The following is a 288,358-nucleotide window of genomic DNA, read 5'->3' as shown; positions in this document are numbered from 1 at the left end:
ATTTGTTCTGCAGATACGGACAATGAGTTTTTGATACTGAAACCAGCTGTGTTTCGTGAGCAGCTTCCGAGCCGGTGTTAGAGAGTATCTAACATAACAAGTACCATAGAAAGAAATACTACAGATACCCAATTCGTAAAGTTTCCCGTTAGTGGGATATATATTATGAACAAGATTCATAATATATATATTATGTACCAAAGAGATTGCATGGCAGGAGACAATATCGGAGTATAAATGTTTGCCCAGATTTTCTTCCAGTTTGTCATTGGGTAATGTTCTACGATACGGGGAACCGAAATTGTGATGGTATGATAACGATTATATAATTGTCTAGCAGAAAGATCTTCAAGGTGACTCCGTGCGATAAGCGAGTAACTAATATCAAGAAATACGTGCTTGAGGTATGGCACAAGGGAAATCCAAGGTTGTATATGCAGGCGAGCTTGTAACTCAATAAAGCCTTGCTGGAAAAGGACTATGAGTACGAACAGAATGTTTGGCAGACGCGATGTATCAACAGCGAGTAGCTCTGAAGTTGAATGTTTTTAAGGCCAAGGTCACCATCACGTTTTGATAAACACGCTCTCTCGTGACTTACCCGTAGGCAGTGATTATGCCACAGCAGTTGCCCTGTGTGTTTTCGTATGATATTGAAATATTTCTTCGGCAAGGAAAATAATTGAGTCAGAAACCAAAGGCGACCAAAAATAAACACATTTAAAAGGTAGACTCTGCCTGCAAGACTTACATGCCGGACTTTACTTTGGTGAATGAGTGCAACCAAAGTACATGTTGTGGTATGAAAATTGTAGTCTATAGTATCTACTATGTGACATTGCCAAGTTACGCCTAAGATTTTGATGCGAACAGTAAAATGAATCGCAGACAAATACACGTGTCGGTCAGCCGGGTTTATACACATCAGGCGTGACTTTTGTTTATTGAGAACAGCACCTGAAATACACTCATAGTTCGATATGAAAACTTCAACACGTGACAGTTCTTCTGGACTGTTAATAAAACAATGTATATCGTCTATAAATGCTTGTAATTTTAAGGATGTTGCACCAATCTGTATACCTTGAATGTGTTGTTCCAGTGTTGAAAGGGAACGAGAACCAAGCTATACAGAATGGAAGACAGGGGTCAACCTTGTGCAATACCTCGACGTACATTGATAGGATATGTAAGTGCACCATTAACTTTTAATCTTACATATCGAAGAGTATAAAAAAAATTGTCTCCGAAACCATATTTTTCAAGTACCTTAAACATGTAATCATGTGACAACCTGTCAAATGCCTTCTGAAAATCAAGAACTAATAAAGCGACCTGCGGAGAACTAGTTTTCTGACACCAATGAATACCTTCTCGTATACTACTTAATGCTAAAAACATAGGTTTTGTATATTTAAAGCCATACTGATCACTGTGTAAGATTTGATTTAAAAACGGTTCTAAACAAGAGGCAAGGCAGTGAGATAAAATTTTCTGGTCAACATTAAAGAGGGTAATTGGTCTAAAATTATCAAAGTCATGCGCACCTGCATGTTTAGGTACAAGTACCATAATACAGCGGTAAGGCAAGATATGCACGTGGGAGTGAGTCGGAGTTCGTTATACATTTCTGTGAGGAAAGGCGTAAGAATGCTGTAAAATGGACGGTAAAATTCTAGTGTAAGACCATCGGTTCCCGGAGATTTATTTAACTTCCCCGCAAAAATAGCTTGCTTGTCTTCTCTTTCTGTAAAGGGCGCATTGAGGATGTTACGAGCCTCCGGGGTGAAAGTACCGGTCGGACGCTCGAAGCAAGGGTCAGAGGATTGGGTTGGAGGGGGGGAATATAGGTTCTGGTATGCATCGTACAGAGCTGAGAGTACCTGATCATGCTCGTGAACTACACCGTTAGGAAAGGTGACCTTGGAAATAAGGTTTTGCTTACCTCTTCGCCTTTCACAGATAACTGTATGTAAAGAGGGAACTTCATGCTGAAACATCGCTGTTTTGCCTCTCGTGAAAAAAAACTTGATTTTTTTTTACGATGTAAAGTGAGTAGGTATGCTTTAATTTGCTTAATACGAGGGAGTACGTCTACTCCTTGAGCAAGTTCTATTGCTCTTTAAGAAGAGAGGATCTGTCTTTACAGTGCTGTTTACAGATAGACCGAAAGGACGGTTTAATGTGATATAACCACCATGAAAACAAACTTCTTGTGAGATTTAAAGTGTATTAAATAGTTCCATCTATTGGCAATGAGCAACTGTAGATACTCGTCAGTTAAAATGCTGTTATTGAATGACCAAACAAAGGATGACTTAAGTACTTACGGATGGGTAAATCAATGGTGCAAACCACAGCAGTGATCAGAAAAGCATACCGGTTGAACGTTTATGGAGCGCACGAAATTAATTAAAGTGGTACTGACATAGATCCTATCCAAACGTAAGGATCTATTTCGTCGAAAAAAAAGTGTGCCCTGGGGCGTTACCTTTATAATGACGCCATACGCCAACTAACTTAAAGTCTTGAATCAATTTACGTAATGTAAGAGAAGTATTTGTAACCAAAACTTGAGTCTGTAGGATCTAACTGCGTTGTAGTCTCCTACACAAATCAAATCTCTGGTACCAGAATGTAACTCCGTTGGAACATCGGTGAGACAGGGGTTTCGCTCAGCACGTTTGTTATTCCCGGACGGTGATTATAAATTACAAAAGTGTATGCTTTCATAATTGGCTATGATAATACGACCTGACGAAAATTTTGAGAAGTCGGTTAATGAGATATCTTTGCGATATATAATACCTGTTCCAGAACCAGTTTCGGAAGAATTGACTTCCCACAAATGATTAAAAAGAAAGGAGAAATTGTCGATATTGCACTCTTGAAGGAAAATTATATCCAGAGACGATTTGTTGATGTAATCGGCTAGCGCTTTTTGCTTGGTAAGACTAGAAATGCCGTTGACATTAAGAGTGGCTATACTCGTGGCATACCTATTTAATGGCCACAGAAAAATAAAAAGACACCAAAAAAGTACGACACAAGGAAATGACACAATACACTTGAAAAAACAAAGACGGATGAAAACACTCGCACACATTCCCATTCTATACTGGGAGGTGATAGATCACTTGTCCGAAGAGACAGCACTATCATTTGCCTTAGCACTTGTTTCACTACGATGGGGATCTAATCGTGACCTCGTGAAACCAGACACACAATTGTTGTTTACGGGGGGATCACTCTTAGTTTTCTTAAGTTTATTGGCTCTACTGGATTTATCACAAGGTGAAGACTGAGATCGACCTTTGCGACACCTCTTCTCGGGGTGAATCTATATCGAAAGAGAGTACTTACCGTGATTTCAGGTAGCGTGTCCATCTCCGATGCTGAAGACGCTGAAACAGTAATACTCTGTTGTGGAAAATCCGAAGTAATAGGCGCTATGGTTGTGGAACTGGATGAGTCACTCTGCGATGTATTGGAAGCAAGGGTCTGCTGGGAGGCAACAGCAGGGGAACTGGTGTGAGATGCAGCTGTAGAATTGGAGGGAACATCAAGCGGACAAGTGGGTTCAATTTATTGAGTGCCTTAGCAAAAGTATTTGCAGAAGTTGCAGTTGGAGGTTCTCCTGTAAAGTTGGAGGACGTTTCTCACTTAGTGCGGGAAAACTAGTAAACGAATGAACGTTCGGTAGAGTATTCACTTTATCCACTTTATTCAAATTGCCGGGCATAGGCGGGGCTCTGGATACTGAAGCTGGTACGGGTGGAGGGATACGGCGCTTTGTACATTTCATCAGAAAATGATTCGGTGAGTCACAAATGGCCCAGGTTTTAACTTGATCTCCATACGTTAACCACAAACGTAGACCACAGATAGTCACATAAGAAGGTATGGGGCGCTTAATGCACATACGTATTATCTTTCTCCCAGTTCTTACTTCATAGATGTGTCCAGTAGAATACATTTCGTCTGCAATTGATTTAATTTCACCGTACTGAGATAGCACACGGGAAATATGATGATCTTCCAACTCGGTGGGTACCAAATGTAAACGGACAGTCATAATATTGGAACTGGCAGAATCGATTAAAATGTTATATCTACCAAGATCATCTGAATAACTGACCTTCCCATTCATTCGAAACAGAATTTGTTCACAAAGCACTTGCGAGATTAACTTAAGATATAACTGTTTGCGACTATAATCAAACTCAATACTGACAACTTGATCAGGAAGCAGATGAAAAGTATTGTGGATCCCTTCATGCAAGACTAATGTATTAGGCTTGTTCACATCATCTTGGAATAACAAACGTAAAGTATTCAAGCGGATAACAGACATAATGCACTTAGTAGGTAAACCTGTACTTCACACTAGACAATATGATGAAAAGAGTAAATAGAACACTAACTACTGGGTAGTAGGAAATACTACACTTGACAATGCAGGTTGAGTTGAAGCAAGTTAACACACTCACTACTTCCACTCGAACACCTACCAGGACAACGAGGTGAACGGCACGGCGTCTGCCGAGCAACTGTCCACTGAGCTACCGCAGCCCACCAGCCATATAAATCATGAATGGTTTCCAGAGATATATTCTACCATTCCTCATGCACCGCAGCACTCAGTTTCGACAGCGAGGATGGGGTAGAATATCTGCGGAGTCTGAGCTCTAGAATTGATAACAGGTATTCAATAATATTGAAGCTCATTAGCAGAGCGAATGTGGAAGTATTAAGAACAATGTGTTATTGTAATCTTTATGGAACCTTTGCGGATTTTCGCAACATTCAAAGTAAGTATGAATTGAAGTTTGTGCTTACATTCTTAAGATATAAACTGTAACCAGACGCGCACACAGAATTTTTTGTGCAGCATGTCGAAAGTTGGAAGGGGTACAATATTGCAAGACAAAGACACAACGTTATTCTGTTTCTGATATGTTTCTGATATTGCAAGACAAAGACACGACGTTATATGTTTCTGATAACCTGATAATTTAGCTTCATATTGTAAAACTCACATGGCTATCGCAGCAATAGCAAGAGCCAAAGCAATTTTAACCGAGCAAGTCATCTCTTCTCTTGGTAAGTGTGTGTGTGTGGGGGGAGGGTTACCAAGGGACTTAAATTATTGTACCTAGGACAACCATAAATCTGATGATAATCGATTACTGCCAATTAACTTGTTTGTTAAACACTTATAAGTACAATACAGAAACCATAGCTTGATTCCACATTCTCAATAGAATGGGAATTTTTGCATTGTTAAGTAACTTTCTAAATACAAGGAATATGATGTTATATAAAACAAATAATATTGCAGTTTTATCACATTGTTTGCTGAAACAGCATGCAATGAGTATTTAACTAGGCATATTGTTGTTTTTTAAAAAATACAAATTCGTAAGTTTATTCAGGCTACATCAAATTTTCCATCATATGCAAAGTAATGTCCCTTGGTACATGAAAATTTGTGTCCCTTGCTACTTGGATCGCCCTATTTATAAATTAAAGTAAATTTAACGAAAGGAGTGCATAATAAATTAAAGTGATTAGAATGTAGAAGTAATACATAAGTAAGTATCTTAAATATGCTGGAGCACTTACTTGTTACTTCCACTTATGCGCCAGCAAGAAAAACTCTCCAAATGTCAGCAAGAAAAGAAGAAATACTTTGATATACGAAAAACATATATTGCCTCCCAGTTCACTTGTTCCTCTTTATATGCAATTACTAGAGCAACCCAAAAGCATAATAGCGATTTACACATATGGTTGGTACCTTAAACATGGTTGTGGTTATCTAAGGATCCAGAAGAAACTAATTTTAAAAGCATAATAGTTACACACGAAACTATTCCTGGCGTTACCATGCAGTCGTTCGTTTTTTTTCTCTCTCTTTTTCTATTTCTTCTTATTTTCTTTTTCTATGTTATATATATAATCAAGATGGATGTTTTTGTTTCTCCTTGTATAGTTTAACATGTCTTTAGCATTGTCTCTTGTTTGTTTTAGTGTTTATTTTATATGTAATAAGTTTCATTTTCATTTTTCATGTTTTATTTTCTGTATTGTTCTGTATGTCGCTAACTCTTTAACGTGCCTAATTGTATACCATTTTTATTCTCGTCGTAAAAAAAAAAAAAAAAAAATTTCGACTGTAAAAGAAAAATGTAATTGGTTGAGTGGAAGAAAAGGTTATGCCTTAACTCCGCCATTTTAAATAAGAAATAAATAAATAAATAAATAAATAAATAAAGCATAATTTTACAAAATACAGTATAAAGCATAATTTAAAATATATAGCACAATTCTTGAAAAATTCTGTTTACTGCAAGTTTAACATACTGTATTAATATTTTTTAAAACCAATATTTACAACGCAAAATCATTGGGAACATAACAATGCAACAAAGAAAAGCTTATTTTTATTCCTGTAAACTTCTTTTCGGTGTAATCCTTTGATATGGAGAAAAAAAGTAAAAGAGGAAGAAAACTTTCCGCCAACAATGAATAGTATACAAGAACTTCACACTGTACTGTTATGTGTACCTCTTGAACTTCAGCACTTTCTGTACTTTTTGGTGGCATCTTTTACTTTCCCTTTCTGTATATACGCACCTCTAAGGTGCACACAAGTGATAAGAAAAATTGACTCGAGCCTATCTCTTTACAGTGCATTAAGTAGAAAATTCATTAAATATGAAAGAAATTGGTTGCATAAAATATTCATAAATAGATCAAGATATTTAAAATATTTAATATATAGCAAATATTATACATTATACACGATTAATGTAAAACAATGATTGAAATTAACAATAAAGCATAATAAAGCATAATTTGGAAAAAATAAAGCATAATTAAACAAAAAATAAAGCATAATGTGGGTTGCTCTAGCAATTACTTATGTTATCCAAATGAAGTATAGAAAACTGACTTCAGTGATAGGAAGGCAAAATTGGTACGAAATTCAGCAAAGCGGTAGGTGTCACGTCCCCTGGTACAGTCCGCAGCAAAAAAACTGCAACATGAGCATGTAAGTTTATTGTGAAACGACGAAGTCTTTTGCTCCAAAATAAGTGTGCAGGGGAGGACGCCGAGGTTTCTCCTGGCGTGATTCGTGCCACTTAGACGTTATGTTGATTGTATGGGCTGTTAGATGTAATTTCACAATAAACTTACATGCTCATGTTGCAGGTTTTTTGCTGCGAACTGTACATTGTGTCCCTGGAACGCACGACTTCCCTTACTTTACCTATACCCACAGAAAAAATTAAAGAACTAGATTCTTTTTATAAGAAAGAAAAGAATACAGACACAGTGTAAGTTCAAATTTTTAAGCCACATTAATAATTTCACTGTTAAAGAAAGTATAATGTGGGTTCCTGTCACCACGGCATGGCGCGTCCTCAGGTTGCGGATCGAGGAGAAGGCCCCTAGATATAGAGGTTAGCTGCGAAAATATACTGAATAAGCAGTCGCGGACAGACGACTAGGAGTGGTCCTCCAGCTTGGGGGTTTGGGTAGGGCTAACAACCTCATCCTGTAAAAAAAAAAAGCACTTGTTCAGAAATATTCACAAAAGCCTCGGACAAGGACTGATAACTAGGCACGACCTCAGCAAAAGAAAATGGACATGAGATTTGGAACATGGAATATTAGGAGTCTTTATAGGGCAGGCGCGTTAAAATCCGTAACGAGTGAGTTAGAGAAATACAGGATGGACGTAGTAGGAGTTCAGAAAGTTAGGTGAGAAGGAAATGGATCTGTGAATTCCGGAAATTTTACGCTCTTTTACGGGGAAAGGAAATAAAAATCACCAGTTAGGAACAGGGTTTTTCGTTCATAAACGTATATTACCAGCAATTAAACGGGCTGAATTTGTTACTGACAGACTTTCTTTTATTACTCTTAAGGGACGATGGTGTGATATTATTGTTTTAAATGTACATGCCCCAGCTGAAGATAAGGATGACGATATAAAAGACAGTTTTTACGAAGAAGTGGAACGGATATTTGACCAACTCCCGCGATACCATGTGAAAATTCTGTTAGGGGATTTCAATGCGAAGGTAGGACGAGAGGATATTTTCAAACCGATTATAGGGAACGAAAGTCTGCATAAGGAAAGTAATGAGAACGGTGGTAGACTCGTGAACTTTGCAACATCCAAAAATCTAATCGTGAAGAGTACAAAATTCCCACATCGCGACATTCATAAACACACTTGGACATCACCAGACGGGAAAACACATAATCAAATTGATCACGTTTTAGTAGATAGAAGAAGGCAATCTAGCATAATTGATGTCCGGTCGTTTAGAGGGGCTGACTGTGACACTGACCACTACCTGGCAGCAGCGATAATACGAGAGAGGTTATCGTTGAATAAAGGTAATATTCATTGTCCGAAAACGGAGAGATTCAATTTAAAGAAATCAGAAGAGAGCCAGATAAGAGAGAAATACCAGATTGAAGTTTCGAATAGATTCTCGGCTTTAGAAGATTCGGAGTGCACTAGTGTTGAGGATACCTGGATTGAAATTAAAGATAGCATTAAAATTTCAGCAAAAGAAAAATTGGGACACGCGGAAATACGTAGGAACAAACCATGGTTCGACCAGGCATGCATAAAACTAGCAGCGAAGAGAAAACAGGCAAAATTACGCTGGCTACAAAATCCGAATGAAATAACTACACAAAATTTCGCAGATATCAGCCGGGAAACTTCCAAACTTTTCGAACAAAGAAACGCGATTTTCTGAAAGCTAAAATTAAGGAACTTGAAGATAATAGTAAAAATAAAAACATCCGGGACATGTATAAGGGAACCAACGAATTTAAGAAAGGCTATCAACCCTTGTGCTTATATATTAAAGAAATCTGACGGTACAGTTCTTACTGACACGGATAGCATCTTAAATAGATGGAAAGATTTCTTTGACGATTTGCTTAAACGCAACCAAAAACTAGTGTGCGTGGAGAAAAGGAGATACACACCGCAGAACCGTATATTCCAGAACCCAACCGAATAGAGGTAGAAACCGCTATAAAGAAATTAAAGAAACACAAATCTCCGCGTGTAGATGAAATTCCGGCTGAGTTAATTTTAGCTGGAGGCGAAAAATTGTGGAACAAGATCATTCTCCTTATCTGGAACAAGGAAGAATTGCCAAAGGAGTGGAAAGAATCAATCATTGTTCCAATTCACAAGAAAGGCGACAAAACTGACTGTAATAATTATCGAGGCATTTCTCTTCTGTCAACATCCTATAAAATCCTTTCAATTATTTTATTAGCAAGACTGACCCCATACGCACATGAAATTATTGGAGATTATCAGTGCGGATTTAGACGAAATCGATCAACTATCGACCAAATATTTACCATTCGCCAAATACTCGAAAAAAAGTGGGAATACAATACCCCGGTACATCAACTATTTATTGATTTTAGAAAGGCGTACGACTCGGTTAGGAGAGAAACATTATACAACGTTCTTACAGAACTTGGAATACCGAGAAAGCTAATTAGATTAATTAAGATATGTTTAAATGAATCCCAAAGTAAAGTCCGGGTAGGAAAATTTTTGTCCACGAGCTTTCACGTCGAAAATAGCCTGAAACAAGGAGATGCGTTGTCGCCATTATTATTTAACTTCGTTCTGGAATACGCTATAAGGAAAATCAAAGATAGCAACTAGGGTCTACAGTTGAACAGTATTCACCAGGTTATGGCATATGCTGATGATGTAAATTTAATAGGGGATGATAGGAGAACAATAGAAAGAAATGCAGATATGTTATTAAACGCTTGCAGGGACATGGGTTTAGAAGTAAATGCAGAGAAAACTAAATACATGGAAGTGCGTCGGGACCGGAATACAGCAAAGTATGAACACGTTAAAATATTAAATAATACTTTTGATAAAGTGGATAGTTTCAAATATCTAGGATCAATATTAACAGAGGAAAATCATATTCACGAAGAAATTAAATGTCGACTAAAAGCAGGGAATTCGTGTTACTATTCGGTTCAAAATCTCTTGTCGTCGCGAATTCTGTCGAGGATTTTGGAGCTTGAAATATACAAAACGAAAATCATGCCTGTTGTTTTATATGGCTGCGAAACATGGTCACTTACTCTGAGGGAAGAACATAGACTGAAAGTATTTGAGAACAAGATCCTGAGACGAATATTCGGACCCAAGAGGAACGGGATGGGGAATGGCGGAAACTTCATAACGAGGAACTACATAATTTATATGGTTTACCCAACATTGTTAGGGTCGTCAAGTCTAGGAGGCATAGGTGGGCGGGTCATGTAGCTAGAATGGAAGAAAGTAGAAACGCTTTCAAAGTCTTGACTGGAAGACCAATCGGAAAACGACCCTTAGGAAGACCTAGGCGCAGATGGGAGGACAATATTAAGATGGATCTCGCAGAGATTGGAATACAAAGTAGAAACTGGATGCAGTTAGCTAAGGATAGAAGTCAGTGGAGAGCTTTTGTGAACGCGGCATTGAACCTCCGGGTTCCATAGGCCATAGAGTTAGTTAGTTAAAGAAAGTATGGTTTTATTAAGAAAGTGCACAAATGTCTGTCAAGTTACTAAGATTGCACGCGGTCCAGGTCGGATGGACTTTCTATGAGTGCGCCCTAGTACAGACAAAACGCAATCATTTAACAAAAACATTTTCAGGATCCGGTGGACCCCTTCGTGGGTGCCCCCTGGCTGCAACCATATTTTCCGACTTCCCCTACTTTATAACTATCTAACTAGTAACGATGCAACTACAACCGTACGCTAAGATGCTCATATGTAATTTAGAAATATACTAGAGTTGTCTTGTAGCTAACTACAATTTAAGCAATTAGGCTATATTAATATTTAAAAATATTGCAGTGTATGAATGCGTAGCTTAGATTTTATAGTTATATTTTTAGTGTATTATAACTATACTGACTACAAATCTCAGAGATGTTGCATTAGATAAACGCGATGTTTTCACTGCAAATTTAATTTGATTGCTATTGCTGTCCCTCAAGTCCGTGTACAAGTCTTCTTCTCCTGTATTGTTGACCTGCTTTTCTTCTAATTGCATTTTCTTTTAAGTATTTAAGTTGTATAGAAGTTAGCCAATTATATTTCTCCGATTCGATAGTTTTACGTACCATTATTACTATTACTATTACTTTTAGAAAAATGTTTTGTGTATAAAAAATGATTGTATTTCTATGTTCGCATTGGTTTGTGTAATTAAGCTGCAACTGCAACTCTAGTAAACGACAACGATTTATTGTAAAACGTAAAATGAAAAGATTTTACACTTTACTTTAAATATAGAAATGAATAATATTAGCCCACGACTGATTTTTAGAAAGTTATAATTTTAAATTATGTCATTGCTTGTATATTTATTTGTGTTTCTATTAGATGTAAGAGTAAATTTTGACAAGGAAGGGACATGAAACTGTTACCCGAACCTCCGAATCAAACCTAGTCCATTCAATAAACATAACAAAGATACGTATGTTCATGCACAGAAAATTAGGTGCCATGGACAACGGAGTTAGTCCCTGGGGCCCACTAACTCTGTTATTACATAGAAAATCGTAGACTCGCAGTGCATCAACATTGTTCATTGGGAAGTCCTGGTTTATAGTTGATTCTCTTCAGCATGAAACAAGCTTTCCAGAGATACTATGTATTGGAGTCCATAACGTACTTGAACAGGGAAAATTGGGAGAATATGGGGAAAATTCCCTCCAGAAATCCCTTCCATCAACTTTGGACACGTCTGGAGTGACTCCGGGTAAAAGAACTCAATCTAAATGTATCTTGAAAAATACTATAGAGTATAATAAATGACTGTACCAAGTTTTGCATTGATAGAATAGGTATGAGGGGAAAGAAAGCGTGTATTGGTATACAAGCTTTTTCCTTATATTTATCCCGTCTATCAATATAAAATCCCAACCGGGTTTTTTCGGGCTGGGTCCACTTGGGCAAACCCTGTCCATGGTACCTAATTTTTTAGGCATGAACATATCTTTGTTAAGTATATCGAATGGATTAGGTTTGATTCGGAAGTCCGGATGGCAGGTTCATGTCCCTTCCTTGTGAGAACGTGATAATTAACGTTTACGTGCGTTTACTTACAATCGCACGAGGAAAACAGTAATTGAGTTTTCATAATTAGAGTAGATTTTAGGTAGTTATTTAGTAGCAACTGAATATAGAAAATATATAATTTTTAAGCAAATTTATGATGTAATATATTTTCATTAAACTGTTACATGACAGTCTCGTGTTAGGAAAACTACATAACTTGAAGAGCTTATAATGAGTGCGGAGAAAGGGGGACTCAGAATTATATATATATAAGCATTACAACAAGGTCTTCTAAAAGATTCTTCCAATTTTCAGAACTAAGGGGCCATGCCCCCCTAGAAAAATATCCTAGTTACGCCAATGAAAATGGTGTTGTAATATCAGGCCAATATTTTACCAATTATTATTTTATATGTAAGGTAAGTGCACCAATAGCTGACACTTTAAGGATGCATTTCTAAATCTAATGCTTTGGTTTGTAAATGAAGCAACATAGGAAGATTATGGCTTTAGTAACTGAAAGGTTTAAGTTTAAGGAAAGGTTTTCAATTCATATAAGACCTTCAGATAAACATATGTGAGTTACTAAAATTTATATGGAACATAACCCACTTGTACCAGTTGCTGACACACAGAAAATACCAATGATCCAATACCTGACATAGTAATGTACCAAAAGCTGACAGTTTTACTTTAAAGAATGTATATATAATGAAATCATTTTTTAGTAAGAATAACTTCACGTATTCTTTTAAAATATAGGTTAAACAGAAGTAACAGATTTATAATAGGTAGAATCTGCTGTTTGTTTAGTACTTATTCAAATATATCCATTTAAAATTTCAAGACATTTCTTACCTTTTGTTAACGCGATAATTCTCAATTTCTTTTATTAGATATGCTCCCACCTTGGAATCAAATTATATTTAGGTGATTTTTTTTTTTTTTTTTTTTTTTTTTCAATATGTTTTCATATGCATACCATAGCTTGTCTTCAACTTTCGGCCAACACCAGCCATATCTAGTCTTTAGCGTAACTTTGACGAAAGCTTCGTTTTGCTTAGTCTTCAAAACCTTTCCTGGAAAATATTCACTTTTATATTGAACATTTACATAAACATTGACGTGAAGATTGCCCTCGGGATCACTTTCACAAGTTGACAGCCTTCCCTGATACCAATCGCCACTGTCTCTGTCAGATTCAAGTTGAACCTCAATGGAAGAGTCGGATGATTCCTCGAAGAAAATGTCACATTTTCTCTTTCGTCGAACTTTTAGTTTCTTCTTTTCCTTGCCTTCTTCGCTAATTCTCTTTGTTTCCTCCTTTCTCCGTTTTCTTCCTGGATACATTCCTTTTCCTTTCGCTTATTTTCATTATATTTCTTCCACTCTGCCGATGTTCCGACTGAAGCTATTTTCTCTCGGTGCAGCCAAAGAAAGTTCTTTTAAATGGTGAGGGAATTAATAGTATCAGTACTTTCCTTTGCTCCCTGTTCATGGGTAGGAACGCCAGTTTCTGTAGTTTTCGAAGTCCTTGGAATTGAAAACATAGTTTCACTTCTCTTTTGATGAGTAGAAATTTTAGTTACTTCTGCAACTTGTTCTTGCGTAGAAACGTGAGTTCCTGTAATTTCCGAAGTGCTTGAAATTGATATAATAGTAGTGTCATTCGTATTTTGTTGAGTAGATATTTCATCCGTAGCTTGTTTGTTGTCTATTCTGAGTGGAGGATCATGTCTGCTATACTTCTCTGCATCCATAGGAGGAAAAGATTTTATCTTCTATGTTGCCTAAAAGCGTGCCATCACAATCGGAGATTTTTTTAAACTTTCTCAGTACAAATTGTTTGTTCTAGGAAACGCAAGAAATAATTTATTTGGCCGTGATGAGTTTCATTGGAGAGATTTCCGGAAGATTTCTCTAAAGTTGTTCCTCCTTTCCTGAACTTTTGATAGTCTACATTATCAGCGTTGAATGGGTAGAGACCACATGCTCTGAATTCATTTTGTATTGCAGTTGGAGTTATTGACATTTTCTTTCTTTCTTTCTTTTTCGTTTTTTTTTTTTTTTTTTTTTCCGAAAGAGGTGCAAAGTCTTTATTTCTTAGCTTTCTACCGCCATGTTTGATTCTCCACTGATGCACACCACCTTTCCAAGCGCTCTTGAGTGGATGGAAAACTGAAACATCCATCGGTTAAAGAACATGAGTGGAATTCGGATACAAAGCTGCAAGCACAATACCATTGTTACGACAAAAACTGCTTAGAGACTCAGTGAGATGCGATGCATGACCATCAAGGAAAACCAACATACGACTTTTGATATTTGACTTTTCAAGCCATGGTTGAAACACATTAGTTATATATTCATAAAATGTCTCTAGTGTCATCCAACCTACTCAGATCTACCAATACCCCAGTTTTTTAGGCATTGAATTAGCTACAAAAGCTGGTATTCGTTTGCAACTCTATACAACCATCGGGGGAGCCAAAATACATGTACTAGTTGTAATCAGCATTGTCACATTCTTTTTCATCATTGCTTGCATATGTGTATATAGTTTCTTCTTCCTTACGAACTAACACCTTATTTCCTTTCGGAAACAAAAAGGATGCAGTCCCGTCTGCGTTAAGAATTCTGGATGGATCTTAAGATGCCTGGATAAAATACCGCACTCTCGGCTGTTCCAAGAAGTTCACACACCTCGGCTCATCTAGTTTCCAACTACAGGAGAAAGTGACACTATCTATCTTTCTAATCAATGAAAAGTTAAAAAGAAGCAGATCACGAACTTTTATTTTGTCTTAAATCTGTTTCAGAGCAACCACAAAATATTTTTTTCTGTAAAATGATGTTTGCATCATTGCGTTGCTCAAATCCATTGAAAATTTTTATGTCAAGTCTTGGTACAAAACAGTATTTTACTGCTCTAATAAGTGACAACCCCTGTCAGCTTTTGGACCGAGACATCCAAATTTAGTGAAATTGATAGCAGAAGACAAGTGTTACTTTCTCGTGTAAATTATGTATGAAATTCATAAATTAATGCCGTTATGCTGTTTACCAATGCCTGACATGCAGTGTCAGCTACTGGAATAACCATACACAAAAGGACACCAATGCCTGACACCCGCCTCCTGAAATTTTAGAATTTGAAATTTAGCAAAATTTTCCTCCCGCAATTCACTACACTGTTTCACCAACAGAATACATATTCAACATGCTATTGAACTAGAAAAAAATAATAATTTAACATAAGAGTAACAAGGTAAGTAGGCTTACCATATTTCTTAAGAATTCTTCTCATTTTTGCATATTTCTTCATAGCACATAATTCAACTTCGTCATACTTCTATCAGTTGGCACGCGCATTAACCACGATTAAGTAAAATGTTGCTAAACCACCAAGAAAAGTGTGTGCGTTGATAAATCTGTTAATGATCACAAATAACCTTATTATGTTCAATTTAAGATAAAAGTGTCAGCTTTTGGAGCAGTGTCAGCTACTGGTGCACTTACCTTACTTCGTTCATTAGATTTTTTTAAGTTTACGAACGTTTAAGTATTGTAGGCCTCTTTGATATGCATATTATGTTTGAGACGCACGGAAGACGTTAACGATTTTGTGAACAATAAAAATGTACTACTATATAAAGGAAGTCAAGATCTTTAATAAATGCTAAAGTTTGTTAATACTTATTAAATTTACACGATAATCAGTCGAAATTATATTGAAGTTTATTAGTCTAGTATAGGCTATAATGTTTCTTTTACTATGTAGAATATCACATTTTAACGCAAAAATATAAGTCTTGAAAGTCTGTGTGTTCAGTTTAGCCCTTAACGGTTCACTGCTTCCGGCACTGTTTGCAAAACAACATATCCACAGACAACTTCCCGCGAAAAATTTACCAGAGTTGTCACCAGGGGCAATAACTGCTACCATCGCGGAAAGTAAGTACACAAATAATCATAACGAACAATACCTGATACTCTTCAAACGCAATACACAAGATCAAACAAAGGTGTAGCCAAATGGTTACGAAAACTCGTTAAGGGTTAGGAAACCTCATGGAAGTCATGTCACTTTTTTAGGGTACCGTAGTTACTGTATTACCTGTTACCTATTACTTACTATATTATTTGTAACTATTTTCTCAAGCTACAAAGTACCTAGGTATATAAAGGTACAAGGCAAAAATGTACAGTATATATAAATGCATCAAAAAGTATTTATATGAACTATTGCGTTTTTTAATGTTCTAATTGGATGTCCTTGCATAAGTAAACAACACTATTAATACATAGTTTTTAAATTATTGTTTCATTATCGCATTTCGTAGGAGAGGTTCACTTTACTCTTCTAACCCCCGAAAGAGTAAAGTTTAATTAAAAACAATTTATTGGTGAGTTCTCCATACGATGTTTTCGTGTTGATTATCCGCAATTGCCGCGCCACCCGATTCAGCGAATTATCGTGAGTACACAATACACACACATACACGCATATATATATATATATATATATATATATATATATATATATATATATATATATATATATATATATATATATATATATATATATATATATATATATATATATGTTATTTCATTTGCAAATATGCCCCCCCCCCAAACTCAGAACTCTGGCTACGTTCTTGCTTAAGGATAATAAAAGCAAAGACGCTTCAACAGGTTTAGAATTAGGCTAAGCTTCGCTTGCTGGAATTAAACTTTCGTGTTGGTTTAAGCCTCTTTCTTCCAGTCAGGAAATGAATCATAACAGCTTGCTTGCAATAAATCCGACCCACCCAAAAATTCAGTATATGTTAGGAGAGCGATTACGAAGGCAAGGTATTGGAGAGATACAGGGGAAATCATCGTGGAAAAGTGCAACAACAGGCACCTCACAAGTGGAAGAATTGAGGATTACCAAAAGTGGGAACCAAAGACAAGCCCATGACAAGAAAATACATAAATATGAGAGGACACTCTTAATTTGGATGTCTCTCTGTCTTTTATTGTCAGCCTGCGACTGTTGAAGTAATACTTGATTAGTGAAATCGACTTAAGCTTGTATAATACCTCGGGCATTGGACGCAGGAAACTGGTTTCACAGAGTTCGGTAAGACTTTGCTAATCATGCGCTGACTACATACACATCGCTAGTGTACATTGAGAAATTACCTGGCAACTCACTAAGACTTTTATCACTAATTAAGTGCTAAGAGTGCACTGTAGAAGTCATCCGCGGTTTCAGACTGGAAATTTATCACTGGATTCCTGGTGGCTGCACTCGGTTGGAAAGGTGTAACAGCTTTGTCAGGCCAGCCATTCTGAATGAAGTTTTCCTGGGTTTTCCTCATTCATAACAGGCAAATGCCGGGAAGGTACCTAAATAATGTTTTCAGACCGCTTTCTTCCTTCCCCATTCCTTTCTTTCTCTCAAATTCCCCGGGGAATGTGATCGCCAAGGGACGTCATCCTTCACATGTGTGACTGGATAACATGACCATAGATGCCAAAAGCCCAGAAATCTAATTCCTAATTCTAATATACCACAGGACTAAAATGTCAGGCTACAACAGTTAAAAAATATGAGGGAATGGCACCAAGAATAACAGAAAATTGTGCAGCTATTTTGTGACATTGAACCTCAACTTTCATCGCTTACAGTGTATCCGTAGAGTCATGGCGCACTTTGACCGGTCACAGGAAAGCAACAAAAGACAAATGTGAAATATTCACCAAATAAAAGGAAAACTCTCCAAGTTTCCGTAGTATAATGTGCAAGCGTTTGGGCACACAGGTGATGACGCAACACCACGAACTGCGGAACAGCCCACGCCAGTCGAGATGTGGACGATACAGAGGAAAGTTCAGTGTGTTCTGTGGCTTGCTAAATTCGAATCCGTGACCAAAGCGCAACGTGAATATCGTCGCGTGTACAACGAAGCGTCACCACATAGGAATAACATTACTTGGTGAGATAAGCAGTTGAAGGACACCGACATTTTGTTGGACAAACCCCGTTCTGGTAGGCCATCGTTAAGTGACGAGTCTGTAGAGGCTATACGGGAAAGCTGCCTAAGGAGCTCTCAAAAATCTGTGCGTGCGTTGCTCGACAATTACACCTAAGGAAGATTACAGTTTATAAGGTATTTAAAAAAACGTCTACGTTCTTCGGCTCACAAAGTGCAGATGATGCACGGTATCAAACCGGTGGACAGACCCAAACGATTCGCGTTTGCTACAGGTATGATGCATGAGATCGACAATGATGAACGATTTCTGCAGAAGACTATGTTTAGCGATGAGGCGATATTCGTGTCTGTGGATATGTTCATCGCCGTAACGCCCGAATATGGGCTGCTGAAAATCCTCGTGCCTACTTTGAATATGAACGCCCCTAAAGTGAACGTGTGGTGTGGCCTGATGCATGATAAAGAAATGGCCCATCTTTTTCTGCAGAGCATGCTGTGACGGCAAACCATGTTGGAATGGTATGCAGTGTCACAATTTCCACAACATGTCATCTTTCAATATGACGGCGCTCCTCAACACTACGCCGACATTGTTCAGGAGTTTCTGGATACAACATTTCTCCAAGCGGTGGATAGGCAGGGGTTCTGTCAAGCCATGGACACCACGATCCCCGGATCTGACTCCCTTAAACTTTTATTTGTACGGTTATGTGAAGCAAGGTGTGTACAGGGAACGTTCAATGACATTAATTTAAAACAGAGAATCACAGACTTTACTGTTACACCAGACGTCATTAACCGTGTGTGGGAAGAACTTGAATATCGTATATGTGTACAGCATGTTACATTATACTCAAGTATAATGTAAGTATAATGTGTCATAGTCCGTAAAATTTTGGAACTCCCTATATATATTTAGTTCATGCTTAGCTCGAGAATACAATCGAAAATTATTTTATATTAATTATTATATTTAAGGTGTAGTTTGAATTGTAATATTCGGTCAACATAATACCATACTTAAGTAGTGTCTATAAAAATTACATATAATCTGATATTTTACTAATATTCCATATTTTGTCCTTATTATCATGTTATGTGGGTTCAAAGGTGTATATTCTGTAAGTTCTCATAGGTTTTGTATTATTTTCAAGGAAATTTTAACGTAGGGAATCTTCGCAAGGAAACACAAAATTTTAATTCTGTAATTTCTTCAAAATTTATCATTGAAAAATTCAGCCATGATGTCTTTTGGCACATCCCTTTGTTTAGGTAGTTATTATTTTCTCATTGGAGCAGGGAAATCTCAGCTTCATTTGAGGCTCATTCCAGTTATCATCATTGGTTCGGTTTCTTTTGATGTGTCGAGATTTAAGGTGTTATCCTTTTCTTGCGTCATCAGAGAGCCAATTAGAGCACTTCTCCTTGTCATTCTTTGTTTTTCTACAAAAGCTGTGTTGAAGATCGGACAGGCATTTTATTTCCTCGTACCTAAATTGTGAAATTTTTGGAAATAACCACCAAAAATTAATCCAAGTTAGTGGAAACTGTGTTTTAGTGAATGACTAAATTAGACGAGGAGTTGGTAATTTGATTTGGAACGCTCAATGGGTGAAGCCGAGTATCAGAGCAACAAACTTCTGGTGGAAGCCGATTGGTAGCTTACCATCCATCTTTTTGGATATCATCGAGAGTGGGCGAACCTCGTTTTCTAATTTTTCTGAGCACCGAACGATTTTCACATCGAAAATCGGTGCAGATTAATGCAAGTAAGTAATTAGAATTATGAGGATTTAGTGCAACTGTCTGGATTCAACGAAAATTATTGGTTTGGTTCTATAAACTGAAAATTTCGGTTCGGAAAACAATGATGGTTTGTTTGTGTGAATTATACGTGTGCAAGATAATCATGCAGTTTTAAACTAAAGTTAAGTTTCCCCAGAAACTGCAATCACATTTATTTGTCATGTGAGCCCGGATATTACCCGGATTAGTCGGGAAAAGAATCACAAACAAAATGACTTGATTGTCGCAATAGATAGGTTTGCGCTCCTTCTGAGTTTGCGCAACTTTTCAGTAATGTAATTCTATAAAAGAGAATAATTTACTCGGAACTACAATTGATTTTGGGAACAAAAATACTGCTCATAAAGTATAAATTTTAAATTTTAAACCTCTTTTGACTTGGTAATTAGAAATTCGAAGAAAACATGTACGATTCCCAGTTATGTATTATTTTTACTTCGATAACCTGGTACAGATATACTTTGAACGTGCATCATGGTAACTTCTGACAGCAGATTTTCTTTCGAAAACTCGCGGAAGTTATGCTATCCTACGAATAGGAATACAACTTAAACATTTAATATATTTCTCTTTTATTTATCTTTATTTTTATTTTGTCTGAAATTAAAAATTTTATTCTGTTTGGTTTGAGTAGTAAAGTTTGACATCCTTCTACGTCTTTGTATTTCAGATGTGATGTGGGCTATGAATCCACTGTGAATGTTTTATGAGCGATATATTTTCATGTTCTAGGTTAAGGTAATTTAGGTTAGATTAATGTAGGTTAGGATAGGTGTAGGTTAAGGTTACTGTATGTGCCGATATTTTGATTCTGTGTTCCTGTATGTTTGTAAAGGAAAATTTTAGGGAGAAAAGACACAGAAAGTGACAATGTTTCCGTGCACAGAGGGCAGGTGACCAAATGCGTATAAATCCTGTCGCCGGAGTCACTTTTAGTTTTTCAGAGGCACAAAAGCAACAAAATAAGAAACATTTAATATGAGAAGTTCTAGCCCACTTACCACTGTATGAAACTTTAGTATAAATTGAACTGATTAAGTGAATTGATGTCAACTTGAAGTCGAGATACCAAGAATTATAATACTCTCAGATGTCAACATATTTCATTAGTCTTATCAGTAGTACTATTCATGGAAAATTATTCAGTAAGAAATTCAGTATGAAATGAAACATTATGTCTATGTTGTCAGATTTTTCCTGTTTAACTGAAGAATCGAAGATTGTAGAAACATTGAAAGAAATGATTTTTTTTTAAATCTTCATATTGCTCAAGATGGAGCTGTAGCGTGTGTGTAAACAAAACAATAGGTTTTCTTTAATAAAATGTAGAAATTGTAATCTGAACGTTTTCTTTCGAGTAGAATTGGGAATTTGAAAATGCAGTAATTTCGAATAACATTTATAGTGAAATTTAGATATGTAGTCAAGGTACTAAATGCATGGGCGGTATTAAAGGATTTAAACTTCCAGTGGAAGGTGAGATTTTACAAGTTCCGAGTAAAAGAGTTCTTGGTGTGACCGACGTAAGAGACGACCGAATACTGTGATTTTTTTTATCTTCAGTCTTCCTTTTTTTTCAAAATTCTAAGTTTGGATGATTTTTTTTTTCTTTCCGTTGCGCTAAAAGAAATTCTGTTTTGGATGTTGTGGATTTTTTTTCCTGGTAGGGTATTTAAACACAAACATCAGGTTTTCCGTAGTCCTCATTGTCAGCATAACTTAGAGGTTGACATCCTGTGTCGGTAGTTTGTGGTTTGCAACCTTTTTCACGAGGGGTTGCGGATGATGGACTGCAGGAATGGATGCCGAGCTATGAGTTGTGACTGAAGAGGCTGGGGAATTATCTTCTTTGGGCAAATTTGAGTTCCATTTTCCGGTGACCACGTTTTGGTGAATGGATCGGTGATTGTTGGTAGCATACCTGCACCGGACCCAGTAGGTTCGCGACCACCAGTCAGTGATACATTTACACAGTCCATGGTCCGAAGGAAAGTGAACATCATTTTTTCACACATATTTATTATTATATTTATTTTTATTTTATGAAAATTAAAAGCAACAAATGGAAGCCGCATTGAATAGATATGCATTTTGGAGAGTTCTCCTTTTATCTGGGGAAGATTTCACACTTCTATCTTGCTTCGTTGATTTCCTGTGACCAGTCAAATATGTACTATGAGTTTACGGTATTTTGCAGTCCTTTAAGTTTGTACGAAGGATGTACCTAAAACTCAAATATGTAAATGAGAATATATTTTGGGAATTCACAATATCAAGAAAACTATTTCAAATTAAACAAACAATACTCGTATAATAAGAAACGTAATATAAGTTTTATACATCATAGTATATTTCTTCAATGTAACAGACGAAGCAAAATATGTCTGCTTGTAATAGTCAGGCAATTCACTACGATTTATTTAACCCTTATCCGGGCAAGCGGGGCCTTCCAGGCCTAGTAGCTTCATATTTTTTTTTCGAATTTCTTAATAACCATAAACATTTCGATGATATAAAATTCTGAATTCTTCTATATTCTGTCGAAGTTAAAGGCATGAACATATCGAGTTGGTAAGCCCCCAGTTGCCGTCTACGTTACAAATATAGCTTGCCCGGACAAGGGTTAAGTTTATTTCATACAGAAGTCACACGTATAATTTGCAGTCGAGCCCGAACAACTGTGTAGAATAACTGAATCGAAGCAAATTAAAGTACCACAACTCTTAATCTCCTTCAGAATCGATATAGATAATGAAAAAATCTCCAGAACTAGACAAGTCAGTATCATTCAGTTTATCATCATTATATAGGCCTAACAGTTCTTAATCTTTGTTCATCATCAACATATAGTGAAAAATTTCTGCAATCAAAATGAAAAGAAGACATGTGAAATTCTGGAAATGCATTGTTTTTTAAAACATTCATTTTTAAGATAGATACACTTTTGTAAAAGCTCAAATCAATTTCGAAAACTGTTTCATTCTCAAGCTGCCCTCAGAAACTGCTGTTTGAAATGCGTCAGAAATCGCTCACCACGTATCTAACTTTTCATGAGTGGGAACAAAAAGAAGTCGTTAGATGATAAATTAGGTGAGTACGGGCATGAGCCCTTAATTCGACATTTTTATTATGCAAAATATCAACAGTTTCGTGTACTGAGTGAGAATTGGAGTTGTGATGAAAAATGATACGGTGATCTGGATTTGTTATACGCACTTTATTGACGATTTCTGGCAAATAAATTGTAAGTATTTACAATCTATTCACTGTCAATATTTACAGTCCTTCGATCTTCTAAAGCTATGGCTGACATCCACGTTTCGTCCCTTCTAACGATGTAATACACCAAAGTCGGTTGAAATTTGTGAGCATTCCTTTACATCAATTGACATGAGACCGTTCTTGAGCTTCGGTCAATTTGTGTGGGATCCAACGGCAAGAAAAAAATTCCTACGTTCAGATGACCATGCAAAATCTTACGTATCGCTTTCATGACAATGTTCAAGGATACATAAATCTCACGGTATGTCGCATGCCAATATTTCTCAATTATTTCACGAAGAGCATCAACAAACATTATTGGCAACAACAGACGTCGATGAACGACCCTCGCGATATCTATCACTGAGAAACGTGCAACCTGCAAGAATTCGGAAAACCAATTGTAAACATTTCTATTGGATGGTTCTTCTACACAAAAGCCAAATAAAGTAGCTTAACACATTGTCTTGGTGTTAAAGTACATCTGAAGTCATAAAACAAAAAAGCATTTTAGAAAATTTTCCCCTAAACCATAAAATTGATTGATTTCATGCATAGAAATGTTAAAAAGTGAAAGATCGTTTAAAGAATCTGAATATTTTTATGGCTCACAGTCAGAAAATTTCCGGTACTATGTAGGAACAAGTGAAATAATTTTTCATGAATCGGGAAATTTTCTGTTGTGTATGGAAAAATTGAACAACTTTTTATAAGTACGAAAATAATCATTTTGAACCAAAAAGTAAAACAACTTTTTATGAATCGGAAAGTTTTATTCCTCTGTAGAAAGAAGTGAAAGGAATTTTCATGGATCGGAAAATTTCATTATGATGTAGAAACAAGTGAAAAAACTTTTCATAACCCGGACAATTTTGAATATTATGTATAGTGATGTTAGGTGGAAAATTTTCCACTATATTAAACTGCACATTGAGCTATAAAATTTAATTCCCGTAGAGGAAAGTTAAACAGCAACAAATTATAATTTTCCAATTAGTTTTCGGGAACCGGAAAGTTTCCTAATATTTCGAGTTGGCAAGTAAAACTTTCATAGTGTTTCTCTCTCTCTCTCTCTCTTTCTGTATATATATATATATATATATATATATATATATATATATATATATATATATATATATATATATATAGAGAGAGAGAGAGAGAGAGAGAGAGAGAGAGAGAGAGAGAGAGAGAGAGTGTAAAATGCAGGGAACATAAATCGAGTTCGTAGAGTACTAATATCCCATCCCATTGTTTAAAATGTAACAAGAAAGCGAAAAGAAACCTTTGTGAATTTATCAGTTATTTCAAAAACAGAAAATTCCGCTATTTCTTCATATATACGCCTGAATGAAGATTTTTGTGACAGCTATGAACAAACAATCAGTTACGCGTATTAAATTATCGAAATATGATACTGTGAGGTCAAAGGTGAATTTTGAGGGAAGAATAAGTTTTTGAAACATTTTTGCAGAAATGAAGAATCGTTAGAAATTCACTTCATGAAACTTTTTTCTGGCAATATTTATTACAAATAAATTTTACGGCTAAACAACGATGAAGGAATAACTGGAGTATTTTTTTTTTATAAATCGGAAAATTTTCCAAAAAAATTTCTGGAAAATTTCCCGTTTCAAAATTTTCCGGAAAATTTTTACATCACTACTTGAAACTAATGTAAAGAATAAACGAATAGGCTTGAACAAACAATCAAAAATTTTAAACACAGAAATGTCTATTTTTTCATAATTTTATAACAGTGGAACACTGCCTCTCTGTTATTAGTAGTTGCAGAAACGTTTCCAGCAGCTCTCGTACAACATTTCTTAATCTATATTCTCAGAATCAGCTGCATTTAAAGGATGTGTCTCTAGGCCAGGGTTTGAAAAAATCCGGGTTTTCTGAAGAAAGAAAAAAAACCTGGGCCCATATGGGTTTTCCGGGTTTTTTTTTTCGAAATATTTCAATCTCTTTACGGTAAAAGTGTTAAAATATTATTTATATTTCAAAACTGTTATTGTCACAACTTACAACAATTTTCTGTTCACTGCTGTTTTGAAAAAATGGCCGCCTTTTGAAATTTTACATTGGATCGCCGAGAACTCCTATATAGCAAATTTATAATGTTTCGTGCTTCTACCCTCAAAATTTCAACATAAATGTTGGAAATTGCACTCTATAGCGTGTTAACCGCTATAGCCGCCATTTTGAAAATTTACGTTGGTATGACGATAAAATCTACAGAGGAAATTTAGAGTGTCTCGTGCTTGTACTCTGAAAATTTAAACTTAAAAGACCGAAAGCTGTACCCTGTAGTGTGTGTGGTACAGATAGACAAACAAACAAATGTGAATCGAGTCATCCCAGGATCCTCAGTGACGTTAGCCAAATATGAATACCAAATATATTAATTTAAAACAAAGATATAATTCATTTTTATAAAATAAATGGTTTTATTGTTCAAGTTCACTTCCTATACTTTGTGCGTTCAATTACGAGAATTTCCCGATCACTTGTTTCAAGACGGTTCTTTGCCGAAAATTAATTTAAAACAATTAAGAAAGATATAATTCATATTTTATAAAGTAAATGTTTCAAAATGTCTTAAATGAAATTAAATATATTCTAGAATGAAATAAATAGTTTTATTGTTGAAGTATTCACTTCCGATGCTTTGTGCGTTCAATTACAGGAATTTCCCGAGCAATTCTTTCACGACGGGTTTTTCCCCAAAAAGGCAGCTTTCTTTACTATACATCGAAACTATAGTTTTAATTCCGCACTTGAAATAGTAAGCATTACTTAGTCTTCGGAACTCCGAACATTAAGCTTCTTAAATTTGACAAGAATTTTTACGCTATTGCTGGTGTTGATTCTACAGAATGCTTATTTGAAAAGTAGCAACAAATAACTGAACTAAATTGTTGTTGTTGGAAAACCAAATTTTGCTGAAGAATGCTTGTGTTACCATCAAAAGTAAGAAATAATACTAATAGTTTTACTGATATATTAACACATTTACTGGTAGTACCGGCACCTATGACCTTAAACCCATCAAACGTATGAGCAAAAACGTCCCTCTGCGTCGCCGATTACACTGTTTACGGAAAGTGTTTTATAAAATATAAAATTGCATATTTTCCTTCAAACAGGCTATAAGCATATTCCATACATTAGTTTGCTCTATAATTATCTCAAGCTAAGGTAAGCTTGTTTAATTAATTAAGTGCATTCAATTTCCATAAAGGACTTATGTTTAATGTTGTTGTATACCTTAATGCAGCGTTTCCCAACCTTTTTCAACTTGCGGCACACTACAGGTGTAACTTGAATTCTCGCGGCACACCCACATATATAGGTATATATATATATATATATATATATATATATATATATATATATATATATATATATAATTACCGTGGTATTTTAACGTGATTACTAATTTCCTTCTTACAGAGAAGAAAGCTCGATCACTGATTTTCCCCCGTGCTAAATCATTATACTTATTTTTCATTCTAATTTTAAAATAGAAAACAATAGCAATGAAATATAGGACTCGGGTTTTTAAAAATCCACTTTCTCTTTTGAAAACTGTATCTAACCTCTAACTAAAAGGGAAGATCACTAAATAACGAACAAATAAACAAATCTCCTATACTTTTAAAACACAAATGTAGGTAATTTGTATGCATGCTTGCTTTGTTGAATTTATTGAATGATATGTTAAAATTTCAAGTTACGAAATAGTCTGCAACAATAAAGAAGTAATAATGGTCATGACAATGATAAACACGTTTTTCAACATTAAAAATGTACAGAAAAGTAACACAGTATGAAATTTAAAATTGTAGATTTATAGTAGAGGTTCATAGTAATGTGAAATATAAATATACATTTTCCCCTGTCTTGCAATTTGGTTCGTATAGAATTAATAATTTGTTTCGATTTTCTCGCGACACACCAGCGGCCCATTCGCGGCACACCGGTTGGGAAACGCTGCCTTAATGTGAAAGCATCTATTTAGCCCAGGGAAAGTCCAAAATCTGATAAGATTCACTATCAATGTGATCACATTAGTTGTACTAATAATATACTATATCAGGGGTTTTCAAACTTTTTGCAGTTGAGGTTCCCCTCCACCACCAAAATCTGAACGCGCCTCCCCTGTCAAAAATGAAATGTGTCACAACATAAATACATGTATCCCTAAAAGAAAGACTATCACTATGAAAACTAAGTTTCATTTATTAATCACTAATCGAAATATCTCATTAACACAGGTGATCTACATTGTACACACTGACTACACCTTTTAATGTTACTAGCCGATGTTAATAATTATTAATTGTGATAAGTCAGATATTTATGTGAAAATTGAAAAATACGAGCAGAGGGAATTTAAATAATAAAACTGGCACATTTAAATATTCAGCAAAGTCAATGGGATAGTCCACTATGTATTATTAAAGAAGAAGGGTGCAGACTTTAGTATGGGTGTTGCATTATAAATAATGTTCTTTTGTACGATCTTTTTTCAAAGTCCTCGCGTCTCCCCTGACAACCTTCGGTGTCTCCCAGGGAGGCGCACCGCACTGTTTGAAAACCCCTGTACTGTATAACAAAAAGCTCAAAAATCCAGGTGGGTTTTTTCAAGTAGGTCCAACCCGAAAAAAACGGTCGTGTTTTTTCGGGCTGGGCCCACTTGCGCAAACTCTGCGTCGATATCATTTTCATATACTGAGAAAAATATACTTGACCCCATCGCCACTTAGAAGCAAAATATCCAAAAATGTTGGGATATTTCCACACTATTCTACTAAGGAACCCACTTCATTCTAATAAGGAGTTTATATACATCAAGTTTCATCTCCCTAACATGAACAGGCTCGTGAGATACTCTATTTTTGACATACATGTTAAAGCCCTCTTCCTTAGGATACATATTTCATATCACTTTCTTTGAAATATGATAATCTCGGTTCGAGCCAAGTGCTATGATTAAAGTTTATTTCAAATTGTTCAGTTGTTTTCCCATGGTAATGAGACAGACAACGTCGATTTGAACGTGGAGAGAAAGAACTATAACAATTTCCTTCCCTAGAAACGGAATTTTGAAAAATGGGACTTTTTTTATTTATTTATTTATTTATTTATTTATTTAATGGGGAGTTTATATGGAGAGTGCAATGTCCCTAACTTGAGAAGTTCCGAATACACCATTTTGAACATAATTTTCAACCTAATTTCTCTCCACTTGGGATACGGATTTTAAGTTGGCACGATAAACTCAAAGTTTGAGGAAGGTACTATGTTTAAAAATTAACTTAAAGTGATTCAGCGTTTTTCCGTACTGATGTACAAGACAATGACGATTTCATTTCTATAAATATAGCCACTCAGCTTATGATAAAATGGCTATATATGTTACCACGATATCTAGAATTCTGAAGTGAAAATTGAGTACTGCATGCAAAATGGGTTCAAGTTTTCTCTTTAAGTGTTCTGTACAACATGAATGATGGATCAAGTACGTTGTCCAAAAGGCTAATTCGCCCAAGGGAAGTCCAAATCTGATTTTTAAAAAAATCACTGTCAATGTGATCACCTTAGTTGTACCAATAATATACTATAGTACGCGTCACCCGAATTGGAATGTGGCATCAGCCAATAAGATCACAGTGCGCTGTTACTAAACCTTCAGGAAGGAATTAATCGTTCATAATTGTTTACAAATACGAACAAAATCAATTATGAATGATCAGATTTCTGCCTGAATGTTTAGTAACAGCGCACTGCGAGCTTATTGGCTGATACCACACGCCAGTTGGGGTGACGCGGACGATAACAAAAAGCCCAACAACCCAGGCGGTTTTAAGGTGTTTTTTATGAAGTGGGTCCAATCCGCCGGGAAAAAAAAACGATAGTTTTTTTCGGGCTGGCACACTGGTAGCATGAAAGAAAAGAATGAATGTCATTTATGTATTTCCTGAAAAACGTTTTTTTTTTTTTTTTTTTTAACTTCAAGCTATAAAAATGCATGCATTCTGCTAACTGGGATTTGCTTGTTCTTTAAATTGCACCAAACTACATATAGATCTTGTTGACATTAAAAACGAAATTATCATTAAATGGCACTTATACTGCTTTTTACGATAAATATTCCATTCTCCTTTAAGTTTGTATTTGCCAAAAAAAATCTACTATCCACGAAACTGACCAGGCTTCGTGAGGAATACTGCGCGAATAACCCACAATGATTGCGCGATATTCTCCCTTCTATCATTTGCTGAACATAACTTGATTTATAAAAGATGTTTCAGATTTTACAGCAAACAAAAATGAGTGATATTAATCTTAAACATGTAAGATTTAATTCTCTAGCAACATTATGGAATAGAAGTTTATCACATTTTCACTACTTCTTACAGTTTTCTCAGCGAAAACCTAGATAAAAAATAAATTTTCTGGAAAACGCATTGTAACACGAGAAATGAGGGGCACATTGACATTTTTTGGCGATTATTATCACTTCCACTATAAGTGCGAGACATAGGTTTCCAGCTTTGTCTGCAGTACGTTTCTGTGTGACATTTCCCACTGAGTGGCACTTCTTTACATTCCTATATTGTAAGTACTGTCAATTTGAGATGGTTTGTACACTTACCAATACATTAGTAGAGCTGCCACACCCAAGCAAAAATTTAACTGTTAAAACTTAATCCCCAAAAAATTACACTAACATAAGAATAAGCCGCTGTTACTTTCGGAGAAAGAACGTATAATCTGCAACTGTGCTACAGGACACGAAAAACCGAAATATGAAAAGCATTCCACCACTAAATGGACCAAAGAATAAAATATACGAAACGAACATCTGTCAAATGAATTAGTTATATTGCTTCCAGTTCGTTATATACTCTCGTTAATTATATCAGGTATACAAACACTTTAAAACGTTTATACACACTCATTGGCTCACCTTCACAAAACCAACATATCACTCGTGATCAAAAGAATGAAAACCGTAAATCACCATATCAACTGTACAGTATTCGGCAATCAAAGTGTTACAAAAGTTTAAGTCCAAATTACTATTAAACTCTTGCGCCGTGTGCTTATGCATTCGGAAACACGTCTCGACCGACTTGCTGCTCCTGGCATACAGACCAACTCGTCCTCCTCTCCTTGCCTAAAGCAGTCTGTGTGACGTAGTATACTGTTTCCATTCAGACGAAAAAAACAGGAACCATGTTTATAGTTCTAAAACCGTAGTTACAAAATTTTCAAGCCCTTGTAACTTCATTCCTACTCATTCGAAATAAGTCATATCATGATCATGGTATCCAACACTAAGGTACTTTCGATGTGTATTATCCTGTCCATCTCCATTGTGCTGTATGAGAGACAGAGGCTTCCAAACTTTGGATGATTGTGATACTATAACATCCTTAGTTTGCAACACTGAATAATAAATGTAGTATTTTAAGTTTTCGTTTGATATGTTGATTGGAAATATGTAATAATCTGACGTAGTACCATTTGAAAAAGACATAACTTTATATTAGGTTGGCAACACTGATTGTTGAATGTTTCTGTTTAATACTCTCAAAGATGATCCCCTCCTTATAGTTGCTTCGTGCAAAGTATCTCTTTTGTCTCTCTTTTGGTTTCTCCGATATCACGGTTGGACATTATAAATGATGCATCCTATATATACTCAAGTATACATGGTCGTCTGAGATTCAATACCGCGTAAGTAACATTACATCAATTTTACAGGACACAAAAAACTGTTTGAAAACTAGCTTCAGCCTCATTATACGAGGTATTACTTTGAGGGAATAACAGAGCCATTTGTCGTTATATAGGTGTAGTACTTAATCAGATTGTGGGCTATCCTATACTGATTCTAATGGTAACAAAAACTCAAATTCGCCAAAATTGGAGATACGTGGTGTTAAATTTCAGACGACGATATATATATATATATATATATATATATATATATATATATATATATATATATATATATATATATATATATATATATATATCATAGTTTCTTCGTGGCTTCATAATAGTGTACGCAGCTTCCCTCCTGGAGACCAGTTCGTTCCCGGAAACAGGTCACATGGTTCTTATTCAACATTAAACTATAGGTCCATATTTCATATAGCCTCGACGTTGAAAGGGTCATTAAGCTCCGAATCAAATAATGCATAGTAAAACTTATATCTGCAATATGAAAACTTTAGATGTAATAAATTCCTGAATTTCCCATTTATACTCTTATGACTTGAATATTGTAATTCCAACATTCTAATTACTACAAAACGCCACGGCACGTTCCTTTTCTTTCTTTCATTTTATACAATAGATGTAGATAAGATCATCAGTTTCAGGAAAACCCGGAACATCCACGCAATTTCACTGGTATCAGCCCTATTCTTGTTAGCTACAGAATAGCTAACAGCTACATTCATCCTCTTATTAGGTTTTTACTACTAAGCAGTGAGAATAAGTTGTAGCTATTTCTTTCTTTTTTTAAAAAAAAAAATTAATTTGGAGCATGAATCCGATCGCCCTTTGTTATAAATTTCCTCCAAGTTTCCTAGAAGAAAAAAGTATCCAACATTCGACGAAAACAATAGGTATCCATAATTCAATAAGTCCGCGTGGACTGGACTAATGTGAAATAAGAATGTGGGGTAGGATTAATAACGCCTTTCTGTTCATACACATCCCGACAACAGACAGAAATAATAACAGTACTACCTTCTCTTGGTACTGTTACTGTCAATGGGCAAGTTTTTCCCCTTGTGTTTATTGACCTTCTAAACCATAGTAACAGCAAAAATGGTTGCACGGGTTTCAAAGAAATCAAGATCGCATATACTGCCCAATTTTCAGATATCCAACACACAGAGGTAAATTTAACATTAAGGCCGTGTCTAACATTTTCAGCTGAGATCATCAATCCCTATATAATAACATGGTGAACTTCTTTCCAAAGTATTTTGAAAACTATTTGTCTTATGCAGTTCAAAATTTCCCCAGATGTTAACCTACTCCAATACTACACGTTCACTTTTGTATTTTTAAACTAGCTCTTATAGTTCATTAATATTACATTTTAAAAATAAATATGACAACGCTGGAAATAATATAAAAATCAACACAAATTCAGGTATTGGAGAATCACCAGGGTTTCTTTTCCTGCTCGTGAAGTTGCAGATACAATCTCCCTGATTCATTCACACCATTGTTCCGCACTGATCTTCAAAAAGTTGGTAGGGGAGGATAACAAGTTATGAAATGAGAAAAGATTGTTCATCTAATAATGTGGAGAGTGTATATCTTCGAAGTTATGTTAGTTGACAATCTGATCATATGGTTCGGAAGAAGAAAAGGTTGCGGAAGGCAAGACTGGCTGCTGTCAGAAATGAGACAACCTTATCTGCCTTCACATCTTTTTACTTGTATAACAAGCCTTGTCAAACAGGATGCACTTCCTCTATTTTCATTTTTCGACTATTTTTAAGCCTAAGTCTTGATTTTTGCGGGGTGAACAAGATGAGACACAACAGAGTAAACGCAAAACTAAAAGCATTATTATCAATATTTTGCTTTCCAAAATAAGGAATGTAACTTTAAAAAATAAAACTTATAACTTTAAAAGAAATATCTGGGAAGATGAAAGAACGAATCATCAAAATAAATAAATAAATATTACAATATTTCTGAGGATCTAGATCATTTGGACCCGACATTGGCATTCCAAGGATAAGCAAGTGAAATATTTTTTCACTTGATTTTGACTGAAAACCTGATGTATAGAATTGATTGAAAAGTTCGGGGGAAAAGCAACTCTAATTTTAAAACCGCGTGAGTTGGTTACAGGGTTACAGGAAACAATAATAACACTCATGTGAGCTGAATTGCGGAAACAATTCAAGATTTAAAAAAAAAAAAAAAAAAAAAGCATACTAAATATGCTGTCGTTTCAAACTTGAACTCTTTCGACAATTAAGCTCACATGAGTGTTATCATTGTTTTCCCCCAAACTCTTCAATTATATATATATATATATATATATATATATATATATATATAGGGTGATTCAATAAGAACGTACAAGGCCTATTTCGCAACTAATACTGCACGTAGAATCTTCAAACAAAAAATTGCATTACCAAATCGTATGTGTAGAATGCAATAAAAATAGTAGCGAGACCAGTGGCGTCTCGTGAGGACCTCGAACGGAGGGCAACTTCAAAATTTGAAATGGAGAGTGGTATAATAGTTGAAATCGTTCGAAAGGACATTAAATGTCATGCAATTTTTAGAGGACAAACTTTATCATATCCTTTCCCAGTTAGCCCATAAAATATTCACTATACACTTGGAAAATAATAATATTTATAATAAATAAATGACAAGGCAGAACATAATAAGTGATTTTATTAATTTTTAAAAGAGGAAAGGAAAGATATTTAAGCAATTAGTTCCCGGCTTATTAATATAACACTTCTGTCGAACAGAAATCTTCACAGTTCGCTCATCATATAATTTAATTAGATAAAAGTGCAGAACAAGAATGGAGTTGCTTTTTTTTTTTTTTTTGAAAATTTACGTGTAAAATTTATTAATTCAGAAACGAAGAATTTATTTATGTAGGCGAATAACGTATGTAACTGAGATACAGCGCTAAAAAGTTTGCCCCATCACCATGATATTGTTCTATGTGAACAATGCAATGAACATAAGTATTTAGTAATATTATGAAGGTTAATTTACATTTATGCACTAATAATTATAACAAATATATTCTGATCAGTGGTATATTTAGGAGGGCTATCGAACTCGAAGCCCCCTCCGAAATAATTGCATTATTATTTTTCGCATTACAGCACAGCACAAATGCATCTTACTGATTCTCAAGAACTCCCCCCCCCCCCCGAAACAAGATCTTAAATTTGCCACCGGTTTTGATAATATTTGAATCGGTATTGTAAGCAGTAATACTATATAGGAAGTTCAAACCTGAATTATCACAGAAATAAGAACACGTAAGATCTTAATAACTGTAGTCGTATTGTCGAACGAAGTTTCAAAGGGTTGACCTCTTGAATGAAAATGTCATAGATACTTGTTAATTTGCATCTGAAACTAACATCTCTACAAGTGTATTGGCAGTTTATACTGGAAGATATTTCACTGTGGCGAAAGAAAACAAAAACTGGATATTGTATCTTCTTACCTTTTTAAATTCGAGACGAGGCAAGAGACACAACAATTATCGTCTCGTTTTCGAGACGAGAAATTCCTCGAGTCCTGTGGGCAACACTAATTCACCCAAGTCTTGGATCTCAAACACTATTTTAGTGTCACATGATTCATATGTAAAAAAAACTACAAGTTGATAAAATGATGGTACGAAAACAATGAAGAGCATTTATCTACGTTTAAAATATACAAGTCATTACACAATTTACTCCAATAATAAGTATGGTTTAAATGTTGTTATATCACACTATTCGTGGACCAATCGTGACGCAGAACGGCTGTGATAACTTCCAGTTGAAATTAAGAAAAACAATTAGGGCATGATTTTTTTTTTTTTTAACACATAAATTAACAGAACGGAAGAATAAACTTGCGAGACAAGAGCGAAAGAAGCCTTCGAGGATCGAGACAAGACAAGATCCATTAAATTTAGTAGACGAGACGAGAAAGCCTTATTTCTCGTCTCGTTTCATAGAGAACACTATTTGAACGAAATATGTATATCACTCTTTCTTATAGCGACTACCTGGCAGATGTTGGTACATTTCTTTGCATGAATAATCAATGTTATGGCATATCAATTTGCAAGCATATAATCAATCTTTACGCTATTATTGGGGAATAGAGCACTGTAGAATGCATTAGGTTATTATTTAGAAATGAAATGAAATCTTTGAGTTTTACGTCCCACAGTTATGTCGGCTAGGCTAAAGGACACGGTAATGATCAGAATGAATGAAATGGTGGGGAGTTTGAGCAAACAGAAAATCCCCGAGAAAATCCATACACATGGTGTTTGTCCACCACAAAGCCCACATGGCGCGAGCTGGGATCGAACTGGCCACCCCACACACCAGAGGTGAGCTGTCCGAGATATCGAGTAATTTTCGGGAATTCATACAGCGTCTGAAGAATAGGTTTATCTTTCTTCCGTTAACCTTACATTCAAACCAGAAGTGGAAGAAATCAACCGTTTTCGGTTTTAACATTGATCGCCATAAAACTGAATTGGTAGTAGATAACGACAGTTTTCGAAAATCGATTGAGCATCTGAAGAAAAATACCATCTTCGCCTGTATCTCTCTACTGAAATAGGAAATGGTAAAACAATTTCACTCTTCCGGTTTCAAGCTCCATAGAGCACCTCGGGGCTATGTGGATAGGGTATGCGTCTTGTTGTGGGAGACCCGAGTTAAATTCCCGGCGAGCTGAAGCGAGTTTGCTATTCAGTTCACTATACAGTTCAAAACTATTTTTATAAGATGAACACTTTCCTCACTTGAAAGCAACACAGAGAGCTTTTCTGAAACTTTCGTACATCGTTAGTTTCAATATGCCTCTACAGGTAACGATTCGCCGAGATGTTTATGTAGAATCAATGAAATCTTTATGATCTACGAAGAGAGAGAAAAGTGACTTTGCTCTTATCTGCTGTCAATCTGCATTCCATTGGTATCTTCGTATGCGGGGACAACCAAAGTTCACGCACGTGACCTAGCGGGAGGCAGAGAATGAAAGAAACCTACCTGGTTAGCCTCCTATCTGCTGTTCTCCGTTGTTGCAACATATAGACCATAAATTAAAGAGCTTTTAAATGGAAGAAAATTAATTTTTAATTAGCGCGCTTTAATATTACCCTAGCAAGAAAAAGTAAAAGTGAACATGCAATTTTAATACTAACAAACATTTGGACGAATTCTGAAACGTATAAAATAAATAGTTTTCATAATATTTTGGAAAAAAATATGCCATGTTATTATATAGGGAAATCCCATCGCATTCCGAGTGTTTGACACAGCCTTAACAGCATTGGATAAACGTTACTTTAATGCGGCCCACTTTCAAGATAGACAGGTGGCCAACTTAACTTAAAGAATAATAAATAATGTATGTTTTATGGAAAATGTAACTTCCATATAGATGAAGAAAAGTCGGTCAGGTGATCGAGTTCACAGGTTTTTTTACAATAAACATTTTCGATGCAAATTTTTAATTTATGTAGACGTTATTATTTTATCCAAAATATGTTTTCATAATATTTTGGAAAAAAATATGCCATGTTATTATATAGGGAAATCCCATCGCATTCCGAGTGTTTGACACAGCCTTAACAGCATTGGATAAACGTTACTTTAATGCGGCCCACTTTCAAGATAGACAGGTGGCCAACTTAACTTAAAGAATAATAAATAATGTATGTTTTATGGAAAATGTAACTTCCATATAGATGAAGAAAAGTCGGTCAGGTGATCGAGTTCACAGGTTTTTTTACAATAAACATTTTCGATGCAAATTTTTAATTTATGTAGACGTTATTATTTTATCCAAAATATGTTTTTGTCTGCAACTGAAGTACCATGACGATCGAATAGATGCATTGCAAAGTAGAGCTAAACGCATTAAAAATATCCAACAACTACATTTAATATAGGCTACATACACTCATTTCAGAATCTGAAGAAAAAAAATCGCGTAAACGTTGGAATGGAAATTAATTTGGGGAAACAGAAAGGTATTATCTGTCGTCGTTAACAGTTCATTTGCTGTCAATTTAGAGGCTCCCATTTAGTATGCTGGTCCTCAAATTAATTCGTAACACTTCGTTCCCACTTTTACCTACTACTGATTCAAAACTAACGTTCGGGACAGGGGAAAAAAATTCTTGAAAATATCCAATTACCAGGGCTCATGTAAGTTTTAGGATTTTCTTCGAGTTTATCATTTATTTATTTATTTTCTGAGGTTTGTTTGGGACAAATAGGTTAAAATGTGATTCATATGTGAAGATAACATCATTGTAATAAAAATCACAATTTTCTGTTCACTGTCAGTAGCTGGAACAGCCAAGATATATATTGCTGAACGAACACCTGCGGTGGTCTATCGTAAGAGTGAGCTCAACGCCCGTCCACTTATAGGAAGTTACACGAAATTGTTTTGGAGAAAAAGCTTCACCTACCTTTTGGATCAGATTTTGCGCCTATATGTATATCCTCATATCATATCAACGGAAATACCGCGCAATGTGGAGAATGTACGGCAAATACAGAGTACATTTCTCTCGAAATACGTAACCATTTCCCGGCTCGGTGTTCGAAAGTTAAGTTTACAGGTAGTAGACAGTTGTAGATTCGGTTAGTTACTATTCTGATGAATGATGACAGAATTCCAACTGTGTTCTTTTTAGTCTCTTCCTTGTGTATTTATTGGATGACAATATAATTAAATATATTCCAACTGTGTTCTTTTTAGTCTCTTCCTTGTGTATTTATTGGATGACAATATAATTAAATATATTATTCTACTACTCAAATCACTGGTTACTAGTAAAATAAAAGTTAGTTACCATACATCATAAATACTAACCTGATATTCTCGTCTTCCGTCTTTACGTCGTCTTCTGATTTAACATTCTTCAACTCTTGATCCAAAAGAGCAGTTTCTCCTTCGCAACTGGCTGACAAGGGATCTGTCGGGCCTGGTGGTCTTTCAGTCTTGATAGCAAGCATCTTCGTTTCCAAACTCTATATTGATTCACTAAACACGAAAATTATCTCAACTTGTAACAATTTCGTTCTTACGTTCTAATTATTCCTTTGCATTGACTTCTAAATTTATATTTTATTTCCACTTTTCTGAATCTGTAAGGAGAAAATAAGGAATAATCAAACAAAATAATCAACACAATCTTATGTAGCACATAAAATAGTTGCGCCTGGTCCTTCGGCTCCAGTACATTATAGGTTAAAATCAGTTTTAGTAAAGAGTTCTAGTTTATATTGAACCATTTTAGTTTGACCACCACCCAAATTGTGGTTACACCAATCTCAATATGATGACGGTCTTTGTCTTAATAATAAACAGCAAATCACGTTGATGTTCAATGTCATCACTAACAGTTTTTTTTTCTTTCCTTCTAGGAGAAACATCAAATAACGGTGAAGTATGTATCTTAATTATTTTAAATATGCCTAGCCTAACCTAATCAAATTTCATGTCTCTGCCTTTCTGACTTGGAGATATGGACATTTTACTATAATAAATGCCGCTCGTATTTCCTCTCTTCCTCGTCAAATTTCCAACAACATTTCCTTAGTAGTACACTTCTGGTCACAAAAAGTGTCAATGCCTTCCAGAGACTAAGCCCAAAAAAGTTGAACCTACATCCTTAAGTCCCTCGGATCTCCTTACAAGGGAAATCTATTTTCCTCCATTCTATTACAAAGCAATGTGCGTATTCTCTATGTAGAAAACTATCATTATATATATATATATAAACATAAAAGCAAAAACTAGCATACCATATGATACGAGATTAAAGCCCGTAGAAAATACACCAACAGAACAGTAACAGAAACCGCTAATAATCATGGGCTCTTGACTAATAGATTCGCGTGCTAATATTTATTTTTAACATAGGTTCGAATCCTCCTGACACAAAGCACGAAATTTATAAATATATATCACACTTATGTAATATAGTATATTAGAGCATATATATTAAACAAATCACAATTCCTTCTCTTGTTTCTTACGTTTACTTCGGCGTGGGAGATCCATATTCGATTCCCGGCGGGAGTTCATGTGGTTCGGACTCAACGTTAAACAATATGACCATGTCTTATAAACCTCTGAGTTGAAAGAGACTCTAAACTCCAATACAGCACAGTCTAATATTTACTCTTCAACAGAAAGCAACATATAAAAGATGTTCATTCTAGAAACTAATTATTTAGTATTTCGCGCAAACAATGGCGTCATTTCTGGAAGGCAGGTACGCAATTCCCCCCCCCCCAGAATTTCTTATGTATATACATTTTAAACGTATATTCATCATAGCGTATACTAATATACTAACGAAAAACCTGAGAGTCTTGGCCCCCTCCCCACAGTAAAACCTGAGATGACGCTACTGAAGGCAAGGGGGAATCACTGTGTAAAAAAATAAATGGTCGCTACATTTCATCAATACTAACAGAAATGTTCTTTCTGCGTACAGGAAGATCTAATAAATATAAAATCGGAAATTTGTTATCATTTTCCCCTTCAAATACGGATTTTTTTAAAATGCTAATCATGTATTTGTAATGAATAGATTGTGTACCCTAACACACACCTCCAACTTGAGTAAATACCAATATTTAGCACTTTCGAAATGAAGAAAGAGAAATCTGAATATTTTATAAATTTTCACCTTTTTTTACCCTAGAGAGAAGTTTCCGAAAAGCATTCCCTTACTTTTAATTACGAGTTTATATACCAAATTTTTTACACCTCCATCCTGAGCATATTTAGATTGATCATTTCCTAAATAAAGAAAAGGAAAATTGAATATTATAGAAATGAGTTACTTTTTATGCTTAGTAGTGTAATTTTTTAGAAACAATGAAGCACGTATTTCCTCATTTTTAATTACAAATTTATTTACCAAATTTCACCCCTCCATGTTAATCGAATCCTCAGATTCGCACTTTCAAAATAAAGAAGAGGAAATTAGGATGTAGAAATGACTGCCTTAGGAACAGAATCTTTTTGAAATGTTGAAACATTTATTTTCATTTAAAAGCCTATATGTCGAACTTCACACCTCCAGCTAGAGGTCTGCACGGGCTCGGGCCTACAAAACATATGTCACTTCGGGCCCGAGCCTAAATTTTTAAATATACAACCATATTTCTCGGGCCTTTTCTGGCTTAACTTTGTAAATATACTGTACGACGATATTTATTGGACAGTTCTTTCTGGAGAACATTTAAAGCACAACTGCAAAATTAAACCTCTAATTGCTGTAAATAAAAATACAATTTTGCGTTAATTATTGAGTTATTCGGGCTTATTTCAAGTTCATTTGATTATTGATGAGCTCGGGCCTAAATGCTGAAACATATTTCGGAATCGGGTCGGGTCTCACATTTAAATTCACGGGCCGGGCCGGGCCTGGGTTAAATATTCCGGCCCGTGCAGACCTCTACCTCCAACTTAAGCGAATATTTCAATTCGGTATTTCCTAATAATGAAAGAAATTTGAATATTAGAGAAACTATACCCCTTTTCTCCTTAGAAGTGAAGTTTCGAAAACGCAGATATACGTATTTCCTTGTTTGTAATGATGAATCTCTCGTTTCGGAGACGTTGAATGGTCTTTGCGCTCCTATAATTTATTACCATGCAATTATTTTTCCTATGAGCTATTTGAAGGATATAGTCTACTCCACTGACGTGTTTATTATTTTTATTTTAGATCATTACAACACTTCCCTGTAAAATTCACTGCATTGATTCAAATAACCAGGAAAGAATTGTTGCTCTATTTGAACTTCACAGGGACGGGACTTTAAATACTCATAAGATACGTCTAACGATTCTAGGAGTTCCGTGTAAGACGATTGGTTGGCGACGAGCAGAATTGATTAGGACTACGCTGAAAACCTTGTGGCACAAATGCGAATACATCGAACCGAGAATTTTTGTCAAGTTATTTTGATTAAAATGCGCATCCTAAGGGGAAGGAAAGGATTCAAAGTGTATACCAAAATAGAGTAATAAATGGGTCTACCAAGCGTTTCAGAAAATCCCGCTTATAAGGGGGAAAAGTTGAGTACTATCTTTCAAATATTTTGCATAAATATATTTTTCTCGTGCAAAGAACAGAGATTTCAGCTGATTTTCTATGTTGCTTTCTAGTTAAGAGTATATATTATACAGAAATGTAATCTAGTTTAGTAAATATTATATATACTGGCGACATTTCACAGCAATGATATATTTTATAATAATTTTTCGGTTGTTAGAACAAATTTTCTAGACCAAAAGTTCTTTCAGGCGACTGACAAGTATGTGAGCAAAAAACTAATGTAGCTATTTTGTTCTCGTTATAGTGAACTTTGTGCTTATTAATATATTTGTATATATATATATATATATATATATATATATATATATATATATATATATATATATATATATATCTGTATTCATTTCCTTTACATTATTTTATTGTTTACTAGTTTGCATTTCTATTTCCTTTTCTTAATATTATATTTATTTCTGTTGATGGTATGGATTCCAATGTCTTCTCGAAGCAACACTGACACTCTTCTTACTCGTTGTTATTTTGTCATTTCAAATATTCCACATAAATGTTCGATTTTGAAACAAATGGTACTCGTTATTTAAGAAGAAAAAAAAAAGAAAGAAAAGAAACTACCCCACCGGGGATCAAACCTAGATCTATTGCTTTGAAAGTGGGAACTCTAACACCTACACATGAGAAATATTGAGTTTATTACTAGTACATAATCGTTATACGTTGTAGAAATAGGCTGAAAAATTGTAAGTTTCAATTGAAGTCAAGTTACACGAGAAATGGATGCAATTAGGTAACTCTGTACGGAGCTTTTGAGTTGGCTGTAACTTTACACAAGATTATTATAGATTATCTATTATCAAGATTATTATTAACTTTATACAATATTATTATCTTAGTCCTCATTAGCTTCTATTACGGTTCTAAGTCGCCTTGTATGTAATCAACTAATCCTTGCATGTAAGCTGGTGAAATAATGATATCCTTATAAACTTCTGGACATAGAAAGTTAGTTTTCTTTTTTCTTTCTTTCTTTCTTTTTTCGTCTAAGTTCGAAAAAATACCCTAGGTCTTTACGTCCCTCAGATCTGTGCTTACAGGGAAATCTATTTTCCCTCCATTCTCCTACACAGTAGCATGGCCATTTGGAGAAAGCACAAAACCTACTGCCGTGATTGACAATTTCCAAAGATTTCACACGGTAGGGATGTACTGATACCACTTTTCCACCGATACCCGATACCAATACTTTTGAACACATTTCTTTTAGGTTCCAAAAAAAATATGTTTCCTCTAAATTTAATCCACCTCACATAAAATGAACTAAAAAGCAGCAAATACTTATATAGTGTAAACTTAATTCTCCCAATTTTTTAAAATCATCGATCACTTGTGTTCTTCTTATTATCCCTCGCTTTCCTTCCATGGCGGTACGAAGACAATAATTTCTTCGCAAGATGTGTCCAATCCAATTGGCTTTTCTACGAAGGATGGTGGCTAGAAGCGTCCTCTTCTCTCCTATCCGTTTCAAAACGTCTTCGTTTGTTACTCTTTCTGTCCATTTTATCTTCTCCATCTTCCTCCAACACCACATTTCGAAGTTCTCTAAATACTTATTCTGTAGCTTCCTAATGCCAAAGTCTCTAAGCCATAAAGTCCAGTGCTCCAAATGGGAGTTAAAAGAGGACGCTGAAAATCAAGAAACATGGAAGAAATATTTCCAGGTCCAAACTGAAAACTAAGAAGAAATACGAAAAAAGAAGAAGAAAAAACCCTCACTAGTCCCAGGACCTGCCAAAGGCAGAATATTTAATAATAATAATTGGACAGTATGGTTCAGAAACTTGGACATTACGGAAGTCAGAGAAGAAATATTTAGAGAGTGTCGAAATGGTGTTGGACGAAGATGGAGAAAATAAAATGACAAGATGTTTTAAAACGGATAGGAGAGGACGCTTTTAGACAGTATCCTTCGAGGAAGGCCAATTGGATTGGACATATCTTGCGAAGAAATTGTCTTTTTCGTAGCACCATAGAATGAAAGATGGAAGAAAACGAGGAATAGCACGAAGAACACGACTGAACGATGATCTGAAAAATAGAAGAAAACATTGGTAGTTAAAAGAGGAAGCTGAATATCGAGAAACGCGGAAGAAACATTTCCAGGCACAAAATTAAAATTAAAAAACAGCCCTCATTAGTCCCAGGACCTGCCAAAAAGCAGAATACTTAAATAATAATAATAATATTAATAATAATAATAATAATAATAATAATAATAATAATAATAATAATAATAACCTTAATTCTACGAGCCAGTGATTGATATTTAGAGTGATAATGTAGTTTGATAGTTACATTGCATTTACTAGTCTCTATTACATACATACAGTGGCGGCGATTGGACGTTAAAAGTGGGGGGAGAGCAAGACATGATCTGAATATGTGTATATCAATGTTAGTTTTCTTCATTGTTTTTAAAACTTTGTTTGACGAAAGGTTGTGCAATTAATAGGATACTATTTTTTCAGTTGAAATATTGTATATCTTATTTCATATTTTATTAATTTGCAAGAGCAACGCCTAGTTCTAGCCCTTTGTACTTTTTTTTTTATTTTAAGGCCTCCACATTCCCCTGCCGTTGCCAATTACTTCTGGACTTATTATAAGACAGTCGTAACTTTGCCTCTACCTTTATTTTCTCTCTCTATTTTTATTTTCGTGTATCTATCTCTTGTTTTTTCGGCTATTATTCCTCAGCAGATTGAGGTGAGGCATATTTTTCTAGCGTGGCATCTAATACTTTAAACCATGCCCTTTAATGTACCTATTTTTATTTTTTATTATTTTCATTTTCATTTTTATTATTATTATTATTATTATTATTATTATTATTCAAAAACGGACAAACCTGTTAGCCCTTTGTACTCTTAAACAACGAACATCTAAGAAGAGATATGATTCCTTGCCCCTGAACATTTTCAAAATTCTCTCTGGAAAATTGTGAGATTTGGCCAGTGGCCACCGGTCCCTATTTGGTACCAAAATGTTCACCATTCTCTTAGGTATTGATCAATACCAATATCATCTCTCTATGACCTACCGTTCCCAATATATTGGCCAAAAAATTCCGATTTCGGGAGATTTAAGGAGCCATATCTCGGGAACCGTACGTCATAGAGAGATAATATTGGTGTTGATCAATACCTAAGAGGATGGTGAACATTTTGTTAACAAATAGTAACCGGTGCCACTGATTATATACGGTGATAAGTGACGGTTCAATATATTTAATTCAACAGATCACCTGATAGGCAGGTTCCAAATATGTAAATGTATTAGCTATTGAATTTAATCAAATACATTTAATATACAAGTTCATATAAATTCCACAAAAATTAATTCTTTTTAAGTTCGTTCTGGCAATGCCCTTCGAGCATTCTCAACTGTTTCTTTCTTGTTTTCTGTTCAAAGAAAAAAGCCAACGAAAAGGGCTTTGCTACGTCTGTGAAAAAGGCGTTGTTGTGTCTGCTAATAAAAAAAAAGAAAAGAAAAGAAAAATTCTTTTCTTTCACTACCCATTTGTAACTGCGGAATATCATAAATGATGCAGGCAAAACAATGAAAAAGATAGAAGTTGATTCTTACTACTCTTTTTAATCAATATTCCTCACTATGAGCAAGAAGAAAATATGTTTTAGGAACTGTGGATTTTTGTGCAATTAAAGAATAACTTGTGAAAGACTTTTCTTGTTTTGCGAAATGTTCTCTCAATTAGTTTCAACGGGGCTGACTAACATATCGAACCCTTGTAAGAAGAAAAAGTACGCTGGAATTAACGCGCTCCAAAAGGTTAATTTTTGAGCCATTTTCTGTGGCAACTAAAACGCAATTCATGTCGCTTTCTTAACTCCACGAGAAGACAAATAACCAATACGTACTCACGCAACGGCAAATATTATATGGCACAATTTTTTCTATGAACCAGTAATACATACAAAAACTTTACATTTCCAAATGAATATAAATGAAGGGGTCACTTAAAAAAAGTGGGGGGGAAACTGTCCCTCCTGCCCCCCCCTAATCGAAGCCCTTGCAAACAGATACTACCGTTATTGTAGTTGTTAAAAAAAAATATGTGTAGTGAACCAGGCTGTGTATACCATAAAAAAAAGAGGGTTATTTAAGCGAAGTCGAAAACGATAAAACTATTTATTAACTTTAGAACTAATTGCCTTTAACCAGTAAGTAGAAGAAAATAATGACAAAGTAAGCGTCTTGTGGGTTTCTTCCATAGCATTGTCTTCTGAATAGAAACCTCTCTCTCGTTTGGGATTCAAATTACGGGTCTTCTATCCTCACCATGGGTGCCCGAAAAGAGAGGGCACGATGAGACACCCCTGGCTTAGGAAAATGTATATGTAATATAGTAAACCACGTATATTAAATACCACACGTAATATAGCAACCATAGTAGGGGCCCGCCCTAGAAAATTTTCTTCGGGCGCCCATGATCCTGACCGAGCATCTTTGGCTTTTCTTCACCAGTATTTTGCATGGAGGGACTAAAAATGTCAGTTGAGTACGAGTAGTGCAAATCAAAGGCGTACACATGCATAAAAAATCGATAGTACAATTGATAATAATTTTGATCAACTTTAAGTCTAATAGAAATCAATGAAATACAAGTGTTACTGTTAATACTAAACAAATTGGATACAGTTCGGAAAATGTATTGGTAAATATCGGTGTCCGTTTGCCGACACCGATACTCATAAAAGTGGCCGATATCACTGATACCAATATATCGGTACATCTCTACTACACGGAGCATCTTCCCAGCTTGCAGTCCTTGAAGGAGGGAAAGAATGTAAATAAAGGCGTTTATGAAGCTATGGGAACATTTTGTAACTTTTTTCTTTTTTTTTACAAATGTCGTTACGTAGGCTCTAAAAAGTCACTTCAGAACGAATGAAACAGACGGTTTTAGAGCTATAAACCTTGTAAACTTGGTTCCTGTTTTATCCGTCTGAATGGAAAGAGTGTAAAACTTAAAGATTTGAGCCTCCCCTTACTCACACACTGCTTTAGGCAAGCAGAGGTAGATGAGGAGGGTGTTCCGGATAGAACACCAGAAGCAAGTAGTTGATCGACACGTGTGTTTCTAAATGCATAAGTAAACAGGGCAAGAGTTTGTTATTAATTTGAACTTAAAATTTTTGTAAAGATTCCTAAGCCGCGAATAGTACAATCTAAGGTAAGAAATAGTTTAGGCACTGAAAAAAACTCCAAGTTAGTTTTTCTTTTTAAGCAACTTAAAAGTAAAGCATTTAAATATGCTGGTGTAGAAAAATTTGCATTGCACTGCACAATGAGTATATAGCGTCTTTTTAAATTATTGTTTATAAAATGAATAAATTTTTACAATCTTTTATTTTTACTATGTCATAATGAATATTAGTATCTTTTTATATACTGTTAATCAATGCCATCTTTTTGTATCGCTTCTGTGTGCAACCGTTTTGTCGCAAAAAATTCGAGAAATTGTAAAATTATCAAAAATCGCCATTTTCTCGAAAACACCATCTTTTAAAATTCTGAAATTTTGTCAGATGGTTCAACTTTACATGAATAATAAACATACCAAATACCATTCTCGACCAATGCTTCATGAATTAACTGCAGCCTTTTAAGGTTAGCGAAGTTTCGTTAACTTTGATGTCACAGTTAGCAACACTGTGAACAATAAAGTGCAATGATTTGATGATGTTTGTGGTTCACATTCATTAAATGAAGAATAAAAGGTTTTCTTGATTGTTTTTTTTTTCATTATTTTGATCAAAAAGGCTCTCTGAAATAGTAAAATGAGCCTCCCCTTACTCCTCCGTTTTCTTAAACCGAAATAATCTGAGGTGGAAATTACGATTACGTAACGCACAAATTTCAAGTTCACTTACTTCAAATGGTTTTCGGAAACAAAATTTTATGATTTTTTTTTTTTTATCTTTCACATGAACTAATCATTTGCTTGATTGGTGTCTTCTTCGCTAATAGCATGTAACCGTGCAGGTGCACCAATAGGTGTTGGCTCACTCACAATTCGTCCAGGAGTGGATCTAGGGGGAAGAAACTTTTTTATTTTATATATAAATAAAACCGATCTCAGAGTTTGGAGCTCGTAGCTCTAAGTAGCAGTATTACCCCCTCCCCCCTTCCAGAAGTCCGTCCTGGACCCGCCCCTGCGTAGCACATTGTCGATAGTCACAAATCACAAATGCATGTAACATGTGACAAAAGTTATGTAACAAAAGTTCCTTTTTGCAGATTTCTTAAATCTACACTTTGAATTGCAAAAGTTCGATTTTGGGGGAAGCATGACGTTAGTTCATGGTGACCCGTTACTGCCATAAAAACTTCGCCATTTTCCGAAAGCCAAAGAGGACTTCGTTGAACACCAGTTACCGGTCGCATACTTTCCCTTTTTTTCTTCCGGAGGTCGTCGAATTCAGTTCCAGGCAACAAAACGAGAGTAATACCCGGAGTTTGTACTTGCACTATACTCACGAATTCTTCTGCAGTTTTAGTGGGGGCGCGGTGGCTCAGTGGTAGAGCGTTCACCTCCGGTGCTTGGGGTCCCTGGTTCGATCCCAGATCGCGCCGTGTGGGCTTTGTGGTGGACAAATACCATGCTCGGGGTTTTCTCGGGGTTATCCCGTTTCCTCCCACTTTCTGCATTCCACCATTTCTCATAATCACAGTCTCCTTCAGCCTAACCGGGATAAGCGTGGGACGTAAACTTAAAGATTTCATTTCATTTTATTCTTCTGCGGTTTTAATACTGTGTATCTGTATTTGCCTAAGGTTATGCCGCGTTGCCACATTCTTTACACCTCCCCCCCCCCTTCCTCAATACCGTCGCAGAGACCCTTGCATGGCCGGTTTCACTGCAAAACCACTGCTTTATCGGACCTGTCTGCATCTCGAACATCTGAAAGCGTTTTTTAAAGTGGGATGCAGCACCAACAGAAATCACTGACACGGTTTGGAAAATTGTAGATATTTATTTTCTCGTATTCAAACCTTTTTTCTATAAAATATATTTTCGCTTTTCTTCGGGTATTTTTTACTCGAAGCCTTGCACAGTTGGAGAGTTTATTATTATTTTTATTTTAAATTAAAATTTTAGTAAACGCAAAATTTTAAGACAGTTTTATGTATATATATACGAGGGCTAGTCAAGAAAGACTTGGACTGATTTTTTTTTCTAGGCTAATTTATTATTACTCAGCAACAGGCACATGATCCTTTTCAAAGTAGTCCCCGCCCATTTGAATGCACTTTTTCATTCGAGTCTTCCAGTCCTCAAACACGTGTCGCAGGCCATTCTTTGAGAGGTCCTTCAAAACCGCCTCCGATGCCTTCAGAACCTCGGAATTATCGGAGAAGCGGCGTCCACGCAATCTGGATTTTAGGGCAGGGAATAGAAAAAAGTCGCACGGTGCGGTAGGCGTCTCCACCATCCTCAAACCTTTGCAACAGCTACCTGCAAGTCTCCACTCGAACGGCCTTCTGCTCTGGTGTCAGGAGTCGCGGAATCCATCGCGCACACACTCGGCTCATGTGGAGGTGGTCATGCAAAATTTTGAAGGCACTGCCATGAGATATGAGTAGTGCGGCTGCCAGATCGTCGATACTGATGCGGCGATCTTCTCTAACAATGACTGCTGCCGTGTTAATGTTCACCTCAGTAACAGCTGACGCTGATACACCTGGTCCACCAGCTTTCGTGACTGTCATTCGGCCCTCTTTAAACTCTTTGAACCACCAGAACACGGTACTTCGTGGCAGACCGTCATCTTTGTAGGCTGCTCTCAACATTCCTAGAGTTTCTGTTGCACTTTTCCCCAGGCGATAGCAGAACCGTATAGCTGCAAATTGTTCATCTCGTAATGACTCCATTTCTTCTACAGGCGACTTCTAGAGGCGGCGCAGAACATCACCTGCAATAAAAAGTCGTGGTTACCAAACATGCAATGATTCCTTAACAACATATTATATATATGCACAGCAAGACCCACCCTACTTGTATGCCAAACTATGAAGCTCCAGCGTTAACAGAACTGCCGGGAAAAAAATCAGTCCAAGTCTTTCTTGACTTGCCCTCGTATATATATATATATATATATATATATATATATATATATATATATATATATATATATATGTAGAAACTATAGAAATATTTATTTATTTATTTTGACTTATTTTACATGTCGAGGTTAAGGCTATATGTAGCCTTATCTACCACCTAAACATGACACACAATTGAAAAATCAAAGAATATAGCTAACAATAGCAAAAGAAAAAAAAATAGTTAGAAAGTAAAAAAAAACCACAAGAAACAGATTGTCACTTGAACACACACACACACACAAATATAATATAGTGCTACACGAAAGTACATACATGTTATAATATGTAATAAGTGTTGAGTTTCATATCTTTATGACAAGCTTCTCCTTTGGTTCTTCTGTCTCTGTGTCCATTCAACCCTGCTTCGATAACAATAAATTATAAACTGCTCTTTTAAAAGATGCTAAAGATTTTGACTCACGTACCGAGGTTGGCAAAGTATTCCAATCACGACACGTTGAAATTATATATGATTTGGAGGAATAAGTTGATCTATGAATAGGAATTGCATGTAATATGAAACTTGAGTTGAAGCACCCTACAGGTGTGAATCACAAACATTTAAGGGTTTGACGAACTTACATATGAAGGAAAAAAATATGTAATTACTAGACTTCGGATTTTAAGGCAAATGCCTATTTTGTTCCCTTTATAGGAAGTAAAAAATACTTCGGATCTTTACGAATCATGAGGAATTAAGCCTATTAAAACACTTTATAAGTGCCCTAAAAATGCCTAAAATGGAGTTTAGCGCCTATTTTGGCCGTTTTGGCCTAAAAATGCCTAAAACTGCAAAAAATACAAAATTCCTGTATTTTTTAAATAAACTTTTTTTTTAGTGTTGAGTGAAATTTAATTGACAAATCTGAAGGCAGAGTGAGTGTGTTTGTCGAGGCTAATTTTAGTCTAACTCGTATGAAGAAGTGAAACGCAGAGGGTGGTTGTATGTAAAAAATTGTTTCTAAAAGTTGAGCTATTTCTGCTCAAGGTCAAGCCCATTTGTGAAAGACAAAGACAAACCATCCCTTTGCATCCTGCAGACACTGTACTGAAAGATCTCTATCTCTTTCTGTCTGTCTCTCTTTCCCCAGGGGCAAAACCAAAGCTATTGCTAAGTGCATATCGCAGTAACCAATATTCCCCTCCCTGCCGTTCTGCATTCTTGGAACTATTCCACCTTTTCTCTTCTGTAGCGGCTCACTTCAGCTCTTCTGTGATCCGTTCAGCTCTCTGGAATTTGGACAATAGTTTACACACACACATTCACAAATCAACACACAGCTCTATTGAAGCAAGAATCTCTTCGGGTCTTCGCTTTCAATATTTGGGAAAAACCAAAGTCCACGAACAGAAACGATTCATGAAGTGACGCGGTTCAGTTGACTGGAGTATCCATCCATGTATCATTTTCGGGTCAGTGCAGTGATTTATCTTAAACACGTAGTTCAAGAACGATACATCGTCTCTACAACGCATGAACAATTGGACTCAACGGCTTACAGCCCAGTCACAGATCTTGAGGATTCTTAAAAAGAAGTTTTGTATCATACGCAACAATGCCAAAGGAGAAGTCTTCAAAAAGTACCTTGATTCGCCAGTGGTTGCAAGAATTTCCAGATCTAACATACGATGGAAGAATAATCTTTTGTCCATTGTGCAGCAAGCAGGTAAGAAAAGCTATTTTTATTTACAGAATTTATAAATTTAATTAAATCAATTGTACACCCCCCCCCCCCTCCTTGTTTCTGTATAGCTAGCTAAAGTAAAACCTTTATCAATGGGAGGTTAACTATTTTAAGAGACAACGTTACTGAGCTGCTGAACTCGTGAAAATCTAATTTACATGGAATTTAGATCAGTTAAGAAAAAACATAAAAATAATCCTGTAACACAGGAAAATCTTTAAAATGTAAAGACTTCTAGCAGCCTGCTTAAATGAAATATATGAACGATGGTTTTGAAAGTGCTAATGGAAGAAAGTGTCTAGACTTACACATTCAACAGTTTTAGGGATTCTCGGGGATCTTGAGAAAAGCGGACATGGCATTCTCGGTTCTTTCCGAAGGACTCCCCCCCCCCCCGAAAAAAAGCGGTAAAGGTTAAAAACAATGTAAGTTAAAGTTGACATATTGTGTCAGTAACTCCAAAAGGGGTCCTCTTTTCGGAGAAAAATGTTTAATGCCAGCAATTACTCGACAGTTTCAGGAGCTTAAGAAAACATATTTTTGCTATCTCGTTTTTCAAAAAAAAAAAAAAAAATACGAAAGAAGTTAAGAAAGGCGGGATTCAATTTTTTTTAAATGCCAACAGTTCCAAAAGTTTGAAAGAAGAAATGTGCAATGCCAATATTGATTATCTTTAAAAAGTTAAGGGAACTGGATATATCCTTTCATCCCGAAAATATCTAAAAACGAGGATTTCAGTTTGAAAGAAAAACTAGAAATGTCAATATCTTGAAAAGCATAAAAGATAGGAAAAATGTTTAAAGGCCATTTTTTTTTTTTTTTTTTTTTTTTGTTATTTTTCTCGAAAAAGAAAGAAAAGATCTGTTAATAGTTAAATAACGGCGTTTGAGGTTCATAGATTGTCTCAGAACTTGTTTTACGAAGCAGAAACTTGTTTGTCTCTTTGTTTTTTTATTTATCAATTTTGCTCGAGGTGCTACTGTCTATTGTCTTAAGATGCTATTGATTTCCATCCATAGTTACAGACAAATAAATTCCACACAGGGGCAAGAAAAGAACAGTCTGACACTCGTCTAACAAGAATTACAATTGCGGATAATTTTATTTTAGGACAGATCTTAAGAAAGGAAGAATTTGTCTCTGATGTTCTCTCCCCAAAGCCAAAAAAAAAAAAAAAAAAAAAAGGAATTCTAATCGATTGCTCTCTCTCTCTCTCTCTCCTGATGAAGAATATCCATACACCTTTTGTCGCAGGGCCGCAAGAGACAACTAATTTCCAAAAAAAAAAAAAATTAAAAAACGCCAATTTTATTTATTGTATCATGCTGATGTTCACGCTCAACTAAGGCATTGCTAATACTTTATTTTCGTTCTAACTTTGGTTTCTGTCAGTTGATAGTTGCAAAAATTTTGAATTTTTGAAATTTTAAAACGGCCCTTATTTTAAATTTTTGACAGGTCACTGATTTTCACACTGAAACATTTTAATCATATTTTGGGGAAAATTTGGTTCAAATCAGTTAAAAATTTTGTAAATTACAGTTTTAAAGAAAATTTTAAAGGGACGATATTTTGAAATTTTTCATGCAATTATTTTGGCATCCAAATCTCAAACAAAATATTGCCAAATTATGTTTTAATTTTTGCCAAGTTGGAGTGTGTCAGCATTCGAAATTAAATAAAATATAGTGCTTAAAATTAAATTAGTTACAGTGCTTAAAATTAAATATTATTTCTCAGATATTGATATACAATTTTATTGCTTCTGTCTGTAAATTGGGGATTATTCTGAAGTAAAATGCTCATCGATTAGTCTTTTATTTGATCTGTTCTGATTCGAAATGGGACTGGGGTATATTGGTCTTTAACGAGGTAGACCAACAAGTTTGCCTTTTTGTCAACTTTAAATCAATAATGTAACGTTCACCGATTAAAAAAAAAAAAAAAAAGCACATTACGACCAGAAAGGCAAGCAAACAGTGATGGTAGTTGTCGCAATTAGTGCTCTCAATCGGGTCAGTTCGGGTCGACTTTTGGTTGGACACCCTCGAGTAACGGGTCGGGTCAGGTCAGCCTAACTCGGGTCACGGGTCGGGTAGCGTTAGACCAACTCAGTTCACCGGTCGAGTCGGGTCACCCGAGATAGTTTGACCCGACCCGACTGGTGAACTGAGTTGGTCTAACGATACCAGACTCGTGACCCGAGTTAGGCTGACCTGACCCGACCCGTTACTGAGGGTGTCCAACAATAAGCTGACCCGAACTGACCCGTTTGAAAATACTAGTCGCAATGTACACGAAGAAAATTAGAGAATTTGAAACCGAAATTAAAGTTAAAACGCCACCATCTTCACTAGTTTTGTAAGAAGCATTTGAAAATATATTTCTAAGCGTTTTTTTTTTTTTTTTTTTTTTTTTTTAAGGTTTCTCAGGAAAAGAAGTGCCACTTAAAGCAACACATTGATGGTGCTGGACATCTTGCCAAATCTAAAGCGAAGAAACAACAGAAACAGACACAGTTAACTCAGCCTTCTGGATCTGGATCTGAATCTGGAACTGCGAACACATTTAATGCGGATCTTGCTAGAGCCCTTGTCGCTGCCAACATCCCATGGAACACACTTCAAAATGAAACATTCCGACAGTTTTTACAGAAGTGGTGCCAGCAATCGATACCGTGTGAGTCAACACTCAGGAAAACGTGTTTGGATTCTGAATACAACAATACACTTGATACAATCAGAAAGGATATTGGCGATTCCAGCATTTGGGTAGGCGTCGATGAGACTACTGATGCATGCAATAGATACATAGTGAATGTTGTTGTAGGAAAACTTGATGAAGATGGACCTTCAACTCCTCACTTGTTAAGTAGCAAGGAAATTAAGAAAGTGAGTGCCCAGACAATTGCTTACACCGTGAACAAAAGTTTGCAACTTCTGTATCCTAGTGGTGTGGATGATTCTAAAATTCTTCTTCTTTGCACAGATGCAGCTTCTTACATGATTGCTGCGTTTAAGAACCTAAAACCTTTCTACCCCAACCTCATCCATGTTACCTGTGTAGCACATGCTTTTCATAGAATTTCTGAAACAATCAGGAACGAATTTCCTCAAGTCAATGCCCTCATTTCTAACATGAAAAAAACTTTTTGCAAAGCCCCATCGAGAATCGCTGTCTTTAAAGAAAAACTGCCTGGCATTTCTCTTCCTCCACAACCTGTCCTAACGCGCTGGGGAACATGGCTTGAAGCAGCTTTGTATTACGCAGAGAACTTGGACGCTATTGCTGGTGTTGTTGGCGAACTTCCTGGTGTGGAAAACATTGCAAGTGTTTCAGTTTTGAAGGAACTTTTCAAAGATCCCATTCTCAAAAGAGATCTTGTATATATCAAGTCAAATTTTTCATTCTTACCTACGACGATCACTAAGTTGGAAGCTACGGGAAAGCCACTTAGTGAACAGGTGTCAGTAGTTAACGAAGCCGAAAAGAAAATCCAAAGTGCTACGGGGAAAGTTGGGGAAAAAGTGCAGTGTAAGTGGGAAAGTGTAGTGAAGAAGAATGAGGGATTTCTTGTGTTGGCTCGTATAGGGAAAGTTTTGATGGGAGAGGATGAAACCATCCCCGACGAAGTGGAAATGAAAAATGTATCGAAATTTAAGTATGCTCCTGTAACATCTGTCTCAGTGGAAAGATCATTTTCGGCAGCAAAGATGATCCTTACAGACAAAAGAGAGAGATTGACAGTCGAAAACTTTGAGAAACTGTTGGTAATTTACTGTTTCCAAAATTACGAATGAGCAAGTTGTGTACTGAATGAATCACCTGATTCACTGAAAACAAAAGATGTTAATAAAAAGGGGTATGTAATAATTTATACTATTATTTTTAGAGCCTATTTTTAATTTTTAGCGCCTATTTTCCTATTTTTAGTACCTATTTTAGGCGCCTAAAATTAAACTTTTTGGTGCCTAAAATTCCGAAGTCTAGTAATTACCTACAAATCCACACATTAGTGATGACCATTATTACAGTTTCTTTGTTTTTGTCTGATGCCCAAATTTCGCACAATTATGTTAATTTTTCCGCAAATTTTATAATTTTGGGGCCATCTGCGAAACTTAACTCGGATATACATCTAAAGCTAGCTTGCAGGCAACTACCTAGCATAAGTTGGTCCTTGAATTTTCCAATTGTCGTTTTTACCCCATTGTGTAGTATGTTTGCTGATAATTAGTGAAAGAACTTCAATTATTTCTGCTTGCGCCTCAAACTTCAATTGCATCAACTGAAATATGTATGGGCCTTTGTGCTGCAAAATAGGTTCAACATGTTACGGCTTGTGTTAGCTTACGGTGTGTTTGTCAAGTTCAAGCACACTCGAAATAATTGTTGAAATAACATAGTTCTTTCACTAATTTCCTTCATATCTTTCCCCAAAAGAACTGCGCTAGGCTTCGTGATAATATCCCACCAACATAAGTAATTTATGAAACATTACAATTCTTTCATGATCTGCATTTTAAGTACAGCATCTGGACATTAACTTATAAAGACCACAGTGCACGAAACACAAATCAACCTGAACTAGGTGACCAATAAAAAGTACGAATACTATCTAACCGAGTCAGGGCAGAGCGAAAATCGTGGCGACTTCGAAAGGAGCACGTACGTCAGCGGGGGTAGTGAAAACACCTCAGTTATCGCAATGATATGAGTTCCTATAGCACATTTAATGGTTTCACATTAGTTATGCTACATTTGTAAAATGAAATACAGCTTTTGCATATTTTGCAAAAATACTATGGTCAGAAAATAAGATGTAATAGTTTTTTTCTTTCTATATGCACTTACTTAATTTAACTGTCGTACGGCACTGATAATAAACTCCACACTTGTAAACATAAAATACAGTTATATTATTTGTTACTTAATCCTGCTGCCTAAGAAAAGTAGTTTCTTATAAACATGTCTTTCAATACAGTGTATTAAATTTCACCTGTAAATTTTGTAGACAGTGGTGTGCCTAAAACTTGACCTGCACCACTTAGGGTAGGTGTACTAATATCAACTGGGTTAGGTGGAATTACTTCAGGTTCCGATAGGTTTGATATCTCTGGACTAATTCCGTGATACTTAATCTGTATGTAGCATTCACCAACAAACTGTACGATACATTCGGACATGGTTTTAGGGAAAATATATGTTTACCTACAGTACCAATGTGGGCCCGTATTCATAACCTGTAAGTTTACAACATCTCATTCCTATAGGCCTACCTACTTTATTAAAAGAGCCCCACTGTCTATCTTCTCTCCTCACCTAACGATCAATATACATAAAAAGCTACTTAAGCTACAAACTTGAAATTTCACACAATACACAGGTTTTGTGATGTAGCCATCTAACCGGTAAGAATTTTTCGAAATCCAACATAAAGAAATATGGCCAGCAATTATATGGGCGTGTAGGTTTAATTTCTGCACACCACTCGAAATAATTGATAAACTATAATTCTTTCACTAATTTACGTCTTATTGTCCCCTTAAAGATCTGCGCTCGGCGACATGAAATATCTTACTTGTTAGAATAAAATTAAAGGGAGACACCAGAAATAATTGGAGAAAAATTACAATTCTTTTATGATTTGCGTACAAATATGGCTTCCGGATATATGGCATCACAACTATAGTACATTAGACAAAAGCCAATCGGTGCTATGCTGTCACTGAAAAGCACGAATGCTATCTAAGCGAGGGTTCACTCGAGCACAGGGTTCTATTTCATAGGGAATTTATAGGTAAAATACGTGAAACATTTTTTGTGAAGAAATCAGAGTATGAATATTAGTAATCATTATCAGTGTACATCATAATGAAATGAATTTTGAGTAACAGTAAAAATATCGTATGTGTAAGCGTGCTCTTCCGTTATCCTCGTTTATGCGTATACCCCCTGTCGCTGACAGGTATGCTTCCTACGGACATACTCCCAATCGGTAGGGTCATGCTCCTGCTCTGGCCCAGATACCATTCGTGCTTTTTAGTGGCAACCCTAGCACAAGTTGGCCCGTGTTTTATGCACTGTAGTTTTTGGCATACGTTCACACTGTATTTATACTAAGCCATCTAGAAGTCAATCTGCGAGTAGTAATGGTGCCCCTTACTTAGTGCATAAAAAGCCCTAACGCAACCTGAATTGTCAGAAATGTTAAAATTGGGCAGAACAGTCTGGTCGAGAAATTTCCTAACCGAGTCAGGGCAGGATGAAGCTAGTGGATCCGCGTGGTACCGTATCCAAACGGGACAGGTGCGTCAGCGATGAGGTGCATACGTGTAAGCAAGGGTAGTCATAAGGGATATAGTATACGTAAGACCGTCTGAGTTCCAGAAGAAGCTGGACGCTCATACTTTTAGGGATTATTCATTGAGTATCTACGAACTTAGAAAGGGGATAACAAACCCACTTTCATTTACTTATCCACTGATACGAAAATAAAAAAGAACGTACATATTTGCCCTTGTACTTTATATGCTATAGCGCATTACATTATATGCAACAAGGATTTTGGTCTGCATCATGATATAAATTTAAAAATATTTAACATTTTTCGAATCGAAATCAACAAAATTTATTCTAGAAAGTAAAAATAGAATGTTAAGCACATATAATGAAGACAACGCAGTGATTTAATTTGGTAACGTATAAATATATAATATGAAGTATCCTCGCGCACGGAAGACAGGGGGTTCTCATGTATACTATTACCGTCATAAGAAGTGGCTTTTGGCAATGAAAGGAGTTTCAATAGCACTTATCACAGTTTCATACTAGTAACGTTCCACTTGTAAATATAAAATACAGCTGCTGTATACTGTGCAGCAATACACCACCAGTGGGAAATAGGAGTTAATTTCGCAGATGGCGGCCCCAAAGTACAAGGACAAAACGTGCTCTGCGAGGCTCTAACCCGCCTTCACTCGCTAACGCCCCCTCGGCAATACTATGTGACTTACTTTTTAACATCCTAGATAGCACAGACAAAGGATATATCCTTTTTCTGTGCTAGATAGTCAATGAATAATTCCTAAGAGTATCGCGTTTCCCCTCCTTCCCAAACGGGAAGTAGCTCTCGTATAGTTCAACCAAATTAACGAGCGATACTTTCTCGTTTGGGAAGGAGAAACGCCATACTTTTTAGGAATTATGGATCCGTATAATAAAACTGCACGTTCTAATGTTTTTACTGATTTTTGTAGGTTTGAAACTGGAGGGGCAACTCTTTTATCTGTCGTAAGGCACTTGTAATGATTTTACACTTGTAAACCTAAAATACGGCTGTATTATTTCGTATTTAATTCTATCATTTGCATAGAAATCAACTTTACCTGTAATCTTCCAAAATGTGGTGTGCTAACAAAATATACCAGCACGTATGAGATATCAGTATCTCGGAATTCCATGAGATAAAGACAAAGACTTTCAGTCAAAATAATTAAATACGTATTCTACAATTTCTGATTTTACCTAGTAATAGGTACAGGATAGGGATCTATTAAACTGACCCTTGTATACTGAAAAACTTGTCTACGTCGTGCGTAAATATAGAATAGTTTCCTACTGGTAGGAATATTTTACACATTAACTTTAACTTAACATGTCAAATCTTCAGTTCAGTTCGGTTTGTGATCTCCCTTTCGGAAGATTTATAAAGGAAGTCCCAGCCGTAGAGCTTTGTGGACTATTTCACTAAATTTGTTTTAAATCAAATCTTCCGCACTTGCACAACTTGATCTTAATTACCAAAATTCTTCTTCTTCTTCTGGTTCTCTTCCGAAGTGTCGCCAATTCTTACTGGAAAGATGTCGCTAAATTCAGCTCTGAACAAAGTCGCTAGAAAGTTGCTATCATTTTTTTTTTTTTTCGAAACGTCATAAACATGTGTAAGCAGTGGTAGAAGTGAGCCGGTATGTGCTGATATGCCATACCGCCTCTGGTTTCTCATAGATGAACATACACCACCTCTGATTCTTCAGTGATCAATCCTGGATCGTCACTGGAAAGTGGATGCAAATATACCTTTAATAAATCCATTTTTCTACACAGTAATTCATGAATAGTTTTGCACGTCAAAGGTTTTATTTCTTATGTAGAAATGACTTCTAAGTTGGCAACACCGACATATTGTTATTACAGTAGAGCGTCGATTATCCGAAGTAATTGGGGGACATGGGTGTTCGGAAAACTGGTTTGTTCGGATAATCGAACTGTACATGTTTATTTGCCAAAAAGAAGTACTGTACAGTAAATTTATTCATAAGAACAGGCATCTCTTTAAGTATTACAAAGTAACGTACAAAGCCAACTTTAGTAGGAATATATAGTATGTGGTACAGTTTATTGAACAAAACTATGTACATATTGCATACGCATTTTGCATGAACAATACACACAGTACACAAAGTGTGCTGATTGTTGAAACACAGCGACTGGCGGCTTGGCCGGTCAGCAGCGCCTTATGAAGGCCCCATTAGAAGCAATGTTCCGCCAGCGGTGGCTCAGTGCGGCGACTACTGTGGGAAACTTGGTTTGGGAGTGAGGGGGATGATGGACGGTAGGGTGGGAGAGTAACAGGTGCGGGCGAGTACACAGTTCGGTTAAGCGGTCGTCCGGTTGACCGACGTTCGGATAATCGACGCTCTACTGTACTTCCTACTTTTTGTTTCTAATATGAGGTGGCTACAAGCAGTGGCGGACCCAGAGGGTAAAACCTGAGGCATGCAAAAGGATGAAATGAAATCTTTAAGTTTTACGTCCCATGTTTATGCCGGGTAGGCTAAAGGAGACGGTGATGATGAGAGATGAGTGAAATGGTGGAATGAAGAAAGTGGGAGGAAACGGGAGAACCCCGAGAAACCCACGAGCACAGTGTTTGTCCACCACAAAGTTCTGGGGCATGCAGCCTAAACCTAGACTACGATAGGTATATCATGAGTGTACTATAAACTTCCAAAAATATATAAATAATAGCTTCAATTATTTTTGACGCTTAAAATACTGGGAAGCAGTGACGACGCCAGAGGGAGGGCAAGGGGGACGAACGCCATCCTAGTAGTTTCTTCTGCCCCCCTGACTGCCACCTAGACTGCCCCCCCCCCCAGACTCCTACAATCTTTAAACATACTACATGTAGTATTTTATATCAGTATCATAATCAATCTCATTGTCGAATTGTAGTCTACTTTCCATGCATTTACTATATGGCAGATTAGTCCTCAAGCTTTCTTCTTTGAGCGTCTGGGTATGCATGCATATTTCTGTTATCTAATTTAGCGCCTTTTGAGGTAAATTTTAGTTATACTTCTTTCTTATGATTTTTAATTATTGTGCCTAGCGAACAATAGTAGATTTGGTCCACTTGTTTTCTTCTCATTGGATCAACTTCTATTGGAAACAAAAGAAAGTCAAAACCAGTTACGTAACTTGTTTGTATTTATCGAGGTTTAAAGTTTTCAGTTTCATATCTTCTTTTATTTAAACGTTCTATACTTCTTTTTTCTGAAACGTTATTCTCGGCTTCCAATATCCAGAGGATGTGCTTATAACAGCTTAGTTTGCAACTACCAGGGCTTAATTTTTTGAAGGGGATAAAAAGAGTTGTGTTTTCCCTTCCTGCAAATGATAATAATATTTTTATAGAATGAATTTGATTGCCAATAAAACGTATTCTCAGAGTGCTGATCTTTAGTTAGTAATTGGTTTATACTAGTGGCCCCTTACTTATTTTGTTTCAAAGTACTAACGTGAGGTCTACCATATTGACTAGGAACTGCTGAAAAGTTCGTAACCCAACCCAGAAGGAGTGCACGTGGAATGCTGAAATTTTACTTCTTCTACACTTCCACCGAGAGTTAATATACTACCTTGTACCAACACCCTGTGCTTCAGTTTTTGCAGAAAGGTTAAAAAATCGGAAGATTTCCTCGCACCACTGTTCGTAGCACTACCCCCCTATCAGATCTAAAGTGGCGTCCTTTCAAGTGTTATTTAAGTTTGGGAAGTAAGTACAGGTAATAGTTAGACGGAGCTAAGTCTGCGGAATAAGAGTGATGATCTAGACATTGAAATCCTAGATTATGCAATGTCAGTTGTGTTCGCAGGGGCTTGATGGACAGGTATATTCTCCTGAAGGAACAGAATCCTTTTTTTTTTAATTTTCCGCGGCGTTAAACTTTGAATTTTCTTTCAGTTGTGTAAGTAATGTAGAGATTCTGGATTAAATATCTGATCGTTGCGGAGGTAGTCTATAAGTACCACTCCATACTTATCCCAGAAGAACGTTGCAAACAGTTTCTCAACCTACTTCTTTGTCTTGAAGTTCTTGGTGCAATAGGGAAATGAGTGTTACTACTCCATTGACTGTTGTTTCGATTCAGGATCATAGTGGTACAACTATATTTCATCTATGGTTACTATTCGTGAGCGAAATTGATCAGCATTACGGTCAAATTGGAAGAAGACTTCTCTTAATGCTGTCACTCTTATTCTCCTGACATTTTTTTTTTGGGGGGGGGGGAACCCATTATGCCGAGAACTTGAGCATACCCAAGCAATTCTGAATTATGCTACCGACGCGTTCCAAAGAAATGCCCAGAATCTCTGACACAAGTTTTGCTGAGAAGGTAAAAACTGAGAAAGCAGGATGCAGCCAGACCTATGACTATAATAAGTATATCGTGAGTTTACTATATACTTTATATAAATAATAGCTTAAATTATTTTTGTCACTCAAAAACTGGGGAGGCCTAGGCCCTCCGGCCACGGGCTATATCCACCACTGGCTGAAATGCTGCAATTTTCAAGAATAATGTCACAAATTGCATCCATGATTTCGGGAAGAGTTATTGCTTTTAATCACCCTGGATGTAAAGCATAATTTGTTGAGAAATCGCCACGTTTATACTAAGCCACTTACTTCTTCATCACTGTGGGCCGCGGTGGCTCAGTGGTAGAGCGTTCACCTCTGGTGCTTGGGGTCCCGGGTTCGATCCCAGCCCCTGCCAAGTGAACTTTGTGGTGGACAAACACGTGTGCGTGGGTTTTCTCGGGGTTCTCCCGTTTCCTCCCACTTTCTTCATTCCACCATTTCACTCATTTCTCATTATCACCGTCTCCTTTAGCCTAACCGGCATAAATGTGGGACGTTAAACTTAAAGATTTCATTTTCATTTCATTTCTTCACCACTGTATATAACGGAGGAGAGTCCGTGGTGTTTCACTGATTTCCTAATTAATTTACTTCGGTGATTTGCCTTGGTGGAACAAAAATGTTATAACAGTTAGGGTCTGGATGTTCGTGAAATTATCTGTTTGGGATGTTCTTCAGAGGGCTGAGAAACAATAAGAATTTCATTATTAATATGAAATTTTGTATTTGTACATACAGAGATATGCTTTTCTAAACTACGGTTTCATTCTTCTACCTAGTACCTACATTCCTTCTGGATTGGCCTACGACATTTTCAGCAGCTCCTCGTAAATTATATATATATATATATATATATATATATATATATATATATATATATATATATATAGAGAGAGAGAGAGAGAGAGAGAGAGAGAGAGAGAGAGAGAGAGAGAGAGAGAGAGACGTAACATAGAGTACCGGTACCAGACGAATGGGTTACTTGTAACATACGCGAAAGTAATTCAATTTATGTTTAGGCTTCAAAAGTTTCATTGAAAAATATTTCATGTGCAGACGTTACTTATTTGTTAGTTACAAATTTTACTTGAAATAATTTTAATTTATAATCATATAGGTCTAATATAAAAACAGCAACGAAATACACAATGTAATGTAAAATAAGTCAAACGTAATACATATGTCATTTTTTGTATGGCAAATAGCTGCCCCCCCCCGAAAATGTATCTGCTCCTCCTTTGCCCCCCTAAGAACTTAAAGCTGGCGTCGTCACTGCTGGGGAGCCTGCTAAGCGTCGTCACTGCTACTAAGTCACATGGCAGAAAGAAATGAATGATGGGCCCAATCCAAACAAAAGGTAGTGCATTGAGGTGCCTCGTCTAAACTTAAATCGGAAAAGTATTGCTGTGAGTTCACCGGGACTTCTTTTGTCTAGAGCAGGGGCGGATCCAAGGGGCTTTAGGCCCCCTTGACGCCCTGGTGTACATTGGATAAAATAGACTTCTTTTTTTTTTTTTTTTTTTTTTTTACACTGGATAAAGCGGTAAACTATAGTTTAGCCCCTCCCTTGATCATATCGTGGATCCGCAACTGTACAATAATAAAGAAATACACAACCGAATCTAGTATCTCTACAGCATTTTGCACTGTTTCCCAAATTTTACACTGTCCATAATCCCCTCCGGTTGAACAATTTAAACCTGAATCATTAGTAAAATCTTGACTTCGAAAAGAACATACAAGTGTAGATGGTGTCAATAACATGAAAGAGACCAAATAGCATTTAACCTCCAGGGACGAAGGCATTGTATGGGGTCTTATATTTTGCTGTACCATATTCAATTGTTTCTTCCTTATGCATGCGTGTGTTTTCTTGTCTTAATGCATGTAAATGCCGGATTTTGACCATGGGCAAATTTAGGGGATATCTGCTGTGGGAACGGAACTACCAGGGGTCCGGAATACTCCTCAATCGAGTGGGGAGTTCGTGGTTTTTCCCGAGGGAAATTGTTTAAAAATATACCCTCGGTTTTTGCTGGACTCGTTGTTTGACCATTTTCGTGTATAATTCTTTATCACGCAACATAAGGCGATAATTTTTACTTTTCTAATTCTTCCTTGCCAATTCCTTTCTTTCCTCCCCGATACCCAGATAGTGTGATCACCAAGAGACGTCATCTCTCACACATGACAATCTAACGTGGCCGTAGATGCTGAAAGCCCAGAAATCTAATTTTTAATACTAATCCTAATCCCTCTCAATACCCTTTCCTTCTTACTGCGGATATTGAAGACTCGGGTGTTATTGTCAGGGTTGGCGTAAGGCATGTGCGGTCGCACATATGCGATCTTGGAAGGGGCGCCGAAATAAGAAAAAAATATTTTTTAAAAATAATATGGTAAAAATTAAAGTTTCTGTGTAATTTTGAATTCAAATTAGCCATTTGAATATGTTAATAAATTTTGTTTAACAAATTAAATTTTGGTTGAAAGTACAATAAAGACAGTGACTCCAAGCGCTCCACTCCGTTGTTTTGACAGAACTGAACAGTTGTAGATAATGAGTCACATGTCACAATCACTATCACATGTTTATTCTATCTGCCGGGTCGACGTCAGGGCTCGGCCGATCGTTCGCCACAAAGCACTTGCAATGGCGACTGTGCTGGCTGCATATCTTGTTTTGCTTGCTACTTGCTACAACAGGTGGCAGTTATTATCTTGCATGAGTCGTAAGCTAGTTGACGTCTGCATATAATTAGTTTTGCGTTTTGTGATAAATATTAGTTTTGTGTTTTGTGAATTGTAATAACTCTATTGGTGATGTTAATAAACTAAATAATATTTTCCAAACTTTCTGGATGCCAATATAGGAAGCGCATAGCTAAATATATACTAGAAGAAGCGGAAGCCAGTGCAAAATAACTATGCAAGTATTTATCAAAACTATAAAAACCCTGTTTCTAGTACAGAAAATGTAGCCATCGGCGCAAATCTGTCTTCAACATTGTGGGGAGGGGGGGGAAGTAAGACCGTTCCAATCTTCTTCTTCTTCTTCTTCTTCTTTTTTTTTAAGTCATGTTCAAAATATTTATAAAGTTGAAAAACAATGTTGTAAAGGTTCAAGAGAGCAAAGTTGACTTCAACATTGGGAGACAACTCTGCTCATTGTCTCACCTTCTCCCCTTCCCTTAGAATAAGCAGATTTGAATCATATTGCGGTAGATGAATCTGATTTCTGAGGTGAACTTGTTTTATATCAGGCGGTGTAGATGAAATAGTGGTACATATCCGTATTACAAATCAGTGCCGTGAACACATTCTGAAATCTGAATACACGCATGTTTCTACTTAGGCAAAAACATATTTCAAATACGATTATTGGGGGGACAGTACCCCCAATTCCAAGATTAGTGGCATGTCTCCCTTCATCCCCCGTATTTGCGCCAGTGAATGTAGCTACGAATAACGTAGCATTAGCTGACGAACCGAGGCTCAGAGAAAAAGGCGAGCACTCGAAGAGAAAAGAACTACAACTACCAGAGTGTAGAGAAAGTTAACAAACTGAAACTGGTATTCATGAAATCGCAACAAATATAGCTGATGAAACTTGTCAAGGTCAAGAACAGTAACTATAACTCATTCATTGGAAGAGCAAGAAAATAATGGCCCCAGATCGGCGGACATTACGGTTTCATTTCCATTAGAAGATCCTGCTACATGGTCTACATATTTTAATCCAAACAATCGTGATGCCTTATAGCTGAAGGGTCATTCTCGCCACATTTACAGATATCCCAAAGAGGGAACAAGATGTTATTTTCTAAGTATTTTATTATTGGCTGGCTCCAAATGGTGAAAAAGTTGAGACGTTGGCTATTATATTCTCAACAAAACAATAGTGTTTACTGATTCTGTTGTAATATATTGAATAGACCCTACTGCACGTTCCAATAAAACTTTATCAGATCAAATTGAAAACTGTGACTGGCACATTGAACTATACTGACACGTCATGAAACTTCCCCTAATCATCTCAAGTGTTATGAAAGATGGGTGAAGGCGGAAAGGAGACTGAGCACAGTTAAAACAATTGATACCGGTAATAACAACCAGAAAATAATTGCCTAAGAAATAGAACGAATGTTCTTAAACGACTTCTCGTCATAACACAATTCTTACCCAACACCAAATGGTTTTCGGAGGAACAAACTAAACTCTATATAACATAGACAATGGAAATTATTTAGGGCTTGAACTAACTGCCCAATAATCCTGTAATATATCTAGAGTATTTGCAAAATGAAAAACAAAGGTGTAATATTAAGTAATTACCAAGTAAATCTTAATTACCAAATAATTAAGAGTAGCCTGTGCAAATAAGAGATAGATATGATATAGATTTATTACAGTTTGTTGAAGATGTATTATGATTTAAGATTATCAAGATATGAAGAAGTATTTGTTAAGATAATAAAAAATATGGGCTACTTCAGGTTGATCCAAAAATGCATGAATACGCGATCCAAACTCTTTGCTAATAGCTCAAACAATTTGAAGATCTTGAGCAAGATGTGGGACATTGATTGTAGGCCTGCAATATGTAAGATATTTGAATCTCTTGATTTGAGCATTTATAGGCTCTGCAAGCCAACGAACCATGGTGAAAAGCCCAGGGGTTCAAAAATGATGGCATATAAACTCGAAATTGTGCTCCTTCTAATGCAGCCCTGGAATGACGAAATCCTCAATCCAGAACAAAAATATCATCAGGTTTAAACAGCTTCTTAAACCAACCTGACTCCACCAATTCCATTAAGATTTTGGCCAGGAGGCCACAATGGAAACGATTGTAGAATCAATCCATTTGTTGAGGTGATCATCTTTGGTTTCATGAAGTTAAACTTTTTCTGCTCGCCCCACGTTTTTGTCTGGAAAAAGTAATTGCCAGACTCCTCCACGTAAATATATGTCTCGCCACAGATTGTAATGATTTCTTCGCCAAGAACACTATAGAAAGTGCCTGATATCTCTGAAGTATTTTGCCTAATGACTTCGCGAGAGATTTTTTCCATGCCGATATGATCGGGAACATAGTGGGATACAAGGATCTCTTTAGCTTCTCCAATCCAACGACTGACCGTAGGTTGGAAGATGTGCCAAGTACCGCATAGGACATGTGCTACTATCACTACAAAGGTGGAAATGCCCTCCCCGCTGGTCCAATGTCTAGCACGCCCGCCTTTGGTATGATCTCTCACTAGTTTCACCCTGTTCCTCCCGAAGTTTCTTTGAAACAAATTGCATGTCATGCAAGTGCTCGAACGGTTCTATACTAGACATACTTTTTTTTCTTTCGTCTACCTTTGTTTTCTTTCCAGATATCTAATTTTTAAAAAAATCTTCGCCCCATTACCTATGCCGATATTTCAGCTTAGCGCTATCCTCTATCGATGCTTCTCATATATGTTAAATATGGTTGTATACTGATCTTATTCCTATATTGATTTCATTCCTAAAAGCTCTCAGTTTATTTAAATCACCAATGACACTCTTAACTTTGGTGCTCTTTTTGATAAACTTTCTGAGGCTTTAGAGCGAAAATAACAGTACCTGTAGATAGGGCTTGACGAGTACTTCCTATTACACCTATTGGTCAATGTCTACGTTCTGGAATCCTTGGCAATGGAATTGTGAATAAACCTTTTTGTCGCCACCCGCCTCTCCAAATCTGCTAGATTTAACGACTTGTCGCCATGATTGACAATACTACTTTTCCCTCTCGTATTTGAAGAGGATTCACTACATCCTTACTCTATGTGAGGATTAGGTACAGAGGGGAAAAATCTCATTATACTTGCTGTCTTTTAAGACACAAATAAAATGTGAAATTATGAATAAAACCCAATTCCTAATAAGTATTTACACTTTAGCTTTAGTAAACCTCAAAACGTTACACGTTTGACATTTTGTCTTTCTTAGCTGGGCGTAGAAGTTTTCAGACGACGTTTCTATTGTATGATCTTTTCCATGGAAGCTCTTGTCACGTCATAAGAAGTTAGTATGTTGGTGTTTCTACCTTGGACTTTGAGATTATTTAATATTTCAAAAAAAAAAAAAAAAAAAAAAAGTCAGCGAGATTTGAAAGAGAAAATTCAAATATGTCATCAGCAAAAGAAGTATAAAGTAAATCTTTTCCTACACTTAGGAGAAATATTTCCACATCTGACTTTAGCTCGTACAGCCTACTTAACATATTATCTTTCGACAACCAACAAACATCGGTTTGGAAAAGTAAAGTTTTATGTTCAGCACTGAGGTCATCACATAAAGCCTCAAAGAGACGAGTATCCAGAGTACTTGATAAAATTAACTTTAATAGCCAATGGTAATGCTACTCCAGATTTTCTGGTAAAGTTTTTGCAGCTATGGTTTGTCTGTGAATTAAGCAGCATGAACCAATAACTGTAGGATTTATGTGCTTTGCCAGCTTTATAAATCCAGACCGCGAACCTAACATTGCTGGAGCTCAATCAGTACATATTCCTACAACTCTGTTCCAAGACAAATAATTTTAAATAAAAAAATTACTGATAGGGGAAAAACAGAACCTTTGGATGATGTCTCCAAACTTTTTGTAAACAATGTTTTTTTGCATTAAATTCTTTTCATTTATAAATCGAGAGTACATTATTAAATGACTGCACTAAGATATGCCCTTGGAATTATCACATTGCAGGGCAAAAAGTGGAGATTTTTACGTTTTCAACTTTTTTAAAATTCAAGGCCATTTCATTAATTGTATGTTTCACAGCATTGTCTGAAATATTTGGCTCATTTTTTCTATCTTTCTTTCCCAAGTCCAATTTTGGTTGCCTTAAGTATAGAAGGTTTGATAAGAGTTTCACTAATACTATTAGCCTTTTTATCTTTGGCTATTAAAAGAGAAAGTTCATATGATGCTTCCACCATCTTCTCATTTTGCTTGTGAAAGATTCCAGAGGAGTCCATACATTTAAGCGAGTTTCCTTTTACAATAAAACAATCTTTAGATTTGTCTTTGAGGACTGGATGTACTGTTGACGAATGTCTTCCAATTGGACAGGACGGAGAGCATCATTGCAAAGGACAGCATGACATATAACACATTGAAATAGTTGAATAGGTGTACTATCTTTTTCAATGAACGTAAAACCATACCTGATGTAATCTTTACTATACAATCTTCTTTTTAATCTGAAAGCTGTCATTTTACTTCACACATACACTGACACAAAAGAGAAATTACGAAATCAATACAACATTTACAACACCATAAATTAAACTTCTCAGGTCAGTACACCGGTCTGAAAACTTAATGAAGCAAACTCAGGCCGCAAGTTCGAAATTTTTAATAGCCTTCAATTTCAATTTTACTCCATATTCAGTGTAATATGCAAGATATTCTCCTGTAGATAGGGAAAGAAATGTTCGAATGATGAGAATGACAGAAAACTGGAATAAATTCATGAATGGGTACTAAGATTTACAAACTTACTTCTTTCAATTGCTCCAGATTTGATATATTCAGTTGATTTCAACCATTTGCTAGCTTATATATAACCAGTATTTATACTTTAATTTCATATGAAGAATGTAGTTAAATAATAGCTACATTATACATACACAATGAATTATAATTTCGTTTATATATGGCACTCATTGTACAATCCGCAGAAAAAAAAACCTGCAACATGAACATGTAAGTTTATTGTGAAACTACGCCTAACAGCCCAGGGAATCAACGTAACGTCTAAGTGGCTCGAATCACGCCAAGAGAAACCTCGGCGTCCTCCCCTGCACACTTATTTTGGAGCAAAAGACTTTGTCGTTTCACAACAATCGTAAATGCTCATGTAGGTTTTTTTGCTGCGGACTGTACAACACGCTCGGAACAATAGATATAAATCTTAAAGCGGGGGCATTTCTCATACATCAACTGGACAGCAAAAACCCGTTTCAGTACTCCACTAGGTTCGCGACTGTCATATCTTGGTTGAAATGTTGCGTGTAAGTTGGGTTGCATCTGTCCAGGCGTTTTATGATACCAGCAAAAGTACTGAACATGACCTAGTGGAGTTGTATCAGTCAGCGTGGAATTACCTTAGTTGTTGACTGTACAATTGCTATTTTATCATAGCAATGCCGGTCAATGACTGACATTGTTTCTACAAATACTGATTCTTAACATCTGTCTCAGGAATCACTAATATGTGTTTGGCCAGTATGAATGGATTTTAGATGCGAAAGATATAGCTGACCAATATGAGCTTTCAAAATACCGGTAATGTTTAATTTACCTGAGAAGTCAATATTAGCATTTTTTAAAAAGAAACAATACTATTTTAGCTCTGTGGCAACATACCTCTTCGTTTGAAACTATGATACATTTCACATAACATTTTTACGATCAACTCGTTAACTTAAATACAGGTAAAGAATTTAAATGATCCAAACAGTTTTAGAAGAAAGAACAGGGCTATTAATGATTTAATTCTTTGTTACATTCTCTCCATTTCAAAACCTTGACACATTTCATACACCATTCATCTTTGCAATCAACTTGTTAATTTTCGACTTACTAAAAAGAATTGTATTTGGATAAAAAGTTTTAAAATAAAGAGTAAGGTTTTAAGTTTTTGGGTTAGTTTCGCTTCAAAGGTTTGTGTTTTAGACACAATATACTATAAGTTATTGTTTTAATGCGCTTGTTAAAACTTTAATAGCAACGAGTCCTCCGTTTTCTTCATCGTCGTATTTCCTGATGTGTTCAAAGCCTTCCTGTTGAACGCTTTTAGGGTCAGAACAGCTGTCTGATTCGTTATATTGCCAGTCAAGTGCTCCCTAGAAAAAAGATAATACTAATCAATTATCTACATGAAATTTAGTCATTATTGAGTAAAATTGTCCCATATGGGTCAAAGCTCTCATCGCTCCTAATTAGATTTATATAAAATCGAGAATAAATGAAACTAATCGTTCTTAAACACTTACACTATTGTAAGTGCACAGTCCGTCTACTAAGTTTCCAGATTGGCAATAGTGCTACGCGACCGATACTGAAATCTGGTGATGTAAATGGTAATTAGTTGGCTTAACTTCTGACGAACATAGTGTGAAAAGTTCGTTGTTTTCCTGTAGCAGATGAGCAAGTTATAGTGCTTCAAGTGAGATGTTGCACTATGTATCGTCATGAATATGAAAACAGGACAAAAGATTAGCAATTAAATTTTGCGTTATACTTGGTAAAAAAAATGCGGCAGAAACTAGGAATGATCAATACTGCACATGGAGTTGAAGCTCTTTCACAAGCCAATGTTTTCAAATGGCATGCTTGGTTGACGGTCGTGCGGATGTGACGGATGAACGTAGTAGCGGGCGGCCGATGACTGTTCGAACTGTGAACATCTCGAATCCGTAAGACACAAATTTTTTGAAAATCGTTTCCAATCACTGAGGATAATAGTTGAGGACCTGGATATTAGAAAAGATATTGTTAGGAAACTTGTTGAATAAGATTTTTTTTTTTTAAAGAAAAAAAGAACTTTGCGCCTGAATTGTGGCATACTCACTAATTGAGGAGTAAATGGATTGGTGAATTTCTACGAGTCGTGAGCTGATGGAAATAGCAGACAAGAACCCTGATTGTTAAAAAAAAATCATGACTAGTGACTAGTCACTATTTCATGCTTACGAGCCTTCCACAAAGCGTCAATCAGGAGGCTTAGTTGTTAAAGCTCTTCTCAACCGAAGAGAAGTGCTTTCAGAAGTCACACGTGAAGACGATGTTGGTGGTGTTCTACTAGAAAGACGTGGTTCACACACACAAATCAAATCCAAGAGTCACATCATTACAGCTGCGATTTACAAAGACATTATGCATCAGTTGTTGAAGAGATTTCAACGTGCGAGACCGTTAGTTCTTAATTCTCACCAGTGACTCTTCCTCCATGACAACGCACCTTATCACAATGTGATTCTCGTTGAGCAGTTTTTGACTAAGAAACAAATTGGCCGCATCAACCATTCCCCGTATTCTCCAAAATTAGTTTCAATACACTTCTTTCTGTTCCCGAAGGTTAAATCCAAACTGAAGGAGCAGAGGTTCGTCGCCACTTCTGACATCCAGCAGGATGTTAACAGTAAACTGAAAAGGGTTACACAACAAGACTTAGAGAAGGGAATCTTACAGTTCTACACCCGTGCCCACTACTTGTATCGATAAAGACGGGTTGTATGCAGAATAATATGTGGTTGGACTATTCTGTCTTTTATTTCTTTTTTTATGCAACCAGTCTAGAAACTTACGAAATGAACTGTGTACTATAAATTTATGAAATATGAACAAAATTGCAAGAGTGCTTTTTTTAAAAAAAAAAAAAAAAAATCATCCGAAAATCACCCCATGAATAAACTACCCCTCGCAATACTTTCAGCACAAATGATTTATACTATATTGTAGGATTATTAATGAAATATCTACTTATGAAATATAAAGTAAATCGTATGCGTCATTTTTGAGTAATTCATTCGAGAAAAAACAACCACAGAATAAGCTACACCTTCTCGGTTTTCCCCAGAAAAATAACATACTACATGATAGGGTTACTTCTAAAACAACGATTTATGAAATATAAACGAAATCGTTACAGTTGTTTTAAGAAAATTGTAATTTCTTATTTTTACCTTTAAGTAAACCACCTTACCTATAGGGGTATAAAGAAAATTCGAAAATTCCTCTGAAGGATCACGTAAAAACGTTAAGTGTAAAATTTGTTTGAGGTACACTCATGTCCAAAATTATTGTCACATGTCTATAAATATGTTGTTGTATCAATATACCTAGGTAATTTGATAACGAATTCGCCCGGTATTTCTTATAATGTTAGTATTGTATAATTGGCAAAGACATGTATATGGCAGCTTTCATGTCAAAAGAGCAGTAAATAAGAAGAATGAAGCTAAAATAAAATTTTCTTGTCCATTTAGCAACATTTGTTTTACTCATTCTAATTTTCGTATTTATAATTCTTTTCCTATGAAATTTACCACAAATATACATTTCCCGATTATACAAACAGGTATCAGTATTAAAAGTACCCTACAAAATCATTATCAAATTGTATTCTTGCAAGGAGACAGTTATAGATATGCGGCAATTATTTTGGACATGAGTGTACGTTGAAGGGTTGTGGTACGTACGAGGAAATAAGGGAAGTTCGTTGAAATCTCGAATTAGATTTTTTTCACGATCACGAAAGTTTTTTGTCTCTTTTCGTCACTCGAAAGTAAAAATGCTAGTATTCCATCAATTTGACTTTTTTTGAATAGATCACAACAGAAAGTAATTCTATACTTATTACTTTTAATTTATTAACAGCGAAATATTGACAAAATATGAGAGTATAAATGATTCCTTGTTTATTGACTAAATTCAGAATTTATAAACCAAATGCAGTAAAAATGAAATGAAATCTTTAAGTTTTACGTTCTACGATTATGTCGGCTAGAGGAAACGGCTAGAGGAGAGGCTAAAGGAAACGGTGATAATGAGAAATGAATGAAGAAAGTGGGAGGAAACGGGATAACCTCGAGAAAAGCAACATACACAGTGTTTGTCCATCACGAAGTTCACTTGGCATGAGCAGGGATCTAACCAAGGACCCCATGTACCAGAGATGAACGCTTTGCCTCTAAGCCACCGTGCAAATGCAGGAAAGTTCAATTTAATTCGAATTCTATTAAATCGGTTTTGCTAATCTGGAAATTTTCTGGTGAGCTATCAATACTTCGATAGACACTTCGTATGAAGCGGATTGCCAAAAAATAAAACATGCTTTATGAAGTGTTACAATCAGAATTGTCTTTTACTCGGATATGTCGTTTTTTTTTTTAGGGAGTAAAGTAAGATTTTCTCCCACAATGAAATTGTTAAGTTTTTTCAAACAATTACAGAAAAACAGAAAGTTGAAATTAACAGTTCTATTTCCGTTCTTACGTCGTCCATAAAGCAACTGCACGATAGTCGAACGCTCGTCCATTAATGCTCCCCAGAAATGGAACAGATGTAATTTTATCAGCAATAATATCAGTGGATGCGTATAACAGAAATCAACGTTGTTTGTTTAACGAAGTAAAGAAATTATCATTTAAAAGATAAAAAGAGTATTTATTAAGGAGGCCATACGTCCCGATTAATCGGGATTATCACGGTTTGAGAATCAAAATATTGTCACTTCTTTTTAAATAATGAATTAATCATTTGCTAACTAACAAAAAAAAAGTTTTTCTCGTCATTACTGTACAAGACCTTACACAGTTTTTCCTTGTATATTCTTGGAACATACTTCTTGCAAGTTTTACTCATCTTCATTAACTATATAGCATACAGGTGTGTGTAGTAATGTCAAACAATTCTTACTATGAACAGTAAGAACATTATTATAGTTAGTATAAGCAAAGAAAACTACTGACAATCTATTCAACCTGAGATAAGTTCTTTAACAGTCTCCAGGTTAACCTACACAATTTTTACAAGTGGACACCCGCATTTATCAATAGGTGATATATTTGATACATAATTATCTAAATACCAGTACTGTTCACCATATTTTACCTTACGTCATACAGTCTAGTATGGATGTACAGAACATTTCATTTAACTAATGACAATTAATCACATTGGTATACTAAGTTAATTGTTGTAGACAGTGAAGCCAGCTGTCAACCTCCTAACTAGGGCTAAGTGAAAATGTTAGGTTCCTTTCCATGTAAAGTAAACGGGACATTCCATGTGAAATCTACCAATGAAATGGCAAAATCTTACCTGACGACCTCAGATTTTTGTAGAAATTGGTGCATAGCTTTACTACAGCGGGAGATGAAAAATCCCAAATATTACCTCTCTCCTCCTGAAAGTGTTCCCATACAGGGTGTTCAGAAATGCCAAAAAACATTTTTTTTTTCAATTACAGTGATTATTAAAAATTGACATAAAATGGTTAATATGTGCACTAGAGACGTAGAACAAACACAATTGGAAAGCTTAAAGATTGCTCTACGAGTTGTACTATGTTGAAAAACCTTTAAAATAAAAAATAACACTTCAAAAATTCAAATTAAGATTTGCATTTTTGAATTTCTCATAGAAATGTCCCTCTAAATTTGTTCCAAATTGTCTAGATTGTAGTCTCATATGTGTACTAAAACACCACAAAGTTGTATTTTGGGCACTCAATGGGATCCGATTCAAACTTCAACATAACCAAGCATTGCATGATATTGACCATGTGAATATATGGGTTCAGATCGATAACCATTTGCCTGGAGCTATTTACCTGCAGCATCAAAGGAATTTATATTCAATCTCATTTGTTTCTTGATGTATTCATTTGAATTTACACAATTATCCACCTTTTGAGTTATTTAGAGAGGTATTACGTTTCCAAACAGTACTTAATACAGGTCATTATTCTTGTTTAGTGATGAGCAAATACAAGACCAAGACCAAGACCTGGGTGGTCTTGGTCTTGGTCTTGGTCTTGCACATACAGTCTTGGTCTTGGTCTTGGTCTTGCACACCCACTCTTGGTCTTGATCTTGGTCTTGCATGCAAAAGTCTTGCAAGTCTTGCATTTAAGAAATCTCAAGCCTAGGTAAATTTTACTATGGATATAAAGGATAATAAACTCTACAATGCGCCAATCGTAACGGAAATACAATATATGTTTCTAAATGTAATATAGTTTAACTTCGTGTAAATATGATGATAGTGTACAACATAGGTGATGACCTTTATTTTTTTTTAATGGGTGCCCACGCTTCACGACTTATAAGATATGCCTAAATCACAACGTTTCGTAAACTGTTGATATATATATAAACAAATTCAACACTCCACTGGTTCCCAAACTTGGGAGGCTACCCCTAAGACGCATGAAAGAAAATCAAGACGGCACAGATTATTGAAATACCATGAATTGCAAAATTATTTTTACACTCTAAAGGCGTCAGATTTTTCTTTTCAACCACGATTAGCTAATCCTTGTATTAAACAAACTTCCAATTAAATATTGAGATTTTGTTTTACTGATACCAATATGTACTCTATGGGGCATAAACATGGACATTACGCAAAAGCGATTTAAAAAATTGCAGGCTTCTGAAATGTGGGCATGGAGGGGAAAAAAAGAGAAAATTAGCTGTGTTGAACTTAAAACGAATGAGAAGGTGTTAGAAATATTAGCAGTAGGGGAAAAAAGAAGAATTTTAGATATTGTTAAGAGGAGGAAGATGAACTGGTTAGGATATAGCTAAGGGGGAACTGTATTATGAGGGACGTGCTAGAGGGTTTTGTGGAAGGAAAGTGTGGGAGGGAGCGAAGAGACTAGTTGAAGGAAGGTATTAAAACAGAAAATTGCTACGTTAAGACGAAAGAAAGATAAACTGGTTAGGATATGGCTAAGGGGGAACTGTATTATGAGGGACATGTTAGAGGGTATTGTGGAAGGAAAGAGAGGGAGGGAGCGAAGGAGACTGTAGTTGAAGGAAGGTATTAAAACAGAAAATTGCTACGTTAAGACGAAGAGACTAGCTGAGGACCATCAAACGTCGAACCTTTTCAGTTGCAGCAAGTAATCTGCCAATAATGGCAGAATAGCTATGATGAAGATGATGATATGTTTAGCAATATTGACCAAAAAAGAGAGAAAATTAAAATAATAATTATTATAATCAAACCTATTAATATTTTAGAATAATTTGAGTGAAAACTGAAAATTACTCAACTGTATATGTCTTGTATAAACTCAATTTATATGAATACTTTCGACCTGTATTAGAAATACAAAATAACGGCATCAAACTCCAAGTTACTTGAAGTTTCACTTGTGAATATGGATTACTAGCATCAATTACCCGCTTCATTTTGTTAAACTAAAAAAAAATAATAATATATTTCGTTATTCAGTCACTTTTTACTATTAGTAAAGCGCTCTCTGAATCTATCATTTTCGATTATTTTCATATTTCTATCCCCTCCTTCTCCCCAAGTTCCGGGGCGAAATTTAGATTTAAACGGCATCAGAAGTGTCACTCTTCACCTTAGCGACGCCGAAAACTATGGATTCGACACTAATATTTGATAATTTTTGATCATTATTATGTATATCCCTCTGCCCCAAGTTACGAGGTTGAATTTGGTCGTAAACGGAATCGAAAGGTCAGTATTCAACTCAGCGACCTCGAAAACTATGGATTCGACACAAATATTCGTTATTTACGATTATTTTTATATCTCTTTCCTTCCCTCCGCCAAGCTACGGGGCTGAATTTGAATTTAAACAGCTTCGGAAGTGTCACTGTTTAGCTCAGCGTCCCCCAAAACTATAGATTCCATTTTAATATCGGTCATTTTCGATTATGTTTAAATACATTTTCCCTCCCCCTCCCCTAAACTGCACCGTCAAAGTGATGTGACAGAAACCATCTCAGGTCCGATCCTCATCTATGTTAAAAATGAGATCAAGTTCGGTCGGGTGGTTCAAGAGTTATTAAATTTTATTCATTTTTATACACTTTCCATCCACTTCCCCTCCCCTTAGTTCTATCGTGAAAGTGATTTGATAAAAACCACCACAAGTCCTAACCTCATCTATGTTGAAAATTTGATTGATATCGATCGGTTGAATCAAGAGTGATGAAGTCACAATGACAGTCACTTATGTTTTTAGTTTTTTACATATACCTCCCTCCTCCTCCTCCTCCCCTACATTGCACCATGAAAGTAAAATTATAAAAATCGCTTCCAGGCTTGAACTTCATCTATGTTGAACATTTAATCAAGATCGGTCGGGCGTTTCAAAAGTTATGAAGTTATATATATATATATATATATATATATATATATATATATATATATATATATATATATCCTCCTCACCTCCTTCTCCCCTACGTTGCTCTGTCGAAGTGAACTGACAGATAACATTCCAGGCTTGAACCTCATCTATGTTAAAAAAATAATCGAGATTAGTCGTTTGGTTCAAGAGTTATTAAGTTCTGTTGATTATTTTTTAACTCCCCCTTCACCTATCAGCTAAGTTTTACCGTCAAGGTGAAATGATGAAAACACTCCCAGGCTTAAACCTCATCTATGTTGAAAATTTGATCGAGATCGGTCGGATGGTTCAAGAGATTAGTATTCACAAAAATATTTATTTTCAATTTTATAATATAGATTTATTGTTGTAGTATAATGTTATATCGCTTATTCCTCGATGTGCCGTATACCGAAGGAGGCTAAAAGTTATATTAATAAGCAATTATTCAACGTACAAGCATGAAATCAAACTTGTGGTCTCTTGTCAATGTCATGAAAATGTTATTTCGATATTAATTTTATGAGCACACATTAAAAATTTCTAACGGATGCTTGAGTCTCGGAGCCAGGGCCATACCTATGTAGTCGACATCTATGGTGTACGTTATTACCGTTGTTCAATACTACATTTCTCTTTAGTTTTGAAAGAAGAACACCACTAATATGCTTTTAAATGAAATGAAGTATCTAGTTTAATGTCCCACTATTATGCATCAAGGCTAAGGAAGACGGTAATGATGAGAAATGACTGAAATGGTGGAAAAAAAGAAATGAAATCTTTGTGTTTTACGTCCCACGTTATGCCGGTTGGGATAAAGGAGACGGTGATTATGAGAAATGAATGAAATGGTGGAATGAAGAAAGTGCGAGGAAATGAGAGAACCCCGAGAAAACCCATGAGCACGGTGTTTGTCCACCACAAAGTCTACACGGCGCGAGCTGGGAACGAACCAGGGGCCCCAAGGACCGGAGGTGAACGCTCTACCACTGAGCCACCGCGCCCCATGAAATAGTGGAATGAAGAAAGTAGGAAGAAACAGAAAAACACCGAGAATATTCACGCACACAATGTTTGTCCACCAAAAAAGCTCACATGGCGCAAGATGACACCTGTGTAGTTTGAAAACGAGCAATATCTAAAAAAAAAAAAAAAAAAAAAAAAAAAAAAAAAAAAAAAACGCGAACAATCAATTCAGAAAACGGCATACTGTATCTATGTGCTACAGAGGCAGATCGACTCACACGGATTGCATAAACTACTGAGAACATTCACTTCAGCGGCATTTTTAATGAAGCCAAGAAATCCATCTCCTTCTTGTTTACATTCTATATAAAAAAATCAAGTAGTGTCGTTACTTGTGCAAGACTCTTGCGCAAGAGTCTTGGTCTTGGTCTTGCATCGAGATTCCTGGTCTTGGTCTTGGTCTTGGTCTTGGTCTTGGTCTTGGTCTTGGTCTTGGTCTTGGTCTTGGTCTTGGTCTTGGTCTTGGTCTTGGTCTTGGTCTTGGTCTTGGTCTTGCATGCAAGACTCTTACAAAAACTGGGGGGCGCGGTGGCTCAGTGGTAGAGCGTTCATCTCTGGTGCTTGGGGTCCCGGGTTCGATCCCAGCCCCCGCCAAGTGAACTTTGTGGTGGACAAACACCGTGCTCGTGGGTTTTCTCGGGGTTCTCCCGTTTCCTCCCACTTTCTTCATTCCACCATTTCACTCATCTCTTATCATCACCGTCTCCTTTAGCCTAACCGGCATAATCGTGGGACGTAAAACTTAAAGATTTTTTTCTTGCAAAAACTACAAGACCAAGACTCTTGCGCTCATCACTAATCTTGTTAGTCTGTATGACCTGCGTTAACTTATTCCCCCACTTTGAATCGTCCATTACTGGTTAATGGACGTGGTACAAAACTTTCTATTGGTGGTACAAAACGGTACAAAACTGATACAAAACTAGTACAAAACTTGACATTCTGTTCTGAGTAAATTTTAAAAGTGTTCCCCCACTTTTAAAATTTACTCGGAAATGAATGTCAAAGTTTTGTACTAGTTTTGTACCGTTTTGTACCACCAAAAAAGTTTTGTACCACATCTATTAGCCAGTAATGGATGATTTAATGTCTGAACCTAGCGTTAACTTGTTCCCTTACCATAACGAATTTACCCGAAAATAGTGTCAAAGTTTTCTACTAGTTTTGTACCGTTTTGTACCACCAATAAAAAGTTTTATACCGCCTCACATTAGCCAGTAATGGACGATTTAATGTCTGGGCCCAGCGTTAACTTTTCCCTTACCATAACGAATTTACCCGAAAATAGTGTCAAAGTTTTTTACTAGTTTGTACATTTTTTTCATCAATACAATGTTTCATACGACGGCCGTTAGCCAGTAATGAACGAATTCATATGCTTATCGATTGATCCTTACCTTACGAATTTTTCCCGAAAATAGTGTCAAAGTCTCGTAGTTGTTTTGTACTGCAAATTAAAAGTTTTGTACCACCTTCATTAAGGAGTAATGGATGATTTAAATTGAAATTCAAAATTTTTGGGCTGATAGACATTTCACATCAAAACAAGTACTATGGGCAGTGTTGAATTTTGTATCTCGCTTTAATTTAAGCTGTATTTTAGATAACAGTGAAGTGAAACCAGTAAGATCTACCGCGTACTAGTGATGTTTTGTGGGTGACTTTTTAATTGCGAAAACGAAACACACACTTGCATAAGACAATGAACTCATTGACAATTTTAAAATTACCTTCATAAAAATAAATAAATAAATGAAAACTGCTCTATCTCGAAAGTGATACAACTACAGCTTGCATAAATATAACACATGGGTTAAAATCTCTACGCATTAATTAGCAATTAAATTTCTCATTTGGCGACTGCGGCTTGTACTTTCAGAAGGAAGTAGTAGTAAATAATTGGAGTTTTTTTTTTCACTAAGTCGTGAGTTTTGTAACAAAAGTATGTAATCATTCAATGTTGACTTATTTATATTTGAAGTAAAATAAGCCGGAAAAGATCGACAATAGGCTAATTGTGGAAGTGGTTTATTAAGTTTAGGAATTGTTATTTTCGATTGCAAGTTGAGAGTTATGCTATATCATTGAAAAACTCTTCCGAGCGGCCTTGGCTTAGCATTCTGGAAGTTCTGGGATCGATCCCAGTGGTCGACCATCCTGGTTTCCCCCGCACAGTCACACCAGGCAAATGCTAAGATGGTAACTACAAAATAGGCCCGGGCTATCTGCCTTCCACAATGCTTTCCCCTGCCTATGCTGGCCTATTTTCAGATGTCTAAAGGCCTTTAAAAATCCAATTGGAAAACTATAAAATAATAGGATAATAATTACCTGTTCTCAGCACTATTATTATGTTCATTGATACTACTCAATAGGTTTACTGATTTGGAAGTGCACATAATGTGAAAATGTCAATATATGTAGGAAAATAAAGATAATATAGTGAACTGGCAGTAGTTGACTCTAAAAATATAATTTGAAGTTTCCTTTTAGTAAATACTGCTGATCTGGACGTGTATTTTGTGTCTAGTTGCTAATAGATGGGTGAAAAGACAGGAAATACAGATAAATACAGACGATTGATTCTAAAAAATATAAGTTTAGAGTGTCTGATAATAAATATGTATATTTGCAACTACTTGTTCAAATTTTATTTATCATTATACCCAAACATATATATACAAGTATAAGAATAAATCGCAGTGTTCATAAATATAAGTGATGGTACAGAATTGTAAAAAGTACAAAATTTTGGCATTCGATTCCGATTGAATTTCCTTCACTTAAATTCAAAAGCTATCGAGATTCAATCTTAAACTTCCACAACTGTGTAACGGACGTTATTATTGGTGTTACAAAATGATACACACTACTAAAAACTTTGATATTATTCCCCAAAAAATCATTACGGTATATTTAAAAAAAAAAAACGCTCCGCTTTGTATTATCCATTACAAACCGACAATTCTTTTGATGGTGGAAACCGAAGCTAATAGTGGTTCCAGACATTCAATCGTCCATTAATGGCTAATGATGAAGTACAACATTTTTGTTAATAATACCATATAGAACAAAACTTTGACAAAATTCGTTAAGGTGGGGGAACAAGTTAACGCTGGGTCCAGAGATTAAGTCGTCCATTACTGGCTAATGGAGGTGGTATAAAACTTTTTATTGGTGGTACAAAACGGTACAAAACTAGTACACAACTTTGACACTATTTTCAGGAAAATTCGTTATGGTGGAGGAACAGGCGTTAACTTGTTCCCCCACTTTGAATCGTCCATTACTGGCTAATAGATGTGGTACAAAACTTTTTTGGTGTTACAAAACGGTACAAAACTAGTACAAGACTTTGACATTCTTTTCTGAGTAAATTTTAAAAATGGGGAGCAAGTTAACGTAGCTATCAGTATGGATGTTTCTAAATTTATGTTGGCTACATTGATACGTTATTTTCATTCTTTCGTTTCAGGATTGCTATTACAGAACATATTATGAAAGGGAGGGATATATTTTTCTCCCTTTCACAATATTTGTATCACATGTGTTATGAAACACAGTGACACTGCTTACAATCACTTCACACACTTTCAGCACAAACAATTAGTCAATAAATTCTTTTTCCTATTTCAATTATCCACTTCCACATATCTGTGACAGCTGTGGAAGTGGACATAATGTGAAAATGTCAATATATGTAGGAAAATAAAGATAATATAGTGAACTGGCAGTAGTTGACTCTAATTTGAAGTTTCCTTTTAGTAAATACTGGCTCTACTCTTCTTTAGTCTCTTAAACAATACTCGTTGAACGCCTGAAGCTACACGAGACCACACATACAGAGGGTCGTTCATGAATCCAAGCAAAGAAACAGAAGAGCTTTTAACATCTTTCTGTGAAAGAGGAGAAAGATAGTAAAGTCTGCTCAAACTGAATAGAATCGTAGTGCAAAATAATCTCTATGAATCTGTTAAACTTACATTTCCGTCAGGATGTCTCCACGTAGAGCTTAGTTAAAAGTTTGGCACATGTTTGTAAGTTGGTCCAAGAGCACGAACCAGATAAGAAGTTTCCAGATGAACTTCCATAAAACTTTTAGACAACTTGTGAAATTTAAAGAAATCACGTACTTTGGGAAAAACGAAGCTCGAGAACCGTAAATGGGCGGATACGAATAACATAGACTTGAGGACACAAAATAATTTCACAAATGAGAGGAAAGGGAGGAAATCAAAAACGCAATTAGAGGCATGTCCTAAAAGATCGGCGAGTTGAGAATTAAAACTTCCAGGTCAGAGGACCCTTGTGAATGTGTGGTCAGCGCAGTGGCGACAACGAAATGTAGGACCCACCTAAATTGTTTATTGGTGTTGAAAGGGCGATTCTCAGCATTAAATAAAGATGCAAGACGTTCTCTGCACAGAAATTAAAAGCCGGAAATAGTTAAGATTTCAGAAAGTTAATTTCAACGCATTGAGAATAGGTACTCTATTTCGAACTTTAGCTATCAAAGATTAAAATTTTTACCTTAAAGTCGGCTTACATTGAACTATAGAGACACTTAGGCAATTTTACTTATATATTATGTGATATTAGTGACCGTATCGTTCTCATTGAAGACATATTAATTCCCGTAATTTATATTTTTGTTAGTTATGATTCATAATTGTGGATAAAGAAAGATAAACTAAATGTAAACAAAATAACATGTTTAAATTTTGCATGGAGTGAAATTGCGTCATCTACGCTATTGACAGGCACTCTTTGGATGTAAGATAATTGAAAACAAAGCTTGATATATTTTCTAGAAGTGCATTCGGTGTATTGTTTAAATTCTATAAAATCACTATGTAAATTTATTTACATAGGAGTTGGTAACTTAATGAATTTATTTCTATCAATATGCTAATAGGAGTTTAATAAATAATCTGCCGTAATGTCTCAATAGAAGTATTTGACGTACAGAGCTCAAAGGTTAATTAGTGATTAGAAAAACGCAAATAATCTCATAATCAGTCTTTTTTTATTAATGATATGGAATCTGTCAATAAAACGGAACAGATAGTATATTCTGTCATGAAGAATACGTATTGGCTAGTAACCATAAACTAGGCTAAGCAAAGCCGCATTTAATGCATCATTCTGATCCTCTAAACAATAGAGCGATCGGGAGTCTATGAGCATAGATCACACTAATGACGACACCCTACGTCTATATGCATATGATACTGTTGCAACATAAGGAAAACCATGGAAAAAAAACACATTTGTGTGAAAATTCTTTTAAAAGACGTCTTTGCATTTAATATGAATATTTGAGTATTAATTGTCTTCTATGTATGTATGCATGCCTATATTTATGATTTATCTATCTATCTATCTATCTATCTATCTATCTATCTATCTATCTATCTATCTATCTATCTATCTATCTATCTATCTATCTATCTATCTATCTATCTATCTATCTATTTGTGTCTTGGTATTTTTCTATATTCGCCAATATGTGTGTATATGTTATGCGTGGTTAAATAACAATACTACTCGCATTAATATTATGTATGCATGATGTATTCTTGTTGTTTATGTTGATATCAAATTTCATATCTGGTGTAATTATCTCCTAATCTCAGTTATGATTAGAAACGATTAGAAGCCAGGGATAGGCTTGCTTAGTTTCCTTAGGTCATTCCATTTTTCTTTCAAAAATTTCTCACTAAATCTCAAATCGGAGTCATGACTTATTTCAACTTATTTCACCTTATCCGCGTATTCTAGATTATTCAACCTTTTTTTTTTTTAAATTTTACTCAACCTAAGTCGTATGTATTTAAATTCAGATTCCATAAAACAGTACCATTCTTAAATTCATAATTTTGGGAAAAGTCATTAGTCATAAAGTATCAGCTGATCAACGTTAACCATATGTTTTATCGTCCAATATCACGTGAATAAATATTTTCAAATGTAACGTTGTAAATTAAACACTTTTCTATTGTATTATCTGTCAGGAAAATAAATGTACACCTATTTTTCGAGTCTGGCATTCCTGCGCTCCATCCGTGGAGAGTATGAGAATTAAATCAATCAAATGTTTACTGAGGGGCAAAAAGAAAAGTTTAATCTGAATAAGACATTGCAGAGGAGCACAAGCTGTGAATACGAATAGTGCATAGTGTAAATAAAGGACGACACCGAAAGACAAAGCCAGAAACAGCTGTTAAACTTAGAAAAAAGAGTTAAATTTGTCGAAGTGGGAACATAAAACACAATTACAACAAATACGCCGACAACTAAACGTTCAGCAAGTCAAATGATCTTGGTGTAGTGGTTAAGGTGCTAGCTTACAAATAAAAAGGACGCGAGTTCGAATCCACACCAAGGACGTTTTTAAAATTTTGTTAATAATACATACAGCTCATGAGAGATGGTAAAACAGGTCGTATTTAGTCTTTCGTAGCAATTATTATTGGTAATGTTTAGTACTGATAATACTTTTTGTCTTTGCGTATTGCTTTTATTCTCTTCTTAATTTTGAAAGAGAAGAATATCCGAACAAATGCCACCAAAATTCCTCATATTTTGAATGTAAACGCCATTTGCAATTAGTAAAGAATAAAAATTGAACGTTCCGATGTAGCTGCAAAAAGTAAAAAGAAAAACATGGAAGTGGAGTGTTCGAATCCATACTCATGGTTATTAAAAATACAATTGCTACATGCTTTACACCTCCCGACCACGTTTCTACGTTAGCAATTAAGAGGATTGTGTTTAGGTTAGGCTGGTCAATACGTTTTGCAAAGGGACCCGGTTTAGCTCTGACGCACCACAGGTGCGAGCAGGGAGCAAAACACCTTTTCTCTCTCCCTCTGTGTGTCTATTTATCAATCTATCTGTATATATATATATATATATAACGCTATTTGTGAATGCCATAACCACCCTAATTTTCAGCGGATTGAGACGAAACTTGGCACAAACATTAATTGTTGAAATTTTTTGATGAGTTCGTTAACCAGAATAAACAGATGAAAATGTTCAAAATGGCGGCCCTTCAAATCCTTAAAAACGTCCAAGGGAACCAAATTTCGCCCATAAATAGGTATTCAGAAAGTTTGAATAACTTTTCCTCTTTTACTGAGATATTTGTGTGCAGGGACTTATTGAAATATTGGACCCGATTAATCGCATAAAGAAGGTTCACGCCCTTTCGCTACGGTCAGGCTTTTTTTTCAGGAGGGAGTTATTTTCGTATCGGAACAAGATGATTGTTAGTGATGATATGAAATTACACATTGAAAGGGAAGTAACTTGTGAAACGTGTTATTTGAAAGAATAATATAATAAATGTGCTTTTCCCTAACACAGAGAACTGTAAATCATGTATTTCAAGTTTGGGAGCGTGCATGGCGAGGAGTGTTATTTGATTTGCTTTTTAGTAACACATTGCATTGCAAATAAAGGTAGGCAGCATTAGTGGTAAGTAAAATATTAATAATAATAATAATAATAATAATAATAATAATAATAATAATAATAATAATAATAATAATAATAATAATAATAATAGGTTTTGTTTGTGGCAAGGCAATATCTTCCTCAATTCTTCTTCAAACGTAATAATTGTAACGCCATATCTCCCTTACAAACAAAATATTAGCAATTTATATCGAGAGAACGGGAAATTGTAGAGTGATGGGAGCAACGTTGGACAGTATGCACTCATAGTAATCAGAAAAATAAGCGATTTCAATGCAAAATGAACGAAGAGTCATTGTCATGGGTAGTCATGGAGCCACGGCAGAGCCCTCTTTAGGCAAAATGTCGGTAACTTATATCAAGAGAACAGGAGGTGATAGTGAGATGGGACCAACGTTGGACACTTTGGACCCATAAGGCTCATCGAAAAAAATTAGTGGGGGGGGGCGCCAGCCAGCCTTACTTATTTCCACATAATAATGTAATATTATATTGTCGAAATACACACACGAGGTAGCTAGCAATATTTTATTATTATATTATTATTATTATTATTATTATTATTATTATTATTATTATTATTATCATCATCGACAGAGTTTTTTTTTATTACGTGTGCATGTTTGACATGAAGCCAAAGAGAAGATCCATCATTCGTAGAAAGAATAAGAATAGTCAGTTACTTTAACTGTGAACGACAGCGAAAAATACGAAAAGTGTGATTAGCTGTAGTGAAAAGAAACAATACTTTCTCTCAAATGGATAAAAAACCAAGCCGAGATTGATTCGAACTCGCATGGGCGGCGTGAAAAGTCAGTGCTTTGTCCACTTTTTTTAACTGACTCACCGAACGTGTTTCAGTAACTTACTTATTGCTAATTTTACTTGCTTCACTCGTTCAACTTGCTTTTTATAATAATTTATAACGACAGAGACACGAACACAGAAACATAAGGAACAGTTAAAAATCATAGATGCTCTCCCGCCGGGAATCGAACCCGGGACACCAGACACCAAAGTCGCACGTGCTAGCCACTAGACCAGAGGGAGGGCACTGCTCACGCTCTGTGTCGTTAGGGATTTCGACCACTGTATTGCCAGCTATCACTTCTGTGAGTTGTATACTATGATCACATGTTTCTTCTTTGCTGGAAGAGTTAAACCTACATTCTATGTAATACATGAGGTATTTAGACCTACATGCTCTTCATATAATGTAATAAAAGGGTCATGCTGGGAATAAGAAAAAGAACATTCCTTGGACAAAACGGAAACTATTGGCATCAGAAATATTTATCTACGAGGCATGCGCAGTAGTATATTTCAGAATAGTTACTGTTTAGTTCAGTAAACGAAGAAAGGGGTGTAAAAAGGCAAATATGTCGCGTCAACGAGATCGATCAGAGTTGACAGAGGCGGAAGCAGATGTGTAGTAATATAACAACTTGGTTAAATTGATAATTGGTTCTTTATTCTGTAGTAGATCGTATCACAACTTTACAGGAGAGCAGAGAAAGAGTTACTAACGCTGTCATATAGTAAGCTTTAGTAACACGATCATATAGACACAAATGGATGTAACTGTGAGTACTACAACTTGGATTTAACGAAAGCCGTTTAGATATTCAGTGGTTTGCAGGGTTGTATAAGACACAAAAAGATAAGACACAATACAATTCTTCATACCTCAGCTTCCAGTAACTAGATACATGAAATTTCTGATTAGATACTGAAACTGCTGTCGGATTTTAATACATGACGTATTGCAGGATACAAAATGCTTTGCATTATTTGTTTGTTTGTAGACAGCTACTAGCTTAGTGTTCTGAAAGGTTGTGTATAAACTAGGGATAGCCAATTCCGGAATTATTACTTTCCGGACTCCCGAAGGTAAAACCGGACAAATTCCGGAATTCGGAAAAATGCGGAATTTAGAAATTTCTGATTTCGTTAACATTCCGGAATTCGGAACAATCCGGATTTTTTCGAAATCCTGAGTTTTTCTCAATTCCGGAATTTTCTAAATTTCGGATTCTTCCCGAGTTCCGGAATTTTTCTGAATTAGGGAGTTTAACTGAATTTCATAATTTTCCGAAATCCGGAAAGTGAAAGTTCCGCTTCCAAAAAATGAATTTATTTTGGTTAATATGAATCGTGGCGAAAATAAGTCTTTGACCAGGTAATGGCGACTGCTTTGAAAGAAATTGGGTGTATGAGAATTCAATCTGTCATATTTGTAGTTTCGTGTGGAGAAAAAACAAACTTGTGAACCAGCGGTTTAAGAACAACTCAAGTTATTAATGTAAACTTTGCCGACATCATAAAAGAAATACGAAAGACATTTTGAATCGAAGAAATATAACATACAAGTTTGCAAGCGGAGACAAAGAAACCTAACGTAACCAGACTAAAGACGAATCGTTTACCGCGTAGTGATCAAGGTCAAGCTGTTTTCGAGGGCAAGTTTCGAGTTGAGTCGAGTTTGATAATGGCTCGCTCGCTCGTTCAGTTCGTTTTAACTCGTTTTGAAATAATGGCCTGATTAGACTGGAAAGCGAAAGCCATGAGAAATGTAAGCAGTAATGTGAAATACTTTAGTGTTGCTCACGAGAGGGGTGCGTCTCGTCTTGTAATTTTAGTGCATCTCGTGGGGCAATTTTAGTGTATCTCGTGGGGCAATATTAGTGTATCTCGTCTCGTCTAGATAACGAGAAGACAAAGAGTTTTTTTTTTACGAGACAGCCTCGAATGTCGTAATCACCAATATAAGTATATACTGTAGTTCTTAAAATCAAGGCTGAGACCTGCACTGTCGAATTATTGAGCCCAAGCAGAAGGCCAACTCGGGTAGTGATATCAACCGGCTCGGCTCGTATCAACTGAGCGAACAGCTCGAGTCGGCTCGGTTGGGATGAGCCGATGACCCGAGCCGGCTCAGTTAGAACGAGCCATCGACTCAACTCAATTGAGCCGATGGCTCGAGCTTTCTCGGTTAGGATGGGTCCCCTACTCGGCTCATGTGAACCGGCTCAAGCCAGCTAAGTTGAAATTAGTCCATCGGCACGTTTCGATTCAGCTGAACTAAGCTGATGGCTCAAATCGGCTCGGTTGGGTGAGCTGTTGGCTCGGCTCACTTCTCGGTTCGGTTCGATAGTGAATGAGCTGTAAGCTGAGCCGCTCGAGCCGTTGAGAAGCCTAAACCCGGTCCCAGCTGTTTTGAACATGTTTGGCTGAACCCTATAACTTTTAACCATGTTTGGCTCGAGCCCGAATACTTGCCTCTTCGGAACTCAAACCCAGAACGTGACCGATGTCCTTCCCTCCTGAAGACTTCCCGACGACCGAGATCGACAGTCAATTGGCTTTTACTATTCAGATACAAACCGTATATCTTTTAAAAATTATACACGGTTTTGATATAATAATAATAATAATAATAATAAAAGTTTTAAACTTGCCGTTGAAATTTGGCAAAATTTACTTAAAAGTAGAGATTTCGGGGAAAGGGTTCCGTACCTTCAAGACACACTTCTGCAACTACCAACATTTTAAACTACAACGTTCCGTTGAAGTTTCATGTATAAAGTATTCTACTGTATGTTTTAAGGAAAATAACTGTAATAAATATAACTGAATATCACGCAACAGTAAGGCATATAATAAACTAATTTTTAGGATATGCCGAGGTAAATATAAAAGCTTTGCTACAAAATACTTACACAGAGCATAATTCAATGAGTTCTGAAATATAATGTAACGAAATAGCCTATGAGATTCAGTCTACAGAGCAATTGTTACTTAAAGAATGGACATACACTATTTTGAGAATAGAGACAAAACGGGAAATGTTTACCATACTTTTCGTCTCGTCTCGATTCTCATCTCCAAAAAGAGATGAAAATTTTGAGTTAGCCTTGACCCGTCTCGAATGTAAAATGTTAATTCTCATTTTATTTTATTTGTTTTAGAAACGAGAAGAGAAACTCCTCTTCTCGTGAGCAACATTAAACCAAACCGAAATATTCTTTCCAAACGTCACATTTCTGCTTGTAATGATATGACCTGAGCGATAATTAGCTCCTAGCTTTTAATCTTCTACGAGATAATAATAATTATTATTAGTTTATTATTATTACTATTATTATTTCCGAAGATTTGATAGTTCAAGTATTGAAACATCTGAGTATTCAAATATCTGAATATAATAAAACGTATGTTATTGCCGATCAATCGCCATCAAAAATCCTAAAGTAAAAAAAATAAAAAAATAAATAAAATACAATGTGCATTCGCACAAGCACCGTGACCACTAAACCGCGATCGCTACGCGGTAAAAGATTCGTTTTTAGTCTGGTTACGTTAGGTTCCTTTGTCTCCGCTTGCAAACTTGTATGTTATATTTCTTCGATTCAAAATGTCTTTCGTATTTCTTTTATGATGTCGGCAAATTTTACATTAATAACTTGAGTTGTTCTTAAGCCGCTGGTTCATAAGTTTTTTTTTCTCCACACGAAACTACAAATATGACAGATTGAATTCTCATACACCCAATTTCTTCAAAGCAGTCGCCATTACCTGGTCAAAGACTTATTTCCGCCACGATTCATATTAACCAAAATAAATTCATTTTTTGGAAGCGGAACTTTCACTTTTCGGATTTCGGAAAATTTTGGAATTCAGTTAAACTCCCTAATTCAGAAAAATTCCGGAACTCGGGAAGAATCCGGAATTTAAAAAATTCCAGAATTGAGAAAAACTCAGGATTTCGAAAAAATCCGGATTGCTACGAATTCCGGAATTATTCCAAAATGGGAATTTTCCGAATTCCGGAATTTGTCCGGTTTTACCTTCGGGAGTCCGGAAAGTAATAATTCCGGAATTGGCTATCCCTAGTTTATACACAACCTTTCAGAACACTAAGCTAGTAGCTGTCTACAAACAAACAAGTAATGCAAAGCATTTTGTATCCTGCAATACGTCATGTATTAAAATCCGACAGCAGTTTCAGTATCTAATCAGAAATTTCATGTATCTAGTTACTGGAAGCTGAAGTATGAAGAATTGTATTGTGTCTTATCTTTTTGTGTCTTATACAACCCTGCAAACCACTGAATATCTAAACGGCTTTCGTTAAATCCAAGTTGTAGTACTCACAGTTACATCCATTTGTGTCTATATGATCGTGTTACTAAAGCTTACTATATGACAGCGTTAGTAACTCTTTCTCTGCTCTCCTGTAAAGTTGTGATACGATCTACTACAGAATAAAGAACCAATTATCAATTTAACCAAGTTGTTATATTACTACACATCTGCTTCCGCCCCTGTCAACTCTGATCGATCTCGTTGACGCGACATATTTGCTTTTTTATACCCCTTTCTTCGTTTACTGAACTAAACAGTAACTATTCTGAAATATACTACTGCGCATGCCTCGTAGATAAATATTTCTGATGCCAATAGTTTCCGTTTTGTCCAAGGAATGTTCTTTTTTCTTATTCCCAGCATGACCCTTTTATTACATTATATGAAGAGCATGTAGGTCTAAATACCTCATGTATTACATAGAATGTAGGTTTAACTCTTCCAGCAAAGAAGAAACATGTGATCATAGTATACAACTCACAGAAGTGATAGCTGGCAATACAGTGGTCGAAATCCCTAACGACACAGAGCGTGAGCAGTGCCCTCCCTCTGGTCTAGTGGCTAGCACGTGCGACTTTCGTGTCTGGTGTCCCGGGTTCGATTCCCGGCGGGGGAGCATCTATGATTTTTAACTGTTCCTTATGTTTCTGTGTTCGTGTCTCTGTCGTTATAAATTATTATAAAAAGCAAGTTGAACGAGTGAAGCAAGTAAAATTAGCAATAAGTAAGTTACTGAAACACGTTCGGTGAGTCAGTTAAAAAAAAGTGGATAAAGCACTGACTTTTCACGCCGCCCATGCGAGTTCGAATCAATCTCGGCTTGGTTTTTTATCCATTTGAGAGAAAGTATTGTTTCTTGTCGCTACAGCTAATCATTCTTTTCGTATTTTTCGCTGTCGTTCACAGTTAAAGTAACTGACTATTCTTATTCTTTCTACGAATGATGGATCTTCCCTTTGGCTTCATGTCAAACATGCACACGTAATGAAAAGACGCTGTCGATAATAATAATAATAATAATAATAATAATAATAATAATAATAATAATAATAATAATAATAATAATATAATAATAATAATAAAATATTGCTAGCTACCTCGTGTGTGTATTTCGACAATATAATATTATATTATTATGTGGAAATAAGTAAGGCTGGCTGGCGCCCCCCCCCACTAATTTTTTTCGATGAGCCTTATGGGTCCAAAGTGTCCAACGTTGGTCCCATCTCACTATCACCTCCTGTTCTCTTGATATAAGTTACCGACATTTTGCCTAAAGAGGGCTCTGCCGTGGCTCCATGACTACCCATGACAATGACTCTTCGTTCATTTTGCATTGAAATCGCTTATTTTTCTGATTACTATGAGTGCATACTGTCCAACGTTGCTCCCATCACTCTACAATTTCCCGTTCTCTCGATATAAATTGCTAATATTTTGTTTGTAAGGGAGATATGGCGTTACAATTATTACGTTTGAAGAAGAATTGAGGAAGATATTGCCTTGCCACAAACAAAACCTATTAATATTATTATTATTATTATTATTATTATTATTATTATTATTAATAATATTTTACTTACCACTAATGCTGCCTACCTTTATTTGCAATGCAATGTGTTACTAAAAAGCAAATCAAATAACACTCCTCGCCATTCACGCTCCCGAACTTGAAATATATGATTTACAGTTTTCTGTGTTAGGGGAAAGCACATTTATTATATTATTCTTTCAAATAACACGTTTCACAAGTTACTTCACTTTAATGTGTAATTCCATATCGTCACTAATAATCATCTTGTTCCGATAGAAAAATAATCCCCCTCCTGCAAAAAAAAAAAAAAAAGCCTGACCGTAGCGAAAGGGCGTGAACCTTCTTTATGCGATTAATCGGGTCCAATATTTCAATAAATCCCTGCACACAAATATCTCAGTAAAAGAGGAAAAGTTATTCAAACTTTCTGAATACCTATTTATGGGCGAAATTTGGTTCCCTTGGAAGTTTTTAAGAGTTTGAAGGGCCGCCATTTTGAACATTTTCATCTGATTATTCTGGTTAACGAACTCATCAAGATATTTCAACAATTAATGTTTGTGCCAAGCTTTTTCTCAATCCGCTGAAAATTAGGGTGGCTATGGCATTCACAAATAGCGTTATATATATATATATATACAGATAGATTGATAAATAGACACACAGAGGGAGAGAGAAAAGGTGTTTTGCTCCCTGCTCGCACCTGTGGTGCGTCAGAGCTAAACCGGGTCCCTTTGCAAAACGTATTGACCAGCCTAACCTAAACACAAACCTCTTAATTGCTAACGTAAAAACGTGGTCGGGAGGTGTAAAGCATGTAGAAATTGTATTTTTAATAACCATGAGTATGGATTCGAACACTCCACTTCCATGTTTTTCTTTTTACTTTTTGCAGCTACATCGGAACGTTCAATTTTTATTCTTTACTAATTGCAAATGGCGTTTACATTCAAAATATGAGGAATTTTGGTGGCATTTGTTCGGATATTCTTCTCTTTCAAAATTAAGAAGAGAATAAAAGCAATACGCAAAAACAAAAAGTATTATTAGTACTAAACATTACCAACAATAATTGCTACGAAAGACTAAATACGACCTGTTTTACCATCTCTCATGAGCTGTATGTATTATTAACAAAATTTTTAAAAACGTCCTTGATGTGGATTCGAACTCGCGTCCTTTTCAATTGTAAGTTAGCACCTTAACCACTACACCAAGATCATGGCGTGGTGAACGTTTAGTTGTCGGTGTATTTGTTGTAATTGTGTTTTATGTTCCCACTTCGACAATTTTTACTATTTTTTCTAAGTTTAACAGCTGTTTCTGGCTTTGTCTTTCGGTGTCGTCCTTTATTTACACTATGCACTATTCGTATTCACAGCTTGTGCTCCTCTGCAATGTCTTATTCAGATTAAACTTTTCTTTTTGCCCCTCAGTAAACATTTGATTGATTTAATTCTCATACTCTCCACGGATGTAGCGCAGGAATGCCAGACTCGAAAAATAGGTGTACATTTACTTTCCTGACAGATAATACATAATCATGAGAGCTCATTATGTAAGGATAAACAATCATAAATTTCACCTAGGACTGGTTAGGGATCTCGGTTTCATTAGCTTGGTTATGTGTGTCGGGTTACTTATAATAATTCATTCAAGCTATAGGTCGAGAAAGAAAAACAGAAATGTAACATAGTTAATTTAATTTTGGTGATAAGGCTTTATGCCTTACTTCTCATCTTTGTTATCATAAATTACATATTCAGTGTTAATTTTCGTCTTGCTTGATATTTTAAAACATTTTTTTTTGTTTTTACTCATTAGAGCTTTTATTATATTGTTAACCAAAATTTGTGATTTTTTTATGAACAAGTCGTATCCCTCACCTCAAGAATAACATTGGTTTTCAACGGTTTGTTAGGCTACACTAATAGGGCAATGTAGGCAATTTTCGAATTCTATCTACCATGGACTAAATTGAACTGATTTTCATGACTATCAATCAAAATTTTAAATTTAAGATACAAGTTTATTTCTTGCAACATTATTATTATTATTATTATTATTATTATTATTATTATTATTATTATTATTATTATTAATAATAATAATAATAATAATAATAATAATAATAATAATAATAATAATAATAATATCCAATTTTCATGGAAAGTGAAAATCAGTGTAGTTCGTACAAACCAGAAATTGGAGCAAAATTCTTTTTCATCATTGCAGCATGTGAATACACGGATACGGATTCGAATAAAATCAATTTTCATTTGCCCTCACGGTTTAGGAGATCTTATTTTCCTTAAGCCCTGGGATACCGCGGGGAGATAGGATTTCCAAGCCGTGAAATCAGTCTTCATCGAGTTATAAATCATTTTAGTTCTAAGAACGGAGACTTCAACGGTGGTGCACATGATAGCAATTGTGGCATCCGGAAGACGAATCCAAAACCCTACATCTCACAATTCCTTTTCAACTTTTACAAAATTTAGCGCTCCTAACAACCACCCATACATCTCTATACATCTCTCTCTATTTCTAATTTTTACATAGGATGATGCAAATTGAAAATTTGCAAGGTAGGTTGAAAGTTTGGAGATTTGATATAACGGCTGAGATTCTTCGAAACAATTTTACTGAAAGCTAAACCTTCATATTCTTTGCAGCTATGGTGTAATATTAGTCCATTTTAATAGGTTCTAGTGCATTATGAAACTATGGAAAATAGGATTATTATTAATTTACAATACGTACCTGATATCCATTGTAATAAGCATGATCTAATAGGTCTTCTAAACTTGTTCCTGCACCGCATTTGGATGAGAATTCCCCAATGATCAAAGGCTTGTCAACGTTCCATTCATAATATCTTACCTGAAAGACAAATAAAATCAGGGATTTATTTTTTCTGACATTGGATACACACTTGACTCAAATTGCAATATTATTTCCATGATGTAGCAATAACGTTGCTTATTTGCATTTGGTATTTGTAAACAGCCACTGAGGTAAGAAAAGTAATCCAGCCTCAAGAAGTGCCGGTTCTATCCCCGGTAAATGATCTGGATTGGCGTCAATAATGGTATCCGGTCGTAAAAAAAGCCACAATCATTATCGGAGATGGAGAATCCTAAATAAAAACCTGAGCATAGGACACTCCCAAGAAGTGTTGCGCAGTCATGTCGCTAAAAAATTAATAAGTAGACAGAGGGCTAGCGAATCATTGACGGGTTCAGCTAAAGAAAAAGTTAATCCAGAGAACGAGAGAGGCGAAGAGAAAGAGGGTCTGTGTAAGGCAGGGACGTAGCCAGAGTTCTGAGTTTGCGGGGGCCATATTTGCAAATGAAATAACATTATATATATATATATATATATATATATATATATATATATATATATATATATATATATATATATGTATATATATATATAATGTGTGTGTGTGTATTATATTGTGTACTCACGATAATTCGCTGAATCGGGTGGCGCGGCAACCGCGGATAATGAACACGAAAACATCGTATGAAGAACTCACCAATAAATTGCTTTAAATTGAACTTTAACAACTCTTTCGGGGGTTAGAAGAGAAAAGTGAACCTCTCCTACGAAATGCGATAATGGAACAATAATTTAAAAACTTTGATACATTTATACAGGGTGTTTCAAAACAGCACCGACAACGTTTGGGGGGTGATTCCTGACACCAAGATAAGACAAAAACTATAGACCAACCTGGGTGCACAAATGCTTTCTTTCGGAGTTATTGGCTGCCGAAAACATGAAAAAAATGAACTTTGAAGGTCCATAGCTCCAATACTATGGGAGCTACCGTAGTCGGGTCAAGACTTCACTTAGGAACTACTATATGCCCAAGTTTCAGAATCCTGTGGTACTTCCACAACAATTTTTATAGATGTAGTTCGTGAGTACTTCAGATTATATGCACGTAGCCGAACTCCCTCTATAAAAATTGTTGTGGAAGTATCGCAGGATTCTGAAACTTGGATATTTGGTTAGGGCACATACTAGTTCCAAAGCGAAGTCTTGAACCGACTACGGTAGGTCGCATAGCTTTTGAGCTATGGGCTTTCAAAATTTATTTTCGGGAGCCTATAACTCCGAAACGAAGCATTTGTGCGCCCAGGTTGGTCTATACTTTTTTGTCTTATCTTAGTGTCAGGAATCACCTCCCAAACGTTGTCGGTGTTGTTTTGAAACACCCTGTATATACTGTACATTTTCGCCTTGTACCTTTATTTACAAATAATATAGTAAGTAATAGGTAACAGGTAATACATTAACTACTCTAAAAAAGTGACATGACTTCCATGAGGTTACCTAAACTGAACACACAAGCTCTCAAGACTTATATTTTTGCGTTAAAATGTAATATTCTACATAGTTAAAGAAACATTATAGCCTATACTAGACTAATTTCAATATTGAACTTCAATATAATTTCAACTGACTATCGTGTAAATTTGATAAGCATTAACAAACCTTAGCATTTATTAAAGATCTTGAGTTCCTTCATATAGATTTTTATTGTTCACAAAATCGTTAACGTCTTCCGTGCGTCTCAACCATATGAATATTAAAGAGGCCTACAATACTTGAACGTCCGTAAGCATAAAAAATCTAATCAACGAAGTACATGTAAAATAATAATTGGTAAAATATTGGTCTAATATTACACCACCACTTTTTATGCTGTTCTTGCATCCATCTGACAAGGTTCTGCCACATTGCATTTACAAATTACTTGCTGGACACAAACTGTAGCGCATCTGCTACGACTTTCTGAATAGGCCTATGTCAATAATTTTATCTTCTTCAAGCTTAGGGGCTATCTCTTGTTCTATTTCAAGTGCGGCTAATGCTGATGTTCCGTCCTGACCAGACTTACAATGAAGATATGATTTGATCATTGTCGTATTTAGGGGGGCTTCGGGCTTAAGCCCTCCCCCGAAATTTTATTTACTATATTAAAGTAAATGACATATCTTGCAGAATTTTCATATTTCCAGGACTAAAGTTAGCAAAGCCCCCGAAACAAAATCGTAAATACGCCACTGGATTTGAGAGTCTTATGCATGCTGAAAGCAGAGACTCACAAGAAGCTGATAACACAGGTAGAGTCAAGACTATTTCCAACAAATTCGTAATTTGGGGGAAAATTGCCTTGGGCAGAACAGCTCGCAGGTCCGAGATATTTGTAATTTCTTTCTCCATAAGAGATTCTACGTAATTTTTACAATAACGAATTCATATTCAGGAAAATGTATTTCGAATTGAGTAGCAAACTCTTCCATTGCCTCCTTCATCAATAACATTTTTGTTTTAGGATGACATGCTTGAATGCCACCAATCACAGATATATTTTCCTTGCAGAATTTTCTGACAAACTCGTTCACAATGTTGTCATCATTCTCCTAAATTTTCATAAATAACTATAAAGATGGTCCTAAATTTTCCAAATAAGTACAGATAACGATCACTAAAGTTCATAATTGACTGTTTAAGAACATGTCGGCCTTTATTGATATATCACAAGTGTACCTTTCAAAAAATATCACATATTTCAAAATGACGCTTTCAAAATAGCGGCGGAGGTTCCTGATCTACTTTGCCCATTCTTCCCTTGTCAATATGTGAAACTACCACTGTTTGAATTGTCTATCTTTCACTATTTTTACGATTCAACAGTTTATTTGATATATTTCTATAACATAACATAGCCCTTCTCCCACCAAATTTGACACCCTCCTCCTCCGTTCCTTATGATGCTCAGCCGCTATAATTTTGCACATAGAAATATTTTCACATACTCTATCAGGTACACTATGTCTCATCCTGCAACTCGATTCATCCATTTAGACGCTTTACTTGTAAGACAAAACTGAAAGATCATATTCGACTCAAAGGCTAAGAGGATCCCTCTTCCCCATTACTGAGTTTTGCGACGTAGTATCTTATATTTTAATTTGTTTTACGAGAAGATATTGAGTGAAGATTTGCTTTCTTATTTTTGTTATATTTAACAACGATTCTGGCAAAACAGAGGATGGAATATGTAAACTATTTAGATCCTAATGTGTTTTTGAAATTAAGTTAAATATAGGGAGATTTATAAAATCTAGATATTTTATTTCACGTGAAACAAGTGATAAGCAATTGGGAGAGTACCTGCAGCGAAACCTAGGGAATCACAAGTATTCAGAAAAAAATGGAAGTAATAGAGATCAGAATGTTCAGATGAATGTATGGAGTGACTAGAACGGGTAGAATAAGGAACGATTATACAAGAGGCAGTGTTAAGGTGGCATCCACTTGAGTAAATAATGTCAAGAATAGAGGCTGAAATGTCTCGGAAATGGAGAATGGAGAAGCGACGGCTATGTGGGAAGAAGAATTAGAAAGCTGGAAGTACCAGGTAAAAGGAAGAAAGGAGGATTCAAGATGAGATGGAAGGACATGATACAAGATCATCTGATGGGAGAGGATAAGGACAGAGGATGCGCAGGATAGAGAAAATTGGATAAAAGAATTAAAGATGGAAATGCCGACTCGATACAAACAAGGTGACAGGCGGAGACAAAGAAGTATTTGCAACTGTTGCTATTTTTCTTTAGCTTACTTTCTGGACAACATATTTCACACAGCATACGATCTAAACAAGTGAAAGTTTAACATACTAATACATGTAGAGGGTGGGTAGAGCTATATAACGCGGGTGGCGGTGCAAGTGTAAGTCCTGCAGTAATAGTAATGGAGTGTGTTGAATGTAGGTTGTCAAATGGGATGTTTTCCAAGTTAGAACAACGTGCATGGGTAAAGACCGAAGTGGCTTGTGGAAGAAACGCCAGAGAATGTCATAGTAAACTACGTGAAGCATGTGGTAATGATGCATTACCATATTGGACTGTGGCACGTTTGATTGCAGTATTTCGTGCAGAACGTGATAGTGTGCAAGAGAAATCAGGTGGAGGTTACCATGAGGTCGAAAACCGAGCCATTGAATTGATTCAATCCTTGTTGCATGTGAATAAAAGACAGACTGTCAGGGAATTGGTTAATGAGGTAGGAACATCCCACATTATAGTGTTGAATGTGTTGCTCAATACCCTAGTTACCGAAAAACTGCATCTCGGTGGGTACAGCACCACGTTAAAGACGTTTGAAAACGACAGAGATACGCCCTCACCGGGTGAGCATTTGTCACGTTACACACAAGAAGGTCTCGTATTCCTGGACAGGTTCATTGCACTTGACGAAACATGATCGTGTTCTTATGAACCAGAATTTAAGTGCCTATCAAATGAATGGCGCCACCCATCAATCTCCCGATCCAAGAAGCTACGTCAGGAACCGGAGAATGTGAAAGTGACGCATGTCATATTACGGCATGTAGTTTCTCCGAACCAGACTGTAAATGCAATGTATGGACGACTCCAAGAGTGCATTACCACCTGCAATTGTACTTTTACTGCAATAGTAGGCAACCCAAAAACCTAAGTCGTTAGGTTTGCTGAGAATTAGAAAGACGTTGGACCAAACCTCAATTTTGTTTCAAATATATCAGTGTGGCAAACTGCAAATAAGAGAATAAAATAAATTTTAAGAATGACGGTTTTATTATTGTGAGGGAAATGGATGACATAAAAAGTTACAAAATGATCTTACTTAAGCAGCTCAAATAACATGAATGTTAAGAAATAGAAATCAAAGAAAAGCAGATTCTTTCCTTTTTCAAAAATACTCGTAAATAAGAAAAAAGGTTACATAATGTAAATGTTTAATAAAAAAAGCATAACAGCAGAACAACAAACATATACAAGAAACGGAGAGACAAACACAGACTAAGAGACTCCATTGGCGTAGCAGACTTGCGGGCCTCCCATGCAAGATAAAGACACGGTACCCTACTTGCCAACCCATATCTTATAATAATAATAATAATAATAATAATAATAATAATAATAATAATAATAATAATAATAATAATAATAATAATAATAATAATAATAATAATAATAATAAAAACTTGTTTCCTTTTCAAAATCTCTGACTCTGCCTAGTATCATGTCTGCATATAGCGGTCATGTGTGCACTTTTTTCAATGAGCGGTCCCAAAGGCCAAAAGGGATAGCAATCTCCGAGAAAGAGGAACTAAGTTTGCTTATAATAAATTCTAGGTCAAAGTTCGAATCACTTGCTTCTGACAGGTGTTTTCTTATTTCTTTTTCTTCGGAAGAAAAAAGTTTTGGGACCTAAGAAATTACAGTATATAATATTGCAAATTTGCAAGTGGATTTATTTACAATGCAATTTGTAGTAATAAAAATAGTCATTAGAAGACATTATTGTAAAAATTTAGTTTCATTATTTCATCTATCGCAAGCCGTAGCGTCCCCTAATAACTAGCTCACCCCTCCTTTCCAACGGAAGATCGATATCGAAAATTTAGGATATGGAATAAACTTAAATCAACAATAAGAATCTAAGTGTGTTCTTCCATTTCTACACCTAAGGTTGAGGGGGAAGGAGTGAACCCGAACAAATATTTTAAGCCAAAATGTTAAAATAAAAGTAGTTATACTTCCCCCTTAATAGAAAACTATTACTGTAATTTATCTTTTACCTCTCTTTCTGATGTCATCAGAAATCAGCGACAGTACACATACTTTATATAGTATAGTAATTTACTCTATAATTTTTCACAACTAAACCAGTCGGAAGATGAAATTCTCGTGATAATAAAGTGGAATGTTCTACAAAATAATCATAATTCATTGTCATTATTTCTGTCAGTAATTTTGACACAGACCCAGAACTACAAGATTAATAGACTAGAAATGAGCTTTAATTCCTTTTTTGTCTCACACTAAAAGACGTCTGCATTTTACTGAGATTGTTATTCTTTTAATATATGTCCCCTACTCCATGCTGATTCCAGCTACCGGGGTTTCGAGGTAATGGGTACCGGAAAGTGTAAAGTGAGATAACTCTCAAGTCTCGACAGTTTGTTAAAAGAAATTTCGCATTACATGTTGTTATTTCTTCGTTACAAAAACACTTCTAATTGACTATATTTATGGTGAATTACTGCACTTACACACTCCGCATAAAAAACAACTAACACGTTGCAGTTAAGCCACCCAATATATACCTTCTTATCCCACAATCGTGTTTGGTACAGTTCCCCCTTGTCTCTCCTCCTTTCCTCTCTCCAATATTTAAATCAGCTACAACTTGAGCACAATTCTAATTTCAAAATATACATGTATTAGTGTCAATAAAGTGAAAGAATAAAAGTGAACCGAAACCAGATTCATAAATTGATGTAGAGGGAAACTTAAACGAATCTCAATGTAAAATTGAAACCAATAGATATATGTTAGAAGTACGGAAGTGAGGTAGAGATTGAAAGTGAAAAGAAAAGAAAAAGAAAAGGGAGCACAGATAAAAACATTGGATTTAAACGTAATAAGAAAAGAACCTAACATTATAAGGTTCCGTTTCCAGAAATCCAACAATAATATAGAAATAACGTTTTTTTTTTTTTTAAATTTCAGAACTGTTCCAATAAATATGAATAGGATGCTTGGAAAATACATTCATATACTTTCACAATGAATGCCAAACTCGGTTGTCAAATTAAATACTCACTTTTCAGTGAAACTGAAAAATCCGAGGCACATCTAGGATCATGCCTAAAGTCTAACACATCCTGTCATTCCGCGTACAAATTTGGTGATGTTCATTAAACGTACTGATCTGAAAAAAAATTATAATAAACCTTGTAGATAGCGTAGGTAATACCTGGCATACCAGCCTAATAATGCAAACTGTACAAAAAGAAAAAGGAAATATAGGAAAAAACAGAAAGAAAAACTGAATGAGTCCTATTTTACTGTTAAATTGCTATCTGAAAGAACCTACATTAAAAGTCCAAATTTTATCATAATGAAAAGTTGCAAACGCTTAAAAGGAAAATTGGATGTTGGTTCCCTATAGACGTAGCAAATCTTGCATATTTTACATTTCATACGTAGATAAAACGAATTGGATTATAGGGTGAAAACTATTTTGTCAAATTAATATAAATAAAATCTCGCTTGAAATAACCTAAAAAGAGCTATCTTCTAGTTGTTTCCGAACATTCGTCTGTTCCGAACATCCACTCTCGATTTCACCTATTGCGGATATAACGTTGTAATTCGCAATGATAGAGTGAACATGATGGAGATAAAATAGGTCATCGCAGTATCACGGTGATTCGATTGGGACTCGTTAAACCACAGGAAAAAAGAGCCTTAATTTACTTGAGAGAGAGAGACAGGGAGAAGGGAAAGATGCAAGACATGATAAGGAAACGTCAAGAAAGCTTGATAGAGAGAGATAGAGAAAGATGAGACGAATATAAATACGAAAACTACTTATGATTCCTCTGTATGATGAAGACTGCACCCATTGTTTATTCGGATTCTGGCCTTGTAACTTCTCCAACCAACGTTGGTAGCGAATGTTTTATGAAAAAGATAGTACCTGATGGAGATTCGAACCGAATTTTTCCATTTACAAGTCAGGATGGTACCAACACACAACGGTTACTCTACCTGAAACATATTTAACAAAAGTTATAGTGTTTTCTCTAAGAATAATAACATGAAAAGTGGATACTACAAACCAATTAAGTGTTTCGAATTGTTCTAGTAGCACCACAGTTATTATCTGCCCTTCCCAACCAACATTTTTAAATCGTTTCTATCATGATACAGCAGTTTGCTTCTACATTCTTACGGATTGCTCGTTTAGTATCAGAAGTCACTATTCGATTCTTCACAATCACTTCGTAAAAAAAAAAAAAAAAAAAAAAAAAAAAAAAAAAAAAAAGACCTTCGTCTTCAACAGGATTGAACCTACGTTTTGAACGTATACTACTCGTGTCTTCAGGACGTTACCCTACCCTACCCTGCCACATAAAACTATAACTCAAATCTTACTAAGAATAACACTCCCCAAGTGTAACACTCCGGTTTTGGTAAAATTTGGCAGGTAGATACTACACATAAAATAAACGAATATGTGATTTTATTTTCTTTGGAAAATCGATTTTAGGCGGTGAAAGTCCCCTCCCAAAATTTTGAAAGTTGACATCTGAAAGGCAAAAACAAATGGACCGAAATCATCGAAATTGTGCACATATATTGTAGACGTGAAATGAGGGAATATGTGTTTAGTATTTTCCTGAAAAAAAAAAAAAACTGTTGTGTGGGACACGGACACCTCCAAACCTTTGATCACGAAATATAAAAAGTGCTAATAACAGTATGTCAGAAGTGCCGAAAGGTATGAAGAATAGGAACAAAACTTCGTGAGGGATAATATGTAAAAAATAGTTGAATATGTTTTTTTGTTTTCTGCAAAGAAACTGTTTTAGGGGGAAAAGTCCCCACCCAAAATTTTGAAATGAGATACCTGTAAGGAAAGAAGAGGAAAACTTAAGTGAACGAAATTTTGCAGAGATATTGTAGATATAAAATGAGGTAACACGTCTTTCGTATTTTTCTGCAAAAAAGGTTGGGTCGGGCACGGATCTTTCCAAACCTTTGATCACGAAATATCAAGTACTAATAACAGTGTCAAAAGAGCCTAAAGGACATGAAGAATTGCAGCGAAACTTCGTGAAGTGATAATATGCAAAAATAAATGAATACGTTTCTTTTATTTTCTGCGCAAAAACGGTTTTATGGGGCAAAAGCCATACTCAAAATTTTGAAAGTTGACGCCTGAAAGGCAAGAAGTAGACCGAAGTGAACGAAATTGTGCAAAGATATTGAAGACGTAAAATGAGGGAATACGTGTTTCGCATTTTTCTGAAAGAGACGGTTGGGTTGTGAATGGACCCTCCAAAGCTTCAATATCGAAATATCAAAAGTGGTAATAATAGTATGTCAGAAATGCATAAAGGACATGAAGAATGGGAACAAAACAGTGCCGTACCATGGAAAATGAACCCCCTGGGAAGAGCATACGATGGCCCTTCCCGGTACATATTAGTGAGGTCGATAGATCAGTAGCGACGTGTCACCATGGTTGGCAGGAAGCGTGCTAAAATTTTCAAAAATAAACCCTGCTTTTCCTTGATTTTGAGCATATATTATTACTTTTTCCCTTCCATTTTATATGCATATTTTCTTTTTCTTCTAGAATTTTGCATCTCCTTACTTCTGCGCTCGGGGCCATCTCCCTCTCGGCCCCACACGGCACAGTACTGGAACGAAACTTTGTGAATGCACAATACACAAAAATAAACGAATACTGTTTCTTTTTTGTTTGTTTGTTTTATGCGAAAAACGGTTTTAGAAGGCTAAAACCTCCACCCAAAGTTTGAAAGTTGACGCCCGAAAGGCGAGAAGATGTAGACCTAAGTGAACGAAATTGTGCAGAGATATTGTAGACGTAAAATGGGAGAATACCTGTTTCGTATTTTCCTGTGAAAAACGGTTGAGTGAGGCACGGACTCCTCCAAACCTTTGATCACGTAATGTCAAAAGTACTAATAACAGACGTCAATGAGTCTAAGGACATGGAGAATTCCAACGAAACTTGGTGTAGGGACAACACACAAAAAATAAACGAATTCGGATTTTTATTTTCTGCGGATAGCCGGTTTTAGGAGGGCAAAACCCCCACCCAAAATTTTGAAAGTTGACGCTCGGAAAGCAAGAAGGGGACCGAGCTGAATGAAAGTCGGCACACATATTGCAGACGTAAAATGAGGGAATACGTGTTTCGTATTTTCATGGAAAAGCGTTTGGGTCGGGCACGGACCCCTCCAAACCTTTAATAACGATATTTCGAAAGAGATAATAACACTATGTCAGATAGATCTAATGGACATGAAGAATTCCAATGAAACTTAGTGTAGGGACAATACATAAGAAAATAAACGAATACGTGTTTTTTTTTTTTTTTATTTTATTTTCTGCGGAAAAAAATGTTTTAGTGAACAAAAGCCCACACCCAAAAGTTTGAAATTTAACGCCGGAAAGGTAAGAAGAAGTGGACCAAAGGGAATGAAATTGTGCACAGATATTGTAGACGTAAGATGAGCGAATATGTGCTTCGAATTTTACTCAAAAAATAAAAAAGACTTTGGGTGGCGGAAGGAGTGGACCGACGCAAATGAAATTCTGTGTAGATATTTTATATGTAAAATAAGGCCTCTCGTGTTCAACAAATGTTGAGGTCCGATTTCTTCAAATTTGGCACATTCGACAGTAAGCACAAACAGTATACTGTATTTTATAATGTTTCGGGAGGCGCCTTTAATCCTTACAATGTTTTTCCGCATGAATAAAAACATGTGTTGATTTATTTCCTGTTTACTGTTAATGTTCCAAATTTGAAGAAAATCAGATGGGGACAATTGGGAAACACGAAAGGCCTTATTTACATATACAATATCTACACACAATTTGATTTGCTTCGGTCCACTCCTTCCTGCGCTACTATGGTAATATTTGCTTTCTTTCGAATGGGACCTTGGTCCCAACATTGTTTTTCCGCACTAACTAAATATACTTGTTCACTTAGTTTTTGTTTGGTGAATTGCTCCTGTACAAAGCTTCGTTGCAATTCCTCATATCCTTTAGGAACTTCTGCCGTATACTTATTTGCACTTTTGATATTTCGTAATCAACGGTTTAGGTCTGTGCTCCACTCAACCATATATTCATTTATAGGAAAATAGGACACACGTATTCACTTATTTTACGTCTACAATATCTGTACATAGTTTCATTCGCTTCGATCCACTTGTTCTTGCCTCCGAGCCGTAAACTTCCAAAATTTTGGGTGGGGACTTTTGGACCCTAAAACCGTTTTTCCGCAGAAAATAAAAAAAAACGTATTCGTCCATTTTCTGCATATTATTACTTCACAAAGTTTCGTTGCAATTCTTCATGTCCGTTATGCACTTCTGACATACTCTTATTAGTAGTTTTGATATTTCATGACCAAAGGTTTGTAAGGGCCCGTGCCCCACACAACCGCTTTTTCCAGGAAAATACGAAACACGTATTCCCTCATTTTACGTCTACTATATATGTGCACAATTTCATTCACTTCGGTCCACTTCTTGTTTTTCGGGTGTTAAATTTCAAAATTTTGGGTGTGCTTTTGCCCCGTAAAATCGTTTTTTCCGCAGAAAATAAAAAACCCGTTTTTCTTTATTTCTTGCATATTATCACTTCTTAAAGTTATGTTGCGATTCTTGATCTTTAGGCGCTTCTGACATACTGTTATTACCATTTTTTATATTTCGTGATCAAAGGTTTGGAGGGGTCCGTGCCCCACCCAATCGTTTTTTTTTTAAGGTAAATACGAAACACGTATTCCCTCATTTTACGTCTGCAATATCTGTGTACAATTTCGATCACTTCGGTGCACTTTTTCTTGCTTTTCGGGCATCAACTTTCAAAATTTTGGATTTTTGCAAAAAATAAAATCACCTACTCGTTTATTTCATGTGTAGTGTCTACCTGCCAAATTTTACCAAATTCGGAGTGTTAAACTTGGCAAGTGCTATTTTTAAGTTCAGTGCTGCTCTTTGGGACGAACTGACTTTTCTGGAAGGTTATTTACACCAAGGTGCAAGCCGAAATTTGTTTATTCGACTTGGAGACTAAGTTTGTGCCCACTAATAAACGAAATAACATACAGTGGAGGAAAACGTACATAAATAATAATATACTATGCAATAACTACGCTGTACTAAGTTCAAAAGTACGCTTATAATAATAATAATAATAATAATAATAATAATAATAATAATAATAATAATAATAATTATTATTATTATTATTATTATTATTATTATAAATGTTTAGCTTCACTGTGTAGTTGTCATTTTAAGGAATAATATCAATATGCGGAGTCAACCTAACGAACGTTCTTTGAAGATTAGGCAGTTGTTCCATTTACTCATCCGTTTCCAGAAAATCCACGCCCGTGGTGTTTATCCACAATAAAGTCCGTATGACATTAGATAGGATTGATCTTATGTACCCAGAAAAGTCTGTACCAGTACTACACATGTTATTGTAGTATAACTCAAGCTTGTGTGCAGCGTTACAAAAATATTTACTTACGTCTTATGCACTAGGGCATGGGTTCAAGTCCATTTGGAACTATAGAACACAATGGACCTTAACATACTTGAACCAAAATTATAAGTTCCATCGTAAGAAGCTCAGCTGTCAGCTGTTCGTTTTAGTCTTTCGTTGTAATTATTATTGATAATGTTTAGTACTGGTAATTTTTGTCCTTGCTTATTGTTTTTATTCTTTTATACATTTTAAAATTATATCCAAATAAATTCCACCATAATTATTGTTATTTTAAATGTAAACGCCAGATACAATTGATAAAGAACAAACATTTAACGTTCAGACGTAGCTGTAAAAATTATAAAAAACAAAAAGTGAAAGTTTTGGGGGTACGAACGCACACTCCCAATAGGGGCAATACAGAACTTGAATATATTGCGAGTTACTAAGCATAATCATGGTGGGCAAGCGGTTTTCGGCAGCTGGTTGTAATACATTTGATGACCATTACTATGGGTTCAAACTCCAATAATTTCACCTTTGTTTTTTTCTACTTTCTTGCAGCTACGTTGGAGCGTTAAATTTTTATTCTTTATTAACTGTATATGGCGTTTACGTTCAAACTAACAGTAATTGTGGTCACATTTATTTGGTTATAATTTTAAAATAAAGAAAAGAATAAAAACAATACGCAAGGATAAAAATTACCGGTACTAAACATTATCAATAATAATTACTACGAAAGACTAAAGCGAACAGCTGAGCTTCTTATGATGAAACTTATAATTTTGGTTCAAGTAGATTAAGGTCCACTGTTCCAAATGGACTTGAACCCATGTCCACGTGCACAAGACGTAAGTAAATATTTTTGTAACGCTGCACACAAGCTTAAGTTATTCGACAATAACATGTGTAGTACTGGTACAGAATTTCATGAATACATAAGATCACTATCGGGGCTACTAGGACAATTCGAAATACTTAATTGGTCTGTAGTATCCACTTTTCACGTTATTGTTCTTAGAAATAAACACTATAACTTCTGTTAAAAGTTTCGGTTAGAGTAACCGTTGATGTATTGGTACCGTCCTAGACTTGCAAACGGAAAAATTCGGTTCGAATCCTCATCATCTACTATCTTTTTTTTTTAGAAAACATTCACTACCAACGTTCTATGGAGAAGTTACAAGGCAGGAATCCGAATAAACATCGTGTGCAGTCTTCATCATAGAGAGTAATGATAAGTAGTTTTCATATTTATATTTAGGATTTAGGATTTAGATTTCTGGGCTTTCGGCATCTAAGACCATTTAGCCTTTAACGTTTTGGGGGATAACGTCCATCGGTGAGCTCACAATCCGGGGAAAGGGAAGGAAGAAAGGATTGGGGAAGGAAGGAAGCGGCCTGGGACCTATAAGTTAGGTACCACCCCGGCATTTGCCTGGTGTGAATGAGGAAAACTCAGGAAAACCTCATTCAGGGTGGCTGGCCTGAAAAAGCGTTTTACACTTTTTCGTCCGAATGCCCCTACCGGGAATCGAACCCGGGACCGCTCGCACCGAAGGCGAGAGCGTTAGCGACTGCGCTACGCGGGGGTCCCATATTTATATTCGTTAAGTCTCTCTTTCTCTCTCTCTCTCTCTCTCTCTCTCTCTCTCTCTCTCTATATATATATATATATATATATATATATATATATATATATATATATATATATATATATCCAGCGTTTTTGACGTTTACTAATAATGTCTTGCATCCTTCTCTTCTCTCTTTCTATCACACACACAAATACCCACTCTATGTCAAGGACTTAAGTAAAGTCTCTTTTTTCCTGTGGGTTACCGAGTCTCAATCGAATCACTGCGATGACACGTTTTAGTTCTGGCGTGTTCATTTTGTCATTGCGAATACAACGTTATATCCGCAATAGGTGAAATCGAGAGTAGATGTTCGGAACAGACGGATGTTCAGAAATGACATTCTTTGCTTATTTCAAGAGCGATTTTATTTATATAATTTTGACACAAAATTCGTTTCCATCCTTTAATACTTAAACTTGTTTTACCCACGTATGAAATGTGAAATATGCAAGATTTGCTACATTTACAAGGAACCACCATCAAATTTAGCTTTTAAACAATTATAACTTTTTATTATTTAGCTTTTAAACAATTGTAACTTTGCATTATGACACAATTTGGACTTTTAATGCAGGCTCTTTATGATAGAAATTTGGCAGTAAAATAGGACTCATTCAATTTTTCTTTCTGTCTTTTTTGTATATTTTCTTTTTCTTTTTTATTCAGTTCGCATTAGTATTCTGGAATGGCAGGTATCACCTACGCTATCTACTAGGTTTATTAGAGTGCATTTCAGATCAATATATTTAATGAATACTGCCAAATTTGCAACAGAACCACGCAGAATGACAGGATGTGGTTAAATTTTTGACATGATTCTAATGTGTTTCCGAACTTTTCAGTTTCACTGAAAAGTGAGTATTTAATTTGATCACCAAGTTTGGTATTCATTTTGAAAGTGACTTAATGAATTGTTTAAGCATCCTCTACAAATATATTGGTATAGTTCTGACAAATTTTTTTAAAAAACCTTATTTCTATATTACTGTTGGATTTCTGGAAATGGAACTTTATAATGTTATATTCTTTTCTTACTACGTTTAAATCCAATATTTTTATCTGTGTCCCATTTTCTTATCTTTCATCTCCTTTTCTCTGTCTGCCTCACTTCCGTATCTCTAACAGATATCTAATAGATTGGTTTCAATTTTACATTGAAATGTGTTTAAGTTTCTCTCTACATCAACTTACGAATCTCGTTTCGTTTGATATTTATTCTTTCACTTTATTGACAATAATACATGTATATTTTGAAATTAGAATTGTGCTCATGTTGTTGCTGATTTTAATATGGGAGAGAGGAAAGGAGGAGGGAAAGGATGGTCTCCCTACCAGACATGATTGCGGAATAAGAAGGTATATATTGGCTGTCTTAACTGCAACGTGTTAGTTGTTTTTTTATGCGGAGTGTATACGTTCAGTAATACACCATAAATATAGTCAATTAGAAGTGTTTTTGTAACGAAGAAATAACAACATGAAATGCAAAATCTCTTTTAACAAATTGTCGAGACTTGAGAGTTATCTCACATTACACTTTCCGGTACCCATTGCCCCGAAACCCCGGTAGCCGGAATCAGCATGGGGTAGGGGACATATATTAAAAGAATAACAATCTCAGTAACATGCAGACGTCTTTTAGGGTGAGAAAAAAGGAATTAAAACTCTCATTTCTAGTTCTATTAATCTTGTAGTTCTGAGTCTGTGTCAAAATTACTGACGGAAATAAGGACAATGAATTATGAATATTTTGTAGAACGTTCCACACTATTATCACAAGAATTTCATCTTCCGATTTGCTTAGTTGTGAAAAATTATAGAGTATATTGCTATACTATATAAAGAACGTGTGCAGTCGCTGATTTCTGATGACAATCAGAAACATAGGTAAAAGAGAAACTACAGTAATAGTTTTCTGTTTTCTATTAAGGGAGAAGTATAACTACTTTAACAGTTTGGTTTAAAATCATTGTTCGGGTTTACCCCCTTCCCCTTCAACCTTGCAGTCGGATTGCAAGATCATTTTTAAATTTTGATTATTGATTCTGGTATATTTCAAGCATCATTTCTCGGATATAGGCCTGTGCAATACGTCGATATATCGATATCGCCGATTTAGATATTGACATATATCAACATTTGACATCACAAATATACCAACATCGATATATCTACATCCTAAATTTTCGAAATCGATCTTGGGGGAGAGCGAGGCATAGGAGGCCTATAAGACTTGCGATGGATTACGAAACAAAACTTAGTTTTTACAATAATGTCTTCCAATGACAATTTCTTTATTACCTCAATAGCAATATCAACATATCCACTTGCGATGAGGATACCTGGATTGAAATTAGAGATAGCATTAAAATTTCAGCAAAAGAAAAATTGGGACACGCGGAAATACGTAGGAACAAACCATGGTTCGACCAGAAATGCATTAAACTAAAACAGAAGAGAAAATAGGCAAAATTACACTGGCTACAATATCCGAATGAAATAACTACACAAAATTTCGCAGATATCAGGCGGGAAACTTCTAAAACTTTTATAACAAAGAAACGCGACTTTTTGAAAGCTAAAATTAAGGAACTTGAAGATAATAGTAAAAATAAAAGCATCCGGGACATGTATAAGGGGCTCAGCGAATTTAAGAATAGCTATCAACCTCATGCTTATATATTCAAGAAATATGACGGTACAGTTTTTACTGATACGGATAGGATCTTAAATAGATGGAAAGATTTCTTTGACGATTTGCTTAACGCGCGACTATAAACTAGTGTGCGTGGAGAAAAGGAAATACACACCGCAGAATCGTATATTTCAGAACCCAACCGAATAGAAGTAGAAACCGCTATAAAGAAATTAAACACAAATCTCCGGGTGTAGATGAAATTCCGGCTGAGTTAATTTTAGCTGGAGGTGAAAAATTGTGGAACAAGATACACAAACTCATTCTCCTTATCTGGAACAAGGAAGAATTGACACAAAAGTGGAAAGAATCAATCATTCTTCCAATTCACATTAAGGGCGACAAAACTGACTGTATTAATTATCAAGGCATTTCTCTTCTGTCAACATCCTATAAAATCCTTTCAAATATTCTATTAGCAAGATTGACCTCATACACAGATGGAATTATTGGAGATTATCAGGGCGGATTTAGACGAAATCGAACAACTATCGACCAAATATTTACCATTAGCCAAATACTCGAAAAAAGTGGGAATACAATACCCCGGTACATCAACTATTTATTGATTTTAGAAAGGCGTACGACTCGGTTAGGAGAGAAACATTATACAACGTTCTTACAGAACTTGGAATACCGAGAAAGCTAATTAGATTAATTAAGATATGTTTAAATGAATCCCAAAGTAAAGTCCAGGTAGGAAAATTTTTGTCCACGACCTTTCACGTTGAAAATGGCCTGAAACAAGGAGATGCGTTGCCGCCATTATTATTTAACTTTGTTCTGGAATACGCTATAAGGAAAATCAAAGATAGCAACCAGAGCCTAGAGTTGAACGGTATTCACCAGTTTATGACATATGCTGATGATGTAAATTTAATAGGGGATGATAGGAGAACAATAGAAATAAATGCAGAGATCTTATTAAACGCTTGCAGGGACATGGGATTAGAAGTAAATGCAGAGAAAACTATAGACATGGAAGTGCGTCGGGAACGTAATACGGCAAATTATAGATGCGTTAAAATATTAAATAAAACATTTGATAAAGTGGATAGTTTCAAATATCTAGGATCAATATTAACAGAGGAAAATCATATTCACGGAGAAATTAAATGTCGACTAAAAGCAGGGAATTCATGTTACTATTCGGTTCAAAATCTCTTGTCGTCGCGAATTCTATCGAGGAATTTGAAGCTTAAAATATACAAAACGGTAATCATGCCGGTTGTTCTGTATGGTTGCGAAACATGGTCGCTTACTCTGAGGGAAGAACATAGACTGAAAGTATTTGAGAACAAGATCCTGAGACGAATATTCGGACCCAAGAGGAACGGGAATGGGGAATGGCGGAAACTTCATAACGAGGAACTACAAAATTTATACGGCTTACCCAACATTGTTAGGGTCGTCAAGTCTAGGAGGGCGGGTCATGTAGCTAGAATGGAAGAAAGTAGAAACTCTTCCAAAGTCTTGACTGAAAGACTAATCGGAAACCGACCATTAGGAAGATCTAGGCGGAGATGGGAGGACAATATTAAGATGGATCTCGCAGAGATTGGAATACAAAGTAGAAACTGGGTGCAGTTAGCTAAGGATAGAAGTCAGTGGAGAGCTTTTGTGAACGCGGCATTGAACCTCGGGGTTCTATAGGCCATAGAGTTAGTTAGTTTAGTTTTAGTTAGTTAATTTCTTAGACGCAAAAACTTTTCTGTTCCCGAAAAAAGAAAGAAGAAAGGCACCTGTGAAAAACAAGTGCTTCGAACTTTGACTAAGAAATTATCATAAGAATGTTTTTTTTTTTTCTCTTTCTCGGAGATTTCCATCCCATTTGGCCTCTGAGACCACTCGCTGACAAAAAACTGTACACATGACCGCTATATGCAGACATGCTTTCACGCAGAATCAGAGATTTGGAAAGGAAACGAGTTTTCAATAATAATAATAATAATAATAATAATAATAATAATAATAATAATAATAATAATAATAATAATAATAATTATTATTATTATTATTATTATTATTATTATTATTATTAATATTATTTTTACAAGTAGGGTCCCATCTCTTTATCTTGCATGGGAGGCCCCCAAGTCTACTCGCTAAAGGTGTCCCTTAGTCTGTGTTTGTCTCTCAGTTTCCTGTGGATGTTTGTTGTTGTGCTGTTAGGCGTTTATATTAAATCTTTACGTTATGTAACCTATTTTTTTTTTAGTGTTTCCTTTGGAAAAAGTAAGAAATTTGTTTCCTTTGATATCTATTTCTTACCATTCATGTTGTTTCACTTGCTTAGGTAAGATCATTTTGTAACTTTTTGTGTCATGCATTTTCCTTTGAATAATAAAACCTAATTCTTAACAATTTATTTTATTCTCTTATTTGCAGTTTCCGACACTGATATATTTGTAACAAAATTGAGTTTTGGTCCAACGCTTTTCGAATTTTCAACCAACACAACGACCATGATTTGTGGGTTTCCTACTATTGCAGGAAAAGGAGAACTGCAGGTAGTAATGCATTTTTGGATTCGTGTGTACGACCGCAGGTTTCAAGAATAACATCTTCGTCCTGCACTACGTAGGAAACGACTCAACTTCATAAGGGATCCCACCATTGTTTTGCATGAGAACGCCCGTTGCCACAACGCAATTGCTGTGAGAAACCTGTTCGCACGATAGGGGTGGGAGCAGTGGTTGAAGTGAGGCGGTATGCGATGGTATGCAATACCGCCTCTGGTTTTCCAGTAATAAGGACATACCGTCTCTGGTTTTTCAGTGATGAAGACATTTTTTAAATAGGCGGTATGTTAAGTCAAAACCATAGTAAAACATACCACCTCTGCTTTTTTTCCAGTTCGAACACTGGGTGGGATGTTCTAGAACACCCATTCTATTCAGGGGACATGAATCCATGTAACTTTCATCAGTTTCCTAAGATGAAGGAAACACTTTGAGGGATGTGTTTCTGCACTAGAGATGTCATACTTCGAGCTATAGAGCGCTCTATAGACATCGAACTATAGAGATCAACAAAGATGGCACTGCTGCTGGTATCCTGCGACTTCCTCACATCTGGCAACGGATGTAACATGCTGCAGGGGTTACGTTGAAGGCCTGTAGAAGTCTCATGACTGTACATTAAAAGGTCCACAAAAGATTTATATGTTGCCACTTTTTTCTTTCCCGTCCTCGTAGTAGATATTTCTCTGTGAAACAGTTTCTGTATATAGTTAGTTTGATACCCATGACCAGTAGGCTTTGTCAAAGAAAGTGTTGTCTTCGGGCGGGGAAGTATATTTATTTGTTTATATATTTATCCATTTCTTTGCGCATATTACAAGGCTTAACCCTAATTACGATAGGCTTGCATACAATATAGTATATAAAATTATTTCATAACAAAATATACACACTGAAAAAAATGTATCTGGCGTACGTAAAAACGTAGGTTACACGTGTAAATCCTGTAGTTTTCGGTCTTAACGTAGAGCAAACGTATGATTGAAAATAGTATATTTTATACGTACTTTCCGCACAAGTGTTCTGAATAAACGTACTTTCCGTAAGAATGAAAGAACAGTATATAGGAGGTCAGGATCTCACATACAGATAGACGTATGTAACATATAGCTGATGTACGTAACATACGTATACATATATAATATACGGAAGACTGTTAGATGCCAGACATCCTGCAACGGCATGATGTAACATCTAAGGGCAGTGCGTATATAGCATATGGATAACGTATGCTCCATACTGATTTCTGTAGTAAACATAAGGATTCCGTATATTTGTACAATATAGCGCTGTCCGGATAACAGATTTTTTTGAGTGCTTATACCAGCGTTTCCCAACCTTTTTCAACTTGCGGCACACTACGGTTATAACTTGAATTCTCGCGGCACACTTATAGACATTATTATTTGAAAATATAAAATATCGTGGTATTTTTTTTCTGTGATTACTGATTTGAGAAGAAAGCTCGATCACTGGTTTTCACCCGTGGTATATAATTATGCTTATTTTTCATTCTAATTTAAAAATTGAAAACAATTGCAGTGAGATATAGGACTCAGGTTTTTAAAAATACACTTTCTTTTTCGAAAACTGTACTTAGCTTTTACTAAGAAGTAAGATTACTAAATAGCAAACGAACAAGCAAATCTCTTTTACTTTTAAATCACAAATGTAGGTAATTTGTATGCATGTTTGCTTTGTCGAAAGGATGGAATATTTTAAAATTTCAAGTTACGCAATAGCCTGCAACAATAAAGAAGCAATAATGGTCATAACAATGATAACAAATACTGTTTTCAATATTAAAAATGAACAGAAAAGTAACAGGGTATGAAACATAAAATTGTAGATTCATAGTAGAGGTTCATAGTAATGTGAAATAGAAATATACATTTTTTCTTATGTCTTGCAATATGATTGCTATAGAGTTAATAATACTGCTTCTATTTCCGCGCGGCACACCAGCGGCCCATTCACGGCACACCAATGTGCCGCGGCACACCGGTTGGGAAACGCTGGCTTATACAAACGTAGTACAAATAAGTAAAAGTTATAAGAAGAATAAGAAAGAAAAAGAAAACGACGAATCACAAAATTACACACTTTCCGTTTGAAGTTACCTCTGTTAGAATAGGATTGCATAATTCAAACGTAAAAATTATTACATATACATATTTATATATACCTGTATATATAAAATTCCAAGAAGCATAGAAGCTTGTTCAGCCATTTTAAAACTAAATTGAATCACAATAACAAACTGGCGAATCATGAATAGTGAACATAAATATTCACAGAAATTTAAAACCCAGTACAGTACAATTATAATATTGTTCATTTCCTTTGGGAAAATACAGAGTTTCGAGTTTCAATCATCCCTGAGGTACGTCTGAATTAAGTTCATACACCAGGGAACTGACTTGATTAGATATGACAATTTGTTGCGGCCTTTTAAGTAAGACGAAATTAACATCAAAAGGTTACGTGAAAGGTTATTGATAATTTTTAAGCAGTAAGCCATGATTTAGCTTGTGAAAAGGTTCAGCGATATCTGTGGGGGATGACATTTATTACAAACCAATATCATTATATATTCAAGCCACACAAATTTAGTATACTACTTGTTTCATTAAACTTGACCAAATTTCATAGATTTTCTTACTGTGATTATATACACAAAATAAGGCATCGCAAAATCTACATGTGCTGTCATTTTTATACGATGACTAGCATATATATTACTAGCTTCGCTGGGTTAAAATGAAAATTTAAATGCACAACTAAGTTTCTCATGTGTTTAGTACCCGTGAAATATGCTGTTTTCGTTTTTAATGGCATCGATTTAAACGGCATCGGAAAGATCATCTCGGCGACCCCGAAAACCATGAATTCGACACTAATATTGGTCATTTTCGATCATTTTATTATCTCCCCCTCTCCCAAATTGCGGGGCTGAATTTGGTTTTAAACAGGATCGGAAGTGTCACTCTCCATCTCAGCGACCCTAAAAACTACGGATCAGACACCAAAATCACACATTTTTTATCATTATATATATATATATATATATATATATATATATATATATATATATATATATATATATATCCCCCTCCTCCTCTTCCATGTTGCGGGCCACGGCATCGGAACTGTCACGGTCATCTCAGCGACCCCGGAAACTATGGATTCGACACTAATTTGTAGTGATGAGCGCAAGAGTCTTGGTCTTGCAGTTTTTGCAAGAGTCTTGCATGCAAGACCAAGACCAAGACCAAGACCAAGACCAGGGATCCCGATGCAAGACCAAGACCAAGACCATACCTGCAAGACCAAGACCAAGACCAAGACCATACCTGCAAGACCAAGACCAAGACCAAGACTCTTGCGCAAGAGTCTTGCACAAGTATGGTACTACTTGATTTTTTATAGAATGTAAAAAGGAAGGGGCAAAATCATTACATCTTTCACGTGAACTTCTTGGCTCCAGTAAAAATACCGCCGGAGTGAATGTATTCCCAGTAGTTTATGCAATCCATGTGCTCCTGTAACATATAGCTACAGTATGTCGTTTTTTGAATCGGTTGTTCACGAGACGACCGATAGCATAATTCTATGAATTGTTACAAGCTATAATAACTTCAGTGTCTGATTTACTTTGGTCATCATTTGATGATTCACGACGGCCCATGATTGGATTTTGGGAAATCATACGAAGAATAGTTGTGTCCATAAGAAGTGGATAAGCAAAAATAAACTAGAGCATGTTATGGACACGGTAGCTCAGTGGAAGAGCGTGCACCTCTGGTACATGGGGCCCTGGTTCGATCGCAGCTTCTTTGGTGCACAAACGCCCTGTGCGTGGGTTTTCCCGTTTCCTCGTACTTTCTTCATTCCACCATTTCTCATCATCACTGTTTCCCTTAGCCTCAGTGTAATAATCGTGGGACGTTAAAGTAATATTTCATTTCATTTAAAAACATATTAATGGTGTTCTTCTTCCAAAACTAAGGCAATGTAGTATTGAACATCGGCAATTCCGTACACCATAGATGTCGACTACATGGGTATGGCATTGGCTCTGAGGTTGAAGCATCCGTTGGAAATTTTTAATATGTACTTATAAAATTAATATTGAAATAACATTTTCATGACATTGACAAAAACTTAGCGCATGTGACCGCACGTTTGATTTCATAGGTGGATGCTTATACGTTGAATAATTGTTTATCAATATAACTTATAGCCCCCTTAGGTATACGGCATATCTAGGATTCAACGATATAACATTATACAACAATAAATCATCTATATTAACAACTAAGAGTGATTTCGTACTTATTTCAAATAACTTGAAGTTTGATGCTGTTATTATGTATTTCTAATGTAGGTCAAAGTATTGATATAAATTGAGTTTACACAAAAGACATAGACAGTTGAGTCGTTTTCAGTTTTCACTCAAATTTTTTTAACCCTTAACGAGTTTTCGTAACCATTTGGCTACACCTTTGTTTGATCTTGTGTATTGCGTTTGAAGAGTATCAGGTATTGTTCGTTATGATTATTTGTGTACTTACTTTCCGCGATGGTAGCAGTTATTGCCCCTGGTGAAAACTCTGGTAAATTTTTCGCGGGAAGTTGTCTGTGGATATGTTGTTTTGCAAACAGTGCCGGAAGCAGTGAACCGTTAAGGGTTAAAATATTGGGGCCGCGGTGGCTCAATGGTAGAGTGTTCAGCTCTGGTGTTTGGGGTCCCGCGTTCGATCCCAGCCCCCGCCAAGTGAACTTTGTGGTGGACAAATACCGTGTGCGTGGGTTTCCTCGGGGTTCTCCCGTTTCCTCCCACTTTCTTCTTTCCACCATTTTCATTATCACCGTCTTCTTTAGCCTAGCCGGCATAAGCGTGGGACGTAAAACTCACAAATTTAATTTCATTTCATATTCTAAAATATTAAGAGGTTTAATTATTATTATTTTAATTTTTTCTCTCTATTTTGGTCAATATTGCAAAACATATCATCATCGTCATAATAATTGCTATTCTGCCATTATTGGCATGTCACTTGCTGCAGCTGAGAAGCTTTGATGACTGTGGTCCTCAGCTAGTCTCTTCGTCTTAACGTAGCAATTTTCTGTCTTAATATCTTTCTTCAACTACAATCTCCCTCGCCCCCTCCCTCTAGCACGTCCCTCATAATACAGTTCCTCCTCAGCCAATGTCCTCCTCTTTATTACATCTAAAATTCTTCTTTTCTCCCCTACTGCTACTATTTCTAAAACCTTCGCATTCGTTTTCCGTTCAACCCAGCTGGTTCTCTCTTTTTTTCTCCATGCCCACATTTCGAAAGTCTAACTGTTTCATCGTTTTTGCGTAATGTCCTTGTTTCTGCCCCATACAGTACATATTAGAATCAGTAAAACTAAATTTCAATATTTAATTGGGAGTTTGTTCAATACAAAGATGAGCTAATCGTGGTTAGAAAGAAAAAAATCTGACGCCTTTAGAATGTAAAAATAATTTTGCAATTTATGGTATTTCAGTAATCTGTGCCGTCTTGGTTTTCTTTCATGCGTCTCACTGTCAGGGGTAGCCTCCCCAGTTTGGGAACCAGTGGAGTATTGGATCTGTTAAAACATATAAAAATATTACGAAATGTTGTGATTTATCTTATAAGTAGTGAAGCGTGATCACCCATTGAAAAAAAAAGGAAAGGTCATCGCCTATGTTGTACAGTATCATCACACTTACACGAAGGTAAAATATATTACATTTAGAAACATACATTGTATTTCCCTCACTATTGACGCAATGTAGGATTTATTATCCCTTATATCCAGAGTAAAATTTACGTATGAAAATCATAGATTTCTTAAAAGCAAAACTTGCAAGACTCTTGCAAGCAAGACCAAGACTGGGTGTGCAAGACCAAGACCAAGACCAAGACTAGGTGTGCAAGACCAAGACCAAGACCAAGACCGAGGGTTCCAGTGCAAGACCAAGACCAAGACCGCATGTGCAAGACCAAGACCAAGACCAAGACCACCCGGGTCTTGGTCTTGGTCTTGCATTTGCTCATCACTACTAATTTGGGATACTCTTGACCAGTTTTATGTATTTCCCTTCCCCAAGATACGGGGCTGAATTTGGATCTAAATAGCATCAGAAGTGTCACTGCACACACACACACACACACACACACACACACACACACACATATATATATATATATATATATATATATATATATATATATATATATATATATATATATATATATATATATATATATATATATCTTCCTCCCCATGTTGCGGGCTATGGCATCGGAAATGTCTCCGTTCATCCCAGATACCCCAAAAGTATGAATTCAGCACTAATATCGGCCATTTTCGATCATTTTAAAATACCTCTTCCTCCCCCTTCCAGAATTTGCGGGGTTGAATTTGAATTTAAACCGGATCGAAAGTATCACTGTTCATCTAAGCGATCCAGAAAACTATAAATTCGATACTGATAGCGGCCACTTTCGATCATATATGTATATATATATATCCATCTCTCCCCCAAGTGGTGGGACTGATTTTGAATTTAAACAGGATCGGAAATGTCACTGTTCATCTGAATGATCCCGAAAACTATGGATTCGACACTAATATTAGTCATTTTCGATCATATTTCAATGTTTATCCCCCTCCCATCCCCAACTTTCAGGGCTGAACTTGGATTGAAACAGTATCAGAAGTATAACAGTTTCCCTCATTGGCCCCGAAAACTATCGATTCAACAATATCATCGGTCATTTTTCATCATTTTTAAATTTCTCTCCCCCCTCCCCTACGTTGCATCCGTCAAAGTGAATATCCTTAAGTAATCCCTGCTCCCAAACTCATGTATGTTGAAAATTTGATTGAGTTCGGTCGGGTGGTTCAAGAATGATGTAGTCTGAAACTAGTCATTAATTTTTTATTTTTTACTTATATCTCCCCTCCCCCTTCTCTAGGTTGGCTTGTCAAAGGGAAATGATAAAAAACACCCATGCCTCCACCCTCATATATGTTGAAAATTTGATCGAGATTGGTTGGGCTGTTCAAAAGTTATTAGGTTTTATTTTTACATCCCCTCCCCCTCCCGTCTCCCTCCCCTAGGATTTACCCTTAAAGTGAAATTACAAACATATTTCCAGATCCGAACCTCGTTTATCTTGAAAATTTTATTGAGATTGGTCGGATAGTTCAAGAGTTATTAAGTTTCAAAATAGTCACTTTCAGTGTTATATAAATTGATTTTTATATACCCCCCCTCCTTCTCTTCCCCTACGTTGCTCCGTCAAATTTAAATCATAAGAACGATTCCAGGCCTAAACCTCATCCATGTTGAAAATTTGATCAAGATCGGTTTAGTGGTTCAGGAGTTATTAAGTTTTATTTATTTTTATACTCCCTTCCCCAATCCCTCAGTTCTATCAACAAAGTGGAAAACCCAAAACCAGCCCAGCTTCGAACTTCATCCATGTTACAAATTTAATCGAGATCGGTCGAAAGGTTCAGGAGGTTTAGAGTCACAAACATAGTGATTTTCAATATTACATATATAGATTAAGTCTTTCACTTATTCTAATTACAGGACAATTTAAATGAAGTACTCAACGTGATTTTTTACGGTAAAATGAATGTCTCATTTGTAAAAAAAAATCCTATTGATATCAAAATACAACAGTTGAAGAAACTCTTGTTTATCTATAAATTCATTTACAGACTTTTAGTGGAAAACAATTTCCATAAATTGTCTTCTATCATATGAAAATGTGATATCAAAAATTTTTAGCAAGGTTGAATACTATCCATTTTCATTTTACGATAATCTTTTGTATGTCTTATAGTAAGTATCTCAAAAAAATATTTTGTATTCTTTCAATTTTCCTATCGATATACTTATAAAAAGGTGTCCAAATTATATTCCAACATACTATAAATATGACTATTGAACAAAATCTTTAGTGCTTGCATATTTGTAAATACCTTCGTATTTCTGATTAAAAATCACAATGATCTTTATCCTTCATTAACTATTTTTAGAATGTCTCTATCAAAACATAATTTATTGTCTAACCTTACTCCCGGATCATTTATTTTTTTAACTCTTTGCATAGCTTCTTTGTTCAGCGTATGCACGAAACGAGGTGGATTATGTTTTGTAGAAAAAGTGACAACTAAGCACTTCTTTGATTTAGATTATGTCGAATGCTCCACCTATAACATACATCTAGACCCTAATGCAATTTCAATGCATAATTCCTGGTCCATACTTCTTTATACAATTTAATATCGTCCGCGAACATCAAACATTTAAATTCTTTTATTACTGTTGGCAGATCATTAATAAACAAAAATATGCAGAGGTCCGAAAGAATTAACTTCATACCAATCCCTGAGGTATGAAAGAATTAACTTCATACAACAGGAAACTGACTTGGTTAGATATCTAATTTTTGTGGCCTTTTAAGGAAGATGAAATTAATATCAAAATGTTATGAGAAAAATTGATAATTTTTAAGCGGTATGTCATGATTTAGCTTGTCAAAAGCTTTAGCGATATCTATAGGGGATGACATCTACATTATGTTTACTTTCAACTGATTCAGAGGCGTACTGAGTAAAATCAATTAAGTTAGTCACAGTTCATCTCTACGAATAAAGTCCATGCCAATATATAGATATATAAGATTTTAACGATTGTATATTTTGGAAAAAGAATTTGTTCAAATATTCTAGACAGGGCAAAAATAATGATATCAGTCTATAGTTTTCAACATCAGATGAATTTCCTTTTTATGAATTAGACGGATCTTGCTAACCTTCCAAGCCTCAGAAAGGTTTATGTTTTTAATATTAGATTTTAGACATAACACAATGATTTCATTAATACCTCGCCAAAACCTTTAAACATATAAACAGGTATTAAATCAGATCCGGAGGATTTTGATGGTTTCTACTTTCTAATTACTTTTATATAATAATTTTCAGTGACAAAATTTATATTCAATCATTGGTACATTTCCAAGTTAATCGATTTGGGTGTATTATAATTAGCAGTGTATTGAGAATAAACACTTTTAAAATATTCAGCAAAACTATTAACCATTGAATTGTTGGTATCTAGAGATTGCTTTTGGTTAGTCATATGACTAGATGCTATTTTCTTCTCATTTTTGTTGTTAATAAAAGTAAACAAGTTTTTCGGATTTATCATATTTTTAGCTTGGAAAATATACAATTTATGTGCCTTATCCATAATACTTTTTAATTCTCTACTCAATTCATTTAATTTATTTAAATTGTAATCTGAGTGCACTTTTCGTTTTGTATAATATTCTTTCTCTTTTAAAGTATTAATTATTACTGTAGTGAACCTACATATAAATCCCCTAATTTTGTTCTTAAGCATCTAACATTCTGATAATTAAATGTTATATAATGTGTGGCATCAATCATTTAGCTCACAGCAAACATTTGACCTTGTCTGCAGTATATAGACTATATGTATATATGTATCACTTTCTTACTTTTTCAATTTTATAATTCCTACATGGTCAATCGAATGAAAATCAATTTTTCTCTTTAAGTTTTCTAGTTTCTCTAAATACAATTCTTCTATTTAGTGACAGACTTTTATTGACGTAGTTTCCTCCACAAAAAATCCTATATGTTTACAACTAAGATTTTTTTAAAATTTCTTTTCTGGAGGAAACTATCCTTATCAAATCGTCTAACAAACTTTGCAATTATACCTGGGTTAAGTTGTCTTGGTGACTTATTCAATCTATGGCAAACATCGATCATTTCATCCTTGAGATTTAACTCCAAAGCATTACCAACCTTTTTAACCAAGCTAATGCCATCCTCATTAAGAAAAAGAGGAATACCACGAATCTTGATAGTATTTTGTCTACTGTATTGATCTATTTCGTCAACTAGTAACTGTAACTTATGAACCGATATCGAACTAAATAAGTTGCGCCAGAATTGTTGCGTATTCGAATACATTTTTAAATGTTGGTCCTTCAGCAGTAAACTCTTCTTCAACCTCAGTGTCCTTGACCTATGCATCAATACTCTTGATGACTACATCCAATAACGACGGTTTCGGCGTTAGTGGAGTTTGCTGGTTGCAATACAGCAATATTTGCATTTTTGCCACAGATCTCGAAGGAAGCATTGTTACGAACATGGCGATGAAAATCTGTATTTTTAAACTTGGTACGACACCACTATCTGTAAAAGGAACTTCAGTTATCTTCAATCATGTTACGTATTTTAATAGCTGTTGAAAAACATGCTTTCAGTTTTTGAATTTCTTATCGAAGTTAGTTAGAGGCAACTTATAGATTGGATCCGCAGAAGAGGGAGTAGTGCAGATTCATTTCTCGTCGTTAGTTGGATGTACACACGGAAAAGAAGGTATTTGAGAGTTGACAGATTTTATTTTGCCAATAACTCGGGAACAAATGAATTAATATGGATCTTTTTGTTGTTATCCTTAGAATAGTTATAATATGATAACTTGCCAGAATCCGTACTCCAATAGGTTAATTTATTGTTTAGTTATTAGGGAAAGAAATTTTGTCAACTGAAGAATACTTTCTTTAGTGACTGTACATACTCAAGTCCTGGTCGTAATCAGCATTGGCATAGGTTGACTACATCAGGATCAGACATAGAGCAAGGAAACTATTAGATGGGCGGCACTTGACACCCTGTAGCTGAAAAAACATCCTTTGTTCAGGGCCTTCTGATAGCAAAAGACTCAATTTTCCAGTGTCGAACGATACGTGATGCCCCCGTACTGTCCAGCTATGGAAAATCGAACACCCGGGAAACTCATTTTCTTTTACGACTCTTCTTTGAGGGTTTACTCGTTCCCTTTTAGGGCCCTTTTTAGGGGTGTACTCGTTCTCTTTTATGAGCACTTTTTTCAACCCCTATTTCAACATAGCAGAAATTAAAAAAGACTATGAACGCATATTTTAGCAGCACTCCTATGTAACCTAGCAAAGACTACTAGAATAATGGGGGTGTATTCGTTCTTTTTTATGACCACTTTTTCAACCCCTATTTTAACATAGCAGAAATTACTTAATACAATGAACACATAATCCAATCAGAAATTACACAGAGACTACGAACACAAGTATGTAACAAAGCAGAGCTAATTAAAGACTATGATCACATTTTCCAACTCCTATGTAACATAGCAGAAATTACATAAAACTACGAACACCAAGCAGAGCTAATAAAATATTTTGCCTTATTTTTCACCCCTACTTTAAGATAGCAGAAATTACTTAAGACTACGAACCTGTAGCAGAACTGATAAAAGAATATGGCTTCTTTCAACCACTATTTAACAAAGCACATATTGCATAAGACTATGAACCCATTTTCCAACCCTATTTAACATAGCAGAAATTTCATAAGATTACGAACACGTAGCAGAAGTAATAAAAGAGTATGGTATATTTTTCCACCCCTATTTTATCGTAGCAAAAATTAAATAAGACTACGAGCACAGAGACTACGAAAACACAACTATGTAACATAGCGGAAAAGCTACAAGCATTTACCACATGCCCATGACATTGTTCTTTATGCGAAATGATGAAAATATTTTAAAAGTTAATCGCGGGTGTAAAAGAAATAATAGTGTATTAAAAAATTACAATCTTTTCAACTGGTAATGCGCTCTGGAGAAAGATGAAATACTGTTTCCCTAATGAACGTGTAAATAATAGGACATGACAACAGTGATTTTTCTGTTTTTGTTAGTTTAAAGTCTTCTGGTGTAGTGAACGGATCGTAGTGGTGTGTGTGATCTATTTTTGTCTGTTTTCATCCGAGAAAGGATAAAACACGCCATTTAGAACGTTTTAAAATTAGTTTAAGTTGTGGTGTAGTGTTATTTAGAAGTTTCGTATCATTATAAAGGCTAATATTAAAGGGAAGTGAGTTCTAAGTGAATCAACGTGTTAAATCGGTTTGTAGCATTTTCATGTTTCTGCATGTTTTCTCTGAGTAAAAAATAACAAATTAACAATATTTACAAATGCATTACATAACAAGGAATAAGTTAAAGTAGCGCTCTTTAGTAAAATCCAATAATATTCATTAGCATTCCGCAAATTAAGTTTACGATATATAAATGAATAATAGCTTCGAGGGTAATTAAGATGACGTCAGAGAAGAAATCGGTACATGATTGGATCTATGAGTCATTTATGAAAAATTAAGAATTAAAAAATGGCTCAAGCTGTTTTGCGCAGACCTTGTCTTTTTGTATTTCCGTATAATAAAGCTGAGTGTAAATATAATGTAACAAATAGTACATATTAAACCTATTACTTAAATGTGTCAATTTTTCTTAAATTAAATGCAAATGTTATGCACCGCTTGTATGTATGTTATAACAAGTGTGTGAAAAACTTTACAAGTTGTATATTGTTTGTTTGTTTAATGTTCGTTATTTTGTCTTCAGTTTATTGTCTATCATTTTGATTTCCAATTGCTTGTTTTGTTTATCATTTCTGTTATTATTTATCTATTTTCATTTTCTTTGTTATTAATGCATTGTCAGCAATGTACATAAAAGTTGGGAAAATTGTCTCACAATTTTCATGCCAACTCATTCGACTGCAGGAAGAAAAAAAGACAAAGGAAAATCGTAATAAACAGAAGATCAAGAATTAGTTTGAAACGATATGACTGTTAATATCACCATGAAGTTCTAATTAGTAACGACCCAACCGGGTCCTTGTCTGTCTTTCTTAATTCGATGTCATGTCTTTAACAATATTTATGGTAATACTCTAAAATATGCCAAACTAATCAAAATTTCAGTAGAATTGAATAAGATTGCTTCTAAGCCGAACTCTGGTACCATTCTAGTTTAAACGTACACTACGCCAAGCTTTGATATCAATGTTCTTTTGCTGCGGTCCGTAGTTTGTGGACACATTTCCATATTGATCTATGAAGGAAGGAAGAAATAAGTACAAATAAATGTAATTATGTAAAATAAGCAATTAAAATTAGATCATGTATTAAGTAAGAATGATATAAGTGGAAGATAAGAAGTAATTAATGAAAGTAATTAATAAAGAAAATGATAAATGGAATTATAATAGATGGAGATAAGCTATAATATCTAAAGTTATGAACTAAATGAAGGTGCTCACAATCTACTTGTCTGAAGGCTCATAAAAGTTAATCAATTGAAGCTACTTATATGGCGTTATAACCTACGTAATCCAACATCCAACCTGACGTAATGGAAAACTACCTATGAAAAAGGGATTACTTACCTAGGTATACGTGAAGACCTGGAACATCATCTGTATACCACAGTTATGGTGAACATCAATGTACTTAATACTTAACATTTGTTTGTGAATAATAACCTTTCGACTCTAAATCAGAAATAACTTGATCTGTTTTTGTGTATTTAATCTTTGAGCTGTTTTCTCTCATTCTGTAACTATATGATATTGTGTATATTATTCATTCGCTTTGTGTCAATTTGTCTAAAAGTCTGTAAATTTTACCGTATTTATTCGTTATTCGGCTCGGAGTAACAACGTCTGTGTCAAGAACTTGGACCGCGTTACCCACAGCTCACTTAACTTTTCAGAATACTGTTCTGGTGGCGACCTACGTATCGCCTCGCGTTTGTCCTACGGGTTACAACCTTCGGATCGCTTGAGGACACATAATAATAAATTATCGATATTGGGCAAAAGTTTCCAAATATCATGTGGTGAGGACTGTTCGTCACGACGAGTTGCAGACGTCGTGGAGATATTGAATAGTCGTTATGGTAAAGAAAGTAGTGAGTTATAACACAAATATTTCATAATGAGGGTCTGTTTTTAAATGGGTCTTACGCAGAGTCGTTTTGACGCTTGATTAGTGGCATACTAGAGAGTACGACTAACATTTGACTACTCTGAATAAGCGGTTAGCGCACTGGTCAATTATTAAACTTAAATAACATGTAAACAGAGTGACGTATTGATGACGTGTTTCCAGATTTAGCAATAGGTCATCAAGTACTATATGACGCAAAAGTACTGACTATCGAGGTCAAAGGTAAAATATTTTAAAACAAATAACTCGTAAACGAAGCTACGTATTGAGGGCGTGTTTCCACATTTAGTAATAGGTCATCAAGTACAATATGTCCCAAAAGTAGTAATCATCGTGGTATAAGGTTTAAACCCAAAAACTTGTAAACGGAGCCACACATTGAGGTGCTGTTTCCACATATACTAATAGGTCATCAACTCCTACATGTCCCAAAAGTACTGACCATCGAGGTTAGAGGTCAAACGGAGCCACATATTGAGGGTGTGTTTCAGATTTAGCAATAGATCAAGTACTACATGACGCAAAAGTACTGACCATCGAGGTGAAAGGTCAAATATTTAAACCTGAATAACTCCTAAACGGAGCCACATATCGAGGTGCTGTTTACACATTTAGTAATAGGTCATTAACTCCTACATGTCCCAAAAGTACTGACAATCGAGGTATAGGGTCAAGTTTTTGACCCCGAATAGCTTGTAAACGGAGCCACATATTGAGGGTGTGTTTCCACATTTGGCAATAGGTCATCAAGTACTACTTGACGTAAAAGTACTGACCATCGAGGTCAAAGGTCAAATATTTAAACGTAAACAACTTGTAAACGGTGGGACGTATGGGGGTGCTGCTTCCACATTTAGTAATAGGTCATCAAGTACTACATGTTCGAAAAGTACTGACCATCGAGATCAAAGGTCAAATATTTAAACCCGAATAACTTGTAAACGGTGAGACGTATTGAGGGTGTGTTTCCAGATTTAGCAATAAGTCATCAAGTACTACACGTCCTAAAGTACTGACCATAGAGGCCAAAGGTCAAAAATATTTAAACCCGAATAAATTGTATACGGTGAGATGTATTGAGATGCTGTTTTCACATTTAGTAATAGGTCAAAAAAATACTATAAGACGCAAAAGTACTGACCATCGAGGTCAGAGGTCAAATATTTAAACCTGAAATAATTGTAAACGGCGAGACGAATTGAGGGGGTATTTCCAGGTTTTCGACCATGCTGATTACGAATATGATATCTATTTTGATCTTGATATAATAGTTTATGTGGGATATGCTCTTTTTGTCAATTTTTGGACGATTTGCGTGAAACTTGGAATATATGGGTTTTCGACCATGTTGATTACGAATATGATATCTGTTTTGATCTAGATCTTATAGTTTATGTGTTTTGTATTTTCAGAAAAATATTTATGTATGAAGTGTATTAATTAGCTTTATTCTATTTACAGGTTTAGAAAATATCAGCAAAAATATCAGTACACGTTAAGAATAATACGTTATTAGAAAAAAAACACTTTTCTGGTGTTCTATAGTGGGAACAGACCCAGTTATAGTAAATAAATCAAATCGCGAAAATACATGAGATAAAGTTTTTAAAATTTCACTAATAATAATAATATTTGTTAGTTATTAGAATAATATAGTTACTTTTATACTAAAATTAGGTGGTTTATATACTATAGTACTATAAGTAATATTGGTGCTTAATTAGAAAAAATGGAGAGTTCTAGTAAAATTACAATTATTAACAAAATAACTAGAAAGTACAAAAAATTCCGAATGAACGGTACAATGATAACTGCGTAACTTGCGAGAATCCCTCATGAGCAAAACCCAATTACTTGGTTGCGAAGTGGAATTGCTCAGCTATTAAATATGTTAATGACAAATGTAGATTCCCATTATCAGCTAGGGCTGACATTATGGAATCAGAATAATCCAGATAGATCTTTTGGTTTTTTGTTTCGAGAAGAAGCGAATGTTGGTGAAAGTTTCATCCGAGATGCTTTAAATCGAGTTATACAGTCTAATGCAAAGTTTATGGAACAAGATCGTTTTGTTATTGATTTTCATCATGTGGCCTCACTGTAGGGGAGGGGAGGAAAAGTCAAAATTTTACCTCTGATGAAGAATATATGAAAAAGTGCAAAGGTATAGTCATTATTAAAAATAAAGATAGGAGTTGCCTTGCCCATGCCCTGGTAGTTGCTAAAGTCCTGATTGATAATAAGGGTGATAAAAATACATCTCAACCCTGCTATAATCGGAAAAAGAACTTTATGTCTTTAGAAGCAAAATTATTGAGTAAGAGTTCTGGTCTTAATTTGATGAATGGTGGTGGCATACCAGGATTGAAATTAATTCAAAAATATTTATCTGATTATACAATTACAATGTACGATGATTTGACGGGGGAGAAAACATTTTTCGAAGACGTGGACGGTGAAAAGAAAATTAATCTACTAATCATAAATAATCACTATAATGCTATTACTAATTTATCTGCCGCATTTAGTTGTTCGTACTTTTGCGATACATGTCATAAAAATATGATCATAAAGAAAAACATATAGGTCACTGTAAGGCATTATGTCCTAAATGCCGGAAAAATCCTCCGTGTAGAAAAACGGAGGAAGTATTGAATTGTGATAAATGTATCAGGTCTTTTTATGGTAAAGAATGTATGTCGTATCATTTAAAAACGGATTTGTGTTCGCAGTTGAAAGTGTATACAATATAAATTAAAGCATACGCTGTTAAGAAAGGATAGAAATCCTCATAAGTGTGGGGAAACGTATTGCATAAGCTGTCAAAATAAAATGCCGCCCCGTCATCTATATTATATTCGTCCTCGAAAATATTCAGGTGCAGAAAAATGGATAATGGTGTTTTATGATGTAGAATGCAGAAAGGACGAAATATTACGCGAGCATGTGCCTAATTTACTTATTACGCAGCAAGTATGTTACAAATGTGTCAAGAATAGTGAGAGTATTACATGTAGCATTTGCAATAGACATTAAAATATTTTTATGGTGAAGATTATGTTGCTGCATTTCTTGAATATTTATTCAGTAAACCAGACAATACGAATTGAGTTATATGCATTGCACATAATGCTAAAGGATATGATACACATTTTATTCTGCATGCAATGATAACAGTAAAACAGTGGACTCCAAGCGTCATTATGAAGGGATGAAAAATATTGTGTATTGATTGCAAATATTTGAAGTTTATTGATGGTCTAAATTTTTTCCCATGGCGCGGGCGAAACTATCTGAAGCATTTGGTATAGACGAAGTAAAAGGGTATTTTCCCCACTATTTTAATACGGAAGATAATCAGAGATATGAAGGAAATATGCCTGACCCCAAATTTATGGTTATCAATACATGAAGAGAAAAGACCAAAAGCAGTTTATGCGCTGGTATGAAAATTCTCCAACACATTTAATTTTAAAGAAGAATTGATTCGTTACTGTCGGATGGATGTTGAACTTCTACGTAAGGCATGCATTAAATTTTTGATAGAATTTCAACAAATAACTAATGTCAATCCACTGGTCGATGCAATTAGTGTAGCCTCCGCATGTAATTGGTATTTCGACGCAATTTTTTGAAAAAGTAGACTGTAGGAATTATTCCTCATAATGGATATCGCTGGGCTGATCAAACAGTCCATCGAAGCGATACAATGGTTGATTCATGAGCAAGAGACTAGGTATTACAATCAAGCATGCGGCAAATAGTAGGGAAATGGCTCCAATTGGTATTTTTAAGTAGATGGATACGCACGTATAGATGATCAGGTTCATGTATTGGAATATGAAGGATGTTTTCATCATGGTTGTGTTAAATGCTATAAAATAGGGTGTAATAACCCTATAAATAACGATCCACATACCACATTTGAGATACGATATGAAAACAGTACTAGAAAAATTGATTATTTTTTAAAAAGTAGGTTTTGTAGTACACGAGATGTGGGGATGTGAATGGAAGAACGAGTTACGTAAAAACCCTCATATTGGAGAACTTGTGGCACATCACCCCCTGTGTAGAAAAGATCCTATTAAACAGAGGATGCTCTATACGAAGGACGCTGTTCTGCTGTCAACACTAGTTAACAAATTTAAACTTTTTGTTTGTTACATGAGAAAAATCACCTGATCTTAAAGGAACTTTTTGCGCTGAATTCGAATATGCACTCGGTTTCTCTCCATCACGTACAGTTTTCCCTAACAGAGGGATTTTCGGGAAATTCCCTCAAAAATTTCCCTTTTTCAGATATTTTATTCCCCTAGCTCCTGTCCCTTACATATAGTAACATAAAAATTATACCTAAGTATACCTTGATTTATATTTAATAAACCCTAAAAGTTTCGTAAAAATCTCTTTGTTCTTTCTAGAGAAATAAATATATTTGTATGTATACTGTGTGCACTGTTTATTGTACCTGATAGTAATGCTTTCATATCTCCTGAGTTGGGGTAAAAACGATTTGCTTTATTACTACAAACACAGACATAAAAATGAATATTTACAATAGTCAACAACACACTTGTATTGCTCTCTGTAAATTAGAAACGTGTATAAAAATAGAATGTACTTCCAACGTTTTTTTTAACGTACAGTATATATACAATTATCCAAGTTTTTTCGTTTTGTTCATGAAATGGTTATCAATATTTGTTATCAAATGTAACAGAATGCAAAAGAAAGAAAGAATGGAATACAGACTCATTGTTGACAACAATGAACTAATGCAGTCTGAATTTTCCACTACGGTATCGTTTCCCCCCTCCCCCCGCGCATTTCTTTCTTTCTTGTGTTCTTGACACCTGGTGAGGGAGTTTTGTACATTTTTATATTGACATGTGGTTTAACACTACTTCACTTTCAAAGTTGTCTTTGCTGCTAAGAGTGCTTTCATGTTTGATCTTAACGGCATTATACCCAACTAAGACCAGAAGTTTAGTTTGTGATCAGTACAATGGACGGTGTTCGTGTGTTAACTCACCAAATAGTTTTCGTTATGTGTGTGGCCAGTTTGTAGTTAAAGGACAGTGTAGATCCATTACGCCATCGGTGAAACTAGCATATTATATATATTTCGGATGTCGTGTGGGAGATCAGGACAATACTTGGGCACCCAACATAATTTGTGCGTTGTGCTACGTCGCTTTACTTGCATGGGCCGAAGGGAAACGGAGGTTCATGAAATTTGCTGTACCAATGGTGTGGAGAGAACCCACCAACCATCTGGATGATTGTTATTTTTGTCTCACAGTAGATAAGGGACATTCTAAAATAAGGAAATACACAATAAGTTATCCCAACGTTAAATCCGCAATTAGACCTATTCCGCACGGGGATGAACTTCCACTTCCCGAGCCCCCTACCAACTGGGAAGAGATATGGCCAAAAGACTCTGATGATGATCATGACCTTGATGAACCATCGACATCAACATGTACATCCAAGGATCCAACGTTCATCCCTGACTGTGTTCGCGAGCCACATTTCATCCGGCAATGTGAACTTAATGACCTAGTCCGTGATTTGCACCTGACAAAACAAGAGGCGGAACTTCTGGGATCAAGGGTCCAGCAGTGGAACTTTTTGGATGCAGAAACGAACATATCAGTGTACAGGAAAAGGCATGTTCAATTTTCAAGCTATTTCTCAATGCAAGATAATGTGTGCGTATGTACGGATATAAATGGGTTGATGGCGGAGCTAGGAATTCCTTACGTTCGAGAAGAATGGAGGTTATTTATCGACGCGTCAAAGGTCAGCCTTAAAGCTGTCCTTTTACATAATGGAAATAAAAATCCTTCTATACCACTTGCGCACTCAGTGAAGATTAAGGAATCCTATGACACCATGTCAACTTTGCTAAATCTTATAAATTACAAGGACCATTGTTGGCAAATATGTTGTGATCTCAAGGTAGTTGGTATTTTATTAGGACTGCAGTGCGGTTACACGAAGTACCAATGTTTTTTATGTTTATGGGATAGCCGAGCTGATGACAAACATTATGAAGTGAAGGAATGGGAACCTAGAGTGAATTACGTACCTGGAGAATGCAACGTCAAATACGCTCCTTTGGTAGATCCTAATAAGATATTACTACCGCCACTTCATATCAAGTTAGGACTTATGAAAAACTTTGTCAAAGCCATAGACACATCTGGTGAAGGTTTCAAGTATTTGCGAGATAAGTTCCCTAACCTGAGTGATGCTAAGATTTCAGCGGGAGTGTTTATTGGTCCCTAAATTAGGAAATTAATGCTTGATGATAGCTTTGACAGCAAGTTAAACAGTGCTGAGCTAGCTGCCTGGACAGCATTTAAGTGTGTTGTGCGCAACTTTCTGGGCAATAACAAAGCTGAGAGTTACACAGAAATCGTACAGGACATGATACAGAAATACAAAGAGTTGGGTTGTAGGATGTCTTTAAAAATCCACTTTTTGCACTCCCACCTCAGCTTCTTTCCTGCTAACCTAGGTGCTCTCAGCGACGAACATGGGGAAAGATTCCACCAAGATATAATGGCAATGGAGAAAAGATACCAGGGACGATGGGATCCTTCAATGATGGGGGACTATTGTTGGGGTCTTGTTAGAGAATGCAACATTTCTTACAAAAGAAGGAAGTAGTGTACGTTTTTGTAACCCAATGGAAGTTTCATATATTGTGATAGTTTTGATTGTCTTTTCATGACCTTTTGGTACATTTGTATTATTGTTTATTGTAAATTGTCACACTTGTAAATTATATTGTATTATATTTTATATATATGTTTGTGGTAATAATGCAAAACGTTTTACCTCAACTTAAGAGATCTGAAAGCATTACTATAAGGTGCAATAAACAGTACACACAGTATACATACAAACATATTTATTTCTCTAGAAAGAATAAAGCGATTATTACGAAACTTGGAGGGTTTGTTAAATATGAATCAAAGTATACTTAGGTATAATTTCTATGTTAGTATATGCAAGGGGACAAGATCTTGGGGTGTAAAATAAACGAAAAGGGAAATTTTTGAGGGATTTTCCTGAAAATCCCTCTGTTACGGGAAAATCGTACGTGATGGAGAAAAACCGAGTGCATATTCGAATTCAGCGCAAAAAGTTCCTTTAAGAACAGGTATTTCCTTTTATGTAACAAAACCTTTGTTAACTAGTGATTATTAGTTACACTATGCCCCCGGGGAGGAAGTACACTATGTAGATGTCATTTCCTTATACCCTTACTGTTGCATGGTAAAACACCCTATAGGTCACCCAGGGTGACTTAAGAGACGAATTACATAACGTAGCTCCCGATGCATATATTAGGGAATTTTGTAGTTGTGGGACAAAAACTATGCTTATAAGGCCTTTAGTAGAGGTACTACAAAAACTTGTTATAAGGTACGTGGGATTACTCTCAGTAGCGATACAATGAAAATTGTTAATTTTGAACAAATCAGAAATATGATTCTTAACGATGATCCTCCGATAACTGTGACAAACACATGTAAAATTGCTCGTACAAAAGAGAGCAGAATTATTAGTAAGGAGGAAACGAAAACCTACCAATTGGTACATACAAAACGTAAAAAAGTTGATAGTAGTTATGGTACATTGTCTTACAGTTTTAAGAGTAAAAGACTATTGTAAAAAAGAATTAGTTGTGTAAATAGATAAATATACATTATGAATAAAAAAAACAACTTTTAAGTTCTTTCTACTACATTAATAATTCCACAAATATTTGTGTATATTTGAAATATGGTAGTGATTATAAATTTTATGTATTTGTAAAATTGCGAATTACTAATGAATGTATTCTTATCAATGAATGGTCCAGGTTTTTATCATATTCTATCTATAAAAATTATTATTTTAGAGAAGGTGAGAAAGCAACTGAATACGCGACTGAATAAGTGACCAAACCAAAGTAATACTTGACGCTAATAATGACGATGTTAATTTAATGTATATTCGGTCAAATAATAATAACAGTAGAGTTGAAATAGATTTTTCTACATGGAAAAAAGATGTTATTATTTCCCATCCATTCACGAGGCAACTTCTACATGCTCTCCACTTGCTCCTCTAATAAGTAAATATCTATATGAATGTGTTTTGAACGGTCAATTTTCTAAAGTTACTTATGCTGAAGATACTGACACAGCAAATCGTATTCAACTAGAATTAGTTTCTATGTTATTGGGTGATTGATAAATATTTTATTTTTGAAGAAGTATAAAATAGTGAGAGCAAAGAAAAATGAAGTTTCGCCATCCTTTCACATGCATTATAGCAGGGCCTACTGGGTGTGCGAAATCATATTTTGTGAAAGAATTTTTAAAATACTATGCTGAAAAGTGGAAAAAGATAGTATGGTGTTATGGTGAGTGGCAACTTCTATATGATTCTTTCCTCAAGTTGTACATTTAAAGCAGGGCTACGAAAAATAGATGATTTTTCAGCACAAAATGGTCCACATCTTGTAATTATTGACGATTTAATGCGGGAATGTGATGCACGAATTGTTGACTTTTTTACTAAATGTAGCCACCACCGAAATTTAAGTGTTATTTTTATAACGCAAAATATCTCCACCAGGTTAGAGGTATGCGAGACATAATTAAATTGCCATTATATAATATGTTTTAAAAATCCTAGAGACCAGGCTCAAATTAATTATCTGGCACGTCAATTATATCCAGGTAACATAAAATTTGTTCAAGAATCTTATCAAGACGCGCTGCTCATAGTTATTTGGTTTTTGATTTTAAAAAGGACATCTTCGATGAACATCTTGTTCGAACAAATATTTTCCCTTCAGGTTCTAACAATTATGTTTATGTACCAGTAAACAAATAATCTCAATAGCTTTTATATTTTAATAACCAATTTTAGTATGATAACTGTAAAAATGATTAGTAAAGAAAGTGTCCATTTACTAAAACTTTCAGCCACGGCAAAACCTAAGGTACGTAAGGCTATATTACATAATGCAGATCCCGATTTAATTCGATCTATTTGTGAATGTTCCTATAACGTATTGCAAGGAAACGTTCCGTTAAATAAAAGAGAGAAAAATAAATTAAAAACATGTAAAAAGGGACCTAGGTATTTGGTAAAGAAAGGTCCATCTAAAACAAAAGAAAAAACGAATAATTTTACAAAAAGCTGGTTTTCTCACTGCATTGCTAGCACCTATTATAGGAGGTATACTATCAAGTTTAATTACATAATAATTATGTAACATGCACAAAAACTTGTTTTAATTTCTCCAAAAAATACATCAATATCACACTATATCTAATTTACATGATGACATGAAAAATATTTTAAATAATAAAAGTATGAGTGTTGAAGAAAAATGGGTACGATATAAGGAGGTGTAAAAAAAATATTTACACATTGTGCAAAAACCTACCGCAACACATCTACTAGTGTTGGTACTAAGGGGTTAGAGGACGAGGAGGATGAAATACTATCTACCCTCCCCGAAAATTGTCAGCGTAAAGCAAAGCCTTTTATTACTTAAAACAAAATTCCAACATTCAGTGGATGACAATGGTAATGTTAATATTTTTAATAACTTAATTCCTGGTGCCAATATAGTAGATTTAATAGCGGATTTTGCTATGTGTCGGAAGAAAAATATTACCCAACACCTTGGGAACCCTTTGCTGTACTGTTAGCAAAATCCAATATACCTTTAGAGATATAGGTAACCCTCAACGTATAGAATATATTCATAAGCTGAAGAGGTCTGCTGCTGCTGCTGATCCAAAAGAAGAAAAAGAAGAGGAGGAGCCACCACGTAAACGTAAAGTTGTCAACAGATGGTGTGATTACAAAATATCAGAAAGCTGGCTAATAATTATTATAACCCCTCACACCCTTCCTCATTTTCAACTGCTACAGCATTATGGAAAGCTGTGAAGAAATCAATATATTTACACAGGGTGCAACAGTGGGTAAAAGAACAGAGGACTTATACACTACATAAACCAGCACGTAAAAAATTTTCACGTAATCCCTATTTAGTGTTCAATATTGGTAAACTGATTTACATGATGTACAGAGTCTGCAAAATATAATGATGAGTACAGGTATATTTTAACAGTGATTTATTTAGCCGCTTTGCGTGGGCCGTGCCTGTACGTACAAAAACTGGTGAAAACATTATAAAACCATTTAATCAAATATTTGCATCTATCCACCGTAGACCCTTACGTCTACAAGCAGATAAAGGTACAGCGTTTGTTAATAAGCCCTTTTATCTATACTTAAAAAAGCAAAATATTAAATTCTTCAAAACACAAAACCACGATATTAAGGCAAGGGGAGTGGAACGTTTTAATCGAACTCTTAGGTAACGAATGTGGAAATATTTTACAGCAAAGAAGTCTTACCGTTACATAGATGTGCTACCTAAACTTGTTCAGTCATATAATTCTAGACCCCATAGAGCTCATCAATTACCATCTGCCAGTGTGAACCAAGATACGTTTAAACAAGTTTAGAATAAATTAATAAAACCATCGTCTCATAATAACGCTGCAAAATATAAAGAAGGTGATACTATACGCATTAGTAAAGCAAAACGTCATTTTCAAAAAGGGTACAAAGGAAATTGGACTGTGGAAATATTTAAAATAAAACGGGTGCTATGTAAAGAAAAGAAAGTAGTTTATGTGTTGGAGGATTTAAATGGTGATGTAATTGATGGTACATTTTACGAAGAGGAATTACAAGGAGTGCCATTGCCTAAAGTTTATGAAACAGACGAATTTAAGAAGTTAAAGGTAAACGTGTACTTGTTCGTTGGCGGAGGTACCCTTCTTCCTTTAATTCATGGATTCCTGTGTCATATTTAAAGACATTTAGCCGCAATACAATATTATAAATTAATGTTATATTTGTGTATTTAGCAACAAAAAATGAATGACCCGTACTTTAAATACTACACTCATCAAGCCGGAAGTGGGTATAACGTGTATAGGGGGCACCATATCAAGAAGGATATGGTATTGAAATTTTTAGGTGATTTATTTCGTAGTGTATTTCCATTATTAAAACAAGGTGCTAAAACAGTAGGTAAAGAATTATTATGTACAGGAATTAATGTAGCGATGTTAGATAGACAGAGAAATATTAGATGTTAATAGATCTATTGACGAGGCTTTAAAATCACGTTGGCAAGAAGCAAAATATAATTTTAAAAAGCAAAGCTCAAACTAAAATAAATCAGGTAGTGGTAGGATCAAGCAAGAGAAAAAGAAGAAAAGTTCATTTCGCACAGACAGGTGGTAATAAGGAGACAAAGAAGAGGGAAAGTGATATTTTTGATTAATTGATAAGTATGGAGCAGAGTACTAGGTTTTATCTCACATTACCCAGTAAAAGTTCTATGGAATATTTTCCACAAAATACTCAGTCATGTTATACTACCAAACTATATCATCCACTTGTGATAGAGAAAAGTGTGTGGGAGACAGCTGTTGTTGAAGTATATTATACAAGTTCATTTAAGATGTTTCCAAATATATTAATAATATTTATTACCGTATCATGAATACAGAAAGCTGGAACATAACTAAAATCTTACCAGGGCATTATTATCATGTTGAAGATATTCTATCTCAAATTAATCATAAAAGTGATATATTAAATTTACAATTAAAAGTTAAAGCATCAGTAAAAGGAATTGAGGTTAGTAGATAAGAAAAGATCAGGAAAAGCTTATAGAAGTACGTCTATCTCCCGAACTATCCAGAATACTAGGTTTTGATCATATACAACAAGAAGATATTCCAGTTGTGCATCCTGCTCGTTATCCACCTGATTTACAAAAATCGCTACCCACACTTATGTATATTTATAGTGATGTTGTAGAACCACAACTGGTAGGTGATTCTATAGCTCCATTGTTACGTATTATAAATACAAATATTAAAGAGTATGGTGCTAGTAATATACATATTTTTGAGAGTCCGCATTATGTCACTGTGCAACGTAAACAATTTGATCAAATTATTATTGATTTAAGAGATAGTATAGGTAATCCACTTCCTTTTCAATATGGTAGTGTATGTGTAAAATTACATTTTGGCAGACGTAATACGGTATTACCAAACTAATTAGTGAGAATATTAATTGTAAGAAAAAATGCAGTGTGAGTGTATGTAATCAGAATTAGATTTTTTGCGGGTTTACCTACTCAAACAAGTATTATAGGTAATAAAATAGTTCCATATAAGCATGTGGCTTCAATATCTGATAATGCACCAATACAGTCTGTAGTTCCCGGTCATGGTAATGATTATATTGATATATCTCATATAATGTTATATATTAAAGGTAAAATTATTAAAACAGATGGTTCTAATTTAACTTCTGCCGATAAGAAAATTGGCCCTGTAAATGATTTTCTCAATGCAATGTTCAGCGAAGTGCAAATTTATTTGAATAATCAACTTATTTCCTAGTCCTCACATACATATCCCTATCGATCGTATATTGAAAAACTACTAAAATATAATGCTAGTGATAAATCATCGCATCTTCAAACACCAATGTGGTTTAAAGATACTGCAGGTCATCTGACCAGTGTGGCCGATAGTAATTTAAGATTTAAACAACGTTTTCTTCTCACTATTTTAAGTCAGTCATTTAAATTATTGGGTTATATTAATGCTGATATTTTCAATCAGGAGAAATTTCTACTGAATGGTGTACAACTACGTACTAAACTAATTCCAGCTAAACCTGTATTTTGTGTCTACTCCTCATAATGAGAGGGTGGGATCGGGGATTCTCGTCCATCCTTGTTACTGGCCCTGCTATTGTACTTTTTTGGATCACATGATGGCTTAATGATGGTAGTAGTGGCTTCTGCTGTAGCCAACACGTGGTCAGGAAAAATGAAATTAAATCTTTGAGATTTACGTCCCACGATTATGCCAGTTAGGCTAAAGGAAACGGTGATGATAAGTAATGGATGAAATGATGGAATGAAGAAAGTGGGAGGAAACGGGAGAACCCCGAGAAAATCGTGTTTGTCCACCACAAGGTTCACTTGGCGGGGGCTGGGATCGAACCCGGGATCCCAAGCACCAGAGGTGAACGCTCTACCATTGAGCCACCGTGACCCCACGGAGTCAAGATATATATATATATATATATATATATATATATATATATATATATATATATATATATATATATATATATATATATATATATATATATATATATATATATATATATATATATATATATATATATATCGGATGTTCTAAAAAATGGTACCCACAGACCACAGAGCACTCTTCTGCAGGTCAAAATAAAGCGAAAATGTTGTGATATCGTTGTATACTGCAGATCTTATCATAGCCCTGCATGAAATGATGAATGCTAAGGCGTATGAGGCCATTTTGGTGGACCAGGTTCTACCCATGGCGCAAATATTGTTCCCTGATGGTGATGGCATCTACCAAGATGATTTATCATCCTGTCACGCTGCAATAACGGTGAAATCATGGTTTAAGGAGCATGACCAGGAGTTATCACACCTCCCCTGGGTCCCACAATCACCAGATCTGAACATCATTGGGCCATTGTGGTTTGAGTTAGAAAGGCGTGTTCGGTCTCATTATCCTTCACCAGCATCCCTTAAGGAACTGGAGCGTGTTTTGGAGGAACAATGGTACAAAATTTCATACACTACGATTCAGGAGCTGTATACGTCCATTCCACGTCGGATCCAATCTGTTTTGGACGCAAAAGGAGGTCCCACACCATACTAGGTATGATTTTCACACTTTTGGAAACGTTTTAAATTTTCTTGTCGAACCCTTGTAAGTCCTAATCTCAACGGTTTGAGAGCACAGGTTGTGAACCATTTTTGACTTTGTTGCGTATTGTTCGCCCTGTAACGATTTTACAGAGGTAAGACAGCGATTTACATAGCGATTGAATGACCTTTCCAATGGTATGCAGCATGTGGCAGTGTTGTCTTTGGAAGGGAAGCTATTGAGGGAAATTTGAGAAAGTTTAGGTTCTTTAAAGAAATTGGGTGGCAATACTGATTCAAAATGTCCCTCAATAACTTCTCTTCCAAAGATCCCATTGCCACATATTGCATATCGTTGGAAAGGTCATTCCATCACCTTTCAAATCTTGTATGTGGCATCTCTGTAGAATAACTACAGGGTGAACAATATGCAATATAAAGTAAAAATTGTTCACAACCTTTTGTAGCTCTCAAACTGTTGAGATTAGGACCTATGTTCATACGAACTTTTTTGCTTAGAATCACCCATACTACCATTTCCCAAAATATTGACCTTTCCTCCTTGGACACCCATGTGTGTGTGTGTGTTTCCCCTTAATGAGTTTCTGACTTCGCCATGGTCTCAGTTACCTGCTAATCTTTGAGATACCCTTTTGCAGTTTGAAGTTGTTTTATGTAAAGAAATGTCTTGACATAGAACATTATTCTTCAATTCTTGGATAAGCTCTTATAATAGCACCTCTTATATTAGTAGTAGTTTGCAGAAACTTTTGCAGTAGCTCTCCTATTATAAATATTATTTTGCTGTCATTTGGTCATCACTGGTGTAAAGTAATGTACATTGTTCGTACAGATTAATTATGCATAACAATGAAAGTAAATTGAAGTCAAATTGATTCTCCCTAAACTAGTGCTAGTTGTCAATTTTCACACCTTATTCGAAACGGATAGTAATTTTCCTCAAGTAACTTATTTTCAATCGTTACTCAACGTTAACAGATAAACTGAAAGGTTAATGCATGAATATCTTGAATATGTGCAATCGAATACCAATTACTTTTAGCATTAAAGTGACTATAGTTAGTGTATTTCAAATATAAGATACGCTTTTATTAAAATACAAAAACGAACAAACACTTATTATCATTAACTTACACTGAATGGCGAATTGGATGGAAATGATCCCTGCCATTCATATGAATGGACTTGATAGAAATCAAGGTATCCCAATGGTCGACCATTAGACCCAGTTAGACACTCATCAGTATAAAAGTTCCCTGTGAAATTGAAATAGTAAAAATGTATTCCATTATCTAAAAAGATTTTTAATGTAACAAAAATATTTGGCCTAGTCAATAATAGATGATAATAATCCTGCACATAATTATATAAATATCAATCAAAGTGCATAAAGGATATAGCTAGCAAATTAGCAACACAATCCTTTGGATGGGTCAAAAGGACGTATTGAAACCACTTATGATTCTTCATGTAACAAGAGCTATAAAATATTAAACAATTGTGATGCGACACACCAGTGTCCTTGCTGTCATTCGTTCCGGCACCGATACGGAAGTCGTTCAAAGCTGCCAGTTTCTTTTTGAACAGGTTGTCGAATTCTGTGTTGGAGCGGTGCTGTTATTTACGGCACCGTTGATGCTGTGAGCAAGAAACTACTTTGTTGAATGAGTTCTCGTGACTTCTAACGTATAGCAAAGGGGCGCATTCATAAATATGTCTTCATGAAATGAAATGAAATCTTAAGCTTTACGTCCCACGATTATGCCGGCTAGGCTAAAGGAGACGGTGATTATGAGAAATTAGGAGAATTAAGGAAGTGAGAGGAAACGGGAGAACCCCGAGAAAACCCACGCATAAGGTGTTTGTCCACCACACAGTTCACTTGGCGGGTGCTGAAAATGTATCTCAAGGTCTGGTCCTATGAATAGAATTGCTGTTTCATCATTCCATTTAGGGAAGATTTTAAGTTAAAGGTTTTCTGCAAAAAGGTGTTGATGAAAATGACATTTTGACCTTACTCTTAAATATTTCTCAAGACAAGGTTTCGATCTCGCTAGTTATAGTCATAGCCAATGAATAGAACTTCCAACCACTAACAAAGTTTCATAACATGGAAGACATAGGCACAGGCCTGAAGCTTCTTCACACAAAAAAGGTCAGTTGCCTTTTCAAGATCAATAAATGTAACATACACCTCTTTCTATAACCCTTTCACTGATTATCCTTAATAAGCAAATTGCATCTCCTCAACATCTGAATACGAACTGTTCCTTCTCAACTCTTATATTTGTTCTTCAATACAACTTTTGTTCAGTATTCGAAACAAAATTTATGCTGCATGCTATGTGAGAGTAATAGTTCTGTAATCCTCACTTTTCTCTGAGTTCAATTTCTTAGTCATCGACATCATGATCGTCTTCAGGAAATGTTTTGGCCAGAAAATCTCTTCTATTTTATATATTACATTGCAGAGCTGGAATAACTCCTTCTTACCTTTGTCTCTCATATTCTTAATGAATTCGATTGATATATTATTTGTATTGGTCATTCCATTTCTAATCTCTTCTTCAAACTCATATACTACCAAAGAATGCTATAATATTGCGTACTTCATTTTCTACCTCAACATGTAGGCAACACTGTCTATTCCTTCTCTCATATAAGTCCTCAGTATATTTTTTTAATCTTCGTAAGACTTCAGGACTTTACATCTCTCGCTGGCTACCTTCTCATTTTTATTTTCTACTGTCTTCGTAATATCTCCTTGTTTCCTTCGAAGTTTCATAGATTTCAACTTCTCGTACATTTCCTCATATCTCGCAACTCTTTCTGAATATTCTGTCTTTGCATTTTCTTATGTAAAATTTTTCTCTTGATCTGTCTGTTCCTCTTATTAATTCGTTGTTTAACTTCCTGTACGTTTTCTGCCCTTTTCTGTATCAACCTGTTTCCATATCTTCCTTTCCCTCATTTTCTGCAACATCTTTTCTGTAACCCATGGTTTTTAGCCGTTTGGTGTTCGCATTAACCTACCACTTCTAAAGTCTGCTGTATGCAAGGTTTAATATGCTTCCATTATCTGTTACTACCCGCACTTATCGTTTCTCGTTTGAGTACTTTTCTTCGAATTTTTCAACGAAAAGATTTCTTACTTCGTCATTTTTCAGCTTTTTAGTACTTAACATCTTGTTGTCTGCTTTTATCTGTCTACACTTTTTCGTTGAATACCCACTTCGGCCAGTATAAGGTTACGATAAGAGAAAATGTCGGCCCAGGGAAGAGCTTTCGCGTTCTTCAAACTATTCCGTTACTTATCCTTAATCATAACTATACTTCGGATTTAGGGCAAATGCCTATGTTTTCCCTTTAACAGTACGGCAATGAAACTTTGGATATTTACGATTTATGAATTTATAATTTACGAATTATGAAACTCTTGACACGATGTTTTAGTGACCAAGATTTCCTTAAAGGAGGTGTTAGCGCCTATTTTTGCCTTTTTTGTCCTTTAACCCTAGAAAGACCATACTCTTATCTGCAAATTGAATTACTTTTTTTACAAAGGAAAAAACAATGCAGTATATTCCAGTTGAAAAAAAATCGAAGATGAACCTTTCATCAAAAGAAAGAATAACAACCCCCCCCCCAGAGAATTCTGAATACATATTAATCAGTATAAACTACACGAATAAGAACTCGCGGACAAAATGGACCACCTTGTTCTTTCTAGGGTTAAAAATATAAAATAACCTAAAACAAGAAAATAGCATTTTTAATGTATTTGCTTAACAATTAAAAACTAAACAAATATTTTATTTACAGAATAGCTTTTGTGAAAGGTTTGTACAGCTCACAGATGACGAGAAGAACCCTAGCAGAAGTAGTGTGACGTAGGTATGGGCTCGCCCACTTTTCGCACGGGGGTTTCAAATGACACCACGGAATAGCACATAGATAACTACCCGGAGTAGCAGACGACATCTAAGTATAGACCACACCTCAAAAACCAAAAATGGACTTGACCATGTCGTTGACCTTTCCCCGTTTCCCCTGTTTTACGGTTCTTCCCGTCATCTGTGAGCTGTAGTAGGGATGGCCAAAATTTTCCGGAATCGGAAATTTTACTTTCCGGATTTCGGAAAAATTCCGAAATTCGGTATTTTTCCGACTTTATTTTCCGCATTCCGGAAAGCAAAAATTCTGGAATTGGCCATCCCTAGCTAGAAGCTGTTAAAATAATAATAAAAAATACACCATAATGAATATATACTGTAACTTGTATTAGTTTCTTGTAGTTGGAGGTGTCTTATCACTTAGGTAGAGAATTCCTACTGAAGTTATTTACTGCTTTATGAGGAAGGTGTTATTATAACACACAAAAAAGTCGCCAGTATGTTTCAAACATTATCGTGTTCCCACCTGCAGCTGCTCCAACGCACTGCAAACTATTTCTTAATATTAACTCTTAAATTTTAATTTGTGTTTAACTAAAATATTTCCAAACATCAGTCGATAGATCACATCCATGCTTGAGGGTACATTCTCATGTGTAGCTTTCGAGAAACTTGTTTTCTCTTTATCTCTCACTCTAACGGTGGCATATACCCTTTAGACCTCATACTTATATACTACTTGTAAATAAAACCCCAATCGAGATTTCCAACTTCTGATTTTATGCTAACTTAATAGCTGAGAAGACTGTTGGGAAATCTTCAAAATGGACGCTGTACTCAGAATGATGTTAGTAGCGACGGTTAAAGCCACTCTAACATATTTTGCTCTTAATGATCTTATTAGGTAAGACAATTTACGTTAAGCTATAAGTAGGAAACGCATATCATAGTCCTAAAAATTTACTGGAAATCTATTGTAGACGAAGCAAACTTTTCTTAATTCAATAATTGGGCTACTTAAAACTATCAACTCCTTGTGAACACTTACCGTTACCCAATCTCTGAGACAACACGTAAACTGACCAGACTCCAACGGTCACTGACGCATTACGGTCGACAGAGTGTATGGCGTCCGATTGCCAACTAATGAATGTCAAAAATCTGAGGAACAAAGGAAAAGAAAAATTAAGTGCATAATAAAATTATTTTTTTCTTTCCTTTTAATGTTCTTTAGATTAAAGGAGGCGGATGATTGGTGGAAGTGAATGATTGCAGGGGTGCCCACAAGGGGGGCTATGACGCAAATTGCGTCATTGAAATATTTGGGGGGGATTAAAAATCTATATAAATATGTTTGAGAGGGTGTAAAAATTAATCGAAAAGATTTTTTTTTTTTCATGGAAGAACAACTACGGATATGCAATTGAGGGGGGTGCGTCATGGACATGAGGGGGGGTGGGCACCACTGATGATTGTGAAATTAAATAGTTTGTGCTCTGTGTGAGTTCGGGACCACACGCACCAAAGGCACACGTACTAGCCATTAGATCATCGAGAAGGGCTAAATTAAGTAGTGCAGAAACAATTTATTTAAATAACAATTATTGACAGCGTTGTACTCCATATTAAAAAAAAAAAAAACTTCTGGAAGTCAAGTGCATTGAGCAACTGTTTTCATGTTTCGACAATGTCGTGATAATAATTATTGTATCAAGATGACAATTGTAATTTCCATGATAACATTAGATCTCCTCCCTCCTCTCCTCTGCCCATCTAGAAGTGTTCAGTGCAAAATTTAGAGACAAAGAACACGTTTGTGAGCAAATTGCTTCGTTTGTAGTGGATTTTAGCCAAAATTGATAACACACATACTACATGATATGGGCCAACGCCTACAGATATGTTTTTATAATGCTGGCTATCACATAAAACAAATATTGTGATGTGATCTCCTATAGTCAGTAGCTGATCCAGAAGGGACATTTGGAGAGGGCGCCCTGAACGATGAACGTAGGCTTGAAATACGAAGCTTATATCACAATAATATATATATAATGAGATAGACCTATTATATAAATATATAAAGAATAATTGCATTTTTATTGGTAGCTTTTATATATTATACACTATCATAATTAATTGTAGTGTCATGCTAAATAGTATGGTGTAGTACGTTTTTTGTATTAGTAATAGCATTTTGTTATTGAGGTCTGGAAGGACCACGAAAAGTGTAAGGGGCCAGACCCCCCTAACCCCACTCTGGTTGCAGGCCTGTGTATTTAAATAGCTATATGTGTGTAATTTTTACGTAGGGCGTGCAATAATATATAAATTGTCTAATACCAAGAAAGATAGACAGGATGCAAATGTGCTACTTCTCTTACTTTTCAAACTCGGATATAAAATATGAACCATTTTTCTCTTTATAAGATTCAATATAAATAATAAAGCTGTACGCATTTGCGATCCTATTTTTCTCTATACTATATCCAAAGAATATTTGTGTGTGTGTGTGATTCTTTGTGTTTAAATATTTAGGTAAATAAGGTTTTTGAGTATTTATCCTTCGTAGCAAGTATTTTTGCCTGTTATATATTATTTTAAGGATAATGTTAAATTTACAGATTAATATTTCTTCTTTTAATACAAGCAAGGCTTTTTTATGAACTGAAAGATTAAAGATACAAAATAAATTTCTATTATTACTTGGGAAACCAATTCGCTGAGTTTGGAGCCTATACAAATGACAACCTTTAATATATAAAAGTGAAAAATATAACTTATTGTAATAATAGTAATTGTTCACCCATGTTGTTCAGCTATTGTTGGATTAAGACTTGAATAAATACTAGATGAGTTACTGGTTGATTTTTGGATGATGTCTGGATTTTCCCTTACCTTTTTATAAGCAATAATTCCTCTCATTTAGACCCTGAGATTCTCCATAACAGCTTTGTTTGTTTTTCTAATTACTCTTCACGCTACATGACTGCCGGAGAACCTCATTAGTCCACAATAAATGTTACTGTTTGTCAAAAGTCCTTTTTTTTAAAATTCCTTCTTTACCTAATTAAGTATTAGACATATATATATATATATATATATATATATATATATATATATATATATATATATATATATATATATATATATATATATATATATATATATATATATATATATCATATAATTGCTAGTTCTAAAAATACAAAACAATATTGATTGTTTGACTAAGAATAAAACTTTTTGATATACATTTTTTACAATAAAATGAAGGAACTTTTTCTCCAAACTCAAGTCTTATAATTTCATTACATTTGCCTCTTGTTGGTTGAACCAAAATATCTTTCTAGCAAAATTGAACACAAAATTTCTAAAACTCGAAAGCTACAAAGGATATATTATCTAATTTATTGTCTAGGAAAGAATGTGTTCTACTTTACAGCCTGTTTAAGAGAATGATTTGCAGTTTGGTTTCCGATTTATATTCAAGTTCAGTTTAAGCGGATAACGGAAGCTTCAATATATCGTGAATATCAGATTGTTGCTCTCAATCTAAGCAGAAATTCAACTCGAAATGAGTTAATCGGTTCAAACAAGCAATAATTTTACCTAGCATTTTAATTTATAAGATGTCCGATTCCAATGTATTAACTCAATATTAATTCAGGAAACCCTGCCTTATTGTTTTACTCTCGTTGCAGACTGCGGAGCGGCTAAAACACTGAAAACTGAAAGCTACAAAATAGCAGACTGCAACTGTGAAGTGGAGTAGGTCTTAATGGGTGGCAGGAGAATTCAAGTACGGTGACCACGAAGACTCATAAATATCAAAAGCAAGCATTGTTGTTGCATTGCATAACCATCCCTCGTTTCACCGTGGATTCACGCCTAAAACACTTTTGTCAATCACAGAGAATTTAAAATATAAAACATTATGATATGTTGTTAAAACATAATCATGAGAATAAAAGTTTAGAAAATTGAAAAATGCAGCGAGAGCCCATACAATTTTGGCAGAAACATCGTGAAGTTTTTTCCCTTGTTCTAATAATAACCAGCGCGACAAATGTTTTATTTTAATTTGTAGATTTGTTTCTGGTTTTCTTGTACTTTACACGTTTTTCGTATTTTTCACGCACCAGTTTTACGTGTAATTAGTCAAAGCTGGAATATGTTTAGTTTATAGAGCTTAAATACCTGAAACACCTGTTTATTTATTAATTGTTTTTATTGTTTCAAATGCACTAAATAGAATTCATGTTCTTATCTTTAGGATAGATAATTTTAATATGATAAGTCCCTGTCACAAAGTACCTGCTTGGAGGAATATTAATTCCAACCCATCCGGCTCCAAATTTGTCCAAGTCACTAGAGTCTTCACAAGGATTAGAACTACTTTCCAAACTCCATGAACCTTCTGGTTCGTTAATGATTTCCCATGCTCCCAAGGCAGGGTGATCGGATAGTGCAGCTACCATAGGCTGAGAAAAGAATTTACACAGCATTTATGAAGTTTAGTATCGTAGGAAGTAAGAATTCTGTTCAAATAATAAAATGGAAGTCCAATAAAATTCGTAAATCTATAGTGAAATAAATAATAATAATAATTCATTTTACTGTTTTACTTACTCATGAAATAGTTAAAAACAACTACTTTTCTGTATGCGGTAAACAAATATGAAAATTAAAAGGAACTCAGGAAAAAGTAAAATGTCATTTACATGTACTTACAACAAACAGTAATTTCATCATCTTACAAACCGTCGAAGCTGGTAACTGAAATTGAACTTTTATTTTATGTTGAACGCGTAATGCTGTCAAGAAACAAGGAAGTTAATGAACCTTTATTTCTGTGGCAAAACTCACGACTTGATATCATACATATTTATTTCCTATCTCACATTGTAGTCAAATACCATACGAGTTCATCCCATCTTTCATTTTTAAATGTTCTAAACCAAACAATATTTTTCGTGCATTCTTTGACAGAACGGATATTTCTATGAAATAACTAGTTACATCATTCATGAACGCATCATTAAAGCATGAAATAACTGGGAAGAGATAGTAGAGAATAAAATGACATTTTACCTGGTGTTCCATTTCCTAGAAAGAAAACTGTACTCTTGAACTCAAAACGTGTGGTGAATGAAGACCATTGAGCGGAAGATGGTTTTCTTCTAGATACGGTAGGATACCAAGCTCACGTCCAGACACGTAGGAGTGAAATTTTTGATCAAAGCAAACGTACTAGTATCTTATTTAAAAATTTCTATTGCGACTGCGTTGGTCTTTTTTTTCAGATAAGGAATAAATATGGTAGATTCTGGACTATCCGGTCTAGCATGGCGGAAGGTCAGGCTGGATAATAATGAAGCTTTATAGGCCAGTGTTCTGTACTTGTTACTCACTTCTTGCCCCACTCATATCATTAAAACACATTTTTATATCTAAATTCGTTATTATTCATATTTTTTATTCTTAGTACAGGTCAATATATTACAAATATGGTTATATAGCGTAATTTGCATTTTAAAAATTTATTACAGGACAGAGAAGTCTAAAAATAAAAATATTCTACACATTTTAAGATAAATTTTATAATACCTGAGTTAATTGCAGGCAACATAAATTAAGTACAGCGTATAGCAGTGATTGCCAAACTTATGAAGCATCTAAGCTACGTACCGTTTATAAATCCTAGTGAGCTACAAATCAAAAGAACTACCAACTACTTTTTTTTTAAAAAAAAGTCTTACATTTGTTTATTGCCTATAAACTTACATTTCTAGTAAATATGAAATCTAGTATAATGCGATCTACTGAAAATATCCCCGAGAGCTACTAGTAGCTCGCGATCGACGATTTGGCGATCACTTGTGTACAGTGGGCCACAGAAATCCTTGAGGTACAAAATCGGTGAGTTAGGCAACCCAACTAACGTCCGCTTCAAGATTAATTCCGCCTGGTAGAGAAGCTAGAACAGCAGCACGAAGTTGCCCCCACCTGTTAAAAGAACAAATCGTAAAGAGTGTTTTTGTGCAGGAGTAGGCAAAACGCTGGCTGACGAAACGACAAAAGGGAGTCTTTGCATATTTGTACTCACAGTACACAGCACAGAGGAAAAAAATTACGGACACCAGAGGCGCCGATGAGAAGATAACAGTCGGGGAACTTAAATGATCTTATAATTAACTCAAATGAGGGATTATATAAACAAGTTAACTTACTTTCAATGACTATACATACTGTATATGCATATCAGATAATAAACGGATAGATTATATGAACTTATTTATATCTATTAGTTTATTTTTTTAAAGTAAACACAAAGCCTTGCGCCGAGTTTTAAAAATAATAACAATAGTCCTACCTGCAAATCAATTAAAGTATGGATTGATCATTCAGAGGAAGAACCCACCCCCTAATGAAAATTTTGGGGGTCTAACAGGGCCTGACCTCCTAGTTTCCGGTGACACTAATTGACACGCAATGTTACTTCGAAAGAAGAACTTGTCTCATTTCGTTATTCGTTAAATGACTTTTGAAAATGCTAAATTTTGGTACGCAGTAATTTATTTGTAAATGTTAAAAATGCAAAATTCGATAATACTTAAACGAGTTGGAGAACTTATCCATACTAACCGTATTTCCCCCTTGGTTGCAAATATAACTGATGATTCGTGATTTGTTTAATATTTGTGCAAATATACACATTGAGACACAAGGAGAAAAGAGGAGAATATAGTGTCAGTAAATAACAATTCAAAAATGCACGAAATTAACGGTTAATATCAAATATAGTACCATTAACAGAATTAACTCTGTAAATCGTTTTCTCCACTCATTTTTCTTACTTTGTTTTCAGAATTACATCATCACTGAACTTCTCCACTGGAGATTATCTTTCATTTAGCAGCATCCAACTGGAGCTCAGCCTTGTAAATGAAACATTTTAAAAATTGTAAACAGCAAAGGTGAGAATCGAACACGGATTGCCGAATTACGAAACTATAACGCTAACCACTCATCTAAAGCGTTACTTCTTCCGGCTTGACTAAATAAAAATCATTTTCCGGTCGCTCAAAACACTAGCTTGTTAATAGTCAGATTGATTGTCAAAACACAGGAATTGAGGACTTCCAGGGCATTATATCACTGTATTCACTAAATTATCAACATTATAGATTTTTTAAAAACAAAATACAAAACTCCTTTATTTTGAATCAAATATGTCGCGTGTGTTATACTCGTAAACAAACTAAAGACGAATCAATTGTTGCGTAGTAACAGTGGTTCAGTGGTCAAGGCGCTCGACTATTAATCTGAAAGGTAGTCGAATCGGATCGATCCACGTACGACCAGTACTTTCTTTTTTTTTACTTAAGAATTTTTGATGGTGATTGATCGGCGATGGCACACGTTTTATTATCTTCAAATATTTGAATATTCGGATGTTTCAGTACTTGAACTATCAAATCTTCAAGAATAGTAATAATTATAATAAAACATAATAATTATTATTATCTCATAGAAGATAAGGAGCTTATTATCGCTCATGACATAATATTATAACCAGAAATGTAACATTTGGCAAGAAATATTTCGGTTTTGTTTAGTGTTGCTTACGAGAAGAGGTATTTCTCATCTCGTTTCTGAAACAAAACAAACAAAATTGAGACGAGAGTTAACATTTTACATTCAAGACGGGACAAGGATAATTCAAGTTACCGTGTTGCTTTTTACATACATATCGAGACGAGAGAAAAGTATCGTAAACATTTCTCGTTTTATCTCGATTCTCGAAGTAGTGTATGTCCATTCCTTAAGTAACAATTGTTTTGCAGGCTGAATATTATACGCTAGTTTGTTACTTTGTATTACGGAGCTCATTGAATTTGTTGTGGTCACTGTAGGTATTTTTGTAGCAAAGCCTTTATAACTACTTCTGCGTATCCTATAAATTAGTATATTATATGCCTTACTGTTCAGTCATATTCAGTTACTTTTATTACAGTTATTTTTCTCAAAGCGTACAGTAGAATACTTTCTACATGAAACATTATTGGAACGCTTTGGTTTAAAAGTTTGGTAGTTGTAGAGGTATGTCCAGGAGATCTAGACACACTTTCAAAATCCCGACTTACCTCTAAATTTTGCCTAATTCTAGGGCAACTTTAAAAATTTTAATACTATTATTATTATTATTTTATTATTAATGAAAATTTAAGACCTCAACATTACATCCTATTGCAATGTAAATAAGTATACTGAAGTTGATAGGAGAAGAAAAAGAAAGGATAAGTGGTGTTTTCGATGGATTAGTGTCCGAGAGGGGAGAAAGAAGGTGTCAGCTCCTGGACAATATTAATATCGAAACTTCTGCTTGGCTTCTGACCCGTTGTTACCACCACTACTACTACTACTACTACTACTTATACTTATACTATGGATTCGTGTAACAAACCTGCACGCGTGACGTAGGTAAACCTCCTTTTGAGTATTATTTATCTTATTTTAATGAAAAAGTGTTATGAAAACTCAATAAAAATAAAATATAAGAATTAAAAAACTTTCTCTGAGTCGGGTTTGAACCCACGCCAAAAGTAATTATAATTACTAACCATCTTGCTAGTACGCTCAGCCACGAAAACCGACAGTAGTGTGTGCCTCATTTCTGCTATATTTATGGTACGTGGCGAGAAATGGATAACTTCAACTAATCAGAACCGCGTATTTAGCTCCTATTGCTAGGGTCGAGCGTCCTTTAAAAATATACTTCTGAACACCGGTGAATTTGTCTACGTTTTACTTGCAAGGCCTCCATTGCCCTTCCTTTTTCATTTGTTTCTGTTTACTTATCTCAGATGAGTCTCTATAAGCGACAGAAAGAACTTCAGGCATTTTTGGATATTGATATTTGTAATTGTAATAATAGCAATAGGACTTATACTACTACTTGGATTTCAAGACACACAGAATGTGAGTTTTTAGAGGAGCTAACTGTTGGAAACATTACATTTTTGAATCACTATAATATATAAATTATTATATAAAAGTGGATGTAACTATTTGTGCCTGATCATCACGGCCAAATTGCAAAGTCAAATGAAATGACTTTTGGTAAATAGTTAGGCCTTAATCCAAAGTCGGATGCCATCTTATCACTTTCATTATAATAATATCTTAAGCGGTAGTGAGGATACGAATTTTTGCGAAAACAAATTGATAATCTCTCAAGGAGTTAAACTTACGGAGTTGAAATTGAGTATATTAATTCTTTAGTGAAAATGAACAGAACATCTTATAGCATTTTTAAAAATTCTTCTATATCATGGGCGGCACTTTCTATATATGCAAAATTGCTAGTGGGTTGGTTTGTAAAAATAATTGAAAACGATCGATATTAGTTGAGAAACAAATTCACAAACAAATTGAAAAACAGAAATCATGGCCTTTCTACCATAATAATTGTTGCAGCTTATGATTATTATATGGAGCGCTTAGGGCACAGGGCAATCAAGCAATAAAGTTGTGAGAAAAATAGACATAAATTTGTAATGCACGCTTAATTACACGGAAATTTTAAGTTTGAACTGTACGTTAGTCTATTTACCTTGGTGTGACACTGAAATTTCTTGCGTTTTTCCACTAAAAGTATCGATAATTCAACAAGGAGATAATTATAATATGATAATTTAATTGAAATTCATCAAAATTTTTCCCATGAAAAACACTACCATTTCACATCGTAAAGGTCAGATTCACCGTTATTGTAACAGACCGGTGCCTGAGCAAGTGACCTTAAAATTTTAAACTCCGATTAGTTAGAATTTCACGTGGTTTTATTACAAGTATAAACACTTTAGTCAGTAGAGAAGAGGCTGTGTATCAGTTTATAACGATGTCTTTTGGTAGGTGGTGGGTCGGAGTGGGCCTTTGCGGGTGCTGGGTCCGAGTGGGTCATGGTGGATGGTGGGTCCGAGTGAGTTATGGTGGGTTGTGGGTCAGAGTGGGTCACGGTTAGTGGAGGGTCATTCCGGGTCATTGTCGGTCTTGGTGGGTGATGGGTCAAGTTTTCATTGACCCACGCCATCACTGCCTCAGTCAGTGCTCGCGGTCCCGTATTCAATTTCCGGTGGGAGATCCTTTGAAATTTTATGTCCGCGATGTGACTCTGTTCATGTACCTGTCGTTCAAGGTTACTTGAAATAACTGTAAAACGAGTATTACTAAATATAATAAAGACAAGTTACGGAGATAATTTAGGTGAATCCGAAAAGAAAGTGGTGTGAGGCACTATATGTCTATTTTTGTTTTTAATTTAAATTTGAAGTCTCTGTACTATAGTATTTTATCATGACCGAAATCAGTATGTTTCGTCGTTATCGTAAACGTGTGCAATTTACTACACATACAGGTATTTTTGACTCTTTCTTAACAGAGCAGTCTTAGCGTAGTGGCGTGAGCATTCTTTTCGTAATTCAGGGGCCCCGATTCGATTCTCACTGCGATAAGTTGTTTTTATCAACTACAATATTCACACTTCTGATGTGTAATGAAGTGAAAAATACTCAATTTCTTAAGATCTTACAAGTTAGAGTGGAGACGGCTTTCTTCACACGGGAAATACTAGCAAAATGACGACACATGTCTGTCTACAACCTTGATTCGTACTGTGGGAAAACGTAACGTGTTTAGTAAACAATTCATGAATACGACCCATGAGGGCCATGCTTAGGGCCGAGTATGAGTCATAAACGTGTCTGATATGATATTGTTTCCGAGCAATTATTCCGAACGTCTTCCACTATTACTCCTACTACTAGAAATAATATTTTCGTTCGCCATTTCCAAACCATTCCAAATATCCGTTCAAAAAATTGTAAACAGGAACTATTCTTTTTTATATTGGTATGTATATTTTGTTAAAATATCAACATAACGCATACATAATCCAAAGACTTTTATCCAAAGAAAGCGTCTTATTATGTATCGTGGTGAAGACAAATCCTACTTAGTTTCTGTTTAGGCATTCGAAATTTCGATATAATATTGTCCAGGAGCTGACATCTTCTTTTTGTTTTCCTATCAACTTCAGTATACTTATGTACATTGCAATAGAACGTAATGTTGAGGTCTTAAATTTTCAATAATAATAATAATAATAATAATAATAATAATAATAATAATAATAATAATAATAATAATAATAATAATAATAATAATAATAATAATAATAAAATTTTAAACCAAAGCGTTCCACTATAGTTTCATATAGAAAGTATTCTACTGTACGTTTTGAGGAAAATGACAGTAATAAAAATAACTGAATATCACTGAATACTAAGGCATATAATAAACTAACTTTTAGGATATACAGAGTTATTTATAAGACCTTTTCCACAAAAATACCTAAACAGACAATAATAAAGTCAATAAGTTCCGAAATACAGAGTAACAAAGTAACGTATAAGATTGAGTTTACAAAGCAGTTGTTACTTAAAGAATGGATATATACTGTTTCGAGAATCGAGATAAAACGAGAAATGTTTACGATACTTTTCGTCTCGTTCCAATTTCCATCTCCAAATCGAGACAATAATTTGAGTTATCCTTGTCCCATTCTTTGTTTTGTTTCAGAAACGAAATGAGAAATTCCTCTTCTCGTGAGCAACACTAAACAAAACCGTAATATTCTTGCCGAATGTTTCATTTCTGGTTGTAATGTTAAGCCCTAAGAGATAAAAAGCTCCTAGCTTTTAATCTTATATCAGAGAATAATAATAATAATAATTATTATTATTCCTATTCCTATTACTATTACTATTATTATTCCTGAAGATTTGATAGTTCAAGTACTGAAACATCCGAGTATTCCAATATTTGAAGATAATAAAACGTGTATCATCGCCGATCAATCGCCACCGAAAATTCTAAAGTAAAAAAAAAGAAAATAAAAGAAAGAAAGTACTGGCCGTTCGTAGATCTGATTCGATTCGACTACCTTCAGATTAATGTTCGATCGGCTTCACCACTGAACCACGATTACTACGCAGCAATTGATTCGTCTTTAGATTGTTTACGAGTATAATACACGCACCGTATTTGATTCAAAATAAAAGTGTTTTGTATTTTGTTCTTAAAAATCTGTAATGTTGATAATTTAGTGAATACAGTGATATAATACCCTCGAAGTCCTTAATTACATATTCCTGTGTCTTGCCAATCAATCTGACTATTAGAAGCTACAGTTTTGAGCGAACAGAAAGGCTTTTTATTTAGGCAAGCTGGAAGAAGTAACGTTTTAGATGAGTGGTGTCTGTGGGTGTAGTCGAGCGGTCTGAAGCGTTAGGCTGATGATCGTGAGCTGAAGTCCATTGGGGGTTCTAATAGCAAGGGTGGAATTTTAACCGTCCTCGATCTTTCTATGTTCATGTCTCTGTAGAGTCTAGTATTCCTGAAAAGTGGTGTTAATAGAAAGATAAGTCGGGAAGATTTTTTTAAAGAAGGTGGTTAGCGTTATAGTTTCGTAATTCAGCAATTCGTGTTCGATTCTCGCTTTCGCCGTTTACACTTTTTAAAATGTTTCGTTTACAAGGCTGAGCTCCAGTTGGATGCTGCTAAATAAAAGATAATCTCCAGTGGAGAAATTCAGTGATGATGTAATCGTGAAAATAAAGGAAGAAAAATGAATTGAGAAAATTATTTACAGAGTTAATTCCATTAATGGTTCTATACTTGATATCAAACGTTAATTTCATGTATTTTTAAATTGTTGTTTATTGACAATACATTCTCCTCTTTACTCCTTGTGTCTCAATGTGTAAATTTGCACAAATATTAAACAAATCACGAACCATCAGTTATATTTGCAACCAAGGGGGAAATACGGTTAGTATGGATAAGTTCTCCAACTCGTTTAAGTATTATCGTATTTTGCATTTTTAATATTTACTAATAAATTACTGCGTACCAATATTTAGCATTTTCAAAAGTCATTTAACGAAAAACGAAATGAGACAAGTTCTTTCGAAGTAGCATCACGTATCAATCAGTGGCACCGGAACCTTGGGGGCAGGCCTGTTAGACCTTCAAAATATTCATTAGGGTGTGGGTTCTTCCCCTGAATGATCAAACCATATTTTAATTGATTTGCAGGTTGGACTACTGTTAATAGCTTTAAAACTCGGCGCAAGGCTTTGTGTTTACTTTAAAAATTACTAATACATATGCCGCATAATCTTTCCGTATAATATTTGATACGCACTTATGTATAATCGCTTGAAGTAAGTTAACTTGTTTATATAATCCCTCATTTGAGTTAATTATAAGATCATTTAAGTTCCCCGACTGTTATCTTCTCATCGGCGCCTCTGGTGTCAGTGTATTTTTTCTGGTACTGTGCAGTGTACTGTGAGTACAAGTATGCAAGATTCCCTTTTGCCATTTCCTCAGCCAGCGTTTTGCCTCACTCATGCGCAAAAACACTCTTTACGATTTGTTCTTTTAACAGATTGGGACAACTGCATGCTGCTGTTCTAGCTTCTCTACCAGACGTAATTAATCTTGGAACGGGTGTTAGTTGTGTTGCCTAACTGACGGATTTTGTAGCTCAAGAAAATCTGTGGCCCACTGTACACTGTGAACACATATATTGTTAAAATAAAACACTAATGTAAAAAATAGGCCCAACAGAAAATTACTCTAAGCTTATTTTAGTTTCACTGACAAATAAGTAACCAAATGTTAAACGGTAGACCGAAGGTTAAAAAAAGTCAAAACTTATAGCTTTTAGTTCTTGAATTTTTTTTGGGGGGGGGGATAAATGACTGCTTGTCTTGGCAAAATCGCGTTTATATGAAGGCGTTAAAAATTGGGTAGATCGTTCAAAAATAAATTCGTTGTTTTATATTTCTGCATTACGGAAATTTCTTTAACAAGGCTGAATAGTCGAGAGATTTAAGGAATTTAACATTTAACCCCTGGAGTTGATTTATTGGCCAGTAGACCCATAGAATATATTTTGAACCTGGGCGCTTTGGTCTGCGTCCGAAAAGGTGTCCAGTGGTTGAAGTGGGACGGTATTCGGTGGTATGCCATACCGTCTCTGTAATATCAGTGATAAAGGCATACCCTCTTTAGTTTTTCAGTGATCAAAACATACTGTTACTGGAGAGTAGATGCTAATAGAGATGCAAGGGCTTGAAAAAAAGGATTCTTTCTGCTACGCTTTTTTGCTTGGGAAATTTTTGTTTTTCAAAATTCTGCTGTCAATTGATAAAGCAAACTTTGTTTCACTTCTCTAAGACGCAAAATCTCATTTAATTATTGGTTGATGCAGAAAATAATATAAAACCTCGAAGAATAAAAAAATGAATTTCGAAAAGATTTTTCAAATAATATTAATTCTTAACATACTTACATTTTGAATCCCAAAGGATTAATCAATGTATATAATATTTTTTAACTTCTAATATACAAAAGTAAGCACCTTTTTTATAGAAAAAATACACAAGTAACTACCCAAATTGTATGTAGTATTTTTACTTCAAAATATCCCACACCCTCTTTTTGAAACAAAAGATTAAAACATGAGAGAAATATTTATATGATACTCTTAAAGGCTGTACATCAAGAGCTTCGTTTTGGGTGATTCTGCACATTGTTGAAATTTTACAGTTAAGTTTTAACTTTCATATACATTGTACGAATATTTCGAATGAATTTTTCATTCATTGATCACATAAGTAATAATCTGGTACCACCTATCATGTGCTTTGGACCTAAAAAATGGGTAAAGTATCCAATTCTGTAATGTACTGACTGTTCCTTATGCTTGTTTAGAATCGGGAAGGTGTTGAATTATCTGTTCATGGATCATATGCGTAATAAACTGTTGATCTGAGCGTGTGGTTCCCTAGGCTCTAGAATATATAACGATCATCACCGTTTACCCAGTCCTGAAAGTTTCTGAGTTTTTAGCAAGAGGAATTCAACATACCATTTCGGAACTCTAAAAAAAGTAATATATTTAAGAAGAGTGGAAAGAATCAATCATTGTTCCAATTCACAAGGAAGGCGACAAAAATGATTATCGAGGCATCACTATAAAATCCTCTCAAACATTCTATTAGAGATTTGCAGTGTGGATTTAGGATTAACTACCGACCAGATATTTACCATTCCAAAAATATATGAAAAGAAATGGGAATATAATACCCCAGTACATAAATTATTTACTGATTTTAGAAAGGTTTACAAGAAAGGTTGAAAAGAAACATTGTACAACATTCCCACAGAAAGCTAGTTCAATTAATTAAATTATGTTTAAATGAATCCCAGAGTAAAGTCCAAGTAAGAAAATTCTTGTCCACGACCTTACAAGTGGAGAATGGCCTGAAAAAAGGAGATGCGTTATCGTCATTATTATTCAATTTTGTTCTGGAGTATGCTATAGGGAAAATCAAAAATAGCAACCAGGGCCTAGAACTGAATTGTATTCACCAGGTTATGGCGTACGCTGATGACGTAAATCTGATAGATGATAGGAGAACAATGGAAAGAAATGCAGGTCTTATTAAACGCTTGCAGCGACATTGGTTTAGAAGTAAATGTATAGAAAACTAAAATACATGGAAGTTCACCGGGATCGTAATACATCAAATTATGGATACGTTTGGAGAGGAGTCAGTGAGTGAACGGACTGCTCGAAAGTGGTTCAGCCAGTTTTCTTCTTGAGACGAGAACCTCTAAGACAAGTTTGTGTTGGTCATCCATCCACCCTCGACAAAGTTCAGATGCAGAAGGAAATCAAGCAGAATCCTCATCAAAACTGCCAGGAGCTTGCACACCGGTTTGGAGAAAATGTATTCGTTATTAACATTTATCTTATTAGTGACCGAAGCCAAGACCGAAGCCAAGATTCTTGTTATCTGGTGAGTACAAACTTTGTATCAAATATTTATAATGCACTTTCTTTAGGTTAGGCCTTTAGATTGCAATAAAGTAGTTGAACGTAATTATAGATGTAATATACGTGTTTCATGTGCATGATTAACTTTCATTTTTCTTTTCAGGATGTTTTCGCAGTGAACGAGGAGGATGATCTCAAACAAGTAAGCACTACGTCTAAATCCTTTTTCAATAAAATTAATTAATTATTACAATCATTATTTTATATAATTTATATTTTCTTTTCATTGACTTTTCACCTTTATTGTTTTATGTTACATACTAATATCCATGTTTTATTAGCGAAATAATGTTTTATTGCAAGGATCTTATAAAATAGAGGATCTGCCCTTAGAACAAAATCTTAAAGCCATACGTCACAGTTTCGCCACCCCTACTCTGCCTACTCCGCCCAATAGAATCGCAATGATTTGAGCCAACAATCATGGCGGAAACGAAAGTAGCTAATCAGACGATGGCAGAAACGAGAGTAGCCAATCAGACGTGCCGATGCTCGGTTGCTTTTTGGCTTCACCGATTTAATAGGATGATACATATGGGCAGATCCTCTATTTATAACATCCTTGTTTTATTGATGATTTTCTTATTTTCTTTTTATTATAACAGTATATACTGATAAATTATATTTTCTTCTTTATTACAGGAATTGACAGTAGCAACAATACCGGTTTTAAAGAACTAGCTCCTCCTAATAAACGAAAATTCGTCTTAACAAACTAGCATACAACATCTTAGGCATGTTACTATGAGATAATAAACTTGAAACCACATATACCTACATATATACATTCCTTTCAGGTGCTTTCATTAATTGGCTTGGGTTACTTTTACTCGTTTTTCTACTGAAAATATCTTCAGATACGGATCAATGAACTTATTACCTACATTATTCGATTCAAACTAGGAGTATTAAACATTAAACAAATAAATAATAATAATATAAGAAATATATATGTAATGCATCCCGAACAAATAGAGAATAGGGTTCCATTACACTCTCCCCTTTGTTGAAAATAAAATTTTATCGTAAGATAAAATGTCAATTAATCCTTTTTGTTGTTATCGGGGTTATGAGATGTGACAGAATATTTATTCAAAATCCTTTGTTTTTCCTCTTCTGTACAGTTGTATACTTTCAGGTTTCTAACGTTGTGTGTTCCGAGATTTTTACGAGTTAATGTTTTTAATATGGCACAATTCCTCAACAGCTTTACTACAACGTAGGATCCAACATAACATAGTATGTTACTCTTTTATTCGTATAAGGCGATTTCTTGTTGTCGCAACCTTCGACCCCTACATTATTAGGCCGCGAGCTTAGTTCCCTTGTGAATAAATTGGGGAAGTCGGATCTGCGGTAGGCGCGACTTCGTGAGCCATCGGTGTGTCTCTTGAAAGATCAGGATTCGTTCTTGTTTCGGTCGCATCTTGTCGAAAGTTATTGTTTCTCCACCAATATCGGTTATATCGGTACCAAGGAGGTGGAGACCAATAATTAGGGAATCCCCATCCTTTTCTTCTCGGTCTTGGTGTGGTATTCTTCTTCTCGTAATTGCTGTTTCCATTTGGTGCATCCGTAACAAGAGGCCTCGGAGTAGGCAGTGAGTCCTGAGTACCGCTTACTTCGGTCTAAACAGAAGTATCAGTGTTAGGCTTCTTCACATAATTTACTTGCGGTCGCTGATGCATCTTACGACTTGTTTCTTGACTTTCCAAGTGCCTCTTCGATAATCACTATTACTGTAGTCTTGTATTTCCGCTAAGCGCAGGAGCAAATCATCAACGTTTTTATTCGGTGTACCACGTAAGATCTTCACATCATCAGACGGAATGCTATTTAAGATTAAGTCTTTGAGTTCTTTTTCGTCCACAACATTTATTATACTTTGATATTTCTGTACGAGAGCCCACGCAAAATATGACACCGTCTGATATTTATTTCTATCATACCGCATAAGTTGCAGTTGCCTTTTCTGGGCCCGCATTACTCATAGAGACATATATTGGCTTTCAAAGCGTCGTACAAAATATTCATATGTTTTCAATCCACCTGGTTACTCCTGAACTATGCCTCAGGCGATCTAGTTAGGCATAAAGATGCAACAACCAACTTGTTATTTTTTTCAGGTAACTGGAACAAGTTCAATGTTTTGTGTGCTTATCCAGAAATGTTTTGGCAGCACCATTCAATTGCCATCAAATTTTGGAAAATCTCGAAGGTCGCCGAACTTTATTCTTTATCCTTCAATTTCCTGATCGCTGTGATTTAATTCGAACACAGGGGAAGGTTCAACCGTCGGTTGTGCTGCTGGCTCAGTTCTTTTTGTTGCATCATTCAAACCTCCTGTCATATGCTGCTTAAGCGGTTGACCTTGTTCTTCTGCGACTCCACTTATAATTTGCGAATTTGTTTTATTATCTTTTATTTTCTGTTATTTTATTATCTGTTACTAGCAGCGTTCACCCCGCTTCGCTGCGGTCACCCCGGAACGCAATAAACTTTGTTACTTAGATAATTTTTACTTTTTCGCTTTCAAGTGATATGATAAAAACCATAGAAGATTGCAGTAAATCTTAACATTATATCGCCTGTCATTTATGTTAACCCGCCCCGCTTCGCTGCGGTCATCCCGGTGCTGGCATATTGTAAAAGTGTCTGTAAAAATAAGCAAATCAATTAAAAAATTTTAAACAGAAGATTCAAGCTATTTTCCGCTGTATATCGCCTGTCATTTATGTTAACCCGCCGAGTGACACGGTCATGCGGGTTGCATATAAATACGTTTATTTTTACCTATGATGAACTAATAACAAAGGATTTGTACGTTATGGACACTTGAATGGTCAATTATCTCAAGACACTGGTAATTAAAAATTAAAGTGATATGATAAAAACCATCTAGGGTCCAAATCCTAATAACCCCCCAAAAATGAAAGAAATTGGTTCAGCCGTATTAGCGTGATGAGCGGACAAAGGATTTTGTACGTTCTCTTTTATATATATAGATTTTATTATCTGTTATTTTATTATCTTTTAATGCAGATATCATCACATACATAGGTTTGGAATGTGATTGGTTTACTGTTGCAACAACTGAATTTGTATAACTTGTGGTAACACTAGCAACACGTGGCAATATGTCTTCTACTTTATTTCCTCCAATTTTATTGGTATTGTGTCTATTGTTTCCATCTATTCTAAGAGTTTGAAATCCTTCCTGCAGAGTTTTAACTTGTCTGTCCACTTCTCAATCGAACATTAATAATTGGGTTCTATATACTTCCTCCTTCCGTTTCTCCTGGTCTGATTTTATATCGCAAATTATAATACAGTATTAATACTATCCTGCCATCTAATCATTGACTTTATTGTGGATTCCACTTCATCAATTTTCTCCTTCCTTCTTCATTTCGTTTTACTTCATGGATTTCCCCTTTCATCTTCTCCAGTTTCTCATTGACGTCCTTTTCAACTTCCGTCTCGAACTCACCAATCTCCTGTCTGAATTCGTCCATCTTGTTATGTCAGTAGGAAGAAAATTTAGAGAGACTACGACTTACATCCATTTTCAGTTCTTTCTGAAGCTGTATATTCTCTTTGAACATAAGCCGCAAAATCTCATTCGGGGTCAACTCATTAAAATCAATCTCTTCGACATCTTTCTCTATCGCCTCATATTCTTCTGTAGTCTCTTCTTGGGAAACAACAAACGGGATTTCTTCACCTGTGTCCTGTTTTGGACTTCCTTTTGTAGACTTTCTTTTAATTTCTTTTAAACTTTCTCCAAATTGATCATCACTCTTTTTATTACTCTCTAAACTTTTCTTCTCTTTTATTTTCTGTTTGTCTTCACAATCTCTCCTTTTTATTTTTTTCTTATCATGTCCCTTTATCCCATCTTCTGGTTCGCATCTTTCCTCTCTTCTTCCATCTTTTCCATCACTGTTTTTTCCTTTTCTCTCTTCTTCTTTTCTTCAATATCAGAATTTGTTTTCTTCTTTTCAACTTCTATGTTACTTCCTTCTTTCTTCTCATTCTTCTTCTTTTCACTCTCAATATAACTTTTCGACTTCTTTCTTTCTCTATTCTTTTCTTCAATTTTATCTTCCGGATCGGATTTTGTTTTCTTACTATTAGTTTCTATATTGATACTTTCTTTCTTCTCTCTCTTATACTTCTTCAGTACCAGGTTTCGACTTCTTCCTGACATTTGCCTTACTCCAATAATCATATTCGTCCTTATTTAGGTTGACACACCTGAAATGATTTCACGACTCACAGTCTTCACAAGCTATAAGTTTTACATTTTTGTGCTTTTATTTTGTTGCACTGTCTTTGACATTAGTGTCATCGCAACATACATAGAATACACTCACACTACTAACACTTTCTGTCATTTATTTTTCTATTTTCACAATTCGATTGGAAGAGCTCTTTATCCCTTTCTTCTCATGACACCATTCATTCCCAAATAGAAGACAACACTTCAAAATTGTACATATGAAATTTTCAAATAATATTTATCTTAAACAAATTTTCTCGGAAAGTTTATTTAGGATCAGAAATAGCACACAATATTTTTATACCTTTCAATATCATTACCTTTTTACTATGTTAACCGTTGTTGCCATGATAACTAATCAGTCGCTGGTTCGCCATTTTGTAACACTCCTGCACGGGCCAGCATTAGTTGTTCTATTTGTGAGGTGAAGACGCGCGTAACTTTGTGTGGTGTTTTAGGATTCATTACCTCTCACAAGTCTCATCATTACCACGCACTTTGGAATTTTCCACGTTTTTTGGAAAATGGGGTGGCGCATCCACTGGGCCACAGATACCCAGTTCTTGACGGATGAAGATCGAAACCGAAGGACCACAGGGTATCTTCAATTCGGACATCGTTGCGCAAACCCTGCAATATCGGCAGCTAAAGTTGTGCGAGTTGTGAGTGGTCTACAAAGATAATGGATCCTAAAACACCACACAAAGTTACCCGTGTCTGCACCTCACAAATAGAACAACTGATGGTGGCCAGTGCAGGAGTGTTACAAACATCTCGTTGTTGTTATCATGTCATAATAAAACCTCATTCCTGGACCAAATCTTGATATGTGACGAAACATGGATCATGTCTGACATCGGAAGAGGAAACATAATTGATCGACTTCTGGTTCGGTCTCATTGTCCGCTAAACCGGAAATTAACCAAAAGAAAGTAATGCTGTGTGTTTGGTGGACCGGCGCAGGCGTAGTCCGCTATGAATATCTACAAAGCGGAAAAACCATAACAGCCGAGGTTTATTCGTCACAATCCCAAAGAGTTTCAGCTGCACTACTTCAGAAGGAGCCAGCACTGGCCAACAGAAGAGGAGTACTCCTCCAGGGTCCTCCAAACCTCGTATGACAAAAGCAACTAAACAGGTGTTCAAAAGAGTGGTCTGGGAAGTTCTGTCTCATCAACCCTATTCCCCGGATGTCGTCCCATCGAACTATTGCCTGTTTTTGGCCATAGATAGCAATTCGCGAAAACAGCAGTTGTAAAAAGCGATGATGTCACAAAGGTTGTATCACAATTTTTGGACTCCAGAAAAAACTATTTTTACGAAAAGGGAATTTATAAGCTTATGACTCGTTGGGAACATGTCATTGAAGCCAATGGTGATTATTTCGAAGAATAAAATGAGTGTTTAAGATTTTTGTGGGTCGTGTTTGAAGAGCGACGTCAAGCATAATCAAATTAGTGCTTGCAGGAGGATAATTTTCATTTTTATAGTTCCAGTGTTTTAATAAGCTAGTTTAAAAATGCGTTGCTTGAGAAAGTTCTGTTAATGCGTTTATCGAGTTTGATAAAGCATTCCTCATACGTTCGCTATGTAACAATGCTTCTTTATGTTTAAACGATTCCTTCCTTTCTGCCAATTTCAATCCAGGACTTTGAAGTACATTTTTGATGTATATGCAGTTTAGGAATTCCTATTCTAATTTTCACAAGAAGAGATGTTTAGATTTTAGGTAAACTTAAAAGCTACTATGATTCGCAGTTTAAAATCCAATTAAAGTTGTGTGGTATAACATATCAACTGCGACTTTAAACCGCGATTTTAAACTGCGAATCATAGAAATTTTACTTTTTCCGTTTGTCGTAAACTCTGATTGGTTAGATTTTCACTTTCTGAAAAGTAACAAAAGGCACTATGTGATGAAAGCATGACCTCTTCTCCAATCTGTGTATTTGATTTGAAGTACGTTAGAATGATATATGAATGTATGGATATATGTCACTATCAAACTACAAATCAGTGAAAAAAATTGAAATTCGAGTCGTTAATACGAGAAAATCTTATTGATTTGATTTGTTTCATACCGGTTCAGAAGTCACAGCTACGTGCTCCTATGGATTAAATGCTAGTGTGGGCCGAAAAAATCGAAAGTTGATGAATAAACTTGCCTCGTGACCTCAAAACAACGTCTGCGAGATTTCAACGAAATCGGTTAATATCTTGAGGTTCCTCAGAGCTGCCAAAAATCTGAAAATTATTCAAAACCCGTTTTTAATTTTTTTATTTCATTAAAGTTTTACATTAAACAACTTCCGATAGCAATTAAAATTCACTTTTAATAGTCTTTAGCAACAGTAAAAAATTTCAGTTATATGAATGAATATCTTTAGGTTCCTCAGAACTGCCAAAAAGGACAAAATTTCACTAAAATCCTACTTGTTTGAAAATCTTTATAATATTTTAATTATGCCCGTAAAACAAATTCTGATTTTTTTTAGATAAATTGCCAATTTTTCAGTTGGCAACACTGTACGTAATAAAGAGTAAACTAGTTGTAACTGGTAATTGTTAGCGAGCGGTTGAGAAGAGTGTTGTACGTACAAATCAGAAACAATCAATACGTGGCGTTCAATTTGAGGTTAAAAGTTTTGTTTTTATTTTAGTGCAGTTAGATATTAATTATTAAATCAACATTAAAATAAAACGTGTTGATCTGTTCTATTTTCTTTGAACACAAGCCAAGAAATTGAGGTAAAAAGTTTTGTTATTTTAGTACAATAAGAAATTAAAGTTAACGTCGAAATGGCCTCTTGCAAGCCAGTAGACAAGAACGAGTTCCTGACCTCTAGGCCAAAGCAAGCAAAGTATTGCGGAGCGAAATGGAGTGTCCGAAACACTAGTTAACAAATTTAAACTTTTTGTTTGTTACATGAGAAAAATCACCTGATCTTAAAGGAACTTTTTGCGCTGAATTCGAATATGCACTCGGTTTCTCTCCATCACGTACAGTTTTCCCGTAACAGAGGGATTTTCGGGAAATTCCCTCAAAAATTTCCCTTTTTCAGATATTTTATTCCCCTAGCTCCTGTCCCCTTACATGTAGTAACATAGAAATTATACCTAAGTATACCTTGATTTATATTTAATAAACCCTAAAAGTTTTGTAAAAATCGCTTTGTTCTTTCTAGAGAAATAAATATATTTGTATGTATACTGTGTGCACTGTTTATTGCACCTGATAGTAATGCTTTCAGATCTCCTGAGTTGGGGTAAAAACGATTTGCTTTATTACTACAAACACAGACATAAAAATGAATATTTACAATAGTCAACAACACACTTGTATTGCTCTCTGTAAATTAGAAACGTGTATAAAAATAGAATGTACTTCCAACGTTTTTTTTTTTAACGTACAGTACATATACAATTCTCCAAGTTTTTTCGTTTTGTTCATGAAATGGTTATCAATATTTGTTATCAAATGTAACAGAATGCAAAAGAAAGAAAGAATGGAATACAGACTCATTGTTGACAACAATGAACTAATGCAGTCTGAATTTTCCACTACAGTATCGTTTCCCCCCTCCCCCCGCGCATTTCTTTCTTTCTTGTGTTCTTGACACCTGGTGAGGGAGTTTTGTACATTTTTATATTGACGTGTGGTTTAACACTACTTCACTTTCAAAGTTGTCTTTGCTGCTAAGAGTGCTTTCATGTTTGCTTAACGGCATTATACCCAACTAAGACCAGAAGTTTAGTTTGTGATCAGTACAATGGCGTCAAGAGGACGGCGTTCGTGTGTTAACTCACCAAATAGTTTTTGTTATGTGTGTGGCCAGTTTGTAGTTAAAGGACAGTGTAGATCCATTACGCCATCGGTGAAACTAGCATATTATATATATTTCGGATGTCGTGTGGGAGATCAGGACAAAACTTGGGCACCTAACATAATTTGTGCGTCGTGCTACGTCACTTTACTTACATGGGCCGAAGGGAAACGGAGGTTCATGAAATTTGCTGTACCAATGGTGTGGAGAGAACCCACCAACCATCTGGATGATTGTTATTTTTGTCTCACAGTAGTTAAGGGACATTCTAAAAAAAGCAAATACACAATAAGTTATCCCAACGTTAAATCCGCAATTAGACCTATTCCGCACGGGGATGATCTTCCACTTCCCGAGCCCCCTACCAACTGGGAAGAGATATGGCCAAAAGACTCTGATGATGATCATGACCTTGATGAACCATCGACATCAACATGTACATCCAAGGATCCAACGTTCATCCCTGACTGTGTTCGCGAGCCACATTTCATCCGGCAATGTGAACTTAATGACCTAGTCCGTGATTTGCACCTGACAAAACAAGAGGCGGAACTTCTGGGATCAAGGCTCCAGCAGTGGAGCTTATTGGATGCAGAAACGAACATATCAGTGTACGGGAAAAGGCATGTTCAATTTTCAAGCTATTTCTCAATGCAAGATAATGTGTGCGTATGTACGGATATAAATGGGTTGATGGCGGAGCTAGGAATTCCTTACGGTCCAGAAGAATGGAGGTTATTTATCGACGCGTCAAAGGTCAGCCTTAAAGCTGTCCTTTTACATAATGGAAATAAAAAAACCTTCTATACTACTTGCGCACTCAGTGAAGATTAAGGAATCCTATGACACCATGTCAACTTTGCTAAATCTTATAAATTACAAGGACCATTGTTGGCAAATATGTTGTGATCTCAAGGTAGTTGGTATTTTATTAGGACTGCAGTGCGGTTACACGAAGTACCAATGTTTTTTATGTTTATGGGATAGCCGAGCTGATGACAAACATTATGAAGTGAAGGAATGGGAACCTAGAGTGAATTACGTACCTGGAGAATGCAACGTCAAATACGCTCCTTTGGTAGATCCTAATAAGATATTACTACCGCCACTTCATATCAAGTTAGGACTTATGAAAAACTTTGTCAAAGCCATGGACACATCTGGTGAAGGTTTCAAGTATTTGCGAGATAAGTTCCCTAACCTGAGTGATGCTAAGATTTCAGCGGGAGTGTTTATTGGTCCCCAAATTAGGAAATTAATGCTTGATGATAGCTTTGACAGCAAGTTAAACAGTGCTGAGCTAGCTGCCTGGACAGCATTTAAGTGTGTTGTGCGCAACTTTCTGGGCAATAACAAAGCTGAGAGTTACACAGAAATCGTACAGGACATGATACAGAAATACAAAGAGTTGGGTTGTAGGATGTCTTTAAAAATCCACTTTTTGCACTCCCACCTCAGCTTCTTTCCTGCTAACCTAGGTGCTCTCAGCGACGAACATGGGGAAAGATTCCACCAAGATATAATGGCAATGGAGAAAAGGTACCAGGGACGATGGGATCCTTCAATGATGGGGGGACTATTGTTGGGGTCTTGTTAGAGAATGCAACATTTCTTACAAAAGAAGGAAGTAGTGTACGTTTTTGTAACCCAATGGAAGTTTCATATATTGTGATAGTTTTGATTGTCTTTTCATGACCTTTTGGTACATTTGTATTATTGTTTATTGTAAATTGTCACACTTGTAAATTATATTGTATTATATTTTATATATGTGTTTGTGGTAATAAAGCAAAACGTTTAACCTCAACTTTAGAGATCTGAAAGCATTACTATAAGGTGCAATAAACAGTACAACAGTATACATACGAACATATTTATTTCTCTAGAAAGAATAAAGCGATTATTACGAAACTTGGAGGGTTTGTTAAATATGAATCAAAGTATACTTAGGTATAATTTCTATGTTAGTATATGCAAGGGGACAAGATCTTGGGGTGTAAAATAAACGAAAAGGGAAATTTTTGAGGGATTTTCCCGAAAATCCCTCTGTTACGGGAAAATCGTACGTAATGGAGAAAAACCGAGTGCATTTTCGAATTCAGCGCAAAAAGTTCCTTTAAGAACAGGTATTTCCTTTTATGTAACAAAACCTTTGTTAACTAGTGTAATCGGACCGCCAAAGGACTTGAATCCTTGCCAACTTCCAACTATCCTCGATGTTCTGCGATGTTGCTTAGAGGAGAGGTTCAACATTATAAATGCTGCAGGAATAAGAAGGACCCAAGCATTTCTGCTATTGCCGAAACAGTTGCAGTAAAAGTTGAGGGATTGTACCAAAAGTGTTCCATCCCATTTGTTAGTCACGACAGAGCTATCAAGATGCTTAAATGCTTCCACGTGAAGTATCAGGCACTAAAGAAGAACTACAAACGTGATAATGAGAAACCGCAATATGCCGCTAAACTGGATGAATTCTTTAGGGAAGCTGGGGGAAAACTTTTTGACATAGCTGCTTGCAAGTGCAAGGATTTCAAAACCTGCACTTGTGAAAAAATTAAAAAGGTTCCTCCACTTGAGCAACCCTTCTCTTTGGACCAGAGGACTGCGAGGAAAGGGAAGATTGGCTCCGTGGACAGGAATGAAACTAAAAGGATTCAGTGTAGAGAAGGCAGAAGGAACAGTGATTCCATAAGGAAAGAGAGGACTCTCCGAATGGAGGCTACCGATCAGCCGGACTTCGAATGCGAAACTATGCACATGCAAGAAGAAGATTCAAATTCAGATTCAGAGGAGATGCAGACAATAGATCTGTCTGAAGCACTAACAGTAGTGCTGTCAAACGGGTCAGCTCGGCTCGGGTTACGGGTCGGGTCAGGTCAGCTCGGCTCTGGTTACGGGTCGGGTCGGGTCAGTCGGGTCAGCTCGGGTCGGGATGTCGGGTCAGGCTACTCGGATCGGGTCAGCTCGGGTCGGGTTGTCGGGTCGGGTCAGTTCATTCTGGTCAACTGAGTTTAGGTTGAGCTTAAACTCGGCTGGAGTCGAAAGCTGCTGTTTTTCACTAGCTACCTAATTTTCAATTGATTTTATAGAAACCATAAATCTATTTTGAACAGTTGCAGCTACTGTGTGTTTCAGATGTAAAGCATCACGGGCAGTGGCTAATGGAGCACGATATTCCGCGCGGAGTTGCCGGACTTCGGACTCCCTTTTCCCTTCTCGCTCTTCCTCCAGTTGAGATTATGACACATACATTGGCAACATTATTCACAATGTAAATGTACTATTCCAGCAAACTCAAGAATTTTGGCATCCTAGAAGTATATAAAACAACTAAATTACTTACATGTTAACTTTTCCAGTGGAAATGCTAAACACTTGTCTTCAACACTACTTTCACTATCATCTATGTCAGTTAATATTTCGTTTTTGTCTGAATCTGAGTCTTGTAAATTTATTTTTATGGGTTCCAAAAACTGTAAGCACAAAAAAATAATTCTTCGAGCGTGACTTCGTAGCACTTGAAAGAAAAAGAAAAAAAACGAAGACAGAAAATAAAATTTCTGCTGTACTCGGTTTGCTTAAAGCCATTGTCAACTATAATTTTGGAGAATAAACGAACTACCACGCAAAAAAGCAACGAGACACTGATGAATTCTCTTAAGTTAGTTCCTACACAACTAGCCCCTTTGTTTCCTTCTCCGTTTTCATAACAAGTAGCATACTTGGGCTTGGTGCAGGTGCCACGAAAGTAATCCATCTGATTCCTAAGCAACTCGATATGCTCGAGTTTGTTTTGGGTTACGATAACTTATGACACCATTCAGACCCCTAATGCTTTTGATTCCCTTATAGAGGAGAAAAGAGGGTGTTAAAAGTCACACATAATAAGGCAGTGGAACGTAAAAGAAAAAAAGAAACAGAAAACATACTGCGTTCCTTCTGTCGAATAAGAAAGGGTCTATCTTGAAGTAAATTTCAAAACAAATTACAAACTTCCCATGCTTTATTCTTACGATGTTAGGCATATATACAGTATATGAATCAGATTGCAAAGGTATGTAGCCACGGGGGAAAAGGGGGCTCTGTCTTTCCGAACTATTTCCAGCTCCAAAATGAGGTTCGTCTGGTATATGTTTAATAAGCTTATTTAACAGTTAATGCAAATGAAGGTCTTTATAATAAAATATGAATTTTTTTAAAAAAAATCAATCGTCATCAATACGGTTTCTATACCTAATTGAAACAACTAAAATTAATCATATGCTTTATATTCTCATTTCCCTAACTGGGTGCACTGTGAACTCACTACTATATTATTGCATAATAATATCGGAGTTAATATTTTTTCGAGTTCTTTTCCCTTTAGTATTTTAACCTACATAAACACCAAGTTAGATAAACAGACTGCTATAAACAGCATTTATTTTCTTATGAATAGCAGAAGTAATGGCGTGACCTGAGGACACTTTTTGGCCCCTGGGTCTCTGCTTCAGGACCCATGGTCCCTGGCCCGGGCGTCAATGACCTAGGGGTACATAGGACCACCCCCTAAATTTTGGCAGGGGTACATAGGACCACCCCCCAGGACCCATGGTCCCTGGCCAGGGTCAATGACCTAGGGGTACTTAGGACCACCCCCCTCTAGAATTTGGCAGGGGTACATAGGACCACCTTCCCTTAAATTTTTGAAATTGCCAAATTTAAAAATTTGGTGTGGTAGCCTAGGACCATAGTATGTACCTCTATTAGTATTGGGGATCTATGTCGTTTCCTTTCATGGGTAAAAAATTGCCAAAAATTTAAATTTCGGAGGTTTTTGACCTAATTTATCCCCTTTGATGAGGTATTATTACCCTATATGGTTATATGGGCATATACAGGGGTTCATTACCTTTCATAAGACATTGGCATATTGGTGCACCCCTTTAAAAATTTGGGAGGTGTACCTTGGCCCCCCCTTAAATTTTGGAAATTGCCCAATTTAAACATTTGGTATAATAGTATAGAACCATAGTATGTATTACTATAAATTTAGGTGGTCCACTTCGTACCCTTTTAGGGGTACAAAATTGCCAAATTTTAGTACAACCACATGTTTGGATTTTTGGCTCATTTTATTCCCTTGGATGAGGTCCTATTACCTTATATAGTTATATGGGTGTATACAGGTGTTTATTTCCTATTGTAAGACATAGGTACATTTGTGCACCCCTTTAAAAATTTGGCAGGGGTGCCTTGGCCCACCACTTAAATTTTGGAAATTGCCCAATTTAAACATTTGGTATAATAGTATAGAACCCTAATATAGATCACTATAAATGTGGGTGGTCTATCTCGTTCCCCTTTTAGGTGTATAAAATTGCCAAAATATAAACGTAAGCAATACGTTGTACCACGTGTTTGGTTTTGACCTAATTTATTTCCTTGGATGAGGTCCTATTACCTTATATGGTTATATGGCCATGTATAGGAGTCCATTCCCTATTATGAAACATAAGTACATTTGTGCACCCCTTGAAATTTTTGGGAATGGTACCTTGACCCGCCCCTTAAGTTTTAGAAATTGCCAAATTTTAAACATTTGGTATCATAGTACTGGACCCTAATATATATTACTATAAATTTGGGTGGTCCATTTCGTTCCCTTTTAGGGGCCATTTTGTTCAGCTTTAGGTGTGAACATGGATACCTTGCAATCGTCCCGAGTTCGATTCTTGGAAATGATGAATTTAACGTCCCCGCGAAAACGGTGAGAAATGATAGGACGAAACATGAACTTACTTGACTGAGGATTGAAGCAAAGACCTCACACATTAGAGACAAGCGCTAAACGACCGTACACGTGTGTTGATTACTATGCAATGGTCCCGAGTTTGGTTGTTGGTGCTAGTGTTAGAAAAATTTAACGTCCCACTTGAAACGATGATGAGAAATGATGAAATGAGAAAACATCATAAACTTACTTGCTTGCGGATTGAAGCAGAGACCTCACACATCAGAAAAAAAACGCTGAGCCATCATGCCAACTTCAGTGCGAGCAGCTTTGCGTATGAAAAAGAACATGATCAGATTATGTTACATTACACATTTCTGCTTGTTGTTACGCATAGAAGTTTGTTATTGTGAAATTGCAGCATGTGCTTATACTACATCATCATTTTTCTCAGCTGACGGACTTTTAAAGCTCAACTTTACATTTATGTCAAAGACAGTTTCGTAACATATCGATGAGTGTTACATTTTTCAATCAAGTTTAATGAAAATGAATCACATTTTAGATGTGTTAATTTGAATGCCGTAAGAAACTAACGAGTCAACGGTATGATGTCATGATCAAAATTGCGATACTAGATGTCGTAACGATTGATGTGTAAGGAGAAAAACGTGAATAATGTCACAACCAATCAGATTGTTTCTTACATCACGTTTCGGCCTATGATACATGATGAAAGCTGTGTTTTCATTGGTTTTCCGTGATGCCATTGATTCATTTCCTCGTTTCTGATTGGCTTTTAGTGATGTCACTTTATAGTTGAACACTTTTCAGATCTAAATAAAATTCTTAATTTCATTTTTTGAAGTTCTACTTCCACGAAGATCTTGAATGAACGAAGGTGTACCTCTTGTGTCAGCGTGACTTTACTCCGTTCCTTGAATTTGAGGTAAGTATCAACCGCGTTTTCTTAATATCAATGGAGTGCTTTTGAAATGAGGATAATATTGTTATCACTGTTTTATTTAGCATGAAATATTTAGCAAATGGAAGAATAACCCTCACTTACTTGACCGGGGATCGAATCAGGAATCCCACACATTAGGAGTAAGCACGAGAAATTTGTTGATTTTGGTTTAGCGTCCCTTCAGTAGTGGGGGCTAGGAATACAGCTTAATGTTGAATCTGAGCGCATACTGGATGTTGAACCCGGGCCAGAGGTGTGTAACGCTAACCACTTAGCTCAGTTTTTTGAAAGTTACTATTAACGTAAACGAAGAAACTACGCACGAATTTGTTCCCCGAAAGTGAGACTTGGACCTACAGTTTAATGTGGGATCTGATCTCCCGCCGAGAAACGAATTCGAGTCTTTCTTGCATTAGCTCGAGAAGAGCAAGCGCATGAGATTTTTGTTTTCGTTTCATGTTCGTCATACGTTTTAAAGTTCAGTGTCAGAGGAAAAATGCTTACTACAATGATTCTCTCAGCACAGTTAGAAAAAACAATTTCATTCATTCTTTTTATCACTACAGAAACTTAGGTCAGTTACATGTTGGTCCCGGGTTTGATTTCCAGTATGACGACAATAAAACGTTTCAGTAGTAGAACTGTTTGAGATATGATAATTCTTTTTAGGATTCATCGTGTAGTCATTTTGATACCGTTAAACGTGTTAGTGATCTCTGAATTCAATTTTAATTCGTGTTTTTTTCTTTTTTCGTTTTAGATATTTGTTTTTTTGTCTATTCCCTTTTGTTTTACCTTACTTTTTTTCCTATTTGAATATGGCTACCTCTGGCTTTACTGTCTTGCGAGAAATCAATAGACATTATCGGCGTTTTAATCTCGAAGGACGAATGCTGGAAATTCAAATTAATGCTCCGACAAGTGACACCGATATTGTTGAGTGGGTTCAGGCCTCCTTTCAACAGATGTTGGATTACTTATTGGAAAATGTCGACGAATCATCGATGGTTGGATTATCGATTTTATCTCATGATGAGAAGAACAAACCGTTTTATTTATCTTTTCGGCGTGCAAGTAATTTGACACTGGAAACTTTATGGGCTTCCTTTGATCGCATCCTTCAAAGTAATGATAGTTTTCTCATGAACGAACCGTTCATTGTACATTTTCATCATGTGGATGTGCCCCGTGGATTTGGATTGGTCCGTCGAGGTCTTTTATCAAACGACGAGTTACTAAAACGCAAGAATGGCATTCTACGAGTAAAAAACACCGACAAGAAATGTTTGGCTTATGCGATTGTGATTGCTATTGGACTGAAGATATAAGGATACAAATAAAAAAGTTTACGATCAATATCGCAAACAGCGCAAGTGTGTTGTTCTCCCTGACGTACATGAACTTTTGTCTCGATCCTCAGTGAATTTAGTTCATGGGGGATCCGTGGAAGAATTGCGACAATTGCAACGCTACTTGACCAATTATAAACTTACCGTATACACTAGCTTTTCCGGAGAAGATATTCTGTATGAAGGACCTGGTGGCAAAGACAAGATTCCAATCAATTTAATGTGCATCAATTCTCATTATGACATCATCACATCATTAACGTCTGTTTTTTCTACTGTGTATTATTGCGTTGCATGCCACAAAAAATATGATCATCTTAATAGACACGTCAAGAACTGTTCGGCCATGTGTGAGAAATGTTTACAAAAGCCACCATGCAGTAAGACCAATACGGAGAAACAGTGTTCAGAATGCAATCGTGAATTTTATGGTGAAACATGCTATACAAATCATCAATCGTGAATTTTATGGTGACTGTACCATATCATAAGGGCCAGCCAATATGCAAGATGGTGAAACAGTGCTCCAAATGTCTACGCGTTTATTCGTTTGTCCATAGGGGAAAGAAAACATGATTGTACTGATTATTTTTGTAATGTGTGCCATAAACACGTTTTGTCTACTCACCAATGCTACATGAAGCCTGATACGACTCAATTAAAACCTGGAGTTCCATCAGTGTTACATGCCAAGAAGGCTATGATTGTCTTCTATGATATCGAAGCCACACAGGATACTTTCTTTGATGAAGACACATTCATTCATAAGCCCAATTTACTGGTGGCCAACAAGTATGTTACAACTGTGTTCAAGATGAAGATATACATCATCCGTGTGAAGTTTGTGGACAGCGGGAACATATTTTTCAAGATGATCCGATCAATGCCTTTCTTGCGTATTTACGTCAACTACGACCCAACATCAAACTTATTGTATCTTTGGCACATAACTCTAAGGGATATGATGGTCATTTTATTCTTAAATCTTTAGTGGAAGAACATGAATTGAAACCTACTTTGATCTTGAACGGAGCAAAAATTTTAAGCATGAAAATGAATCACTTATCGTTTATTGACTCCTTAAATTTCATGCCAATGGCTTTAAGTAAATTATCCAAGGCATTTCATTTACCAGCGACCAAAGGATATTTTCCACACTTTTTTAATACTGCTGCAAATCAAACGTATGTGGGAAAATTACCGGACATCCATTATTATGGTGCAGATGAAATGAAAGTGGATGAACGAGAAAAATTCATGACATGGTACAACGAACACCAGAAAGATACGTTTATTTTCCAAGAAGAATTGGTGAACTATTGTGTCCAGGACGTCAACGTACTTCGAATGGCTTGTATATCTTTCATGACCACTTTTGAACAAGAAACTCACGTTAATCCTTTCCTGGAGGCTATCACTTTGGCGAGTGCTTGCAATTTAGTATTTCGACGAAATTTCTTAAAACCCAATACTATTAGCATTCTTCCTGCACGAGGATACCGTCACAGAAACAATCAATCACGGATTGCTTTGCAGTGGCTTGCCTACATGGAGGAAAAAGAGGGTCATCAAATTCTGCATGCTGCGAGAGGAAAAGAAGTTTATGTTGCTGGTTTTCATCTGGACGGCTACTGCAAAGATCATGACACTAAAGAGGAACACGTGTATGAGTTTCAAGGTTGCAGAATTCATGGCTGTATTCTATGTGTCCCTACAGGCCGTGATCAGCCCATTTATGAGAACTCCGAAGAAACGATGAACTATCGCTACAAGAGAACACAGCGTAAAATCAAATTATTACGATCCATGGGATATAAAGTACATGAAATGTGGGAATGTGAATTTCGTCAAGTGTTAAAATCCAATCCAGCATTGGCCTCTTCTTTAAGCACACATCCTTATACTAATAAGACACCATTAAATCCAAGAGACAGTTTCTATGGTGGCCGTGTTAATGCCATTAAATTGTACCACGTCGCAAATGAAAATGAAGGCGAAGAAATAAAATTCTTGGATATCGTTTCCCTGTATCCTTATGTGAATAAATGTGGACGGTATCCAATAGGACATCCACGAATATATCTACAGGGAGATCCAGAAATGCCCGACATTCAAGATGTCAACGGATTAGTCAAGTTGAAGATTTTGCCTAGCAGAAATGTGTTTCATCCAGTGCTGCCATTTCGCTCAAATAAGAAGTTGTTGTTTCCACTTTGTGCTGCCTGTTCCACAGCATTAAATCAAGATTCTGAATGTACACATACCGACACTGAACGAAGTCTAACAGGAACGTGGGTGTCCTATGAAATTCAAAAAGCCATTGAACTTGGGTATCAAGTCATTGAAATTTACGAAATTTGGGATTACGACATCACCGTATATGATCCAGAAACCAAGACTGGCGGATTATTCAGCGAATACATTAACACATTTTTGAAATCGAAGCTGGAAGCTTCTGGATGGCCCGCCAATTGCGTCACCGAAGAAGAAAAGCAGCAGTATATTCAAATGGTACAACAACGGGAAGGCATAACTTTGGATGCAGCAAATATAATTACAAATTCAGCACGTCGTAGTCTTGCAAAACTCTGTTTGAATGCCTTCTGGGGACGACTCGCTATAAGAGACAATTTCAGCCAAACGACCATCATTAACGACCCCAAAGAACTGTATCAGAAACTAACTGCTCCAGACATAAAAGTCAACCAAATTTTACCTGTTAATGATTCGTTGTTATACCTTTATTGGCAGTATGAAGATGATGTTCCAGTACAAAATCACAATGCTAATGTTGTCCTTGGAGCATTTACAACGTGTCAAGCTCGTCTGGAACTCTACAAATATTTAGAATTGCTGCAAGAAAGAGTACTATATTTCGATACAGATTCCGTGATATTCACGCAGCGACCATCACAGCCCACAATAGAACCAGAAGTATTTCTTGGTTCAATGTCAAATGAACTGGAATCAATTGGACCAAAAGTATACATTAAAAAATTCGTGTCTGGTGGCCCAAAACAATACGCCTTGGAAATCTACGACCCCGACACGAAATCAATCAGTTATGTATGCAAAATTCGTGGGTTTACACTCAATTATACTGCAAGTCAAAAGTTAAATTTCAATAGTTTGGAGCAAATGATCATAAATCAATCGAGTGAAAAAATCTCCATTAGCACGCCGCACAAAATTTACAGAACCCACGATCATCATCTTGTCACAAAACCTGAAGAAAAGAAGTACAGTTTCAATTATAAAAAACGCCGATTAATACCAGACACATACGAGACATTGCCCTATGTGTATAAAAAAGCCAGAACAGAATAACAGCCATATTTTCCCTAATCCCACCAACATCATTTCCCAAAGACGGGGCAAAGAATCAAGACGGTGCACGGGACATGCTTCAACGATGCACGAGCGGAGACAAACTCAGATGACATCACCTCGCAAAAACCAGTGGAGGAAAAAAAAAAGGAATTCAGGTACGTCACATTTGCGTTTCTTTTCTTACCTCACTCTCTCTTGATCAGTTAGATCGATGTTAATAATCTGTTTTTTTCTTCTTTCACAGGAAACAAAATAAATATTACCATGAATATTCATATGTTTTATTTTCTCTTTACAGAATTTGTACCCATCACGAACACGTCTTCCTTTGAAGAAAAAGAAATTCTGTATTCTATGTCACATGCTAAAAAATAAATGTACAAAAACATGATTCTGTGTTTTATTTCACATCCTAAAATCAAATTCTTTTCCTGTACTGCGATTTCAATTTCTTTTTTCTGAATCAGTTTACCGATAAAATAAAATTTCTAAAAAATGTTTTATGAAAAAAATCAAACTAAATTTTTTGTCAGAACTTTTTTTTCGTGTACGAAATAAAAAATTTGTGTACAAAATAAAATTCTGATTCAGAAAATTTTTAGTGTGCGAAACAAAAACTGATTCAGAAAATTTTTGTGTACGAAAAAAAATGTTTACAGAAAAATTTTTTTGTGTACGAAAACAAAATTCTGTTACAGAAATTTTTTGTGTACAAAACAAAAACTGTTTCAGAAAAAAATTTATGTACAATCAAAATTCTGTTTCAGAAAAATTTTTTTATGTACAAACAAAATTCTGTTTCAGAAAAAAATTTTTGTGTACAAAACAAAAATCAGTTTTCGTCACGAAACTGCTCCGACTAAATGAATCGATTCATTCTGTTAGTGTTGGCAACACTGGAAAATTTCGGTAAGTATCGCTCAGGCACTGAGTTACAGCGAACACAACTAGATTCGAACCAACATCCTTAAATGTCTGATTCATCTCTAAATACAGCCAACTAAACAATAAGATTATGTGTATACGCCAATGCTTAGCACTGAGTCAGCAAGGTTTTCTTCAAGGTCAAAGTCGCACACGAAGTAAAAAGATGACAACACAGATCTTCTATCTTTCTATATGAAACATAAACCTAGTGTAAACTGCTCGCACTGAAATGTGTAATGTAACATAATCTGCTCGTCTTCTTTTCATACGCGAAACTGTTCGCACTGAATGAAGTACAATGGCTCAGCGCTTGTCTCTAACGTGTGAGGTTCCTGCTTCAATCCACAACGAAGTAAGTTCATGTTTCCTCCTATCATTTCTCATCATCGTTTCAAGTGGGACGTTAACATTTCCTGAAACTAACACCAAGAATCAAACTCGGGACCATTGCATAGTAATCAACACACGTGTACGGTCGTTTAGCGCTTGTCTCTAATGTGTGAGGTCTCTGCTTCAATCCTCAGTCAAGTAAGTTCATGTTTCGTCCTATCATTTCTCACCGTTTTCGCGGGGACGTTAAATTCATCATTTCCAAGAATCGAACTCGGGACGATTGCAAGGTATCCATGTTCACACCTAAAGCTGAACAAAATGGCCCCTAAAAGGGAACGAAATGGACCACCCAAATTTATAGTAATATATATTAGGGTCCAGTACTATGATACCAAATGTTTAAAATTTGGCAATTTCTAAAACTTAAGGGGCGGGTCAAGGTACCATTCCCAAAAATTTCAAGGGGTGCACAAATGTACTTATGTTTCATAATAGGGAATGGACTCCTATACATGGCCATATAACCATATAAGGTAATAGGACCTCATCCAAGGAAATAAATTAGGTCAAAACCAAACACGTGGTACAACGTAGTGCTTACGTTTATATTTTGGCAATTTTATACACCTAAAAGGGGAACGAGATAGACCACCCAAATTTATAGTGATCTATATTAGGGTTCTATACTATTATACCAAATGTTTAAATTGGGCAATTTCCAAAATTTAAGTGGTGGGCCAAGGCACCCCTGCCAAATTTTTAAAGGAGTGCACAAATGTACCTATGTCTTACAATAGGAAATAAACACCTGTATACACCCATATAACTATATAAGGTAATAGGACCTCATCCAAGGGAATAAAATGAGCCAAAAAACCAAACATGTGGTTGTACTAAAATTTGGCAATTTTGTATCCCTAAAAGGGTACGAAGTGGACCACCCAAATTTATAGTAATACATACTATGGTTCTATACTATTATACCAAATGTTTAAATTGGGCAATTTCCAAAATTTAAGGGGGGGCCAAGGTACACCTCCCAAATTTTTAAAGGGGTGCATCAATGTGCCAATGTCTTATGAAAGGTAATGAACCCCTGTATATGCCCATATAACCATATAGGGTAATAATACCTCATCAAAGGGGATAAATTAGGTCAAAAACCTCCGAAATTTAAATTTTTGGCAATTTTTTACCCATGAAAGGAAACGACATAGATCCCCAATACTAAAAGAGGTACATACTATGGTCCTAGGCTACCACACCAAATTTTTAAATTTGGCAATTTCAAAAATTTAAGGGGAGGTGGTCCTATGTACCCCTGCCAAATTCTAGAGGGGGGTGGTCCTAAGTACCCCTAGGTCATTGACCCTGGCCAGGGACCATGGGTCCTGGGGGGGTGGTCCTATGTACCCCTGCCAAAATTTAGGGGGTGGTCCTATGTACCCCTAGGTCATTGACGCCCGGGCCAGGGACCATGGGTCCTGAAGCAGGAACCCAGGGGCCAAAAAGTGTCCTCAGGTCACGCCATTACTACTATAGCTTATTGATTCATCTTTTACACTCCGGTTTTTAACTTCAGTACTGTCAAGATCCGTCTTTTGATAAGGAAACATTGTGAAAATATAATATGCGCATAGTATGTATGTATGTATGGTGAGTTAAAATGCTTTCATGTTGTGAAAGAGGTAATTTGTTCTGCTTTTAATATGTGAAAAGCTTGCCCCCCCCTGAAAGTAATGTTCCCCTAGAACAAACTGCTGGCTACACCACTGATTATCCTGTAATAAAAGCTGTGAGTTCTATTTGCAGATCGAAACAAAATCCACTGGAAATTAGACGCGGGACTCAATGCTCGTTTTACTAATTGTTTTATATGGAAACCTTTCAAAGCGTCTATTATGACAACCAGTTGACATAAAAAGATGTAGTTTTCACGTATTCGTTCGTTATTCTTTTCTCTACTTGGTAAACTTCTCTACTAGCAGTTAATGTGCTAGTACAATATTTCTAAGTAGCGCCTGTGATATTGTCAAGATTCGCAGTAGCGCGAGAAGACAACGTGCAGAACTGCTTGTCGCGAACTGTCAACACCGCTCAATGCCAATTGGACGCCGTGTGAAGCCAACTCAAGGCCATATCGTTTCTCATCTGAAACCTGCACTAGTGTTTTTATGGTAAATGCTTATTTTTGTACTTGTGTGTACTTTAATTTTTAACCCTACCCGACCCGACCCGTTGGGAGCACTAACTAACAGTAAGCGAGCAAACTGACGACCAGCCCTGCTCTTCTGCCAGCACCCCTACAATCACCCGCACGAACAGTCCCACAATACAAAACATATCGTCATCGACATCACAAATGCGCTTCCATCTGGCGAAAATAGCTTTGGCTAGCGACAGGTTCGGCGTTTCGGACCGTGCCACGGCAGCTATTGCTACAAGTGTTCTGCAAGATATAAAGCTCGTGAAACCAGTGAAACAGTACTTGTAATCGATAAGAGTTAGATTAGAAGAGAGAAGATGAAAGTGAGAGGTTCGCTTCAAGCTGGAAACGACACCAAGGTGAAAGGTCTTTACTTTGACGGAAGGAAAGACAATGCTATATACATTGTGAAAGAAGAGTCTAAGTCATATCGGAGGAGCAAGACTGAAGAGAACATTTCTCTTATCGAGGAGCTAGGATCGAAATATGCCGGCCACGTTACACCCTCATCTGGCTCAGCTGATAGCATTTTCAGAAGCATAACTGCTTACATGGCTGATATTGGGGACGATCTGGAACACCTTATCGCTGTAGGTTGTGATTGTACGACTATCAACACAGGTTTGAAAAGTGGGATCATTCGCCGCTTGGAAGAGAAGCTTAACAGACCCCTTCAGTGGCTGATATGCCTTCTGCACCTAAACGAGCTTCCGTTGAGGCATTTGTTTGAGCACTCGGATGGTGCAACCAGAGGTCCACGATCCTATGGGGGAGAGATTGGTCAGCAACTGGAGGGATGTTAGAGCCTGGGAGTAACAACCTTCGAAGCCATAGATTGCGAGCTACCTAACGTCAATGCGAATGACCTTAGCTCTGACCAAAAGTACCTGCTAGAAATTTCTCAAGCAGTGAAATCCGGAGTTTGCAGTGACGATTTGTCCAGGCTTTTCCAGGGCACCTGTCACACTCCCGATGGCTTACGACAGCCAACCTCATTCTCCGTTTATACATAGTAACGGAGAATCCAACACCTCAGTTGAAGACACTGGAAGAGTTCGTCATGAAGTGCTACGTACCCGGATGGTTCACAATCAAGTGCAATCATTCAATCAAAGACGGAGCCCGTAATCTCTGAAACATCATTCAGACCAGTAGATATTTGCCAATGAACCTGAAGAACATAGTGGATAAAGTCATTTCCCGAAACGCGTTCTTTGCTCATCCGGAAAACATTATCCTCTCCATGGTGACCGACAATAGGGCGCACATTCGAGAGTTAGGACAGAAGAATTCTGAAAGCAAGAGGAGAGTGTCATCAGAGTGTTTGAAGTTCCTAAAATCAATTTTGATGGAACAGATTATGTGGATATTACTGACTGGATGAACTGCAAATTTACCTCGCCTCCAGTCATGCAGAATGTGGAGACAGACTTTATCAAGTCATTGATCCAAAATAAGGAAACAGTTGTGGACTGGTAATTTTCAGCCTTTCCGTGCTACACCCAGGCCGTTGAGCGTTGTGTGAAGGTGGTCACAGAAGCGTCCCAAATGGTATGTGGTTTCCAGAGAAGGGACGGATTCATTCGTGCAAAACTGGCTAGTCAGGCGGCAATTCCGAAGCTTGATCACAAATCTGACTATAGTGCAAACTAAAAATTAATGAACAATGAACGTTAAGAACTGAATTGTCAAATAAGTGGGTTTCGGTGATTTTTTTTTGGCAGTTCTGAGGAACCTAAATATATTCATTGACGTAGCTGAATTTTTTTTACTGTTGCTAAAGACTATTAAAAGTGAATTCATTATGCTGTCGGAAGTTGTTTAATGTAAAACTTTTAAGAAATAAAATTAGTACCAAAAACAGTATTTTGAAACTTTGTCAAAAAAAATTGGGTTTTTGTAAAATTTTGTCATTTTTTGGCAGTTCTGAGGAACCTAAAGATATTCATTGATATAGCTGAATTTTTTTACTGTTGCTAAAGACTATTAAAAGTAAATTTTAATTGCTGTTGGAAGTTGTTTAATGTAAAACTTTTATGAAATGAAAAAAATTTAAAAAACGTGCTTTGATTAATTTTCAAATTTTTGGCACCTCTGAGGAACCTCAAGATATTAACCGATTTCGTTGAAATCTCGCAAACGTTGTTTTGGAGGTCATGAGGCAATTTTACCGCACCATCAGAAGTCGATTTCGGCCCACCCTACTAAACGCAATATTTACTCGAGGTTATGTCCGAAACTACTCAACCAATTTTGACAATTATTTTACCATTGGACAACTATTTTACTAGATGATAAAAGATTATGTATTGTAACGTTTCAACTACACATAACTGAACTGAGCTTTTAGACTTCCGAATTATGGAATGTGTAAGTGTCGGAAGGCTTATAGAACAGCTTTGTCCGTCTGTCGATCTGTCTTCAAATATCACAGCAAAAACGGTAAAAGATAAAAGAAGCAGTTTTTTTACAATCGATTCAGTGTCAAACGAATAGTTCCATCTCCTCCGTTAACCCTCTATTCACACCGGAAATGGATCAAATTATCCATATCCGGTCTCGACGTGTATCACCGTAGAACGAAAACAGTAATAGATAGCGAGAAGTGGTTTCTTGGAAACGATTCAGCGTCTCAGAGCAACATACTATGATTATCTGCAATATTCTATCGAAACAAGAAGCGACTCGAGAGATTCTCTACTACTTCCTGCTTCAGTACTGATTTCCACAGAGCCAAAATGATAAGAAATACCGAGATGCGCTTTTTTGTAATCGATTCATTGTCTCAAGAATAGCTTCCATTTTCTCCGTTAAATCTCTATTCAAACCAGAAGTGGTTTAAATTAACAATTTCCTGTTTAAACGCTAATTGTGACAGAACAAAAATGATAATAATAGCAACAAGCAGTTTTCTGCAATCAATTCACGGTCTCAATAGAGCATGTAATTACAAACGCAATGTTCTACCGAAACCGGTAGTAGTTAAATTTACTATTACTTCCGATTTCAACCTCGACGAAAGGCTATCAACCTCGTGCTTATATATTAAAGAAATCTGACGGGACAGTTCTCACTGATACGGATAGCCTCTTAAATAGATGGAAAGATTTCTTTGACGATTTGCTGAACACGCAGCCAAAAACTAATGTGCGTGGAGAAAAGGAGATACACACCGCAGAACCGTATATTCCAGAACCCAATCGAATAGAAGTGGAAGCCGCTATAAAGAAATGAAAGAAACACAAATCTCCGGGTGTAGATGAAATTCCGGCTGAGTTAATTTTAGCTGGAGGCGAAAAATTGTGGAACAAGATACACAAACTCATTCTCCTTATCTGGAACAAGGAAGAATTGCCACAAGAGTGGAAAGAGTCAATCATTGTTCCAATTCACGAGAAAGGCGACAAAACTGACTGTAATAATTATCGAGGCATTTCTCTTCTGTCAACATCCTATAAAATCCTTTCAAATATTCTGTTAGCAAGATTGACCCCATACGCAGATGAAATTATTGGAGATTATCAGTACGGATTTAGACGAAATCGATCAACTATCGACCAAATATTTACCATTCGCCAAATACTCGAAAAGAAGTGGGAATACAATACCCCGGTACATCAACTATTTATTGATTTTAGAAAGGCTCACGACTCGGTTAGGAGAGAAACATTATACAACGTTCTTACAGAGCTTAGAATACCGAGAAAGCTAATTAGATTAATTAAGATATCTTTAAATGAATCCCAAAGTAAAGTCCGGGTAGGAAAATTTTTGTCCACGAGCTTCCACGTCGAAAATGGACTGAAACAAGGAGATGCGTTGTCGCCATTATTATTTAACTTTGTGCTGGAATACGCCATAAGGAAAATCAAAGATAAAAACCAGGGCCTAGAGTTGAACGGCATTCACCAGGTTATGGCATATGCTGATGATGTAAATTTAATAGAGGATGATAGGAGAACAGTAGAAATAAATGCAAAGATATTATTAAACGCTTGCAGGGACATGGGTTTAGAAGTAAATGCAGAGAAAACTAAATACATGGAAGTGCGTCGGGACCGTAATACGGCAAATTGTGGAGGCGTTAAAATATTAAATAATACTTTTGATAAAGTGGATACTTTCAAATATTTAGGATCAATATTAACAGACGAAAATCATATTCACGAAGAAATTAAATGTCGACTAAAAGCAGGGAATTCGTGTTACTATTCGGTTCAAAATCTCTTGTCGTCGCGAATTCTGTCGAGGAATTTGAAGCTTAAAATATATAAAACGATAATCATGTCTGTTGTTCTGTATGGTTGCGAAACATGGTCGCTTACTCTGAGGGAAGAACATAGACTGAAAGTATTTGAGAACAGGATCATGAGAAGAATATTTGAACCCAAGAGGAACGAGAATGGAGAATGGCGGAAGCTTCATAACGAGGAACTACATAGTTTATACGGTTTACCCAACATTGTTAGGGTCGTCAAGTCTAGGAGGCTTAGGTGGGCAGGTCATGTAGCTAGAATGGAAGAAAGTAGAAACGCTTTCAAAGTCTTGACTGGTAGACCCATAGGAAAACGACCATTAGGAAGACCTAGGCGCAGATGGGAGAATAATATTAAGATGGATCTCGCAGAGATAGGAATACAAAGTAGAAACTGGATCCAATTAGCTAAGGATAGAAGTCAGTGGAGAGCTTTTGTGAACGCGGCACTGAACCTCCGGGTTCCATAGGCCATAGAGTTAGTAGTTAGTTAGTTAGTTAGTTAGTTATTACTTCCGATTTCATGCTGATTTTCACATAGCAAAGACGGTAAGAGATATCGAGATATATATATTTTTTTATTATTGATTATCGAGAGATTTATTTTTTTATTTTTTTTTTTCATTGTTCCAAGAATAGGGTCCACCTTCGAAGTTAGCTCTCTATTCAAACCAAATGTGGTTCAAATTAACTACTTTCATTTCCTACATTTATTGCCATTGTACAAAAATGGTAATGAATAGCGAGAGGTGATCTTTTGCAATCAATTCAGAGTCTCAATAGAGCACATAATTACAACCCACAACACTCCACCAAAACTGAAAGTGTTTCAAATTTACTACTTCTTCCGGTTTCGATACTGATTTCCATATACCAGAAAAGGTCTGAGATATTGAGATGCTGCCGTTATTTGTAATCGGTTTAGCACCCCAAGAATACTGTAAGGTATCACGTGTTTTCACACCATGCTAGATGTAACCATGTGTTTTTATACCACATCCTACATGTAAACACTCCACAAACGACATCCACGAAGAAGACGTCGTCCACCAACGCAACAATCGACAAGTGACGGAGAACAACGAAAATAGCCGTCATTTTAGGATAAAAGAGGAGAGCACACCACAGAAGACATCAATCTCACCCAATTGATCAAACCATCAACTCTCTAAGACATCTGGTCATTGAGCTCCTTTCTACCTCTCTAAGAAGTCCGGTTATTGAGAGGCACCTAACCACCAAATTCTCTAAGACGCACGGTCATTGAGAACTCCAACTCTCCTCTCTAAGATTCTCGGTCATTGAGAGGCATCTAATTACTAAATTCTCTAAGATCTCGGTTATTGGGAATTCCAACTCCCTTCGCTAAGACGCGCGATCATTGAGAGGCACCTATTAAATACGCCCTAAGACGCATGGTCATTGGGCTCCTTTAAACTTCACAAGCAAACTTCCAAATAAGTAGAGGAACTTGTACTTATTTAGGAACCTTTTATAACAAAAGATGATGAGAAAGTTCAAACACCCGTATATCGCCTTTTAGTTCTGCCCTACAAGACAAAAAAACATTGCATGGTAGAAACGTCGGCATCTATCCGACAGACATTGTTGTGGACTTTCCCACGGGACACTATTTTTATTAACAAAAACGGACTTAAATTTTATACTCTCTACTAATATAAGTGCAGTGTGTTAGTGTATTAGTGATAATAACATAGAATATTATCCGTGTTGTTGCTGCGTTCTCATTGCACTCCTTCAGAACAGTATAAATTGATTTGTTTAGCTGGCAGGTACTTATACCGACAACTCAATCAGGCAAAAATACGTACATAGACAACGAAGATAATATGACAGAAGCAGGTCCCCGACTACCATTTAACAACCCTCATTTAACTAGATATTCAGGTTACATCGATCCAGATCATTTTTTGATGCTTTTTGATCATCGAACCTTACTCAAATCTGGACACCCAAAAGAAAAAAGAAAATTTTACCAATGTATTTAAAGGTTGTAGCTCTTGATTTCGTACCGGAATTACAAAATCAAAATTAGTTTAACAACTTAGTTGCGAACAGCTAAAACGAAGATTAATTTCATTATGTCGCCCGAAACTACCAACGTATAAGACAGAATTGGATATTTTTCAAATTCAACAGAGAAGAAACCTATTGACTCATATTTCATAAGAAAACTAAGGGCAATTAGACAACTCATGCCAGAGGTCACGAAGGAACAGAAGATTAATTTCCCATCATTACATTTACAAAGGAACTTCTTGCAGAAAATAGCTCTAGAATCTTTTCAAACAGTGCAGCAGCAGCAGGACCGTCTCTATGATTTGGAAAAGGCCCAGGACTTAATGAAGAAGAGGGACTACGTGGAATTGTCGCAGACAATTCATTCATTTTACGGCTAATCCCACCGCCCATCAACATTTACTTTAAATGAACTTAGCAACCATGCGATTCCCAATTCTTTAATGCCAACCTATACTCAACAGCCCACTTCCACTGTAAATAACCTCAACCTGTACCTCATTTATTCGCCAGTACAGTATTCACAATCCGCCACTGCAGAACATTCCCTCTCCACAGTCAACCTCCAGTCAACCTGAAGTCTCAAATCCTAATCCCCATCAAAATCGAAATCCTCCCTCACAACCTCCTCATGCCGACCTAAGCAAATTAGCCCATCAAATGGCCGAACTTTCGTTAATAGTAGCGCAAAATACCATGACAAATAATTTCAGGTGCAATAATGGAGGAAGAAATGGGCAGAGAAACAAACAACAAAAGGAGGGCGCGAAAAATAATGGTAAAAGAAATAACAGAGATAAGCAGAATAACAATTTTAAAAAGGGCGATAAGATAATTGTATGTACCATCTGTTACAAGAAAAATCATGGTATATCTTCCTGTTGGAATAACCCTAAAAATTCCAACTCGGGAAACGCATAGGCGGGCTCACAGGGCATAGTCAAGCTTATAAAGGACCATATATCAAGTACCAACCGCACGGAGGATAATTTCTTTACTCAAGCAATCTACAACGATACGCGCCAAGCACGCTCCTTATCATAGCGGTAGCAAATAAAAAAAAGTGTGAGGAGAAAATTACAAGACACAATGTGATATGCCTATATATTTAATTTAATACAAATAAAGTACTCACCTTAATATACTGAAAACCGAATGCGCCTTTTTCCATCCGACGAGATAACCTTTTCGTAACTTAAAGTGACCGTATTATTGAGGCCTACAATTTCTTCATATTTTTATAACTGTCTCCACAGTTCCCCCTCGTTCACGCTTTTCAAGAATATGTAAGCTTTCAGGATCTTTCGTTTCTTTACACCCTTTATCTCGTGCTCTTCGTTTTTTACACCCGGCAATGACGCCTTAAAAAAACAGAACTTGCCCTGAAAATGATAACCAATAATTAAAATTTACATGTGTTGCTTGTAGAACGCGACCTATGCCTCTTCTATCAATATTCAAAGGCTTATCATGTCTCATTTGACTCAACACTGGAAAGGATCATTATATGCCCTATAAAATCTTTAATAATGAATTCTTAACGGATGCCACCCATATTCGCCTTAGAATACCAGATTATGCTATTTGGACTACTGAAGCAATTTACCAACTGGACCTCTCCATTTGTCAATTTCATCCTATGTACTCTATTTGCAAGACTCAAATTCCCTCAAGAGAAACGGATTACCTATACGACTTTGTATTTCCTAATTCTACTAGCAATTGCCACCTGACGCCCACTCTTTCTCAAAATGAAGAATTTTATTTATATTTACCCACGGGGCTCCATATGACAACTAGAAAACTTGTTAAAATCTCCAGGCACCGACACCACATAATTGCTGCAGATGGTGTTAATTCTTCATCTACATACTTCTTCAGATACGAAAATTTCGAAAAAGTAATAACAGACATCTTAAATTTACCTTCACGTCATACGGCCAGTTGAATTTCGGCCCCTGTCCGCTAATATCAATATCAATTTTATCTTCAATCTTCCAAACCTTCAATGAACTATACCTTCGATGCATTCCTTGTTACGACACGAAAAGAACTCACTTTGTGATCATTTTTCGGATTTTTATTTGACAACGACTTTCCCATGGACACTAATCCTCATAGCGGCATAATTATCTTCTTGTTAATAGAAATTGGATTCTTTCTTTACTATCTATACAAGCGAGTAGTCACACATAGTAGCTGACATCACGAAAATATATTGTCTTACATTCTCTTGTTCTCCTGATCGCTTCAACGGCCTCCATAGTCATTCTATTTTTATGTTCCTGTATATATTATATCGACGATTCAGGAATCGTCCAACAGTAAGACTTAAGCCTACCATCGAGATCTTATAACGACTCACCAAGGGTAGTCGTCAACCTGGTTCGATCGATGATATAAAGAACTTGAGTGGTAGTAACGGTTTTCATGTAAAAATATTTTTTTTAATAATTATGTATATAATACTATTCTCACCTTCTATATCAGAATTATAAAGTAGATGAACGGTTTAAAATGGTTTATCAGTTGATACACCTTTTAATGTATTTGTCATTCACACTGTCATGCACATACACGAGAATTAGGTATCCATAAACAATTACATAGCAACGAACTATATTTTTCTCTCTAATATCTTACAGATATTAAAAACCTTCTTCTTTTGTTATTATTAAATTAACATTCTATAAGGTATAGTGCTTATGTATGAGCACTTTCTACCCAAGGTACAGGTAATTATTAACCTATCCAATATTTCGTTATATAAAAATGTCGCCCGACGATGGGACTGAATATAAAAGTCATAAACGAACTTGGCTTTTATCTTCAAGAATCACTGGTCCGTTTACAATAGAATTCTTACATTACATATGTCCTTTACATTTTGATCGCCCCTCGTATATCTTCATTACATTTCATATATATATACATTTATAACAAATCTTTCATTTCATTACTACTTATATTTTATTACATTAATTATATTCATTTATTAAACGTCGTCACTTAATATATAATTTTTGAAGGGTACGAAGTCAAAATCGTAAGAATCAATTACGTTTTAATACATGAGTCACCATGATGCAGGGCGCATTATATATTAATTATTTCAGATGATATTTCAAAATAAACATTGGATCTATAAGGCATCAGAATAATGAAGAATCTTATTCTAGTAGCATATAAGATGGTACATGAAGACAGTTGTCGGATAATTCGCTTGATATAATGAACCTTATTTTTAACATAATCTTTGACAACAAATTCTGAACACAAATTCATATAATATAAATAACCTTTGCCTTTAATCAATTGTGGATTAAATTATAATTCTTCACATTAACAAGAGAGAATTAAAATCATTTGAAAATTGTCATTGGTTAATGAGAATTAAAGAAAATTAAATTGAATAAAAATAAAATAAATGTTCATGAAAATCTATAGCTGATATGTGTCTAACCCTTACTCCATCAATTGTAGTCAGCTTAAATTCGGATTTGCATAAGATTCTAATAGAGTACATTGTACTGCACAATCATAATTAGGTTCCGTACTATTGTTCTGTATAGGAGTTGCATCAATATCTGTATTGTGATGCGAAGCGCCATCTCTTGATCCCCGATTACGTCTATCCACGTAGTGTCCTGTATTCCTGGAATTTTGCCATGTATTTCGTCGATTTTTAAATTTATTTTGACTATATGGTCTAACATAAGGATTGCTACGATTAATTAGGTTAGGTGTATTCCCTACATAGTTCTGCCTATTTTGCTCGTTTGGATTACTAGAACTTACTCGGCTTCGGTTGTATTCCGTATCGTTCATACTACGAATATCTAGATTCCTAACAGGTACAAAATGATCTGAATTATTCTTACTTTTACTCACACCTGCTTGTTGATTCAAAGCATGGTATTGAGTTTCATAACATTGAACGAGCATTAACAAATGGTTGAAACTCATACACTGTGTAGAAAACAAGATATGTTGTAACTTAAATGGGAGCAAATTTCGAATGGATGCTATTATTCTAGATTCTGACTGCAATGGATTGACAACTTTTAATTCATTGTAGGTATTTACAACAAACTCGACAATAGATTTGTGTAAACGAGGATTGAAATGTTGATTTCTAATCGTGGCATCTCTATTTGCAAGCAAAAAATCATTTTCATAATTGGCGATCAGCGCTGCCTTGAATTCCTCATATGTATTGATGTGATCACGTATTGCCTTAAACCATAAGGAACATGGTGGGAGTAATAAATGAGGGATTAGCTTCATATATTGTGATCTATCTATACACATTATATTGCATTCGTCCTGAAATTTTTCCAGGAACGAAGTAGCATTCTCATTACATTTACCACTGAATTTACTCATGGCACGTATTTCACTCATCTTAACGCTTAATTTTACCTTCCTTTTATCGTTCCGAGTACTTATTGGGTGACAATTCCTATCCATGACGTGATGTGTTGTTGTACCGTCTCTTATCCGTCCATCAGTACTCTTCGGATGAACTTCCTCCAAAATAAGGTCCTCATCAGATGTGGGTGGAGGCGAGGTCATCTCTTGTGAATGGGGAAACTCCAAATGATCACTGACCGTATTATTGTGGTGTACGTTGTCCTTGACCTGTAGCTTCTTCATTTCCTCCTGTAGAGTAGCTATCAGTTGTGTATTTGCACGTATGTTGTTTGAATTATTGGTGACCTGAATCTTTTGCTGACGAACAGAAGATTCCATTACTTCTAAATCCTTTTTTACACCACTGATTTCTTGTATAATGTGATCGTGATTAACCTGACAATCCTCAGATATTCTATTTAACTTTTCCTCGAACTGTGAGGTGATGTCATCCATCGCCTGGATAATTGATTGTTTCGTTTCATATGACTTCTGTTCCATTCGTTTACTTAATTCCTCATATCGCTTGTTGGATTCTTCAGACTTCTGTTCTATCGTCTGTTTCAATTCCTCGTATTGCTTGTTGTTTTCTTCGGACTTCTGTTCTATCGTCTGCTTCAATTCTTCGTATTGTTTGTTGGATATATGAACCAAATTTTGTTCCAGTCGCTTCATAGCTTCCGAATCGTCTTTATGATATTGTTCTTGCCGCTGTAAGGCTAACAAGATTCGGTCTTCTAGTGTCATTCCAGGTGTTACACTATGTTCACCGTTGTCACTATCATTGGGTTCATTCTCCATAGCGTCACCGTTCATTTTTCTTATTATTATTCTACCACTTCTCAGTCTTGTGAAATTTGTATTCATTAACTTTATTACAAAAGTAAATTCACCCTTACTTTGCTTCGGGTAGCGAATTTACAAGAAATCCCGGGTGAGGTAAACCAAAATTTTTATAACGACTCACCAAGGGTAGTCGTCAACCTGGTTCGATCGATGATATAAAGAACTTGAGTGGTAGTAACGGTTTTCATGTAAAAATATTTTTTTTAATAATTATGTATATAATACTATTCTCACCTTCTATATCAGAATTATAAAGTAGATGAACGGTTTAAAATGGTTTATTAGTTGATACACCTTTTAATGTATTTGTCATTCACACTGTCATGCACATACACGAGAATTAGGTATCCATAAACAATTACATAGCAACGAACTATATTTTTCTCTCTAATATCTTACAGATATTAAAAACCTTCTTCTTTTGTTATTATTAAATTAACATTCTATAAGGTATAGTGCTTATGTATGAGCACTTTCTACCCAAGGTACAGGTAATTATTAACCTATCCAATATTTCGTTATAATCTCTTCACCAATCCCGATGAACTGATTCCAGTTAGCATCTCCAGAGGAAATACAAACCTCGGAACAATCTACTACGTTCATTACCATCAGTGACCTAGTATATAAGTATTAATCAAAAACACCAAAGCTCCAACAGCCCTTCTTTTGAGGAAGATGATGTGTTTTTACTGATCCTGCTTGAGTTTGAGAACAAACTGTTGATTGGGTTCACTTTAACTATTTTAGTGACAGTGTTATATCCAGGATTGTACAGGACCAATGTTTTCTTTATTAACTTTGTGCTTAGTGTTACAGTGCTTTTTCCGGTGTATACTGCAAGCAACGTGCAAATACCCGATAATGGAAAAAATAATTCTGTGCCTTATTTTTTAATTCATGCCACGAGGGTGTAACGTTCCACGTGTTTTCATACCGCGTGCTAGATGTAAACACTCAACAGACGACATCCACGAAGAAGACATCGTCCACCATCGCAACGGTCGGCAAGTGACGGAGATCAACGAAGGCAGCCGCCATTTTAGGATAAAATAGGAGAGCACACCACAGAAGTTATTAATCTCGCCCAGTTGATCAAACCACAAACTCTCTAAGACGCTCGGTCATTGACAGACAGCTAATTACGGAATTTTTTAAGATGCTATGTCATTGAGAATTCCAACTTCCTTCGCTAAGACGCACGGTCATTGAGAGGAACCTATTCAATACGCATGGCCATTGAGCTCCTTTAAACTTCAGCAACAAACCTCCAAATAATCAGAGGAGCTTGTCCTTATTTGTAATATTTTGTATTCAAGAGGAAACTTTCATAATAAAAGGCGATGGAAAAGCCAGAAACCCATGTATGTACCATCTTTTAGCTCTGCCCTAAAAGACAGAAAACATTGCAATACGTTCCATTTCCTCTGTTATCCCCTATTTACACCGGAAGTGGTTCAAATTAACAATTAAAGATTTCAATGTTTGTTGTCATAAAAGAAAAATGGTAATAGATATCGACAAATTGTTTCCTGGAATCGATCCAGAGTTTTAAGAAAATATATTATCACAACCCACAGCACTATACTGATCTCGTAGTGGTTGAAATTTATTACTCCTTCCGGAGTCAATATTGACTTTCATAAAGCAAAAATGGTAAGACATATCGAGATGCAGCCTTTTGCAATCGATTCAGCGTGCTAGAAATAGGTTCAATATCCTCCATGAGGTCTCTATTCGATAGTTTTCAACATTTATCATCATAGAACAAGAATGGCAATAGCAACAAGATGTTTTCTGCAATCGATTCAAGCTCTCAAGAGAACTTCGTCATATCCCACAAATACTCTACCGAAACCGGAAATGTTTTAAATTTGCTACTAGTCACGGTTTTAATCTGATTCCCGTATAGGAAAATGATAATAGGCATCGTAATGCGTTTGCTTTTTCAATCGATTCAGCACTACAATAATAGGTTCCATTTCCTCTGTTAATCTTTATTTAAACTGGAAGAAGTTCAATTTAACCATTTCTGGTTTCAACATTTACCATCATAGAACAGAAGCGGTAATTTATATCGAAAAAGTGTTCTCTGCATTCAATTCAGCGTCTCAAGAGCATATAACTTATTATTATAGTCCGCATCACTCTATCAAAACGTGAAGTGGTTGAAATTCACTAGTATTTCCGTTTTCAATATTGATTTCTATAGAGCAAAAACTGTAAGAGATATCGAGATATAGGTTGTTTTTTTTTCGATTGATTTAGCATCCAAAAAGTAGGTTCTATCTTTTTCCTTAACCCTCTATTCAAACCGAAACTGGTTGAAATTAACGATTTCCAGTGTCAACTTTTGTCACCATAGAAAACAAAGTAATAGGTAGCGAGTAACGGCTTTTTGATACAGATTCAGCGTCCGACGAACCGGTTCTATCTTTATTCTTATTTATCTATTGCAAGCAGTAGTTACAAATGTGCTTCTTCAAATTTGACTATTGAATTTGCATAGTTTGCACACTGTGAAACGAAACTCACTTTCAAAAGTGAGTTTGCTTATACTAATAATTGTTATTTAGGCGGTGGGGAGAGATAGGTAGATTAACCGTACCGTAAAAGAATGCATCTGTGATGATTATGGAACATGCAATGTAATTTGTTAGATCATATTATTCTAATTTATATAATTGTATTACAATTATTCTTAATATTTCAATTTTAGTATGTAGAAGTGTTGACTGATTTGCCTTAATATTTTACTTTTAGATTTTTTTTAAAAAAATAATTTTTCCTTCTCAGAGTTCATCCACGTTTTCATGGGTGCAGCTTTAAGTCCTAAACTACACTATGTGATCAAAAGTATCCGGACACCTGGCTGAAAATGACTTACAAGTTCGTGGCGTCCTGCATCGGTACTGCTGGAATTCAATATGGCGTTGGCCCATCCTCAGCCTTGATGGCAGCTTCCACTCTCGCAGGCATACTTTCAATCAGGTGCTGGAAGGTTTCTTGGGGAATGGCAGCCCATTCTTCACGGAGTGCTGAACTGGGGAGAGGTATCGATTTAGGTCGGTGAGCCCTGGCACGAAGTCGGCGTTCCAAAACACCCCAAAGGTGTTCTATAGGATGCAAGTCAGGACTCTGTGCAGGCCAGTCCATTACAGGGATGTTATGGTCGTGTAACCACTCCGCCACAAGCAATGCAGTATGAACTGGTTATCGATCGTGTTGAAAGATGCAATCGACATCCCCGAATTGCTCTTCAACAGTGAGAAGCAAGAAGGTGCTTAAAACATCAATGTAGGCCTGCGCTGTGAGAGTGCCACGAAAAACAACAAGGGGTGCAAACATAACACCACCACCTTCTGATTTTACTGTTGGCACTACACATGCAAACAGATGACGTTCACCGGGCATTCGCTATACCCACACCCTGCCATCGGATTGCCACATTGTGTACCGTGATTCGTCACTCCACACAACGTTTTTCCACTGTTCAATCGTCCAATGTTTACGCTCTTTACACTACTCAAAGCGTCGTTTGGCATTTACCTGCGTGATGTGTGGCTTATGAGCAGCCTCTCGACCATGAAATCCAAGTTTTCTCACCTCACCCCTAACTGTCATAGTACTTGGAGTGGATCCTGATGCAGTTTGGAATTCCTGTGTGATGGTCTAGATAGATGTCTGCCTATTACACTTTACGACTCTCTTCAACTGTCGGCGGTCTCTGTCAGTCAACAGACGAGATCGGCCTGTAGGCTTTTGTGCTGTACGTGTCCCTTCACGTTTCCATTTCACTATCACATCAGACACAGTGGACCTAGGGATGTTTAGGAGTGTGGAAATCTCGCGTACAGACTTCTGACACAAGTGACACCCAATCACCTGACCATGTTCGAAGTCCGTGAGTTCCACGGTGTGCCTCATTCTGCTTTCTCACGATGTCTAATGACTACTGAGGTCGCTGATAATTAGTATCTGGCAGTACGTGGCAGCACAATGCACCTAATATGAAAAACGTATGTTTTGGGAGCTGTCTGGATACTTTTGATCACATAGTGTATGTTACTAGTTAGTTGAAGTTGCTCGCATGCAACTAGCAACTAGAAGGGTCCTCTCCAAAAATTTTCGAACTTGAAATCCTATGCGCATTAATATTGCAAATTATTGTATTTTGTTAAAAATAATGGTTCCTATTTAGAGTTGACAGGAGAGAATTTATGAAAATATATTATGCTTAGTATACATGATACGGGTTAGTTGTTGAAAAGAAAAGATCGAAAATCATATCCAGTTTATATTATACTATCACGGGAAACCAGAAATCCGTTATCTGTCTTCAATACATAGTGTCAACCATCCTTGGTGTAGTGGCTAGAACGTGCACCTATGGTGCAGGTAGTCCCGGATTCGATACCTCGTACCTAACCGAGAGGCCTTAAACTAAAAATTTCATTTCTTTCGATATCATTTGATTGCATAATGTCTTGGGAAGATTCATTCAGTATATTAGGAAAACCAAATGAAATATCTTCCAAATCAGTTAATAAAATATAGAGTCAATTTTATTGGAAATATACAATACAACTGGTATATACTGTATTTCTAGGTAGAACTACTATGAACACCGTGTACTACCTACGAATCGGATAAAACAGAATATAATTTAATGCTTCATTGTAGCACGGTTAACACTATCATCAAAAGTTTGCATTATTTTGATTACGTTAATACATTATGTATTTTCTTATTAACTATTAAAAGTTTTTGTAATTTGCGTGTGCTTAAGTGATCTACCACTTATGGCTTCACGTTTCTAACTAATATTAGAAGTAAATGTAAATAATACTGTCGGTAGATAAAAATATTTCCCATTAGGAAACATTACAGGTAGTATAAGGTGTTTTAAAAATTTTAAAAACAGAAATACAGTAACCAAACTGTACTGTTATACCCAATGCTTTATTTTTTCATATACATCTCCTTACTTAGATTTAGAATCTCTTCTCGTAGATCTATTAGACTTATTATCTCATAGAGAACGATACAATTAAGCACAGGCGAACATTGAAGCTTTTTAAACATCGAACAAATATCTGTACTGTTGTAGAAAACTAGTAAGCATTGATTAAATATGTACTTGTAGTAAATTGGTGGTGGTCCATGATAGCTAATTTAATTTTAGGGACGCTGAAATGACATACGAAAATCAGGGCCCCGAAAGGAGAAAATAATTACTCTTAATTTCCCTGAAACCTATAAAGGTAACCAAGAAAGTGATGTCGCTTTTTCATCCACCACCTTCGAACATCGATATTTTATCTAAGACGTACCTGGAAGATCAAATATAGTCCCTATCAGCATCGACGAACTTCTGCCAAAGTTCTGAAAGGCCATGGATTCCATCGCGGTACAACTTAATTAGGGATGGTATCGAGACGAGACGAGACGAGACTTTATACAGTCTCGGTCTCGTCTCGGTTGATAAGTAGTGGTCTCGATCTCGTCTCAAGTCAAAAATTTCAATCTCGGTCTCGGTCTCGTCTCGGTCAACAGATGCTTGTCTCGATCTCGGTCTCGGTCTCGAAGGCCAAGTCTCGGTGTCGTCTCGAGTCTCGTCTCGAAAGTCTCAAAATAAATAGTGTGAAATTAAAATTGTGAAAGTATTATTATCGTACAGTATGTCGTTTCCGCTTCTTATTTTTTGCCTTCATTCTTGACTTAGAATTATGGTATGATGTACCTCTTCGTTGCTAATTTGCTAGCGCTAATGCTTTCCATGTGTGTGTTCCACGTTCAATCATCAGTGGATATAACATACCTGGGGTAAAATCCTACTAGTAACCCATATTTCACTTTCGGCAAAAGACTTTGTCTCAAATAGCTTCAGTACTGCCTATACAATTTAACTCTATTAAATTAACTCCAGTACTATACAGTAGTTTATTTCCTTCCTTTGAATCAGAATTGTTCAGTACCTCCTAACGGATAACGCAACACATAGCAGCACGAATGTATTTAATCGTACCGAAATTGAAATTTTACAATTTCTCAGTTATTATCCAATACATTCTGCTTTGACTGTCATTTTAAAAACAGAATATAATGTTCATTATCTTAACAAATAGAGTAAATTATTACTACAATATATGTTGTTTCAAATTGATCATTGCTTTATTACCGTTTCACATCTCAATGTTTAATTGACAATTTAAAACAAGAACTTCCTTAATCTTGTGGTGGGAGCTACGGCACTTATCTTTGCTATCTATGGTCTCGGGTTGAATCACCAAACAAATTAGATTCAAAGTCCGCTATTTCGTATAGTTCGCGTCTCACTTTAAGTACATTCTCTTTCTTATACCAGTTCATAAGGTCGTAATGTATTACATAATCATATATCCAGTGCCGTAACATAGATTAACCTTATTCCTGAGCTCTCAGCGGTGCATGTGATCTTTATTCGAGAAAACTAATCGTGCGTTCATTATGTTGAAATTTTATATTGATTGAAAATTACTTGCAAAACATATTAGGTGCATTGTGCTGCCACCTATTGCCAAGTATTCATTATCAGCGACCTCAGTAGTCATTAGACATCGTGAGAAAGCAGAATGGGGCGTTCCGCGGAACTCACGGACTTCGAACGAGGTCAGGTGTTTGGGTGTCACTTGTGACAGAAGTCTGTACGCGAGATTTCCACACTCCTACCTAAACATCCCTAAGTCCACTGCGTTTGATGTAATAGTGAAGTGAAAACGTGAAGGGACACGTACAGCACAAAAGCGTATATGCCAACCTCTTCTGTTGACTGACAGGGACCGCCGACAGTTGAAGAGGATCGTAAAGTGTAATAGACAGACATATTTCCAGACCCTCACACAGGAATATCAAACTGCATCAGGATCCTCTCCAAGTACTGTGACAGTTAGGGGTGAGGTGAGAAAACTTGGATTCCATGGTCGAGCGGCTGCTCATAAGCCACATATCGCAGGTAAATGCCACACGACGCCTCGCTTGGTGTAAGGAGCGTAACCATTGGACGATTGAACAGTGGAAAAACGTTGTGTGGAGTGACGAATCACGGTACACAATGTGGCAATTCGACGGCAGGGTGTGGGTATGGCGAATGTCCGGTGAACGTCATCTGTCAGCATGTATAGTGCCAAAAGTAAAATTCGGAGGTTGTGGTGTTATGGTGTGGTCATGTTTTTCTTAGAGGAGGCTTACACCCCTTGTTGTTTTTCGTGGCACTCTCACAGCGCATACCTACATTGATGTTTTAAGCACCTTGCTTCCCACTGTTGAAGAGCAATTCGGGGATGTCGATTGCATCTTTCAGCACAATCGAGCACCTGTTCATACTGCACGGTCTGTGGCGGAGTAGTTACACGACCATAACACCCCTGTAATGGACTGGCCTGCACAGAGTCCTGACTTGCATCCTATAGAACACCTTTTGGGTGTTTTGAAACGCCAAATTCATGCCAGGCCTCACCGACCTACATCGATACCTCTCCTCAGTTCAGCACTCTGTGAAGAATGGGCTGCCATTCCCCAAGAAACCTTCCAGCACCTGATTGAAAGTATGCCTGCGAAAGTGGAAGCTATCATCAAGGCTAAGGGGTGGTCAACACCATATTAAATTCCAGCAGTACCGATGGAGGTCGCCACGCACTTGTAAGTCATTTTCAGCCAGGTGTCCGGATACTTTTGATCACATAGTGTATTGTATAAGTAGATAAGTAATTCGAGCTATATGTATCTATTTTTTCTGTCCCGGCAAAACAAGTGATTCTTAACTTTCTAGTTTTCTTTTCTATTAATTTTCGTAGTTTTGCTGCAATACGAAGATTTTTTTTTTTTTTTTTTGCTGTATGGATTTCGCTAAATTTTAGATCCGTTTTTACCCTACCTTACCTAGTAAAGGTTACACACACACACACACACACACACACACACACACATATATATATATATATATATATATATATATATATATATATATATATATATATATATATATATATATATATCACATTTTGGTCGAAATTGAGTTAACAATACTTTTATAATAGACTATGTTCTTTCTAGTGGTGTAATAATGTAAATCTAAAATCATCCTATTACTTTGTAACTACTTAGTATAGTTTGAAAGACAGTACTATTGGTCTTACTTAAGGAACCGGTTTTTCGCTTCTCCTGTAAAATTACGAAATTATGACTTGGTTTTGATTATCTCTGAGGTCCAGATATAATAGAATTATAACCATAATCATACTCCCCAGTTGTTCTTGATTTCGTCAAACCTTCTTGTACAAGGACGTTTCCTAGGCTGTTTTTATATCGTGGTATCCTGTCTAGAATTGTTTTTGTTCATCGATCATAATTTTTAGCAATATGTCCAGCACATTTTCCAGTCCATGTTAAAAATTATTTCATAGTACCAGTCATTAGTTGCCAAATAATTCATTTCTACTGTATATATTTGGCCTACAAATAGTTCAAATCCGTTACTTTTGGAGTACAAACACGCTAGTTTTTGATCTTTGAATCTGACAAACTGACTCAATGATTTAAATCAACACAATGTGAGGACCTTCATTTGGTCTAGTGGCTAGCAGGCTTGACTTTGGTTCGCGTGGTCCCGAATTCGATTTCCGGTGAGGGTACAGTTGAACGACCGAAGTGTTCGGATTCCATTATAATCGTTAGCTCCACGTCTTCTTTAGACACCCTAGCATAAACGTTGGACGTTAAACTAAAACAAAACAAACCAAAAATCAACATAATGTTTATTCCTAACTGTAAGTCCTTGAATAATTGCATATAGCTATATAGTATGGATCGAGTTTGAGATGGTTGGTGGTCAAACTAAAAACAAGTGAAATGTAACTAGGGTGTAATTAGAACTTTTAATTAACCATGGTTTTGTGTACATTAGGATTAAGGCCTAGGGGAACAACTAGGGTTACTGAAAAGTTATCAGTTTAATTTCAGTTTCAATATGCATTTACATGTATTGCTGGAACCAAAACTTTGACATTAACATTAACATTATAAAGACTACGAAAAACATCGTCGTTTGAAAAGATTCTTGCACCATAAAACAAATTACGAGTAATTTAAAAATATTTTGCAGTTTAGCTACGTTATTTGCACAATATTTAGAATAATATTTAGCAATTTATTTAAGTTGGCAACACTACTTAAAATAATGGAACTGCGACTTGTAATTAAAACCATCAAAAACTATTGTAGTAATGTTATAGAAGCAAACTAAAGCAACAATCATTATAAAAATTTAACACAAATACGCTATTTTAAGCAGTATAACAATCACTATCCATGTGTTTGCTATCTCTGAAGCGGTTTGAAATAACAATTGTTGAAAATGACATGATCACTTAAGTCTTTTGGTAGCATCTACATGATGAGACGTGATATGTCAGCACGTTCTAAAGTCTTTAGAAAAAGTTGAATTTTTCATTTCTTGTAACTTTGATCCTGCATTCATTCGAAATACATTATACTATGATCATAGTATTTGACGCTAACATACAAATGATACGCATTGCACCGTCTATACCAGCGTTTCCCAACCGGTGTGCCGCGGCACACTGGTGTGCCGTGAATGGGCCGCTGGTGTGCCGCGAGGAAATCTTAACAAAATTATTAATTCTATAGCAATCAAATTGCAAAACGTAGGGAAGAATGTATATTTGTATTTCACATTACTATGAACCTCTACTATGAGTCTATAATTTTAAGTTTCATATCATGTTACTTTTCTGTACATTTCTAATGTTGAAAAAAGTATAGATCATTGTTATGGCCATTATTGCTTCTTTATTGTTGCAGACTATTTCGTAACTTGAAAATTTAAAATGTCATTCAATTCCTTCGACAAATTACCAACATTTGTGTTTTAAAAGTACAAGAGATTTGTTTGTTCGTTCGTTATTTAGTGATCTTCCTTCTTAGTAAAAGTTAGATACAGTTTTTGAAAAAGAAAGCTTATTTTTAAAAAATCGGGGCCAATATTTTATTGCAATTGTTTTCTATTTTTAAATTAGAATGAAATATAAGCATAATGATTTACCACGAGTAAAAACCATTGATCGAGCTTTCCTCTCTGTACGAAGATCAGTAATCACAGAAAAACCACGGTAGTTTACAGGGGTGCCCATCCCCCCCAAAGCTGATGGCGCATTCCCCCCAAAACTAATAATCTCTTCCCTCCTCAAAACTCAAGTCCTCTAAAAACAATTGCCCAGTGTAGCAGTAGTTTTTATAGTACTAGTAATTGTTATTTTTGTTTTTTTTTTATTTCCTGTAGTAGTATTATAGAATGCTTGTAGTAGTAGTAGGGGCAGTAGCAATTATAAAAATGCCATTACTTTTATTAGTAGTCTTGGTAGTGTACAATACTAAATATGTTCTATAAGGATATTGAAGGGTATAAAAACTTCTACACACTGTGTATGGCACAGGTATTCTTTTTTTACAATTAGTAGTATTATTTTTTCTTTACAAAATATTGATATAATTCCCTTGTACATGAAAAGTAAGACGCAAGTTACAAGTTATTGAGTTTGATACCAAAAGAAAATGTTATCCTCGAAATTAGCCTACAAAAAGAAGTGATATCCAATAAAAAACATTCCTGTAAAAGAGCCAAGTACGAGTGGCCTTAAAAAGAATTGAAATCACAAAAATAGGCGCCAAGTTCTGGTGGACAATACCGGTAGTTACAAACACTCACTGGCTCACTTCAAATTTAGATTTGAAACTTGGCTGTTGTCTGTATGGTTACCAATAGCTCATAATTATGTCAAACTACTTTATAATTTTCAACAGACAACATAGGCAAGTTTTAAATCTAAATTTGAAAGTTATTCCTTGAGTGTTTGTAACTGTTGTTCACCAGAACTTGGCGCCATCCTTTCATATAGCAACTTGCGCGGTACTTCATTCATAGAGTTTCTAAGCAAGGAGTAGGGGGATTCATTCTCGAGATTAAAAAAAAAAAAAAAAATCACATCGTGTTCCAATGTTATTCTGACGACAGCAAAATTACTTTTTCGACATTAGAGTAAAATTCTTCCCCAATTTTTTTATTCCCCCCAATTTTTTTTTTCTCGATGGCACAACTTGCGCCATTCATCCCTCCTGTGGGTGGCCCTTCTCTCTTAAAACGAACCAACCTTTCCTTTTATACGGCTACTTGCGCGGTACTTCATTCATCGAGTATCGAAGCAGGGGGTACGGGGGTTCACCCCGGAAAATTTTTGAAAATTAGCTTCTCAAAATCGTGTTTCAGTGCTATTCCGACAGTAAAATTGCAAGTTCGAAGGTAGAGTAAAATCCCCCCAAAATTTTTCTCAATGGCGCAGCTTGCGCCATACATCCCCCTGTGGGCGGCCCTGGTAGTTTATATTTAGAAATAATAATATCTATAAGTGTGCCGCGTGAATCCGAGTTACACCTGTAGTGTGCCGCAAGCTGAAAAAGGTTGGGAAACGCTGGTCTATACCATTTGAGTTATTAGAGATCTCCAAAATGTTGATGTTGGTGATACTGTATTGTCCTTTGTTACACTGAATAATGTATGTGGTATTGTGGTTTTATTTTTAATACCTAAATTAGAAATAGGGAATATCTTACATAGTGCAATTTGAGAAAATACAACTTCATTTTGCATTGGCAACACTGCTTGTTTATCTAGTGGTATTGCAGAGTATCTAGAAGAATTTTCCCTTTAATATTTCACACAACATGGTACATATTTTCAGAATTTTTAATATAGGCGCGAATCCAAGGGAAGGGATATATATATATATATATATATATATATATATATATATATATATATATATATATATATATATATATATATATAGAGAGAGAGAGAGAGAGAGAGAGAGAGAGAGAGAGAGAGAGAGAGAAGATTATATACAACAGCAGTGGATTTTGTTTCGGGAAAGGCTTGAGGAACGGGCAAGAAACATTTGTGTAGTACGTACAATACTAAAAAATGATAACAAATTTAATTCGGGAGGGACTTGAGCCCGACACCTACCCCCTAAATACTCCACTGTACATCAGTCAACCGTTCCCATATTATCTCACACAGCAACGAAACAAATTTTGAGTAAAGGTAAAATAGCTGTCAATATTCGAGACGAAACCGAGACTTCCGAGACTGACCAAGGTCTCGTCTCGATTTGTACAGGTCTGTCTCGGTCTCGGTCTCGTCTCGGTATATAAAAGTCCGTCTCGGTCTCAGTCTCATCTCGAATTATCGAGACGAGATCGAAACGATACCGAGACTAATCTCGGTCTCGGTACCATCCCTAAACTTAATGGACCGTGAAGCGAAGAAGGTATCAAGTGCATTTTGCACCTCTACTAGGGATTTGAACTGGTCCTCTCAGGTGATTGTACAAGGAATAGAACAGGTGATAATCGGACGGTGCAATGTCCGGGAAGTATGGTGAATGCAACAAGATTTCCCATCTAACGTGTTGAATGGTGTCCCGGGTCATTCTAGGCACGTGGGTCTTATGTTAGTGTTGTTCTTTGCGATTCAGAGTTTTGAGCTTTTCTTGAACACGGCTCAACTGCTGACAGTACCCAGTTGCATTGATGCTCTGGCCAGCTGGTAGCAGTTCCCGATGCACGATGCCGCGAGCAGTCCACCAAACACGAAGGAGAACCTTCTTCTGGTGCAGTGCTGGTTTAGGCTATTTCGGAACCGGTTCATGGGAGGTTAACCAATTGTGACGGCGCCGTGGAGCTTCTCACTTCTCATCACATGTCAACATCCTGTCCAGAAATGGCTCCGTCCTCAGAAAGACAGCAAAGAAACACAGGTGTCTGCTCGCGTTGCCTTCTGGCTCGGAGTCAAATCATGTGGGACCCATTGACTCAACTTATAGTGCTTCCACAGTTGATGGAGGTGGTGCCGGGTGGTTTCTCCACTCACATTGAATTGTAGTACCAGTTTCTCACATGTCTGGCTACTGTTCGCCTAATTACTGCCTCAAGATCTTCATTCTGTTTGTCTTACGGCACGTGGTGCGTCTTCGAGTGTTTTGTCACCGTCCTTAAAAGCCCACCGATCCATTGTCCACATATTCACGACATTGTCACCAAGGGAGTGGCATATCTTCCTCCCCGCTGTAGCAGCGTTTGACCACAGTTTGAACTCGTACAGCATACACGCCCTTATGACACTCTGTGGAGGTCTCATGTTCAATCTGTCGTTACGCAAGTCCACAGTGCAACTGAACTGCCACAACCAGGTAATATGATGGATATACCCACACCAACAACTGACCTTCGCCTTTCTCCATTCGCATTGAACTCATGGTGTGAGTTCCAATTAAACTCAAAATTTAAAAAAAAAAGACAGAATTTTCTTGGTTCCCTTTATAAATATCCCGTTTTGAAAAGATGAAGCAGCTACCTAAAGATAAGATAAAATACGAAATGTGCTACAAAGTGCTGGAAGGTCATGAGGTAGAACAGGACGACACCGTTTCAAGTGCACAATAGACACAGTTTCGTTTTCAGTTTGTAGTATTGTTTTACTGTGATATTATTAATTAGCTTTTAGTTCAACTTTTTTTTTTCCTCTTTTAGTTATTGAAATTATTGTCACACTAGTGTTCGTGCCAAAATTTAACGAACGAAACATTAATAAAGGAAGAACTGCTATAGATCTCGAGTATAAATTCAGATTAGAGATCAATCTCATGACATGACATGGTACGCTAGAGGTCATCATCTCACGCAAGATTGCCTCCAAGGACAAGCAATTGCATCTACCGAGCTCCTTTCTGGCTACGTAATTAGTTTCTTTTTCGCAGACCATATTTCCATTCTCTGTGAAGTTCATGGAGTTTGTATCCTACGTTAAACTGCAGATTTATATCTCACATAGCCCCTGTGCTGAAAAAGGGCATTAAAAAGACTATCAGATATTTCATAGTTTGAACACAATACAGTTAAAACATATACTGCTGACTACACATTACGTCGCCAACATTAAGAAGTGCACGAATCAGAGGAACCATTGTGTTCTGTTTCAGTATAAAAAAGTTCAAAGGACTAAGTGTCACCGCAATTCGAATCTTATTACATGAGTAATTAAACTAAATAGAAAGAACTATCTATTATTTTTCTTCACTAAAAACAATATATGGAAAGAATATACTACCAAAATTTATTTTATTCAGTGTATCCTGATCTTTTTTAGTTAGACGTTCAATTCAAAAGGATGAGCAAAATAAAAGAGGGCATATATATACCTAAGACAGAAAATGTGATTTTAATGTTCATATGAACGAACATCTCAAGTAACACAAGGGTTGCCAGACATCCAGCTTTTAGCCGGACCGTCCGGCTTTTGGACAAAAATTGATGCCCGGCTTTGAACTCCGTTCCGAGTTTGGAGACTAATAAATAGAACAGGTTAACAAAGTTTCAAGATTGTCAGAATGAAGACAGAATAAATAAGTTATTAGTAACACGACTTAACGAACCAAATTCTTTCATTTGACTCCTTGTTGTTTGCTGTTAGAAAGCTAAAGATTCATAATCTTAACAGGGATGAATTCTATGATGAATATTGTTTACTGAAAGAAATAAATTTCGTTTGGAAATCTTCAGGAACTTGTATCTGATGAAGAAAAGTATGCACGAATTTTTATGGAGTGTTTGTCGTAGCATCTTACATTTTCTTCATATCGAATTGTAATGCAGAATGTGAAAGAATGATCTCCAGAATGAAATTACTTTGGACGGGTGTTAGAGATAGACTTAGTGTTGATATTGTGAAGGCTGAACTTCAAGTCTGAATTATAGGAGTGATGGTGATTCTGAAATATGTTTGTGTGGTGCAATGTATAATAGGTTCTTAAGTGACAAATCATTGATAGAAGTAGCTCAAACGGACAAAAGTATCATTAGTATTGCTGCCTGCTAGTGAGTTATCATTTTGTAGTTGTACTTTTTAAATTAGTTTACTTTAATAATGTATTAATTTCTATATTATGTTTTTCTTTTTCTTTAAAATGTGCTGTTTGCTATAATCTGGAAGCAAACTTAAGTTTCAGTAAAAGCAATTTTTTAGTGATATTTTTAAAGTCAGAGTGTCCTCTTTTCTGATTTTACAAATCTGGCAACCCTAAGTAACACTCACTGCAAGAATTCTCATGTCAGCTAAACATCTCGCTCATCTCTGCTTTTATTTTCCCGAAAAGACGCAAGCGTGAATTCCAAGATAAATTATGATTCTCTCCTTCACAAGACAAAGGTCTTATAATAAAATGAGAATTATATTTTTCCTTTGTTGCTATGAACACATTTGTTCGAATCTCAGTGTCCGTGTAGTCAAGAGCCTTTTCAGGAAGGAAATGAGCAATAAATCGTGTTTTCTTTTATTTTACGTAATATTTTCTTATTGTGTAATTAAAATTCTATACAAGTACTAAGTAGCCAATCCAGAGTTATTTGATCAATAGTGTTGGCCAATTGTAGAATGACAGAATTTCTTACTCATGTATCATTCTGAATGTTACAGCATTTTGTAAATAGAGCTCTTTCGGGTGACTATATGGGAGATCCAAGTCCAAACCCTAGTGAGAGCTCATGAGTTTTGCATCTTCGTTATGGTGTACGTCATTGACGAGGCCTCTGGTCATCGGGAGATATGGCGATGATGAAACAAGATAATAAAAATATACCAAAAGTAGTTTAAAGATTTTTAGCAACATTACTCAGGAGACCAGAGGAAACAGCTAGAAATATACAAGAGACTCGCTTAAATTCAGCTCATCTAAATGAGAAGGACAGTTTCTACTACCTTACTTCATTTACCGCTCTAACTCTATACATACTCTTTAACTTCTTTCCTGCTGACTGGCCCTAATCATCTACAAATTTAGCGAGTACAGTGGCTCTTCCTGTGTTCGATAGTGTTCGGTTGTTCTCCTCAGTCACACCACGGCGGGTACTATGATTCATAGCATGTGTATTTGGCCAAAATTTTAATGTTATTTTTGTTACTGCTTGTTCAGTTTTGGTGATATAATTATTTCTGTTGCATCAAGTATATTTAAAAAATCAATATCTATAATAAATATTGTTACTATGGAGAAGTCGGAACAAGATTTCGTAATTCAGTTAAAACAGAAACATTTTTATTCACTTACATTTGAAGGAAAACTTATGATAGTTCAGCTTGTATACATGCACTTCTTATTAATATTTATGACCATATCAAGTTTGGTCAAGATGGGATAAACTGTTATCGATTGCGGTTTAGTGAGATTTCTAGATTTCGTTAAATCCAAAAGCATATTTGATGTCCAATAACTCGAGAACCAAAGGACTGCACATTGTAATATTTCATTTTGTTACTGTGGTTGTCGAGATATGCCACCGTATCAAGTATGGTCAAATCAGATGATATTCTTCGATACTAAACGACGCGATATTGAATATCCTTTTACCAAGTCCAAACACAATTTTGTTGCTCAATAAACCGAGAACCAAAAGTTTGCACATTTTAATGTTTCATGTGCGTGCTAATATTGTCAACGTCTACGAGCATATCAAGTTTGGTTAAGATCGAATGAGACGTAGACCCCTACGATATGATTCATTTTAGAAAAATTGAATGAAGGACGAAAATAACACATTATAATGGTATGCTGAGATCTTATTGGAAATAAATGTAAATTGGTAATGATGATGATGATGATGATGATGATTATTATTATTATTATTATTATTATTATTATTATTATTATTATTATTATTATTATTATTATTATTATTATTATTATTATTATTATTAGTGGAATGCTGTGTCTGAAATCGATGAAGGGTAAAACAAAAAGCAGATATGAACAACCAGATGGAAGGAGAGGGACGTGAAGCACGGATTTAGGAGGGAGCACCAGTCAATCAAAGTTTGGAGCCATTACCCACGATGCTGACACCCACACTTTTCGTATTAAGTTTTATGGTATTTCATTCAGTTTTTAAAGTTAAAAGAGCAATGACCTCGCCACTTATCACGGACAAACATTACGACCGCGTTGAAAGATAGACTCAATTTAATAAGCTTGCGACGTCAAGACAAAAATGCCACTCCTTGCCACTGGTTTAGGCCCCTCGTATCATGTAGTTGGCGCTGGATCTTCGAACTCTCTATTAAACTTCACACCAACAATAATAACAACGTTTGCTTATTTATTTGTAAACATTTTATTTTCTAAATATTCCTCCTTGATTTTTTTTAAATGTATGGCCATGCAAAAATAGTGAAACCATAGTGCAGGACAATATAAATCACCTCCCAACATAGACAACCATACTACAGTGAAACCTGTCTATGTTGGCCACCATCGGTTCCATTGAAAAGTGGCCAACTTAGACAGGTGGCCAACTTACAGAAAATAAGTGTGATTTGTGTATTTTTAGAATAGGATTTCTAGTATTACTTAATTGTAAAATTTTAATAAGCAGTGGCACGACAGCTACTTATAAATAATGTATATAGAGTAATCATAAAAATATACAGTACTAGAAAATATTACTATAGTATGCAAGAGCGCCGATTTCTCTGTAAATTTGGGGGGGCCCATTCAGATGCAGTATATGAAGATTTTAAGACAAATTGCACTCAAATTATACCAAATATTGTATACTCATAAATAAAATAGGGGCCACATGAGCTTTGAAAGCCCGGGCCCCCTCGGTCCCTCCACGATCGGCGCTCTTGATAGTATGTTTATTATATATGCATACCTTTCTCTTTCTGAAAACTAGTCTGGTACATTAGATTATTCGGATTGAAAACACAATAACACAAAAAAACATGAAATAGAAGTGTATGTACGCAGTTTATTGAAATTGATATTATAGCACACTGAGTTATTCAGATTGAAAACAAGAAAAGCTAAGTTATAAATTGAGAAATTCATATGCAATTTATATGACTTCTTTTCAGTTGTTACTGAATGGTGGTTCATTCTAGACATATTTGGTTTATTCTTTTCGGCAGATATGCACATTCTAATATTGTAGTTAACTACCTCTTGTTAATGACATAGAAATGTTTCCTTCGGAGCAAAAGATGTTTTGAGAAAATCTTGAGGGAATTCATATCTCAAAACCACCGCTACCTTTTGACATGCAGTCAGGTGCCAATAAATGACAATTGAGCTTTAACCTTGAGAATTTTCCGGAATTACTAAAGCTTCCCACTGATGAAAGGAGCCGATATAGCTAATGGTTTTACCAAAACAGACAGGGTAAACAAATACGTACAACCATTTCCTGAATTCCTGTACGTGCTTTTTCTTATTCACATCTTCCTTCACCACCCTTTTATGAGGGTAGTGTTCTGGTCATTGACCCCAAGAACAAATCGTGCGAATCTATGCTTCTTCATGTCCAGTCACAAATACAGAACATCTGCCTCTCATATGGGAATTCGAAAGAGTTAAGAAAAATGACAAAACTGTATTTTTCGTGGCCAAGATACGCAGGTAAATTTATCATTATCATCATAGGGTAAACATTGCTTCAGTGTGGCCAACTTCCAAGATAGACAGGTGGCCAACTTATAGAGTAGTAAGTAACGAATGTCTTATGGGAAAATGCAGGTTCAAGACGAACTAGGCCAAGATAAGCAGGTGGCCAACTTAGAGAGGTGGCCAAGTTGACAGGTTTCACTGTATCAACAATATTTTTTTTTTTATTTTTATTTTTATTTTATTTTATTTTTTTTTTTTTAGCAATGGAAGGGTGATTTTGGAAATCATCCAGGACATTGAAAACGAACCAACCATTGTCCTGACCGCTTACTATTGTTGTTGCATATCCATTTTTCATCAGGAGTGGTAATCCGATGGAGAACCCTCCTAGTAATTCCGTGCACTCAGAGAACTGCATACCTTGTGGGATGGTGTCAACTCGTGTGGTAATCATGAGTCAATTTTTTTCATCTTATCAGTTACAATGAGCCGAATTATAGTAGTATGGTATTTGCTGACTCGTCCACAGTTGCACCCATATTTTTCCGAGGATCCGCGTTTACTACATTTCTAAGGAGCTCATCCGAAAATGCTGTTACTCGATAGTAGCGGGGCTAGTTTTCAATATTGTGTCACCATCACGAAATTTCACAAACCGACAATTCATTCATCCCTTCTCGCTCAAATGCACCACTGATATTTTTCACGACGAGATATGCAGAATATCCCAGTTCGAGTTCTTTATGAGAAAATCATTTGCAGTTCTGTGTTCTCAATGGTGTGCTTTCACACAACCCTGTTCAACAGAACATTGTGTTCTGACTCGAGCTGTTTTCTAAAGATGTACGGAGGTTTGTAACACCGCACGCGTCGTCTTGGTCCGTCTATTAGTTGCGATACCCAGCAGACGTTAAAAAACGAACTTTCAGTCGCATCAACGCAATAAGTATCTTAGCTGCTTATTGTCTGCTAAATTGCGAAACTAAAATGGGATTTTCATTTCAATTACTCAGAACTTTTTATTAAATAAAAGTACAAAATAAAATCTTGAAAATTATTAATTTTCTACTTTACTGGCTTCATCCTGTCTTTTCAATTCTCTTGGAAGGATTGAATATATTTAAATAAATTATTTGACTACATCTTTAAATGTTTTGGTAAGTTAATATCTTACAGAAGATATATGTATTTTCTTCTGTATGAATGCCACAATATTATCTATAGATGAAGTTAAATTACCTAAGTTGAAAAGAGTGATCTGAAACAAGATAATTCAGTTTATGATTCTATACTATGCACATTACTATGCCGCTTATGCTCTTAGAATCTCCACCCATGGTTTAGTATTACGTCATATAACTACTCAAGTCTAATGACGTAGGCTAAGCACTCACCTTTAATGCATTGTCTATATAACTCTGAAGTTTGTTGTCGTCCATTATAAGTCCAATAGCTGATTCTGTTGGTGCTACAGCGCCATTCCACAGAACAAACATCACAAGGATGTTATTTTCTGCAGCTACATCCAAGAATCGACGCATATCATCTATCATAGAACCTGTACGATCCGGGGATATCACGTATCCATTAATGTCAAATTCTGGAGTATACTGTCCTGTGATATGCAACCAGATCCCTGGATGGAATAGGTTGGAATTCTTTATATTAGTACAACAGACAGGAAATCCTATTAAACAAATGAAACCAAACTTCTAAAAGTGCTTAATTAAATTATGCACAGAACGCCCGGGAAGTTTTGTGTCACACAGAAGCAAAAATAAATAATATCACTATTTATTAACTAGATTAATGATTTTTCTCTGTTAGATTGCTCATCAAGACTAGGTGGAATACATTCCATTCATACGCTATGCTTTATAGTGTTTTCTGAATTGACATGTATAAAGCATTAAATTTACTGATTCCAATCAATCCAAGCAGAATTAATTAATTTATTGTTTCAAGAGAGGTTAACACCTACTTTCAGCATCACGGTTATGTAAGATGAGATCCTGCTTTTACCATTACCTGGGATTTTATTCAGCCTTAGTGTCCACTGGAGATTGAACCTAGAATCATGCCAACAGAATGCAACCGCTTGGTCACGAAGGGGCTACCGTGCAACCGAAGACAAGTATGCCTCATAGTTTCGAAAATATTCTTAATTCCAAAAATGTTTGCTCGTGTGTTATTCCTGCACCATGTCAAGAACATCCTCGAACATTTCGTATTTACTTAAATTCCACACACTCACATTTAATTGAGATTTTCAAGTACAGGAGTGCATTAAAAGAAAGAAAGAAAGAAAAAAGAAGGAAAACACTATGGAATACAGAAGAAAGAAAGACTTCAGCTAATTAGGAAGCTAAAAAATTGAAAACCTAGGAAGATACGGTAATTGTGTTTATATATCTAGAAAATACACAGAATACCGTTTCAAATCAAAGTATTTTAAACAAAACATAGCTCAAGTGGTGGCGTCAATTATTGATACAAAGCGCCAAGCTGATCTAAAATGCACCGTAAGTGCTCCCAGTGACCCACCATTTTCTTAAAACTCCTCAACCAGAAAGACACAATGTTCTCTCGATCACGGCATGGTGTACACTGGAATTTATAGTTCTCCCTTTGACCTTAACATATCTGGTTAGAACAGTAAATCTATTATTGACAAGACCTGTTTTGTTCATTAACCTTTTATATCGTTCCTTCCTTGTACTTTATATATTTATCCTGTCCGTCTATTCATCCAGGAGACAGAAAATCTCAAGAACTACTTGATCTACCAAATTTAGTGAAATGTAGAGGGCCATAAGTTAGAAACCGAATTTTGGGGTCCGATACTCAAACCAGAAATGGTAGAAATTAACCATTTCTTGTTTTAACGATGATCGCTATAGAGTGTAGACAGTAACAGATAGAAAGATGCAGTATTCTCGAATCGGTTAACCAGCCCAAAAATACACTACATCTCCATCCTTAACTCTCTACTAAAACCGGAAGTGGTAGAAATGAACCATTTCTGGTTTTAACGTCGATCGCTATAGAGCACAAACAAACAGATAGAAAGATGTAGTATTCTCGAAACGGTTAACCATCCCACAAATACATTATATCTCCACCCTTAACTCTCTACTAAAACCGGAAATGGTAGAAATACACTATAACTGCCAGTTTCAATATTGATTTATACAGAGCAAAAACGATAACAGATAGTGAGAAGCGTTTTGTTTTTAAACTGAGATATGTACACTCAAAGAAATAGATATTTTCCGAACGTGTACATTTGAAGAAATAGATATTTTCCATCTCAAAATACGTTTTGCAACATTGCAAGCGCCCAAGTGTAAGACTTTCAGAAGATAAGGTACTGCAAGATAGGTCAAGTATTAGTTGTGACTTTATGTATTTGCCTTCCAGCTAGGTTATATACAAGCTGTGTTTGGCTTTTGTATTCTTTCCTCTCTGCCCCTGTCTGTGTTTGCAAAAATATTATTTTTTCCTCATGTTTTACATTGGATATCAAGGAACTAGCTTCTTCAACTGATTATAGAGAGTTAACATGAGAAACTATATTTAGTTAATGAATGATAGGAAGTAATAAAACTGCTGTTTTCTTGTATAATTGAAGAGGTGGATGTTTTTGACTTTCGTGACTTCTGGATGCAATTCCCGTTGTAAACTTTGATTAGCTTTCCTCTAAATTTTCTCTCTGTCTTCTTGATTCACATAAGGCGAGTATTGATATTAACCAAAGTTAGGTTATTGACCGTTAGTTAATCAACAATGAGTTATATTGTTTCGTTTTCACTATGTCCAGGAAAAACATACACACAGGGAAGATCGACCCGTAGCAGTTTCCACTGCATTTAGCAGGAAGTCGATATTCCTCGGTCGTAAATAAATGACTATAGTTCTCGCTTTGGAAGTGGAAGATTCATCTTGGACTCAAGACGAAAGGTCATGTTCGGATCTCACTACAAACTATAGATCCTTGTTTCATATAGCCATTGAAATGTGTTGTCTAAATAGTTAAACGCTATTCATCGGAATATGATGGTCAAGTATGAATGGAATATGATAAATTTCAAAATTTTATTTAAAATCCATATCGAATCTTTCTATGTAGTTCCATCAGTCGTGAATTATAAATGATTTAACATAAATAATATTTCATTGTCTTAATGTTAGATATTCTTAGTACAAATACCAAAACATCAGTCAGCAAATATACACTTAGGCCCATATGGAGCGCTGAAAATTGAGGAAACAGTAAGTTGTAGGAATGAGCGTGAGACAAACGTTGAGGCTGCCTGGTCTCGAAAATCTTTTATGAAAGTGATGTCTCGCTCGAAAAATGTATTTGCTTCTGTTGGAAGACCTCTATTACGTTAAAAATTCTGTCATGAAAATTGTCTTCGCTTCATTTTGTTTGCAACCGTATAAAGTCCACTCTTAAAATTCACTGCACTCTCTTCTAATTTTCTTCGCTTTTGTAACACATGTAAGGTCAATTTATTTAACGATTTTGAGTATTTAGGTCATATTATGTTTTAGTAAATTAATTTATGTGGGGAATTGTATGTCTGTGTTCTTTGAAATTACCTCAGATTTTAATAATGTTATTTTTACTGATTTCCTCTTCAAATATATTTCAATACCTCTTGATTTTTCTAAATGAATTTGCATTATTTAATAATACTTTAGTTAAATTTAAGTATTAAATATTAAAATTATACATAATAAATTTAATTTGCTCGAAAATGCAGTTAAAATAGATGTGATTGGGACAGAAAAATCAAACCAATAAACTTCCGGTTTATTTCAGAGAATGCAAAAAACAATTTCATTTAAATTGTTAAACAAAGTCCATGTTAAATTGACTAAAACAAAGACGATCATTTATTTATTTAGATGATCAGTTATAATCGAAACATATCTTTTATATTTAATTGAATTTGGCAATTTTATTCTGGTCCACAACCTCTAGAACTTACTAACTTACGAATAAAATTTCCACCAGCACCTCCAATACTTTTTAACCATTCTTCTAGACGAGGCCCACGAGTTGCATATCCTTCATTCCCAAAATCACAGCCGTAACAATTCCATGCAATATTGCTTCCAGATAGAAATACCTTTTGTCCACGATAAGTAAGAACTCCATTTTCTACTCCTAAATATCCCTTGCAGTGTAACAGTAAAGAAACAAAAACAATTGTCACCCACAATATATAGCTCATGAATGCCATCGTTCTTTAGTTTAACTGTTTCAACGGTTGTATTACAATGCAACTTTTATACACCTGTAGACATCTCCTTTCGTAAACATTATTGTTGTTAAATTATAATGTTTTTTTCCTGTTACAGTTCCACTGAAGGAAGTATTTATACCAACCAAACGTTATAATTTAAATCAATATTTGAAATATTGTCAACAGAGGTGTTTTCCATTATCTTTCCATGGACAAGAAGATAACAGGTGTCCCAATAAGTTGACAGCATCAATACGATGAGAACATGCCTCATCATCTGGTGCTTGACAGTTCAAGTTCACACTGTGAGACCCAATTCTAATAACAGTCATTTGACATTATTATAGCTTTGAATATACGCAGGAACTTAGTAGTAATTCCAGTTTTCTTTAATACAATAATATAAAAAGATCTTCCGCACATGTAATTAATGAAAGTTTATTTTCTCTATGATAGGCAGTGATAAAAAGTTAACAGGTGTCCTGAATTTTATTTCTCTTCTGGTCAATGGTGATTTCAGATTTTTCCTGGTGGATACTTTTAATACAAATGGGGTCAAAAATAGTACTCAAAAATAATGGTAACCCACATTTAACACGGTCAAAGATATGCATCTAGGAAATTTTGTAGCTGAGTTTGGAATTCTCTCCCTGGACCACTTCCTGAAAGATTCATTCCAGTTCTGCCTAAAGGCCCTCCAGTACTTTGTAGAAAATATTTTGAATGATTATATCTTTAGGCTGAACGGGAATTCCCGTTCTGCCTAATCTTTGGAGACAGGAAATTTTATGCGGGGAGGGATCTCTTAGGGAAATGCAGCACCGAAATGCTTGACTCCTAGCTCTTTTTATGCAGATTGAAACTCATGTATATAATGGCTGTAATAATGAAGGCGGAAACGAAATCCAAACGGTCAAAATCCAAGGAAAATTCTGACGAGATGGAAAAAATACAAGGAACAGAATCATAGGAGTCCTATATTAAATGTACCAGTGCACACCCTGTATGATTATTTTTCCTTTCAACTGTCATATATTCTAAAATGTTTTCTGTAATTATTCAATTTGCTGAAATAACATTTTTTTTTAAAAAAAATAATGAAAACCCAATAAAACCAATATAATAAAAGGGCAGATTTGCTTTAATTACTTTCACAGACACCCATATGAAAAGTTCTAGGTACTTCTATTTATTATACATATATTACATTTGAAATACGTTCAACATATTACTGTACTTATTCTTCTCGAAAAAAATGACTAAAATATAGTTCTGTTATTAGCAGTGTTATTTGGATCTACTTTACAAAAAATGAGTGGGATTTTTTTTAAATGCCTGCAAGGAAATGGAAAGTTGACTCTTTGCAAGAAAACGATTTGACATTGTAACTGCAACGAACACATCAATAATTTACCTTGGTCTAATATCAAGTCATTTCACAGCAAAAATTTATTCGGATTTCCACTAACTTATTTCCAGCATGCTGAGGCTCGCAGTATTTAAAATATACTACAGTTTATATGCTCAAGATATGTTTGGTCATATTTAAGCAAACAATGTAAGAGGATCCATAAGGCGGCCCTTAAGAAAGTCTTAGTCCCCTACATCCAACTCCTTTTTCGGCATCACCTTATCAGTTGATGTTTACTCTGTATATAGCAGCAATACAAAATATCAATATCACATATTGAAATACTTGTATGTCTTTATAGACTTTCAATGAAATCAAAAGGTCAGATAATCGGGAAGGGAAAGGAGTTTCTAAGATTTTGTTTCAGTTTGCAACTTTTGGAGGTGATTGCCTACTAGGGATGGGCAAAACCGGTTTTTTTGTAAAAACCGAAAACCGGTTTCTATAAAAACCGAAACCCGAAAAACCGACATTTCGGTTTTCTCCAAAACCGGTTCGGCTTTTCACCGAAACCGGTTTCGGTTTTCTTCAAAACTGGTTCGGTTTTCACCGAAACTGGTTTCGGTGAAAACTTTTCGAAAGCACATAAGACTATTTCTGTGAAAATGGATTCGGTTTCCGGAAAACAACGAAACACCATTCTGGTCAGAAATAGAACAAATTTTGAAAAAACCGGAATTGGTTTTGAAGAAAACCGAAACCGGATCAGGTGAAAGACCGAACTGGTTTTGGAGAAAACCGATAACCGGTTTCGGAGAAACCGAACCGGTTTTGAAGAAAACCGAACCGGTTTTGAAGAAAACCAAAACCGGTTTCGGCGAAAACCGAAAACCGGTTTTTTGAAAATTTTCTGGAACCGGTTTCGGTTTTTCTAAAAGCCGAAAACCGAAAAACCGGTTTTTGTGCCCACCACTATTGCCTACTGGGTTCACCAGTAGTAAATCAGCGTTCAGAAATGAAGTTTCTATGTTAATGTTGGAGGTTGAACAGATAATCAAATCATTCAGGAGGAGGCTGGAATCACGTGTAATAGGCTTGGTGGCTTACATAGATGCGGTTGCATACTGTTTACATTCAGAACAGAGATGATGAGATCTTTATTTAAATTGTATTGGCTATAATAAGGATATGTGTTGTTTAATATTGTTAATATTTACATTGACAGTATAAATGAAATATTTAAGTTTTACGTCTCACGGTAGTGCCGGCTAGGCTAAAGAAGACGGCGATGATGAGAAATTAATGAAATAGTGGAAAGTGGGAGGAAACGGTAGAACACCAAGAAAACCCACACACATGGTGTTTGTCCACCACAAAGCTCACCTGGCTTGAGCTGGTATCGAACCATGGACCCCATGCACCAGAGTTGAACGCTTTACTCCTGAGCCATCGCAGCCCCATTTTTTTCTTTTTTCTTTCTTTTTTTAACAATATAAGTACGACATATTGAGTATAGTACAGAATCATGTATAGAGGACAAAACACCTGATCATGTATAGAGGTGATGCCGGAAAAAGAGCTGTGATGTAGAAGACAAAGGCTTTTTTTAGAAAAAGAAAACAGACCAAATTATGCATCCTCTTGCATTGTTTGTTTAATATATGGCCAAACATATCTTGAAGATGTAAACTGTGGCACCTTTTACGTACTGCGGGCCTTAGGATAGTGGAGATGAACTACTGGAAAACTGAATAAAATTTTGTTGTGAAACGACTTGATATTAGACCGAAATAAGTTTATTTTATGTTCGTTTCAGTTACAATGTCAAACGACTTTCTTGTAACTGAGTCAGTTAATTTTCCATTTCTCTGTAAGTATTAAAAAATCACATTTTTACTAAAGTAGACGTGAATAACGCTGCTAATAACAGAACTGTACCTAGTCATTTTTCCGAGAAGAATAAGTAGAATAACATCTAAAATATATGATGAAACTTGAAGAAATAGTTATTCTTCTTGCGGAATCTATTAGAATTACTAAAGAAAAGTTCCCAGAAAAGATCCCTCACTGCACAAAATTCCCCGTCTCTATAGATTAGGCAGAACGGGAACTTCCGTTCTGCCTAAAGGTAAGATCATTGAAAATACAAGGTGTCCAATATACAATGCAACCAGGAGTTTGGGATAGTAGAACATTTGAACCGGAAGCGGTACACAAAAATGTTTATACCAAAATGAAGCCTTGTTCATTCATATATTTTTAAACTAGGAAGCAACGATTGAAGTAGACTACGAACCACACATTGTTGCCAGATGTAACCAAAGGTGTAAATGATTTTTTTTTTTTTTTTTACAAGACACGTAAATTGACTCATAACTCATACGTATGGATGTTCTGACGTTAATTTTCAGTTTGTATAGTTGGAGTAGCTTGGAAACTATGAAATGGAAAAAAGAATTTTTCATTTTCACCGATAACTAATCCGATGAGGCCTCTATAAGGGGTTACTAGGGAAAACGTGGTTTTCATAAATTAACATTCTGGATTGGCAACAGTGCTTATGTTTCGGTGCATCAAAAGGTAAGTTAAGGATCTGTCTACATTATGCAATTCCTGAAAACAATGAAAAATAAACTTTGAAATTATCATGATAAAACTTTTACTTACATACACCCGGCAACATAACTATTCATCACGAACTGAATTGTCAGTTCTATGGCAGATTCTGGAAGTGCCCCCGTTTCGAGTCAATTAATAGCAGTGTTGCCGGGTGCATGTAAGTAAAAGTTTTATCATGATAATTTCAAACTTTCTTTTTCATTGTTTTCAGGAATTGCATAATGTAGACAGATCCTTAACACATCTTTGGATGCACTGAAACATCAGCACTGTTGCCAATTCAGAATGTTAATTTATGAAAATTACGTATTCCCTAGTAACCCCTTATAGAGGCCTCATCCGATTAATTATCGGTGAAAATGAAAAATTCTTTTTTCCATTCCATAGTTTCCAAGCTACTCCAACATACAAACTGAAAATTAACGTCAGAACTTCCATACGTATGAGTTATGAGTCAATTTACGTGTCTTGTAAAAAACAAAAAAAAATCATTTACACCTTTGGTTACATCTGGCAACACTGTGTGGTTCCTAGTGTACTTCAATCGTTGCTTCCTAGTTTAAAAATATATGCACAAACAAGGTTTCATTTTGGTATAAGCATTATTTGTGTACCGCTTCCGGTTCAAAAGTTCTAGTATCCCAAATTGCGGGTTGCATTGAATATTGAACACCATGCATTTTCTACAAAGTGCTGGAAGACACGGGAAGACACCTCCTGAAATCATCACTGTTTCTAATGCATTAATATTTTGTCAATATATATATATATATAAAATTCGATAACAGAATTCTATAGTCGGATCACTTCTGGATGATATGTGATTTACCATTTTATTAGAGACTGGGGTCGTGGTAGCTCAGTGGTAGAGCGTTAACTTCTGGTGCGTGGGGTCCCTGGTTCGATCTTTGCTCGCGCCAAATTAATTTTATGATGGACACCGTGTGCGTGGGTTTTCTCGGGATTCTTCAGTTTCCTCCCTCTTTCTTCATTCTACCACTTTCATTCAGTTCTCACCATCATCGTCTCCTTTATCCTGCATGGTATAAACGTTGTACGTAAAACTGAAAGAGTCCATATTCTATTTCTCATTACAAAATAAGTAAGCCCACACTTGCGTGCACCTTTGTTGCACATGTCCCGGGTTCGATCTCAATCTAAAAGCATAAAATTTCAACACATCACGATGGTTCGGATTCAATCTTAAACTGTCTCATATATCCTCGGTGCTAAAAAGGGACGCTCTGTAATCGTGTTGATCCACTTTTGAAAGAAATTTATGTTTCAGTGGGTTACCATATGTTACGCAATTTCGAAAACTATGAAATATAAAATACCCGGAAAAAATTTGGTAGAAAGCATTTAGTGTAGAGAGCGAAATTAGAAGTTGTAGAAGTGGTTGCGCAAAATGGTTCATGTTGTAAGTACCAAAACTTTGTTTACATTATTTCCATCATAATAGTTTAATATAAAATTCATATGGGCAAGTTACGCTAGATTAATTCTAAAACCAGATTCTTACAGCAATATAAACTGAAGTAAGTATCGAAGCCTGGAAATTTATTGAAAGATGCCCTTTCTCGGTCGTAGAACAGAGTAGCAATATATTAAACCTTATTCGCATAAAGAAATAAATAAAAGGGTATAAAATATTCTTTAAAAAGTCATAAATACGAAGTGAAATACAAGATTCATATCAGAACACTATTTACTAAAGACTACAGCAAATCTTTACTCATAAATGCTGAGACATAAGGTTTTGCCTTTGCTTTTGTAAGAAAATATATAATTTTTGTCACTATATGTCACTATCTAAATTATGAATATTATTAAATATTAGTCGAGATCGTACATATTTTCGTACCGGTGAGCAGGGGCAGATTGGACTGACAATTTCACTGTGGAACAATTCCAGCAACTGGCTCCTTTCAAAAAAAAAAAAAAAAAAAAGCAACCTCTATTTTTTGTTATCTAATAATAATTATTATAATTTTATATTTTTAAATTGGTCCTCTATAAATTAAGGAATAAAGGCTCTTTAAATGAAAATATATTCAGTTCGAGATAGATCTACTTTGTGCTTAGTATTCTCAATACTCTTTTAATACACAATCGTCACAATAGTCTACTGTTTTAAGATAATTTTTTGTGTATTTAGCTTTTTATTTTCAACTTCATACAAAACAAAATTTTGGGAGTTGGCTGAGTGTTATATATTTTAGCAAGTTTTATGAAGTTGTGAAGTGAATTAGAAATATGTGCTCATAGCTACAGCCAGACATTGGTACATAGGTACATATCTTTCAGATTACATTTTCAAGTTATGAGTATTTTTTTAAGACATCACTTTTCTGTGTTACACTATCTATGTTGTTGTCTGCATCAATATGCCTGGGTATTGAAACATTTCCTTCTCTACTGACATGAACATAAAGGATTCAAACTTATCCTGTGATACAGTTGTTCTCAGTTCGTTTTTTATGAACTTTAACACAGAAAAGTTTCTCTCGCATGCTACCAGTGTAAAAGATAGTGTGAGCATGTAGTGTGTGCAAATCCTATGTTACAGCAGTGTGTGCAAATCCTATGTTAAATAAGTTCCTATCAAAAGATTATACATACACAAAAGTCTGTAGCAACAAACACAACACTCCTGACATGAACGAATACACTTTTTCTTCAGAGTGAAATCATCCGGAGAGATATGTGTGGTTTCAACCTCCAATTCTAATTCCATTACATCATACTCATCTAAAGAGGACTGTTTCAGTCTCTCTCAATAATTGGCTAAACTAGTCAGTTCCATTCCTAATATCTGCTGTGATATACGACTTAAAATATCCCAATATCTTAGCTAAATGTTCAAGTACAGGTGGTAAAAGTCCTCTGCTTCTAATATCTTGGAAACATTTTGGATCAAGAATAGCTAGGTCATGTATTTACTGTGTCTACAATAACATTAAAAACTTGATATTTATATCCGTCTTCTGAATCAGATACAAGTTCATCAGGTGGCTAATTTTCTAGACATCGTTTTTAGTTTCCTTCGTCTTTTCTGTGGAAGAGTAGTAGTAACAGCAATGATCAGATCTTCTTCTTCAAATAACTTAGCTTTTGCCCATTCAATGAATTCTTTCGCTTCATTCTTGATTATTTTAAAACATTTTCTAAGTTCTTGTAACTTATTGGAAGTCACTTTCACCATGTTGAATGCTTTCATTATATCCAAACCATTTGTTTTTAAATATTTAGACAGAGTTGAAGTGTGGTATAAAAAAAAAGTACAAAAAATAAACGCCGTCAAGATATTTCAAATTTGAATAGAGACTCTTTATGCGATACTGCTTTTCGTCTAGTGTCTATTGGCATTAGATTGTTGTTTTCGATTAGTCCAGTGTTACAAACAAAGTAACAAAGAGAGATGTTTTTTGTTGTCCTTTTACAACGATATGTTGTACTCTTTTAAACTTTTTTCTGCTGAGCAATATGTAATATTTCTTTAAATATGTACTAGTCGGCTATTTCTATGGTAGAAGAAGAAGACACAAAAATAATTATATTTTGAAAATCAATGTTTTCGTGTATGCATTTGTTTGTTTTGGTAACCATGACGATATGTTAAATGTCCATATAGAAATGGAGTTACTGTAATCTATAATATAAATAACATCAGAGAGATCACAACGAACATAAAAAGGTATAATAAACGACATTTTGGTACCATATTAATTTTGTTTATTTGTGTGGCTCAAAATATATCCAAGGATCAGGGCTATAGAACATCGATTAAGAGTAAGTAGTTTTATTATTCATTCTATAAATGGTGCCGAAACGCCAGGAAGTTGTGTATCGTTTAGAAGTTAAGTAAAACGATTACATCATTGAACCTAACGTTAATTATACCGTTTTAAGAAGTGGAGCGATAATAAATAGAAATATTATGATGAGTGCTACCGAAAATGAAGTAATCAATAACAGAGTTAGAGAAACCGGAACAAATTCAGAGGAAAATATAGTTGATCTTCTAAAACAATTGTCTCAGCGAACTGATGATAAATTGGATCAACTTCTACAGAAAATTGACGACAAACTGTCACAACAACTTGACAATAAATTGGAACAGTTACAACATCGAAATGATGATAAATTGGATCAACTTCAACAGAAAATTGACGACAAACTGTCACAGCAAGTTGACAATAAATTGGAACAATTACAACAGCGAAATGATGAGAAATTGGAGCAATTACAACAGCGAAATGACAGCAAATTGGATCAAGTACAGCAGCAATTAAACCAGATGAATCGGCAAATTAATGCGAAATTCAAACAGTATGATCATAAAGTGGAACAAATGTTACAGAGGTTCACTGTGGTATAGGATTCAGTTGAAACCATCGAAACTGTCGTGAATGAACATTCAAATCAGATTAGAGAATTACAGGATACGGTGGAAATCATTGAAACTGTAATCTATGAACATAATAACCAAAGTAAGGAGTTAGAGGAAGATTTGTCAGTTCCCGAAGAAGTTTCAACACAAGTATACATGAATGCGTTAAGTGAACCTGAACCTTCTATAGAAACTGCAGAGAATATAGATCTTAAATTTTCATCGACGAAGAAATATGACATTATTGAACACTTTTGTCGTATTTCTATTTAGAAGGAAGTTTGTTAATTTTCCTTTCAGACATTTTTCAAGTGAAAAAAAAAAAAAGCAACCTTGGAATAAGTTGTCAGAATTGACAAACTTGGAACTCGAGATTTCCCGATTGCTAAGCCAGAACTCTAAATGTCCATTTATCCACTTCAGTTTAATATTTATACTTCATTTAATTACTTTTGACACTTGAATTTTAAAATAATCATTGAGTAATTATTATAATAGAAAGTGGTTAAGTTGGTTATGAAATATTAATGAAATATTAATAAAATATTTTAGCAAGTCTTAAAAAGAAATTACAAAGCAAATATTAATGTCGAACTTGCAACAATTAATAATGTGTCTTAATCATGTTTGCCTATCTAATTTTATCTATAAATACAGTATTAGCTATGAAAGTAAAAAGTAATCCATATAAAATCTTTATAAGTTATTATAAACAGCGGTGTCATTTGGGGTAGGCAGGAGGCACTTTGTCCCCTTGTGTTGTTGACAATCTTATCCCGCTCCATGGCAAAGTTGAATTTAAATATATATATTTAATTTTGAAAGGGCTATTGTATAACAGAAATGATGTTTTTAAAATCCCAATGGAATTTATAAAACAAATATATTTCACAACAGTACAAATTAAGTTAGAAATCATTGATTCAGGACACTGGATGTACCGAAACAATTCATGCACTAGAAAACAAATCTCGTAATAGAATTGCTAGTATAGTGCTTCTCGCGAAACACGACATTGTAAAAGAAATTATATTCCACTTGTCAGTTAATACCCACTAAACAGTGACACAAAAATGTATCGAACTTTGAAAATGTTCTATTGCTACCTTGGCTTCATATAGTAGCTTCCAGACGAACTTTGAAATCAGCACTATACTATTTACAAGACCTTGAACTTCACTTCCAAGGTTGAATTAATTTAATTAATGTTAATATACTTTCTATTTCTACAATGTCCTGTAAATCTACAAACTACTCTTGATGGGCGGAGTTCCATTTCAGTAATTCAAACAACTATAATCTAGTTTAAAATTATAAATAGTGTAACATTTTATCTACTTTGTATGCAGAAAATAGCTATTAACAAACATTCAGAAAATTTATTGCTCATAATACTTTTAATAAAAGTATCATTTGATTTTTTGGTTTTAATCTACATTTCTTTAAAATCCTTCTATGACGTGGGACGAATCACAAAATGCCTTACATGATAAGGTGTCACAGGGTGGCTGCATGCGTGTCATGAGAACACTATTCTTTAACTTAAGATTATGAGCTAACAAACGATATATAATTTTAGAAAAAAAAGATACGAATGTATACATGTAGAAATGGAATGAGGAGTCGGAATCGATAAATATTTGCAATGTCATTTATTAACCGAATGAAGTCGTTAAATAGATAGAGTGAGGGCTTTTCACTCTCACTATAAATGAAATAACAGCACGGAACATAACTTATTTCTAAATAGCCACATCCAGTACATATTTTCGATTTCTTTCATGATATAGTTCCGGGTATTACATTTAAGAATTTTTGCACTGAAAACAACATTTCATGGGAAGAAACTCAGGATTTATATTTAAAAGTACGACCGCAGAAATCCCCTTTGAGGACAGAAAAAAACTTTGAAAAACGTCAATAAGAATGTCCTACTGTGGGATTCAAAGCGCGAATTCAAATAATTCATTTACACCCATTCACTGATACCATTTTGGAGGCGTGACGTTACTCTGAGTACTTAAAAATTCACTGAAAAGAGATATAACCTACAATTTATTTCTAGTTTTGTGCAATTGGCCTCAGCTGAAAAGTAAGGCCGTGTTGAAATATTCTACGAAGGTGATAACTGTTGAAATTTCTAAGAAGGTCCAACTCAAAGGAAGAAGTAATATTGTTGTAAATATATACCAAATTTTCAGGGAACTACTGCCCAAAAAGATCGTTATGGTTATATACAGATTCTTATTTATAACATTTAATTTCACATTTTGTATTTGATTTACTTATTCTACGTCTTGTTTTGGCACTTTTGAGCTTTGATATCAAAAGATACATCACTTAAATATTTAAAACATCGTTATGATTAATCCACTACGCATCCTTATGTGTGAAATACTTCCTTTCAACTTTGACGACACTAATTTTATTTGGTTTTAGCATTTCCATATTTACGCTTTGTTGAAGTCATATATGCATATTTTACATATAATTGTGACGTAAATATTTCCATTTTATAAGAAAACTAGCCTTTAGCTAGCTGGGGGCTCCGCCCCCAGAACCCCCGCGTTTGCTCGGCCTATGGCCTCGCATTTCTTATCTATCGGCCTTTGAATCAACAGGGAATTTCATGAGTTTGCTCTTCATATTTCCTTCATTTGCCCATCCGAGGGCTTCACCCCCATACACACCGTCTTAGCTCGGCCTACGGCCTCGCACCTCTTGACCCCACAATTCTATCGTTTCTTTCCTATTTCAACTGTCTAAAAGGTAAGATTTTGTATCCCAAGGAAACGTCCATTTAAATAGCCTGGGAATTTCTTCATCCCCCTTGAGACCCCTAGAAAATTAAAAATGCTCACTTTTGGCAATTTTCCTGTCGGTTAGTCTTGGAATGCTACAATCATGCTAAATTTCATCATTCTAAACCTCCCGTAAGTGCCTAAACATTTTGGGGTGTAGAAGACGTCCCATATAAATAACATGGGAAAGATTTCAGTTCTCCATAAAACCACTCTACGGTTGAAAATTTTTATTTCTGATTATTCACTTAGGTAGCGCTAACAAAAACGTACAAGCATACTGAATTTCAAGTTTTTATTCAAATTCTAAGTACCTAAATTATGATATTATAGATCCAAAAAAGGTCCATTTAAATAACATGGGGAAATTCTTCGTCCCCTCTTTAGACATTCTAAAAGTTAAAAATATTCACTTTTAGCAATTTTCCTGTGGGTTTGTCCCGAAAACCTACAATCATGCCAAATTTAATCATTGTAGCCATACAGGAAGTGCTCAATAATTTATTTCAGCTCATGTAGTTTTATATATGGTTAGGATTAAGATTATAATCACATTAATTACGCAATCAATACAGTAATTTTTGCTTTATGCTTTAAACTTCTTTTCTTACTAATAACAGGGTTTAAAACATTTCAGTTGCCACATTGCACTACTTATGTCGAAATCATTACTTGTATGTTTTTACCTATCTTCTGTTATATTGTCCCTTTGTGACTCCAATGCCATGTGAGACGTAACTGATTCGTGTAGAAGATAAAAGTCTTAATCTTACATAACCTCTCGCTCCACAACTAGCACATTTTGAACGATATAGGGAATGATTCCAACTACAGCTGACATGTATAACATTTTCCGGAAGGTCTTCCAAAGAAGAAAAGTAAAGCTAAATCATCCTTTCCTGCTTTTACTCTTATTCTGTATTTATCTCGCAAAATGTGTTCCTAGTTGCTGTATCCAGCAAATTTTCTACATATGAAAAGACAACAAAAACAATTGAATCAATGATTCAAGAAAGGCTCTGAGTTCATTTTCTATAGCTTTGATATATTAAAGAAAAAATAAATCTAGGACTGCAGACCTTTCTTCCCCTCAACTTATAGTTCAATGTTACGTTTACACCGTTGTAACACCTCCGACACCTGTCCTTTCTCTACGCGAAGTTGCGTATCAGCAACATCATTTCAGATTTTGATGGACTATTAAGGTTCTCCACCGACATAACATTTCACGTTTTTTATTGCTGTATTACCATACAATTGATTAAAAACTATATTACTCAAACTCGGAGGCAGCTATCCCCTTGCCCTCCTCAAATGACACCCCTGTTGCGTGTATCCGTAGAGAATCGTAAAAGCTCATAAACCAAATTTCAGAAAAATATGACTCAGGTCCCTTCTGCAATCATCGATTCAATTTGAATCACAAATCATAAATTTCATTTGTTTTCTTCAATTTTTTTTTTTTTTTTTTTTTTTTTTTTTTTTTTTTTTTTACGTTTTAGCATGTAACTAAATCTGCGTTAGATTTTCTATGATGTTCTCGTCGATTCAAATAAATTTGATTTTTCGCTCTGAAGGTTTAGGCCGCCCCTAAAATTCTGTACTACTACTTTATTTAGATGTTAGTTTCTCATATTATGAAGCAAATATTGCATGCTGAGACAAGTTCTTATAAACTCATATTCCAAACTAAACTTTATGTCCTTAATTTTGGTGTGAAAAATGTAATGATAGTGCGGTTATAGAGAAGAACATGTATCGCAAAGTTTTCGTGAAACTTCGACTTACTAAGGAATATCAATTCAAAAATTTACTGTCAAAACTCTACTCTCTCTTCTTCCAAACAAAATTTCTACATATGTAACTCATCCATAAAATATATCGAAAGTATGCCATGAACATTCTTCCATAAAAATTTAGAAATACAAAATCTTCTTTCTCACCTCAACCATAGGCTGGTGGGCAACATGGAAATTTTAAAACTTTTCTCTCTCTCGCTAAGACAATCTCTCTTGTAATTTAAAACTAGAAGCTATTACCATCGGCGGTGCACTTCTTTGAAACAACTATCTCTGGATAGGAATTGATCCGAGTTTAATTAAGTACAATAATATTGTTTTAATCTTCTTCCTTGACAAAATAAAGTAGAAAATTAGGGATAAACTATACAGGACCTGATTCTAGTTTATGATAGTACGCTAAGTCACTGCGAAAATACGTAGAAATTAAACATTTAGTATTTCTGTAAGTAATTATCTACTTTAGCAAACATCTTCATGAAAAGCATTGTCGGAGAAATTTAGAGGAATATGAAATCAAAACAAATTCACTATAATTCCTAGCTATGATTTAAAGAACCATGAATTACACCAACAGTCACTTTAAAACGGCTGGAATGAAAATGCACGAATAGATAGGAGTTACTTTGAGTTTCAGTTTTGTCCTTTCGACATTATTTGTATTCAACTGGCTTACTTTTCCATTAATATCTCTGTAGGATTATGCAGATGAAAACTAAAGTGCATGATTAAAGAAAATCGTGTATTAACAGAGTTTGCCTTTCTCTCACGCTACGAAACAAACACAAACTCTATAGGTAGCTCTGCAGGAAATTGGTACTTCCCATGAGTTATGTACGTCCTGTAACGAACCCGCCAACTTTCAAGATTCCTGTGGATTCTAAAACTGAGTCAATTTCTCAGTTGGGTTGTCCTTTTATAAATACAACAGAACGATTACTAGCATGAGAAAGCAATATCCAAAATCATTACTTTGCAATTCATAGATATGACAAACAAACTATAGTAATTTGTTTTTGTTTGTTTTTTGACTTTATTAAATACTGTTTTACACGAGATGTGCATACAGGTCTTATGCAACAATTGAAGTTATATACTGATCTAAGTAATGAATAGAAGGATTATCTAAATTTATTGTTAGTTAGCATAAGAATTTTCATTTCATATTAACACATGGTTATCATCACAGATAACATAAAATTGTGTACTCTCAATTTAGACTTTTGCTCTCATCAGCTCATTGAAGTACAAAGGTTTCTTCTTTCGGAATCATGCCTGATTAGTGTACTCGTAGTTACTCTTCGTTTTATGACACTCTGCCTCTCATAAAATTATTTTGACGTCTATTTTTGAATTTATTCGTATTTTCTATTTTCTTTTTGCGTCTTTTCATTTCCTTTAATTTTTATGTCTTCAGTAATTTTGTAATTCTTGAAGTAAACATCAGTATGTCTGGGAGCTTAATTTTTTCTTAAGGATTGTTCTCTCACATTCTTCTTGCAAAGCCCTGGAAAGACAGAATGTGTGACAGAAAATTTATTGAAAGAAGGACCTATTTATATGTATTCACATGTACTTAAAATTTGTTGACTACTAACTTTTTGATCCTTGTATGAACCGCATTTTAATTCCTCGTAGTGGTGATCCTCTCAGATACAAACTCCGTTAAGAGTTAGAATCCCACTTTGTGTAGTAGAACCCTTTTCATAGTCTTATTATTGAGAAACAACGTGAACTTCAGTTTTCAGATTCAAAGTGCTGTGATTCATTATTCTTCGAAATACATAGTATGATAAAAAAAAAAAAACACTATCGGGATGAACAAATCCTAGCTAAATTAAGCCAAATTTGATAAAAGCATAACGTTTTTCAAAAATTAAATTAAATAAACTCATCATCTCCATGGTAACGAATTTTGATTGGAGACGCCAAATTGATAAAGGCTAGTTTTTCACAATTTATTTAAAATTAAAATAGTATCGGAATAAATAATATCTTAATGTCAACAAAATATAGTTGATTTACCCAGCCAATTATTCCAGAATTCAATATTTATTCTCATTTTCCCATTTCTATCTTCAAGTTTGTATTCAACGCATTCTAACTCTTTTCCCAGACTTCTTACTAAAATAGTAACCGCTTGTGAAGAATTTATAACCTCTAGCATAAGGCACTATTCCATTATATATATACTAAATTTTTATAATATTGTAACTTAATTGATTCATAAGACTGAATTAGAATGTTCTATTTTTATATTGTTGATCTTATTTATTGTTTTTCAGGTAACAGCATACAAAAGAGAATTTAACATTCTGAATAAGATGGATGACAGTAATATCATTTGAATGAAGAGAAAATATTTATATAATATTTGACAACATTATTCATACGATCTCTGTTCTTTATATATATCTAATTTTCATGACAAGAGTTCTGCTGTACTTTTTCGTAGCGAAATAAAAACATTGAACATTTTTCCTTTGCTTGTTTGCATTGAAAAGAATAAAAGAAAGTGAAAAATATCTTACTTCTCTGTTTAAAGTACCGGTACCTCATTGCAGTAACATATGCAACACATCTACTATATTCCAGACTGATCGTCTTCCGTTAGGGTTTATCTAGAACCTAATCATAAACAAAATGGCACATTACATTCCTCCACCTTTAACAACATTGCATTTCATGACTCCTCATGACTCCAGTTAACATTTAAGCTGTCTCGTTAAATATATTGGTTCAATGAGCGATAATATCCCCTTTACTACATTCCACAAACACACACCAATAGGTTTTTCTCTCCACTAATATGGTCTGCAGATATACAATACACGGGTCAACAATGACAATATCTATATGTTGTAAATAAACACTCGCAGGACATAGAATAGTCATTACATATTATTACTGAATTAATTTAAGCCGAGGCCTAATAAGCTTCCAGGGACAATAACAAAGCCTATGGCGCAGATAGAGATTACGTATACCATCAACATACAATCGTAACTATAAAGAACAATAAATAAAAGGGACTATTGTCACATAAAACACGTATAATAACAGATTAAACACAACTTCACACGTATTAGAACAAAGTGAAACCTAACACAACCTAAAACAAGAAAACTCAAACCCTGTACAACTAAAATGCAAACAGAATGTATCGTTACCAATACGGTACGTTACAAGTACATATGATATAGTCATCCAGAACGCGAACACGAGATGTCTAGATGGTAATTCCCAATATTATCCACCGAATTATCGTGAAGTAGGACTGAATCCAGCAGGGGGTGGGTTAAAACCTCTCCTCACAAATATGTTAATAAAATGACATTTTCACATCTAATTAGTAAGGGTTCTTGTTTTATTCAAATCAAAATCCTTCCAAAATTGTATTTTCTTAGGGTAAAAGTTATCGTTACATTTATGTAGCAAGTTGGTGGTACATATTTTCTTACATTTAAGCATAAGAATGATCGTTATATGTTTAATCTGTGAAGGTTGCTTAATGTTCGTGCTTTTTTACGTTTTAAATGTCTGAGGAAGGCTGCTTGTTCCAGGAAGGAAATATCTACCAGCATAATGCTACAAATCTAACTGCTGCACAAGAACATTGATTTCTCTATTATTAAATTAAAGTAAATGCCATTATATTATTTTCAGAAATAATAATGAGGGAATTATGACTTGAAAATAACCTATTGACATTGTAGAAATATTTAAAGAAATATATTGTACATGCATTAATTAATTTGTTTGTTTAACATCCCATGATTATGCTCCGAAGCTAAGAGAACTATGATGATAATGAATGAAATGGTGCATTGAAGAAAGTGACCGAAAACAACAGGCCACTTAAAAAAACACACACATGTTGTTTGTCCACAGCATTGCTAAGTAGTCTTAAATGCATTGTGGCCAATACATTATACAGTTTTATATGGAAAGTTAAATCTTTCAGTTCAACGTCACACGATTATGCCCGTTACGCTAAGGGAGACGTGAGATGATTTAGGTAAGTGAATGACGATGGAATAATTGATGGAATGAGAATGTGGCAGGAAACGGGAGTATCCTGAGAAAACTCACGGATACGATGTTTTCCACTACAAACTTATTTGGCCGGGCATCAAACTAGGGGTCCCGTGCGCCAAAGTTAAAGCACTACCACTGAGCCACCATGCTCCCATATGGAAAACTATCGAAAATATGTGATACATTTATTTTATAGAAGATATACATATATACTAAAATACTATCTACAGAGGGGGAGATGCTTTACAATTTTTAGCATAAACATCTATTACGATAATGTTTTGGAAAGCAGAAATGTAATTTTTCTTTACATCAACTCAGGTTCTAAGGATTACTAGAATTCCTGCAATTCTTGTCAGAAGCAAAAGCACCCAGGCTGTTCAACGAATTTCACTGTCTTCAGAAATAAAGATTCACATTAATAATTCTTGAAATATAATACTATATATTGACTTCTTCTTCTTCTTCTTCTTCTTCTTCTTATTATTATTATTATTATTATTATTATTATTATTATTATTTGGTTCACAAATTACTGTACAAAAAGTCTTCATTATCTATATAAACTAATAATTAAATTGTAAATGCGTGTTTACTTTCATTTGTTTTCTGCACTACTACATATTTTCTTTGCTATTTTGTAATTCTGTGATCGCCTTTTTTTAAATAATAATTTGTATTATTATATTGGCTTGCTTCAGCACAATTCCATATATACATATAATTATGTATCCATAAAAATGAATGCCACTTGTTAATTGCGAGTGGAATAATATTCAGAAACCTTATTTAGCGCGAAAAGTCTTCTCGTTCACTGAAAACCTTCCCGCGTTGCACGAGCACTGGAACGACCAGGGTCTTTAACTCCTGAGACAGGGGAAAAGCGACTTAGCATTCGCTCCAATGTTCGTGTTGTAGAAATCTGGTCGCTGTATGCACGTTGCAACGCAACATAAATTAGAGATTCTCTGATGGATTGTTTTCTGCTTTTTAAAACGGATTAATGGATTGAACAGCTATAGAAGTAAACAATATGTTATTTAAGATGGTATGTATAGAATAGAAAGTAAAATTCTTCACTTCTTTACTACTACTACTAATATTTTTTTTTTAAATCTTTGGTCGTTACGCAACGCTGCAACACTAACATTAGCCGCCACTGGGTAATAGATTTTTCAATTAAGCTTTTGTTTAAATTTTTACCTGCCGCCATTTTCAACAGGGTTGTCGTAGAAAGTCGAGACTTTACAAAATATGTTGTAACTCACGATGTTTCGCCCTTTGGAATTCGCCTAGTTATAACTAATGCCCGGAATTAATGCCAAATGCCATAAGTACCATTATTGCAATTTTCCTGATATTTTCAGGAAAAGTGCAATTTCACAATTTATAAGCAATTTGTTGGAATTGCCACATGTTTTCTCTTCCACTATTCTTTATTTACTCATGAATGACAGCATACCACAGATCTGAGTCGCTCTTATCTGGCCAAGCGATCTCGGTGTCTGATAATAGCTGGTCTATTCCCGTTGGAATGTGACAAGTGGAGGGGCGGGGATGCTAGTGCTTATTCAGTTCTTGGAATTTTGAAGCTGTGTTCAGTTCTTGGAATGACAAACGAAAATGCTTACTTTCAAGAAGTAGCCAGGTGGGCAGTTATTGTGAATCTTATTCGTGCGTGATACAGAACTGGTATTTATGTGCGTTTCAGTATTTAAAATGCCGAAAGTTGTTTTTTCTAGGCAACAGAAGTTGGAAAAATTTGTGAGTGAGTTCGGGCGTACTGTGTTTTCAACAGATGGTTCTGTACTGTTTTGTAAGTTATGTAAAACTGTGGTTTCCGCTGAAAAGCGTTATTTTGTAACACCATATGAGCACTGCAAAACACAATTCTGCAAGGACACGCAAATCAGCTGGTGAAAAGGTTCAATTTGTTCTTGGATCCCGCTTCGCGTATTAACAGTTTTGCGAATGATCTTATGAAGCTCTAATTAACACGGACATTCCTTTATGGAAGTTAGAAAATGTTTCCTTTAGAAACTTTCTAGAGAAATACACAAAACAAAAAGTTCCAAGTGAATCATCTTTGAGAAAGACTTACATTGATAGCGCGTACAGCAGAACTATTGACGATATCCGTAAAAGTGTTGCTGATAAAAATATCTGGATTTCAATTGATGAAACTTGCTATATTCTAGGACGTTCATTGCCAACGTTGTAACTGGAACTTTGGGAGGGAAAGAAGGCACACAAACATTCTCGATTGCATCAGAAGTGCTGGAAAAGTAAATGGCACGGCAATTTAACAGGTTTTTACAAAATCGCTGAGTATTCTGTTGCCAGAATGTGTAAAATACGATAAGGTCCTTTTTTGTCACAGACAGAACTACATACATGAAAAGTGCATCAAAAGCCCTTAAGGCTTTTTAAGCCTATTCCCACGTATGCTGCATGTCACCTGTCTGGCACATGCGCTACATAGAATTGCAGAAGAAGTTCGTTCTCATTTTTCTGACGTTGGCCTTCTTGTGTCAAATGTGAAAAAGGTATTTCTGACAGCTCCCTCGCAAACAAGTGCGTTTCGCGAATTAGCCCCTGAACTTCCGCTTCCATCACAGCCTGTCTTAATGAGATGGGGTACATGGATTACAGCTGTTCTCTATTATGCTAACAACTTTGAACCCATCAAAAGAAACATTGATATTTTTGATGAGGATGATGCGTCTTCAATTAAGGTTGCTTAAAGTTCGCTTAAGAAGAATTCCTTGAAAAAGGACTTAGTCTCCATTTCAACACATTTTGCAAAGTTACCAGATGTTATTGCCAAGCTTGAAAAAAAAGAACAGATTCTCGCTAGTTCTCTGAAAATCTTCAATGATACTCTCAACGATCTGAGTGTTGTACCTGGTGACAAGGGCGAGTACATTCGGTGTGTGATCGTTGTAAATGCTAATTCAGAGTTGGGAAAATTGAAGGACATCGCTAGTGTTACGGAAGGTGATGCTGATACAACTGTTGACAGTGACATGAATCCTTCCCAAATTACATGTTTCAAGTATGCTCCAGTGAAATTTGTAGCTGTGAAAAGATCCTTTTCCCATTTAAAGCGAATTCTTTCTGACAGGAGACAAAGTCTTTCCTTTGAAAACCTTAAAAATATGTTAATAATTTCAGAGAACAAAAATATGAAAAACCTTTTGAAAGTGAAAATAAACTGCTAGTGTAGTGTAAAATGAATTCACTTTAGTATTTATTGTGCTTTGAATGTTTGTGCTAATGTAACCGCGTGTGAATAAAATGTGATAGTGTATTTAAGTTATTGTTTCATTGTTGTTACTGAAGAGTGGCGAATGAATTGTTAAATGTCGTCTCTTCACGGGTTGCACAAGTTTCCAGAATTTGAAGTGGTAAGTACAAAGTGCAAAGTGAAACTTTTTTTTTTCGATTAGCAAACGAATTATAGCCTATTATAGCTTTTACATATTTTAGTATCTATTTTTCCCCAAAGTTCGTGATTGCTTGTTTACTTTATCCATTTTACCTACCATTTTTGGGTGTTTATTTTGCAATTTTGCCAACCAATTTAAGGCTTTTATTTAGCCATTAATTCTGGACTTTAGTTATAACATATCAAATGCAAACACAACTGTCTCGCTCGGATCTCAGCGGAGCCACTTTGTGACCCTCCCTTTTGAGCAATGTTAAGTCACATTTATTCCTCTTACTCTTACACTCTTTACTTATTACACTCATTACTATTATATCCCTTTAAGAGAACATTGCTCTTTTCTTCTTTGGACGCTAGCTTTACAATTTTGGGATGTATCCCAGTATTCTTACCTATTGTAAAATCAGTGAGTTCTGTCCACAATTTTTTGAATGTGGTTGTACTCCCGATGTATCCGTATATTGCAAATGTTTACTTTTCAGCAATATATTGTTGAAAGAGGATCAAAATCCGAAAACCATCCCTTTGCGAAACAATAATAGTTGTATTTTCTTATCCTTCTAAGGCATCAATCTTCCATTTCAGCATTTGATTTTCTACTTTTTCTCCGTTTCAAATTTACGAAAGAAAATGTGAGGAAGGGAGGGTAAGTGACAGTAGACTAGAAGCTAACTCAAAATACAGTGTTGGTAGAAGTTCTGCTTCTGGTAGGTGTACAGTGTTGCAAAGCTAGCAAGTTTCCTAAATACTATCAGCGTACGCATACTAATCATCCGCATATAATTTCGATTAGATTTATTCTCTCTGTACTACTCGTTCTAGTTACCACTCTGGCTTAAAAAGAAAAATGACACGAAGAGGAAAACCTTAAATTCCTGAGTCTTTTTTGTTTTGTTTTAGTCTGCTTGAAATGTTACTGGAGTCTAAAATGAAAATATTGCTATGATTTATATAGAAAAAGGTACTTTTTTATACTTTCTTGAAAGTTTTTAAATTCCCTTCATTCTCTGATGCTATATTGAGTTGATTCTGGAATTAACTTAATCCCTGGGATACGTAATAGTCACAGATATATCGATATTCCAAAATTTTCCCTTAATAAGAAGTATTAGAGGGGCCGGCCTGTTCTTCTCTTATATTATGCCACCATTAAATCTTGAAATTCTTGGTAAAAGTGGATTATGTCTCAATGCAAACTATAATTACCTATTCTATATCATTATATAGGAAAAAGGAATCAAATCAATTACTTCAATAAGGATTATTTATATTTAATAAGGATTATTTATTAACTAGAGGGAGGCTAGGCCACCTACTACGTTATTGCCCTCCTATAAAACTGATGGACAACAGGGAAGGTCCTTCTAAATCTCAGAAGTAAGTGGTCATGACACCTCCTTAGCAAAATATCTGAATTTCGCCAATGAATATTAGACGTTGTTATGAGAAGACAATATAAAATAAACTAATCTTCATATATTAAGGTGAATATTGTAAATTTTCAAATTTCAAGTTTGTGATGAATAGGAAATTCGGGACTACGGTTTTAAACCACGACAAATCAAGACAAGCTCTGTAACTGAGTTTTTATGTAAAGCAGATGTACTTCCATGGTAACTTAGCAGGAAAAAACACTTGACTACATGCATTAATTGGCCATATCAGTCGGGTGTATCAGATGATGATTTTAGAAACTAAAGCGAAGGGACGGAATAAATAGAAATCGAACATTTAAATTTATGGTTTGAAAGTCATTATAAATTTTAAAAATAAGTTAAAGTAAAAACAATGTTTTTAAATATAAAATTTCAAGAATGAGACTTTATTACAAATAAAAAGTGAATATACCATACAAAAACATAAGTGCTTCGTTGTATGCACATGCAATAATATTCACATTGTATTTTATCACATACAGAGAACTTAACTTAGAGTTTATAAATAACTGGAACTTGATACATTTATTGCTGAATACAAATCCCAATATTCAGACTATATGTAGCCTTTAGTATTTTCTTTCATAATTTGCACTCTTCGTCCCAGTTATCAGGAATCACTGGCTGAAGCAGTTGGTTGAATAAATCGACAGGACAAATCTCAGAACAACCAGGAAGCTGGAGAACTTCAAAATCTGAATCGTCAGTTGCACTGTTCCTGTATAACAACTGCGAAAGAAAACAATGTCAAAACGGGTTCTTATAATATCACAGATACAATAAATTTTAATTCGCTTAACAAACAGATTCACAACTTATTTTTATTTTAAAAATGTAGTAAATCACATTTCTGACTATATCAAGTAACAAATAAGTGAAAGTTCTTATCGTAAGTGTTTAGTTTCACACATCAATTTGTGGTCACGGAGTTCCAAATATCAATATTTCGAAAGTACAGTCTTGTTCAGAAGATCTATATTAGCCTACCTACCCATCTTTGAAATGACCTGTAACGTTACCTAGCAGCAAGGATAGTAGTCCCAACACTACGAACTATAGGCCAGTTAGACAACTGCCTAAGTCATAATTGGCCTCTTTACAAACATTTTCGCTACTTTTGACACCATTCGTGCAGCATAAACTCAATTAAGTCTATTGGCAATCAAAACATTCTGACATGAGACCGGAAGAATAATCTGTAGCATAATCAATTATTTGAAGTGATGTAAAAGATGAGACGTTTATGATAGAAAATATCTTGTATATCAGAGCATACATACATATATATATATATATATATATATATATATATATATATATATATATATATATATATATATATATATATATATATATACATACAAGGTGTTTTCTATCATAATATCAAGAATGGTAATATTATATTCATCTTTATCAATATATACATTGATACATAATTGAACAGTTGACAAAATCTCTCGTCTGTTGAAAAGTATGGCATCTGAAACATGGTCTTCGTTTCTGTTACTGATATTTGTTAATTAGTGTACCCTTCTTAAATATTTATGGATTGCTGAAGTAATGTAGAAAATGCGCGAGAAAAGTAATTACATGGTGTGCAATCACAGGTTCGGATCCCCTTCTATAGTATGGACATTTCCCGAGTTAACACTGAGTACACTGGAACCGAGTTCCATTAGTGAGTAACGGGTTGTTTACAAGCAATTCTGGAGACTTTGTTATTAAATAGCTACTGTTGCAACACTGTTCATCAGAATATCATGGTTAATACATCATTCTCTGGAGAATGATGTAGGCTTTCAAATTCTATATCGACATATCACTATGACGAATGAATAAGGGAAATTTAGGCAAATCGGGAAATTTCCTTAAACAAAAAAAAAACTTTCTGAACGTTTGAAGCCCTCTAGAGCGACTCTGGGGGAAAGTACGAAACGCTAATATATCTTAGAAAATATCTTAGAAAATATGTTAAGACATTGATAATGTTCCTGCCAAATACTATTTTGATAGCGCATATGGTGACGTTATTATTCTTAGTTCTGTTTGCAAGTTTAAAAAAATAAGGTTTTAAGTAGCCTATACTAAAATGTAACAAAGTATACTAAAGTTAAAACCACACAAATTGTTTTTATAATGGTTTCTTCCAACATATTCGGAAATGTGATTAAAAAAAATGTACCTTTTTCGTTTTTCTGTGATATTGTATTCCAAGTCCAAAAATTGTATAGTTATTATCACTTTTCGTTGAAAGAATTCGTTACATTTCCTCAACTGATTGAACTCCAACAATGAAGAAGACATTTCAATTTTATTTGAAAATAATTTTTCATTTATTTACTATAATTATAAAAGTTTAATTGGTGTTTCATGGCAAATATTACTATATCGGAAACTAATTTACAGTTACCGGAAAACACTGTGCATACCTGTCTTTCATGTTTAAAAACGTTTCCAACAAGAAAAAGGATTAAATATTCACAACACTCGTAAACATGCTGAACTAGAAATTCATAGCGTTTGTGAAGCAGAGGAATTTGCGACAGAAATGGGAAAGTTAAAATCTAATGTTTTCATTCTGAAAAGAATTCCCCGAGGAGCTCGATATGCTGTTGCGAAGAAGTTAGCTTCTATCATCGCAGCTTGTGTAAACCAAAATGACACCTCTGTCTGGAAAAAATTATTAAGTTTCCCTTATTATGGACTCCATATACCAACTGAGACAAAGAACAAATCTCTCAAAAACCTCGTGAAAGAAAACCTAAATTTGTCTTCTCCACCAACAAATCGCTTCAAAAAGAAGAAAAAATCAGAGCTCTCCAAAAAAGTGGCAGCGAAAATTTCGGATTTTGACACAAAAGGTGCAAGGTGCAATTCGATTGTTAAGTTCAGATGACACATTGGCCCCAGTGAACGAGGAGACCTATAAGCTTCTCACCAATAAACATCCCATGCCATCTAGGGAACTCTCGTTTCCAGATCCTCCTTTGGAAAGTGACCCTGTATTAACGGTGGATGCTAAGATGGTTTCGAGAGCTATCTACAGTTTTCTCAGTGGTTCAGCTCCAGGCATTGATGGCTTATCTCCACAACATCTAAAGGATCTGTTATCCAAATCGGCAGGGAAAGCAGCTGAAATATTATTGGATAACCTAACGAGGTTAATTAATCTCATTTTGTGTGGAAGAGTGCCTCAAGATATACGAAAATATTTCTTTGGAACCACACTTTGTGCACTCCGTAAGAAAGAAGGCGGAATTCGTCCCATAGCTGCAGGCTGCACCTTAAGAAGATTGGCTTCTAAGCTCGCATGCTCCAGTGTTTACCAGCAATGCTCTTCCTATTTTCAGCCCAACCAATTAGGGTTCGCAATGAAAAGAGGATGTGAAGCAGTGACGACGCCAGCTTTAAGTTCTTAGGGGGGCAAAGGAGGGGCAGATACATTTTCGGGGGGGCAGCTATTTGCCATACCAAAAATGACATGTTTATTACGTTTGACATATTTTACATTACATTGTGTAATTTCGTTGCTGTTTTCATATTAGATCTATATGGTTATAAATTAAACTTATTCCAAGTAAAATTTATAACTAACAAATAAGTAACGTCTGAAGATGAAATATTTTTCAATGAATCTTTTGAAGCCTACAAGTAACACATTCGTCTAGTACTATATGCTACGTCTCTCTCTCTCTCTCATTCTATTATATATATATATATATATATATATATATATATATATATATATATATATATATATATATAGAGAGAGAGAGAGAGAGAGAGAGAGAGAATTTACGAGAAGCTCCTGAAAATGTCGTAGTCCAATACAGAAGGAGTGTAGGTAGTAGGTAGAAAAATGAAACCGTAGTTCAGACCCTAATAGCATGTTGGTTTGCAGCAAGTCATTCACTATATTAGATTTTAGCTTGCTAGACTTTCCGTGCACTGTACACCTGCTGCAGGTGTTTAGAAAGAGTTACCCGCAAATGTCGAAATTTGATTTTCACTTGCTAGATTTACTTGCCTCGGAGGCTTGCTGCAACTTTGTAGCAAGTGTGTCAGTTCTAGTTTTTACCAACAGGTGGCACAAAAGTCTAATCTTAGAAATCTCCCCGCCAGGCCGCCATTTGTAGTAGGTGCGAAGTGTGTCAACCATTAAAGATAATTAAGTAAGTATCCAGTATGTAGAGATAATTTATATTTTGAACGTGTATTGTTTGACAAAGTTGTTGAGAAAAATATGCTGTGTGATTGTTCGTATACAGTAAATGTTCGGCTTGTAAAAGGGACGCAACGCAATGCAAGTATATACCTGCAGAAGACTTACTACACTCACTTGCTGAAGACCTGCTGTAGACTTGCAATGCAAGTATATACTTGCAGAAGACTTGCTACAAACTTGCTGTAGACCTGCAGTGCAAGTGGTATCCTTGCAGAGACTTGGGTCAAACCTGCACTAGCTTCCTGCTGACTTGCTGTGCACTTGCAGTGCAAGTGGAAACTTGCAGTAGGCTTGCTGTTCAAGTAAACCCCTTGAAGAAACTTGCTTTGCAAATTTACCATACACTTGCATTGCAGGCGTGCTGCAAGTTCGAAGAGCGTCAACTAGGAAGTTTGCATTAAACTTGCATCAAACTTGCAGACTTGCATCACAAGTCTGCTGCAAGTTTACCAGATTTGAATTGCAAATCTGCTGCAAATTTGTTGCAAGTCATTTTTGCTATCTGGGGAAAAACATATTTCTGCATGTACAAATACAAATTTTCATATTAATAATGAAATTCTTATTCTTTCTCAGGCTTCTGAAGTGATTATGTGTGTCCAAACAGATAATTTCACAAACATCCAGATCCTAACTATTATAACATTTTTGTCCCACCAAGGAAAGTCATCGAAGTAAATTAATTAGGAAATCAGTGAAACACCATGGGACTCTCCTCCGTTATATAGTGGTGAAGAAGTAAGTGGCTTACTATAAACGTGGCGATTTCTCAACAAATTATGCTTTACATCCAGGATGATTAAAAGCAATGACTCTTCCCGAAATCATGGATGCAATTTGTGACATTATTCTTGAAAATTGCAGCATTTCAGCCAGTGGTGGATATAGCCCGGGGCCGGAGGGCCTAGGTCACCCCAGTTTTTGAATGACAAAAATAATTTAAGCTATTATTTATATAGTTTTTAAAGTGTATAGTGAACTCACGATATACTTATTATAGTCTGAGGTCTGGCTGCACCCCGCTTTCTCAGTTTTTACCTTCTCAGCAAAACTTGTGTCAGAGATTCTGGGCATTTCTTTGGAACTCGTGGGTAGCATAATTCAGAATGGCTAGGGTATGCGTATGTTCTCGGCATAATGGGTTCCCAAAATATCTGTCAGGAGAATAAAAGAGTGACGGCATTAACATAAGTCTTCTTCCAATTTGACCGTAATGCTGATCAATTTCGCTTACGAATAGTAACCATAGATGAAATATGGTCGTAACACTATGATCCTGAATCGAAACAAGAGTCAATGGAGTAGTAGCACTCATTTCTCCATTGCCCCAAGAAGTTCAAGACACAGAAGTAGATTAAGAAACTGTTTGCAACATTCTTCTGGGATAAGTATGGAGTCTTACTCATAGACTACCTCCGCAATGGTCAGATATTTAATATAGAATCTCTACATTACTTACAAAACTGAAAGAAAAATTCGAAGTTCAACGCCGCGGAAAATGAAAAGAGAGGAATTTTGTTCCTTCAGGAGAATACACCTGTCCATCAAGCTCCTGCGAACACAACTGACATTGCATAATATAGGATTTCAATGTCTAGATCATCATTCTTATTCCGCAGATTTAGCTCCGTCTAACATTTACGTGTACTTATTTCCAAAACTTAAATAACATGTGAAAGGATGCCATTTTAGATCTGATAGGGGTAGTGCTACGAACAGTGGTGCAAGGAAATCTTCAGATTTTTTAACTTTTCTGCAAAAACTGGAGTACTGCACAAGGTAGTACATTGACTCTCGGGGGAAGTGTAGAAGAAGTAAAATTTCACCATTCCACGTGCACTCCTTCTGGGTTGGGCTACGAATTTTTCAGTAGTTCTTAGTCAATAAGGTAGACGTCACGTCAGTACTTTCAAACAAAATAAGTAAGGGAGCACTAGTATAAACCAATTACTAACTAAAGATTACCAACTACTAACCAATTACTCTGACAATACGTTTTATTGGGAATCAATTTAATTCCATAAATTTATTATTATCATTTGCAGGAAGGGAAAACACAACTCTTTTTATCCTCTTCAAAAAATTAAGCCCTGGTAGTTGCAAACTAAGCTGTTATAAGCACATCCTCTGAATATTGAAAGCCGAGAATAATGTTTCAGAAAACTAGAAGTAGGGCCTATAGAACCTTGAAATAAAACAAAATATGAAACTGAAAACTTCAAACTTGGATAAATGCAAACAAGTTACGTAACTGGTTTTACCTTTCTTTTGTTTCCACACGAAGTTGATCCAATAAGAAGAAAACAAATCGACCAAATCTACTATTGTTCGCTAGGCACAATAATTAAAAATCATAAGAAAGAAGTATAACTAAAATTTACCTCAAAAGGCGCTAAATTTGAAAACAGAAATATGCGTGCATACCCAGTCGCTCCAAGAAGAAAGCTTGAGGACTAATCTGCCACATAGTAAATGAATGGAAAGTAGACTACAATATGTCAATGAGATTGGTTATGATACTGATATAAAATACTACATGTAGAATGTTTAAAGATTGTAGGAGTCTGGGGGGGGCAGTCAGGGGGCAGAAGTAGCTACTAGGGGGGCACTCGCCCCCCTTGACCCCCCTCTGGCGTCGTCACTGATGTGAAGCAATTATTCATTCAACTCGAACTTTTATCAAGAACTATGAAAATTCACAGCACGTCATTCTCAAAATAGATTATAAAAATGCCTTTAATACGGTGGAACGGGATATCATGTTAAGTGAAATAAAGCAACAGATCCCTGCCGTCTATCTCTTTTTCTGGCAAAGTTATGCTTGTCCATCAATGCTGTTTTTTGGAGAGAAAAAAATACTGTCCCAGGTCGGTTGCCAACAAGGAGATCCCGCTGGCCCAATGCTTTTCAGCTTGTCAATCCATCCTATAGTTCGCAAATTATCATCTGAACTAAAATTATTTTATCTGGATGATGGTACTTTGGGTGGTTCCCCACAATCCGTCTTTCAGGATGTGAATATTTTATTAGCAGAGTCTAAACGCATTGGCTTAGAAGTTAATCCTTCTAAATGTGAACTGTTTTTCACATCTGGACAAGTGGACACCTCTATTGTATCATAATTTCAACAGCTTCTTCCTGGACTTCGAACAGTTAATGCGAACCAGTTATTTCTTCTAGGTGCTCCACTGCATGAAACAGGTTACGAAATAGCTTTTAATGAGCACCTAAATCAGCTTAAAACTGTTATTGAACGGTTAAAAATTTTACCATCTCACTTGGCATATTTCCTTCTAAACAATAGCATGGGTATACCAAAGTTACAATATTTTCTTCGAACTACTCCAACATGGTATATGCCATCTCTACTTCTCCAAATGGATGCCTGCCTGAAAAAAATCAAATACAATGGACACAAGCTAGTCTTCCAATTCGATTCGGAGGTTTGAATATCCGCAGAGTCTTCGACCTCAACCTTCTAGCTTTTGTTTCCTCGTGTTATGGGGTGAGACAACTCATCTCCAACATTCTTAACATTCCCGTTGATGATGTGGTCATTCTTCACTTGATAGAGGCAATTGACGTATGGAAGTTCTTATTTGGACAAGATATACCATCCACATTGGAAGTACAGAAAAGCTGGGACAAAATCTTAAAACCAATTTTTGTATAATGTATTTGATATAGCTCGCTTTAAGGCCTTACAAGAAAAAGAATCTGGCGAAGGTTGCAATCAATTCCATCGAGAAATATTGGAACTTTCATGGATAACAATTCTTTTCGTCTTTGTGTTGCTCTACGCCTTGGCATGAACATGTGTAAAAAATTTACATGCATTTGTCGGGAGCAAGCCAATGAAAAGTGTTTGCATCCATTGAGCTGTCCCAAAAGCGCAGGCAGAGTGTCCCGTCACGCTGAATTAAATGATATCCTAAAGCGTGCTTTGACCAGCATAGATCATTCCCTTTGCTGTTGAAACAATGGGTGTTTTCAGCAAAGAGGCAAAGAATCTAGTGAAACAAATAGGTTCACAGCTGGTTGTGAAAACAGGAGATCCGCGGAGCAAACAATTTTTAATACAGAGACTCAGTTTAGCAATTCAGCGGGGAAACGTAGCTTGTATTTTTAAATCATTCCCCTCTACTCCTATTATGGAAGAAGTTTTTTTTTTATCTTAAATAGTTAATCCGTTCCACGCTAGCCACATCTACCATCAAGTACTGTTATATGAAGATTCAATTATATCACATTGCACAGCACAGTGTTGCCTGGAATTTCGTATATTATGTAATGCATTGATTCTTTGTACATCATTTTCTATATTTCTGTTAACATTTTATCTATGACAGGTTGAGGATATTTCTTTTAATGTTTTGCATGTCTAATTTATTTTATGTTCTTTGGTTTGTCATTTAATTTACATTTTTATATTATGTATGTCCGTTTATAAATTTCCTTAAGTAGAAGATCGGAAAAAAAAACTTTTTAAAAGCAGTCCTCCTCGACGGAAACTAATGTTAACGATATGATTAATTATGAATGATTTTATGATAATAAATGTATCCTACGATTAATAAGTTATGAAGAATATTTGAAGCTAATAATACGTAAGGAATGTGTTCTAAGTGTAATATATAATTTTATTAAAGGCTTTTATAATGGTGGTTTTCTTGATTCTTTTCAGGTGTATGCGCTGCGTAACTAAAAACAACATGCCTCGTCAATATGTCAACAGTTTAAACAATTACTGTTATGTGTGTGGTAAAGTCACATTTGCAAAGCAGAAACGTCCATTGATGCTGCTTGTGAAGACAGCACTTTTCACTATTTTGGTGTGAATGCAGGGGACCAGGACAAACCATGGGCAACTTATTTATGCTGCAACAGATGCTGCGTGAATCTACATTCATGGTTAGAAAACAAGGGACGTGCAATGACGTTTAGCATTCGGATAGTGTAGAGGGAGCCAATCAATCATTTTAACGACTGTTATTTTTGTTTGGTACCACCAATTAGCATGGAGTGTCCAAAAAAGAAAAAAGGAATCCAACATCCCGTCAGCCATCAGACCAATCGGTCATGGCAAAGACCTTCCTGTACCTAGTCCTCCAAACGAATATACTGTTCAAGACGAAGAAGATGAAGAGAACACTGATGTCATGGAGGCAGAATCTGGGCGCTTATCAACTGATGCGGAATTTGTGCTACTAGTGTAACAATGAAGGAGCCACACCTACCTTCACAGACCGAACTTAATGATTTCGTTCGAGATCTTGAGGTGCCTAAGAACAAAGCTGAGCTTGCTGCATCAAGACTTACGGAATGGAACTTATTACAAGATGATGTGAAAGTATCAATATACAGGAATCGTCAAAAGCAGTTTGAGGTTTATTTCACTTAGCAAGATACCTTAGTGTTTTGTCGTGATGTAATTGGTTTGACAAACAAATTTCACTTTAAATAAAAACCACAGGATTGGAGACTGTTCATAGATAGATCTAAGTTTAGTATGAAAGAAGTCCTGCTACACAGTTCCAGTCCTCTCGGATCAGCGCCTATTGGTTATGCTGTCCATATGAAGAAAACATCAAAATATGAAACAAATATTCGAAGCAGTTCAGTACAATGTTCATCAATGGCAATTATGTGAAAACTAAAAGTCGTCGCTGTTGTTTTAGGGTTGCAATTGGGTTTCACGAAATACTGCTGCTTTTTTGTGTAAATGGCATAGTAGGGACAGGTTATCCTATTACATCAGAAAGATGTGGCCTCCGAGAAGGGATTTCCAGCCTTTTACAAGAATGTACATCATCTCCCTTTAGTTCCTATGAAGAACATCCTTCTGGCCCTTTACGTATCAAACTGGGATTAATGAAACAATTTACAAAGGCATTGGATAAAGATGGTGATGCGTGCAAGTATCTTTGGGAAATGTTTCCTAAGTTAAGTGAGACTAAATTAAAGAAGGGATATGTGTTTGTGTATGTCCACAAATTCGTAAACTATTGTATGACGAAACGAAACCTTTGATAGGTTCTTCGTGGTAAAGAAAAGGCTGCATTGAAAGGTGTACTAACAGTTTCCTTGGATAGTCGCGAAGCGGAAAACCACATTGAGAGAAGTCTCTCACGTGGATGAAACTAAAAGTTGATACCGCATAGCACTTTCTTGTAAATATTTTTCAGTTTCTGTTCATAGTATATGGATTTGTAAAAGTTAAAATCGTTTACAGCAACACAATCCATTACTGCACTGGAGAAATCTACCAAGGAAATATGTAATAGTACATAATATAAAGTACTGACATTATACATTACAATAGCTGTTTCTGAAAAACAGCAGCTAATAAAAGAAATGTGAGGTCAAATTTGTCTTTCTTCTCCCATAATTAGTAAGAATCAACTATTTTGGGAAAGGAAACATTCAACAAGTATTTGTTGTTGTCCAGTGTTATTAATCTGTTCAGTTCATTCTATTACTTTAATTATTCTCTTTCATGTTTCATATTTCTTGATTTCTTATGTGACTGATATTTTCCCCTTGAGGTTCCTACATTCAGAATTAGAATATTACTTTCCAATAGTCTGTGTATACACACACACACACACACACACACATATATATATTACACACATATATTACACACATATATATTACAGTATATCAAATACATAGTACTATATTAATTTGTCTTCTTTTGTCATATATATATATATATATATATATATATATATATATATATATATATATATATATAAGACAAAAGAAGACAAATTAATATAGTACTATGTATTTGATATACTTTGATATATTCTCAGCATTAATTCGCTTAAATGGGATTGTAGTGTATAATGAAATAAAATGAAATTTTAGGTTAATGTCCTACGGTTATATCTTTCATACTAAAGGGGACGGAAAGTGAATGATTGTGAAATTATTATTATTTTGCTGTCCCATCGGGAATCGAACCCGTAAGGTATTTTACTACCTGGGTCAAAACTTATTCATTAATTTCATTTAGTGACATGTCTTAAAACGACTTCAAATTTCCACCGCCGACTACTCGTTAGAGGGCTGGGGAAGCAAGCTTTATTTTTCACACATAGATAAATATTCTAATTGGGTTAACTACCCCAGAGTAAGTCCAGGAATACGAAACTTAAACTAAATTACCCTAAACCTTAACATGCTGAAACTACTCTGCAGTACAAAGGCTTTCTTTACAAAATGATATTAATTTTATTGTTGAAATATTAACAAAGTCCATAAAACTATTTCTTCAAAAATTCTTCTAAAACTAAAAGATTATCTAAAGAAATTACAGGATTTCAGATGATTGTTTCACTTTACTTTATAGTTTAATTCAATCCCATACTCCTCACTGAAATTTCAGAACACAACAAATCACCTCGGGAGTCAAGAGTGGGCTTTGATACATAGATTGGAAATCAGTCTCTTTAAATAATACTTCTGGATCTACCAAATTATTGAACATTAAGAAATTAGGAAAAAAATCTTGCCTAACATAAAAAAATCTTGCCTTTTTACAATAATGAAACACCCAAACAATACTATATCAGCAGTGTCTACCTTTATTAGATATAGGAAAAGAAATCAAAGCTTTTCTCAATTAGTGATTTACCTTTACGGCATATCCACTCTCCGGTGTTTGATGAAGTTCAATGATAAGGGTTGCTCCAAAACCTGGTACAATCAGCCTATCGACGAAGCCCATAGCTCTTAGAACAGAAACCACAGTAGTGTCGTGGGCAGAGTATATCAACAACTTTCTGTCAGGAGACAAAGTACCACTAACTTTCTCTAAAGTATGATTCACAATTTCACTAAGAAGTGGACCTGAAATAGTATAAAAATCATAAATTTAAATTTATGTAACACGATTACTAACACGCTCTTAGGGAGTTTAGTTTCTTAGAGGGGGCAATAACAGACATTATAAAACACCACAAAAAACTAATTATTTCTTTATTTATGGAATCTGAAACAGAGATGTAGACAGGGGTAAAAGTGAATCTGAAAAGGTAGGAGGACGCGTGACGTCACCCCATCTCCGTGCCTATCGTTGTCCATTGTAATTGTTTTAGGAAGTGCGAGACGCTATAGAATTTTATGGAAGTGGAGTATAGATATCCACGTGCGTTTCCCCACTTTTAGTCTGGATGTAGATTCATTTCATCTTACTTTCTTGACTGCTTATACCTTTTGAATATATATTTATCTAAAGAAAATATTGAAAATTTCATTGAATATTGAAAGTGACCCAAAGAGGGTGCTAATCATCCATGGCCAGCTCCTAGTCATGACTCTAATCTACACTTACTAGTTGTTCGCAGTCAATGTCCTATACCTTGATTAAACTATTCTTAGGAAGGGCATCTTATCCCACGCCTTTGGTGCTTCCAATCGTGCAATATAGAGTACTTGAGTTTGGCGTTCTTAGAATATGAGAAGGCTAATTACAAATACTTGGTGGATCTAGCAAGAAGCTTATCATTTTATACAAATGAATAAAATTCAATAAATTGAACTTAATTTAGTAAGTAGTATAAGAAGGATTTCTTATCTAAGTTATCGTTAATTTAAAATTTAAGGATTTATTATCTAAGTTATCGTTAATTGAAAGTTTTTCTGCAACTCTGTTTTAGAAAGTTCAAAAATAATTTAGGGAATGGACTGCCTACTCTAGTCTCTCCTTGGCTACGAGACTGCTGACAAAGAATGAGGTAAGATTGTCAGTGTGAGCTATTGTTTACTTCACGCATGCTTGGCCAACTAACTGAAGTAACCAAGACACAGAGTACTTATTAGGTTAAGACGTATCTTTTATTACATGTACGATGTACAGTGATGAAAATGTGGAATTGAAGTTCTCCATAAATTATCTCAAAATTTCATTACATATCATTAACATTGAAAATGGTATTTCAGCCCTAGGTTCTGTTTTAAAAATTGGCAATTTCTAATAAACCTGAGAGTTAATCATCCAAAATATGAAATAAGAGAAGTTTTAATTATATACTTTCTAAAAGATGAACTATATGTGAATACATTTCCCCTATTCATTTGAATGCTGCTCATTCTAGCTTTCGAGCTACGAACGACTTAGATAAAAAATAAAATCTAACCAAAGGCAGCATTTATTATTACTAATGTGAGTTACAGTCTCGGCAAAGTATCATTTGTTTCATCAAACATATGCCTGAAATATTTCCAAATCTGAAACAGGTAAGTCATAATAATCATTTGGTTCGGTTAGATTTTGTTTTTATTTAAGCCATCTTGCATTTGTGTTACGTATACATTAATTTTTAGAATTTATCAGGCGAAGATTTACACCATTATTTCAATAGTAAAAACTTACTATTAACAGCTGGTGTTGTTAATATATAACATATCTCAAAGAGTGCAGCAACATACAGCAAGACAAAAACAAACAGATACTAGACTGGAAATGTTCAGTAGTCACCATCTGGGTTCCCCTATTTTACGTTACCGTCACATTGATCTTTCTTGGAATATAGTGGAGTAAAATGTTTAAGGGTAAATACAAGTATATTGGAGGTTCGAGTAAATCCTTCGCTAACATTGTTTCTTTCTTGTAAAGTAAAGTGAGCCGAACGTCAAGAGACTTACTCCATTCCTAAATGAACTAATTGCACGATTCATTGCTTCTGGTAGTATTGCTGGGATTATACAGTAGCTCCCCATCTCTAATCTGGCGTAGGTACGGCCATGATTATAGACCCTTTCTACCTTCTGAAAGATTCCCAGGTCATGGTTTGAGGTATTCCGGGTTTCGATTATGTCGGGGCATGCCGTGGATTCAGTGCCCTGCTATGTCGAAACGCCTCCTTGCACCAAAAGAATACTGGTGTCTTGCTTTAAAACGCTCTGGTACCAATACTGGATATGCATATAGACTATCACTAACAAGGGGAGTTTCCTCCACAAGTAAGTATAATAAGTAGAAGATGGGCTTCGGTTTATTGCTATTAATCAGACAGAAAAGAACCTCTACCCCTACATGAAGAAACGGAAGTGCGCTTAATCTTAAAGATGATGGAGAAATGTCACTGAATTTAATGAACTTACAGATCAATTTAGGCATACAACACACATAGAATATAAGGAATTTTGCTAAAGATAAACATTTTGTCAAAATATTATGAAATATGAAAATTGAAAACCCCATATTTCGACTCGGCAAACCATAAAACATAAAGTTCCTTATTCACATTGCTCTACTAAGGATGGTTTAAAATATGAAGTTTCATATTTTCCCTTTTTCTAGTTATAATATAAGGAGAAAACTACGGATGGTTAGATTCAGTCCATAATGGAGTGTATAGATTAAGAGAAATTGGACATAGAAGAAAATGGAAATTACCACTACAAGTTGAAGTATAAATTTTGATTTAAGTCTGGCTCAGTTGAAGTTTGTCTCTTTTCAGCCCGTGACTATATAAGACGAGGCCTATTGCTTAAAGTAAAATCCGAACTACTACTTGCTTTCACATCGGCACTACCATTAGAATTCGAATCCAAATACGGTTGTCCATGCACGATATTGAATTCTTCCAATAAAAACAGATACACTTTCTGATACGAGATATCATTATCACGACATCTTCCTGAGACAAGACGGTTTCAACTTTTGTCTCATAGGAAACTAGAAATCCGAGGTAACAAAGAGGGAGCAGTTAATGTGATTAGGAAATTTATATTTTTAGTACTTTTGTCTGTGTTTTCAGTGCACAAATAAACTCATTTCACCCAGACTAATGCCTTAATGAAATCAAAATCTGATCCCTAGAAGTGTTACATTTATGAGATAGCGTTTAATGCTAAGTTAAATGAAAGCACATTCTCAGAAAGTAATCAATCTATATACATAATGGCAACTGAAAGAAACAATAGAATTAATAAATAATAAATTTTCCTAATTATAATGAACAAGCGCTACTTTAAGCAAAGCCTTATTTTAGATAAATAATGTAATAATGTACTGTATACTTCTTTATGTTCGATTCGCTTTTAGTGTCATTTGGTTCAATTCATCAAAAATTTTTTTATTAAACCTCATCAATATAACTAATAGTGGTAAAAGTAAGTTTCTAAGTCTCAATAGTACAATAAAGAATTTTGTAAAACATTTTTTCCTATGTTACTTACCACCTTTTAGTCTCCTCATTTTGGGTGTCAAAGTATACAATTGAAAAGCAAGCCCAGCAGATGATTCCATTTTACTTGGATACACAGAATACGTCCAACGAGGGAGTCTCAAATTGTTTAGTTCCTTAAAAGAAAATAGATTATTACTCGTAGTACTTACAAAACATTTTGTGCTTATTATTTCAATTTTCTATTGAATTACATTTCTTAACTCAACTTGGTGTACTATTTCACATAATAGAAAGAACATAGGCAATATTTTATATTTAGCAGGAGCAAGGCAAATCTATACTTAGCCATAGTACCGAGTCAAGACTAGTCTCGGTTTCGTCTCAGCATTTCGAAACGAGATCGAGACCAGCGTCTTCAAATCGAGACGAGTTCGAGATCGACACAGATACTTGTAACCCCAGAGGAGACAAAGCCCATTCACGAAAGTCTCTGTGTTGTCTCGAATGTTATAAAAAATAAAGTACTGAAATTATTTTACAAAAACCGTCCAATTGCATTAAATCTAAGATGGTGGAACAATTTCTCTTGGGTAGCGATAGCCATGGGAGTATACACGGGAGAAAGGGTGTGGAGGCCACTTCTGATCACGTGGTATTTCGAAAAAGTTTTAAACAGAGCATAATTTTGAGTTAGGATTCAATATATTTTATCATCTTTCCATTCAGTTTATACTCAAAGAACATATTGCCAATATATTCTGAAACCAATTTTGCAAAGCAAACATGAGGTTCCAACCACCTATCAATAATTTTCAACACAGCTAAGGAATTACCATGGAAAGAATACATATGTTAAAAAATTCCAGTTGTTTCACTACAACCATTCGTATAAGGAATGATAGACTTTTATTTAACCCTTTCGTGGGCAATGAGAAGTATACTTCCCGCTAAGGGCCCTAAGAATGCTCTTATTTGTTACACTGGCAATCGTTATTCCAATTACAGCCATGAGTCTTTTTCACTAGAAAAATGGGAATTGCACCCGAAGATTTTTTATTAATGTGTGTTGAGTAAGATGAAGAAGTTCTATTACTTCTAGAAGAGTGTGGTAAACGAAAGGGTTTCAAGTCAAATGAAAATCTTCAAATTGGAGAATTGAAGAAATTTTGGAATACGATAGGGCAAGATAATTGAAGGCGAAAAGATAAACAAATTAAACTAGAGAATTGGTTAGAGCTATTAAACAGCACTTGACATTTAAAATGTATATTAATAAACAATTTCTTTTATTTTTTTACTAGGTCATGAAAAGCAAACATTCTCTTTGTCTCTCTTTCTTCACTTTGGTCGAATTAAATAAATAATAATAAAAAAGTTAAATTAGAATTACTTCATTATTAAATAGAATTTTTCACATCCATGAAGTATGGAAACATATTCTCATGTTTACTCTGTAATATCTTTAATGCTCATCTTTAATTCACTAGTAGCAGTTAAGAAAAGCTATACGGGAGTAGGAGGTACAGGTACGTTATTCATTTGAGTCAGGCCCTTCAGAGGCAGTATGACTTTATACTTCCATGACCTAGGTATTGACAGGAGCTGATGTGCATGGTTTTCTATTGTGAATAAATTAGTCAAAGAAGAATATAACGGATAATAAATAAGAAATAAAAATTAAATTTCGGCCCAACTAAATACACACTTACTGCTACCTACTGCGTTATCTGATATGTGGGATAAACAAAACTGATTCAAAAGGAAGAGTACAAAAATTAGTATTTAGAGCTGATAGTTGATTAATTAGAGTTTAATTCAATATCCCATACTGAGATGATATGAGACAAGATGTACTGCTTAAAGTGAGGTGTGGATTATTAGTAGGGTTTCATCCAAGTCTTGATACACTCCCGGAGGACTGAACTCATAAACACAAGTATAAAAAGTACGTGTGTTAGTCCCTTAGCTATGAAGATGCATGCGACCCACAATCATTCTCCAGCCAAGAATGAAGGCAAAAAATAAAAATAGTAAACGACAGTCTATAAAATGAATCTACTTACCCATTTTTAATTTACACACAATTTATTTAAAACTACCGAGACGAAATTGAGACAACCATTTATTTATCAATACAAGACAGTGATTTTTGACTCGAGATAGAACCGAGATCGTGACAGCTATTTCTCAATCGAGACGAGACCGAGACTATATGAAGTCGCATCTCGTCTAGATACCCATCTCTATCTATAATGTAGTCACAAAGTAACATGCGTTCCCAATTAATACGAAGAAAATCATTTTAAAAAATAATTATGGATATTTATTCCTGTGTACGAACGAGAAGCAACCGAACAAAAATTTTGATTATCTTAACATGAATTCTACAATTCTGATTGATGTCTATGAGAGATAGAGTAACTCGCGATGTTTGTTGTTACTCTCAGTTCTTGTGTTCTGCTTTAGTTCTTTCTAGCGTTCGCCTGTCCCACAGAATTAGTTCTTTAAACGCTTGACCTTACGTACAATGTAATCACATTATCAACGTGACTGAGTAAACCTTCCGTTCTTCATCTCCTTGGCAGAACAGGAGAAAATGGGGTAAAGAAGTTAAATAGCCTCTAAGCTGTGTACTTATTATCTCTCCACATGAGCAGGGTGAAAAGAACTTGTTCTGTTTCACGATTTTTAAAAAATGTCTCATATTGTTTCAAAGGCGAGAGGACTCTACAGTAAATTTTCAAAATATTATATACCTTGGCCACGCTCAGATAGAAATAATCATGAACTGAAAAAATAAAATACTTTCTTAAGTTACTTCACAATTTCGCAATTTAATTGCACCTGATGTACGGTACGATTAAGTGTTTTTTTTTTTTTTTTCAACCATTTAAAGAACGAAAGAACATTCTTGGATTATATTTTAAATTGATTTATCTCTGAAACACTACTGTGAAAGCAAGTATGCAAAGCCGCATGTAAATATTCAATGTAATCGTAACATTTATAATTCAAATAACTAATTATAAGATACCAATAAGTAGAGAAGTGCAAAATATCGAAAAATAAAATTTCAAATTTTACAAAGAAATACATAAATAGGAATTTATATTGTTCTTATTATCGTGAAGATCAGAATTATCGCTGATTTGAGTCAATTGTGAAGTCATACGAGGTAGGTTTTAGGCGGGGAGTTCGGTAAACTTGTTCTTAACTAAATTTGGGTTATTTCTCGCATATTTTGAAGCTTTCTTGTTGATACGTGTATATGGTTAGGCAACGCGTCTTTGACATGGGATGCCACCATAGTTCCCTGTAGGATTACGTGGGTTTCAGATTCTACTTTAAGGAATAGGTGAACGATCTGATTCTGAAAATAAATGGTCAAATGAATTATTCATTTGCTTCAGATATGATCGAAATAAAATTACTTGAAATTTAATTTATGATGAGAAAGATGTAAGTATCCAGTCCCTATTTTAGAAGTTAATAAACTCTATAAATATATGAGAAATAAACTTAATTAATTTTTTACCACTACTTAATATTTATATCCTTCTCAAATAAACACTTTTAATAAAAACGTCTATGTATGTTCATTGCTAGGTACCGAACTATTTTTGCATAATCAATAAGGTATTCAAATTGAGGAAATAGGTTGAGCAATGTTGTCAACATCAGTTGCTTTTCACTTCTTCTATACCTTGAAACTTTTGTGCTAAATATCTAAAATTAAGTTCAATAACTTAATATATAAGACATATATTTGTAATATGATTACGTAATGGTATTTCCTGCAATATTTATGCCTCACATTAGAATTTAAAGAACAGCTTCAAAGTAAAAAGTCACTAGACGCTCCACAGCCGCGGGGAATGATTTTGCGGTTGGATTAAGGGTGCTTTCGCCGTCGCTGCTTTATGACTTCCACCGTTTAGAGCTTCGGAGCTGCCCCTGCATAATAGTCCATAAACAATTTTCTTTATATTTCAGAAATCAGTATATTTTCCATGGCTTTACAAAGTGTTATCTAGCTAGGTATAGTTTTATTGAACAAATCCAGAAAGTTTAGTTTTATTTAAAATAGTAATATTCATTTAGGGTGTAGTTTGAATACGATAATTAACAAGCGAAGGAGAAAGTACATGGAGCAGACCCGTTATTATCCCGTATTTGTCTTATATAAGGTTTGAAAATAAAGTTCCAGGACAAATTCTAGTGCTCCATAATTACTAATGGCAGAAAATTATTTATCATGTAAAATTAATGCTGATATTTTTCTTCTGCAAAATATGTGAAAACTAGATAAAAGAACCACCTGTGGTCTTCTCGATAATCGAAGTAATCCTGTTCCTATTGTCATGGATTCTTATATTCATATCACCAGGTGTCGTCTGAGACAATGTGATCCAGCAATAAAGGGTCCGACTCCGGACTTCATGTTAACAATTCTGTGAAGTACTCGATTCTCTAAGTTTTTTGTTCTTTAGTCAAAGAATAAGGATCAAACCCTCCTACCTCCCAAACCTTCTTTCAGGATATTCCGGATCGTTCATGGGCAGCACACCCTTTGTCATGAGGTTGGTCGTGCTAGTCTGACTAAAGCAGATCGTGAACACGCTCCACGATATACTATACTATGAACGCCTGATTGACGGACGCTCACTTCCAAAGTTATTACCAACGTATTCACCTCCATCACGAAATCGGGCGTGCCATTCAAACACATGACCACAAGATAGCACATTCTCGTGGTAGACAGTTCTGATCATCTCATAAGTCTTTGTTGGTTGTTTCCCTACTTTAATATCAAACCTTAATGTTAGCCTTTCACTCCGCATAGGAATCCATGACCATGGGAACGGGGTCAGATGATCGATGCTTAGAAAGGCACTAAATCTTTACATGTTTTGGAAAAAAATATCATACTTAGCATTATTCTCACGTAATAAATAATTTTCCGTCATTAGTAGTTATAGTATCAGTATCAATCCTGGAATTTTACTTAAATAAGATAAAATGGGTTACTATGCAACTCTTATATACTTATATACCTAGGTATATAAGTTACGTAATTGAATCTCCATCAGCACGAAGCCCTAATCAAAGTGGTAGCCAAAAGATGTACTACAAACTTGATAAAATTCGTGGTATATTGGCTTAAGATTTACTGCTTGTCTAATTCAAATCACGATTACTTTTTCTTACACCATATCATTGATTAAAATATATATGATAGCAAATACAAACCTCAATTTGTAATGTTTGATATAAGAACATCACAAGCTGAACGTCAGTAACGTTGAGCCCCGTGTACAGTGAGAGATATTCAAAAAGATACTTATTATTTGTGTTGTACTTTCTGTATTGGAATGAATTACTTGCATCCTTCATCTCTTTGTCATATGCTGGACAAGGTTTTCCTTCTGCAAACTCCTGAAAGTGAGATAACAGAAATTTCTCTTTTAAAGATATCTTGGAAAATTTGAAGAAATTTGTGTTTTTAGTATGAATAAATTTACAAACAATAGTTCCTATGAATAGATAAGGAAACAACACTCAACTCTTACCTTACAGAAAATCCCATCATTGAACAATGAAAATAATTACTGAATTTACGTAAGAATGATACATGGGGCGTTCAAAGAGGAAAGGAAAAAATTGCAATTACCAAAGTTGTGAGACAAGGAGACATTAAGATTGTACGTTACGCTCAAGTACAAAGAAATTAATGGTGTTTTTAACATTGTAAGAGTTATTTACAATATCTTCTCATGAATCGTTTAAGTGATGCTGGCGTTCCATTAAACACTAATCAATCCATTACAGTCTGAAAGGAGCTTCAAACAAAAATCTTAAGAACGAAATATGACCAAAATGACTAACAGTCGTATTGGTTACCATGTACATTGAACGCCCTATGTACAAAGATCTATGCAACTACGATAAATAAACAATATAGGTGTTATACATAACTATTATCTTCCTTTTTCTATAGTTCTTATTTTATCACACACCCATTTCCTTATAGTGGTATTTATATCTTCTCATTACATAATCAATCTTTCCACTACACTCAACAATTAGTTTAAGTGAATATCTGAAACGTAAATGAGAAATTAAAGTCAAGATAAGAATACAATAATTCAGGAAACAAAACGTATTACGCAAGCTGCTAAGAAAGGAGTTTTAAAAAGTAGCCTCTGCAAAGGTTTTGTGTACTAAATGAGGCAAAAATGACTTGAGATTCCTCGGTGTGGCTATCGAAAATCGTACAAAGTTTTCTAAGTAGAATGGAAAAGAAAAGATATCCAAAAGTTGAGATCGATACTAGTAGACAAAACGAAACTGGTTAAAAAAACACTGTCTGAGAAGAAAATGTGTTCGAGAAAATATGATATAAATAGTGGAAGGAAGGACGAAGGAGAAAACGAAATGGATTAACGAGATGAAACGTGATAATTCTTTGACCAAGACGAAGTATTTTGAGCCAAATGTTCCGCTAGTAATGGAAGCATATTTAAAATTGTTGTTGATAGGTATAATGATGATTAAAGCGAATTAGTGTATTGGCATGTCAAGTGTGGATGTAAGTGCCAAGAATACACAAAATAGTAGAAGAAGTAATTTTGTAGTTGCTGTTTATCGGAATATTTTACTAACGAAAATTTTCTAAGATGTGTTCAAATTTATATATCACAAGATATATATTTGATAAATTGATATTATTATAGAAGAATTCACATTTAATTACAACGACTATGATAGATGAAAAATGAATGATTTATTGTCTTTCTGTGATCAAATTAAATACTAACTGATAGAACTTTCTATCAAGCGTTTTATAGGATCTAAAACTAAATATGTGTATATACAATCGCATAGTACTTACCTCATCCATATTTGATGGTATAGTGTGAATTGGTATAGGTTGCCAATTAAGTTCCGAAGTCCATATTTGATTTTCCGAAGGTGGGTAGAGTCCAGCCAAGAAACAGGATGCACTTGCAAGGCAACGATCTACATCACTACTTTTCACATGCACTCTGTCTGGAGAATATGTTTGTAGGAAATTGTTGTATCGCTCTCGAATAAGTTTTCCAAGCTCAAACATGTGACTCTTCCCTTGCTATTTGTACAAAAATAAAATCAAGTGAAAATAAATAAACTTTAAAAATATATTCATACGTAGGTTGAAACTTCAATAGTAGCAACTATTTATCTACAAGTAATACAAAACTAATATATCTATGAAACGTTTCCTGTTCCCCAATGTTGCCTTCAACTTGGGTACAAACCATTGTTTAAGATGGGAAATCGTAGCATACCTGTAAAAGTACCTGTTCTATTGATTCCCACCAATAATAAGTTCATATCATTTAATACAGCGTAAGTATTTTATTTATTTATTTATTTATTTATTTATTTATTTATTGCAGCGGCGATCTTCCGTAATTCTCTTAATTGCAATATGTCGCTGATATAACCATAAGACAAAGATTGTTTCTTAAAACAGAAAAGTACATCATACAGCGTGTGCTGCCATAAAGAATAAAAATTATTTTAAAATATATAATAGGAACTACATAGAATGAAAATAAACTGTCTGTGCAGAAATGAAGTCTCGCATATTGATAAAATTTAGTCCTGTCAACAAATTATACATGATTCATTATTTAATAATAGTTGTTAAAATTCCTGTAAAAATACGTATAGTGGGTATATTTTTTTATATAAATAAAGTATTTTTATGACTGACTGAAACGTCTCTCAATATCAATGAACAGTACTCATAGCTGCTCATCGTATAAGAGATAGAGAAAGATAGAGAAAAGTACTCATGTAATCCTTACAAACATATACAGAAGTGCAATAGATAAAAATATACCCTTTTCGATGATGGGAAGTATACTAATTTTATTGTTACATGTCCCTATTTAAATAAATTACAAATTAATAACGTACACACAGTTGTCTACTCTGAAATTATACAAAATAAAGTGTTTACTGTTGTTACTTATATGGTGCGTTCAGTGCATAAGACAGACAAGTCATTTTGGTAATTTTGAAATATTGTGATTAACTCTTCGGTTGTAAAAGACCCTGTTCTATTATTCTCACAACTTTGATAATTCGACTCGATTCTTCTGTGCTTTGACCGCGCAATATGTAAATTGATTTTTTGTGACGTTTTAAGAAAACCTAAATATAGTTATAACACTGGTTTTTCGAACTCTCTGAAACTCGTCAGTTGCACCACACTTGCCATTCAAGGTCTTTGATTTATATAAGTTACCAACTTTTTCTGAAATAATTAATCTCGTTTTATGTTATTATATACCACAATAACGTAACCAAAGATCTGACCTCTTCTGACAGTATCACCTTACAGCAAAATTTTTGCTACCTAGGTAATATTTTTCCAATTATTGAAAAACAGATTTTCGTACTTAACAATTTCACTATACCTTGAATATTTTAAAATTATTTGTTTAATGCTTTACGTAAACATTTTATTTTCTCTTTTTGTAATGCAAACTCTAAAGGTTGTTCAGTGGCTACAGGAGGAAATAGTTGCATAAATGTTTTCTGCACAAAATAAATATTTGCTTTCAAAAAATATAGCTGTAATAATATTCTAAATAATTATCATTAAATGATATTTGATTATTTTTGGTATTGCAAAATGATATCAGCATACAGAAATTTAAACCTGTACAAAGTTTCTTCTCATTGCACCTACTTTCTAAGATTTATGTTTCGAATTTATAAAAACTGATCTCCTAAAGCTGAATCAGTGGTCTGTAATTCTATTTTTTTTTAATGACGTTTCCCGATCTATCTTTAAAAAATACCGCCCGGGGCATTTTTAACGCCAGAAAAAGAGGACGCCAGGAAAAGGAGGAGATATTCGGGTAAAAGAGGACGTCTGGTAACCATATGGGTAAGTAGCTTATTATAGCTTAGAGTTTTGCTTGCCCAGCAAAATGTATAATCTTCTTGTATTCAGTTTTTATCTAGAAGTATTGAATATAAGAAGTTTTTATGCATTGTCATGAAAAAGATAAAGTAAAACCCACCTTTGTTAACTGTCCCCATCCTTCAGGCCAATATCTTGAAACATCGTTATATGGGTCTGTAGGATACGTTGCAACGGGTGTTCTATCGCCATGTCGAAAGAGCTAAAATAATAATTTAATGTGGCACATTATTTTCTAAAAATGAATCTTTAAAGGAGAAATTAATTAAACACTAGTTATTATTGATAACACTAAATATATGCAAATAACTAAAGGTTACAGACATCTCCCTTATTTTTTACTATATTATAAACAATTTTACTTTATACGTGATTTATTTCTCAAATTTACATAATTTTAAGTATAATATTAATATAATAGAAAGAGTGTATTGAGTTGAGAATGAAGGCGACAAGCCAACAAACTTATATACATTGGAATAAAGCGTTAGTACAAAGGCAAAGAAAGACATAGAAATCAAGCTGAAACAATAAACTACAACTGGATTTATCTAGAAATGTAAGACAGTTAACTTGAAAAATTCATAAAATCATTTCAACTTGTCGGAAAATAAATAAAAGTTAATGCTAGTTTATACAGAATCTTTTTGTTATATTAGTGAACGTAGTATTTTGCAAACACAATAAACAGTTGGATAAGCCATAAGTAAATAATGAAAGTGAATACTATTATGTTTGCTTGGTCACAACTTATTATCCACGACGCAAAAAAAAAAAAATACATCTCAGCTGCGCAAAAAACGAACTCTCTTTTCAAAAGTTCTCCAATGAAGCTAACGTCACTGAACACAAGTCTGCAAAGCATTACGTAGTATGCAGTCCTACAGATAAGCTGACTTTCAGCTGTCGATTGATTGTGAGGTAACAGTTGTTCCTATTTTATTATTCTACGTTTTAAGAATATTTTAATTCTGAAATCTGATCACTGGAAAAAGGGACCAACAAGGAAAATAATTATATACTTCGGTTAATTTGAAATTTTCTTAATAACTAACTAACAAAGGTATGTCTTATTACTTGTTAAACAAACTTAAAGTATGAATAAAGTGTATACCTAGATTTGGAAATATGCAAGTTGTTTCGCAGTATGTAATTCTTTATGATGAAAAGAAAAAGATGTTTTATTATTATTATTCGCATTTGAAATATCATATCATCACCAAAACTCGTTACTTCTACTTTGATACTGTACTGCTCTGCAGTGCCTACTTGATGTCATATGGTATGAACTAGAATATCATTTGAAAAATTACGTATATCCAGTACATTCAGTATATGTATAACATAGGGTTCTAAGAACGTAATTGCTTATTTCACAGATATAACGAATGACAATTTTTATGCAAAGCATTAACATAAAGTCTAACAGTTTATTGAGCTAAAAGACACTATGGTAAAATACATCTACTTTCTGAGAATTGAAAGTGGATTATTGAAGAAAAGGAAAATAGAAATGTAAAATTTACGAAAATAAGAGGTAAGCTTTCCTTTAGTCAGCTATTATACTCATTCTATTCTACTTATTTTTAGCATATTCTAGTTTTTGTTTTGACTACTTTTTTTAAATTTACACTTATTCTATTTAGTATGAATAGTAAATCTTTATAACATTTCGTTCTAATTTGCAATTCTTAATTTATTTTTAAGATTGTTTTACTTTCAGCAAGAAAGGAAAACTTTTTGAATATGCCTTTTCTAAAAACTATTTTCAATCGATGAAACTAGTGTCTGTCACAATAGAAAGAAGTTCGCTGAACTTAATAAGTATTATATCTCATAATTTATTAGTACTCTCAATTAACTGGTGATTAAGCAATGTTGATGCTCTTAAGAAGAAATCGATAAGTTTTATCGATAATTACAAGCAATAAGACATGCACGAAATTGAATTAATCTTTAAATAGGCAAAGTACGATTGCATACATAATCGGGACAGTGCGTTAGTGCCTTCAAAGTTTATTGTCCTAAGTATTGTATGAATTGACAGCATATTTCTGGCAAATTTAAAATGGTCTTGCGAACTGAGTCATAATCGAGTAGTCTTTTCCGAATAAGTAATTGCAGAATATTGTTATCGCATTACGTACATGAGCAAACTTCCAATTTGAATATCAATTTCGGGCCGTTCCATTACAATTTCAAGGGGCCGGTAGATCTAAAACACTTTCAGACAGTACGGTATGATCAAATCAAAAGATGTAGGCTATATCTCTAAAACATTTTTAAAATGTAGGCCTATTGAACAGTCAAAATAATTAATTTAATTTCCAACTCAAAAATTTATTCCTTTCCTGAGATATAGACCTCCACTTTCGAAATACAACAATGTTATTTATTTTGCACAACGCTCAGGCAAGGGCTGTAGCGTTTCAAACAATCATGTGTCTATACCGACATTTTATCCCGTGTCAGTGGAAAGAAGATAAACGTGGAATGGAAATGGAAACGATGAAACCCTTAGAACATGTTGGAGTTTCGAAGAAGAGCGACTCGAAAAAAAAAAAAAAAAAAAAGTCGTTTGTAAATGTGTGTACAAGTGTCTTAATGTTTAAGACGTCAAATAGGAGTAAAAGTGCACTGACATTTAATCATTTAATATGGATCACGTGTGGTTGTTCCCTTGTGTGTGAAATGTGCTTTGGATATCACTCGTAACTTTTCTGCATTCCCCCACCCCAAGTTTCTTTTGCAAGAAATGTTCAGCGTGGATCCCGGTAACGCTTGTTCTTGTAATTTGTTCTCCTTCTAGAAAAATATGATATATGCATGAAAAAGCATTAAAATAAATGTGTAAAGAAAAGTAAAATTCACCATGAATCAGGAAAACAGGATGTGGTAGCCTAATAACCATGTTATCAAAGATACTGTCAATCACATCATTGATCCATAAGGCACCTGATCAAAAAGGAAATGATAAATAAGTCTGCGAAGCAGTGTATTTTCCATTCAGATTGATACAACACAAGATGTAACATGCAAAGAGCAGTATTCTGTAATAATTCGATGTCACCAATAAAAGAATTGGTGAAATATTGTTTGGTATGTTGGAATGTCACTCAACAACCGGCAAAGCACTTAAGCTCTTCTTGTGGGACATCTTACAAATTATCAAATCGATGTAAAATAAATAAAAAAAATGTGTAGGTACTTCACCTGATGGTGCTGCAAACATGGAAGGCGCTTATAATGGATTCACATCATGGCTAAGCAAGGAGTCTCTAGAACTGAAGCACATGTGGTGTTATGCACAATCCTGAATCTTGTGATGGAAGAAACTGCCAATGCCACTCTCCAATGTGCTTTGAAATGATGTTGCAGATTTTTTGTTTACGACATTCTTACTCACGAATGGATGTATGGGAAAACGCAAATGAAGGGCTGAGCATCGAATGACTGCATCTCAGTGGAGAAACAAGATAATGGACAAAGGATAGCGCTCTCAAGAAAGTTTTCGGATCAAAGGGCAACAAAGAATCATCTCTCTTTGTTACTCTATTTGTAACACTTGGCATAATCGAAAACAATAATCTAATGCCACCAGACACTACAAGAAAAGCAGCACCGCATAAAGAGTCTGTACTCAAATTTGAAAATATCTTGACGGCGTTTATTTTTTGTACGTTTTTGACCACACATCAACTTTGTCTAAATATTTAGAAACAAATGGTTTGGATATAATGAAAGAATTCAACATGGTGAAAGTGACTTTCAATAAGTTACAAGAACTTAGAGAATGTTTTAAAACAAGCAAGAATAAAGCGAAAGAATTCATTGAATGGGCAAAAGCTAAGTTACTTGAAGAAGAAGATCTGATCATTGCTGTTACTACTACTCTTCCACAGAAAAGACGAAGGAAAATAAAAATGATGCCACCTGATTCAGAAGACGAATATAAATATCAAGTTTTTAATGTTATTGTAGACAGAGTAAACACGTGACCTAGCTATTCTTGATCCAAAATGTTTCCACGATAGAAGCAGAGGACTTCAACCACCTGCACTTGAACATTTAGCTACGACATTGGGATATTTTAAGTTGCATATCACAGCAGATATTAGGAATGGAACTGATTAGTTTTGCTAATTACTGGGAGAGACTGAAACAGTCTCCTTTAGATGAGTATGATGTAATGGAATTAGAATTGGTGGTCGAAACCACACATATCTCTCCGGATGATTTCACTCTAAAGAAAAAGTGTATTCGTTCATGTCAGGAGTGTTGTGTTTGTTGCTACAGACTTTTGTATATGTATAATCTTTTGACAGAAACTTATTGTAACATAGGATTTCCCTAAACTACATACTCACACTTTTTTTTTTTTTACACAGATAGCATGCAAGAGAAGATTTCCGTGTTAAAGTTCATAAAAAAACAAAGTGATAACGATTCTATCACAGGATAAAATGGAATCCTTTATGTTTATGTCAGTAGAGAAGGAAATATTTCAATATATTGATGTAGACAAAATCATAGAAAAGTGATGTCTTAAAAAAATACTCATAACTTGAAAATGTAATCTGAAAGATATGTACCTATGTACCAATGTCTGGCTGTAACTATGTGCACATATTTCTAAGTCACTTCACAACTTCATAAAACTTGATAAAATATATAACATCCAGCCAACTCCCAAAATTTTGTTTTGTATGAAGTTGAAAATAAAAAGCTAAATATACAAAAAAAATCTCTTAACACAGTAGAATACCTGTACTAATGTGACGATTGTGTGCTAAAAGAACATCGAAAATACTAAGCACAAAGTAGACCTATTTCGAATTGAATACAATTTCATTTACAAGAGCGTATATTCCTTAATTTATAGAGGACCAATTCAAATATATAAAATTATAAAAATTATTATTGGATAACAAAAAATAGGGGCTGCTTTTTCGAAAGGGGCCAGTTGATGGAATTGTTCTACAGTGAAATTTTCTTCCCAGTCCGCCCCTGATCAGGAATTGTTGGGTTTCTTGAAGAATCTGCCTCAAGAGAATATTTCAATTTTCCTTGAAATAGTTCAAAGTAAATCATTATACTTAACGTTAATAATAATTGTTGAATGCGTAGAAAAACGTATTCTTATGAATTGTTGTAAGAGTTTTCAACTTATTAGTTAACTAGCAGCGTTCACCCCGCTTCGCTGCGGTCACCCCGGAACGCAATAAACTTTGTTACTTAGATAATTTTTACTTTTTCGCTTTCAAGTGATATGATAAAAACCATAGAAGATTGCAGTAAATCTTAACATTATATCGCCTGTCATTTATGTTAACCCGCCCCGCTTCGCTGCGGTCATCCCGGTGCTGGCATATTGTAAAAGTGTCTGTAAAAATAAGCAAATCAATTAAAAAATTTTAAACAGAAGATTCAAGCTATTTTCCGCTGTATATCGCCTGTCATTTATGTTAACCCGCCGAGTGACACGGTCATGCGGGTTGCATATAAATACGTTTATTTTTACCTATGATGAACTAATAACAAAGGATTTGTACGTTATGGACACTTGAATGGTCAATTATCTCAAGACACTGGTAATTAAAAATTAAAGTGATATGATAAAAACCATCTAGGGTCCAAATCCTAATAACCCCCCAAAAATGAAAGAAATTGGTTCAGCCGTATTAGCGTGATGAGCGGACAAAGGATTTTGTACGTTCTCTTTTATATATATAGATTTAAGAATGAACATGTGTAGTGCACCGTGACGTATTTTTCTTATTGAAGATTCACGAAATGTGATTTTGGACTCTTACTGTTCTTCCAGTCACTGATTCAATTGTATCAGAGTTGAATTCCACAGCCGCATAGTCCCTACTGTAATAAATTTTGAATAAAAATTGGTTTTAAAGTGTCTATATTGAGTGAAGATTCCCCACCACCACCACCACCACAAAAAATAAATAAATCTATGATAGATATACTCAAACTGATCCACCTTCGGCGCTTTATTAGGAGCTCTCTCGTGGATATGTGGATAGCTGCGCACCTTGTGCGAGAGACTCGGGTTCGCTTTCCGGTGGGAGTTCGTGTAGTTCGGATCCATGTTAAGCATTAGATCAACGTCTCATATGACCTCACTGCTGAAAGATATCTAAACTAAAATTTTAAAAAATCAGAATTATGTAGAATAACGCAATAAAACTCTAGCAAGAATAAAAGATTGCCAGATTAAGGCGACTGTAATTGTTTCTCGTGATCATGTAAATTTAGATAAATATAAACCTATGCAGCTGTTTCGTATTCTTTGTAATTTCAATCTTAAGTTCTTCCTTCAAATCTTGATACACAGTACAATAAAGATTATTGAATTGACTAGAGTAATGTTTATGTTTTGAGGAAGATTTATTTTTTTAAAGAAATAAGTGTCTCTAAAGAATTTAAGGCTAAGTGCGTTTGCACACGGCAACGATAATATCGGTGAAAGCGCCGATAATGTCGGCGGTGAAATCGACTTCAATGTACTCAAATCGTAGCTTGCACACGCCACCGACATTATCGGCCGATCCTCCGACACGGCAAATGCTGTCGGCCAAGCCCCCGATATTGCCGGCGATATCGCCGACACCGGTTTTGTCGGGGGCAATGTTTTCTTATGATTGGATGCACAGGCAGCCGATAATTTCGGCCAGCCAGTGGTTTAGGTGAAGAGAGTGAGTGACAAGGTGCTGTATATTCTTGTTTAGTTTCTTGTCTTTGGAATTTTGTTGTTTCCATTTTTCTATTACAATTGTGTTAATATTATTGTACTATTATTATTATTATCTTGTCCTACTAACAACTTCGAAACAGCTAATTATTATTATTTTTTTTTTTACAGTCTCTGTTTTGGAGTAGCTAATTCCTTGTATTAAATAAAGTATAAATTGTGGGAAATCTGAAGAGTACTCTTTTCCCGCTAAATAGCTATTATCAAATAGAATATAGGAAATTTAGAATTTTAGATAACCAATTTCCCTTGATTATTTTATACTCCCTTTTTATTTTTGTTCTCTCTCTCTCTCTCTCTTTGATTTATCTTTTTCAAATCTACTAATGCATTTAAATTTTATTACATTGTGGAAATTAATTTAAGCGTAATTTTTAAAGTTTGATACACTGTGAACATAAGCATATGGAAAAATTCTGATTATTATTACTTCCTTTTATTTTCATAAGAATTGTGTGCAGATCACTTTTCCCGGTCTCACTCAATAAGCAATAATTGAATAGAATATTTGATGACAAGTTAAAGTAGAATTATTATTATTTTGAAACGAAACCAGCACAATCAAACACTCTTTGCAAAGCTCCAAGAACAAGTGACTCATTTGGCATTTTCTTGATTGTGAACTTAAGAACAGGGATGTGACTCCACGCTTCACTTGTTGCAGATCTTTTTTCTCAATTCCAAAACTATGCTCCCCCCCCCCCATTTAAAAAAATTGTGGAATGGCAATTCAAAAGAAAGAACAAAGCTACGTTTTCCCTCTCCCCTTTGTACCGGGATCGACCCCCTGATAGAGTTCTGCAGTTTAGCTACAATAACTGGATGAAAAGGTTGTGTATAATTGCATTCTTACCTTTCTAGTTTTGCTTAGAATTTTAGAGGTGGCAAGAATTTTTCCATACGATATTTTAACCCTTATTGAACTTGTGAAATGTAGACCTTGCACATGAGATAAGATAACAGACTCTTTCAAGGACAGAATTGAAAAGCAAAAAGCATGGCGAGAAGTTTATGCAAGCCTTGCCCAGGATTTTAAGTTCATGGACAAAAGGAAACGAGAAACGATAGGTATGTATGATGCAATGTAAAACAAAATTACTAATTCGAATCTTATCATTTAATCTACTATGACATTAATGTTAATTGCATCTAAAACAAAATAATATACATACATACAATATGTAACAGTGTTTCAACATAAATTAAAACTAATATACTTTGCAATGTACCTCAACATCAATTCTCATCGAAACGAAAATAATATGTTTACGAAATCTATTTAAAACGGCACTGTTAAATCTAAATATGTTTAGACATAGGACTATTTTTTTTAAAAAGTTTTGTACCGTCCTGCACACCTCTTTAGAACAGTTTCTGTAGTCCTTGTTTTAAAAAATAATTTTCCCTATTATTATTACTTTTATTTGTTTTCATATATGGAGAAGACTTTTAGAAACACAGTGCAGAATACATATTGTGTGTGTCGATTACTTCGCTCATCACCTGCAACGATATTGTCGGGGCTTCCACCGACATTGTCGGCGACGTGTGCAAAGTACGCCGACACCGACACCGATATTATCGGGGCTTCCGCCGATTTTGTCGGTATCGTGTACAAACACGCTAAAAAAACCATTTCTACATAATTTTTCTTATGATTTGATCAGTTTGTGATCCATTTTACAGTAAGGAATTATTATACTATCTAAAATTAAAATTAGTAATGATTTGCTTAGTATTGTTGTTTAGTATTGATCTCGAACCTATACTGATTTTGTCTTGTTAGGATTTATTTTTAAGCTATTTTCTCTGCACTATCATAAAATATTTGGTTGTTACTTAAGGTTTCAGTTGATTCATGTAACTTCGCCGACGAGGATGCAAGATAACATCAGCATATAAGTGTTAATTGGTTGTTTTCATTTCACTTGTGAGGTCATTAATATATAGTAAGAAAAGAAGAATCTCAAAACGTTTCCTTGTGGACCAATCAGATTGGTCATTCGGAGCAACAATACACTTATTATCTCTATCCTAATAAAAATGACTTCATCCACCAAATTGATGATTGTGAAAAATGATAGTGGTAGTATTTTAACTCTTGTAATAGGATATGATAAATTGTTTGATATGCTTTGCTGAGATCTAACATCAAAATAGTCACGTTTTGCTACTCCATGGCACCCCACAAGGTTAATAGAGTAGTAAGGTTGGGCTATAGGAAAAACGAGATGGTGATTGGCTGGTGACATGACGTCACTGCAGGAGCAGAGCGAAAGAAGTGCACAACCACAGGCAAGGCAACACAATGCATGGCGTTTGCAAAAGAGTTAATAAATAATAATTTCTACGTATCTTTTCTTACTTAGTTCATTGTTGTGGGCATCATTTTTAACTTATGCATAGCATTGTCAAGAATTTTTCTTTGGGCAGGCGTTGATTTCTAAATTTTATTACTCGTATTCATGTATTCCATCCGAATAAACATTCTAGTTCTCACAAATAGCCTGATTACTTTTCATTTACATCTGGATATTTTTCACTTATTTATGTGATCAGTGTCATATTGTCTTCCCCGATAAACTATGCATCCAGCAAGAATTCGAAACCCTTCTACTGAACAATCTGTCTCTTGTTCAACATATGATGATTGCATAGTTATTTTTTCATCTGAAATAAAAATGTAGTCAATTTCAGTTCTGCCTTCAATGATTGCTAAGGGTTGTGTCATATCGGGTAGAAGACCTTCTAGTAATTTTGACGTCAAAAAATCTGCATCATCTTCTTGTGCTACAGCAACTTCATTTGAAAGAAGTATTTCTTATATTTTTTTCCCATAAGTAGGAGCCGCAACCGGTGTTTGAATTCAGTTGGCGTTGGATGGTCATAAAAATGACAAAGTCCTTGTCAGTGTTTCTTTCAGAATCTATATTCCGGGGGGGCACACGTCGTATCCCGGGGGCACTGGTGGTACTATTTTATTTTTTATTACATTATAGACGTATTATTTTGGTCTCCTCCGGGGAACACTCTCTAGAGCTGAGAGGGTAGTGTGCCCTTAAAGCATGTCTGGAAGAAACATTGGTCTTCGTGTTTGTGAGAAAAAGTTCTCCAAACTATCTTGATTTACTTAGTTGCTCTCTCAGAAGATTTTTAATATTTAATCAAGATAATTGGAGATCAAAAGACCAAAGAGTGAATTGTTGTTAGGAAACCTTTCTAAAAGGACAAGAGATGTATATTCCTTACTCGCACTCCTTCACAACGAACATAAAGCTCTAGTAAAATTATCTCTTAAACTTGATGTGTATCATAGGTAGAATATATGACAGTTCTTTCTTACCATTTTTATATCTGGCATTTAATGTGTCGAATAGATCATTCAGAAAAAAATAAATGCATGAAAGAGTTTAACGTCCCACGATTATACCCTTTAGGCTAAAGGAGACGATGATTAAAGCAAGTGAATGATGATGGAAGAATTGGTAGAGTACAAAAGTAGAAAGAAATGGGAGTACCCCGAGAAAATTCACGGGCACAATGTTGTCTACCACAAAATTACTTGGCCGGGGATCGAACCAGGGGCCCCACGCACCAGAGGTAAGCAGTGCTGCTCGCAAGTCACGAACGTAATCATCCGCTTTCAAATGTTGGGAACACACAGTAAAAGTTGAAACAACGAAGAGGTCTTTTCTTCGACACTTGAGAATTTTTTATTTTTATTTTTATTTTATTTTATTTTATTTTATTTTATTTTAGTTTTTGTAAAAGAGGACCTTTTGGAAAGAAATGATACACTATGTTAGTACCCTTAGGTATGATACACTATGTTTGTACTCTTAGTTTTTCTACTGTAGGCTACGTATGATACCCGGTGACTTCTTAGCCAGATATTATGTTTATTTTTTGTGTAGTGTATACTCACAACACAATGCGAAAAAATACAAAACAAAATAATAATAATAATAAAACTTTCACTTAAATTTATCTTAAACACTGTACGTAGCACACACACGCATGTACAATAATTGAAAAAAAAAAATCAGAAAACGGAAATATTAAGAAATTAAACACCTAATAACGAAACAAGCAGAAATTAAAATTCAGCAATGAATTCAAAGAATGAACATTTCAATAAGCCGCGAATTGCGAAACCGAATCTTTCCGCTTGTATTTAAAAGCGCTCTTATCAGTTGGTACTCACTTGCTCCTATCGTGACGTCAAAGTAGAAATTTAAAATGGATTTGCGTATCGCGTGAGCAGCTCCCCCTGGGCACTCCATATAATCCGTTTCGCTTATTAATGATGTTGATATAATTTGAATTTAATCTCGACTGGAAACAGCTTAGAAAATAAAGAGTAGAAGAAATTCTGATATTTCATCTTTAACAATGATTTCCAGTGTTTTCGAAAAACCTCGAGTAATATTAATGGATAGAAGCTCACCGTGTAGTGAAGCCAAAGATTTGTACCAAGGATGTGTAAGCATGTCTTTACGCAATGAAAGAAAAAAGCCTGATTAAAGTGAGAATTTCAGTAAAATCAATTTTAATAAACTAGTTCGTTTGCTCCAACAGTATTCAATTGATGAACAGATTCTGTCGCCCTTATTCCCTATCATCTTCCAAGGCTTTCAATTTTTACAGTATGTTACGAAAAAAAAAGCGATTCTATGGAAAATATTATATGATCAGGATGTAACAAAAGTTCCTTGTCATAGACCAACTTTGTTATGATTGCAGATGCGAAAAAATGTGAAGAGAACAAAGCTGAATGGAACTTTTCAAGTCAGACCAGAAGTTTTAGCTCTACACTGAAAGTTAAAAAAAGGTACGGGGCACCGCACTGAACATTCTCGCTCCAATTCCTTAAACTAAATCATGTTATGCTGCAGTTATTAATGTAACTTTTTTTTTTTTTTTTTTTTTTTTTGCGAAATAGGAACAAAATTATACTGAATTTTCGGAAAACTTTATTTAAAGGAAATTCGTCCCGAAATGTAAAATACTCCTTGCAGATCTTTCCATAAGAAATTATTTATGTCATATGTTAGTGTTATTAATTTAAAAATTCTTTTTATTGTTACAATAAAATCGCATGAGTTGTACTTTATAAAATTGACAACAACAAAAAGTCACAAAAGTAAACTATTGTCTCTGTGGATATTTCCATAGAAATGATTTATGCAACATTATGGGAATAATAATGACATATTTATTTCTGAAATATGAACAGAATTGCCTGGGTCGTTTTTGATAAAATCATCCAAAAAAAACTCACCCACAAGAATAAGTATCAGTAATAGATGTTTCACCTCACATAAGTATGCCATATTGTCAGGTCATTAACAAAATACTTATGAAATATAAAGATGATCGTCTGAGTCTTTTTTTTAGACAATCAACCTAAAATACCTCTCCCCAAACAATAAATGTCACCTCGTAGATGTTTTCAGGACTAATGAGCTATGTCCTATTGCTAGGTTATTAATGTAATATGAACAAAATCACCTGAGTCGTTTTCGAGAAAATCGTTCAAAAAAACTCACTCCTAGAATGAATTACTCTTTGTCGATTTTTCTCAGAAATACCACTTATAGCACATAATGGGGTTATCTTTGAAAAATTCATCTAAAATATATACAAAATCGTTAGATCGGGTTTTGAGAAAAATCTCATTTTTTACTTTTACTATTAAGTAAACTATCCTTAATTTCAGAGGTAACAAGAACATTCAAGAAATACCCTGGTAGAATCGCATAAAAACCTTAAGTTTAAAATTTGGTCGAGATATGTTGAACGTTATGGCCTTTAGGTGAATGTACACAAGGACAAACGGACGAATAGATGGATATACATCGAAAAATCAATTTTTTGGTATCTATGGGCCATAAAAATTGTAAATCCATTCAAATCTCGAATTCATTTTTTTTTTTCAAGATCACCATATCGGTACTTTCTTCTCTCCTTTAGTCACATTAACAATAGAAACATCAGTTCACGCAATAATTGAACGCAAAACAAGCAAAAATTATTTCATAGGGAAGAAATAAAAATATTATTACGGTTGCCATCATTGGTATCTCAGGGTTGAAGGGGCGGGCAGAGGTAGAGGGGATAAAATTCATAACGAGTTGAAAGCTGATTGTGAAAATCGTTTAAGGTACGAACTATAAGATATATTATGCAATTCCACTACATATGATAGTGTTGCTTACAAAGTTTATTCGACAGACTGTACTGCATGTTACCAGTGGCAGGCTTTAAAGCTCTACAACAGGGAAGTCACATCGACAATGACGGTGAAATTTGTTTTTTACCCTTCCTCCCCCTCCTCTTCCGTCTCAAAATCATCAATTCTTTTTCCAGTTATGTTTTATTTTGAAAATATATTTATTTATTTTTTAAATTCTGATATTAGATACAAATATTACAGAAAAAATTGCCATTGCCATTATATAATCATATATTATACATATATTATTATTCATCTTGGCGACTCTGAAAACTATGAATTTGACCCTAATATCAGTCATTTTACACGTCTCCCACGTCTCCCAACACTTGATGGTTATGGGAGCTAAAGTTGAACTTGAATCGTAATAGGAGTGTTATTATTCATCTCAGTGACCCTGGAAACTATGAATTTAACACTAATATTGATCATTTTGTACACGATTTTTTCATGTTGCACAACCCCCATGTCTCTAAAACTGGAGTTGAACGGTAATTCTGAATCTACCCTATTCTGTGAAATTTCCGTAGCTGCTTACTAGCAACTCAGAAGGAATCAGCTTTGCACTACAATGTAGAATTCACTGTTTAAAAAAAAAAAGTATGTGTGCTTGTGTATATGTCTGACCAACGCTTGTCTTTTTGTTCTCGTAGAATTTGAATGATTTTATTGCAACTTGGTTTCTGCTCTGTTTTCAAATTTGATTGAAAAAGTAAGATAGTAAACCTAAGGTAAAATCAACTCGAATCTTCTCCATGTACGTACTGTGACAACAAAGCAATTTTCCACGATAACTCTCGTAAAAATTATTTGATTTTCGTTAAATGTTTTGTAAAGTTTCTTTGAGGTTTACCAAATCACTTCATTGCTTGGGGGGAATCGGTTAAGAATAAGAGAGTTAATTTATCGCGATTAAAATATGTTCTACGATACATTTCATAAAAAAAATTTCTGATTTTCATTAAGTATAGAGTGCGCTTTGTTTGTTTTTACAATTGGTCTTATTGCAAGAACTGAAATCAGTTAAGGAAAAAGAGCTGAAATCAACTGAATTTGATCAAATGTAAGGTAACATGATAAAATCACTTCAACTTTATAAAAGAAAGCAGAGAAAAAGAAATTATCGTTCTGCAGTACAGTGAACTAGTAGCATGTATATTGAAAATGTGGGGAACTAAAATCTTGACAAAAAGTATCGTTATCAAACAACTACATCCTGGAATGTAGATTATTAGTAAACAACGTCCCATGGTTATACTCTGTAGGCTAAGAGATGAAATAAAAATGAATGATTATAGAAGATTTGGTGAAATGGTAATATCGAATGAAACGAGGAAACACTTTAAAAACAACACGATAACGGTGTTGTACATTACAAATATACATTGTCTAGGATTGAACCAACGATCCCTAGAGATGAGTCCTCTATCACTGACCCACCCTGTCCCTCTTCTCAATTAGTATTAGAGTTTAGCTTTATATTTAAGTACAAGCCCATAGAATGGGGTAGCCAATGTGACCTTAGCTACATCTGAGACCACTCTCAGTTCCCCTGAAAATTTCAGTTGCTTAAATATATATATATATGCTCAATAAACAGCAGTCAAGAGTCTAAAATGATCTCAAATTCTCCCTCCAAAAAATTATTTCGGCTTTTCCCTCTAGTAGTGTTCTGGCTAGTGACCTGTATCAGTTCGTCCTTTAAATCAAACAGTTGTATTATTTAAAACAAAGTCAACAAATATTCCTTTGTTTTCTAAAACTAGGTATCACATAATTATCAAGTTATGTTATTACATTATATTATATTATATGTTATATCGATGCTATGATAAAAATGTTTATGCAAAATGATGCACTTACCTCATGTTGATACAACTCCATGAGATATAATAGATCAATTATAAATAAACATAAAATATGCCATAAAATGTCAACGAACTTAAAAGCATCGTTTAGACAACTATAGCAAAACACTGAAATAACTTAAATTGAACTAAACATTGAACTAATGACTGTTTTCAACTCTCACCATATAGTGTATAAATTTGAGTGCCCAACTATTATGTCGGCATAAACTATGCACCCAAATTTCTGGTCTATAAGAAAGGCTTTGAGAACGGCTACTAGTTTATTTTAATAGCAATTTGAGGAAACTGTCTTCCTCACTTTCTATATTTTTTTTTATATTTTCCATTATTTTTAAGTTATTCACTAAATTTGGAGAAAACGGGCTGAGCTTAACAAAAAGTTTAGCAATGAAATTTAATCTAGGAACCAAATTTTGTTCCTAACGCCACTCCATATTTGCGGCAATATCTTTGTAATTATTTCAATTAGCGTGTCAAAAATATATTTAAAAATGAAAGAGAGAGAAAAATTAAATTATGAGGTTTGGTATAACTAAACTTATCTGAAATTCCTGAAAATTAGTTTAATACGATTCCAACGTTCCTTTTGCCTTTCATTTTACTGATCATTACTTGAATAATGAAATATGAAAAAAGAGCAGAAAACACTCATAAATTTTGCGAAGAAGGAAAGGACAAGATTAAAAGAATAAAATATAATGAGGAGATGGAGCTTCAAGTGAGTAGCACATTCACCTTCGGTGTTCCAGGTTCGATTCTTGGTTAGTCTCAAGAATTTTCGATGACGATCAGCAATGTGAAAAGAAATAGGGAGCTACTAAAACAAATATTTGGCTTATTTTAAATTTAAAGAAAAGCAGCAATAATGTCCGAGGTCGATTTGTTATTCACAATTCAGCTATAATTGTCAGCAACCTGAGTGGCCAGAGATCTTTAGGGGCTGCAGGCAGTTTATTTAATAATGGCGGTAATTAAGAGACACTTTGAAGTATTATTAGGCGTACATTACTTCAGTATACAGTTCAGAATAAAAAAACATTGTAAAGTATGCTTAACGAATGCATTTTACAGCGAACTTAATATATAAATGATAGTAGCACAATATAAGTAAATAGTTACTACAAGAGTTCTAATGTAAGTAATGTTTTTATGTTCTAGAAAGTAATTATATAATACTTTACTTAGTAAGTCCAAATGTAAATTGTTTAGTGACAATGAAAAATATCAAGGTTAACAGTAATATGTGATCGTACAAAAAATCTGACTTCCTGTGAATTTAACTCTCGTAGCAACTTTGTAAAAGTCATAGTTAAGAAAGTAAGCAACGTTTATTTGCGATTCCATTGAGAGAATAACATTAACTCTTTTCTATAAATTATCCACTGACTGAAATATAAAGTAATAAATTATTATTATTATTTGTATTTATAATATTATTGCGCAGATTGTATTTCAAAATAAAGTTTAGTATATTAAATATATTATTGTATGTAAGCACTTAGAAACAAGAAAAATATTTTGAATGATTGTGTGTAATTTACATTTACATTGATGTCTTTCTTTGTTCTGAGTTTCAAGCGTTTCGGTTTACTTGTTTGTTTTATTTAGTGTTCCATACACTACTCGAAAGACGTTTTTTCAGTACACACAACCATCAATAACGGAAATACACATTTGCTATAATTATATTTGGAAGGAAGTTTGTTATTTTCTCTTTCAGACATTTTTCTAGTGAAACAAAGCAATCCTGAAATAAGTTGTCAGGATGGACAAACGTGGAACTTGAGACTTTCCGATCGCTAAGGCTGAACCCTAAATAGTACATTTTTCAGTTCGGTTTAATATTTGTACCATATTTAATTACTTTTGATACATTTGAATCTTCAAATAATTATTATAATAGAAAAGTGGTTAAGTTGGGTATGAACATTAATACAATACTTGATCAGGTTTTAAAAAGAAATTACAAAGCAAAATATTAATGTCGATTTTGTAACAATTAATGACGTATCTTAATGTTTTCTCTTATTTTATTTGTAATTGTAGTATTAGCACTCAAAGTAAAAAAAAATAATCCATACAAAATCTTAACAAAGTTTGAGGAAGTTGATATTAACAGGGGAGAAATTTGGGGAGAGCAGGAGACAATTGCACTTCTCTGAGTTCGAGATATACGCGCTTCTTAATAAATTGCATATTAATAAAACACGTGAAAGTATTTAATCGGTGAACAATCTTAAATTTAAATATGTATTTAATTTGACATTGAACATTTACCGGAAGAATTTCTCCACTGGAAAACTTATATCTAACAAGTTGTAGAAACAGAAATTATAGATTGTTAGAAAACTCAATAGTAGAAACAATAAAAAATCAAAAACTACTTTAATTATATTTGAAAAGTTCTCTAACTTTTATCATTATTAAACCTAAATTTAAAGTAATCCTCTGATGCTTTACCCAACTTTCATTTATGACCAATAGCTTAATGAACTGAAAACGAAATATTATGAATAATTAATTTAATTAATTACCATTTGAACTAATACCAAAGAACTAGAATTCGAATTCAATAACTCTTCTGCGTTTGAGCAAAATAGCAGTAATAGAATTGCTAGTATAGTGCTTCTCGCGAAACACGACATTGTAAAAGAAATTATATTCTGCTTGACAGTTACCACTCACTAAACAGTGACACAAAAATGTATCGAACTTTGAAAATGTTCTATTGCTACATTGGCTTCATATAGTAGCTTCCAGACGAACTTTGAAATCAGCACTATACTATTTACAAGACCTTGAACTTCACTTCCAAGGTTGAATTAATTTAATTAATGTTAATATACTTTCTATTTCTACAATGTCCTGTAAATATACCAACTACTGTTAATGGGCGGAGTTCCATTTCAGTAATTCAAATAACTATAAACTGGTTTAAAATTATAAATAGTGTAACATTTTATCTACTTTGTATGCAGAAAATAGCTATTAACAAACATTCAGAAAATTTATTGCTCATAATACGTTTAATAAAAGTATCATTTGATTTTCTGTTTTTAATCTACATTTCTTTAAAATCCTTCTATGACGTGGGACGAATCACAAAATGCCTTACATGATAAGGTGTCACAGGGTGGCTGCATGCGTGTCATGAGAACACTATTCTTTAACTTAAGATTATGAGCTAATAAACGTTTATTATGAGCTAATAAACGATATATAATTTTAGAAAAGAAAGATACGAATGTATACCTGTAAAAATGGAATGAGGAGTCGGAATCTACAAATATTTGCAATGTCATTTATTAGCCGAATGAAGTTGTTAAATAGATAGAGTGAGGGCTTTTCACTCTCACTATAACTGAAATAACAGCACGGAACATAACTTATTTTTAAATAGCCACATCCAGTACATATTTTCAATTTGTTTCATGATATAGCTCCGGGTATTACTTTTAAGAAATTTTACACTGAAAACAAGACATCGTGGGAAGAAAGTCAGGATTTATATTAACAAGTATTGTCCCAGCATTGTTCTAGTAGGACAGAAAAACCTTGGAAAGCTTCAGTTAGGATAGCCGACCTCGAGATTCAAAGCAAGAATTCTAATCACTCATTATTCCCACTCAAAAATCTCATTTTAGGGATGTGACATTTTATTCTGAGATAAAAACAGGAATTTATCCACTGAAAAGAGCCATAATCTACAATTTATTTCTACAATAGTTAAGTGCAATTGCCTTCAGCTGAAAGGTAATGTTGTGTTAAAATACTTTACAAAGGTGATAAAAGTGTGGAAATGTTTTATGAAGGTCTAGGAAATAATAATAGTATTGCAAAAGCATATCAATTTTTGCAATGAATTGCGATGAAAAATTTATTACGGTTATACACGGATTTTTTTTACAATCTGGTAAGAAATGTTTAAACATTGATCGTGTGATATACGTGAAAAAAATTAATTCCATCTTATGGCTGGAGACGGCTTTGTAGGGAGGTGTCTGGTTAGGCAGTGCTATTGATCGGCCGGCCATAGCCCTTCGGGGATTGTGACGGTAGTAACTTGACTACACTTAGGTACTTTTAATAGCACATTTTCCATTTTATTTATTTATTTTATGCTTTATTTTGGCACTTTATTTTACGCTTTAAACATCAAAAGATACATCACTTGAATATTTGAAACATCACTATGATTAATCCACTACCCTTCCTCGTGTGTGAAATACTTTTCTTCAATTTTAATGCCGTGATATTTTGTTTGATTTGATCATTTCCGTATTTACGCTTTGATGAACTCATATCCTATTTTAACATATAATATTATTAACAAATATTAGGGAAATATTTCCATTTTACGTGAAAATTGTAATCACATTAATTACGTATGGAATACAGTAATTTTTCTGCTTTAAACTTCTTTTTTAATAATAACAGGATTTAGAACATTTTAGTCGTCACACTTCACTACTTGTCAAAATCATTGCTTTTACCTATTTTCTGTTATATTGATTCTTAGTAACTCCAATGTTATGTGAGACGTGGGATTCTGAACTACTAAAAGAGCTGATTGGTGTGAAAGATAAAAGTATTTACAGGAGCAGTGCACAGTAAAAGTATTTAAAGTGCAGAACCATAAACAGAAATATTATCAATCGCTCTAAAAAACTAACACATTTTGGACGATACTGGGAATGATTCGAACTACAACTGATGTGTATAACATTGTCTGAAAGATCTTGCAAAGAAGAAAAATAAAGCTAAATAATCATTTCTTCTTTTACTCTTATTCTGTATTTATCTCGCAAATGTGTTCCTAGTTGCTGAATGCAGCAACTTTTCTACATATGAAAAGACACAAAAGCAATGGAATTGATTATTGAAGAAAGGCTGAGTTCATTTTGTGTAGCTTTGAGATATTAAAGAAAAAAGATTTAAACCTATTACTGCAAACCTTTCTTGCGCTCAACCTATTGTACAATTTTACGTTTACACCGTTGTAATACCTTCGACACATACCCTGTCTCTACACAAAGTTGCGTATCAGCAACATCACCTCAAACTTTGTCGGAGGATCAAGGTTCTCCACCGACATAACATTTCACGATTTTATTGGTTATATTAGTATGCAATTGATTAAAATATATGTATTCCTCAAACTCAGGACAGGGTAGTTATCCCCCTGCTCTCTTCAAATGGCGCCTGTACTGCTGGTAGTTGTCCCCTCCTGTACTGCTACTTTATTCAAAAAATTGTTACGATATAACTAAATATATATTAGTTTCACAGATATTGAAAAAAATGATAAATGCTGAGAAAAGTTCTTATGAATTCATATTCCAAACTAAATTTTTGTCTTTAACTTTATTTTAATGCGAAAAATATATATGGTAGTTGCGCTATAGAGAAGAACATGTACCCCAAAATTTTTATGAAACTTGGGCACTACTAAGGAATAGCACTTCAAAGACTCACTGTCAAAATTCTACACTCTCCATCTTAAAAAAAATTCTGGATATGTAACTCGTCCATAAAACATCTTTAATGTATGCTATGAACATTCTTCCATAAAATTTAGAAAGAAAAATAATAGACTAAATTCTACAATTAAATAAGACGATCCTCCTTGTATTTTGAAACTCAAAGCTATTACAATCAGTGTTGAACTTCTTTGAAACTACAATCGCTGGATAAGGATTGGTCTGAGACAGTATTCGAAGTGAAAAAAATGCAGAGCGGGTATGTTTTATGACGATTTTGACGCGACATACCGGCTATCTAAATGTTGAAATACAGTGAGGGTATGTTGCCTAAAAGATTGCATTTCTATTTACATAATGATTGAAAACCATTAGAGAGCTTCTCTGTAGTTACACCGCGGGATATGAAGAGACTTTATCCGTTGCCAACAACTTTCCGAAAAAAAAAATCCCCTTATCTCGTATTATAGAAAATTATACACGAAAATGCTGAAGAACCAAGTTTTCATATTAACAATTTCCTGCGGGAAAACTCCCGGAGCCCCCACTTGACTGAGGGGTATTCCAAACCTCCGTAAGATCCGCCCCACAGCAGACAACTCCTAAATCCGTCCGTTCTCAAGACCCGACATTTATAATCATGAAGGCAAGCAGACGCAAACACACGTAAGAAAGAAACAATTCAATATGGCACATCAAAATATAAAACTAGATTAACTTCTTTGAAGAGACGTTATTTTAAAAACAAAAGATAAGGAAGACAACAAAAATGTCGTTGTTGTCAAATTAGAAATTATTTTTATATATAAAACCAGTTGAGAATGCTCCAAGAACATTGCCAGAACGAACTTAAAAAGAATGGAGAGATGGAGCGGGAAGAATAACTGTCATTGTTCCTAGATGTAAAAATAATTTTCTTTTTATGCGTACCTTCTCTTTTTTTGCAAAAATTAGCAAAATATCCTCTCTCTATGACTTACAGTTCTCGAGATATGTCTGCTTAAATATCTACAAATTCGAACTTTTTGGCCAATATCTGGGGAACGTGGCCAGTTGGCCAGTAGACACTTAATCAGTGGCCACCGGTTACTGTTTGGTACC

General features: G+C 35.2%; 3 protein-coding genes across 8 annotated transcripts in view; all 3 read right to left on the bottom strand.

Annotated features, from left to right (window-relative positions):
• LOC145686263 (mannan endo-1,4-beta-mannosidase-like) overlaps positions 1-59,098 on the bottom strand; it is a 506,707-nt gene extending 447,609 nt beyond the window's left edge. For 2 of the 6 annotated variants that reach the window (XM_081759388.1, XM_081759387.1), the window contains exons 1-2: positions 58,331-59,081; positions 37,845-38,119 (exon numbers count right to left, since the gene is read on the bottom strand). In XM_081759388.1, coding sequence (XP_081615514.1) covers positions 37,845-37,987 — 143 coding nt within the window. In that variant the 5' untranslated portion in view covers positions 37,988-38,119; positions 58,331-59,081. Of the gene's footprint in view, positions 1-37,844; positions 38,120-58,330 lie in introns of all 6 variants that reach the window. The other 4 variants (XM_081759386.1, XM_081759384.1, XM_081759385.1 and 1 more) reach the window with 4 other exon arrangements.
• A 10,789-nt stretch (positions 59,099-69,887) lies between these two features.
• On the bottom strand, positions 69,888-220,668 carry LOC145685312 (mannan endo-1,4-beta-mannosidase-like). Its single transcript, XM_081757684.1, has 7 exons — positions 220,422-220,668; positions 216,811-217,052; positions 150,716-150,882; positions 147,447-147,559; positions 143,640-143,761; positions 95,518-95,637; positions 69,888-70,533 (listed from the first exon to the last, which is right to left on the bottom strand). The coding sequence occupies exons 1-7, from the start codon at positions 220,666-220,668 to the stop codon at positions 70,381-70,383; spliced, it is 1,164 nt and encodes a 387-aa protein (XP_081613810.1). The 3' UTR covers positions 69,888-70,380.
• Positions 220,669-242,956: 22,288 nt separating this feature from the next.
• LOC145686266 (lysosomal acid phosphatase-like) lies at positions 242,957-284,478 on the bottom strand. Its single transcript, XM_081759389.1, has 7 exons — positions 284,312-284,478; positions 267,006-267,107; positions 264,818-265,054; positions 263,176-263,361; positions 257,975-258,098; positions 254,424-254,638; positions 242,957-243,285 (listed from the first exon to the last, which is right to left on the bottom strand). Exons 1-7 carry the CDS (start codon positions 284,420-284,422, stop codon positions 243,139-243,141), a joined length of 1,122 nt encoding a protein of 373 aa, XP_081615515.1. The 5' UTR covers positions 284,423-284,478; the 3' UTR covers positions 242,957-243,138.
• Positions 284,479-288,358: the final 3,880 nt, after the last annotated feature.

This window comes from Thermobia domestica, chromosome 5, assembly GCF_964235325.1.
Source record: "Thermobia domestica chromosome 5, izTheDome1.hap1.1, whole genome shotgun sequence".
NCBI classification, from domain to species: Eukaryota; Metazoa; Arthropoda; class Insecta; order Zygentoma; family Lepismatidae; genus Thermobia; species Thermobia domestica.
This window is presented reverse-complemented; position numbering and strand designations above follow the sequence as displayed.

Excerpts from the sequence above, each read along its gene's own strand:
- LOC145685312 (XM_081757684.1), bottom strand. The coding sequence starts at position 220,668 with ATGGCATTCATGAGCTATATATTGTGGGTGACAATTGTTTTTGTTTCT. Across the intron at positions 217,053-220,421 it reads TGCTGGTGGAAATTTTATTC|GGATCTGGTTGCATATCACA; the intron begins GTAAGTTAGTAA and ends TATTCCATCCAG. Across the intron at positions 95,638-143,639 it reads CATCCAATTCGCCATTCAGT|GTAAGATATTATGAATGGAA; the intron begins GTAAGTTAATGA and ends TTTGTCTTTCAG.
- LOC145686266 (XM_081759389.1), bottom strand. The coding sequence starts at position 284,422 with ATGTCGTGTTTCGCGAGAAGCACTATACTAGCAATTCTATTACTGCTA. Across the intron at positions 267,108-284,311 it reads CTTTGGTATTAGTTCAAATG|CTCTTTCGACATGGCGATAG; the intron begins GTAATTAATTAA and ends TTATTATTTTAG. Across the intron at positions 263,362-264,817 it reads TACCATCAAATATGGATGAG|GAGTTTGCAGAAGGAAAACC; the intron begins GTAAGTACTATG and ends TCTCACTTTCAG.